Here is a 262,880-nt window from a genome sequence, read left to right as displayed (position 1 = left end):
GCAGGGACAGCCTAAGAGGGAAGCATTGCCCTCTCATGAACTCTGGACTGGATTGATCCCCTTCCTTTTTGTGTGACTACCCCAGCAGGGGAAAGCTTTGGACTGAACTGGCCCCCGAGGAGCTGCCGCCAGAAGGTGCCTGTGGGAAGCAGACACCCCTCACCCTGCCTTACCCAGACGGTGACCTAGAATTGCAGGTATGTAGTAGGAAGTGGCCAGGGAAGGCTGTTTAAAGCTTCCCTGGCAGTCAGAGCACTGATAGCTCTCAAGGGGCCCTGGATCAGAGCCCGGTGGAGTGGAAGGGTCTGAGCTCTGCTACCAACAAGCCCCCTGCACATCACCAGCCTAAGCCCTAACAACCAGGCTGCACTCCCCTACCAACAGCCATCACAGGGCACCATTTGTTTTGCAGAACCTTTGTTATTGATAATGCACAAGAAGGAAAGAACCCAGTTTGACTCTCAGGGCCCAGGCTGGGCTTTCAGGGCTGGTGGTTAGAAAAATTCCATCCTCCTTGTAACCAGAGACTGCGTTACTTACATTGCCTGTTGGCTGTCAGCCCTGCAGTGGAACTGATAGGAAAACCACTGCAACAATAAACAGGGAGTCCGCACTGCTGCTTTTACAGGGCTTCCACACACCCGCAGCAATGCAGAGCAGGTGCAAGAGAGGAAACATCCTAGGGTCTTGGTCCTCTCACATCAGATTGGGGGTAGGAGAGAGATTCTGTCTCCTCTTAGCACATAACAAGGACAGGAAGTGAGGAAAGAGACCTGCCAATGACAGCACTGATGTCCGCTGGAGCCCCAGAGTCTCGACATGTGTGCCATCCCTGGAGTCTTCCAGCAAAAGTTGCCTGTGGGGATGGCTGCATTTTTCAAACAGCAAATGTATTTGCAAATATCTGAGTCACCCACAGCCAGCTTGTGGGGGAGATTGCGCTCAGGCTGGGAAGAGTCTATTAAATTTGCAGGAGAAGACTATTTCAGCCCTCACAAACTCCAGTTCCACAGAGAGCTGTTTTGTGATCAGAATGAGTCAGAGTAAAGGGCTCATCCCTCTTTAGTTTCTTGGCATATCTCTGGAAAGTTGGTGGCATTTCTATTAATAACTAAAGCCTGACCTCAACACTTGCCATACAGGTGACAAGCAAGAGATAGGACACAAAATCCAACTCTCTATGATCCCAGATCTTTAACCATACTTCCCTCTGCTTACAAAATCTGGCAAAACAGGACCTGCCAACATGAGGGGTCTCCTCTCTCCTGTGCCATCCTGAAACAGTTCTGTTCATCAAGATGCCTGAGTTGGATCCCCCTTGTTCTAAATGTAAGGGGCTTACTAACATTCAGTGGGGGTGTTTTGGTTAGCTAGCTCCCAGTGCCAAAAGGAAGGGGAAGGGTTGATGGGAAATCAGAACCCTGGGACTGACAGTCCCCAGGGGCAATGGAGAGAGGCCAATGCTCCAGGTCAGCCTGATTGACAGGGCAGGCAGGCTAATCAAGGAGTCCTCCCATGAGCTGGAATTGCCTGGGACAGACAGAGTGGGGCCGGGCTAAGGAGAAAGCAGGGGCCCACGCTGAGGTGGGGAGCAGAGCTGTGCCAGAACCAGAGGGGCCAAAGACACAGCCCAGGGAGAGCAGATCCTGAGCTGGGAGCAGGGCTGCAGCCACAGAGCCAGAGACACAGCCCAGGGAGAGCAGATCCTGAGCTGGGAGCAGGGCTGCAGCCACAGAGCCAGAGACACAGCCCAGGGAGAGCAGATCCTGAGCTGGGAGCAGGGCTCCAGCCACAGAGCCAGAGACACAGCCCAGGGAGAGCAGATCCTGAGCTGGGAGCAGAGCTGCAGCCGCAAAGTCAGGTGTGGTGAGCAACTGGGGCCAGCCAAGGGGGGACCCTGGGCAAAGGGCCCAGTGCAGAAAGACACCCCCAGCCAAGGGTCCTTGCAGGCCAGACTGGGAGGGGGATCTTAACCCGATGGGGGGCTGACACTGGGAAGAAGGGTCCCACCACCCAAAGCCCCAGAGGTGTGTGACCAACCCGCAGCATCCCTGCAGCACAGCCAGGGCCTGAGAAGGCGGCCTGGGACCTACAAGGAACAGACGTAAACTGCCCTGATGTTCCAGAGACTCCGTTTGTAATGTTCCCTGCCACAGAGCAGGGTGATGTGTTTTCCTTTACCCTTTCCCATTTTTCCTTATTCTTTTTTTTTAATTAATTGTCGATTAAACAACTTGTATTTGCTTTAAATTGTATGGAATGATCAGTGGGTCAGGGAAGTGCCCAGTGCAGAGAGAGTACCCCAGAGTGGGGACACCCTAGCTTCTGTCCTAGGTGATCACAGCAGGGTTGGGGGTCGAGCTCCCAGGAATCCTGGGCCCAGCCTTGTCAGGGTTATGAGGACTCTGCCAGACAGGAAAGTGGAAGGGGAGTCCTCAAGGGCAGGGAGGCCTCTGGGTAAAGGAAGTGGAAGCAAGATCTTTTTGCTAGCCTACTTCACTGGGGTAGTGCAGAAGCCAGGAAAGTTCCCCACAATAGCAGGACCATTCCCCCGCTTATATAATGGACAGGGGGCAGCTGAGAAGGCATTCTCTGTACAGGCTCCAGGACACTGAGACTTGCTGCCACCCTGGCTCTGAAACAGTCCAAATCTTGTGACCTTCCAGGCAGGCTGCTGATGTTTGACAGGTGTTTTGGAGAGGGATGATATAACAATGAAAGGGTGCAAAGAAGTAGATGTCTGGCTGGCTGAGTTCCTGCTGAAATGAAGTGATGCTCCTGGATTGGAATTTAATTTATTTTATCATTAATAATTTGTTAGGGGGCCCCGAGAAGTGTTTCTCAACAACTGGTCTGAGGACCGGTGCCAGTCCCTGAGATCTTCCTGACACAGTTTAGAAAGGCTCCCTGATATCAAAAAGTTTGACACACACTGGCCTAGAGCCTCGTTGGAGAGGTCTCTTTTTTATTATTTGAAGTCTAAACCAATAAGTAAGACTTTGATTGGGAACTCCTTGGGACATCGGGAGAGGGACAGAAAATGCAGGCATAATGGTATTACAAAAACCCACTTTTAAAGTGAGTACCTAGTCGTGGTGCATATAGCTATGGAAGCATCATGATTCTGTTCCACTGTACTGCACCTTCAAGCCTCTAAAGAATCATCTGTCTGGTGAGAGTGACTGCCATTTTGTGTTCAGCTCAGTGCAGATGGTTACAGAACAGGCACACACACACTATGCTCTCTTGTGCAGAGGCCTGTGCTCAGTGATGAGCTGCCAAAATCTTAACAACCAGTTCCCTATAAAAAGTTCTGATTTAAGGGGGGGGAGGGGCCGGGGCGGGGGGAGACATACTCGTGGGGCCGGGGGCCCCTGCAGGGCCTGGTCCAATTGCCCCACTTGTCCCCTCCCCTCTGGCTAGCCCTGGAGCTTGCAGCAGCCCCACCACCACTACCTTGCTGGGCCACTCAAAAAGCAGCAGCAGGACAACTCCCAAGCTCAGCTGAGCTGCCCAGTTGGTGCCTGCGGCTGGCCATGCTGCAGCTGGGGGGAAGCAGGGGAGGGCCCGGGGAGCCTCAGCCTCCCCAGCTGGGAATCCTGGGAGCAACAGGATGATCTGGCCTGCGGACTGGAGTTCTTTGCCCACCTCCTGGCCCTTTAACAACCGGTTCTCCACAGAGGTCTAATTTTAGCAACCGGTTCTTGAGAACCTGTGGGAACCGGCTCCAGCTCACCACTGCCTGTGCTCTACATTGCCCATGGTAACCAAAGTGCAGCCTGGCCCATTGCACACAATTGTTTATGAAAGACAGCAGAAGTTGCAGACAGACTGGTCCAAACCAGGTTGTTTAAGTTAAAGACACTGAGCGAAGGGGTCTACAAAGCTCCTGATAAGGTCAGAGGTTGCATGAGAAGAAGCAGAAAGAGTCTAGAAATGGGAGATGTTTGGAGCTGAAATCACTTAAATGTGTTTTGATTGGTGAATGAGGTGGGAGGAGGCTGCCCTCCTTCCTGGGCATTGTTTATCTGCAGATCAATAAATAGGAGCAGGGGGCCTGTGGACTGGAAGGGACAATCTTCACCATCATGGCTGCCACTTCCACTCACTCCTGGGACTCCAGGATCCCCATGACACCACTGGGGTATTGTCCTGAACGATGTCCTGGCCAGACTGGGGCAGAGAGAGGGAAACAGATGTTGTCACCATCTCCCCCAGCTTCAGCTAAGTCCTGGCCAACACCTGGCATGTAAGATTTGGGTTCCTGCTGTCACCCTGTTGGAAAGCTTAAGGAACTTAGTAGAACAACGGATGTGTATTCACCTATGTCAGCTATTTTGCTTATCTTGTTTGGCCCCAGGGGCCAAGTATATGTTGGCTCCCCAAGTATATACAGCTGTGTTCCCATGTATGTCTCCAAGATATTTAGTACAAAGGGTCAACAGATGTACCTTGTTTCCCCTTCAGAATGACAAATGTATCCTCAACAGCTGTATGTATCTTGTAGCCTCCACAAAATGATATATGTATCCTGCGTACCCAATTATCCCCTAATAGATACATGTACAGGGTCTATAGGTCAGCCAAATGACGTAAAAAGACGTAAGCAAAGTTGTTTGTTACCGGCTATAAAGGTAGGCCGCTTGGCCATGAAAGGTGTGTCTCTTTCTCTGGCACTAGCCGAGAGGAGCACCCGCTCAGCTGACCGATCAATAAAGGGAGTAGTACTCGTCTTTCTGTTCTCCGTGCCTCCTTGGTGTAATTAGGTAAGCTCTGGGGGCAAACGAGCCCTATTTGGCTAACAACCCCCTCCCTCATGTGTCATGTCCCCTTCCCCAACTTCTCTTTCTCTCCTACTGTCCTTCTCATAAAAAAGTCTGGCTTGGCCAGCCAGGTCAGCTCTACCTTGTACAAGATGCCTGTGCCCAGAAAGGCAGCTAGAAGCAATGGCCTGTATAGGCCAATAACAGTTACCTGGCAGGTTATAGTTTACCAGCTCTTGGTAGGGCCACTCAGACCACGTGCCTGCCTGCTATGCTACAGTAAGAGTCAGCATCTGAGACAGAGGCTGCATTCGCTATGGTTGCAGCTTTTTAGCTGTCCCCTTTTGCGTGTATTTGGCTTAAAGAAAACAGCATCAGACCATCTCAATTTACAACTTCTCTTTCCCCTCTCAAAATAGGGGTTTTTCCTGCATCAGAGACTAGAGCTAAAGGAAAAAAGGGATATTTTAAAAATGAAATCCTTACTAGATAAAGCATTTTAAATATGAAGTAACTTTTTCCTTCCTCTTCCCTATTTTTAATAAGAGGTTAAAGAGATTTGTAATGGTGGTTGGTACAATGGGAGTCACCAGCACTAAACTGACCTTGAACCCCAGGCTACACTTAACTGCTTCTTGTTGTAACAGTGAACAAGAGTTTTATCATCATCGTATCCATTCTAAGGCCCGAGACACCCCCCTTTTCAACAGCACTCATGAAGATTCTTGTATCTTTTACTGCTTTGTTGATTTCTTAGACGTCTTAGATCTTGGCAGTAATTACTCGATCTGTGTGTGTGCATGGAGAAACAAAGCTGATGATCATCAAGCTTAATCTGTGCCAGGAGGCCAAAGGATGAATGACCCCCAGATATGGCAGTCCCCTTAAAGGTATTCTGGGGCTGGGTTCAGGGACAGCTGCAACTGAGCTCTGAATCATTAGACTCTTTCTGTCTTCAGGGATGTCAGGCTGGCTCCTTTCAACAGTTCATATGAACATTTGTAAAAGAAAAAAAATGTGTTGAGGGATGAAGATGGAAGAAAGAAAACCCTGAAGAAATAAGTCTGGTTTTATCACAGTCAGCTGTCACCATGGTTAATGGATATTATGGTCACTCAGGTTCCATTTGGGCCTTTGTTTTTCAGTGTATTTAAACGCCCCGGTGACACAAGGGTTTCTTGAATGTAGACAGCAGAGGGATATATGAGGGAAGGGTTGTGTTAAATTGCCCCCCCTCCGATCCAGTCAGCATGTGCATTTTAAAACATACCTGCTGTCTTTCCTGAAAGAGACAAAAGCCATATGATCTGAACTGAACCCTGTATAACCCATACACAGTCTGAGTGGAGATGCCTCCGATTTTTATATCAATTAATTGACCTTTCTCTCGTGAGAGGCAGTGTTATGCAATAGCAGCTCTGGCTAAAGAATAAAAATCAGAAGGCTATTTTCAACCAGGCCTTTACCCTCCTATTTGTAGCTTTACAAATATATTAAGACTTTGGGCACATGCAAAAATCCATTACAAAAAGAATAGCAGCAAATGCTAAACTGTCCAGACTCTTTGCATTTTAGCCCTGAGGAATAGCTCTTCATCTGAGAAAGCTTTTAAGCACCAGCACAAGTCTCCCAGGAGTAACAGACAAAAGAGCGCATCTGAAATGGTAGAGCATTTCACATTAACACCATAATACAGGCTAATGTAAAAATCTTACCAGTGGGTGTCTAGTAATTCTCAGCTGGGCAGCCTAACAGCACAGAATGATGTACTGGAGTATGCAAGCAGGTAACTGGTACAATGGTAAGATACAATGCACTTCTCCATTGTAATGACAAGAGGTGAATTGAGAACAAGGGAGAGGACATAGCAACAAAAGACAACAACATACACTATTCCTCATCCGATTCTTAATCCGCAGGGGTTCAGACTGCAAGCTCTACTAGTATCCAAGATGGGGACCCTACAGTAGCTCCACGTGAGTCACTCAGGGCCAGATCCTAGGCTGGTAGAAATAATCAGGAGAGCCTCTCTGAAGTCATCATTCATCCAGGCCTCATCCACATTGGCAGGGAATTATTTAAAAATGGTATGGACAGCTGAGGAATTCTGGGACACAGCAGGAATTGCCCAAAAATGCATTGAGCCAGGATGCTCAGTACCCTAGGACACCTACCCACAATGCAATGCACCATGGTGATTTCAGTTTACAGCCAGAAGAGACCACCAGATCATCTAGTCTGACCTCCAGTATATCATGGTTCCACCACTACCACCCGACACCCACACACTAAGCCCAACAACCAAGACTAGAGCAAAGTATTACCACCCTCAAGAGACTAGATTGTTATGTGCCACAGGCAGAGAATAGAAGGGACCAAGGTACACCAGTGCCCAAGACCCTCACCATGGCAGGGAATGATTGAGATCTATGCAGATAATCTTGGGAAGTTACCTGCACCCACATGTTGCAGGGGAGGGCAAACCCTCAGCCCCCAAGGTCACTGTCAATCTGATCTGGAAAAAAAATTCCTTCCTGACCCCACAAATGGCCAGTCAGTCAGTTGCGTGGACATCTTGAAAAGCGACGTGGCTTAAACCAAAGCAAATGCTACCATGTGAACAGACACAATCACTTTAGTTGCATGGGTTTAGCTACACCAGTGTAGGCTATACAGGTGCACTTTTTGCTTTACTAGGTCCTCTTCATCTAGGTCAACTCTTGCAGTAGCAGCCTGGCCCTGATCTGAGCTCACCACAAGGTGGCACTAAACAACTGATCAACACATAGCTGCTCTGACTCCCAGGCTACGTCTTCACTACCCGTGTCTAGTCCAGTGTCTTGTCCAGTGTCTTGTCTCCTAGCTAGCCTCTACCTCTTACTTGCTGTGTGATCTCAGCCAAGTCTCAACCTTTCTGGTGCTTCAGTTTCCCCACATACCAAGTGCTTTGAGATCTGCAGGAGGAAAGCTCTGAGTCTTAAGTACACCTCTACCCCGATATAACACTGTCCTCAGGAGCCAAAAAATCTTACCGCATTATAGGTGAAACCACGTTATATCGAACTTGCTTTGATCTGCTGGAGCATGCAGCCCCGCCCCCCTGGAGCGCTGCTTTACCGTGTTATAGCCAAATTCGTGTTATATTGGGTTGGGTTATATCGGGGTAGAGGTGTATTATTACTTTCAGATTGCTTTTTCTTCCACCTTGTGGCAATTTTGCCTCTTACTATGAGTGGCATCCGAGTTAATTTACTCCTGTGCTTTGGATAAGCATTCTCATTGCCCAAATAGCCAAAATTCCCACAATACCATAATTCAGTGAGCATTGTCCCATCATCTGAGATGTTACCAGCTTCCAAAAGTTGCAAGTCATTGGGCCCTCCAGCGGATATGGGGGTAAGAGGAGGCAGTTGTATTTAGTGGACAGAGCACAGGAATAGAAGCCAGGACTCCTGGATTCTATTACTCCTGGCTTGGATGCTGCACTTGCTCTGTGACATAAGGCATATCACAAAAGCTGTGCCTCAGTGCCCTGACTTCTAGAACAGGTTGTAAATTATATCTGCTTCACAAGTGGGGTGTGAGCTTTCATACTATTTGTAAAGGCTGTTCAGCTCCACAGGTGAAAGATGCTGGAGCAATGCAAAGCCTGACTGTAAAGGCCTCCAGGTTTGAATTCCTCCCAAATGTATCACTGAGCAGCAAAAAGATTCATGCAGATTAAAAACCTGGGAGAAAAATCCCTATTTCTCCATCTCATTACATCATATGATGGCAAAGAGCAATCAATGCACAGGTCCCAACTTGGGACATCGAAAATGTTGGTGAGAGGACTCACAATGCACTTAAGACAAAGCAGCCTTACCAGAGGCTATTTATTTCTCAATTTCGTGAGAGTGGAATGTAACTACCTCTCAGAGATTCCATGGCATGCAAGTGCATGGAAGAACACAACGATCCCATCCCAGCCATGGCACACAGTATGGACACTATTTAGCCTGCCAAGTATTCAGATGGGAGAAGATGGTCCTTTGCCTTGACTAGAGGAGGGATGCAGACACTCCACCTACAGGACAGACAAGGAGTATAAATATTTTCCAGTGAAATACAATAGTAGAATTCTTGATTGTATTGTTCAGCCTATCCATTTGAGTGAGAATCAAATTGATGTGTGGGGGGACCCAGTACACTGGCTGGCTAAGGATCCCAGTCCAGTGGGCTGGTCAATTCAAAGACTTTCACACAAGAAAAGCACTCAAAGAGAGTTTCTCCGACTAAATATTTTAATTCAGTAATTGCCTAATAAGTTTAGAACAATCATTTATCAAAGGGCACATGGTGTAGCTGCTTGAAAACTAATGCAATGAATGTGACCTTTGATGTAGAATGTTAAGGATAATAGAATGTCAAGGAAATGGAAATGTGACACACAGCAAGCATTACATGTCCTTCAGAAGTAGCAATGATGCCTGATTTATTAATCATTGTACAAACGCTGGGCTTCTGGCTTATCCAGACACCCTCACTTGTGGGGGACTGTGAAGGGGCTCATTCCTTCACCCTTATCCAAAGGGTTATTATTAGAGCCCCATGCTTTCGAAATGCAAGATAACATGAAATAAAATAAAAACCCAAAGGGTAAAACAAAATGCCCCTCAGGTTGGGTCAAACATTAGTGAGTGGCATTGTGACCCAGCGCAGGGTGTCACTGCACTGCTCAGGTCTGGCCTGCTCACCCACCCACCCCCTGTTGTAATTGGGGAGGAGGCAGACCTGTCAAACCTAAGCAGCACTGCAACCTCATGCACCAACTCACAATACCCTGAGCAGGGAACCAAGGCCAGCTGCAGCCACCACTGCAGGATTAATTCATTTTCCAGCCCACACCTCCAGGATTCCCCGCTTCACTGGGAACTTCATTTCAATCCCCCAAGCAGGGGCAGGCCCCAACCCCCACATCCCTGGAGAGAGAAAAATGAAATTCTCAAAAAATAAAGTGAAAAATCATCCAAAATAAGATTTTCACAAGGATCTAGGCATTATGATACCCTGTCTTTAAGAGCCCAGTCTCCTGGCAATCTGGATCTTGGCTGGCTACTCCTTGACCCTATAAAATGTCAGGCCTTGACCAGACTAACATGGGCTTCCAGGAGTCTGGCCTTCTCTTTCCCAGTTTGCAGGGCAAGAGGGAAAGAAATGTCCCTTCTGCTGTTGCCCAGCAGTCTTACCCGCTCTCCTTGAGGCAGGCCTCCGAGTCTGTTCATTGGGTGGCTCTTTGCCAGGTTACTGCTGAGGAAACACCCTGAGACATCCCCAGTTTCTCTGGCAGCCACCCCATTCTGCCTGGGCTACAGCCTTTTATCCCAGCTGTTACTAGTCAGTCACTAAGTCATAGCTCATTCAGGAAGTAACAGTTCTGTCGATCAACCTCTTCCTGACGGCTATACTGTGGGGTGTACACACTCCATCACAGACACATACTGTCTCCCTCTTTGTCTGTCCCCTCTAGGACATGTGTCCTTTTAACCAGGTGCAAAGTCCTTTGTTTGCCGGTATCTCTTGAACCTGTTCAAACCAATTTGTGACCCCCCCCCCACAATTTCCCCACTCTTTGTGCATCTCTAATAGTGAGATCCAGACTGTAACTATGGACTTTATTGATCATGTCAGCCCTGGGTGAATAATTCACAGCACTGACTAAGTCCTGAAATGCAATTCCTGCAGGAAATTGGTTCAGTCTAAAGCTGGGATGGAATCTCTGGGGACTGGTCTTTTTGGTTGCTCCAAAATCCTGGGCCAGAATCTAGAGGGGATGTTCCCAAGCTGTTGTACTTATTACAAAGGAACCAGGTCCAGTGTTTGCCTGCTCTGAGCCTAACAAAGAGCTGAGTCCCAAATCCAGTGCATGCATCACTGCCGCCACGGAAGCCAACCACTCTGACACATCAAAGTCACTCACCCCAATAAAGGGACTTTGCAAAAGGAACGTAATCATATGCAATTGCCTTGGCTGTGAGTGCTTTCTCCAGGATGCATATCTGTGTGTGAACTTTCTACAGTCGAGTTGGACCATAAATTACTTGAGTCAATTCTAAAAGAAGCTACCCTCTGCAGCACCATCCAGATTAGAAAACAATTTTCCTGTCGCAGAGATGCAACATCCACTTTGGATCCGTCTTTCCTTGGATGCTGCATAGAATTGACCTTCTGTTCAGAAAACCCACTCCTAACACCAGCAAAGGGATGAGGCAGGTACACATGGTATTCCAGGGTCTTCCAGGAATGACAGAAACATGACAAATGAGAGAGACAGCCAGGCAGGTGTGTGAGGGAAAGTTTTGTAACAAGTTTTGTAACAAGCAATGCCGGCTGGATGTCCAGATATCAAAAGAGGAACACCCTCGCATCACCTCCAAACTCAGAGTCTGGGACCATAATAAGGAGCTGTCATTCAGGGCTAGCATTATGGAGTGTCAATATGTCAAGGGGTTGGAGATAGCAGCCCTGGGTCACATGCATCTGCTTTAACATACAGAAAGCAGATATAGCACAAGGAGAAGAGCCATCAGGACCCATCCACACTGCTAGTGTGTTCACCAGACAGCAACCACACTCAGAGCTTCTCCAGCCACCAGTCTCAAAGGGCTTGACCAACACCCCTCCCAGATTGGAAGCAGTTGTTGCAAGAGCTCTAGCCCCACTGCATTGTGGGTCAGTGTTGCAGGGAAGGGCCTCCAACATGTAGGCCCCTACCTTGTGTTTAGTGGGTGCCCTGCACTAATAAGCCCTCTTGTGCCTGGGTGGGTGTTGCAGGGGGTTACCACAGCAACCCTCTTCCTATGTTGTAACTAGAGCCCACTGGGAGTTAGGTGCCTAAATAGCTTTGAGGATCTGGGCCTCGTTGCCTGAAGGAACAAGTTTAATGCAACATGCAGGTGCCAATCTCTCCCCCTGGGCACACAAGGAATGGGTGCTTTGGCCTGCCTCGATTCGGGGGTGGGGATGGGAGCCCTTGACAGCGGCTATAAGTCAGTGCAGCCCTGGTTGGTTTTGACGTGTTCAGACCCCATGTGCCGCTTTGCAGAGTTCCATTGATTAGGATCTGATTGAGTCACCAGCGGCTGCGGTCGCTATGGAGACCTGTGCCTGAGACTCTATTCGAACAGTTTGTACCTCACCTGTGTGCTCCTCCTCACGTCCCGATCCAAAGGGACCGGCTAGAGGCTTCTCCTTGCTGACCAGATGGACCTGCTACCCCCAGCCCCATGTGGGCAGCCCTCACCACCTGGACACACAGTCAGCAGAAGCTAACAGTCTGCAGGCAAGGGCTCTGTCGCCAGCCTTTCCCCTCCGGCTGAGCTGCATTACAGGGGAGCCACGGCTGAAGCAGCAAAGTGTAAACAAAACTGGCCCCTCCCAGCTGAAATCAGTGCTCCTGGGAGAGCCCTGCAGGACTCTGTGTGTTCACAGGCCAGGCCCAGCATGGTTAAGACCCACCCCTGGCCAGGAGGGCCCCCCTCCATTCTCCAGAGCCCATTCAGTCCTTGGCCCTCCTAATCAAGGCTCCTCATCCCAGTTTGCATGGGAGATGTTACCAGGCTGCCAACCTCCACAGTTCCCCTCTTGGGGCACAGGTGGCTCTACAGCAGCCCTACCTCAGTTTCTCCTTCTCAGGGCTCTTCAGTAAACTCCACTGTGTGGCTTGGCTGCTGCAGTGACAGGCCCTCCAGCTAAGTCCTTAACAAAAGTCCACCCCTTCCAGGGACATAGCGCTCCTCAGGCCAAGTCCAAAACAAACAGTCTCTGCACCAGTCTCAAACTGGGCCCCGCCCCTCCTTCCCAAGGGGTCTATCTTCTCACCTTGAATTCTTCTGTCCCCCTGGGCTCAGCTTTCATCCTTCCCAAGCTCTTTTCCATCTCTCCCCTCAGCTCTTCTGGGCTCCTCTGGGCTGCTCCCTGCTCCTACCTGAGCAGACCCACCGAGGTCCTGCCTGCCTTGTGCTCCCCTTGGTTCCCCATGGCCATCTGCCACCAGGGCTGCCCGGGGGGGGGCAGGGGGGCAAGTGGGGCAATTTGCCCCAGGCCCTGCAGGGGCCCCCACGAGTTTTTCGGGGCCCCTGGAGCGGGATCCTTCACTCGCTTTGGGGGCCCCAGAAAACTCTCGCGGGGCCCAGGCCCCTGGAGTTTCTTCTGCTCCGGGTCATCGTCGGCAATTTGGCGGCGGAAGGACTCCCCACCTCCGAATTACCGCTGAAGACCCGGCACTTCAGTGGCGGGTCCTGCTTCGGCAGTAATTCGATGGCGAGGGTCCCCGCCGTGAGTCTTCAGGGCACTTTGGCGGCGGGTCCCGGAGCGGAAGGACCCCCTACTGCCGAATTACCACCGAAGCAGGGGCCCCCCGCCACCGAAGACCCCAGGCCCCCTGAATCCTCTGGGCGGCCCTGTCTGCCACATCCCCTTTCTCCCTTGACCTCTGGGCTAGATAGGCCTGGCCCACCCATCACATGACCGTCATCATTTCCTCACCTGGGGAGGAGAGTTGGCTGTGTCAGAGGTGGAGTGGAACCCATCTCTGTTTAAGGGTCCAGCCACCCTGTGACAGGAGGATTCTGTTCTGAATAGGGTGACCAGATAGCAAGTGTGCAAAATCGGGACAGAGGGTCTGGGGGACTGGGGGGTAACAGGCGCCTACATAAGACAAAGCTCCGAATATCAGGACTGTCCCTATAAAATGGGGACATCTGGTCACCTAGTTCTGACAGGGCTAGATCACATTCTGCAAGCCCTAAATCATCCCCAAATATATTTGAGGCCAACACAATGAATCCGTCCCACAGGACAGACTTTAACCCTGTCCCAGTTACCAGGCTGCCAGAATGCCTTTGTAAAACATGGCTTGAGTTCTGGACCCATCGATCATTCCCAGTGCTGCTGCCTGAATTGCCTTGTTATTCTGCTCTGCACTCCACACCCAGGACTAGATGCCTGGCCTATGCTATGGCTTCCTCTGTTGCTACCACTGGTGGTGAATTACACTCACACTTAAAAAGCCACTTGTTTCTTTCTTTCTTTCTTTCTTTCTTTCTTATGACCTCACAAACTCTCCTGTGCATGCACAACTAGGTGTTTATTAGATTCCCCTTTGCAGTTGGGTCAGAAGCAAACTAATTCCCAATGAAGCCCATAGTTTGTTAATGACCCACTTAATTTCCTCCCATGTCATTAATGTTAAGAGACTGAATTTAAATCAGAATCCTGGAGAGATGATTAAGCCTCATGATGGTGAGAAGCCTCATCCAGGAACAACTGTGGGAGGGTGCATTAGAGCCAAGAGTGAGCGAGGATTGTAGGTCAACCACAGTGTGCGTGCAGGGAAAGGACTGGGGAGGAAACCCCATCACTCAGTTCCTGTTTGCGGAATGACTTTTGTGGGTGTGTGAGGCCTACTGCTGGTGGATGAAGTTGGATTGACAGTCCCCGTATCCCCAGAACAGCTACAGCACTGGTAGCAGCAGTGTATGCTTCTCCCACCTGCTGCTCCCCACTTGATCAGAAGGGACCTCTGGCATCCTCCAGCCGATCTTTGGCCTCTCTGCTGAGGCTTCTAGCAAGGATACATGTTGTGAAGGCAGGTTGTGTGATGTGAACCAGGCCAATATCCCCAGCTTATTTCTCAAAACCCATTGACTGGGAGAGATTTTAACCAGTGGCAAAAGGCTCTGATCTCATTCTCTACCTGCTGAGCCACATAGACCCGCCAGATCAGACAGCGCTGGTGAAATCTAGAAACATTTGCTGAACACAATTGTGATAGACAGAAAGAAAGAAAGAAGGGAAAGAAAGAAGGGGAGAGGAGGAGACATGGCATCGCCATCAGGCCAGAGAGATAGACAGAGACTTTCTCCAATTTCCAGCCATTTATCTACTTATAAACAAGATCTGTTTTGCTAAATGGTGCCAAAGGCACCTACTATATAAACAAATCTAAACAACCCCCACTTCCCAGGCCACCCCAAATAGTGTGTAGCCTCCAGCCACTGGTGTAAGCAGCTTCCCCAACTCAGCTGGAGGAGAGGTTTGTTCTCTATGGACATCCCAGTGCAGGGTGGGGCGCACAACTGAAGCTGGTGAATTTACAGCCATTGCCACACAGGTGAGTTCCAGACTCCTAGAATGGAAGAGCTCAATAGAGCACATTGTGGGATGGATCATGGGACATAGAGCCTTATGCCTCTAGGTCACTGGCTCAAATTCAGCCCAAGCTAATAGCGAATGAGAGTCATTGTCGTCTGCTGGCTAGTTGATGGCTTACATGAAATGCAGTTGATGGGTCACTGCCCAGTTTCCAGTGGGCGAAGGTCCACAATCCAAAAACTGCCACCATCGCCGCTTCTGGCCTTTTGGTTGGTAGGTCTCAGCAAAGAGGCCCAGAGTTGATAGGAGACTGAGCTGTCCTCTCACAGGTTCCCTCCAGCATCGGCTGAGGCACATGTCAGGTGGGAGGGAAGCATGCCCCATCCCTGCCTATGCTTTACCTGATCCGTAGAGCCTCCACCTCTCATCAGCATACATTCACCTCACATACAAACCTCAGTCCTTTGGGTGAAGGGAAAAGCCAGTGTATCACAAGCCAATGTGCTGTCAAGGAGAAAAGCCTGACTTGTCATGGTGCCCCAGGTGTGGCAAGTAGGAGCAAGAAGGGGAGGGAGGAGACTGGTGGATCAGTTATGTACCTTGAGCAAATACCTGATCAGTAGGAGAATAGCAAGCTTGCAGATTTCAGTGTGAAAGTGAATCCACACAGCAGGGAGAGAGGGGAGCAAGCATTTGGAGATCAGCGTGGACAATGAGGCAAGTGGCTCCAATGAGTCACATTCTACTTTTAAAAAAAAATAAGCTGAGGAAAGGAAACATCAAAGAATCCAGTGCAATATTTCTGAGGGGCCTGGTAGGGAAGTGAGGACATGGCAGGCGTAACTGTAACAAGTCTGCAAGGAAAGACTTGAGTGGCAGTCAGCTCTCCAGCAGGAGCCATTCAGCTCTGCTAGCCTGGATGAGGCCAGGAAATGCCGCCAACAAGAAATTAGATCACAAAGTGACAAGGGAGACAAACAAAGCTGGTTGAAACATTTTCAGCTGAACATTTTGGCCTTTCATTCAGAAAACGAATTTCAAAATGTGGGAATTTCCCATGGAACAGAAATTCCATTTTCTCACCAGTTCTAGAGATGAGCCTAGACTGAAAACTCATCCCCTGGGACTGCGGATACCTCCCTCACTGGACTTTCTGGACATAGGGATAGGAAGGTTTAAGAAAAGAGGTTATAATATCATAATAATAGTATTCAGACACAAAATATATGGGCTGACTTGTTCAACTCTGAGGTACTTGCATCCGTATTTGGGCACCAAAAGAAAAGCGGACCAAATGTTCAGACAGAGTGGGGCTGATTGAAAATGTCCAAATTTGGTTTTCAAGAAAACAAATGTTTTCATTCAAAGTGTCTACTTTCCAAGGAAAATTTTGATTTTTCATAAAAATGCCTGAAAGCTTTTGACTGAAAACCAGAAGATTTTTATTCAGAAATACTGCTGCAGTGTCTCATGGGAGTTGTAGTTTGGGTACCCCATATGTTCATTCTTTTCTGTACACCAGACTACATCACCCATGAGGCACCATGGCCACAGAATCCCATGATGGACTGCCTCCTTCATGCATCATGGGAGACATCCCTGCTCAGGTACTTTGAGTTGTTGGCTACAGTGAATGGAGCTGAGTATTCACCCCAGTAGCAATGCCCTCCTTACAGGGACTGTAACAATGGACTTTGGGTAGTTACTTTTCATCGTAAGGTTCCCTTTATAAATAGCTTATGAAAAATTAATAATGATTAATAAAACTGTTACTACATGCGTAATTAAATGTTAGTGTGCAACAGGTCAATAGATTGCTTTAAAACCATGGCTATAGCCATCTACAGCACGGTCTACTGTTGCTCTTATAGCCACCTGTAACCTGTCATCTTCATGTCTGTAACATGCCTGGGACATCTGCTAATCATTTATAAACCATTTATAACCGGAACCTCAGTAGAAGGCGTGACCTACTTTACACTTCTCTAGTGCTTGCCTGCGGATGCTTCACCGAAGCCGCGGGACCAGGGGCCCCTCCACAGGCACGTCTGCGGGAGGTCCACCGGAGCCGCGGGACCAGCGGACCTTCCGCAGGCATGCCTGCGGGAGGTCCACCGGAGCCGCCTGCTGCCCTCCCACGGGACGCCGCCCCAAGCGCGCGCTTGGCGCGCTGGGGTCTGGAGCCGGCCCTGGATGGAGCTTATTCATACATGCACACATTCACTGCATTCATACCCTCATGCACCCACACACTTACACAGGTGGAGAGTTACGGGAGACAGCATGGAGGCCGAGAAGCCGAAGTGTGGTAGATCTGGTGTGTCCGCCTGCGGTCATGAATCCAGGCTGCTGAGCAGGTCAAGAAGCAGCAGCTGCTTGTGTGCATGGCTGCTTCCTTTTGCTGGAACTGGGTGGCTCCTGTCACGTACACTGAGTTTTCCTTCTGTGTCCATCACTGAGAAGCATTCCCAGAGACCAGTTCCTTTCATTATATTAGACACACCTGGCTCCTGGCCAGTCCCACATACCCTCCCTTGTTCACACTCCCTTATCTTCCCCACACACTCCCTTGTTCACACTCTCAGATTGTGTGATGGGATATTACCGTACACAGCTTGGAAGTTCATACAAGTGGTAACTTGAAAAGGTTACAGAGCTTGCAAAGGTTACAAAACTTAAAAGGCTATGCTAACAATAACTGAAGTTACAAAGTCTGCAAAAAGGTTGCAGACTTAATGATACAAGTTACAGATCTTACAATTGCATTTGAGCGGAAGCTTTACATAACGATGTAAGGAGTTTGTGTTATGCGTGGACGCTAACCTGTCGGTGTCTTTTGGACAGAAACTCACAGATGAGCTACAGGGAGTGTTAAACTTTCAATTGGAACAAACTGCCTAGGGAAGAGGGGAATCCTCCATTTCTTGATGTCTTCCAGGCTAGACTGGATGTTTTTTTGGATGATTGCAAACTCTGGGGCAAGGACCATCTTTTTGTTCTGTCTTTATACAGTGCCAAACAAAATGGGGCCTTCCTCCATGGCTTGCACTTCTAAGGTCTAGGACTTGAAATTAGACGAAGGTTTCTAACCATTAGAGGAGTGAAGTTCTGGAACAGCCTTCCAAGGGGAGTAGTGGGGGCAAAAGACATAGTTGGCTTTAAGACTAAGCTTGATAAGTTTCTGGAGGGGATGGTATGATGGGATAGCCTAATTTTGGCAATTAATCAAAGATCAATTGCCAAATTATCAGCAGGTAAGTATGCCCAGTGGTCTGGGATGGGATGTTAGATAGGATGGGATCTGAGTTACTACAGAGAATTCTTTCCTGGGTGCTGGCTGGTGAGTCTTGCCCACATGCTCAGGGTTTAACTGATCGCCATATTTGGGATCAGGAAGGAATTTTCCTCCAGGGCAGATTGGCAGAGGCCCTGGAGGTTTTTCACCTTCCTCTGCAGCATGGGGCACAGGTCACTTGCTGGAGGATTCTCTGCAGCTTGAGGTCTTCAAACCACAATTTGAGGACTTCAATAACTGAGACATAGGTTAGGGGTTTGATACAGGAGGTGGGTGGGTGAGATTCTGTGGCCTGCATTGTGCAGGAGGTCAGACTAGATGATCATAATGGTCCCTTCTGACCTTAAAGTCTATGAGTCTATGAGTCTATAATAATATGCTTTACATAAGTTGCAAAGCAAAGTTATTGGGCTCAAGACAGGGATAACTGGATGCAGTTCTCTGGCCTGTGTGATGCAGGAGATCAGACTAGATCAGTGGTTCTCAACCTATCTACCATTGTGGGCCACAATGTGTTATGTGGGCCGCATACAATGCTACCTCTATGGCCCTGAGGATGTCACATGGGCCACAGCTCTGTGCTGATTGGGCCACAAGCGGCCCACAGGCTGCAGGCTGAGAACCACTGTACTAGATGATCATAATGGTCTCTTCTGGTCTTCTGGTCTTGAAAATCTATGACTCTCCATCATGTGTAAATTCCTCTCTTCGAAGAGGATTCCTCCTCCAGCCATCCAGTTTACCCACAGAATAGGCACAGCACAGGTACTGGCAGGGCAAGCTGCCCCCTCATTGCTCCTCCAGTGTGCTTTCACTCTGTCCTTCAGGGACTCCTTTTAGGGCTAAAGGGGAGTCCGGTCTCTGTGGCCCCTTTCAGGACTGCCCAGGCATTGCTAACAGGGGCGGCTCCAGGCACCAGCACTCCAAGCGCGTGCCTGGGGGAGCAAGCCACTGGGGGCGCTCTGCCAGTCGCCGCTAGGGCGGCAGGCAGGGTGCCTTCGGCGGCTTGCCTGCGGAGGGTCCGCTGGTCCCACGGCTTCAGTGGACCTCCCGGATTGCTAAGGCACTTGACACCTTGGGATCTGTGCGGTAAAGCAGCACCATTACTGTTGGGAAAAGGACCAGCCACTCCACCACACCCTTGATTCCAGCTGCTTCCTCACCTGGCAATATTTGTGGAGTTTTCCTCCTGTCGCTGGGCTCTCTGCTGATGCTGCCAAGCATGGCCCCAGTGGTGATGGTGTCTTGTGGTTGCAGCAAAGACCAGGCTGAATCCCGCCACCACATTGCAGCTGGCACCCGTCAGATGGGAACATTCTTGCGTTAGCTTGGTATCGATTCCAAAGCAAAGGTCAAACACATGAAACCAGCAGCTCAATACATTTGGTTTCTAATTAATAATGAGTAATTAGGAAGGCCATGTTTTAAGTGAGAGATCTCAGCAGTCAGGAGATCCCAGGTCAGGGGCATGCTGGCTTCCCGACCTGCCATGATGGCCCACAGGAGCCATGGGCAGCCAGGCACAGGTCAGGGCTCCTAAGGCTGGGAGCTAAAGAAGGCTCCAACAGTTCCCAGCAGGAGGCACAAAGGTGAGCTGAGGCAAAGGGATAAACTGGGCCCTCTGGGTAAATGGCAACTCCAGCAGCTAATACCGGCTGATTATAGGATGAAATGATGCCTCCGACGAGGGAGAAGGTGGAATCAGTTTGTATGCATGAGAATCCAGCTGCCGAGAACACGGTTCCTGGGACTATTCCATTATACATGCTGATTCTTACCTTCAGCCAACCGGGGTAGAAGAAAAACCCATGCACTATTACAGTGGTTAGCTGTTGCTGCTTCATTGTGCACCTCCTGCTTGCAAGCTAGTAATTTAGCGGTAGCCAACATGTTCCTGCTCTCGCAGCTCTTCCCTGCCAAATGTTCAGGGAATGTTGCATGTTAAGCTGCCCAAGGAGCTCCAGAAACCAATTGTTCCAACCCAAGAATGGGCTGCCTGCTTCACGCTGAATGTCCATCTTCTCGGCTGCAGGACTGCAGCAGTGCTGCCTCCATGCTGGGTGCTCACCACCGCAGGCATGACCGAGCAAGGGTCCCAGCTGCACAATAAGCTTTTCTGGGAATGTGTTTCTGTGAACATACTCACGAAGGCTCGGAGCAGCTTGGTGGAGGTTTGAGTACCAGTTGTGTAACAAGAGGCAGGGCAGCCAGCAGTCACTCCATCACGACTCCGGCCTGCAGCGGTGGGAGGCCGTTGCTGTGCTGTGCTTAGAGTCTGTTGCTGTGCTTGAAGCAAGAGGTGTAAACAGCCTCCTCTCTCATACAAGCTCCACTGAAGCTAGTGGGGTTTTCAAAGCACCCAGCATTGATCTGACTGGCCTGAACGGGAGCCCAAGCTGAGAGCTTCGGGAGCCTCCATCCCTGATCTCAGTGTGCTCCGCCAATGGAACACCAACATAGACTCATGGCAACATCAGGACACATCCTCATTGCCAGAAGGCCTTTCCTGGAGGGTGGGACACTGTTTTCCAAATTGTGCCCTTCCACGGGTATTCCGTCACTCATGGTGCCACAGAGCTGGGGCAGGCACGGTGAAGGGCAGACTTTTGCAGTGCTTAGTCCATTACCCTCATTACCGAGCACCTCAGAGCCCTGAATGTGTTGATTCTCACACACCCCTGGGAGGCAGGCGGGACCACTGTCCCCCTTGTACTGATGGGGAACTGAGGAAGCATATAGAGGAGCACGGAACTAAACCTGGGTCTTCCAAGTTCCCCCAACCTAACAACTGGACTGTCCAGCACCCACAGCCTGCAGTGGCTACCACCACAATGGTGCTGCTGCCTTTGCATCTGTCCTGCACCAGTGGCCATTGGAGGTGGTTCGCAAACTTAGCTCCTGAGCTCTTGTCGTCATTAAAGATTCTAGGGCACTTTCCCCAAGAGCAGATGGTTTAACCCCAGTGCCCTGGCCAGATTCCAGCCTCTATCCTGCCGTCCTGCTTCCACGGCATCCAGGAACCTTGGTTACTCCCTGCCCCAAACGCACGCACAGTCTTTGCCCTAATACAGAGACACTGAGCCCTCCAGCCTGATGCCCTCTCTATGCTGTCTGGCTTTGAGACATCAGTGTCATTTAAGTGTCCAAGGGTACGTCTACACTGCAAAAAAAACCCTGCAGCAGTCAGTCTCAGAGCCTGGGTCGACTGGCTCCGGCTTATGGGGCCTGCGCTCCAGGGTGAAAAATAGCAGCATAGACATTCAGGCTTGTGCTGGAGCCGAGGCTCTGAGACTCTGCCCTGTCGCTGGGTTTCAGCCCGAGCCAGCACATCTCCACTGCTAGTTTTAGCCCCGCAGCGCAAGCCTCACAAGCGCAAGGCGCTTGACCTGGGCTCTGAGATGGGTTACTGGGGGGTTCGTTTTTGCAGCTTAGATGTATCCTTGGCGGGCACGGGAAAAACTTGGCCACTGATTTACGTGCTGGCAGGTGCTGAGCCTTTTGGAAAACCTGGCCTCAAGTCTTGGTGGCTGCATCGACGCTGGAGAACCTCTGGAGACCTGCCATTGTTTATACTGCCTTTGGCCAGCTGGAGAGCTTTGATGGATGGAGTAATTTGGGTTTTCTTTCACTCGGCTGATATAAAATATGGATTGTTACAATTCTGTTGGATTCCTCCCCTGCCTTGGGGCAGTTGGCAGAGACTCTCGTGTGATTTTTCATACACTACTGAACATTATTCTTTGTTTTCCAGTGTCCAAACCTTTGGTTACAGGACATTAGATCTTATCTAGTTAAAGGAAGATAAAGAAGACAGGCCACACAGTGGTGGGAATTCACCATGCGTAGGCCTCAAGCACAGAGAGTGTCACTGATGTGGCCACCTAGCTTCAAATATTGCTGCTGAACCCAAACAAGTGCCTGGCTGGGACTGGGATGGGCCCCTGGGTCTACCGTGGAGGTGACTCTACTCCCCCCACACGGGGCCCCTAAAATTGAATCTCAGCTATTGGAGACCAAGTCCGGCTTCTGTTTCCATGGGAACAGCTGTTAGGCTGCAGAGTATACATACGGTAAAGATTTTCAAATCCATGAGCTTTAATAAGTGTAGCTAAGTTCATCCAGCCTCCATCCCTGGGCCCATTCCTTTCAGCAGAGAGCCCAAACTGCCCTCCTTGCTTTCCCAGCTGCCCTCAAGAACCAGGTTTCCCTCAGCTCTCCTCCTCTTCCCTCCAATGCCTTCCTCTCTGTGCTGCCTAATGCACTCCAGGCTGGTGCAAGGGCCTCCTCCTCTGCAGCGCCTGGCATTAGAGCAGCTTTGTGCACCACTCTACCGCACAGTGCAGTCAGCAACCCTATCCACGCCAGCTTCACCCAGGCCAGGATTTGGGCAGAGCATGGCAGGGTGCTGACACTGTCCGGCACGGACTAGGTCAGGAAGGGGGCCAGTCAGTGTAGCTTCATGGATGTTAGTGGCCTACCCTGATTTACAGCAGCTGAGGATTGGAGCCCCAGTGTCTAGGTGTGTCTGGCGGGGTGTGTTTTTCTGGATGGAAACACCTTGCTGCCTGGGTTAGTTGCTGCAGTCACTGTGTGTGGGACTCTGGCCCTCATCTCCAGCGCAACACCCCTGGGGATGGGGAAGAGCTGAGGCTTCCATGCAGGGAGCACAAAGAGGAACTTGTCATTACTGAAGATGCCAGCACGCACAGGCTTTCCCTCTCCAGCCTCTCAGGCCCAGGGACACAGCCCATGTGGCTCTCTCAGTGCACCAGGGTGCCTTTGCCCTGGCCTGGTTAAGGAATCATGGAATGAATTGGGGATCTGGAGCTCTCAGATTTCCCCAGGCCCTTCAGTGTGCTTCAGAGCCTGGCCTCGCCGGAGGATGTTCTGCTAGTGCTGGACAGACACCACCGGCTCACGCGGCTCTCTTAGCCCGATCAGCTGCCTTTGCTAACACTGGCCCAGATGCCCTGGCATGGTGCTTGTGTGACTGCACTGTGATCTACGACAGGGTCCAGCTGGACTAGTGTTCTTCTGGCCTTGGGGCTCTCTCTGTGGGCAGTCATTAGGTTCTGTCCCGTTGTCCCTTCCTGTGTGTGTTATGGAAGGGCAGACGGTGCAGGCTGCAGTGCCAACAGTTTGCTGGTGACACTGGGCTCTGCATCTCATCAGAGCCAGATGGGAGAGTCTCTCAGCTCTCCTAGCGTCTAACCAGGAATGAGACCGGTAGGAGGACAGGCTGACTGTCCATCAGTCCAGAGGTGACACTGGCTGGCTGGCAACAAAGCCAGAAGGGATGGCAGGTGATAGCTTTTGCATTCCATCTGCCAGCAAGATGCACAGTTTGGAGGCCTTAGTGGAGTCGCAGTTGTTTCCGCAGGGTGGAGTAGCAGCTATAGCTGTGAATGCATTTTCTACATGCAGCTGGCAAAGAGACTACGGATCTGAGCCTCAATGGCCACGAGACACATCACCTCCAGGCTGGCTTACTGCCATATGCTCTACGTGGGACTGGAGCTGCTTGGTCACCCAGTGCAACACATGACCCCTGGGATCCCATAGTCGGTACTGGCTTCCTGCTGGGCCCTGGCTGCCATGCAAGCCCTGTGCGGTTTGGGACTCAGGATGTGTCTACTTTGCAGGCAGATGAGATTGCAGTTCCTGCAGCCAGGGCCGAGCTAGCTTTGATCTAGATCAAAGTTAGCTTGAGTAACAATGGCTGGGTAGCCACGGCAGCAGGGGTGGTGCACGGGCTGACCTCCTGAGTACAGCGCCGCCCAGGACCCATGAACTAGCTAGATCTAAACTAACTCAGGTCTGCCTATCCCAGATGCAGTCACACCTCCTAGCTCCAGTGTAGACATATCATCGGAGGCCTGCTTTACGCACTAAGGCTCAGCTGAGGGCCCAGGGCTGACATAGCCAGATGGCTGGTAGCACAGTGCTCAGCTCCAGAATTCATTCCCTTTGCTGGGCTGAGAGCGCCTGTGGCTGGTGAATTTCATTCATGCCTCAGGAGTCATCTGCTTGCCTCCACATTAGCCTCAGGGCCTGGTGTGAAGCGGCAGATCGTGCCCTTTAGGTGGGAGAATTTCGCTGAGCCCAAAGCCCCTAGTCTGACACTTTAGTGTGTTTAGAACAGCCCTTTTTATGGATCATAATCGGCATTTGAACCCAGGACCTTCAGCACTAAAAGCTTGAGTCTCCACCTCTTGATTGAAAGGAGCAGCTTCATTAGCTTGCAGCAGCAGTAGGGTCTTATCCTCTGTTTAGACAAGCCACTAGAAGGGGACACAGCATGCTTAGCTAGCATGCTACATGCTTGTGTAAAGTAATGGCCATGTTTTATTTCTATCAGTGAGCTTAGAACTGTTTAATAAGCACATTTCATAGTTTAACAAATAAGCAACATACATGCATACTTAATAGGCAGGTTCCCAATGTCAGAGTCTCTCTGCTAGCCACTATAATGCACTCAATAAACACCAGTCACTAACCCCTTATCATGAAAGGGGCCCTGCTACTGGCTGGAGGAACTCCACCTCCACAGTACAAAGGGAAGGGTAATTTTATGGCTCTGCTGCTCTTAATAACATGGTATAGCTAGGCCAAAAGAAGCAGGTGCAGGAGAGGAAAATAAGAGCAAGAACAGTTAATATCAAATACCCAAAGCTATTTGATTTCCAGTTGCAATGACACACATGGTCATGACATCCTTCACTGCACAGCATCTCACTGCCAGGTTCCATCAAAGAACAGGAGGCTGATGCTGCCAGTCCCCCAGACTCCAGCACTCGGACAGGGAAAGTAAAGAGTGACACGGGGCGGGAGGGAGGGGCAGCGCCAGGAGGGGTCCTGTTCCCCAGGCCAGAACCATGCAGTGGAAAGGCCAAACAATCCAGATTAGATAGGAGCAATGTGCGTGGAATCATTGAGCCCAGTTTGTCTGGCTTGGCAGATGCACGGATGAGTTCTGCATTGCAACATGGAGATTATCATTCATAATTGTTACTGAGTGACCTAGCACATTTTGCAAATCTCAGAGTGCTTTTCAGAAGTACAAGCAGTGCCCTTCACCAAAGTGCAGCAGTTTCTGGGGTGGAAGGCAGCTGCTATTATTAAGTATCAGAGGGGTAGCCATGTTAGTCTGGATCTGTAAAAGCAGCAAAGAGTCCGGTGGCACCTTATAGACTGATAGACGTATTGGAGCATGAGCTTTCGTAGGTGAATACCCACTTCATCGGATGCATGTAGTGGAAATTTCCAGAGGCAGGTATATATATGCAAGCAAGAATCAGGCTGGAGATAACGAGGTTAGTTCAATCAGGGAGGATGAGGCCCTCTTCTAGCAGTTGAGGTGTGAACACCAAGGGAGGAGAAACTGCTTTTGTAGTTGGCTAGCCATTCACAGTCTTTGTTTAATCCTGAGCTGATGGTGTCAAATTTGCAGATGAACTGGAGCTCAGCAGTTTCTCTTTGAAGTCTGGTCCTGAAGTTTTTTGCTGCAGGATGGCTACCTTTAAATCTGCTGTTGTGTGTCCAGGGAGGTTGAAGTGTTCTCCTACAGGTTTTTGTATATTGCCATTCCTAATATCTGATTTGTGTCCATTTATCCTTTTACGTAGGGACACCTGCTCTCGGCAGTGGCTGGGCAGCGGGACAAATTTGGAGGCAGCTCTGGGCTCCTGGAAAGAAACACCCTGCAGGTGGTGGAGCAGAACCTAGGGATCCTGCCACTTGCTCAGCCCCAGAGAGACAGGGTTGCATTTAGTGCTGTAGAGCAACCCCTAGTGGGCAGCCTAGGAGCAGCAGCCATGAGCCAAGTGTTGAGGGAGACCAGAAGCAATAAAATCAGAAGATGCTCAGTGCAAAATAGCGAGAGACAAAACCCATCCAGAACAGGAAAATTGGCCTCCAAGCAGCATCTGGGATGAGCATCAGATCGGTGCTTCTGGAGCTGCCATGGCTTTTAAATAAACGATGAGGCAAAGCAGACATGTGCCAGGGGGGTGGGCAGGGCACATGTATAACAGTGCTGTTGGCACCGGGAGTCTGAGCTACATCAGTTATTTTCCTCCCACCTCCCACTTTGTGATACTAGACAAACAACCCCAGCTCACCCATGCAGGCATCTGGGGACGAATGCCACCTAAGCCCACCCCTCTCTTGCAAGTACATGACAGAGTGGGTGAGGCCATGTTTCCAGAGCAGTGCTGAGCATAGCTCTGCGCCCCTGGGATGACTGCAATTAATACCCACACTAAGGAAGAATTGTATGTGCAAAGTGCCCCCTGTAAAGTGGGTGCCTGTACCAGGTGAAAAGGGGATCTGGATAGAAGATAACTGAAATGACAGCAAATATCTGCAGCCTTATTGAGTCATTCCCTGGCCCCTCACCCCTTAGTCACAGCTTAGCCAAGCTATGCAGATTTCGGAGCCCAAGCCTGCCCCTGGTAGCTGTGGAAAGTTGCATTAATAGGCACCCCTGAAGGCAGGGCAGGGAGCACAGGGGAACCTGGCCTTGCATGGATGAGAGCATGGCTGTGACAGAGCTTGCAAGGGACTCCTGCCACTAGCAGGACGCAGCCCACAGCCGCTCCTTGTTGGGATCATGTGGCTCACACACAGAGCCTGATCCCTCAGAGGAGGACACAAAAATCCGCAAAGCGTTCTCACACCCCAGTTCTGTACCCACTTCCCAGCCCTCCTTGCCCCTATGGGTTTAAATGGGCACTTGGGGAGTGCAGGGTCAGGCCCATCTGTGTCACCACTGCCCTCTGCTGGAGAGAGTGCCCCATGTTTGTCTCCGAGACGGAGCTGCAGTGCCCTCTTAACGGCCATAGCCAGGGGTGCTGGAACAAAGTGTGTAGTGGGGTGCTGAGAGCCATGGAACCAAACTGTAAAGCCTGCGTGTGATGGAAACCACTTCAAGCCAGGGGGTGTGGCAGCCCCCAAGCACCTCTAGTTCCAGCATCCATGGCCGCAGCCTGCAGCTGAGCCTTAAGCCGGCTGCTGCTAAGCCAGCATTCAGCCACAGCCCCGTGTCCCGCGGGTTCTGGGCTCCCTGGTGCAGTTTGGGTGTGAGTTAGTTGATGACCGTGCTATATTTCTTGCAGACAAAGGTTCCTTTCTGCTCTCAAGGCATTGCATTGCCTTGATCAGATCAGATCAGCTAATTAGAAAGGAATCAGTCCCAGATCGTCTGTCGCATGGTCCCTACTTGATGGGCTTTTGTACTGTTAGAAATCCCAGGTGGAGAGATTGTTTCAGTATGTCTTTGGGCACGGGGCTGTTTGAATGGAGAACATTTCGATTGATGGGAGGTTCTGATGGGCTAGTAGAACCAGGGCTGATATGGGAGCAGGTACCCTCTGAAATCTCTCAGGATACTGTCTGAAGCTCAGCTCTTTAAATCCTGCGTAAGCGCTTTATTTTTAGCATCTTTTCCGAATGCACCAAGCAAGCCCTGGGAAAGCTGTATAATCTGCTTGCATGCGAGGCACCAGCTAGGCTAGGGGGCAGAGCCCAACCCAGGAATAAATCCCAGGTCAGATGCAAGAGCACCATCCTTCATCCTGCGGAAAAGGGCAAGCCAGAGGGCAATGTTTTCCGAGACTGAAAACCAAGGCCCCCAAATGACGCACACCTGGAATATCCTGTGCTCCAGAGGAAAGACGAATCTACCTCTTAGCACATTATTTTGGGCTGGTTTGGTCTGCTTAATTCTTTTAAAATCTCCGTTGGGGGTTTTATTTGAGATAAACAGCCCAGCAGTATTCTGTTTACTAGACAGATGCATCTCTTAATTGATCTGAATTGCTTTACCTGTTTAAAGCCTGTACAAATGTATGAGTTGCCATGTTTTGTCTGTTGAGTGAAATAAATGGCTTCTTAAAAGTCTCTTGCAGACATCGTAGTGTGTGCACAAGATAGATGCAGGGATCCCTTTACAGAAATGCGGCTGTTTCTGAGGTGGGAGGCAGCAGCTACTTATTAGTTCACAGCAACACTATGCAATGGCATAAGAAGTAGAGAAAAGTAGCATAGCTCTCAAGAGCAGCAGAGGAATTTAGGGGACAAAATGTAGCTGGCTCACTGAAGCTAACACCCTGGCTTTGTTTGTAGTATAAATAATAACCACAGTTTTACCCACCCTGGGTACTGGAATCAGTGACTTCTCTCAGCCTGCAGGTGTTTTTTCTTTCCTGCAATTTTGATCATGCTGGTCTGTGGAGTTTCCTTGTAACCAGGCTAGGCACCTCCCAAGTGCTCCCTCATGGCCTGGGGTGGCTCTGCTGGACCTTGCCTCATTTTCCCCTTCTGGTCACAGCCGCTTAAGAACTCTGCATCACAGTCCAATGGTCATTAAAACACTCTCCCTTCTGGGGTCCAATTTATTTAGTTCTTCCATACCTTGGCTCTCCAGGTCCCATCCCAGTACAATGTCTCTCTTCCTGTGAAACAGAAGGCCTCACAGCTCCTTCCCAGAGCTGGGTGCAATTCAGACCAGCCCTTTATTCCCTGCAGTATTCACCTGCTTCCTTCCATCAACTGCAGCTTCCCCTGGCATGCATCTTATCTATCTATCTATCTATCTATCTGCCTGCCTGGCAGTCCCACTCCTCCCAGCTAGAGCATTACGCTCCCACTCGGGTTCCTTTTAAATCCCACACCTGATGCAGGTGTAACAGGGCAGGGCTGGCTGACCTCAGGCCTCCTGACCCTTAAAGGGGCAGGCTGCCCTGTTACATTCCTCTTGGGCTCCTTTGAAAGATCTCAGGCGTTGTCTACATTTTCTCATTCTGCTCAACTAAACAGAGCAGAACCACTTCCCTACACTGCACAGCCAATCTCTCTCTGTTACTCCAGAATGGCTGATGAGCAGAGATCGCCTCGTAGCACTAAGACCTGGCCGCTTTCAAAGAACAGATCGTGGCACATTGAGGAAGATGCTCTAATGCACTGTGATAAACCAGGCAAACTGAATGTAACAACAAATGGGCAAAGGACTTGTTGCACGTTACTCCTGCTTTTAAAACCTTTATTTTGGCCCTGCTTCTGCAAACATGCATTTGAGCCCAAGCAGGCACTGAGCTGACACTTCTGCATGTCAGTAATTAGAATCATAGAATCTCAGGGTTGGAAGGGACCTCAGGAGGTCATCTAGTCCAACCCCCTGCTCAAAGCAGGACCAAACCCTCATTTGTCATGAGTGAGGCCTCCCAGTTATTAGTGAAGCTCTGGTGTTGTAGGGCCCCATTGATGCCCTGCCAAGAGGAATTCTCCCTCCACCTCACACATTTCTTTGCTTCCTTAAAATGCATGAAGGTCTGCAACGTTTTCTGGGTTTGCTTATTGTTTTAAATCACAATTTCTTTTCTCATTGTCTTTTTAACCTTCAGGAATATCAGCCAGGTCTTGCCTTCCCTCTCCCGTTGCAAGACTCCTCGGAGGACCAGAGAACTGGAGCGGGAGCCCTCAGTAGATTTGAAACATTCTTTCAGACATCTGAGTTAAACTGAGGCTAACAAAAAGAACCAACTACCCCAGGGTTTTAAACAGCCTAACAGCCCCTTTGCCACTCCTTGGTAGTTCACACTTCACGCTCTGCTGTTTGTGACAGCAGCAGCCTAGAGACTTCCAGAGAAAACAGGACAGACAATATCATTCATAATAATCGTCCGTCTCTCCGTCCCCCAACATTAAAAACACACACACACTTCAGGAGGCAAAAATCCCCAACCCATTCCAGGCTCTCTTTACCCCACGGGAAGACTCATATGTGAGTGCAAACTGGTTTGTGTCTTTCCTTTGCAGGCGGCCTTTCGCTCAGGAGAGACCAAACTGCGAGGAAGTGCTGGAAGGAATGGGGAGGGCGAGCACCCAAGCAAGAGGGCAGATCTCTGTGCCCCACCGCACGTCAGTTCAAGTTGGGAACAATTGCCATGGGACAGGATGGACTGGGCGGGAATGAATGTACGTCTGAGCGGGAGCTCCCTGTGCAGTGAGAGGCTGGGAGGGGAGTGGGAGGCAGGCTTGTAAGAGTCTGTGGCGTGGTGACAGCTCTCAGACACACACACATGCTCGCTCTCTCATACACACAGATGCTCACATAGCCCTAGCAACACGGTTTGCCAAGGAGGCAGGTACACTTTAGACTCCGGCTACAGCTAACTTGTCTTCACTCCCCTCCCAGCAATATCTCCATCCTGTGGTTCCTAGGTGCTAGGTTCCCAGGCTGGAAACAGGAGTGGAGAAGTGGACTCTCCTACCCAGTTCTCGGGCAGGCTGCGGTTCTCTCCTTAGCTGTGGGGATTTACGTCCAAAGCAGAGTGCTCCTTGGGCAGCCAGCCAAGTCATCTGTGGAGACACAGGGCTGCCTTCCACCAGCAGCCTGGGCTGAGACAGGAGAGTGCTGGGGTTTGGAAAGGTAAGTGAAATTCAAATCATTTCAGAAGAATGGATGGGGAAGGGAGCTGGGAATATCAGGGGAGGTGCACAGGTTATTGAGGGTTGAGAGAGTGACTGTGAGTTAAACTCTGTGCAAGGTCAGGAAACTGGGAAAGCCTGAGTTATTTTGCAGTGGGGCTGAGCATCACTGTGTAACCAGAGGTACAGCAGGGAGATCCTTCTGCACTCTACTACATCTGGTATATAGTGCATCTTTCAGTGCCCTCATGCTCCAGCCACTAGGTACGGCACGTGTTTAAAGTCCATAGTTACAGTCTAAGCCCCGAAACTGGTGTTAAGTATAATCTTGTTTCCCACAAAGCATTCTCTGCAATTGCATTCCATCCTGATAGTCGGATTTGATTTACCGCCTGCAAATTCACTCTTTAATCTGTTTGACTGCTTGCTGAGAGGTTTATTTGAGGAGGGTTTAAAGGGACAGACACTATGACCAGAAAATGTATTCTAGCCTATTGGTATTTTCCTTAGACTGGGCTACTCTGTGTAACCCAGGGCAAAGGAGTCTGTAAATTATATCCTCTAGTTTCTAAGTGCAGTGTGTGCAATGTATGGATACAGCCAAAGACTTATCTGAAGGGACGTCCCATTGACTAGACTGTCATATTTCATTGCAATGGAACGGGTGCCACCAGAGCCTTAAGAAGTAATTATTTAAAGGAATGAAATGAACAAGTATGTGACTGTTAAATCTCTTAACTTGCAAAATAAAACCTCTCCTCTTGCTCTCTTCTGGAACCTTGGTGTGGTTCTCTCTCCCTTCCGGGAAATCTTTGTGCGATGTTATTGACACCCATAAATTGTTCTGGATTCCTTGTTCTCCACATGAGCTCAGACAGGATTTAACAGCTGCTCTCCAAGACGCCATCACATTTCCACCATCAAAGTGTTCAGAGCAGAGCGTTTGAAAGGGAAAAGATGTTAAAGAAACCAGCGCCCCGGGAGAAAGCAGTGACGTGCCAGTCTGTGTCGGTGCTGCTGGCTAGCAGGGTTGGAAGGTCAGCTGGAGGTGCAGGGGCCATGCTGAATGGGAGTGAGGGGAAAAGGCAGACAAAAGGACTTTGCGCTGACTGGGCGGGCCACCTGGGGAAGGGCTGAGGGCTAGTTCTGTGACTTCCAATGGAGCTCCAGGCATCTGCAGGGTGGTGGTTGTAATGGCATGCTAAACTGTATCGTACTGTTCAGCCATGAGGTGCCGCTGGGTGTGACACTTTATTTAAGCTAACCCCAGTCAGACCTGGCAGAGCATTAAAGGATCTCAAAGTGAACACATCTGGAGCATATAGGCAGCTCTGTGGCCAGTCCATAGCTGGTACGGGAACATGACAGTGGTGAGGGACCCAGTCACAGTGCCCTGGGGGTGGTTCTAGCCCAGGGAAGGCTTGGCACAGGACAAGTGAAGGGATAGCGTTGCCGGTTTGAATGTCTAGCCTCACTGGAAAGCCCTGTTGCTATTCTAGCACTGTCAGCTGATCCCCTCCACCTGTGCAGTGCAGGGGATCAGCTCAGGGCTGGGGTCCGGTTGGTTCTGTGTAGACACCAAAGATCCACTTGCCACGAGGCTAGCGGCTTGCCCCAGTGTCCTTGGCCTAAATTTCCCCTCCCCCATACTGTTGGGCAGGGTGATTCATAGATTTTTAAGGACCACTGTGATCATCTAGTTTGAAATCCTTCACAATACAGGCCATAGGAGGGCCCTGAATTCATTCCTGTAGTTGAACTAGAGCATATATCTGTGCAGGGTACCTGTTGGCTGCTGCCCAGAGGTGGCTGCATTTCAGTGCAGCAGAGTTTGCAATGTGCTTTGGGATCCTTTAGGTTGGGAGGTAGTATAGGTATTATAAGAAAGAAACTTGACCTCAGGAGCCAGGAGATGAATCTCCTACACCTGGAATGGAGGCTTTAAACAAAGAGATGCTGATTAATCATCATCCATCTGTTAAGGGCTGAAAAGGTGTTTGGGGCTGCTGGAAACAAAGACCAGACATGAGAGTCAGTCCCTGTCTGGAGGAGCCTGCAGTGTGAACACCAAACCAGGGCTGCCCAAGTTGGGAACACAGCAGTAGCCTGGCCACACCCCCTTTGGAAGGACACGTAGGAAGGACACACCCCCATGGGGCATTTCTGCTAGATTTAAGGCTGCTCTGCAGACTGGAGCAGCACAAAGCAGCCTTAATGGGGCTGAAGATCTGGCCCTGGGAGACCTAGGGGAAAGACTTAGCTTAGAAATCTAAAAATAATTCTCATTAAAGCGAGTGAGGGGTGTGGGCGCCCCAGCAGGCATGGGCTGCAGGCGTGAACGGCAGGACGTATCCTGGAACACCTGGGCTGAGAGAGGGCACTGTACACATGGCCCAAGGCAGGGACTGAGTCAGAGGGAACGTCCTTTGCTCTGCTGAGCCCGTCCCTTGCATGCCTCACAGGTAGATGTAAGCGTGTCCGATTACACAGTCGTGTGCAACGGGGGACAGGTCTCCCTACCCCCACCTGGGGAACAGCGCATCCCAGACACAGGGGCAGGGAGCCCTGTGGATAGGTGTGGTGGGCTCACTACAGCACTCATACATCTGCAACCTGCATTCCCCGCCACAGGGTGGCAGAGCCAACAGACCTACCATTTTTAAGGGGCCATCACTTAACTCCCATCATTGCCACATGTTGCTTTGGCCACCACAAGCATGGGACTTGATGGGTGCAGGAGAGAGGCGGCTATCTAATACAGAGAGGGAACCTGCCTCCTCCTCCTCAACCTCTTCCTCCCCCACCTCACATTTCCTGCTCAGCAGGTTCAGTGGTCAGCCTGGTTGGAAACACCCAGGCCAGCTCATCAGCATAGGGACAGGTTGTCCACCAAATGCCTGAGACCTTGCTCTTGTCCTTCACTTGATTGATCTATTCCCTGCACTGTGCAGCCATCTGCCGACTTTCTGAGATACGCCCCAGCCACCTTCTGACTGCGTTTGCCAAATTCAGATCGGCTGGGAAAAAGTCTTCTCTATGCCTTGGACAAGGACTATTGGCTCCACTTTTCCATCGCTGAGAGGTGGCTAACGCTGTTACTGTGGCGCTCCCAATGTTCAGCTCTCTGGGTGATGACGTGACAATGCTGGGAATGTCCAAGTGACTGCAGTGTCCAGGCGACATAGGCCTGGAAGCAGAGTGGCCCACTGGACAGCATGCTGGACAGAGACGCAGGAGATCTGGGGGTTAACATCAGCCCTGTCATGTCCACTTGCTGTGCTCAGTTTCCCCATCTGTGAAACAGGCACAGTAACACTGATCCTGCTTTGTACAGTGCTTTGAGATTTACAGCTGGTAAGAGCTGGGTGTTACGATACATGGGGTCCCAGAGCAAGTGAGCTGATGTAACTCGCACCGCGGAGCGCAACAGGAAGAAGTGACTCGCAGCAGGGCATGAGTGTGTGTATGGTAAAGCAGCCCCTACCTGACTGGAGCCCATGTCTTCTTCCAGCTCAGTGGTGTGTCAGTCCTGCCAGCGGCGAATCGCAGAGCTGTGCCTCCCTTCCACAGCTGGATGGAACCTGGGAGAAAAGCAAAGACACCTGGGTTAATTCCTCTATTTCCTTTCTACTCCCAGCTAGTCTGCTGGGCAGCAGGACATTTCCAAGTGTCGATATGACTCCTATGGCCAGATCTGGGCCCCTTCATAGGGAGTAGCTGCATGGTGCCTGTTCTGGGTCCCCCCCACGTGCCCCAGTGCCTTGCATCTGGTTGCTGCTGCAGTGCTGATCTCTGAACCCCTGGGCAGCAGTGCTCAGCCCTTGCAGGCAGCTATCCATCCTGCTCCACGAATCTTTGCCCTTTAAACAGCAGCCCTTGGAGCAGTGACTGCAGGAGCTGGATGGGCGCTGGGGCTTGGCAGAGAATGCTGGCCCTGGATTACTGGCTGGTTGCACTCAGCAGCAGCCCACGCCTCTCCTGGTAAGAGAGCCGCCTTTCATTCCTTCTGACCCCGTCAATGATGGACATCAGGGCCCAGGTTTGTCCTGCCTGTGCAGTCCAGTGCTGCTCAGTTCTGACAGCCCATTGTGGCCCAGCACCAGGCCCACTGCTGAGGCTATGCTGGGGTTAACCCTCCCTATGCTGGGCTGAGCACAAGTGCCCAATTACCCGTGAAATGGTGCAAAATGAATGACAGTGTTCTGCAGAATATGAATCTGTGCAGCGAGGCTGAGAGATGACTGTGGGGGCAGGGGGACAGGATCACAGGCTGCTGATATCTGGAGGAGGTGCAGGAATTACAAATGCGACAACGAACACAGGCTGGGTAGCAGAGAAAGTCTCTGGGCGTGCAATCGACTGGGCCCTGGAAGTCTGGCAGCACTCACTGTGCTAACCTTGCCATAGCCAGGTATAGCCAGGGAAAGCCGTCAGCAAGCAGGCAATGGAGTGGCTAGGACCTACCAGGCCTCACTGCTATGATCCTAGTCACTGATCCTGTTTTCCACCCATCCTGGCTTCTACAGGTGGGCGTGCAAGATTTGCTCAGATCCAAGCCTGGTGTGGAGCATGAGGGAAGAGAGTCTGAAGTCATCCCCCTCTGCCAGCCCTCAGGGCAAGGTGGCTCTCTCACAAGTGCCCCACATGGGCAGTACTCTGCCTGACCCTTACCTGGGGCAGGGCACAGAGAGCAGGGAGGGCACAGGGAGCTCGTGCACCAGGCCAGGAAGAATTCCAGTGCCTACCTGTGTTCAGGGGAGCCCAGTGGTGGCTCTTGCCCTGCTCCCCTGGATACGTGCCTCTGCCCCTCTACACACTGGCTGGCACAGCTGGTGGACCACATGGCAGGGGAGTGAGCTGCATCCCTTCAAGGGGGTAGGAGCAGGCAGGCGGCCTCGGCTCGCCCCACAGCTTGGGGAGGTCCCCAGCATGGCTGTTAGGGTTGCCAACTTTCTACTCGCACAAAACCGAACACCCTTGTCCTGCCCCGAGGTCCCACCCCCGGCTCACTCCATCCTGCTCCCCTGTCGCTCGCTCTTCCCACCCTCACTCACTCGCTCATTTTCACAGGGCTGGCTCAGGGGGTTGGGGTGCGGGAGGGGTTGACGGCTCCAGCTGGGGGTGCGGGCTCTGCAGTGAGGCAACGGATAAGGGGTTTGGGGTACAGTTCCCTCTCTGCACCTGAGGGCCCCATACAGCACCAATAGCAACTGGCAGCCTGTGTGAATCCCAGGTCAGCTGATACAAGCCCCCATACAGGCTTAGCCTGCTGACTGTGGGGCTCAACACATGCTGGGCTCCAGTCAGCATCTGCTCCTGTCCAGCTAAGGAAGAACAGAGGGAGAAGCCCTTCCCGGAGTGAGCTGATGAGTCTTCCTTCCTTAGCTCTGGAGAGGCTGCTAATCGCAGCTGGTCCTCAGTGAAACGCACTAGCCGAGAGGGCCTTGCATGCTGAGTGCAGCAGACATGCTTCTCCCTGGGGAGTCCTGCACCCAGGACTGATTCACTCCTCAGCTGCGCTCGTTAAGGGCAGAGAGGGCTCCAATTAAAGCTGGGCCCTGGGAGCCCTGCTGCTTTCCCAGTGCCCAGGAGGATGGCAGCTGTTAGAGGTGGGTTCAAGGTGGGGAGATTTGGCTCCGGATTCCAAGCACCCCAATGGTCAGGGTCTCTGGAGCAGGTTTGGCCAAAGGCTCTTTGCCGACTGGTCCTGCTGGGGGTGGAAAGCATTGATTGACAGGGAAACAAAGGAGTGGCTGCCCAGCTCCTCCCTATGCTCCCCTGGGCTGAGCAGGACACACCGTTACATTGCTTTGTGCCCTGCTGATTGCAAAGGGGTTTCTCTGGCAGGGAGGCTGAGTGCAGACTCACTGGTTAGCTCACCAGCCCCCTGGCTGTTTGGCTGCAGCTCAGTGCTCTTGGGACACCTGCACGGCTGCACCCTATGCTACGTGTCCCCTTCACTGGGCCAGCATCCCAGGGGACATTGCCCCTAACCACTCGGGGGCTGCAGCGGGAGCTAGCACTGCAAGGGTTAAGAGCAGCTGGTGTTCAGATCAAAGTGGGGAGCTGCTTGTGCCTTAACAATGGCCTGAGAGCCGTTTAACACCTTCTAGTCTGACACCAGACAGACACCCAGGCGTTGCAGCTGCTGTAATGTCACTGCTGAGCCTGGGCCCGCTCCAGGAGAGCGCTGGAGCTGTGGAGCTGCCCAAGAAGCTCTGGTGCCTCTGAGATGCCTCCTCCCACACCCACTCCGGCTGGGCCGGCAAAAGAGAGGGGAGAATTTGGTCTGTGGTGCAGATGTTTCCCTGAGCCTGCTGGTAGTGGTGCCTTAGCTCGCTCTAGTTATCAGAGACAGGGTGCCCCATTTCGCACCATGGCTGGCAGGAGCAAGAGCAGGGGCAGAAGGGATGGGTGGGCCCAGTGAATCCTCCCAGGCTGTGCCAAAGGGTGAGGAACAGTCCTGTGTCCATGCAACACTGCAGGAGGAGAGCAGCAGTCCTGGCTGGGCTGTGGGGAGGGGCGTCCCAGGCTGTGGTGCAGGATATCAGGATAGTCAGCATGGATTTGTCAAAAACCAATTGTGTCAGACAAACCTAATAGCTTTCTCTGACAGGATAGCAAGCCTTGTGAATGAGGGGGAAGCGGTAAATGTGGTGTATCTTACCTTTAGTAAGGTTTCTGATACTGTCTCACATAACCACCTCATAAACAAACTAGGGAAATACAACCTAGATGGAGCTGTTATAAGGTGGGCACATAACTCGCTGGAAAACCGTTCCCAGAGAAAAAACAACAAGGAGTCCTTGTGGCACCTTAGAGACTAACACATTTATTTGAGCATAAGCTTTCATGGGCTAAAACCCACTTCATTGGATGCATGAAGTGGAAAATACAGTAGGCAGGTATAAATACACACAAGGCCATCCCTAGCTATTTTGGTGCCCTACGCAGTCCCCCTGCAGGGGTGTGTGTGGCCCCAGGCCTCTGTGGCGGTGGGGGGTTGGCCCCAGGCCTCCATGGTGGGGCAGGAGCAGGCTTGTGGGGCAGGGGGGAAACTGCCCCCCAGCACGAGCTGGCGGAGCGTAGCGGATTGGGGACAGGTTGCTCCACTTACTGCTGCCCGGTGAGTGCAGGGCAGGCCCGACCCCACATTCATGGAGTGGCAGGAAGTGGAGTGACCTGGTCTCAGCCCACTTGGCTTTGCTCCCCTGGGTCCCAGCTTTGGGGCTTGGGTGCAGAGGGGAACCGCCCCCCCAGTACTCACTGGTGGCGCGGCTGGGAGCCGGCAGCGTTGAGCAGGCTGGGGCCAGATCACTCTACTTACCGCCACCCAGTGAGTGCAGGCCAAACCCCTGCTGCAGTCCTCAGGGAAAGGGGTGGAGTGGGGGCGGGGCTGGGGCAGAAAAGGAGTGGGAAGAGGCAGGGTGGGGGCAGAACAGGGGTCATATGGTCACACTGCACCTAATCTCGTAGAATCCACTGGACATTTCATGAGTTTTACTTTTTATTAGTGTCATTTGTGGTTTATAGATCCAAAATCCTTCAGGGATTGTCACAAATGAGTGTAACGTTCTTGACTGTGGGGTGTGCATTGGCTGAGCCTGGGGCAGGGGGCTGCATGCAGGAGTGAGGGGTGCAAGCTCTGGGAGGGAGTTTGGTGCAGGAGGGGGCTCCGGACTGGGGCAGAGTGTTGGGGTGCAGGAGGGGGTGTGAGGTGAAGGCTCCGGCTGGGAGGCGCTTACCACAGAAGGCTCCCAGTCAGTGGCGCAGCAGGGCTCAGGTAGGCTGCCTGCCTACCCTGGCACCACGTTGCTTCCGGAAGAAGCTGGCTGCTGGCACATCTCTGCGGCCCTAGGGGGAAGAGGGGCAGCAGGCCTCTGTGTACTGCCCACACCTGCAGTTCCTGGCCAATAGGAGCTGTGGGGACGGTGCTGGGGGCAGGGGCAGCACATGGAGCCACCTCACTCTCCCTTCCCCTACCCCCAGGGGCTGCACAGATGTGCCAGCAGCCAGCCGCTTCCGGGAGCAGCATGGGGACAGAGCAGGCAGGCAGCCTACCTGACTTTTAGTGGCCCAGAGATCACAATTGACTGGCAGAGGCTCCAGGATCAACAGGTTGGTGACCACTGATTTAGATAATGGCATAGAGAGCACACTTTAAAAGTTTGCGGATGATACCAAGCTGGGCAGGGTTGCAAGTGCTCTTGAGGATAAGATTAAAATTCAGAATGACCTGGACAAACTGGAGAAATGGTCTGAAGTAAATAGGATGAAATTCAATAAGGACAAATGCAAAGTACTGCACTTAGGAAGGAACAATCAGTTGCACACATACAAAATGGGAAATGACTGCCTAGGAAGGAGTACTGCAGAAAGGGATCTGGGGGTCATATGGACACAAGCTAAATGAGCATCAACACTGTAACGCTGTTGCAAAAAACTCGATCATTCTGGGATATATTAGCAGCAGTGTTGTAAGCAAGGCATGAGAAGTAATTCTTCCACTCTACTCTGCTGATTAGGCCTCAACTGCAGTGTTGTATCCAGTTCTGGGTGTCAGATTTCAGGAAAGATGTGGACAAATTGGAGAAAATCCAGAGAAGAGCAACAAAAATGATTAAATGTCTAGAAAACATGAGCTATGAGGGAAGATTGAAAAACCTGAGTTTGTTTAGTCTGGAGAAGAGAAGACTGAGAGGGGACATGATAACAGTTTTCAAATACGTAAAAGATTGTTACAAGGAGGAGGGAGAATTTTTTTTTTTAACCTCTGAGGATAGGACAAGAAGCAATGAGTTTAATCTGCAGCAAGGGCGGTTTAGGTTGGACATTAGGAAAAAACTTCCTGTCAGGGTGGTTAAGCACTGGAATAAATTGCCTAGGGAGGTTTTGGAATCTCCATCATTGGGGATTTTTAAGAGCAGGTTAGACAAACACCTGTCAGGGATGGTCTAGATAATACTTAGTCCTGCCATGAGTGCAGGGGACTGACTAGATGACCTCTTGAGGTCCCTGCCAGTCCTATGATTCTATGATTGCTGGGGGATGGGTGATATCCACATCCTACCTGTGCAACCTTGTGAAATGCTCTGTCCCTGCTGCCAGCTGGACTCAGGCGATCTGCCATGGCGTTGTGGGGAGACTCTGGCTCTGAGTGATGCCCCACATGGGCTGGGGCACCGGTTTGTCTTGACCCACCGCCGCTGCCCATGTTCTGGCTGGTCTCAGTTCTCTGTGGCAGTGATTAACCTTCCTATACGCACACTAGGATGGCTCTGCTCTCCTCCAGCTGTGACACAGGGAGAGAGGTCCAAGGGGCAAAGCACAGCTGCGGCCACGTTGCAACAGGCAAGCTTAGTGCTCCCCTGAGTCCTCTGCAAAATGATCGCTTCTACGCCCCTTCCCTCTCTCTTCCAGACACCCAGGGACCCCGGCTCGGCTCAGCGACCCTCGCACCTGGGCCAACAACTGGTCTCTCTCCCCCAGATCCAGCAGATAGCCATGAGAGGTGTGTTCTGCTCCTTGTACAGTTGGATGCTTGTTCACCTTGCCTGGATGTGCCTCCTTTCCTCCATGCAGGTAAGGGTGCATGCACCTGCCAGCAAGGCCGGCTCTAACTTTTTTGCCGCCCCAAGAAAAAAAAAGAGCGCCGCCCCGTCATAACACCCTCCCCGAGCACCGTGCCACCGAATCCCCCCCCGAGCGCCGTGCCGCCCAAGCCCCCGCCCCCCTCTACAGCTGTGCTGATGGCCTTCAATCCAGCCCCGCACCCACTGCCATTCCAGCCCTGGGCCCACCCACAGATCTAGCCTCTGCCTCGTGCTGCACACTGATGTGGCTGAGCGAGTGGGAAGGGGCTGCATTTTCCCTGGCGGTCCCTGTGCTCCAGGTAGGGCTGCCGGAGCCCTGGGCTGGTGCGAGATTCTAACCTGAGAGCTGTCCTCCCAGCACTGCAGAGCGAAAGTTCTGGAGAAGACCTTCGAGGAGTGGATGAGATACCGGGACGAGTGCTTGAAGAAGCTGGCAAATGAGCCATACCCCACAGGTAGGGCAGCCCGCAGGCGCAGTGCTGGCGGGGGTTGGAGACCATGTTTAAGCACAGTGGATTTACTGCCTATGGCCACATTCCCGCAGGGGCAGCTCCCTCCCAACGGGGGTTGTAAGGCTCTGCTTTCAGCTTAGACCAGCGATGGCCACAGTGAAATCTTGGGCTGGGGGACTGCGCACAGGCAGGCTGGAGCTGAGACCCTCGGCGCGTGCCTGCGCTTTTGCAAGTGCGGGAGAGAAACTCCCATAGGCCAGCCCTTTCCTGGGGATGAGGGCTAGGAGCTGGGATGTTTCAGGACACAACAGTCCCTGCAACTCTGCCCCCCCGCCCAACTGCCAGAGACTCCCCCACCATGGCTCATTAGTACCACCACCTGCAGTGCTGATTGCCTCATGGCCATTCCACTCCCTAGCCAGCCCCCGGCCTGCTGCCTGAGCTAAGAGCCACCTGCTGTGGCTGACTCACCAGCCTGCTCAAAAGCCCACCCTGACTAGCTATGTACGGCCCCCAATCTGTGTGACCATGGGCAGCATCTGCCTGGCTTGCACCGTGTTAGCCACCATCGATTCATTGTGACGCCACCGTGCAGAGGTGAAAGTAACTTAAAGGACTTACTGGTACGCCGGAATCCTGAGCGGGGGTGTGGCCTCAACCGGAAGAGGCGGGGCCTTTCATGATTTAAAGGCCCTGGGGCTCCGGCTGTGGCTGGGAGCCCCAAGGCCTTTAAATCACCCTGGAGCTACCAGCTGCAGAGGCGGCTGGGAGCCCCAGGGCTCAGGGGTGAATTAAAGTGCCTGGGGTTCTGGCTGCCATGGAGCGGCCTTTAAATCACTGCGGGAGCCCTGCCGCTGCTACTCCGGACCGGACCGGCTTACTTTCACCTCTGCCACCATGGCAACTGGCTGCATGTCCAAGGTGAGGCGACACAGAGCCTGTCTCATCGAAGGCTGAGAGGAGACGAGTCAGACACACAGGCAGAGGTTTGCAGAGAGTTCCTGGGGCACTTGGGTGGTGGATAGCGTGGCCCTGCAGTGTGGCACTTGGAACTCTGGGTGCTGAGAAGAAGCAAAGCCTGGCGCAGGGCTCCAGGAGACAACGCAGCTGGGCTGCCTGCTCCCTGGGAAATCCTATCCAGGGTCCAGGCCGACAGCCGGCACTCAGACTGGCACATGAGACAGCTGCCAAAGTCCCAGGCCCAGGTCAGTGTGAGGGTGGGCAGGATTCTGGGAGTTTGGCCATCACTAGGCAGTGCTGGGCTCTAGCCTTTGCATTGCAGTAGTACCTTGGGGCCCCAGTCAGAGGTGCTAGGTGCTGTGAGCAATGTACAGACCATGTAGGGCAGGTTCCCAGGGAGTGTGCACACAATTACTGAAGCTCACACTTTTAAAGCTAAGTCTCAACATTTTGATTCAAGGAGCTGCCAGTAGTAGCCTGGGTCACTGTGCCCATGAGAATGGCCAACAGGCTGGCAGCGCCCCACGAGGGCAGGTGAGCCGGCCCAGAGCTCAGGGAAGTCAGGGCCTAAGTGAGTTCCAGGACACTGGATCAGGCTCTCGCTGAGAGCAGCAGCTGCTGGCTGGGATGGCTGGAGAGCTGTTTGCAGCGTGGTTCTGGGTGGTGGCAGGTGGAGAGTTCCAGCCCACTGTGCAGAGCGAGGCGGCAGGGGAGGGGAATGAGGATGCTCTCCGCTAACAGGTGTGACCACCTGCAGTTCCTTGGGACAGGCTGTTAGCAGATGATGGGAATGGTGCAGACCAGGCACTGCGCAGACTGCCGGCCTCTTCCCTCCTGAGCTTTGCCTTTGTCCTTCAAAGGGCTCTACTGCAACCGGACGTTCGACATGTACGCCTGCTGGCCAGATGGGAGCCCAGGCAGCACCATCAACGTCTCCTGTCCTTTCTACCTGCCATGGTTCGAGAAAGGTAATGCCCTGGTGCCCTGCTCTGGAGTCTGCCATCTGACCCCACAGGGGGTCACAATCCTCTCCACTGTAGAGATGGGGAAACTGAGGCACACCGCAGGGAACTGACTTGCTCAGGGTCACAAGTCAGCAGCAGGGCTGTGAGTAGCACCCGGGGATCCACTTTCCCTAAACCCTCAGGGCCTTGCACACCTCAGGACATCACTCACCCCTGCAGAGTGGGTGTGAAACACGACCAGATCTCCCCTAGTGAAGTGTCTCACGCTTGCTGTGCACTGGTGAGTGACTGCACAAAGGGTTAGAATCAGGTGCCTGGCACCTCCGAAGAGGCACTCAACCCCGGGGCTGCAGGCTCACATGCAGAGGTGCCTTTTTGCTATCCTGCATATGGGGAGGGAGGCCTATCCCCTACACCCCCCACGCATGGGGCAGGAGAAGCCCCTCTCTATAGCGCTCCCCTCACCTGGATCAGCTTGCCCCATGGCTCTGTTGCCTTCATGGGCCACTCACCCAACCCAAACAGCTGCAAGCGATGGCCTGACAAACTGCACCAGGCCCTGTAGCCTCATCACCCAGGGTGAGTCTGCGAGGGATGGGAGAACAGCTTGGAAACAGGAGAATCCACCTGCCTCTGCAGCCAGAATCCCCTGCAAACAGGCCCTGTGCTGAGCCCCCAGTGCAAGGTAACCATCTCCCCCACACACACCCCTGACACTCTTGAGCATCTCTTCCTCTGCCAGCGGGACAACCAAGACACTGTACACAGTGAGAGAGGCTGGCATGAGGATGCTCCTGGCCTGACTCCAAGGGTCTCGAGGGCCATCCTGGCCTGGTGGCCTGATCTTACAGAGCCATGTGCTGGGCTGTGCTCATCCATTCCATGCTGGGAGAAGCATCTGAATATTGCAGTGGTGCTGTCAGCCCTTTGGGGCTCCTCCATCACTGTAGAGCAGGGGTTGGCAACCTTTCAGAAGTGGTGTGCCGAATCTTCATTTATTCACTCTAATTTAAGGCTTCATGTGCCAGTAATACATTTTAACATTTTTAGAAGGTCTCTTTCTACAAGTCTATAATATATAACTAAACCATTGTTGTATATAAAGTAAATAAGGTTTTTAAATGTTTAAGAAGCTTCATTTAAAATTGTCATCCCCTCACAGTTCCTTTTTGGGTCAGGACCCCTACAATTACAACACCGTGAAATTTCAGATTTAAATAGCTGAAATCATGAAATTTCATATTTTAAAAATCCTATGGCCATGAAATTTACCAAAATGGACAGTGAATTTGGTAGGGCCTTATCCATGTGGCTCCAGCTGCAGCTGTTGCTCTTCCCACCCCGCAGTGGCGCAGGCTGGTCTCTACATCCAACTGAACTTCTAGCATCTGACTGGATGCTGCCAGGTTCTCTTTTTGACCAGACATTCTGGTCAAAAACCAGATACCTGGCAACCCTGTGCCAGTGGCTGGCTTATTATACACATTATAAGCCCCCCCCCCACACACACTTTTTAAATTATTTACTACACAACTTACAAAACCAATAAGAATAGCTGGTAATGCATTTCCGATCGCAAATAACAGTAAAATGATGTAAAGAAGCACTCGGTCACTGTTACACTGTATAATCTTTTAAACATGTAGGTGGACATTGCTCCCATATAGAACCTCACAGTTCAAGCTCTGCAAAAGGGGATTCCGCCATCTGTGTTGCATTTTCAGGACCCACTTTTGGGTCAGACGGGTCATTCTGTGATTCTTCAACTATCTGTTCATGAGGTCTGTCTGCAATACTTGATATTGTGTCTGGAGGCTTCCCCTCCAGACTTCATTTTTCTCAGCTGACCCACGTGTTGGCACATAACTGTGCTGTCTCCCAGAATTACTGGGTAGGACCCTGGACCTTTAATGTCTTGAATGACCACTGGCATCCAGCTGGGACCAAAGGTTTTAGCATAAAGGACGTCACAGTAAAACTACATTTTTTAGCATATCTGCTGATTTTGTTTTTGCTGTATTTTCCCCACTAAGTATGGATGCATAAGGTCTAACCTTGACTTTAGTTTCCTTCCCATTAACATCTCCGCAGGGGACAGGCATGTAGTAGACTGCTGTATTATTTGAGAATTAATGAGACACTCTCATATCTATTGTACCCCCAGGTATTCTTTTAATACCCTCTTTAAATGTCTGAATTACCCATTTAGATAACCTATTTGAGAATGGACGTTGAGGTGCTGATGTAACTTGTGAATGCTGTTTTGCTTCATAAATCTTTCGAATTTCATCCTAGTAACATCTTCCATGATCTGATACAAGCATTTCAGGTAAATCATAGATCCTAAAACTGGTCCTTACTTTTTCTGTGGTGACTTCGCTAGGGGATGTATTCATGAGTTCCTACCCATCTGAAATGTGCACACACTAGTACTGAAAACAGTCTTCCCCAGGAATGGTCCAGAATAATCAATGTGTACTGTTTCCAAGGCTTCTCTGGCCAATACCAAGAATGGAGTGGAGTCACAGTAGAAGCTTTGCAACTCTCTTGACCAATTGAACAGGTTTGTACCCAACTCTCAATGTCTGTATCCATCTTTGGCCACCACAAATAAATCTGGGCTAATCCTTTCATTTGGTGATACCTGGGTGTGTCTGGTGGAGTTCACCCATTCATACATCACATCCTTGCTTTGGAATGAGGACCCGTAATACACACCCATCTTGCACACTACATTCACTATGTCACTTATAATGAGGTGTGAGCTCCTGATCAGCTTTGGTCTGGGACCATGTTCTAGCACAAACTCTCCAACTCTTGCGAGTACTGGATCTTCACCAGAGCTGATTTTACCTGTATACTGTCACTGGAGGCATATGGAGACAATGCCTTAGCAACACCCTCTCTTCACTTCTTTCTTTTTTGTCTCTCCAGTAAAGGCAAACAGGTTAAAGCATCTGCATTTCCAGCTTCTTACCAGCTTTGTACAAAACAGAATATTCATAGGCTCTTAATGTCACCGCCCTCCTCTGGATTCTGGGAGATGCCATTTGTGGCACAGCCTTTGTCTCATTAAACACCGAGAGAAGGGGGTTGTGATTGGTGCAGATTGTAAACCTACACCCTCATATATATTTGTGAAACTTCTGCACCCCAAAGATAAGAGCTAATCCTTCTCAATCTAGCTGTGAATAATTCTGTTCAGCAGAAGACAGAGTCCGGGATACAAATCCAATTGATTGCTCTGATCCATCTACCATCTGGTGAACTAAAACGGCTTCAATTCCATAAAGAGATGCCTCATAAGTCAAGAACGTTTTTTTTGGCAGCTTGATAATGGACCAGGACTTCTGAGTACCGCAGCTCTGATATATGCCTAAGTACAGAGGCATACTGAATTCCTTTGACTTTCTCACTGGGTGTAGTCCCGGGGCATCCACGTTATATCCCAAGCATATCACTTCATGTACCAGGAAGGAAGACTGATCCCTTTTTAGGCACACACCTGCTTTCATTAGCCCGTTTAGCACTTCTGCTAAATGTTGTAACTATGTTATGTCAGTGGTATCTGGCATTAGTATGCCATCCAAATAAACTGCCTGCTGTGGGGTACACTCACTGCTGTGGTGCCTCCTTGTGGCTACATATGGGGGGTTAGTTCTCATCCAGTCTGGTGCCCCCCTTCCATTGCTCATTTGCTAGCTCTGCAATCTCTCTCTCTGGACTTGGGGTGCTCCCTCTTCATGACTCGACCCTCTGGCCAGGTCACTATAGTCCTCCCTTTCCAGGGTATCAAAGTCCCACTGGACCAACTGTCTCAGGCAGTCTTCTGATCCACTGCCAAGTCTGTGCCACTTTCCTAGTGGCTGGCAGGGGAACCCAGGCCTGCCCACTACTCCAGGTTCCAGCCCAGGGGCCCTATGCCCAGCAACTGCAGTCTTTTCACCCTCCAACCTGTTGCCATGCCTTGGCCTCTTTCCTAACTCTTTTCTCTATTTTCTGGCCCATCTCCACTCCCCATGGTTACTTCACCCCTCTCGGCTTCTTGCCTGAGTTTGCAGTCCAAGGCAGGATCCCGGGGCCTACTCCCCCTAGAACTCCTTTGTACCTAGCCAGCTCCCCTCCTCTCTAGGGAGTGACTGCAGAGCTCCTTCCTGCTGGCCACCTCCAACCACCAACTTCCTCCCTTTATAAGCCTAGCTCAACTCTTCTCCCAGCTAGGTTTCATCAGTCATTAGGCCTTATCAGTCCCTGGCTCTCCTCCACGTGCCACCTCTAAGGATAGTTGGCCACTTCACCTGTTCAGGCTTGTGGGGGTGGACACCCCATCCCAAACCACATGTGGAACTCCCTGAATCAATCCCTCCACGCTTCTCTGGAAAACAGCAGGTGCTGAGGATACCCCAAAAGGAAACTGATTATTTTTAAACAGGCCTTTGTGAATATTTACAGTGTCTTAGTGCTTTGGCCTGGAAGAAGAGTCCATCTGTTGATAGGCATGGCTCATGTCTAATATGGCTCCTGATAAAACTGCAAACAGATCCTCAGGCTTTGGAATTGAGTACTGTTCTAATTGTGAGACCCTATTTACAGGCAATTTACAGTTCCCATCTGGCTTTAACACTGGTGCTATTGGTGCAGCCCATTCAGAAAACTTTCTCGATCCACGATGCTAAAAGCCAATGGAAACGACACCAGCACTCACTGGTTCAAATTCTGGGATGCTTGTGATGTCCCAAACAAAGACCTGATGGAATGCCTTCCCCATTGGCAGCAGACTGTGCTCAACCTCATGCGGACAACACGCGGAAGATGTGTCTATCTCCTTCACTGATGGAAAAATCAAAGAATCACTGAATTGTAACTGTGGTGAGGAACAAACCATGCAACACATTATGGACAACTGTCCCATTCCCGGTTTTGGTGGTGGCACAAGGGGGGATCCACCTGGCTCAAAGCATTAGAATGGCTTTCGATTCGCCCGATTCGGTTATAATCCCAGACTGTTGCTTTTCGAATGCCATACAAAAGAAGAACAGGCTCAATAATACCAGTTGCCACTAGTTTTTTTTAATTAAATTTCAACTTTTTGTTTCATAACAGAGGGTACAGACCTGGGTTTGAAATAACAAGGTGTGACATTTATGTAGATTTTTAGCAGTCATGCCTTTTAAGGTGCCCCGTTCATCTTTAAATACTCCTTATATGTATTTAAAACAGTTTCCTGAACTAGATCATCTTCTGATTTCAAGTGATGCACTTTTTCCTTCCAGTCCAGTGAAAGGTCATCCAACCATCCTCGACTGAGCAACTTTGAGTCAGGGCCTTCAGTCACGAGCAATGGTGGATGCCTTATTTGGCTCTGGTGGGAAACCTTTGCATTGATGGCTCCCAGTAGCTTTATTGCTTCTCCAGTGTTTCATTGTATCCCATGTTTCTGCACTGGAGATAGTTTGCTATCTTTCCACGAGGTCTCACATGCTTCTTGGCTCATAATAGTCATGCTACATCCCGTATTTGAGTTCATTGAGTGCATTTCCCCTCCACTTACAGTCAGCCCAATATGAATGGGATCTACACCTCTACCCCAATATAAAGCGACCTGATATAACACGAATTTGGATATAACGCAGTAAAGCAGTGCTCCGGGGTGGGGTGGGGTGGGGGCTGCGCACTCCGATGGATCAAAGCAAGTTCGATATAATGCGGTTTCACCTAAAACGCGGTAAGATTTTTTGGCTCCCGAGGACAGGGTTATATCGAGGTAGAGGTGTACTTTAGGAATATTTGTTTCAGTTATACTATAGATAGGATAAGTCACTTCCTCCTCTTCTTTCACTGCTTTCCCTCTTCAGTACATGAAAGGTACTCTGGCTATGAGGCTGCTTTTCATCATGGTTTTATGCCTCTGCTTGCTTGGTTTTATTTTGACACGGTCTTCTAACATGCCCAGTCAATCTGTAAATGCAACATTTTTTATGTTTAAATCTGCAGACATTTGGGGTGTGTTTGCCTCCACAATAACACTTCCTGCTACTGATAGGATCGCTTTCCCTGGCAATTTTGTGCACAGTACCTTGTGTTTCCTGAGTGCTCTTCTGAAGGCTTCTGTGACTTGTGTTTGTAAATCCTATACGTTTTTCTTTGCAGATTCCATAGCCTGGGCTGATTTCAGAGCTGTTTCAAATTGTAACTGTGTCCAGACAGTAATCTCCTTTGCATTCTGTCATCATTAATGCCACAAACTAATCTGTCTCTTGGCATTTGGGTCAGAGTTACACCATAATTGCAATCTTGAGGGAGCCTCCTCAGTCCCGCCACAAATTCTCCTACTGTCTCCCCCGATTTCCTTGACCGAGAGTTAAACTTAAATTGTTCTCCTGTTTCACTGGCTGTTGGGTTGAAATAGTTTTTTAACAGATTTACGAGCTCATCAAAAGTTTCATCTCCAGGCTTTTTGGGGGTTAACAGGCCCCTACACTGCTGAATGTGATCACTTTCTGCTTACCGTCATCTGTCATAGCATTAGCAGTGACAAAATAAGATAATGTTTTGCAGTATTCTGCCCAAGTTTGAGAATTAAATGGTGAAATGGTCCCAAAGGTTGCAGCCATTTCCCTGGTGTTTGTGAGGATACTAAGGCACATACTAACGCACACTTTCCTCACTGAGGGGTCGGCTCCACCTCATCACCATAGATTGTAGCTTAAACCAGTGGTTCTCAAAGCCAGTCCGCCGCTTGTGCAGGGAAAGCCCCTGATGGGCTGGGCCGGTTTGTTTACCTGCCAGGGTCTGCAGGTTTGGCCAATTGCAGCTCCCATGGGCTGAGGTTCACCGCTCCAGGCCAGTGGGGGCTGCGGGAAGGGCGGCCTGCACATCCCTCGGCCCATGCCACTTCCTGTAGCCCCCATTGGCCTGCAGCGGCGAACTGCGGCCAGTGGGAGCTGTGATTGGCCGAACCTGCAGACGTGGCAGGTAAACAAACCGGTCCGGCCCACCACCACCCTGAACAAGCAGTGGACCGGCTTTGAGAACCACTGGCTTAAACCAAATGTACTCCAACTTCTTGGAGTATTAATGGTCTCTTTAGTCAGCCAACACTCATCTATCCTGGCAATAGCTCCACAGTTGCCAACAATGTACAACACAACCCTAGAACAGCCACACATGTCCTTCTTTAACTGTCTGCCTATTCCCCTGACTTCTTCGCCAAGCCTGAAGCAGAGCTCTGTGGAGCTGGAAAGCTTGTCTCTCTCACTAACAGAAGTTGGTCCAGTAAAATATACCCTCTCACCTACCTTGTCTCGCTAATATCTGAGATCAACATGGCTACAACACTGCAGACATACTCCCCTTAGAGGCCGGTTTATTATACACATTATAACTGTCCCCAGGATTGCCAGTTGTGGGGAGCCTGGGGGATCAGGCTTTTGTCTGAGGGGGGACCCCAGGGGAAGGCAGTCAGCCTGAAAGGTGACCCTGGTGTGCTCTGTGTCTGCAGTGAAATACGGGCTAGTGAGCCGCAAGTGCGGGCTGGATGGGCAGTGGGTGATGGTGAACGGCACGCAGCCATGGAGGGACTACTCCCAGTGCGAGGAGGAGATGGAGTCCACCATGGAGGAGGTGAGGCTGCTGCGCCTGAAGGGTGGGGGGTGCTCCCAGCTCTGTCCATGCCAGCCCCCTGACATCCCAGTGGCGTGTGCTGGGGCCAAGCCAGGCCTGGCCTGGGAGTGTTGGTGTTGGGGAATGGGACACAGGAGCCTGAAACAAGAGGGATAGGTGGTGGCAGGGTGTAATAACGCACAGGAGGAGGGGAGGGGGGAGGGGCGTGTTATAACACCTGGTGGGGGAGGGGAGAGCATTCAGAAATAGAGTTCAATGTAAACACAGGTGCACAGCTCCCTCCCTATCTCTGCTCAGTCACATGCTGCCTCCCCCTTCTTGGGGTGCTGAACCCCACTCCCTGCTCTCCCCTCCCCGACAAATCCCATTGTCTGGCTGGGGCTGGAGTGGTCACAGCTTCCCACTGAGCCCCTCAGCCCCACTCCCAAATCATTGTGGAGGCCATTCAGAGGCCCTCGCCAGCTGGGGAGCTCAGGACTCAGCTCCCTGGGGTGGGGAGGGTGTGAGGTCAGGCCTCAGCAGCCCAGGTACATGGCTGAGCTGGGGCCAGGGACCCAAGCCCACTGTCCCACAGGACTCTGTTTCAGCAGGGCTAGTGCGTCCCCTGGTGGGTGCTCAGAGTGCGGGGCAGCCAGTGGGGGCGGGGGTGGCAGAACTGACTGTCTGCCTCACCGGGTCCCCTTTGCCCATGCCAGGAAGGGGCCCGTCAGCTGATGGTGAGTTTCAAGGTGCTCTACACGGTGGGATACTCGCTGTCGCTCCTGGCGCTGGTCTCCGCCCTGCTCATCCTCACCATCTTCAGGTAGGGCCTGAGCCTGGGGCACGGGTGCTGTGTGTGCTGCACTGGCAGGGCGTGCGGCGGGGCTCTCCAGCGGGACAGGGTGGAGGGGAGGGATGATCCTGTGCTGGGCACTGTGCCCAGTGCTGCGGCAACTGACTCTAGCATTGCAGGCATTACAGTGCCTCCTGCTGGGGCAAGCAGGCAGTGCATGAGCTGTGAGCTTGGCACAGCCAGCCCTTCTGCCTCTTTCCCTAATCCTGCTTGGAGAGGGGCGGATGGCAGTAGCTGAGCGCTCCCCCGGCCTGCAGTGCCTGCTGCAGGAGAGGCTCAGCTGCTCTTGCCCTTTCCCGGGGAGAAGGTCCATTCTTTTCCCTCAGCTCTCCAGTGCTGAAAGCCGTCTCTCTCTCTGGGCCTAGGAAACTCCGCTGCACCCGCAACTACATACACGCAAACCTCTTTGCCTCCTTTGGGCTGCGGGCCATCTCGGTGATTGTCAAAGACGCGCTGCTGGAGAAGCGGTGGGGCATGGAAATCCTGCATGTGTCTGACTGGGAAGCGCTGCTGAGCAACGAGGCAAGCCCACCAAGAAACCAAATTCTCCTTGGGTGGGGGTAGAATCTAACTTCCAATGCCTGCGCCCCCCTCCCTGGCTAGCCATGGTGGCTACCTGCTGTGCCCAGGTCCATAGCCTGACAGCTGGGCAGGGAGGCTTGACTTGGGGCTGGGGATGCGATCCCTGGGTGCTGGTGTATCTGAGTGCAGGTCAGCGCTCAGATCCACGAGCATCCAGGAATCGCACCCCCAGCCCCAACCACTAGGTGGACCTGGGAGCACTCAGAAGGACCCTCTGGGCGGGTGCATCTATTGGCTCAGCCGGAGGGGGGTTCTGCCAATCTCTCACCGGTGAATTTTTTGAAGCTATTGAGGATCCTAAATCACACACATATTGTGGTGCTGAGCTTAAAAACCTCCACCCAACAAAGCAGGGGAAATCAGCCTCTCCTTCACTGGCCTACCACAACCTGAGTTGATGGAGCTCTTCCCCCTTCTACGGGGTGGGGCAGCCCAGTGGCTGGAGCACCGGCCTGGCACTCAGGAGACTTGGGTTCTCTCCCTGGCTTTGCTAATGGGTGATCTCGGGCACATCATGTTCCCTCTGTGCCTCAGTTTCCACATCTGTAAAATGGGGGTCATGATAGAAAAGTGCCATAGAACCACCTGCTGCCCCTGCAAATGCTTCCTACACCCTATCACTGAGCCAAGTGATAACGTTTCCCCTGCTGGTCAAGATCCGCTGTGCTTTCCCTCCTGTCTCTCCCCAATAGCCTGCCTGGCCGTGTCTCTGACAGGATGAGAGTGGGGCACTTTGCTCTGGGAGATGAAGCCCTGGATGTGAACAGGATCACCAGAGCAAAGCAGCAGGGGAGAGCGCCCTCCAGTGGGGTGAAGTAGCCTGGATCTCCCTGCGACTCCTGGTCACATCCATGTTAGCCTACCCAGCGGCGGGCTGTGCCTGGTGTCATGGAGGGCACAGAGTGTGCTGGTTAATGGACACTCCCTGGTGGAATAGACAGTGCTCTAGGCATATACCAACGGGCTGCACTTCTAGTCCCAGGTCCCCAGCTTAGAGCATCCTAGTCTCCTCTTCCCGCACAGTCACTTTCTCTCTCTCTCTCTCTCTCTGGGGCTCCTCTCCACAGGCTGCAGTTGGCTGCCGGGTGGCTCAAGTCATGATGCAATACTGCATTCTAGCCAATCACTACTGGTTTCTGGTGGAAGCTGTCTACCTGTACAAACTTCTGATTGGAGCGGTGTTTTCTGAGAAGAACTACTACATGCTCTACCTGTACCTAGGCTGGGGTGAGAAGAAGAATGGGAGTGTGAATGGCGGCCTGGGCGTGCATGGGTGTGTGGGGGTGTGTGTGTACATGAGGAGGCAGCGTGGTGAGGGTGTGGGCCTGAGGTGTGGGTAGGTAGTGTGGGGATGCATATGTCATGGGTGAGTTGGGTGTGTGCCTGTGGTGTGGTCATGTAGCATGTGGGGGCCTGGGTGGGCAGGGGTCTGGGGGTACATGTGTATAGTGTTTGCTGAAGTGAGTACTAGAATTACAGAGGACATATCGGGGAGCACAGGGGGATGTGGGGCACTCCAAGAGGGCAGAGACTCTGCCAAGTGGGCAAGTAGCCACCAGGTTCCCCACCTGGGCAACTTGGCAATGGACTGACACCCAAGTGATTTCCATTTGGTTCTACGTGCCCATCAGACAGCAGCTCATGCCCCTAAAGCAGGATCACTGCTCACAGCTGATAGTGCCTCACCAGGAGGGTTAATAACTTAGTGACATGGATGAGTGGTGACCCCTAGTGGTGCATACATGACACAGGAAACCCTCACTAGGTGGGGAAAGTGGAGGATTGGGGTCGTGGCCTGTCCTCAGTCCCCCAGGGATGAGAATCCCCCGGAGGGCAGGGGCAGGTCCCTTCTTGGATCAGGGAGAGGAGAGGGGGTAGGACACCCCCTCAGTTTGTGAGAGCTGCTGTCTCAGCTCAGGCAGGTGCTTGGTCTTCACAGGGTTTGCTGTGTGACTTGCAGGAACCCCCGTGGTGTTCGTGGTGCCATGGCTGGCGGCCAAATACCTGAAGGAGAATGCAGAGTAAGTGCAGATGCTCCTCACTCTGCTCCCCCAGCAAGCCAGGCTCCGTGCTTCGCGCTACCTGGGTTCTAGTACGGCACAGCCATGGGAAAGGCAGGGAGAGCTCTTCCACTGAAACCAATGTGCATTGACTGCTGGGGAGAGAGGCATCCGATTCCTCCACTGCCATGGCCCACCCTGGCCCTGGTGTGACTCCCCTAGGGGTGAGGGAAGAGCTCAGCCTCCAGGGCTTGGTCAGTGCTTGGCCTCCCTGGTGGGGCAGGGCTGGTCATGAGTAGGGTGACCAGACAGCAAGTGTGAAAAATTGGGACGGGGGTGGGGGTAATAGGAGCCTATATAAGAAAAATACCCCAAAATAGGGACTGTCCCTATAAAATCGGGACATCTGGTCACCCTAGTCATGAGTGCTGTGCTTGGAGGTGCTTTCTGGGATGGTCTCTGCATAGTGGGAGCAGAGCAAAGTCCCACTCAGCTGATTTCCCACAGGCCAACAAACGGGGCTGGTCAATGCTGACCTGGGTCCCTGGAACTGGGCCCGGGAGTGAACAGTTCCATCTTCCAAGCCACGGAGCTATGGGGGATAAGCTCTCAGCCTCAATAGCCCAGCCAAGACCATTAGGAGGAGCCATGAAAAGGAGCCCATCCCTGGCCTGGCGGTGGGACTTGTGGGCTGACTCCTGGGGGTAACAAGCTCCAGCCGTCAGGGAAACACAGGCCTGACCTTCCAAGCTCCCGCTGCGGCATGTCTGAGGCACCCTCCAGGGTGTGGGGCAGGGAAAGAGACTGTCTTTCACTAGCCCACAGCTCACCAGGCTCCTGCAGTCCCTGCCCTGGCCCCTGCTGGAAGCAGACAGGTTAGCTCCGGGGGTGGATTCCAACCCCTGGAAAATGGGCAGGCTGGCACAGCTGGTGATAGTCATTCCTGCGCCTTTGGTGCTGAGGGGCAGCATCTCTGTCCAATGGGCTGGGACATCCCAATCATCCAGTGGCAGCGCTTTCACCTGGCCCCACTCTGGCTGTGGATGAAGCACAGCTCTCCTGCCTGCTGGCTCCCCGGTGTTTAACAGCATCCCTCTCTTGTGCCACAGGTGCTGGGCTCTGAATGAGAACATGGCCTACTGGTGGATCATCAGGATTCCCATCCTGCTGGCATCCCTGGTAGGTGATCTCAGAGGTCTGTGATCAGGGATCACATACGAGGCATGATATCTCTCAGGTGACAGCAGTTAGTCGCTTGCAGTCACTGATAGTCTGGCTCAGCTCAGAGGTTGAACATGGCCCAAGGATAGCAGCAGCTCTTGCTGTAGAAATCACCATCCCTAATCCACAGCACGGCACCCTTCCCTAGTGACTTCCCCACGAGCCTGCCCCAGGAGGGAGCTCAGCATCATTATCCCACTGAACAGCTGGGGAAACTGAGGCTCTGGGGAGCACTCAGCCAGTCAGGAGCAAGCACCTACACCTCTTGGCTTGCAGTCTCCTTGTCTAACCACTAGGGGGTGACAAAGAAAGGAGACTCGTCCCCAACAAGTAACTAACGCAATTGAACCCCTCTGATTAAAAGAGAAACACCCGTATGCGGGGTCCTGGCCCCAGCCCCTCCAGATTCCTGACCTGGATGTCGGGGCAAGCAGAGTCAGGCCCCCAGAGACGCCATCTCACATGTTCTGTTGAGCCCAGTGCATGCTTGAAGAGGGCTGTGTGCAGGGCCCATGCAAGGATGTTTCGCGCCCAAGGCGAAACTTCAACCTTGCGCCCTCCCGCTCTGCCCTAAGCCCTCCCCCCCCCTCCGCGGCAGCTTCCCCACTCTGCCCTGAGGCGCCCCCCCTTTGCAGCAACTCTCCACCCCCACCGTCTGCCCTGAGGCACCCCCCCACCCCCGCCCCAGCTCACCCCTGCTCCAATCAGCTTAGGCGCCGCAAGCCTGGGAGGCGGGAGAAGTGAAGCAGCCACGTCGTGCTCGGGGAGGAGGCGGGCAAGGGGCGAGCTGGGGTGGGGAGTTCCCCTGCGTGCCGCCTCCCCCCCACTTACTTGCTGCAGGCGGCCCTCCCCGCGCTCCCCTGCCCCAGCTCCCTCCGCCTAAATGCTGGTGGCGACCAGGGCGGCCGAAGATCCGGCCGCCACGGTCACTGCCAAAGAAAATGGCATCCCTCAAATCCTAGTGCTCTAGGCGACCACCTAGGTCACCTAAATGGTTGCACTGGCCCTAGCTGTGTGAGTCTAGTGGGGGCCGGGTGGCTCCCCAGGCCGTGCCGATGGGCTCGCTGTTGAGTCTCTGGGGATGTTTGTGCTGCTCCCTGCCCCACAGATATTCCTGCCTTCACTGTTACTCCCTGCACATCCCTTCCCCTCATTCCTCCAGAGGTGCTGAGCGTGACCCGCTTCCTTTCATGCTCTGCTGCCCCTGCCCTCAGAGGCCGTCACTGTCAGAGTGACCTGGGGAGCCCAGAAAGGATAAGGGGGGTGCTCAGCCTACACCCCCCCCAAGGCTGGCCCAGACAATATGCAGAGCCCCCTGGATGAATGCAGAAGTGACCCTCTGCGTCCTCCCCCCACAGATCAACCTGCTGATCTTCATGAGGATTCTCAAGGTGATCCTGGCCAAGCTGCGCGCCAACCAGAAAGGCTACGCAGACTACAAGCTCCGGTGAGCTGTCTGTGTGTGTGCCTGCTGGGAATGACTTCCCAATGGGTGCCTATTGCGCCGACCATTCTGGATCTAGCTCCCCTGCATTGTAAACCCAGGTCGGTGGGACCCACGCATGTGGACTCGGTGTGGCCAAGCCTGCGCTTGTATCCACACTGCATTGGAAGCCTGGACCTGGGTCTCACTAGCACCTCCATCCCGCACTACACAGACCGCCTGAGCCAGGTCTATGGCTTGAACTCCGTCCACATTGCACAATGATAGGTCTTGGACCCCAGTCCCAGTGGGATGCAGGCTCAGACCCACCCCCTTGTGGGACTCAGGCTTGAGTGCTTGCTGGCTCAGTTGGACAGATGTGTGTGGACTGTAGTGGGGATTGGGCTCAGAGTCTGAGCCCGGGTTCACAATGCAGTGTAGATTTGCCCTCGGCGGTCTAGCCATGCAACCCACTGTCATGCAAATAGGACTAAGGTTTTGTCAGCCATTACAGCAGGTTGTGTTAGCAAGTGGCTGTTAGCACAGGGGTGTGTGTGTGTGTGTGTGTGTGTCCATGCACACAACAGATCAAGTCTGACCTGTATATCGCAGGCCTGAACACTCCGTCCCCCCATGCACGCCTACAGGCTAGAATGCCAAAGCTGTACCACTCACTTGTCTGACTTGAGGGTCTCATTATCAATGTGCCCGTGACTCCTCCATCATTGGTACCAAATGGAGTTCGTTGTGGCCACCATTGCCCATGCCAAACACCGATCCCAGCATGCCATGCTCCATCTCAGCTGAGCAGCCTGACCGCATGGCATGCTGGGACCTGTTGCCCTCTCAGGCAGGAGTGGCTGCAGGCAGGGGCAATGGTGGGGTTTGGGTGGGTGGGTTCACTGACCCCTCTAGGGACTGGAAGGACATCTCCCATTTCACACAGGGCAGCTCCTGCAGCAAAGCCTCCCAGCTCCTCCCCGGTCTGCTCCCAGAGCAGCATCCTGCTTGCCAACAGCCAGCTCTCCACTGCCTCGTGCGGGCTCAGGCTGAGCCTGGGCAGTAACGATTCCCAGCTCCAAAGCACCATATGGCTGGTAGCTTGTGAATCCTCCTCACTCCCAGGCAGGGCAGGCAGCGAATACCCCTACGTGAGACCCCAGGCCCTTAGGCCAGGCTGGGACTAGCACTCCATCTATCTCCTCTGGCCCTCAGCACAGATGTTACCATATTTCTCCTCACACACCACCCCCGCTTTCCTGCCCCTCTGAACTCATATGAACTCTGGGAGGGGGAACTCGTCTTCTTTCAGGCTGGCCAAGGCCACGCTGACCCTCATCCCCCTCTTTGGGATCCACGAGGTGGTCTTCATCTTTGCCACGGACGAGCAGACCACAGGCATCCTGCGTTACATCAAAGTCTTCTTCACGCTGTTCCTCAACTCTTTCCAGGTGAGCCAGGAGCACTGGGGCAGCCCCGCCTCAGGCAGGAGCAGAAAGCCTGTCCCCTCTTCCCCTCCCTTGTGCCACCATCACCCAGGGGAAAGCATGGTCCTTTCCCCTCCAGTCTGTCCACATTAGCCCATCAGCCCCGCTAGCCAAGCTTCAGCCCCTCCCCTGGCCCCACTGCTGGTTTTGCGGGGCAGTGGGCCATCGAGCTGGGCTGGTGCTCAGGGGCCCCAGGACCCACACAATCACCTGCCTTCCTTGGGCTGGAAGCAGGCTGGGCCATGCCCTGGACTGATGGCCCCTGCAAAACTGTTCCCGGCAGCTATGAGGTGCAAAGCGGCATCTGGCAGCTGAAGTGTCGCACTGTGCCACACTCCAATCACCTCTGACTGTATCTGCTCGGCCCACCCCTTTCAGCATGTATCAACCCTGTGTGGCTGGCCTGGCGCTCCTGGGCTCTACCCACCTCATCTCATCGCCTGGAGCAGCCTGGAAATAGCAGGCCCAACCCTGCCTACTGTTAGAGAGGTGTACATGCCTGCATGCACTGGAGGGAGAGCCCCATTTAGGCAGTGCGGGGCCATGGCAGGCACAGGCCAGGGGCCTGTCCCTGAGGAATGGACCTGTGGGCCGAGGGCTGCCCCTCGGGAACTATACCCTCCCTCTCCTGTTGTAACGCTGCAGCGTGACCGGCTGGGGGGATTGTGACTTAGGTGAGCATGTTGGGACGGGTTGCCACTGTGTCATGGTGTGGGAGGGTTTTCCCCTCTAGCTGAAGCCAGCTGCATCCCGGAAACTGGCCCTGTGGGATGCACTGAACAGCAGCTGCCAGAGCAGCAGGGAGGAGGGTCGCTGTGCTGCCTGGCTCACCCGTGCTCTCTCCCTAGGGTTTCCTGGTTGCCGTGTTGTACTGTTTTGCCAATAAAGAGGTAGGTGCCCCTTTGTCCTGCTCCCTGCTGGGGGGTTGCTCTCTGGCCCTGGAAACACCTGCAGTCAGGGCTCTAACCCGGAGCTGTGCTCTGTAGCCCAACCCTGGGTCTCTCTCTCAGGCTTTCTCTCCATTACTCTCCTGCCAAGCTACTGCTGATTTGCTGTGTCCTGAATACAGAGACCATGCACTACTGGATATCCTGGGTGGTTAGGAGCCTTTGATTCCACTAAGAGCCTGTCGAGCTAAAAACAAACAGGTTTTATTGGCTGCATCCACCCTAGCTCAGGTAGGGGCTGCCTCGTATCATGGCTCCTAATTAGGGTTGCCAGTTTTGGTTGGATGTGTTCCTGGAGGTTTCGTCTCATAACATAATAAAGATTATTTTTTAATTCCTGGAGACTCCAGGAGAATCCTGGAGGGTTAGCAACCCTACTTCCAACCTATTTGCAGTCCAGGGCCACCGTGCCAGGAGTCCGAGATCTGTATCCCTTTGCTGCCACACCCATGTTTAATACCAAGGGGAGGCCTCACCCACAGCTCCCAGAATGCAATGCTCTGTCTCAGTCAGAGCACCCAGCAGCTCAGCTCTGCAAGTTGCATTTCTGTGCTAAGCAAGAAGGCAGCCCAAGGCCACGCTGCAGAACTGGCGATACCATGCCCTGTGGCCACATCGGCCGTGGGCCAGCATGCCCCGGGGCTCACATAGAAACACAGCGGTGCTGTTTTTCAGTCCTTTGGGGGCAGGAACTGCCTCTTCCTATTGCATGGGCCAAATCCCTCCCTGGAGCAACTCCACTGAAGCCAGGGCCTTGTACCTGTGCTGAGTTCGGCCCACGCCTCTGGGGCCCTGATCCTGACCAGCATCTCTGGGGCTAATGGAACGTAAGCCCTACGCAGGCCTGGGGCAGCAGCTGTGAACCTCCCAAGAGGCTGTGAAGAAGAGTAGCTCACAAGCTCCTTTCCTCCCTCCTAGGTGAAGTCAGAAATGAAGAAGAAATGGCAGCTCTGGAAGCTTGACCATCCGGTGCTCTGCTGCACACAGTGATGGCTGCACTGCTCCGCCGAGGGCAACCTGCCTGGGAAAGCCACAGGAGAAGAGTTGGCCCCAGATTGATGGCTGGGGGAGTAGGCCAAGAGGCCTGCCATGCTCCTGAGCCCTGGAGGGGCTGTACCTAGTACTGCATCTCTGCAGACGAGGGCCTTGGGGATTGTCTGTGCACCAGATGCCGTGGAGGGCAGGGCCAGGGATGGAGAACAATGGGCCCAGCTGGAGTTGCAGCAGGGCAAAGCACCTGTTTCCAAAACATAGCTGCATCTGAGAGCCACAGGTGCTGGTGCAAGCACTGCCTGAACTGAGGAGCAGAAGCTGGGATCCTGCAGGCCTACACTGCAGCAGAACAGCCACTCCTGAGGCTCCGATGGGGCGAGGGACACACAGCTGTGGAGATACTCTCAGAAGATATGGGAGGCCCCGAGATGAGACCCTGCTGTTTATGCTGCACTGCATAACAGGACACCGAGGGTGTGGGGAAACAGCCCCCCGACTCCTGCTAGTGTCCTCTGCTACCTGACCCTCTGGTGCAGCACCTGAAATCTACCTCTGCAGGATGCACCCTTCAGCAGGCAGCACTGCATCCAGCAAACCTCCATCCCCAGCAGCACTGCTGTCGCTGGACCCCCTGCTGGAGCGAGACACGGAAACCTCAGCATATGGGGATGGAGTCTGACTGGGTCACAACTGTCCGAGGACAGGCCAGACTGCAGCAATGAGACACTGCTGTGATCACTGTGCGGTAGGGGACAACAGTTAGGGCATGGCTGCAAGTGGAGCTAGGCCTGTTGCTAAGCCCTTAGCCACAACTGATCCAGGCCTACATGCGGGGAGCTGGAAGGCTCACACATCTGATCCATGGGGGTGCAGCTCTCACCCTGTAAATCGGGGGCACCCTCACCCTCTCCTCAGCTGTTAGCTGGGGAGACATTTCAGAAGCTGGAGGGCTGGGACAGGCCTGTTTGCTTAGCCCCAGGGAACCCCATTGTGGGTTTGAGCTGCCTGTCACTGGCCCATACGTGACCAGCAGGCTGGCTGTGACTGCCTGGCACGGATGTCTCATAGCTGAGTGGCAGGGAAGCCAGAGTGGTTGTCGAAACACGGCTCAGCTGACTTGTCTAGCCTTGTGAGGTCAGCCTCAGGGGTGGGTGGGAGCTCAGAAACCTAGTTTCTTTGCATCACTCAACTTCTCCAACACATTGGGCCTGGGCTTTCAGCCCCCTTCCCCCAGCCCCATAGTAGATCCAAGTCAAAGATCCATCATCGTCTGCCTTCCTCTCCTTCCCATCGGCCTGCCCAGCTAGCCCCAAAGCCTGCTGTTCTCCTCCTCTTCAGAGCCTCCTTCTGCCCAGCTGAACTGGCCCGAACTGTCTTAGCCGATCCCCCTCACAACAGCCTCTGAGCACCTCAACCTCTTTAATGTATTTATCCTCGGAGCTCAGCCTTGCCTCCCAGGACTGGTGCTGTCCCCACTTTACACAGATGAAGAATTGAGGCTGGAGAGATGCACGTGAGTGACCCAAGGTCAGGCAGGGGCAGTGCTGGGCACTGAACCTGGCTCTCACCTGTAGACGCTGGTCCTCTGAGCTGCATCCACCTCTAAGTGCTGGGTTCCGGGCAGGTAACCTGTATAGCATACGTGCAGGCTTGGGGCAGGCAGCCTCTTAACAGTGAGTGGTCCGACTACGTTAGACCCTGGTAACCCGATGGGAGTGCTGAGGTCGGGTTGCATCAGTCATGACACCACCTCGTCCCTCTCAGGTCAGGTTCAGGTCGGCTGTGATTGAGCTGGGTTGGGTCAAGCTTTAACATTAGGCCTGAGCAGACCTGCTCACGAGTCCTAGGCTAGCGCCCTACCCCTGGGCCCTCCTTCCTCTCTCTGCCTGGGCCAGTGCTCACCCCCTCTTCCATGGCTGCAGCAACTGAAAAGTGCTAGGCTGGTACAGCTAAACAGGCAGCCTGCTCCCGTCGGGCAGGCTTGCCCATCCTCTGTGCTCGGGAACTCTGCTGCTGGCACCAGGGAAGGGTGGGAGCTTCTGGAGCTTGCCAAGCAAGGGGTTGGATTTGCAAGCTGTTCTGCTTCCAGCCCAGGTGGCAGTGGACTGGCTGGGGCAGTACAGTCAGCTACATGCCCAGAGGAAGTGCAGAAAATGCTCTTCTCCAGGCCCCCTGAATCCAGATTGACAGGGCTGGAGTCTAGTCTGCTGCTCATCCACAGTTTGGGGCCTCCCGACCCTGGACTATGGGCGTGTAGTCTCCATAGCCCAGCCAGTCCTCTGTGTCCTGGCTGCAGGCGCTGGGGAGAAGCCAATGGTCACTTCCTGTGATGTGGATTCTGGGGTGCTAGGAAGTGGGCTGGGACCAGCAAGGCATTTCTCCTAGATCAAGCCAGAGCCCTCTGCCGGGCACAGCTTCTGATCTGGGGCAGATTGCAACTGATGCTCTAGAGGTGGCGGGAGCCTCATTTCATCTTCACAGCCGTGAGCCCCCCCAGACACAATGGGCTCTGCTGTAAATCACACCTGTGGTGTCGCCCGCTGCTGCCCAAGTGCCTCAGGCCCATGCAGTTTATGCACAGACCTTTCTTTACAGGGCTTCACTTCCCCATCTCCTGGTGGATAAAGAGCAGCATCGTGCCCACCAGCTGCCAACTGCTGGAGCTACACCTGCCTGACTCGGGTTCTGAGCCCTCTCCCCAAGGGCAGGGACGTGAACTCCTGGCATGGGAGCAGATGTCAGCAGCAGCCAGAATGCTGCCTGAAGCTGCCCTCACCTTCAGTAGAAGAATGTGTGCTGTAGGGACCATGGCTTCTCCCAGGCAATGCTCCAGCAGCAGCAGCAGCAGAACAGACCACAGCTCCCAGGCAGGCTGCCCCAGTCTCTCACTTTATGCAATTTAGATTCAGGTGGTCCCTCAGGCTCCTGGCAAGTTGCCAATGTGACCTCTTGGCTGCAAGCAGTGTCTAAGGGCCCCAACCAATGCAGTGCTCTGTGGAGGGGCTGGATAATGCAGCCCCTCCAGAGAGTTGCAGGAGGGATTGGTCCTGGGCTTTTACAGGCTGGCAAGGAGCCATCCTAGCTGTTTCTGGGCTCAGCTGCACCTGGGTTTGAGGCTGGAGGAAGTTCTGCAGGAGCCCTCGTTAGCTAGCCAGCTGCTAAGGAGCACCAGAGCATTTTGCACATTGTCTTTTCACGTGTAAATAAATGTTTATTTTTTCAGCAAGGAAATGTGCTCTGCTGTTTTGGGGGGCTAAGTGGGGGGGAAGCCACCTGGGCACGGAGGGAAAAGGGCAGCAGCTCTAGGGCATGAGCTGGGAATTTACCAGAATCAAGTGGGCAAGTGTTTGACTGGCTTCTTACTGGGGACCCATTTCACTCTTGTGGCTCCGGTAGGCACCCCCCGCCCCCCTCCATCTGCACAGAGCACCATGTTCACTCCTTAACCAGAGAAGCAGGTGAAAACCAAACCCCGTTGACCAATAACCCCTTGCAGAGAATCCAAAACACCACAAGCTCTTCCTTGGCTTTGTATTTCACTCAGCTGGGCCCACATCCTCAGAGCAGGCAGCTTCTCACCCCACTGAGCCATGGGGCTGGCTAGATTCTTCTCCATGCTAGCATCATACTGCAGCATCTGTCTCTCTTTCGGGCCTGAGCCAAAGCCCACTGCAGTTCATGGAACGATTCTCCAACTCCAAGAGGCCAGCAAGATGAACGTCTTCCATTGTGTGCCCCCTTCCCTCCCAGTTTCACAGAAACATTTGTATGGGGTTCAGCTGCCGTAAGGCCTCCACAGCAGTCTGCCCAGGTCCTACTGGATAGAGTCTGAAATCAGCTGATGGCTGGGCAGCCAGCCCCTCCCAGCCAGAGGCGGATTTATCATGAAACAAACAGTGCAGTGGCACGGGGCCCCCAATGACAGAGGGCCCCCAAAATGCAGGACAAATCTCATCTGACAACCTGCCCCCCAGTCCCAGCCAGCAGCGCAGCAAGGCTCATGCAGGCAGGCTGCCTGCATTCCATGGATGGTGGCCCCCCGCTGATCCCAGAAGTGGCTGGCTACTGGCACGTCTCTGCATGCCCCTGGTGGGCTCCACGTGCTGTCCCTGCCCCAGGCAGCGCACAGAGAACCACTGCCCCCCTCCCTGCAAGGGGCATGCAGAGATGTGCCAGCAGCAGCACATCAGGGTGAAGGCAGCTCCTTGCCCGTGCCACTCCTGGAAGCGGCTGCCATGTCCCTGTTGCCCCGGGGTAGGGTGGGGTGGGGTGTTTCCACGTGTTGCCATGTCTCCAAGAGCCGACTCCACAGCTCCCATTGGCCAAGAACAGCGACCAATGGGAGCTATGGGGGTGGTGCCTGTGGATAGCTGCATGCAGAGACCCCGCCCTGCCTAGGAGCCACTGGTCGCTTTGGGAAGAGATTGTTCTTTTTTTTGGCTGGGTCCTGGGGGAGGGAGAAGACCCGAAAATGAAGCTGTGCACAGGGCCCCACTAACTCTAAATCCGCCACTGCTCCCAGCTAGGCAAAAAGTAGTCAGGAAGCTCTGTGGCACATGGACAGTGCTAGCCAACTCTAGAGGAACAGGCAGGATCGACTATCAAGCACACAGTGTGGGACATCCGCATATAGGCCTGAACATGCTGATCAAGGAGCTTTGGTTTGGCTGGAGAGAGAGACTAAGCTCAAGCCACTTCAAAAACCAGACAATGATTTAAACAATCTCTTATCTCCCTGGCGTCGTCTCTGCACAGATGGGCTATAGGCTGGGGCAAGTGATTTGTGAAAGCCGCTACAGTCTGATACGGGATTTGGACCATTCGGAGATGAGAATCAGGCCATGGGTCACTAGCTAGATTCACGGCCTAAATTCCGGCCTGCAATCAGTGCTGAGGCCAAGCCCATGCTCCCTCAAACCATTTCTAAACCCATTTGTAATGCACTTTGCCACATGCTCAGCTCTCCTCCCACAGTTGGGGCTGTTGAGGCTTACAAAGTGGAAGTGGCCAAAGGCACAAACAGACTGAGGGGAATAGCCCAAGTGATCAGGCTGAGAGGGGGAGGCAGCACAATTTAACCCAGAAGCTCCCTTGTTGGGTCAGCCCCCTGCTCCCCAACCCATCTCTCAGCACACCACATGCTGCTGTCACTTCTGCTGCAGAACCAGCCTAGAGCTAGTATGCAGCATGTCAGGCAGTGCCAAAGATGTGCCCTTTGGAAGTCTGTGTATATGGGAAGAATTGCAAAGATTTGCTATTTCGATTTGATTCCAAGTGACAGACAATAAGATCAGTGGTTGCAGCGATGCTGTAGGTGTGTTAGCCCCAGGATAGTAGAGAGACAAGCTGGGTAAGGAAGAGCTTTGAGTGGCTCAAAAGTTTGTCTCACCAACAGAAGCTGGTCCAGTAAAAAAGATATTACCTCCTCCACCTTGTCTCTCTAAAATTATTGCACAGTTCAGCCTCTTATAAAACACAGCTCCATGCCCCTACAGCCAGCACGGAGGGTGGGTACTAGCCACTGGGCTGCATATCAAGCTGAGTGATTGGCATTTTGTTTAACAAATCACAGTGGAACATCCCATTCTTTGCAAGACAGTAAGAGCTAGTGGGCAGCTGGAGACGCGTGTACCGCCTCCTGCACAGCCTCTTCTCACCCCGAACGCTGATGGAAGACACCTGTAAAAGAGCTTGTCTACAGAGGGCCGCTGACCAGCCTAACGCTAGCAGAATTACTTCACTATAGCTAAGTCAGTCAATATCCCTGTGTACACAAACCTTAAGACCTGACCAATGGAGAGGTCTGGTGAAGTCAATAGACTATTGACATGTGAAAGACCAGGCCAATGGGGGAAAGGGGGTCTGGGTTCAATGACAAATGTTTAGGGAGCCCCATAGTCTTTCCATTCTATGCTGCTCTGTGTAGAATGTGGCTGAACACAGTGATGCTCTACTGGCCTTAGGAGGCCATGGCAGTCAAGTGCAGGGCAGAGCAGTCCTGAGATGGCTAACTTATTCTGAGGGCCACGCAGGTCCCTGACCAGCCTGGCTTAGGGGAGGCTCAACTGGTGGCCTAAAAGCTACTTTTGCACCCCCCCCCCCATTCCTAGGAGCAAGCTGAGCGTGAGCAGAAGAAAATCACACCTCATGTGTTAGCATTTCCCACCACCTCTTCCTGCTATTCCACCTCTCTCCAGCAATTCCCTTCTCCGTGCAGGTGATAGAGATACTGCTCCAGCACAGGAGTTAGGGACGCTAGAGGGACAACCGCAGTGCGCCGAGCCCTTCCCCACAGCCACAGCAGTGGGAGCCCTGCTCACACCTGGCTCTAGTCCACTGCTCAACATGCAACCGGCGACCCGACCAAACTAGTGCCAACAGATCCAATCACTGATTTATTCACCAAACACGGTGCACATTAATTTTGGTCTCACGCGTAAGAGAAAACAGAAGTACAAACAAAGCCATGCACCGAGCATATTGGTGTGGCAAACTCACCCCCCTCCTGGCTGCTTTGAGAAGCAAACCAGGAAGGTTTGGAGACACCAAAGCACAATGAATTCAGTGCTCCACCGGCACAGAGATTAACTCTGCAGGCCATTTGCATGGTCCAGTCTCTTTGGCATTGGGCAGCGGAGCAGAGGGAAGATCCTGGCTCCGAGGATGGAGTCACAGCAGGTATTGCACTTTGGGGTTTGTGGTCAAGATCTAAAAATAAAATACAGCTTTTTCCCCTTTACCAGCAAAGAGAAAAGTACTTTCCCCAGCTCACCACAGCCCCCATCACAGGGGCACGGTCTTTGTCCAGAGGGCTGCAAGAACTAAGGCTGCTCCAATCACTATACAGCATTGGAAATCGTGTCACTTGGACAGGGCACTCTGAGCCACGCGAACACTACCCATGAGAGCTCCCAGGGGCAGCAGCAGCAGCACCAGGTCAGAGCAGCCAGTGGCCAAGACATCTCCATGAGCTAGAGCAGTGTATGTGAGGGGCCAATGCACGCCGCAGTCGGTCTTCCTGCAGCAGCCCCTGTTACCGGAGCTCTCATTTCCAGCTCCCGGGGGCTGGAGCAGGAACACAGGCTGAAGACGACCCATTTCCACATACAGATAATGGCACTGAACGTACCCGGCAGGTAAGAGGGAAGTGTCCGAGGCCTGCAGCATTTAAGAGAGAGACAGAGACAGAGACAGAGACAGAGACAGAGAGTGTGTGTGTGTGTGTCTTTCTTTCACTCCGCTCCCTGGAGAGCCCCATTCACCATCTCATTCTTGTGCTATCAACCCACACACGCCCTCCTCCTGGTTGCTCTGCAAGAGCCCACGGCACTAGTGTCTAAGAGTCCAACCCCCATGCCCAGCGTTCTCATGCTGTGGGGCCAATGCGGGGGCTAAGGACTGCATGGAAACATTTTTGAACTTTATGGGTTCTTGGAGGGAAGGAAGGAGAGGAAGCTTCAGTCCACTAAATGAAAGGGATGAGCAGCCCGGCAGGGGACCTCCCAGTGGGAGGAGATGGCAAAGGAGGTTGGAGAAGCACAAGGAGAACACAATGCCTAGTGCCTGGCTGCCCGTGGCCCAGAGGAGAGCAGGACTCAGCTGCCTGAGGCCCACGGACGCCATGAGAAAGGGTGCCTCACAAAACCCTCAAGAGATGGAAGCCAAGATTTCCAAACATGCCCAGCCTGAGCACCTTGGGTCGAGCTTTCTTCCAACCCTTCCCATCCAGCAGCTTCAAAGGCCCATCCCATGGAGAAAACAGGAGGCCCCTTCCTGCTCCCCCAGAGTGCAGGGAGAAGATGGCAGCCCTGCCTGCGGGACAAGCAGCCTCCATGCAGGCAGGGCAGGAATCTAGAAATGGCAGGCATGAAGTCCATTCATGGGGGCAGAGGTGCCAAGCTCAAGTCTGAAGGAGAGAGGCTTGGACACAAGAACAGGAGCCAGGGCCTGAGGGAGGGTGGGGAGCCAGCTAATGGGTTCCCAGGGGAGAGGATCCCCCACGGAACAGGCTCCTGGTCTTAGACGCCTGCGCTAAGGTCTCCTGCGACTGCCTTCACACAGGGGCAGACCTGAGGGGAGGGCTGTGGTGCTCACAGTCAGGTGTTACCCTGGGGGAGGGTTTTATAGCACCAATTGCAGGGCCAAGCCCTGCATGCAGCACAGAGCACGTAGCTCACACACAAGTGCTTGGGGATAGTATAAACTCACATCAGGCAAGAGCTGCACACGCCCTCCTCTCATGTGGCTCCTGGCTCCCTCGTCCTAATGGGCCAGTGCTGCACCAGCAGGAGCTGCTGCCTGCGGAAGAAGCTTCTGGGAGCACACTGGCTCGGCAGAAGCAAGGCCTTTGAAATGTGCTAACCTGGGGGTTTAATGTGGACATTCATGGACTCGGGGAAGGATCAGGGCCAGCTGCCAAGTCAGCGCCAACGGGGGGTCTGCACCCATAATGAAACAGAGAAGCACGGTTAGGACACTCAAGTGATCCCATAGCTCCTGCCTCCTCGGAAGCCGGTAACAGCTGAACCGCTGCAGGCTGCCAGGAGGGGGAGCTCTCCACAGGCTAGAGCTGCAGAGCTCACTATGTTCAATCTCCCAGATCCTACAAGGGCTGCAGCTTGGGGCTGTTTGATCCTGTCTCAAAGGGGAGGCTCAGCCCACTGAACTGCAGGACACTCCCATTTCCAAAGCACTGGATCTCACCCTATCAGCCACCACTGTGCTGTCCTTTGCTCTGTGTGTCACACGTTTGCTGGGTCAGCCTGCGGGCAGAGACCAAACGGAGGGAACGAGTTACGAGGGGTTGTGGCGGGGAGGGGCATAAGGGAATCCGACTGCTACAGACAAGGGTTGGCTCTGTAAAAATATCAGGCAGCATTAAGTGAAACTGAGGCAGTCTCTCCATGGGCAGCTAGAGGCCAATTAGCCCTGATGCTTCAGCTCTTAACACTCTAACCCTTGGACAGGGAAAGCAAACCGTCTGTGACAGGAACCTGGAGATCAGCCCAGTTGAGGCAGCCTGCCCACTTGACTCCTCGTCCTCCACCATCCCCAGCTGGCTGACCCCCTTCTCCAGGCACCCGCCTGCCTCCTTGGCGCTCTCAGCAGAGGAGCCGTGCTGGCGGACCAGCCTTGCGCTCGTTCTCCCAGGCACTCAGCTTCCGGGTGGAACCATCACCCGACGTCAGAATTCCTGCAAGAGAGAAGGAGCCACTCAGAGGTCAAGAGCCCCCACAGCTTATTGGAAAATTAACCCTTTGCTGGGGGCAGCAGGAACATCACTGTGAACAGTAGCTCGCTGCAGTTCCCATCAGCAACTCTCTAATCAAGGGGCCTACATGGAAAGGCCGCCACTGATAGCAACCCCTGGGAGTTTGGCAGGGCAGGACAGAGGTGTGTAGGCAGAGTTATGGGGGGAGGGAGCTGGAAGGAGCTGCATGGCTACAGTGCCTCTAGCCAGACCCTGCTTTAATGGGCATTGACATGGGTCAGTATTTCCAAACCCCTCCCCACTCACCATCCTGCTCCATTAGGACTCTGGCCAGCTCTGCTTGCCTCGCTCCGAGGCCTGTAGCCGCGCGAGGTTCTGAGTCACAGAATGCAGGGCATTCCCTAAGGGCATAACCAAAATCCATTAGCCAGCAGCCCAGGGCACCACCAGACAAGGGGCAGGGGAAAGGCTCAGCCAGTAGGGTCGCTGCATTCCTGTCTCTCTCTCCCCCACACCTTGCCGCCCTCCAAACCACTGCTTCACTAGCTTCCTGCCACTGGGTCCAGCTTCCACTAGTCAGGAGAATGGGGCACGAACGCTGGAGGCACACAAAGGCAGCTCCTTGGCCACAGAGCTGGAGCAAGGCCAGTGCAAGAAGCCAGCACACCTCACCATGGGTAGATTAGCAGGGGATGGAGTACGGAGAGAAGAAGGGCTCCCCAGGCTCTGCTCCAGCCGGTTTCTATTGCGTCACAGAGAAAGGCTGCTTCTGTCCTTCATTCTAACTAAGAAGGAGCCACCCTGAGGTGTACAGGAGGGAGGATTTGTGCTGCACAGCAGCTGGAGAAGAGAGTAATTACTCCTGCTGCCTACAGGTGTCAGCATGACTCACTAGTACAGCTGGGCCAGATGGCCGTGGGTTCAAGCCCCCACACAAGGATCCAGGGCTGATCTGGCACTAGTGGGAGAGCCATAGTAAGACGTGTTATGTTTTGCAGGGGGCAGGTATCTTTTGCCCACTCTCCAGTTACCACCTGTCTTAGAAACCAAGTGTCCTTTGGTGTATTTCAAAGGGAGTTGGGGATAATCCTAGTGACTTAACCCCCCCGAGACCCTCTCTGCCTTACCTATATCTCCGACACGCTCCTCCAGGAAAGCTGACAGCTCAGGCAGGCTCAGGGACTTCAAGGAAACTGACCATCCTTCTAGACCTGGGAGATTAAAAGCAGAGAGATTCTCACCAACCACTGCAGCTTCTCCATGGCAAGAGCAGAGAAGCGAGGGCTTGGGGCTCAGTTCCCCTCACAGTCTTCATGCCCATAGCAGCTTGAATTGGTTGGTTTTGATTTACTGAGATCTTGTATCAAATGAGTTCCTACAATGCAAATGTGTGACAAGCAGCAAGTTCCCTCTGTCCGCTAATTGTGCCAAAGAGGGATTGTGCTTGCGTCGCACAGTTGGCTATTTATAAAGCAACCTGGCTTAACGTTTGTACCTTGTCACCCTAGAGATGCTCAATAGGTCAAATACGAGGAGAATCTCAAGGAAACTGAAGACAAGAAATGAAGATGGACCTCTCATTTCTGCAACGTCCTCAGCTCCCCAGGGTGCTTCATAAACAGCTGTCAGTGGAGCAGTCGGATCAGTAGCAAACTGCCTGTGACACGCTCAGACAGGCCGACTGGTTTGCACAGATGGATGTTTTCCCAAGTATTCCCTCCCACGCCTAGTTCTTGTCAATGGTGACACCTGCAAGGTCCCCACCACCTCCTACTCGTCCAGGGGTAAAAATCTTCAAAAGCACTAGGAACTTGCATTCCATTTTCAAAGGTACTGAGGAGCCCAAGTCCCACTGAAAGTCAATGGGATTAGATGCTTTTGAAAAATTTACTCTAAATCTCTCTCATTAACGACAGTTTTTAAAGGATCTGTTCGTAGCTCAGCCATTTTGGATGCCTCATTAGTTTCACCCTCATCTATTAAAGCATCTGCTTTCTCTCTGGTGCCTCTCATACCCCTTTGGCTGCATTCATTCAGTCTGATTGTTTGCTGCCTTATCTTTTCCCTGCAGCCTGGACCATTCATAGTCACAGCAGCACCTGGCTCTTACCTTCTCCCTTGGGCCATCTGCCCTCACCAGCTCCCAGCCGTGCCTTGGTCTCCAGCATCCTGCCAGCCAGGTGCCCTTCCTTCAGCCGTGAACATAGCTCTGCCTGACAGGCTCTACCAAATGAGACCAAACCCCCATTAGCAAGGCATGTGCAGTACTGGGAAATAACCTGCCAGTGCCCTCCTGTGTCCAGAAATACCTGCCTTGGCAGCCAAGGGATCACATGCTTCTTGGGGCAAGCAGCTCACTGGATTATAAACTGCCCTTCACAGGCATAGGCAGATGTGCCTGAGACAAGAGCCCCGCATGCCTTCTACAGCAATCCCTGCCCCTGTGAACAGAACAGCTGCAGGGGTCAGTGAAAAAGGAGGAGGCAGGGAAAGGTCCAGGCCTGCGTTTCACACAAATGCCCCTCAGGCTGGATCTGGTCTACATGACATTCAAGCCTGGTCCGCACCCAAAGTTACACACTTGTAATTTAGAAATGCAAGTGAAATCAATACACTTAAAGGTTTAAACTGAAGCAAGAGGGTCCACACACAAAGCTGCACAGTTTAACATCACACTTTTAGTTAAGCCAGTGCAGCTTCAGTGTACAGACAAGCCCGGACTCTGTGCACAACCTCAACTTTCATTTAAAAAGAGAGAATTTAAGTGTCTTGCCTTGAGATTGTGAAGGAAACCTTCCACATGTGAACTGCTGCTTTCCTGAGTCTGCAGTCAGCTTCTGTGTGGCTCAAAAACTTCTCTCCCCCACAACAGAACTTGGTCCAATAAAAGATATGACCGCCCCTGCCTTGTCTCCAATATCCTGAGACCAACATGGCTACAACTACACTGTGGACAATGAAGTCCCTAATAAGTTAGCAATAACTAAACTGAGTCACCATACACAGGCCAGATTTTACTCTGGATCTCTGGGCAATCCTGCCATTGCCACCAACACCAGTTCTGCTGTGGATGGAGGGGCACACAGAGTCCTAACATTATATTCTGACCCATATGCCACAATGAAAAGTGCAATTGGATCCCTGCACCAAATTAGTTTGACATCCTTCCTCTAGGCAGACAGCAGCTCAATGCTTCATTAATGGGACAAATCCTAGATTCCTCCACCCACCTTCAAAGAAGCAGAGCAAGTAACAGCAATGGGGCAGCATGCAAACAGATGAAGCATGTTACACGTACCCATGGTTTTAATAAAGAGACATGGACTGTCAGGGCAAATATAGACCCAAACACAGGCTGTCAGAGCCACAAGTCTACAAAACCTTAGGCCAATGGAACTACCTCCAGGACAGCAACACACATTTTTAGGAAGATTGACCAGAACGGGCAGCGTTGTGGGAGTGTGAGAGAATCAGGAGTGAAGTTCACTGGATGCTGATTTGTTTACAGAGGTGAAATTGACTAGTCTCTTTTCACTGTCCACCCTAAATACAAAGTGTAAAACAAAGTGGCACGAAGTGGGGGGGGGCAAAGAATTCTCCCCATATTAATAACCTAACCTGTTATTCAGTAATACAGATAACCCCATATGTTTTGAAAATGATTTTTAAGTCGACCATGTCCTTTTTAATCCATAAAAATGGTGCCTGCTTTAAGAAAGGGCTGACTTCTCAGCCAGTAAGTGGTATACAAGGATCTTAGAAAATGATTTACCGTTACAGGTAAAAGTGAAATAGCCACTTAATAGGTAAATCCTCTGTGACGTTGCACTCCATATGTTTTATGGAAATATGCTAATGAGTGTGAATATGATGTAACTGGAATATGCTTCATGCAAAAGGTCTCTTGTAAGGTATCATTACAAAGCTTATAATCTACTGTGTTCATCCTATTTGCATGTATATATCATTCTTGTATCTAAAGCTAGAAATATGAAGTATTATTCTAAAGTCCTATTGTAACTATGCAAAGTGTGGGCTATTAATAATGGCTTGGAATCTTGATGGCTCCCATTAACCAGGACAACTGCTTGTAAATGGCTCTGTTTACTTGAAAGCCTTCCTGTGTTCGTGTAAGTCAGGCCAGGAAGAATGGAGGCTTGGGGTCCCACATGACATGTGACCATGTCACCTGGTACTGGAATACATCTTAAACCTGGTGCTTTTCCATTTAGGAGGAGGGGTGGGGACCCAGAGAGACAAAAGATTCCTGCCTTGTGCCAAAGCCATAAAAGGGAGTGAAACAGGACAAAGGTGGCCGCAGTCATGAGAAATCCCCTAGCTACCACCTGAGCTGGAACTAACAAGAACTGGGACAAGTATTGGGCCCAGACTAAGAAGGAATCTAGTCTGTGAAAGAAGCTTATTGGAACATCTGAGGTTGAGATTTACCTGTATTCAGTTTCTTAAATGTATTAGGCTTAGACATGTGTGTTTTGTTTGATTTTACTTGGTAACTTACTTTGTTCTGTCTGTTATTACTTGGAACCACTTAAATCCTACTTTTTATACTTAATACAATCACTTTAATTAACAAACCCAGATTAAGTGATTAATACCTGGGGGAGCAAACAGCTGTGCATATCTCTCTATCAGTAAAAGCAGCAAAGAATCCTGTGGCACCTTATAGACTAACAGACGTTTTGCAGCATGAGTTTTCGTGGGTGAATACCCACTTCATCGGATGCAAGATGCTATGACGGAGCTCAGGCCCCGCCGGAGACACGCTGCAGCTGTTCGGCGACACGCTGAGGCTCTGGAGACTGTCCAGTTTGGCCGACGTACATAGCATCTTGCATCCGATGAAGTGGGTATTCACCCATGAAAGCTCATGCTGCAAAACGTCTGTTAGTCTATAAGGTGCCACAGGATTCTTTGCTGCTTTTACAGATCCAGACTAACACGGCTACCCCTCTGATACTCTCTATCAGTGTTACAGAGGGTGGACAATTTATGAGTTTACCCTGTATAAACTTTATACAGAGTAAAAATGATTTATTTGGGGTTTGGATTCCATTAGGAACTGGGTGACTGGGTGCTGGAGATAGATAACCTGCCGAGTGATTGTCAGTTAAAGCCTGCAGCTTTGGGGGCATGGTTCAGACTGGGTCCATGCTGCAGCAGTTTAGTGTGTCTGGCTCAAGAAGGCAGGGTTCTGGAGTCCCAAGCCATCAGGGAAAACAGGCTCAGAGGTAATTTCAGCACATCAGGTGACAGTCCCAAGGGGGTCGCTATGACCGAACCTGTCACACCCTCCATCCACGTTCATTAGGCAATACATGTTGCTCTGGTGTTTGTGGATTGCCCTCTATGACCACTGCCTCTGCACAGCTGAGCTCTGGAGTCACGTCTCACACACACACACACACACACACACACACACACACACACCCCTTATTTAATGTATGTGCTACATACATGTAAGCACTGTGGCCAACTGCTGGAGAAGTCACTGAACTCCAGCTGCCACATGCAAAGGCAACACAAGTGCCGTCTGGGAACACTATGCTGTTATCTCAAACCAGCCTCCTTTCTCATTTTTCCAGGGGAACCCCTCTGGGACTCCCTCTCTTCACCACATCCTCATAGGCCTACAGCAGGGATTCTCTCCCCTCTGGCTATGGCAGGCTGGACACAGGTCCCTTTGGAACTCAGTGATGCTGCATCTCTTTTCTCCAGGGGCAAGAACATTGCTTCCACCCCTGGAGCGAAGGACAGAGACTTTCCAGTTTTAAATTTATTGACCAACACAGCAGGACTGATGAGCTGAAAGTATCAGCTTAACCCCCAGAGCAGAAACACCACTGAAAGTGGGATTTTTACAGCATGCAGGATATTTTCAGAAGAACAGAAAAAACAGAGTTGTCCTGCTGGCTAGAGTATCTAGGACAGGTCAATGCAGAGTGAAGTGTAAACCCCCCTGGTGCATCTCACTGGGCAATGCTGTATGATTTAGAGGCTGTGCATTTCATCCTGACCACAGCTGGTGATCAGTGTGAAGCCTGAGTGCCACTGCAGTGGAGAAGCACTACAGGTTTTAGTGGTGGGAAGTCTCCTGAGCTTTCTTCCCAACTCTGCCACTGACTCCCTAAGTCACTGGGCAAGTCACTTAGCACCTGGTTCCTACTGGGGTTGAATATGCAGAACTCTAGCTCTGGAAAGCAAGGCCCCTACCCACTGTGCTCCAGGAAGGGGCTTCAGTATCTGCTTATCCTGTTGGAATGTCCTCACTGGGGGGAGGATTAGAATGGGGTTCAGATGCTGTGGTGTGACTGTGTGTGGGCAGCTCACTAGAAGGGCGCCGCCTGCATTCACATCAGACAGTGGACATGCTGGGTTCTGCTAGGGTGGCCCCGTTCTCCACTTCCCCTGGAGCAACTTACTTCATTTGCTCTAGCAGGACCCCAGCGTCCCTGGTGATGGCCTGGGCCTCCCGCAGCTGGATTTGGACATCATTCCAAGCCACGTCCCGCTCCATCAAGCAGCTCTCAACCACCGCCCGCAGCTCCTGCTCCTGGGACACTTGGCCCTTCATCACTTCCACTTCCTCGCACCTCTGCAGTGGGGGAGAGCAAGAGAGGAGGGACTGAAAGGGGGAGTACTGCATGCGGCAATCTCAGACACTTGACTGCTCATGAAACATCCCTGGAGCCTCCTGTTATCATGATCTGGGCGGTTGCAGAGTGCTCTGTATGCACCCACCAAACCCGTCCGAAGCCCAGATGCAGGTGGGAAGGAAATTAGGTAAGGTTCCCACACACGGTCAGCTCTGATCTCAGGGATTCCCCTTCTTTCCATGCAGGAGGGTGGGTTTGCCAAGCCGACAGACATTTCTGCAAGGATCTCCCCATTTCAGTATGAGCAGATTCTAATCAGGATGGCAGATATCCCCAGCCCAGCATCCCGGACAGCTGGGATTGGACTAAAGACACAGAAGCCTTGTCAGCATGAGAGAGAGCGAGGGATAGAGTGTGGCAGAACCTGCAACATGGGGTTAACTTACTTACCCTACCCCTTTGCATCCCTTCCAAACTACCTCAGCTCCCTCCCTTAAGAATCTTTTCCTACCCCTAGGAGGTGCCATAGTAAATATGTGATTGGGTTAGAGCCAGGCTCCTTACCTTGTGCAGCTGAATGGCCATCTCCTGCATTTCCGCCTCCAGCCGATCTGCATAGGCCAGCTCTAGGGCATCGCTGGGAGGCCTGGCATTGCTGTGCCATCGAGCAATGGCAGAGGTCATCTTCCGCTTGGGCCCGAACAGGCTGGTGATACAGCAGCAAGCAGTTAGCACCAAAACTGCACCAGGACCTCGCTTCAGAGACTTCTACCCCTTCTTCCACTGAGGCCCATGAAAACCCCAGGAATGAGCAGGAAGGATAATTAGGGACAGCAGAAAAATCACGCTCCATCTCCTCTAAGGCTCTGCTAACTGCTGCAGGAGAGTTGCAGGCAGGGATTGAGTTGGGGGTGGGGGGCATGGCTGGAAGAACAGCGCTTGCTGTAGACCAGGATTAAGGCACACTGAGAGATCAGTGAGGGATCCCCAGGCTGGAGGGCAAGACTAAAGGTAGTGGCAGAATCGTGCAAACCTGGTGGGGGGCTGGAAGAGAGGACTGAACTCTCCTGATCCCTTCGTATGCCCCAGAGAGAAAGGGGCTACACCGCAGAGACTCACGTGATGCCTATTTCCTTGAGATCACTTTCTGTGAGGGTCAGGAAGATCCGGAGGTCGATGTCCTGCTCCTCAAACACCTGGAGGTACTTCAGACACCCGATCTGCTCCAGGAATGTTGCCAGGTCCTGCGGTCCATCCAAAGCAAAGATGTTTGTACCCACACAAGGAACTGGACTCTCTTGTCTCTTTGAATGAATGGCTAACAGCTACTTTGGAGCTATCCTAACTTTCTTTGCATTGTTCACTCTCTAAAGCCACATGCTGTAACGGGGCCTGGCTTGCAGTTTGTAGCAGCCAGACACTGTAAAGCTCTTCCTTCAGATTCCCTGCACTACATTGGGCTGAGGGGAGGATTCCCCAAACTACCCCTGCAAGCAGGTTAGGTAGGACAGAACTGTGTCAGGGATGAAGATTATTCGCCAGGTGAAAGTGTAACTGTTGTGGCTTTATCTGAATATTTTGTAAGAGTGCTCTTGGCCAAAATCCATCTTAAATAGAAGGGATTTGATGGCACCATGATTGTGGGAGCGAAGAATACAATTCCTTCAGATCTTTTAATAGGGAATGATTTTAAAGCTTTGTGCAGACAGGTTAATATCATGAAACTGTCTATTGGGGCAATGATTTGCCTATGGAGGGTTTCTTCAAATGTTTGTCTGAGGAAGATAGCTGTTTGTCTGTACAGAAAAGCAGGTTATATGTGAATGAAGTTTCTGAATGTCTGTCTAATATCTCAGAAGTGAACCTGGAATTAGATAACGCACAGAGAGAAATCATTGATCAGGAAAATGTTTCTCTAGAGCAAATTAAAGTTGATGGTCAGGTTGAAGCCCTAATTGAGGAAGGAGGTACATTCTTGGTGAGTGAAGTTTGTAAAAGCGAGCCTAGACAAGGTAACAGTAATTTGCTTAAAGTAGCTCAGTATGAGCCACTGTCTGTAAAAAGCAGAAGTGTCTGTTGGGAGCAGCATCTTTCCTGTTAAGGAAGCTGTCCCACTCTCCAAGCAATTGTCCATGAACAGCCACGCGTGCTGGGACAAAGGAAAAAATTTCTCCAATTGTTTGTCTGTTTTGAGCAACGGCAGCATGCCTGCTAAAGAACAGTGTGTATCTAGCTCTTCTCTGTCCGTAAAGGAGACAGAAGAAGCCTGTCAGCCTAGGATGGTTGAAAATGTATCAGTCGTCCCAGAGCTGATTCTGGATTTAACTGAAGCTCAGGACGGAAATGTTCCTAAGTTTCTGTCTGCTAGGGATAATGACGTTGTAATCAGGTTGCATCCAGTTAATGTCATAACTGAGTCCCAGGAACCAGGTGATTCTGGTGCTTCTGTTTTGCCTGTTGCTAGTGTATTGCTGGGTAAAGATATGACAACCTCGTCTACTCAGGTTGATATCATAGCCAGGGCACAAGGAAAGCACAGATGTGATTTGACTCTGTTACCCACTGACAGTGTGGAAACTTGTAACAAGGAGGAAATGATTCCTAATCTTGTGCCTGTTGTCAGCCAGGAGAGCTGCAAAGAGGAAGGGAACGCTTCTAACCTTTTAATTATGGAGTCTAGCAGCTTGCCTGAAAGGGGTTTGTGTAAAAACCCTCCTGATGGGCCAGAGGTGATTCTGGATGTAAGTGAAAATCAGAAGGAGTTTGGTGATTTGTCTGTTGTGCCAAAGTCGGTTCTGGACATAAATAGAGCTCGGGAAGAATCTGTTGCAGTTCATAATACCGCAGGAGAGATGGAATTTCTTAGTGATGTCTTTGAAATCTGTAAAAAGTCAATAGCTGTACCTAGTGGGGGTGAAAAATAATTACTTCCATTGACTCTTAATGGGCCATTGTTGGTAATAAAGAGTTTGTCTTCTGAGAAAAGTGTGTTGGTGACTAATGGCTTAAGTCTTTCAAGAGTAAATGAATCCACTGAATTTGCTTTAGAAAGACCCATTGTGGATAGCTTTGAGAAGATTTCAGATGGTCTAAAAATTGTTAGGGAGTCTGAACAGCTCTACAAGCTTGACCAGCTTGTTGAGGAGACAATGTTGTTGGGACAGGAATGTCTCCACAGTGATTCTTTGAGTAAACACAGTCTGTATCTCAGGTTCAGAGGGAAAACTGGATAGCTGAATCTGCAGAGCAGGAGAACAGTTGTGCAGTTGATCTCTCGAGAATACAGGGGATGGCAGCTAAACTCTCATCTCTAGATATTTTGGAAATGTCTTGTAGTCTCTTAGTGGACTTGACATCTGATTCAATGTGGAAGCAAAGGTTGGTAATGGAAAGACAAAAGAACCTTGAGTCTAACAGGCTAGTGAAAATGGATGGTCTCTCTTTAAGACAGAGTCCAGCCTTGGAATTGGTAAAGGTTAAGAATCTGAAAACTGGTAAACAGGCTAGTGTCTGTGTTAATGCAAATTACCTGACTGACTGGAGGGGGAAAAAAAACCATGCCTCACTCATCTCTAAGATACCAAAACCCCAAGGAAGTGGTTAAACTAAAAGCCTATGTTAAGGAAAACCCTAAAGTAAAGAAAAAGCTAAAAAGACTCAAAAGGGATATTGAAGAAGCTGACCTAAAGAATAATGTATCTAAACAAAATGCTTGGCATAGCAAGGATAACTGTAAATTCACACTTGTGATAGAACTGATGTCATTGCTAATGATTGTAACTAACTTGTTGCTGATACCAAAAACTGTAAAAATGTACAATGTGCATGATCTTGAACATGTTAAGAGTGGTACGTACTAGAAATCCTTATGATTATGCTGTTTGGTTCAATAAGAAGAACACACTTTGTATTAAAAAGCCTAATAAATGTTAAGGTTTCACAGCTCATGTCTGTACACAATCCTAAAACTTTCCACAGCAAAAAGACCATTACAAGTTCGAACTGCTGTGCACAAAGGGAAACTGAGGTACAACTCCTCACAGCTTTCATGGCTGAATGCCAGAGTAAGCGCTCTCTGAAGAACATTAATGGCCATGTTAAGTCAACACATAGACCAAACCCTGGAATCACTGAAGTTTTTCACAAAGTACGGACTAAGTTTTTAACTTGGTCCAAAGCATGCATCAATAAATTGGCCTTACAAAGAATTCAATGTAAACACCGCTCATATCAATGTTGGAAGGTTCTTAGGGTATATCCAGGAGCTCTAGTTTCTCCCTTCCACACCACTCTCATACACCTGTTGGGGGTATGACACATGACCAGAAAGAGTTAAGCATCCCGCAAGATAACTAACCCTTAAAAACGTACAGGGAGATAATGCTTGTGGGGGTTTTTTAATATTATTTTATATATATATAAAAAGGTAGAAATCAACAATGTAATCAAACAGTCCCTGTCTATGCTGTATTCTGTTAATTCAGAGATCAAGAGAACATCTTAACATTTAAATGAACTGTAAACCTAGGATATTGCTGTATTCATCTCTCTTTGAAATGTATAGCACATCATCTGTGAATGGTGGAAAAACAGGCAATTACCTTACGTTAATCTGTATGAATAATTATCTGCGATGCTTAGAAAATGAGTGTCTATTGTTCCCCGAGGGACTCTGAACTGTCAAAAGAGGACCTGAAACTGTATAAAAAATGGCTTGGCTCCTGATCCTGTCATCTCAGATCTGCTTGAGGCTTCATGCAGCAGAAGCCTAAGCCATAAGGACTGAGATCCCAGTGCTGACTGGACCACCCGGAATACAAACATTGGACTATAACCTATGGGCTATTTCTGAAAGAACTCTCTGCATCTACAAAGCTCACCATCTATGCTATGAATCTGAATCTCAAAGTTGACTCATGTCTGTATGTATACTGATCTTTTAACCAATTCTCTCTCCTTTTGTTAATAAATTTTAGTTTAATTAGTAAGAATTGGCTGTGAGCATGTATTTGGGAAAGGTCTGGAATATCATTAACCTGGGAGGTAATGTGTCTGATCCTTTGGGATTGGTTGAACCTTTTATTTATGATGAATAAGATTTTCAGAAATCCTCATCACACCTGATTTGGGTGTCTAGGTGGAGGCCTGAGGCTGGGTTACTTTAAAGGAACTGAGTTGTTGGCTTCTGGGCAACCAGTGAGGTAATATAGAAGCTATTGTGTGCTTGCTTGGTAACTCTAAGAATTGGAATATCCACCAGCTCTGGGGACTGTCTGCCCCATTCTTTGCAGTTCATCCTAATTGAGTGACCTCAGCTAGCTCCCCTGGGATTCCGGTCACAGTGGCGTAGTTGGCAGGATACACATTACCACAGGTTAACTGGGTTTTTGGATCAGAATTATATGCTTGTCAAAAATTAATTGTGATATTGGAGAGTGTAAGGGTTAAAAATCAGTTACAATGAGTGAGCCAGGATCATATGAAGAGCCTGACAGAAAACCCTTGAAGAATTGTGCTTACAGAGGGGGTTGTCTTTTAAGAAAAAGGCCCTAGAACAAGAACTGAAAAATCTGTTAATGGCCAGTGATAGGGAAGTAGACCCAGTGAAAATGCTTTCAGTGAGAAACCAGCAGCAACTAGAACATCAACAAAAGTGGATACATCTTCGATTGCAGGAAAAGCAAAAGATAACCGATATGGAAAAAGAAGCCCATGTAAGGCTTATGGAATGGCTGGCTGCTGAGGAGAAGGCTCACCAGATGCAACAGGAATCTGCCAGACTTCAACTCCAAGTCTTGAAACAGCAGAAAAAGATGCCACAGTCGGGAGATCCATCCCCTCATGACAACAAACACTGGGAAAGGATTTGTCCCATTTACAAAGATACCGAGGACATATTGGAATTTCTATCTACCTTTGAGCGTCTGTGTGAAATTCACCATATCCCAGCGGTACACTGTATGCCTGTCCTGCTAACCAGATTCATAGGAAAAGCCAGGGAACTGCTAATGAAATGGATATGGATGAAGTTTTGAATTATGTAAAATATAAAGATACTGTGTTAATGACAGGTTTCAGAGTAGCAGCTGTGTTAGTCTGTATCCGCAAAAAAACCAGGAGTACTTGTGGCACCTTAAAGACTAACAAATTTATTTTAGCATATATAAATTTGTTAGTCTTTAAGGTGCCACAAGTACTCCTGTTTTTTTTTGTGTTAATGATTTATACCATAAATACCCCTGATTGAATCTTAGGGGCAAGGGGAAGCTGCATTGGCTGCTGCTTGGGCGGTCCCAAGGGCCAGCTGGCAGGGGTCTATACAGCTGCAGCCGGTGTGGCTGGCCCCAGGACCGAGGCCGCTCCAGCAGCGGCTGGTGAAACTGGCTGCGGGGCCCTCCGAGCGGATGGCTGCAGAGCCACTCCAGCAGTGGCTAGTGTGGCTGTCCCCAGGGCTAGCTGCTTGAGTGGCCCTGGGGTTAGCCACACTGGCCACTGCAGAAGTCACAGAGGTCGCACCTGCTCTGGTAATTACACTGGGCTGGGAAGACAGCTTAAGGAGCCATGGTTAGAAGCACCGAGGTGCAGTGATCAGGAATGCTCTATCAGAGCAATAGCGATGCTTGAGCAGGAGTTTCACTGCAAAAGCAGCCTCTCCATTTTAGGAGTATTAGAATGAGCTGCAGAGGTTCAGCGTCAAAGTCCACTTGGGGATGGGGATTGGGGTGGGGGTGGGAGAGGCAGCATTGCTTCCTTATCTGAGAAAGCCAAATGACCAGGCTGGAGTCTTGGGGCAGCGTTCTCTTTGAGGGATCTCCAATAGCTTTGCACTGACATGTCTGTGATGGAGTGAGAACATGTGAGTTTTCTGTTCTTCTTTGCAGCTCTTACCTGGGGTCCTGTGTAGGTGGTGGCCTCTGGGTTAGGGAGCGTACAGTGCTGACTAGACACCCCAGCTTTGCCTGGGCTCTGAAACCACTGGCTGTCACTATTGCTGTACCGGGTCTTGATCTTTACGTAGCTTTTAGCCTGTTTCCGACTACAGAGCTTTTCCGCATGGTCAGAGTCCTGGAGAGACAGAAGGGGCCTGTTTAATGGCACAGGGTCAACTTGCTGAGTCACCAGAATCACTATAGGGGAACTGCATGGGTGTGGAACGTGGGGAAGCTCTCAGCTACTTCAGTCCCAGGCTCTGAGTCTGGGCAAGCTCATTGTAGGGACTGCGGTGGGAACAGAATACTCTGTCTTAGCCACATTCCCCAACTGGAGACTGTTTCCTAAATGGAGCAGAGGCCCGGAAGTGTGAGTGGTAAAGACTAAGCAATCACTTGTTAAAGAGGACTTCCAGGGTGAAGTCCTCAGCAAAGAGCAACTTGCAGGGACTCCAGTCTCAGGGAGACAAGCGAAGGAGAGGATTCCCCAATGCACCACGCCGAGGGTTTTAGGTAGGACGGGACTGTGTCAGGCAGGATTAAAACCCTTATGTGGACTGTAAGCTCGTTGGGGCAGAGTCTGTGTTTGTACAGCACCTAGCACAATGGGTCATAAGCAGGCTCCTAGGTGCTACCACCACACAAACAGTAATAAAACCTGCTCTAATAATTACACCGGGCTGGGAGGAAAGTTTAAGGCGCCAAGGTTAGAAGCACTGGATCAGGATTGTTCCATCAGAGCAATAGTGATGCCCGAGCAGGAGTTTCACTGTAAAAGCAGCCTCTCCATTTTAAGAGCATTAGAACAAGCTGCAAGAGGTTTGGCATCAAAGCCGACTGGGGGAGAATGGGGGAGGAGGAGGGATCAGCATTGCTTCCTTATCTGAGAAAGCCAAATGACCAGGCTGGAGTCCAGGGCAGTGTTCTCTTCGATGGATCTCCAGAATGCTGCACTATGATAGAGAGGCCTTGCTTTGGAGCTAATCCTTGGAGCGCCAGCACCACAAAGCAGCCATCATGTACTGCATTCTTTCAAGCCCAGAGAAACATTGACCCTGCTGACTAGCAGAAGGATAGCGTGTAGTTATTCCTGTGAGCAGCAGCTCAGGGAACTGGGGAGCCTTCCTAGTGCCCAACAATGTCATACCCATCCAGCACACCTACACCAAATCCAGAACCTGGTCTAAGAATGCAAGTGGTTACTCGAACCACTGAGTAACTTACACAGATTCTAAGTCCAGACTTCCTCCCCATACTCCAACCTGTAGAAGCCAGGACCACCTTAGAAGCAGTGGTGTCATCCTACTTCCACAAATCCAAGTGACCTGATCCAGTCACCTGGCCAAATTCCTTCAACAGTTATCAAGTGCTAGGGCAGGGGTAGGCAACCTATGGTACGCGTGCCGAAGGCGGCACACGAGTTGATTTTCAGTGGCACTCACACTGCCCAGGTCCTGGCCACTAGTCCGGGAGGGTCTGCATTTTAATTTAATTTTAAATGAAGCTTCTTAAACATTTTAAAAACCTTATTTACTTTATAATAAATAACTAAACTATTGTTGTATATAGACTTATAGAAAGAGACCTTCTAAAAATGTTAAAATGTATTACCGGCACGTGAAACCTTAAATTAGAGTGAATAAATGAAGACTCGGCACACCACTTCTGAAAGGTTGCTGACCCTTGTGCTAGGGTATGAGAGAGACTTCCCTTCTAGACTGTGGGTTAGGGACAGGCCACACGCAAGCAGAGCAAGGGTTCAGGGATTGGGGAAAGAATGAACTTTAAAACCATGGTGAATGTTAGTGCTCACCATGGAAGGGCACAGACATCATCAGCTAGAGCCCAGCTAGTGCAAGGAGGGGAGTCTGCTTCAGAAAACAAGCCAGCCTGCTGGCACCTGTCAGGATGCTGTTGGCCACAAAGTGGCTATTTATACTGCCATGGGGCTAAAGGATCATGGAAAGGATTTCATCTCAGGACAAGAATTTGGTGTTTGTATTCACTGCCTCGCTGTTTGTAAGAGGCTTCAAGAAAGCTCCTGAATCAAACAGTCACATGGTCTGAGCCTTCTCTGGTGAGGAGGGTAGTGAATGCCTGGGACAAGGGAAAGTGCTGTGATTGGAGAGTTACTGATCTACCCATCAGGAAACCACTCTGCAGGGAGGGTGCTCAGATATTCAGAACAACAACAAATGAGACAACTTCCCATCCCCTAACACAGTGGCTCTCAACCTTTCCAGACTACTGTACCCCTTTCAGGAGTCTGATTTGTCTTGCGTTTGCCAAGTTTTACCTCACTTAAAAACTACTTGCTTATAAAATCAGATAAAAATACCCCAGGGTCACAGCACACTATTACTGAAAAACCTCTTACTTTCTCATTTTTACCATATAATTATAAAATAAATTGATTGGAATATAATTATACTTATATTTCAGTGTATAGTATATAGAGCAGTACAAACAAGTCATTGTTTGTATGAAATTTTAGTTTGTACTGACTTTGCTCATGCTTTTTATGTAGCCTGTTGTAAAACTAGGCAAATATCTAGAGGAGCTGATGTACCCCCGGAAGGCCTCTGCGTACCCAAGGGGTACACCTACCCTTGGCTGAGAACCACTGCCTTAACACATTTAAACAGAGTTTACAGGTTTCCTTCTACCCTGGAGGTTCTCCCCTCCTGTCCCTGGATCCAACAGTCTCATAGCAGATGTAAAGTCATGGCAAGTGGCTGGCATATTTGTGAGTTCCCATGTTCCACCAACAGCAGCGACCAAGAAGAGACAAAAGTCCCACCTCATTGCTCTCCAGGGAGCCCTCACTGCTGACCCCCAGGGCTTTGGGCAGACACTCGCTGCTGCTGCTGCTGCTCCTGATGGTGTCCAAGTTGTTGGTGAAGAAAGCATTCTCTTCTGGAGGGGAGCAGAAAGGAAAACAATGAGTTCCTGCTTCTTCCCCTTGATCTTCTCACCTCATGTAGACATCCAGCCTGAGTCCGCGTGCAGCAGCTGCTCAGATTAGGAGGTTACTCTGAGGAGTGAGTGGAGAGTATCATGTCTGGAACAGGGGCACCCGTCCTTCCCCATACCACTGCCAGTGGGTGTCAGGTAGTTTCAGTGCAATACACTGATGGACAGATTTATAGCCATTTAGTATCACTGACTGCAGTAATGGGTAACAAGTGTATGTTTTAGGGTGTGGGGTTACCAGCTAAGTCTGTGTTCTTGTCCCTAAGCACCCAGGAGAGGTCTCCCAGTGTCCCTGACATAAGGCCAGTGCAGATGGATGGCACTCATTTTCCTTCTACCCCTCTCCTCCTTCCATCATGGCACTTCACTCTCCTCTGGGATGGCAGGACAGAATCTATGCCATTCCAACAGAGGACACCTGTGCACTGATGGGGTGCCCCCTTTCTTGCTTGAATCTCGGGCAAAATGCCTTCCTAGCAGCTCTTCAGACCTAAGGGGTGGGGAGATGAGAAAGGAAACGTGCAAGCTCTGAGGCAGTTCTCAACGCCAGGTCACTCACACTGGAAGCTAGACCCTCCTCTGAGACCATGCCCTACCCTTGCTGCTGCTACTTTCCACGTCTTGCTCGTTGATTGGAGAGGTGACATCCCGGAACCGGAGATCCTCCCCTTCAAAGCTGCCATTGTCACTGAACGTAACGTAGCCCTGCGGAGGGACCTGCTCTGTGTGCAAAGAGATGAGAATACAAGTTACCAAACAGGCTTCAGTATGGGGAGCAGCAGCTGCTGGCAAGCGTCCAGGGATACAATCAGGGGAAGAAATCACATTTTAAAATAACCAGCTTCCATTCCCCTTTGAACGACAAACAAAATTACCAGGAATGTGGAAGCCTAATAGCTCCTTTTGCAGACAAGATCAACGCTGGTCACTGACCATGCTCTAGCCAGATGCCTGTATCTAAGAGGTTCGCACATAACTAGCCTTGCAGCAGACGCACCTCCAGCTTACAAAGATTGGAGTATTTCCTCCCTTCCCTGAGTTTCTGGGGCAGCACACAGGCAGCACCCTGTGCAGTTCTGCAGCTGGTGGTTTGAGCATTTCAACACAGCCACCTCCCAGTAGCAGCCTCAGGCTACACCAATAGGAAGTACCAGACAGTAGCGTGTTTCCTCACTAGCCTGAACAACATTAAAATAAGGTCAGTTCAAGCTCAAGGAAATCTGAGGGTTGGTATTTTTTCTTCAATACAAATCAATATTCTTGGCCATCCAAGATAACCAGGTAGCTGGCTAGACTCACTGGTCATCACCACTCCACGCCATGCACCCAACACAGGGCAAAGCTCATGCCCACCCTATATTTAGGTGGGCCTGTCACCTTCATTGAGGGGTTAATGTTTAAACCCAGCTGATGTTTCTCCCTGCCCATCACATGGCCGACCTCACCAATTTCCACTGCAACAGGAAGTGTTTCCCAGTGCTCAGGCAGATACAGGTCACCTGGCCCTGAAGCTAGGAGATTAGTTTAATCATTTCTGCTATTTGTCCTGTCTTGAATCCTCTCTGACACTCCTGCTGGTTTGTGAACGGCTCTGTGACTCCTGAGTCTATCTTGGGAAGGGAAGAGGGGCCAATCTCAAGAGCCAGACAGCAAACAGAGATTGAGATGATGCTGAAGAACATTCTCAGCTGATAGGCATGAATTTTTTTTACCTATCATGGATCAGCTGGGAGATAGTTTTTAGAGCTGGCTTTCTGCCCCTGGAATGACAGGTGTTTGCTCAGTGCTGGCAGCTGTAGGAGCCATGCAGGAAGGCCCAATCTAAAGGAGCAGGGAAGTGCTGGTGCTGGAGTAACAGCAAAGCAGTACTGTGGCACCCCTGAGATCATGAAGGAGCCTCATAGTTAGATTCCCCGACCTACACTCACCACAGCGAGACTGCTTCTTCCCTGCAATTCCGACAGCTGTTATCTTAGCCAAAGCTTGGGGCCCCTCATGGATACTCGGGCCCTTGGTCTTACGGACTGGTCTCTGTCTCTGGGGAGTGGAGCACGATTCATCTGAGGAGCTCAGATCTTCACAGTATTTTCCTGTGGTCCAAGCACAGACAGTTAGCTGCACAGTAGCTCCAGCTAGTTACATTCTTGATTTGCTACTGGCCCTTTAAAAACAGTGGGAAAAACAGTGAAGCAAAGCAAAGGGTGAGCAAACAATGGTTGAATGGAGTAGAAGCTTATTGCCAGGCACCCCTTGCACCAGCAAGGGCTACCCATCCAGGCCTCCACTGCTGTTTAGAGGAGAGGGATTTCCAGCAGACACCTGAAGTATCACTGCACTATAAAACAGCAACAGCCTCTTCCCCAAGCACCTTCCCTTAACGTGCACATACAAAGAGGTGTCTCAGTTACCTGGGCCCCTGCAGAAGACTTTGGGCATGGGGGCTGCGTGTAGGTCCATCAGCCCCACGATCTTCATGTGTCCATACTTCATGGCCAGAGCCCGTGCTGTGGCTCCCGTGTTCTCTCTCACATCCACCTTCACGCCCTGTGGGAAGGCAATACATACTTCTGGCGTGCGTGTTCTGAATGGATACCACACACACAATTCAAGGGAACCAAAGAACTTTCATATTCCATCAAGATCCCCCTTTTCTTGTCTGCCTTTTTAATGGAAGTGCAAGGCTCCTTGAGAGCCATGGATAAATTCCCTGAGTCTCTTCTCAGTGCTACTGCGCCTAATGATTTGCTGTCTGCTCTCTCATCAGAATAGCCCAATATCTCACTTTTCTGCATCACCACCATAATCTTGCTTGATCTGCTGCCGATTATTCCTTCATTACTTCATTTTGCTGAACAAAGTCACTATGCAAATTACATTTAAATTTTTATAAAGGGGCTCACTGTGGTTAGAAGCCAAGAGGACTGAATATTCAAACTTTAGCATGGAGGTGGAAGATGCCTGCTAGGCAGAATACACAGGCCTACAAAGCACTAGATAGGATCTCCTAGGGGTGGATCAGATATTAACTGACATCACGCTTTATGAGAGTCAAAAAGGCTAAAAACAAGGGCTGTTTCAATAGTCTGACTTGCCCTGAGTGTCTAGATCCTTTCAGGGACAAGTCTACACTACGGCGCCGCAGCAGCACCACTGTAGCATGTCTGGTGAAGGTGTGCTATACTGACAGGAGAGCACTCTTCTATCAGCATAATTACTCCACCTCTGCGAAAGGCAGAAGCTATGCCAGCGGGAGAGCGTCTCCCACTGACAGTAGCAGTGTGGACAGAGCTTAGGTCGCTGTCACTTGCATCGCTCAGGGGAGTGTCTTTTTCACACCTCTGAGCGACAGAAGTTACATCAACTGAAGCAGTAGCATAGACCAGACCTCAAACTATTGGGGTGTTAATATCATTACCAACACTTATATCAATATTCCAGAAGCCCATCAGGATGGTAGCCCCACAGGCTTAGTCCTGCCTGGCTCAGAGTTTCAAATCCAAAACAATAGGGACAATCCTACTCAGGTTAGAGAGTCATTGAACAAATTGCACCTCCTCTCCTAGGATGGACAGAAAGAGGAGAGTAGGCATAATTCATTCCATGATTGTTTCATCTGATCGAGGATTCAGACAGACGTTTGCATGGGAACACGGCAGCACAGGCTGTGTTCCTTAGTCTGTGAGCTGGAGAGCAGCACAGCATGTCCAGCAATTAAAACATACAGTGCCCTTGGTGCATGGTGCAGCAGAGCATGGCTTCACTTCTAAGGCAAGCGACACTGTAGAGGGAAGGGGGAAGTTCCTCACCATGGTGTCTAACAGTTATTTTACACACACTCTGGTTCTGTGACTGCTCCTAATAGAACCACCATCACGGTGTATTTTGAGAGCTCTTCTTCGCTGCTGATTTTTGGTCTCAAGGCAGTGAGATTGGGGGTCTCTTGTCTCCTCTGTTAATAAGCATTGAAGTCTAATTAGCCATATTGTTGAGAAAGCTTCTGCCCCACCCCCATCCTTGGAATGACAGCTTTCTAGTTCCTGAGAAAAACAGCTGAGATGGGCGATCATCATTACATGCTCTCAAAGTGTCTTGGGCTAATTCTGTGGAGGGGCATGAGGAAGGGCAGAGATTTTGAACTTGACCTGATAATCTGTGGGGAACCAGTGTATGAGCAGACCGCTAGGATGCTGCTGCATTTTGGAAAAACTGAAGCTTCTATCAAATTTGAAGTGCTTATCCCTAGGCATAGCAAGGTGCAGCAACCCAGCCTGGAGCTCATGTAGTGTAAGTCATCACGGCCCAGTCACAATCCCCTGGGCTGGGGCTCCAACTCCTAGCCAATCTCAGATAAAAAAAAAGATTTTTTGCTAAAAGCTACAGCTAGCTAACACTCCCACAGCAGCAGTGTGCCCAGAATGAACCAACGCTGCTGACCACAGGATCCCTGGCTACATTTATTGGATGTGTCCAATGCAACACCTATTGCAAGGAGAAAAAACAACAGAGACCACTTCTGGAAAGCAGAGGTGGAAATTTTGCCCTGGAAATGGGCTAGAGTTTTAATAGATTATACCATGAGGGAAAGGGTGAGGCACATGGCGAGCCAGAAATAGGCTGTGGGAATTTGGAAGTTATTTTGGGTTTCTTTAGCAACAAAATATGTATTAGAAAGGAGAGAAAAAGGAGCATTTCATCCCCTTTGGAAAAATTGAATTACACTTAAGGAAAGACCAGAGATTCGATGCTGTAAACATGCAGGGGCTGTTAGGGGAGATACACGCTGTGGAGAAAGGTTAGTTTGGATTTGGGATCTCTCTGCTTTATTAAATAACAGCTGTATAGGCATTCAACCCCACAAAACTACTCAATGAGGCTGTGACCTACCACCAGAGGGGACTTGTAATGGAGAGCAACAGCCTGGAACTATAACCCTTTGGAAGGCCTGAGCTCTCAAATCCTGTGTTCTCCTGAGGGTAAGTCTGGACCCTAAAGATTCTAGGATTTATTTAGAATTGCGCAGACACTTACATGATTGAGAAGATACTGGACAATTATCTCATGGCCAGAGGCAGCTGCTTCCATCAGAGGTGTATATCCATACACAGGCTCCCTGGATAAGAGAAAGAAAAAAAGCTCATGTAGGTTGGACTCAGGACAGGTGAAATGGAAGATATAATATGGTTTGCTGGTCACACACAGAAAAAATAACCAAAGAGCAAATCTCGCCCACTGAAGGCTGAAGCGGAACCCACACCCTAGCTTGCCAAGTCTTCGCAAAAGATCTCAATTTCCCGGGCTTGTCTAACTGGCTCCTTTAACCAGCACAAAGTTAAATTGAATTCATTACCAAAAAAAGAGTACTTAGCTCATGAAGCCATATATTACTCAAGAAGGCACATCTGCTAAAATGTCATTTTAATCCAGGGGTTCTCAAACTGGGGGTCGGGACACCTCAAGGGGTCACAAGGTTATTACGGGGGGGGGGGTGTCACGAGCTGTCAGCCTCCAACCCAAACCCCGCTTTGCCTCCAGCATTTATAATGGTGTTAAATATACACAAAAAAGTGTTTATAGTTTGTAAGGGTGGGAGGGGGGTCTCACTCAGAGGATTGCTATGTGAAAAGGGTCACCAATACAAAAGTTTGAGAACCACTATTTTAATCCCTCTAACCCAGGCAGGATGGGGCCAACAAAATAGCATGTCCCACCAGGGCACCTCCAGCTGAAACCTGGTCAAGCCCCACCACTCTTTCACCAATGTTGTTATCAGGAAAGGCAATTCCAGGAGGGGGTCAAATCCTGTCAGACACATCCCCGTTTCTGTCTTGCATATCACATTCTCTGCTTTGGTTGTATTTAATATGCATTTTCTATATACATGAATTCTGAACTGTGTTTGTTTGCTGGGGATAAACTTCAAGCTACGCTTGATCCTTGGTATGCAAAAGAAGTTATTCAGAACTCTGAGGAAGATGAGCTGATGTTCAACTGAACACTAATGTCCTACCCTATATGCTGTCCAAAGCCAATAGACAGCTAGTACTATGTTATATAAGGGCCTGGAAGGATCTTTTTCTTGTGACATGGCTCTTTGTGTATCATGCAATTTAGGCCAGAAATTCAAGAACATACATATTTGTTGCGATAAATATTTTATGCATTTACATAACAAGCATTTCTTCCCCCGGAAAAATTAAGGAAACAGGGTTATGATCAGAAAGATTTTACTGCTCTGGGTCCTGCAAAGCCACTGTAACTAGGGAAGGAGAGTCAGCTATTCTGCTTCAAGTATTAAGATTGTCAATGGAGTTTCGGGGCTAGATCCTTGGCAGGTATAAACTGGTTTAGCTCCACTGACTTCAGAGCTACATGGACTTCCACCAATAAGTATCTGGGGTTTTCTGTTTTGGAAATCAATATCATTAAACATTAACGAAACAGAAACAGCACGACCAACACATACCATTGCAGGTTGTTTGATGTGCATGCTACCAATGGCAGGTTCTTAGAAGCATAAGCATGGGAAGCCAGCCAATATGTTAAGCGACCGTGCATGAGCATCAACTGAGTTATACAGGGTCAGCAGCAGAGTGTAACTGAGGTCAGGAGCAAGCTGTAATGCCCTTTCACAGAGATCAGCCAAAACAGAACTTGATTTCATGTGATATTGGTTTAAATGTGGCAGTGTGGGCAGACTCCACTTCTCAGTTTACATGGCACTATGATCACTACATTAACTCCATGGCCCACAGGGATAGTGGATTACATTTTATATGCTTAAGCTGCAAGGGAAAAGGAGGAATGTATTTTCTTCCTTTATGCTCTGAGCACTTCTTATGCTAATGTGTTCCTTTTGCTTTTGAAATCACGTGGAAATCCTTGACACAGAAAAGAAATACCAGTTATTTTTCCTCTTACTTGCAGTTGGCGTTCGCCCCATTGTCCAGTAAGAATTTGACCATCTGCTGGTGTCCAGCACTGGTGCAGTGGAAGAGGGCAGTCCAGCCATGAATGTCCTTCATCTCCAGCTCTGCGCCTTGCTTCAAGAGAACACAGAACGTTCTTTACTGCAGCATCTCTCCTGGGTCTGTTAGCCATTGCTCTCTGAGCTGTGATTCTGAGAAAGTTTGAATCCCTGTCAGGAAGCTGAATTTACAGCAGCGCACTGAGCTTACAGTTCTCTGTCAGAACTGGTGGAGGATTCCACTCCTCAGGCATTTCAATTTTACAATACCAGCTTTCTTAGACATTCCTGAACACCCACCTGGAGGAGGAAGTAGGCAACACTCTCATTGCCACAACTGGAGGCCAGCATGAGTGGGGTCTGCCCTTCCGGCGTCGGGACGTTCACATTCACTCCCGCCTCCAGCAGCAGATGCACGATGGTATCATGCCCGATGTAGGAAGCGTACATCAGCGGGGTCCAGCCACCACAGTTTCTCTTATTTAAATCCAGTTCCTCACTTAAAAAAAAAAAAGAAAGAAAAGTAAGTAAAAAGAAATCAGCTGAACCAATACTAAAGCTGATCACAGCTGCAGCACAGTCTCTTGTAATCAAAATCATCTTTATTACTTTTGTAGTTAAAATAAAAACAGTGTTAAAAACAAGTCAGGCACTTGTCTACACTGTAGCTCCCCATGAGATCTAACTCCATTTCAGCTGAATCAGTGGGAATTTTGGGGGGTGAATTTCCCCATCCCAAACATGGCCCACAAATCACTTTACACTGAGCAAATGATCTGATACCACTGAAGTTCACTGGCAAAGGGTCATTGTCCCAGTGCAGCCTGACCCTGTACTGCTGTCATTTAAAAATATTATCAGCATAAGTAACAACAAAGCTGTGTTAGTCATGCTCTGCTCATTCCTTACCGCTGAATACACTCCTGCACCACCTCATACTGGCCAATGGAGGATGCTGTGTGTAGGTCCAGTGGAACATCCAGCTCTTCTCGACACATCATCTGGCCTACCCCATGCCACATGGACAGGCTGCGGTTCAGGAGCTCCGATTCGCTGGCTTCATCACTCAGCTCTGACATCATGACCTGTAGAGCCAAAGTGTAACAGAACTTTCAGTTCCAACTTCAGGATCTTATAGTACTGTGGTGTGACCACTTGGCCCTGGAGCTGAGACATCCTCAGCTTTGAAGGTGTGATCTTCTCAGAGATATGTTATGCTGAATTCCTAACCATAAACTGAACCCCTCCTTTGCCCTTCCTTGGTCAACAAAGCTCTCCTGTGAAACAGCAAGTGGTTGCTGCAGATCCTCCATGACAGCCCTTTACTGTTGTTCTAGACCATTTGGTCCTGTCTACTCTACAAACAACAACGCAAACAATGCTAGAAAACAAACATACATAATTCTGGAATGGATTAGCAGGAGTGTTGTAAGCAAGACACAAGAAGTAATTCTTGCACTCTGCTCCGCCTCAACTGGAGTATTGTGTCCAGTTCTGGGCACCACATTTCAAGAAAGATGTGGACAAATTGGAGAAAATCCAGAGAAGTGCAACAAAAATCATTAACGGTCTAGAAAACATGAGGAAAGATTGAAAAAATAGGTTTATTTAGTGTGGAGAAGAGAAGACTGAGAGGGGACAAATTTTTTTCCTCCTCCTTGTAACCTTTTATGTACTTGAAAACTTTTCTCCTTACCTCTGAGGATAGGACAACACTGTGGCATTTAATTTCAGAAAGGGGAACTATGCTAAAATGAGGAGGTTAGTTAAACAGAAATTAGAAGGTATAGTGACTAGAGCAGGCCTGCACAACATGCGGCCTGTGGAACCTCACTGTGCGGCCTGCGGGGGGATTCTAAATCCCCCGCACACGGCGCTCTGTGGGCAGCCCAGAGCCCTTTGAATCCCGGCCGTGGCTCCAGCAGATGGGCTGGGGCTGTGATTTAAAGGGCTTGGTCTCCCCGCAGCGGCAGGAGATCTGGGCCCTTTAAATCCCTGCCCCAGCCACCGGAGCCCCGGGCCCTTTAATTTGCCCCTGAGGGCTCCCAGCCACCTCTTCAGCTAAGAGCTCCTGGTTGATTTAAAATCAAGTATCACCTCCCCACCCCCAACCTTCCTTTTTGGCCCACAGCTGTTTTGGTGGGGTGGCGCTGGGGAAGGAGGATTTGTTTCTGCAGGGCTAGGCGGTGCTGGAGTGGGGTGTTTCCGCAGGGCCGGGAGGTGCTCGGAGGTGGGGGGGTGTTTCCGCGGGGCCGGGGGGTTTCGGCCCTCAGCTGTTTTCTTTGGAATAATGTGGCCCTCGCCGCTTTACGAGTTGTGCAGGCCTGGACTAGAGTGAAATCCCTGCAAGCTGCATGGACACTTTTCAAAAGACACCATAATAGAGGCACAACTTAAATGTATACCCCAAATTAAAAAACTCAGTAAAAGAACTAAAACAGAACCACCATGGCTTAACAATCATGTAAAAGAAGCAGTGAGAGATAAAAAGTGGAAGTCAAATCCTAGTGAGGTAAATAGAAAGGAGCATAAACACTGCCAATTTAAGTGTAAAAATGTAATAAGAAAAGCCAAAAAGGAGTTTGAAGAACAGGGCAATAACAAAATGTTTAAGTACATCAGAAGCAAGAAGCCTGCTAAACAACCAGTGGGGCCCCTGGACTATCGAGATACAAAAGGAGCACTTAAAGACAATAAAGTCATTGCAGAGAAACTAAATGAATTCTTTGCTTCAGTCTTTACAGCTGAAGATGTTAGGGAGATTCCCAAACCTGAGCCATCCTTTGTAGGTGACAAGTCTGAGGAATTGTCACAGACAGAAGTGTCACTAGAGGAGGTTTTAGAATTAATTGATAAACTTAACAGTAACAAGTCCAGATGGCATTCATCCAAGAGTTCTGAAAGAACTCAAATGTGAAATTGCGTAACTATTAACTATGGTTTGTAACCTGTCCTTTAAATCAGCTTCTGCACCCAGTGACTGGAAGACAGCTAATGTAATGCCAGTATTTAAAAAGGGCTCTAGAGGTGATCCCAGCAATACAGACCGGTAAGTCTAATGTCAGTACCGGGCAAATTAGTTGAAACAATAGTAAAGAATAAAATTGTCAGACACATAGAAGAACAATTTGTTGGGCAAAAGTCAACACGGTTTCTGTAAAGGGAAATCATGTCTTACTAATCTAGTAGAGTTCTTTGAAGGTGTCAACAAACATGCGGACAAGGGGGATCCAGTGGACAGTGTAGATTTCCAGAAAGCCTTTGACAAGGTCCCTCACCAAAGGCTCTTACATAAATTAAGTTGCCATGGGATAAGAGGGAAGGTCCTTTCATAGATTGAGAACAGGTTAAAAGACAGGGAACAAAGGAATAAATGGTAAATTTTCAGAATGGAGAGGGGCAGTCCTAGGACCAATCCTATTCAACTTATTCATAAAAGACCTGGAGAAGGGGGTAAACAGTGAGGTGGCAAAGTTTGCAGACGATACTAAACTGCTCAAGATAGTTAAGATGAAAGCAGACTGTGAAGAATTTCAAAAATATCTCACAAACTAAGTGATTGGGCAACAAAATGGCAAATGAAATTTAATGTAGATAAATGTAAAGTAATGCACATTGGAAAAAATAACCCCAACTATATATACACAATATGATGGGGCTAATTTAGCTACAGATAATCAGGAAAGAGATCTTGGAATTATTGTGGATAGTTCCCTGAAGACATCCACACAGTGTGCAGCGGCAGTCAAAAAAGCAAGCAGAATGTTAGGAATCATTAAAAAAAAAAAAAGGGATAGAGAGCAAGATGGAGACTACCTTATAGCCCTTATATAAATCCATGGTATGCCCACATCTTGAATACTGCGTACAGATGTGGTCTCCTCATCTCAAAAAAGATATACTGGCATTAGAAAAGGTTCAGAGAAGGGTAACTAAAATGATTAGGGGTTTGGAACGGGTCCCATACAAGGAGAGATTAAAGAGGCTAGGACTTTTCAGCTTGGAAAAGAGGAGACTAAGGGGGGATATGATAGAGGTATATAAAATCATGAGTGGTGTGGAGAAAGTGAATAAGGAAAAGTTATTTCCTTGTTCCCATAATATAAGAACTAAGGGCTACCAAATGAAATTAATGGGCAGCAGACTTAAAACAAATAAAAGGAAGTTTTTCTTCTCACAGCGCATAGTCAACCTGTGGAACTCCTCGCCTGAGGAGGTTGTGAAGGCTAGGACTATAACAGGGTTTAAAAGAGAACTAGAAAAATTCATGGAGGTCAAGTCCATTAATAGCTATTAGCCAGGATGGGTAAGGAATGGTGTCCCTACCATCTGTTTGTCGGAGGGTGGAGATGGATGGCAGGAGAGAGATCACTTGATCATTACCTGTTAGGTTCACTCCCTCTGGGACACCTGGCATTGGTCACTGTCGGTAGACAGGATACTGAGCTGGATGGACCTTTGGTCTGACCCAGTATGGCCATTCTTATGACATTAGGAAAAATTTCCTGTCACGGCAGTTAAGCACTGGAATAAATTGCTTAGGGAGGTTGTGGAATCTCCATCATTCGAGACTTTTAAGAGCAGGTTAGATAAACATCTGTCATGGATGGTCCAGATAATACTTCATCCTGCCGTGAGTGCAGGGGACTAGACTAGATTACCTCTTGAGGTCCCTTCCAGTCCTAAGATTCTATGATTCTCTCTCCAGTCAAAATATGGTTAAAATGGAATTTGAAAACCCTTGTCAAGATTAGGCATTAAATTCTGTTTAAGTGCTGACAGCACACTCTGCACTGTACAAGAGAGAAGTGATTCCTCATGTGAACTGTTTATAGTCAAAAGAGACAAAATACACACAGGGGAAACTAGGAAAACCCTACAGAGAGAAAAACCCTGCTTAAACTGAATGGTGGATGTTAGTAATGACAACTGTGTCAAATGCTGAGTTGCCTTTCAAAATAAAGTAGTAACATCACCTGAATGCAGCTGATTCCTTTAATGCATCTTCAGAGCCTACAGAAGCAACCTTGCTAAATTAGTGCTTATATCCTCAGCAGTTCAGGAGCAGCCTAATCCTGCCTCTGTGCATCTTGGAAATTGCTCAAACACATTTTAAATAAATAATGGACCTGCCAGTTGATTTGCAGTTTGCCCACTGGACTGGATGCAGTAACTTAATTAGAAAAGGTAGCATAATTTCATGACTGCCTAAAAGGTTAAGGTCCATTTTCCTTCCCTAGACTGTGGGATATGGGAATGTGTTAATCACCTATAGATGGGATCACACATTTGCTCAGTTCTTTAATAAAGCCACCTGACATAGCTGCCTCTAGTGTTTTCTGTCTTATTTGTATTTTCTTAATCATTTGTCGTTTGGGGACAATAATTATTTCTCTTTCTTGTGACCTATTAAGGACTCATTTATCTCAAAACCCAGCCCTTCTCCTCCATACACCTATACACTTTTATAATTAAAAAAAAATGAAATTCAATCTATTCTACATAATCAGGATGTACTGGTACATGACGGTTGCTTTATTAGGATAACTCCCAAGATACTTATTTTGCGTGTTGGTATGATTATTTCTATTACAGTAGTGCCAAAAAGTCCCAACAAGAAGGGGCCCTCACTGTGCTATGCAATGTACAAACACCTAAAAAGATGTGCCCTGAAGAGCTTACAATCTAAATGCAAAACAAAAGGTAACAAGTGGGTTTAAATGGAAGATGGGAAAGAGAGAAGTGAAAAAAATGCTGCTTAATTGGACAGAAGAAAGCTCCGTCTTCACTGGGAGAAAAGAGGTGTGGCGTCCTCAACTCAAGGTAAAATCCTGGTGAAGACAAGAGACATTGTCATTTTCATGCAAATGAGCAGTCCAGGTTAAAAACTAGGTTCCCCCTTAGTGTCTCTACCTCCACTTGCTAACTGGTGTGAAAACAACAAACTGCCTTGTCTTCGCTAGCATTTTCCCTTGAGGTATGAACACACTTTTTTCCAGTGAAGACGCAGCCACAGTTTGACATTCCAAATATACCTTTAAAATTTAAATAAAGTTTAGAACATTCAAGGCCTTCTGCAACTGTGCCTCTGCCTCCATCTCATTTACATTAGAATGGCCTTACTGGGTCAGACCAAAGGTCCATCTAGCCCAGTATCCTGTCTTCTGACAGTGGCCAATGCCAGGTGCCCCAGAGGGAATGAACAGAACAGGTAATCATCAAGTGATCCATCCCCTGTCACTCATTCCAAGCTTCTGGCAAACAGAGACTAGGGATACCATCCCTGCCAATAGCCATTGATGGACTTATCCTCCATGAATAATCTCTTTTTTTTTTTTAAACTCTGCTATGGTCTTGGCCTTCACAACACCCTCTGGCAAGGAGTTCCACAGATTGTCTGTGCGTTTTGTTCCCACTGCCTTCCCTCTGCTCAAGCTTCCCACCCAACTGTTCCTTTCTTTCATCCTCAGTTCTGTGCTGTCATTATCATTAATAATCATGTTTATTACAGTAGTGTCTAGTGATCAAACAAGATCAGGGCCCCATTGTGCTAGGAGCTATACAAACAGAGAAGTAGATGGTCTCTGCCCTGGAGAGCTTACACTCTAAATATAGACAAGACACCCAAAGTTCAGGGGAAAGGGATATAACACACAAGCAGAGTGAGCGATGTGATGGCAATAAATGGCACATTCATACCAAAACTCTTTTTGGAGGAGGATTAGCTAAATAGAAAGGTGAGCAGGACAAAAGGGCAGAGCAGGGGGGAAGTTATGACTATTGTATTACAAACAACAAATAATAATACCACAGTAGTCTAACTGAAGATAATGGGACTAAGTCAAGGTCGTAATCATTGACTGGCAGCATGTTTTTGCAGCATAGAGCTCTTCACTGCTGATGCAGTGAACACACAGCGGTATACAAGGAAGAACAACGGTCCAGTGATTAGAGCACCAGCCTGGGACTCAGGAGACTGAGGTTCAACTTCCTGCTCCATCACAGACTTCCTGTGTGATCTCGGTAAAGTCACTTAAGTCTTTCTGTGATTCAGTTCTCCATCAGTCAAATGGAGATAATAGCACTGCCCTATATCATGGTGGGAGGGAGTTGTAAGAATAACTATATTAAAGATGGACATGTGCTCAGGTACTATGATGGTGGTAAATAAATACCTTAGGTAGCTATAGTCCCATGGAAGTAAATGAATATTCATGTGTTTAAAGTTACTCATGGGTTCAAGCAGCTGCCTTTACCAAACTACACCAGGTGGTTGGCAATAAAAACCAAATGCAACCAATACTTTTATTCAGTTTGTCATTTTTAATCTCCTTCTAAAAAAATATAAAAAGCCTCTGTTCCTAAATGGGACACCAGGTTATTCAATAGGATTCACCCCTAAAGAAGAGCCTGGTGTAATCATCTCTTGCTTTAGGCACCTAAGTCAGATTCTTTTGCTACATTGATTATAAACATTTTACATAAACAACAGAACAAAGAGCCTAAATATTAAATCTGGAAATGAACTTTTACATTGGGTCCTACATGATGATTAAAACAAAACAAACCCTCCCTCTCAAAAATAATACCGCACAGAGCTCCCCCTCCACACTGAGTTTGTGGACCACCACTGCGCCATCATAAACCAGTCTGGGAGCTTCTGTGCAGCCTTGCTGCTGCACTCCACAGGAAATATAGCCATCCCCGAGAGATTACACACGTGGGGAACCTTCGGAGCCAAAGCATCCTAGGCACAGCCTGTCCCTTAACCTTAAACACACGTGGCCAGTTTCTGCGGGCGCACAACAACATCCGAGCAAGGTGCTCCTGGGGTGAGGATGGGAGGCGCCCCTGTCACTCCGGTTTTTAGGCAGCGGCTTGCCCTGCAGTCACCAGCTGCCTCTTAGACTGGACACAGCAAGCCAGGAGCTGCCTCATCCCGAGGCACCAAGCGGCTGGAGCCGGCCGGCCCCAGCGCGGCTCCCTGGCACCAGGCGGCTGGAGCCGGCCGGCCCCAGCGGGGTCCCCGCCCGAGCACGGCTCCCTGGCACCAGGCGGCTGGAGCCGGCCGGCCCCAGCGGGGTCCCCGCCCCAGCACCCCCAGGCGAAGGTCGCAGCCCCTGAACCCACCGCGGGGAGCGACCCGCACAGCCTGGACACCCCCGCTCGTCCCGTGCCGCCCCGCAGCCTCCCGCCCGTCACCTCGCCGCGCTCTGCCCGGGCCAGGCACCTCGCTCAGCTCCGCTCCCGGAAGTCCCTCGCGCGCCGAGAACGCTGGGAGCGCAGCTGCTACTGCTCTTTCCCTGTGAACAATCGCGGCAAAACTACAAACCCCACACTGCCTCGCGGCACCTTATGGGCCTCACCGCCAATCCTGCTAAACAACCAATAGAGGAGGAGATTCCCATGAGGCGGGGCTCAAATTAACCAACGAGATACGAGAAAGAGGAAATTGAGTGAGGTCCTGGCAGGGAAGAGGCAGGAATTAGCAGTCTGCGATAATACGGGGGGGGGGGGGGGTGTAGGAAGAAGGGAATGGATTAGAATTAGCTATTTTCTCTGGGAAAGGGCTTTGTATTTAGTATCAGAGGGGTAGCCGGGTTAGTCTGTAGCCACAAAAACAATGAGGAGTCCGGTGGCACTTAAAGATTAACAGATTTATTTGGGCATAAGCTTTAGTGGGTAAAAAACCCACTTCTTCACCCACGAAAGCTTATGCCCGAATAAATCTGTTAGGCTTTAACGTGCCACCGGACTCGTTGGTTTTTTTGCTTTGTATTTGTGAGCTAGAATGGATTCTGCCAGGACCTCGGCAGTGGGGCGGGGCAAGCGGCCGGGAAGCGGCGAGGGGGCTCTGAGGTGTGATGTGAGTGGGGTGGGTGGAGGAGGGTTAGCGCTGCGGAGGGTGGCGGGGCAGCGCTCCGCTAGGTGGTGAGGCCGCGGGGGCGGACACCGGGGCAGAGCCGGGGCGACGGGATGCGGGCAGGGGCGCTGGCGGCCTGGTTACCATGGGAACGGGAGCAAGCGCGGGGGCGGAGCCAGGGAGCGGCTGGGGGCCGAGCCCGGCGGCTGCTCGAAGCCGTTGGGGCCGAGGCGGTGGTTGGCCGGTGCAGAGGCCCGGGGCCAGGGCAGAGGGGCCGCGTGTTGTCACAGATCAGAACGGGCCGGGGGCGGGCTCCCGGACCCGCTGTTCAGCCCAGTCAGGACTGAGCCGGGGAAGGTGCGGGCAGCAAAAACTGCGGCTCACGCCACGTTGTTTAGCTTCACGCGGACCCAGGCGGAGCTCCAGAGGGTCCCGCCCAGGCTAGGGCACCACCAGGGCAGATGGCATTCGGGGTCGGTAACTGCACGTCAGAAGGGAACATTTAAACTATTCCTGCACCGGGGCACGGTACCACCGTGTCAGTTCTGGAAAGGGGCCTGGGCATTATTGTGAACAGCTCAATTCAGATCTCTGCCCAGTGGGCAGCTGCCTTCAGAAAAGCAAGCAAGGTGTTAGGTGGCCTAAAGAATGGGCTGGAGAATAATAGAAACTATTATAATGCCATCATTATCAATCAGTGTTGTGGCAGTATACTGTGTGCAGTGCTGATAACTGCATCTCAAACAGGATATTGCAACGTTACAAGGGGTTCACAGAAGGGTGAATGGAAAATCTCATATAAAAAGATTGAAAAGACTGGGATAGTTACTTTAGAAAGGAGACTAATAAGAGGGGACATGATAAAAGCCTGTAAAATAAATGAATGGTATCAAGAAGGTAGATCAGGACCTTCTGTTCTCCCTGTCTCTTAACATAAAAACAAGTGGACACAATAGAATTGCAAGGTGGCAAATTCAAAACTGATAAGAGGAAATACTTTTTCACACAACACATAATTAATCCATGGAACTCCGCCACAGAATGTCACGGAGGTCAAAAATTTAGTAAGATTAACAAAAGATTGTCCATATGGATTGGAGAGAGGTGGTGTGGTGTAATGGAGAGAGGGAAACCTGGTGCGCTGCCTGCTGGGTGAGCGTGGTTACTTCACTGCTCTGTGCCTCAGTTTCCTCAACCATAGAAGGGGGATAATGATACTGACCTCCATCCCACTTTGTGAAGTGCTTTGAGATTGACTGTTGAAAAGCACTAAATAAAAGCTATTTACAAGGATAGCCAGACTATCCCAGAATTGTAATAATTAATGCTAACAAATTTTGGAAGAGATGTTAAATATCCTAATTCAGGTTTTAAGGCAATTTCTAGCTATTAGGGATTAGGAGGGGAATAAACCTAAAATTAAGGGTAGATTATCTCACTTCTACCTAATGCAAGGGTAGTTGCACCTTCCACTGAAGCATCTGATGCTGGCCAGTGGACTACATGGACATTGGGTCTGATCCAGCCAGGCTATTCCTATGTTTCCTGTTACTATCTCCACCTATGACAGAGATCTTGGGTTTCATACGGGGAACTCCTTGCTTCTCTAGATCAGAAAAGGCACCGATGGGGGAGTAACCCAGTAACCAACTCATCCCAGCTTCATGGGAGTAACCTTGCATTCAGCAGCTCCCATTCATTCTCTAGAAGTGGTGTCATTCTTGTGCTAATCTCACCACATAAATCCAGCCCCATGTCAGGCATCAGATGCCATGCAAACTCAACATTGTCTGATATGGATAAAGGAGACATTGGAAGACGTGCAAAACATTCACGGGCATGTTATTCACCTTGTGTATCTTAAATTGTAAGCTCCTCAGGCAGAGAATGAGCCTTGCTCTGTATGTAAAGCACTCTGTCAACCTGCTGCAATACAAGTGATTTAAGAAGTATAATATAATCATAAGCAATTAAATCAGTGACTGAACTCCATACAATAGCAGCCTCCCAACCTTTATTACCAGTTAGAACAGATTTACTCCCATTTTCAATTCCTGTGGAAATCACATGATTGTATCACAAATTGAAAACGAAAAGGTCCCCAAATAGTATTAATTATGCAGTGAGCAAGGAGGCAGCCTCCACTGCCCCTTGTGAAATACCCCTTCTCAATCTACTGTGGGAAGAAGCCAGGAAAGAATCCACTCTCCATAAAAATGTTGAGAAGTCAAAATCCAAAGGGCAGATCTTTGGATCCCCTTTGTGCTATTCTCGCAATCCAAAACATACTTAAAGCATTCCCTTGGTATGGGGAAACCTTTGACTGGCATAGAGCTGGCAGTACCAACTTTACATCACCCCTTCCTGCCCCTCTCCCAATGTACTGGGTGAGCTGAGGTATGTGTGAGGGTACTATTAGAAGCCAGCACAATTTAGAACAGCTCTGAGGCTGTTCTAAATTATGCCAGGGGCACAAAGATGTCAGCCTCGTGGGACTCAGGTGGAAAGACAGGCTCCATATAATCCATTATACTGCAGATCATGTCCAGTGCTGGGGTATTGCTGACTGTATAACAATCAGAATTACAGGATTCCCAATAATTGAGCTGAGGTTTAATGCACATGGTACCTCTGTTTTCTTTAGTGGCATGTGCTGAAGCCCTTTTGCCTGTGAGTTGGTTATATGGGAGCTATTTGAAATGGCATCAGAAGGACAAAGCCAGGAAAGAGAGGATCCATCTGAGGATCTTACAACCCATTTCCGGGGCAACAGAACCTCACACTGGGGAGCCATCCTCTCTGCAGTGAAAGACCAAATCCCATCTCTGGACTCTGACACCTCCGCGGTAAGCATTGCTGTCCAGCATCCTTCCTTACTATGTTCCACAAAGGCCTCTCTAAATGGCAGCTGAGGATCACCTCATTAGTGAGGAGCTCCTGAGTAGCCAGCACTACTCTCAATGGGCTGCTCATCTGCTGGGAGCAATGCTGTAGTGGGCATTAGTCCAGGAGCTCTGTAATTGTCCGAATGCTGCACCCATCCTCCCCCTTGTGTTCTCATAATCTCAAACACTACTGAACGCAGGCCTGAGTCTACAGTGTGCTGAGCATCCTCAACTCTCATTGAAGTCAGTGGGCATGGAGGGCACTGGCATCTTGCAGCATGAGGCCTCCTGTGTTGTTCATCTGTCTAACAAAAAGCAGCCATGAAATACGCAAATAACCACATTTAAATGGAATTTCTTTTGTTTTTCTACTTCATTCTGCTGGGGTATTAACTGTAGCACTGTCAGAGCCTGGGAGAAAGCCTCTGAACATGCCTCTCTGTGGCTGAAGATCATGGAAATATGATCCTTGGCAGAGAGAAGATCTGGGTTCTCTTTGCTGCTCTGCCACTGACTCGCTGTGTGACTGTCGGAGAGTCATCCCACCCTACCCAGTGTGCCTTAGTTTCCCCATCTGTAAAGTGGGGATGATGATACTTACCATCCTTTGTGTAAAGCACATTGAGACTGACAGATGGAAAGTGCTGCATAAGAGCTATGTGGCAGTATTATTTTCCAAGCATGTCTTTAGTACTTCTAACAGGGTGACTGTCTACTTTAAGGGTAATAGGGACTAAGGCCCAGATCCTCAAAGGTATTTTGGCTCTTACCATTCATTGAAATCAATGAATGTTAGGAACCTAAAGCCTTTTGTGGATCTAGCCCTGTTCCATGGTGTGTCCCCTAATGTTCCTGGGACTTTCTGAGTGGATGAAAGCTTAGGGAAGGGCAGAGTTGGAAGAGAAGAAGTTGGTCCTGGAGGAATGATTAATGCTTGGCAAGAACCGTACTGTTTCTTTAAGGGCCTGGGGTCAGAAGACTTGTAGTGCAGGAAGGAGCAAGGATCCCCTCTTTCCCAGCTAACTGGGAGGAAGGTATCAAATAGTCTGCCTCCTCTCTCATAAGTGAAGACTCCAACAGGGGAAGGAACATTGCTTGTTCACCTCTTCCAAACTGGCAAGTAAATGATTAAGTACAAAGGTGCCAATTAGGAGAAGCTGCTCTAAGGCTGCATGCAGCCTGAATCAGCACAGTACCAGCAAGGAGGAACTATAATGACTTTTGTGATGTGATCCCTTGACCGTGGGGACTTGGCTTAAGTATTGGTGATTCTGTCTCGGTGAGAGCTCTATTTTTAGAGAGCACACAAGTAATAATAGTTTTCAAACATACTTAACCGTAAAGGAAGTGTGATTTTACCATCAAAGGAAACTATTTCTTCAGATTTAGGGTGTGGCTTAGTGATACAGAGATCATCTTGTGAGTAGCGCAGGTGCAGAAACTTTCAACTTGGGCATTAATCACACTCAGAAGAGGTAATGTGGTCTAGGAGATAGGTTACTGGACTAGGACTTGGGTAACCTGGTTTCTGTTCCTAGTTCTGCCTCCGAAAAGCTGTGTGATCTTGGGTAAATTACTTTCTTTCTCCATGTCTGTTTTCCTTCCCACCCTTTGTCTATTATGTCTGTTTAGACCGTAAGCTCGTTAGAGCAGGGACTGTCTCAGTCAGGGCTTCTAGGTGCTATTGAAACAAATGACTAATAACAGTATGACTGAAAAGATCTTTTTGTACCATGGTGCCATGTATTAATTTCATAGTAAGTCAGTCTAAGGTCTCTTTCACACACAAACATTCTCTAAATTCTTTGTTTCTATGCATCTGGAGAAAGCATCCTACCAAAGTGTTATCTGGAGTTTGACCACGGCCCTTAATTTACATAAAGTAGAGCTGATTGCAGTACCCCTCATATTTAATAAAAAATTGCAGATGACCGAGACTGCATGACTCCATCTTGATCTGAACCGTGTCTGCTCACAACAAGAGTCACTGCTGCACCTGAGACCTGTAATCTTGATGTGGTATGTTCTTGTACTGAAGAGGGCAGTGGCAGATTGTGTTATACAATCAGTGGGGATGCTTTGGCCACCCCTAATGTGCATTTCAGTAAGATTAGAGCAAACTGGTGCAGTGCAGATGGAGGAAATATAATCTCACCAGGCAGTCAGGATTTGCCAGTACAAAGAGTTACTGGAGATGATATGCACTGTGGTATAAAAGGCAAAGTGAAAGTTGGAGCCTGCCTGCCTGCCTGCCTGATTTGGTGGGGTTGATTCTTCCATTTGGTGTAAAGAATGGTTTCTACTTGTACATTCTAGATATTGCACTGGGCAATGCAGTCACTAGGATTTGCAAATACCCAGTACCTCTCAAGCTTTGCAATACTTGCCTAGTTTTGTCCCCATGGATATCAATGGGACTTTTGCCATTAACCTCACTGGGCAATATTTTATCTAGCTCTTATTATTGAAGCCCATTAATGCCCTAAATCACCAAAGGGAGAGTTTATCTCAGACCCTTTGGATGTACTTGACACTCCACTGATGACATGACTCGGCAGGATATCCCTCAACACCATAGCCAACTATGAGATAAAGAAGTAAAATGGCTTATGCCCTCATGAAACATCTGTATTATTGTGCTGGCCTTTCCTTTCATTTCTTTGTTTTGTATGACAGTCCGATTGTGATGAAGATGGGGAGCTGTTCATCTTCCAGCGAGATCTACCCAATCTGATTCCTGACTTGTCGGAAGAACTGACAGATCTTTCTCCAGGAGACCCAGACATGCAGGTTACTGACTGTACTACTGCAGCCCATATTTTCTGTGGTTGTTGGCAGTGCAGCTGCTTAATATTACAGTGCAGATTTAGGTTGCACTGCATGATATAAGTGCCTGGGCCCTTTTTCTCATCTTGGGTCTGCGTCTCTCTCTTTCTCTCTCTATTCCTCATCTATTTTTGTAGGCTCACTGTCTCTCTATTCTTGGGATCTGGGCCTTTTCTTTGTCTCACCTTCTTGCGGTTCCTCTGGTTATCTCTTTACTCTCTGCCCACTGTCTGTTGGGAGGGTGGGTCCTTTCTTTATCTGCTTGTAGTGAGGATCCTCACTCTCCCTCCCAAAGGACCTGGCCTTCTTTCTTCCCCTCACTGGCCTGGTCCCACTGTCTCCCAAGGAGCCCTTCAGTGTCCCCAAAATCAGATGAGCCTGGTTTTGAATGAGCTACTGCTCAATGATGATGATGGCTGCCTTGCAGTAGTAGCTGACAGGTGTAGATGCAGGCAGCAGGGTACTTGTCAGGAATTGTGATGTATGCATTGCAGGAGACACTGATTTGTTAAGTAGAACACTGAGTCTATGAACCTTTCTACAAAAGATAATTGTCCCACAGCCATTGACCAGCTCCTACCCATAGGACGGTCTGTGAAGCCATACATCATCCAAGCATTAACAGTAAGGCTATGCAGCAGGTTAACTTGCAAACCTTTCACTGTGTGAAATGTCTCCCATCACCATACTCCAAACATAGAAACTAGAGAGGAAGTAGTTAGGGTGGGTATATCAAGAAGTAATTGTATGGTGTTAAAATCTGGGCATAAAAATGTTCATAGATAAAGGGATTACTTTACACCTGGAGTGATGAAACTCACTGATTATAGAAAGCTATCTGGGGAGCAGGCCAGCTCCAGTATTTTGGCCTTGGGACACTAGCTTCTTGTATCATCTTTCTTATTGCGCTGGGATCTGTATGTAAGCAATAACACAGGGATAACAAGGCACAGGGCTAAATGGGTTTCAGGTGCATCCAGCACTTCCTAAAGTTATTGTTTTTACAAAATGAATCTCATTCTGTTTTGTAACAAATCTCAGGGATGAGACCTGACCCAGGCAGTTACCAGATGCCCACTCAATTTGAACCTCCATCAGCCAATCAGTTCTACTTGTTTATTGTATGTCTCTTTATTGCTTTGGTGAGGGGAATGATTGTCTCTTCTGAGGTGCATTTTCTGTATCTATAGCAAATATTAGAATCTGTGGGACACTCCAGAGAGACCTGGAATGGAGACCTAGAAAGTTCAGATCTTCAGAAAGAAATGGATGTTACCCAAGCTGTGGGAAGAGAAAATGTACCATTGGTAAGAGATCAGACACCTGCTTTTGCTAACCTGACTGAAGAAATTTCAAGCCAACAGAGAGCAGTCCTTGCAGATCCTACAGATCAAACTCTCAGAGGGAAAGAACTGGGCAATGAAAAAGACAGGGAAACAGAAGGCTTTTGGACTAATAAAGTACTGTCTATGAAAGAGCCATATTTTTTAGATGCAAACAACAGTCAAGAGCGACGAAAGATGATAGAAACAAAAATACTCTCTAAGGTGACCTTAGAGGCACCATCTGGAGATGGAGGCAAGTCAGAGCTAAAAACAAAATCACCATTGGAGACTATCAGTGACAATCTAGAAAGAATCACTAAAGCAGAAAATGAGCAAGGAGCCACTTCAGCTGAACACCCTCGAGGGCTGATGCTCTTTTCATTGCAGGTAGGTGGGGCAAACGGATAGTTTTCTGCGGTGATTGCTTAGGTGTCTAGCATGGTGGACAACGCATTAGATACGAAATGTTCATTGACAATAAGAGGACATGAATGTCCAATTCTGCGCACACCATTTCATTATGAATTTATATTGCAGTAGCACCTAGGAGCTCCAGTCACGGCCAGGGCCCCATTGTACTAGGTGTTGTACAAACTCAGAACAAAAAAGCAGGTCCTGCCCTAAAGAGTTTACAGTCCATGTAAGCCATGTTGGAAGTTAATCTTATTGATCAGAACAGGCATGTTCAAGGATACCGAGCACAGAATCTCTGATGTGGATGCAATGTGTGGTGGACTTTCTAGCTGTCTGGTTGCAAAGAGTTCTGACATTGTAAAGAGAGGTATGTTTGTCATGGCCAGACAGTAGCATCAAGAGTGTTGAGAACTTCCCCATTTCTTTTACTGCGGTACCAGTTTTTGAAGCTTAATTAGTGGGGTCAGTGACCTGCTGCTGTCATGGAATTGCAGATGAAATATGATTGTCCGAGAGGAATTTTAATGTCAGTGGAACAGAAACTTCTTGTTTGGTGACTGCAAGAGAAATCAGACTGGGAGACATGATCTTGGCTGCTGCTCTTCTGGTCTACCAGCTCCCCAGGAGCAGTGTTGCACTCATGAGACAGCCACCTGTCTGCTACAATAGAAAATTAACAGTTGTTTATTTCATAAATTAAAATACATTGCCTGGTGGCTAACTACCATGAGAACCTTTGGATTTCTGTTCAGGCCTTCAGTGAGGTCAAAGTACAGATTCCTCAACATGCCACAAACTTTACAGGACAAATTTACAAAAATCAGTATCAAAACCACACTCTCAAAACATAACCGTAACTGCATGTGCATAGTATACACCAACTTGCTTTTTTGTGCACTGAGCTGCCTAGCTGGAGCCAGCAATTCCCTGCTTAGACCTTGTCCAAACATTTTGGGGCCTAATTCTGATTTTAGCCATACCAGTGGCTCTCAGGAGTAGCTCCATTCAAGTCAATGGACCTGATTCTCCGTTCAGTATCCATTTTACACCAGTACAAGCCATTGATGTCAGTAGAGTTACTTTTGATTTGCACCAGCGTAAGTGAAAGGAGAGTCAGGTTCAGTGGATTTTACCTTGGTGTAAGGGAGCAGAATCAGGCCCTTGTATACACAACTTATGCACAGGGCCGGCTCCAGGCACCAGCGCAGCAAGCAGGTGCCTGGGGTGGCCAATGGAAAGTTGCGGCACGTCCGGCTATTTGACGGCGGGTCCCTTAGTCCCTCTTGGAGGGAAGGACCTGCCGCCAAATGGCCGCCGAAGAATGAAGCGGCAGTGGTAGAAGTGCCGATCGTGGCTTTTTTTTTTCCCCACCACTTGGGGCAGCAAAAACGCTGGAGCTGGCTCTGCTTATGCACATGTGTAATAGGGTGGTTTGCATGTTAAGGGATAGAAGCCTGGGATCAGCTGACCCTAGTTACTAAGGAGGCACGCTTGAGCAGAGATCAACTGATTCCTCAGTAAACAGCAGCAGGAAGCTTGGGGATGGGGAAGTTGAGTGGAGTACAGAGGCTGCTGTGACTGTGAGCTAGTAGGCTCCACCAGAGAAATGTGAGACTACAGGTATGAGAGACCTGGGAGTGACCTGATAAGAGGGTAAATGGATGGACTTGAGAACTTCTCTTCTGAGTATTTGTTAATGTAATAAATGAGAACCTGAGAAGGGCAAAGGGATTTGTGAGTTATTGAAGAAGGCCCTTGAGGGGAAAAGTGAGGAAGGGCCATCCTGTTGCAGGGCCATCCCTGGCCACAAGGGGGTATGCAGGAGGTGACCTGTCTGTTTACAACCTGGTTTTGAAAACTAGTCCCTATTTAATCCCCAGATCCAAAAGGTAGTTAAGCTTGTGCCTCACTTTAATCATGAGAAGCCCCATTGAAGTCAATGGAACTACTCATGCTTAAAATTAAATCTGTGCTTTGGTTTGGGGCCATAGTAACTCACTTAAAGAGGCATCTCTAATAGACTGACTTTTTCACAAGTCATCTCTTTTATTATCAGTCAAATCCTGCAAACCCTTAGCTCCTTTGCCTCTGGGCCTTATAGGACACCCTATAATAGTCTTTGCTCATGTGAGTAAGGATGTACGGAAGTGGACCTGACAATATAATTATGTACATGATAGATCAGTGCTTATATTTATTTAGCAATATCATTTTAAAAGAAGCTGGTTGCCAGTTACACCATAATTACAGCAAATAGGTAAATTCAGAGCTTTCACTGAGATCCTTTGGTAAAACTGTATCAGTGCTGAGATCTAACACAGTTCTCATAATAACCTCCATTGTCTGTCTGTCACTCCCTCTTGAGAGATGATCCTCACTCTTTCCAGAGCAAGAATTCTCAGTAGGAGCTGCTGAGCCATGACTAGCTTCATATCATTGACACAAGTTTCAGTTTGTAGCCATCATCAGACTTTTGTCTTTAACCAGCCTTTTAGCGCAACCTGCAATATTAGAATGAAGGGGTGTGTGTGTGTGTGTGTGTGGTGTAATTGCAATGCAGTTACAATGTAACTGACAGCCAACTTCCTTTTCAAAATGACATCAATATTTTTAAATAGTCGTTGTCCTGATGCTATTATTTTTATGGGCTGGACAGGTATGTTTTTTTAACTAAAAAAATGAAATTTGAAAATATGTTTCAGTGGGGGAGAAAAATCAATATGCAAGTTCTTTCTTGTTAAGTGCCTGATCCTGTTACTCATACAAAATAAGATTTAAATTAGTTGTTACCACTCAAGAAAGAGATCTTGGCGTCATTGTGGATAGTTCTCTGAAAACATCTACTCAGTGTGCAGGCTGTCAAAAAAGCGAACAGAATGTTAGGAACCATTAGAAAAGGGTAGATAAAATGACAGAAAATATCCTAATGTCACTATATAAATCCACACCTTGAATACTGCATGCAGTTCTGGTCAGCCCATCTGAAAAAAGATGTATTAGTATTAGAAAAGGTACAGAGAAGGGCAATAAAAATGATAGGGGTAAGGAACAGCTTCCATATGAGGAGAGATTAAAAAGACTGGGCCTTTTTAGCTTGGAAAAGAGATGCCTAAAAGGGTCTGATAGTGGTCTATAAAATCATGAATGGTATGGAGAAAGTGAATAAGGAAGTGTAATTTATCCCTTCACATTACACAAGAATCAGGAGTCACCCAATAAAATTAATAGGCAGCAGGTTTAAAACAAACAAACGAAGTACAGTACTTCATACAACACACAGTCAACCTGTGGAATTCATTGTCAGGGGATGTTGTGAAGGCCAAAACTATAACAGAATTCAAAACAGAATTAGATAAATTCATGAAAGATAGGTCTATCAATGGCTATTAGCCAAAATGGTAAGGTGTATATAACCCCATGCTCTGGGTGTCCCTAGCCTCTGATTGTCACAAGCTGGAACTGGATAACAGGGGATGGATCATTCAATGATTGCCTGGTCTGTTCATTCCCTCTGAAGCACCTGGCATTGGCCACTGTCGGAAGACAGGATACTGGGCTAGATGGACCATTGGTCTGACCCAGAATGGCCATTATTATGTTCTTATGCCATAAATGAGTAACTGTATAAGGACTAAATTTTCAAAAATAGTTACCTAAGTTGGATCTTCAAAGTACTGACCTGGTTTTATAATTAGGGAGTAGTCAGCTGTTGGCTTCTTTTACATATTAGTTTTTAATACAATTTAGGCTAGGATCCTGGAATTCATTATGTTCAACTGGCACACATTGATATCAATAGGATGGATGCAGTGGTGTACCCATGTAGATCATAATGAAGGATCCGGGCCTAGTGTCTTTACTTTAGGCAGGTATATTTTTAATTAATGTTGTGCCTTAAGTCACAGTCAGCACAGACGCATTCTGTATGAAAAGCTCTCTGTAAATGACTAGTAATATAATAAAGTGAGCATTGTGGGCAGGGTGGGTATTTTGGTATTTGCATTTTTAAGCCCAGGGAAGGCTTTGAGAGGAGTCGGTAAATTCTGACATTTCCTGATATTTAGCCACCAGATGATGTTTCTCCTCAGTATATAAAGTAAAGAGCTGTGAATGTTGAACTTCAGTGAGCCACTGATATCCCATGAATTCCAGTGCAGACTCAGGATGGCTGTTTGCATGCTGGGAAACAACTTACTGTCTAGCATCCCAGGAAAACACAAACCTGGTCTGAAGAAGGGGTATGCAAATATTTAGGCCCAGATCCTCAAAGGTGTTTAGGTACCTTTGGGCTTTAGTGTTTGCTTGCCAAGCTGCTGGTCTCTACTTACAAATTCTGGGTGCATTGGTTGACCAACACATTTGATCTAAGGTTGTAGTTGAAAACTCTCTCTTCTCACTGAAAAGGAGAGGAAGAGGATGGTGGCCTGCCTGGCCTGCTGCTTTGCTAACTTTCTCCTCTGGCTCCAAGTAGCTAGCTCCTCTCCAGCCTGAACTGTGGGAAGAGTGCACATAGTTAATTATATATGGTGATGAATAGTTTGAGGTCATCCCACTTTCTTTTTGGACAACCAATTCTGAGATCCAGCTTGCTGCTGGCTGTGATGTAGAAATAGTGTTTCTAGGTCAGGAACCCATCTGCCTTTAGGAAAGGTAGAACAGGGAGAAAACCGAGGGAGAGGGTCTAGGGGTCACCAAATGAAATTAATAGGCAGCAGGTTTAAAACAAATAAAAGGAAGTTCTTCTTCACGCAGCGCACAGTCAACTTGTGGAACTCCTTACCTGAGGAGGTTGTGAAGGCTAGGACTATAACAATGTTTAAAAGGGGACTGGATACATTCATGGTGGCTAAGTCCATAAATGGCTATTAGCCAGGATGGGTAAGAATGGTGTCCCTAGCCTCTGTTCGTCAGAGGATGGAGATGGATGGCAGGAGAGAGATCACTTGATCATTGCCTGTTAGGTTCACTCCCTCTGGGGCACCTGGTATTGGCCACTGTCGGTAGACAGATACTGGGCTAGATGGACCTTTGGTCTGACCCGGTACGGCCTTTCTTATGTTCTTATGTTTAGGGGGCTACATGCCTCATCCTGAAAGTTGCTGAGGATCCACAGCTCCCTTTGAAATCAGTGGAAGTTACAAGTGCTCAGCACCTCTTAGGATCAGGCTCTGTATCCTTTCTCTTGGAAGAGAAGATGGCCTGATCCACCTATCTCTCCGCTATCATGATTTTTTCCTAGTCTATTTTTATAGAGAGCAGTGATCCTGAAAGGAGGAGCCCCCTGCAGAAGTGGATGTGGAAAGTGGGATAGATGCATTATCTGATAGGAAACATGGTGTTAACATTTCACTGAGACTTGGGCTGGATCTGGTGTTCCTGATGGACATGAGAGGGAAAGAGGGACCAGGTGTTAGGGACTCCAGCATGTGATTAGCTGTTGAAACTGAGTTATAGGTTGGGGGACAGTAAGCAGAGGGGGATGTCAGGTGGATATTAGAGGGAGGGGTCTTGTATTTCTGACCCTGAGGAGGTGCTGAATCAGTCCATATTACCGCATCCATCCCAGACTCAGCAGCTTCTTCAGATAGGGCAGGAAGCTCCTCCACTCTTATGTTTAGCATCAGTCCCTCCAGCTAGGCTCTCTTAGCACTTAGGCTGCACTTGGTCACATCAGATCTGCTCAGTCATCACAGTGGAATGCAGACAATGGGAGGCACCAGGCAGTAGCTTCCCTCTTCTAGATAGCCATGTCCAGTTTTATAGGTCCATCCTGAAGGACCCATGTGTCCAGTGGAGTACAGGGTCTTCTTCTGAGGAATGACAGCAACATGACATTGGTGGAGTTCAAGAAGGCAGGTGTCCATATGCTGTTCATGCATTCAGGTACAGGGATGGCTCAGTGGTTTGAGCACTAGCCTGCTAAACCCAGGGTTGTGAGTTCAATCCTTGAGGGGGCCGTTTGGGGATTGGTCCTACTTCAAGCAGGGGGTTGGACTAGATGATCTCTTGAGGTCCCTTCCAACCCTAATAATCTATGATTCTATGATACTTCTGCATGGTGAAGGTACTCAGGAGAACTTATCCCATGGAGTATAGGCCTTTGTGATTTTTACCTTTTGTAATAACCACTTGGGGATGAATTTTCCCTCACCATTGGTTTCATTCTTTCAGGATATCGAGAAGTGGGATCTAGACAAGATTCTTGAGGACCTGGAGGAGCAGAAAGACAGTAGAACTCACTCAGAGGAGCCTGCTCTTCCTTCAAAGGATCATAGTAACTTTGGTTTTGTAATGTTAAACTAGCTGAAACTGTGTAAAAACAATCCTCTCAGAGTAGGGCACACCAGAACTGACCTCTGTTCTCGCCTATGTCATTCTCTCTAACTTCTCCTTGGCTGTCTACATTGATGGTGCCTTGAACATCTATCCCTCTGCTTAACTTCTCTTACACTTAAGAATTTTTATTTCTAACCTAAACTTTCCTTTACTGTGAGACCATTGTTTCTTAGCTGGCCATGTTCTGAGAATGAACAATTCCCTTCCTTAATCTGTGTCAAAGGTACTGGGCCAGATGCAGCCCTGGTCTAAGCCTGTTGATTGAAACAGAAACACACCAACGCTGAATTTGTCCCACTGAGCCTATAGACTGGGGTCATGTCTCTGCTAACTTCTGCCCATCCCACGTGGGGCCATATTGCCTAGGAGTTGTGGTTCTATCCTTTCAGGCAGCTGGACAGTGTGCAACACATTTTCCGGGGCACCTGCTGCTTTTTAAAGAAGTAGTGTATCAACTATGACTTGTTCCTTCTTGCCCACTCCAGAACTACAGGATGGAGGTCTCTAGGAGCCACTGTGCAGTGTCATCCTTCAGCGTCCCACTTCTCCTGCAGTGCAACTTCAGCGGATGTGGGTAGATTTTAGCCTTTGGAAAGGAGTAGCATGAGCACCCAGCTAGCACCTTCTGTTCCCCATACATTAGCTGCCTAGGGAGATGGGCATTCCCTCTTGGGGCTATGGCATGCTGGAAGACATGGAAAGAGGCCTTCTTACTTAATACCCAGGCCCAAACTGGATCAGGTTTCTAAACTCTGAGAAGGTACCAGGCCCTATGCGTGGGGAGTAAAGGTGGGTAGTAGGCCCATGGGATACAGATAAATACAATCAATTGGTAAGTGCAATTTAAACACTTAGTGTCACTGGAAATTGGTGTAGTTCTTCGAGTGATGTCCCTATGGGTGTTCCACTTTAGGTGTTTGTGCACCCCTGTGCTTATAATTGGAGATTTATGGTAGCAGTGTCCGGTTGGGTCACACATGTATAGTTCCCATCTTGCACCACTTCAGCTGATTAACTGGTGCTGTGCGACCAGCCCTCCCTCAGTTCCTTCTCTACCGTGGTTGGCTCGAGTTGGAGCAACTAGCAGCACCTCTCAGCTTTCTGAGTAGCATACTTTCTCCTAGCTTTTAGGTTTTCTTCTAGTTAGATTAGTTATCTTTATAACTTTATCCCCTTCCTTTTGTATTCTCAAAAGAAAAAAAAATTTCCTCTGTAGGTTTCTGTTTTTACCACTGCAGCACAGTATTCATACCTCCCTTATGGGGAGAGTACGTTCCCCAAGGGGCATGCCTGGCTCCTCAGCGTTCAAATGCCACCTTACCTGCAGGCTTTCTATACCTCTCAGTGTGTCCTGCGATATGTGTCTTGCTGAGACAGTGAAGTGCTCTCATTGTCACAACCTCAAAGCCCACACCAGGAAGGCGAGAGATCTCCAACTTAAACTTCTCCTCATGGAGAAGTCTCTCCGTCCGACATCTGAGCCTGAGATACACACCCCTCCTGGCCAGAGATCACAAACTATAGCCTCTGACAAGGGCCCTTCTTCCACAGCCCAGGCTTCCGATCAACCCACCAAGAAGGAGGCAAAAAAGTGGGGTATCACGATCCCGACTCTGGAGTTGGCCAAGAAAATGCATTCCTCTAGCAGGCAAACACTCTCAGGACCAACTGCATCAGCCATTCCAATGGCTGAAACAACGGGACCCTCTGGCACCTTCGGTACCAAGAAAACAAAAGTTGCCAAGCGGCTGAGCTTGGACACAGGCACCAAGGGGAAAATGAAAACGCAAGCTGCGGTACCGCCAGAGATGACTAAACACTCAGCACCCCCACAGCTGATGGCACCGCCAAGTACAGGCATTGTGCACTCCAGTCACACATCAGCACTGACTGGCAGGTTTCAGCATCTGCTACCGATTCCTACCACACCGATAGTACAGATGGCATCCACTTTGCAACAATTCCTACACCAAAAAGACCTCACCGTTTCCTCTATACCAGAATCTCCCATCCTCGGCACTGATGGTTCTCACAATACCTAGTCAACCCAGCTCTCCACCTCTTTCCACTCCACAGTTCTCGAGCAAGGATGAAGATGGAGACAATGTTGTCATGCACTCTCCACAACATTCCTCCCCTGTGGCTGCTCCCACTATACCTGCCCCTCCGTGCAAGACCTGCCTGGCGGACCTTCAGGACCAACCCTGGTATGGGCATCCCCAGCTGCCACCTGTGCCTTTCCCACCCCAATGGCCATTTTGGAGCCAATGGACAGCATATCCGCCACCACAACATAGATCTGCCATCCTTCCCAGAGCTAGCACACAGCTAGTCACCCTTAGCAGCAGCACAGGGACCACCTGAAACTTCAGAACAGGGGGCTGAAGAGGAAGAAGAACTCCAGGCTGCTCTTGACTCTGCAGATTCAGCAGCAAGATCGATAGCGATCACAGTGGTTATGAGGAGGGCTTCCTGGCTCCATCTATTGGGATTCCCAAAACCAGTATAGTCGACGGTTGAAGACCTACTGTTCAAGGGATCCAAACTCTTCGTGGATGTAACAAGTGCAGCTGGGTCCCTCTAGCTGCTGCCCCTGATGCACCCACAAACCATCCAGAGACCTCTGCGTTGGTGCAATCACCCATGCTCTTTATTTCAGTTTACTTTCCCATCACCTTCTAGTTACAAACAAGTTCAGTATCGCAGTCAGCAGGGATGAGCTCCAACTCCCTGGCTTCTCCCTTTCCTTCTTTCTCCCTGGCTTCTTTCCTGCCAGCCTTTATGTAGCCCCTGGCTAACATGGCTGGCAGCTGTTCCCCATTTGCCACTCAGGCCTGGCTTAGTCAGCCAGCTCCAATTCCCCTTCCTTGATTGGAGCTGGTGTGATAGAGGCCTGGCTCAAAGTTTCTTAGCCAGCACCCTGCACACACCTCCCCCACTTATGAACTGCCAGGTTCGTCCTTCCTCATCCTCTCTGCCCCCTACCAGTGGGATTTGGCTCAGGGAGTCTCTCCCCTTCTTCTGGGTGATCCCCAGCATCCTTTTCGTGGGGTTCCTTCATCCCTCCCCCTCCCCCATGCCTCTATAGCTCTGCCACCACCCACAGGTCCTCACACCAATTGCACCCCTGTGGGCGTCCCTTCACCTTTATCTCCTTTTCTTCCGGTTGGGGGTCAGGATCCATCCTGACCTTCTCCAGGACACCCTGGGCCTCGGGTTCTCTCAAGCCACCAAGCGGAGTCCACGTCTCCTCTCCTGAGAGTTGCATTGTGGGGAGCTCCAGTTGCCCCTTTTCTCCCGCTAAGGGGCTTAGGCTGGCCATCTACCCCACACCTCCTCCCTCTCTTTCTACCCTATCTGGGCTTTGTTGTCTAGGGTTTCAGTGTTTGCTTCTCCAAGGACCCTGCTCCTCTTCCTGACTGAGGCTTCTCTGTCTAGGGATCTCCACCCCCTTCTTTGGGGAACGTTTCCTTTTCCCTCCAGGGGGGAGGGCCCCAGTCCATACCCAACACAGTGGGGTATGGTAACCCGTCTACTACCCCAACCCACTCCCATTTAAAGCTGCTCCACACTTCTAGAGGCACCTGGGCAGTATCTTCAGTCCCCGTGGATACACTCCAGGGCCATCTGTGCACCTGGAATTATCCAGTGTGGTTTTATCAGCCCCCTCTGGATGAGCGAGCAGGCTGAAGCAGTATCCATCAGGCCCCTCTGGGGTTTCCTCCCCACCCTCACCGGGATGGTGGACAGCCTCTTCCCCCTTTCCCGCCCTCCAGCATTAGTCCAGCCGCAAAATTCGGCCCACCCACATTCCATGTCTGGGCAGTCTCCCTTTTTATGTCCTGGCTGCCCACACTGCCAGCAAATGATCACACCGTCTCTACTGCGAGCTCCTCGGGGTTCCTCCTTCTTCCTCTCTGTGCCTTTCCCGGGGAGGGGTTCCCTTGGTTTCTTCCCCTACTCTGCCCTTATAGGGTCGGCCCTCCTTTCGGGGGATGTGTGCCTCTCTGTATTCCTCAGTCCGCTTGACCGTTGCATCGACTGTACGTGGCTGATGTTGTCTGACCCAGACTCGGATATTCTTGGGGAGGCCCTGTAGCAATTGTTCTAGGACTAGGGTGTCCATTATTTCCTAGGGGGAGCACAATCACACTCCCTCTGTTTCCCCTACTCTGTATGCTCATTTATACTCACTTCTAACAGCTATGGCCTTTTGAAGCAACATGAAAAATAGTAGCAGGTGAAAGGTTATTTTTCTTGATGCCAGCCTAGAACCAGCCTGTTAATTATCTTAAAAGAGAAACCTATTGGCCCAGTTGGTCCTTAACTGGTGTAAATCAACATAGCTCCATCAGCTTCCATGGAACTATGACAACTCACACCACCAATTGCTCTGACACAGTTTCTCTAAAGGCGCCTATTATTATAACAACGGCACATAACTGACAGGTTACCATAACTTTAGAGTCCCCTCCACACTAACCAGCAGGTGGTAGGTGCCATTCCTGCTGATAATAATTCTGTTACCTGAGGTTTTTGGGAATTTTAATTGGAATATTTTGTTATCCGTGTTTCCCAAATGGTGGGTTGCAGGCCTACAAGTGGGGGGAGGCAGGGATTGGAAAACAAGCTCACTCCACACTCCCCGCTTAGTGGCGGCTCCTGTCCTGCAGGGATGGGCATGGTTCCCTGCTCTGCGTGTTGTGACCTGGCACACAGTGCTGCTTAGGAGCAGCTGGGCCAAATTTCAGCGAACAGCGATGTGACCTGGTGCACTGGATTTCAGTGCGCTCATTCATATTTGGCCCATCCTAATAGAGGGGTGGCCAGGCCAAATTTCAGTGAATGGCGTTGCCATTGCTACACCACGTGCCAGATTCCCCACCCCTTAAGAGCCCTGAACTCTAGCCTGAGCTGCAATGTCAAAGCAATGTTTACACAGCTTTTTTTAGCCTGCTAGCACAAATCTGTCGCCCGTGGCTGGGAGGCTTGTTGCCAGATGCGGGGTAGACATGTCTTAAATCTGCGGCTGTCAGCTGAGGACTTCTTGCTCTGAGAGTCCTTGAAGACTGGGCCCCATCTTCTCTGCAGAGCTGGAGACATGTTCATATTGTTTCATTCTTTCCATCAACATACACAACCCTGAATTAGTGTCTCTGAATTAGACCCTCAGTTATTCCCATGGAAACCCACTGAGGGCTAATGGGGTTGCACAGATGTCACTGGGGGCCCACTTTGGCTTGTAGAAACTTTATTAAAGGTGACCATGTGAGAGAAGGAAAGTCTGACTCTGAGATCCCAGGCTGAGTTTGCAGAAGTAGCAGGTAGGAAAACAAGCTTATTACTTGCAAGCTTATCAGAGTTGATCTGGAACTCAGTGATGCACAATGAAAATGGGGCCTGACGCTGTCATCTTTACATAGTCACTGTTTAGGGTTGAACTGAATTTTAAAGAGCAAATTTTAAAAAGTGTCAGAAACAATTAAAAAAACAAAATCCTCCCCATTCCAAATTTTAAGGCGTCTGATTTTTAATTTTTATTTTTTTGAAAGATTGATTGAATCATTCTTGTGGGCCCTTAAGTTTCTGTACCGTCCAGCACCATTTGCAAGGGGGCAGATTTGCAAAGGTATTTAGATGTATAAAGATGCAGATAATCTCACTAGGTGTCTAATACGTGCCTAAGTGTGAGTTAGGCACCTAAGTGAGTTAGGTGCCTAACTTCTATTGAAAGCAAATAAGAATTAGGCATCCGTCTCATGTAAGTGCTTAGTGGGATTGAGAAAAGCACCTATCTGCTTCTTTATATGGCTAAGTACCTTTGTAGATCTGGCCCAAGGTCTGCAAATGAACCATAAATTATTGTTCCTCCAAAAGGTACTTAGAAAAGGTACTTCTTATGCCATTGTAAAGCTAAAGCTTAGTAGGAAAGAAAATGGAGGCCCTGGTTACGTTAAATTGATATCCTTCTCAGGGTGAGGAGGAGGAAAAAGCATTTTGCCTGAATAACAACTAAAAATCTGGGAAGAGGATAACTGTATAGCTCTAAGGTTTAAGATGTGACCCTTATCTGCATTGTCCATGACCTCAAACATGATTGTTCTATAAGTGCTAGCATCCACCTGCTTTAAGAGTTCTTGTGGATACAGACAGTGCTCTCTTGATGTAAATAGAATCAGCAGAAATCTCAAGGTTAAGCATTTGAGGGACCCACTTGTCTATTTCCACCCTCTCCAGACCTCTTAACCTAATGATTTGTGCATTGATTAGACTTTGAGTTGTAGTTTTCATTGTGTCATTGCCCTTCACAGATGAAGAGAGCAGTTCAGACAAATTCAGTTTCTTCATTTGCAGTTCTACTTGCATCTCAGGATCATTCCCTTTTTGTTCTTCATCATTAAACCTAAATCCAAAGAGGGGAGTCGCAGGGCTAGGCACTTTGAAACCCAGGGCTGAAATCTCTGTTTGAAGATTCTGCAGTGAAATTTGTTTTTTACATCACTTGGAAATAGCTGTGGAGGTGCCCTCCTGGGGTTGCTAATGAAGTATCATTGAGTATGTCTAAACTGCATTGTAAACCCAGGTTTGTGGGACTAGGTGTTTCCAAGCCCATGCTTGAGTGTCCACACTGCATTGTAAAGCTGAGTTTACAATTGCTGGACCCGGTTCTCAGGCTTAGTGTGTAGTGTAGATCTACCCTAAGTGTTTGTTTTAGTAGGTTACATTAGTACCCAATCATGGCAACAAAAAACAGCACACTTCCATCAGCCACTGGGCCAGAAGATTGCTCCATGTACTGTCAGACTCAGACCCATCCTTGGTGATCTATGTATTTGTGACATCCAGGGTTGATTATTGCAATTTACTAATACAGACGGAGCTGGTAGTGCCACTGTAGTTAATGTTGCCTGATGATTTCTATTAAAAGACCCTGTTTTCAGTTATTTATAATTTTGTCAGACTTTAAGCATTTGGGCTGAAATTTCCCATGCTGGGTGTTTGCCTCAGGCTACATTTCATTTTTCTTTTCTTTTTTTTTTTAAAGTTTCATCAAAAAATGTTAAGCTGCTGCCAAGAACGAGATTAGGGAAAATATGTTTTGTTTGTGTTTTAAAAAAAAATTCTTGCAGTTGTTTTGTTGAGAAGCACTAGAACTTCCATGCTTTGGAGCAAGGACTTGAAATTTGGAGGGATGGTCGCTCTGGTGTTAGGGATATCTTTTGCTGTCCCAGAGAACATTAGCCAAATTTGGCTAAGCCTTTGAAAAATTTCAATTTGCATATGCTCAGTAGAGACTTGTTAGAGTTTGGCCACTAAATTCTCTGAAGATTCCAACTTTGCTAGGTATGCTCCATTTCCTCACCACTCCTGCATACTGCGCATGCACCATCCTCACAGTGTGACTGAGCATGCCGTAACCCCTGACTTCATGTGCTTAATAGAACTTTCCCTGCAATTTCTGAATGAGGCAGGGGTCCTTTGAAAAAAGTAGTAGGTGATCATGTCACTAAAGGCTGTCTCATAAGGCATATGCACAATGGGGCTGAATTAAAATTGCATAGTCAGTCATAATATTGGAATTTTTCAACGTTTGAGTGCTTGACTTTGCAACCTTAGTGTTCTTTTAATATAGTTTTTTGTGTAAAGTCGTATATATTTGAAGAATGGCATGTTAGGTTTCTGTGCTCCTCTCTCTGAAACAAGCAGGGTGGGTCCCTGACTGGGTATGTTATTCCTTACAGGGAATATTTTCAGGGAGTCAAGTAAATACCATCAGTTCTCCTCTCCCCAATTTCTGCTGTTTACGTGTCTAAGTCTTCTTCAATTAACACTGTAACAGTCCATCCTGCCTTTCCTACTGGATGCCATAGCCCAAATTCCAAGTGGAAGGGTAAATGGGTGTAAGTTGTGTTTCTTTACACTGACCCAAGGGACTGTAGGTCAGTGTAAGTGGCTTGACAAGGAGGCAGAAGAAGGTGTAAATTACACTGGTTTATGTTCCTTTCTATTCCCTGCTGAATCTGGCCCTATTTATCTGTCCTGTCATGCTATATCAGCACTCCAGAGGCCAGCTTTCAGGGAATGCAGTGGCACAAGCTGAGTGGTGGCAGTCAGGAGCAAAGGAAGGATAGACCATTAGAACCTTACACATAGGTTTTTTTAAGTTTCTTTAAAAATTAAACTATTGGCCTGGTTTTGAAGGGAAACCAGATTTTGACTGCTGCTACCTAGCAATACACTCCTTACCACTCCTGTGTCTGTGACACTCTGTAGATAAAGTGATAAGGCACAAAAGGGGAAGTTGGAGGCTCTTCTTATAACATCAAGACTGTAGTAAATAGTTCTCTGTCACCTCTGTTCATCCATAGAGGCCTTGATTGCAAGATCTCAAAGTAGGCTCATGGAAAAGCTAGAAGAGTTGTGTGCCAAGCAGTCCAAGGCATTGTCTCCACACCACAGGAAGCCATTGGCCACACTTGCTCACTTTCAAGAACACCAAGGAGATCAGAAGTAGGTCCTGCTCTCTTGGAGTTAACTTTTGCACATACTGGGTGATTATGGTTGGGACTGTAGTAAGAATGTCTGGGAATTAATGATTTCACTTGGGTGCCTTTCCATAGCCCTGTACCTTGCAGGAATTTAATAGCACAGTAGGAATGTGGCACAGTATTTTTATTTTCTTAAGGTGAGGAATTGCATGTGTTTATGGTAGTGTTGAAAAGAAAAGCTAACAAGAGCTACCCAGGCCAATCCATTGAAAAAGGTTGTGATGCATGCAGCCAATCTTTCAGCAGTGAAGGGCTCATAGAGCCTGTTGCTCTCAAAGAGTGGGATTGGCAAAGGACTCTAGGAGAGTTAGATGCCTAACTCACATTGAATTTCAGTGGGATTTAGGCATCTAACTCCATTAGGGTCCTTTAAAAATCCAAAGCGGAATGATCTGAATCTGCTCACCAGTACCCCAACTACCCCAGTGCAGCCATATGGTAACAAGGTCCAATCAGGTGCCCATTGAAGTCAAGATTCCCATTGAGTTCCATGGGTGCTGGCTCAGGCCTTAAGTGAGCAACCCCCTTGCTGACTCAATCCACAATGACCAGCTCTAGACGGAGACATATCCAAGGCAGTGCAGGGCTTGCCAAGATGAGGGAGCAAACTAAGGGTCAATGCTCCATATCGTAGTGTTTGACTGTCATCAGTAAGGTGCCTTTCCATGCAGCATTCTCGGAGAGGGGGAAGGGCACAAACACAACCTCCTTTCTCTGGCTGTCCCAGAGTATTTGTCTTTGCTTATGTCTTCCAGTAGAGCACAGAAGAGCTTGCAATCTAAAAAGAGAAATGGATGAAGTGTGGGAGAATGGGGTTGAGCAGACAGGACAAGTGATCAGGGTGATGAGTGGCCATGTTTTGATCGTTCCATGGGGGGCTTGGGGTTTGTATTTTCTCTCAATGGCCTCTTGACCTCGCCATTATTAGCTGGGTGTAATTTCTTTCAGGCATCACTATAGAACTGGATCTTGAGGAGGAATCTGAATGCACAGAGGCAGTGGCCTTCCAGACCCGCTCAGGGACGATGTTCTGTGCACAGAGGGTGGTGTGGAAGAAATGGTAGTGAAAGAAGCAGACAAACTGGGTATCGAGGATGGCATCGTTGGCAGAGCAGGAAGGACAGGGGCAAATCAATAACAGACGAAGGCAGATTATTAGGGAAGGGCAGAGTTATGGGGATATTGAAGGGGAGGACAAGAAATGTGAACATGATGCGGTGAAGATGGAGGAGCCAGTGGAGGTGTTCAAAGACGGGAGTGATATGATATGGTCTTAGTGACTGTACTTTGTGCACATGGTAGTGAGAGAGAGGACTGTCCGGGAAGCCCAAGGAGGAGGTCACAGTAATCAAACCTGCGGCTGTCTTTGAGATTGTAAGCTCTTTAGGGCAGGGACTGTCTTTTTCTATGATCTACAGTGCCAACCTCACCATCAGTGCTTGAGAAATAAATAATAGTTAACCCTGGGACAAGGGGCCCTAAGAGTTTAGAAGATTTCCCCCTCCAGCTGGGGATAAAAATCAGAGCATCACCATCAGGTCTCTAAGCAGACAATTGTAGGCATCTCCTCTGAGGGGATCAGAAAATACTATTTTCTGCCCGGTCTGGTCAGGTTGATTTATATAGCTGTCTGTGCCTCTAACTGAGCAAGATCATTGTTTGAGTTGAAAATCAGAGATTCCTCAAAGATATTTAGTACAGTCGACTTTCTGGAAACAGACAGACATCTTTAGCATTTCACCTCCTGACTAGCCCAGACCTGTGTCACTAAGGTGCTGTGGATGCAGATCTGAACTTTATGTCATGGGGTAATGTCATGTCTGTTGAATTCAGCAGCTCTGAAGTTTGAATCTTGGCATTTATGGTAGTGTTCTTCTACCATGTGCAGAGACCGTGAGTTGGAACCTGTGTAATAGTCAGGAGTGCAGTCCCTTTCTTGATCTATTTTTCATTCCAAATGTATGTCCTGTTGGAACTCTTCTCCCAGAAAGATGAATAATACATTGAAATGATGATTTATGTTCTCAGAGAAGTCGTCTTCCCGCCACCTCCCCAGAGCTGTCGAAGTATGGACATGCCAGAACTGCAGTGTACAGCAGAGCCCCCAACAGTGTACATTGATTTACGAGACGCTAAACCACACAGATCAGCGTTACCATCCGTTGAAAATCAAAGGTAACTTCTGGGGTCTGATGTTAGTGAAAAACAAGGGACCAAGGGCACGAACCTGAAGGTTGTTGCAAATCCCATGCCCATGGTGAGCAGCACCATGAAAGGCTTTCTTTGCTGTATCACTTCTTCTTGCCCTTGGTCTGGAAAGGTAGCCCTCTGGTGGAGTGAGTGAGCATTTGGAAGGGAAACTATAAATCCAGGATAGATGGGCAACCAAGGGATTGCTGGCTCTGCTTTTTCAGTCTCCTGTGAGACTATAAGGTGCCTAGATGGTGAGTTCTGGGAGATTGGCCTCTTTCCAAAGACTCCAAAAGCTCTGGCAGAGGATCTCCTCTAAAGCCAATGAGTCTGAGAGAGCTATTTGCTTCCTCCCAAGATGCATGGACACATAGCATGTCCACAGGGTGAGTGGACAATATTTATCAACAACTAAGCAGAGACTTCTGTACTCTTTTCCCAGAGATGCTTAGCGATGGTTCTGGCTAGAAAATGGCTTTGAAGAAAACAGCAATCTGAAGAAACCTTGTAGATAATGAAGACCAAGTAGATGTTTTAGATGCACTCACCTAACACCCCTGGTCTAAATGTATTTCATTAAGGAGTTCTAATTTAACCCACAGGGAGGTTAAATTTTACTACAAGCTTAAATTTAGCTAAAAGCAAGTTGTTCCAGTAAAAACAAGCATAAGATTGCCCTTCATGACCCCAGGATGAGTTATGTTGTCTAAGTGGATTATGTTGTTAAGGCATCAAATGGTGTGTACCAGTTATTGGGTATTTGCTTTTGGGAAGGTGCCTCTAAGGAGCTGTCTCCATGCAGTTTTAAAGACATAAAAGATTGATTTTTATTTTATTTTTTTATTATTATTGCATCATGGGCCAAATCCTCAGCTTGTGTTAACCTAGCTCTAGTGAAGTCCGTGGAGCTGTGCCAGTTGATATCAGCTGCAGATCTGACTCCATATATTTTCTTTAACATCCCATTGTTTTAAACTTGCATCTCAGGCATGACTAAGACAGCACATTGTGGATAAATACCCCAGGCTGGTTGTTAATATTGTGACCGTGAACAGAAGTGGCCGGTAATTAGATCTCTTTGCTTCATAGCTTGAATGACAGCTCCACTGAAGATGAGGAGGATACAACAGTTAAGGACGAACAGAAAACAAAGGAGAGAATGGAAGATTCTTCCCAAGGACCATGGTAAAAACTACATGAATCTTCACCTTTTCATGAAATTGAAATGATCCCCAGAAAGACTGAGAGTGAGATCTCACCTATTAAAATACTATCCAGCAGTGATTCTCATAGCAAATCTGCTCAGTTTAATAGTTGAAACAAAATGTTTCAGTCTGGATCTAGCAAATCAGTCTTGTGTTCTTTCTGCTGGAGTTAGAACATAATTGTTGATGCCTGAGGCAGAATAGAATTCACCTTGCTCTTTTGCGGCTATATGGAATCTATAGGGATATCAGGAGTAAAAAAACATTATTATTTTTTGTCAGGCGATGAAACAGACAAGGCTCAAAAGACAAATGCAGAGTAGACACAGACAGTAGGAAAAATGCCTTATTTTTTTTCTGAGCCACTTTGAGTAACAAGAAAATTGTTTTTAAATAACTCCAAATCAGACATTTTAAAAGTCTATGGGTATATACTCATATCCAGCATCTTTAGGAAAATGATCAAACAGAAGCTAGAAATTGACATTGATCTAGCATGATTATTTATTGCAATGTGTGGGAAGAAAAACTCTCAGATCTCCTTATTTGTCTGGGTATAATGTGAACAGTCAAGGAACTCCTGAACTGTAGATGCCTCTGTATGCAGGGATGCCAACACCTCCCTATTGCCAGACTTGGGACCTGATTCAGCTACGTAGTTAAGCATGTGCGTAACTTTAAGCATGTGAGTAGTTACTGCTCACATGCTTAAAGTTATGTATATGATTAAGTACCTTGCTGAGTCAGGGCCTAAACGTTTCACTCATGTATGCTCAGTGTTATCTTTAGAAGCCGTTTCCTGGATCTTAATGATGCACTTATACCTGAATTAGAGCAGTAGAAGGAACAAGCAGAACATGTTGTTTTGTTCTGTTTTTGGTAGAGCTAATTACTCTTATTTTTAAAAATAGTTTTGAAAGAATACATGATTCGCCAAGGAACAGAGCCCAACCACTCAGAATGATTTAGCAGCTGAGAATAGTCAGAAGCCAGAACCAAGCAGGAGCGATCAGGCACACTCATTTGTGCTGGTATCAATCCAGAGAAACTCCACTGAAATCACTGGGCAGTACACCAGTGTAAATCTGGAGTCATATAAAGCAAAACCTGGTCAAATGAATTTTGATTGGTTTTTAAATTGCTAAAAAAAATAAAAATAAAATGCCTGACAAATATTACTGTTTCCACTTTAGGAAATCTGGTCATCTGAGCAGGCAGAAAACCCTTGGGCTGAATTCTGATCTCATTTACTTGGGCCTTCTGCTGTTGTCACTCTACTGATCTGGGTGGAGTTACAAGTTACACTGGGCTAGAATCTAGATGGTCCCAGGGTAAAGCCTGCAGGAGGGAGAAAGCTCTGAAGATCTCCTCAGAGAGACACAGAAGCAGGGCCGGCTCTGGCTTTTTTGCCGCCCCAAGCAAAAAAAAACAACAAACCTGTGGGGTGGCTGGAGCCAGGGTGAAAACTTTCAGGAGGTGGGGAGAGAGTGGGGTGGGGAGAGAAAAGGGGGGCAGTCAGGGCTTCCTTCAGCCAGGGCACTCACCACTTGGCCCCTCCCACCGCGCCACCAGCCGGGAGGGCTCCGCGCCGCTCCGGTCGGCGGGGAGGGAAGGACACGGGCTGCCGGGCTTGCTGCAGACCTGGCACCGGCTGGGGCAGACGGAGCATGCAGCCGGCTCCCAGCAGGGCGCTCCCCTCCTCCACACCGCCTCCCCCTACAGGGCGGCCAGAGCGGCGAACAAAACAGAAAAAAAAGGGCGGCCATGCCGCCCCAGGATTGGACGGATGCTGCCCCTTAGAATCTGCCGCCCCAAGCACGAGCTTGCTTGGCTGGTGCCTGGAGCTGGCCCTGCACAGAAGTGCCCTCAAACCTGGCACATCCCCGGGGCCATGTGTAAGAAATCTCTGTACTCATGCACTACCTCTGGCCCCTGACATTTCCCACCTCATCTCCCTAGCAGGGTCAGCAAACTCCACTTGGTTCATTCACTAAATTTCCATATGGAGCAGGGTCAGATTAGGTCACCCATGTCTTCACCCTACTCCACTAGTTGCCTCCCAGGAGGAAAAGCAAGCACAGAAGTACTTTAATTGTCACATCTATTCCTACTGGAGACAGATAAGTATCCGATCAGAATCACTGCAGGGACATGGTGATGTGTTAGTAGAATTCTTACTGCTAACTTACCCTCTTTGCTCTTGCAAATGACTCATGATTGTCCAAGGTCTATTATACCAAGGCATTCTGCTGGCGCCACTGCTATCAATGCATAGTCAAGGCAAGGTCAGGAATGAACAATCATCACTCTGCATTTACATTAGCTGTTTACCTGGCAACAGATTTAGAATCTGAGGCCCTGGCCTTATGGATGCTTAGAATGTCATTCAGTTCACATTCATTATTTTCGGCATCTGGCAGGGGAGGTGTTAGCAAACCCACACTGCTTAGTCATTCTCCTTAATGGTCCAATTCTTACAGTAACCAGGGGTTTCAGGTGTCCAGGAGAGTCTTGTCATCTCTAGAAGAGGTCACAGGTTAAAGTGGTGATTCCTAATAAGAGAGAGAAAAGAGGAGACCCTAAAGAAAATAGAAGTGGGAAGCCTAGCTGTAGAATACTCTGTGTTCTGAAAAGTACAAGGTTAGTTTGAATAATTCACAATAGCATGCAGGCGTATACTCTGCAGAGCCAGAACACTGTAATATCAAACTCGGACAGCACAAAGCCACTTCTCTGGGTCCAGATAATTCTCAGCTGCCTCTTTCAGAACCAAACAGTGACATCTGTGATGCTCCTTTCCTGACACTGCAATCAGCCCAAAAACTGGTGGCCCTCACCCTTTACCAAACAGCTTGGGAGCCCCTTCATCGTCAAAATGACATGCAGCCACAAAACAATTGTGTCCTGATGTTGTGTTGCAATGTGATGCCATAACTTTGCATCATCATCACCCAGGGAAATCACAGAATTGTGATGTTGAGGAAATGAGACTGTTAAATTATCAAGTGCTGGAAGGGAGAAGGCCTCTCTCATCTCCCTTCTATCTCCGGTAGGAATTATTGGGGGGAATCTTATCCTCTCTCTCTATACCTACCTGACTGGCTGCTGGATGGGAAAAGGGCTCCATGGGGGGGGGGGAAACCTGTGGACTCTATGACTTCCAGGCCAGCAGTCCATTTCCTGAGTGCTCCTGAGACAGGCATTGTGCTCCTCTGCCTGACAACCAGGAAGAGTGAGTGAAATGCTGGTCAAATATCTATCCCAGGACAGCTGCACGGAGGGCCAGGGTAAACTTTTCAAAGGCCCCCGTGTCCCATTTTCTAAAGCGACTTGGCTCCTAAATCCCATTGTCTTTCAATGAGACTTGGGCTCCAAAGTGCATATGGCACTTTTGGAAGTGAGACATAGGCTCCTGAGTCATGTAAGGGCCTTTGAAAATGTTATCCCTCCATCTCTAGAGCCAGGAGCTGTCCGTACCATAAACCACTCTAGATCACAGCCCACTGCAGTAAAAAGTCAGAGTGTAACTGGCCATTCCCTCTATCTCTTCTTATGCAGAGGCAAATAACTGGTCCCATCACAAAGGACAATGTCACCAGAGCCTCATGAGTGCTGTCGAGGTTCATAGTGTTACTACCCTAGATCGATCCAGCAATGTCTAACTGAACCACCTGGATGCCCAAAGAATTCCAGGTGGGCTCATGGTGGCATATTCTATCATTTTTGAGTTAATGTTAGGACATCAAAAACCATTATCTGGGTGGTCTTCTGTGCCCTGCTTTGTGCTGTCAGTCAAATTAGGTTTCTCAGTAAGGATCTGCTAATTATAATGCTCTACCTTGGTTTAATCCATTTGATTTTTAATTTTCAGGGATTGCACTGGGAAAAGCCTGCTGTTGCAGCAACTCCGTAACTTCCGTAAAGAAGCATCTCAGCCTCTTGCTAATGAGGCCTCTAAGCAGGTGCTAAGAGATGAAGGAGCGAGTCAGGATCTTGAGAGCCCAGAAGAGATGGGCACCCTGAAAATCAGGAGAAAACGCTATCTAAGAGTGAGAGGGGAAGCAAATAAGGTGACTTCCAGGTGGCTGGTGCGCTCAGACTCTCAGAGGGGAAGTCCTGCCTTGCCAAACCATGTGAAACATGGAGCTGATCCTTCAAGGGAAAACCAGAAGGAGACTGAAGACACTCTACGTTCAGGAAGTGCTCCAGAGACCCCTCTAAATAAAGCAGCAGAATCCTCAAGGTACTAGAGAATTTGGAGTAAAGCCATTAGTGGTGATTCTGAATGCCATTCCATGAAGCATCCATCTAGAGCAGTGGTTTTCAACCTGTGGTCCGTGGACTCCTGAGGGGCCGCAGATTGTGTCTGAGATTTCCAAAGGGGTCAGCACCTCCATTCAAAAATTTTGGGGGGTCTGCAAATGAAAACAGGTTGAAAACCGCTGACCTGGAGAGCATATTACTGGCTGCAACCTAGGGGTGCAAGGTTGTCTGGCTCCGTTAGCTAGAGAGAATCTGTAGGTTTATGTTATATTTTGCAGGGCAGAAGAAAGCTTGAGAGAGCTGTCCCTAAAGGAAAAGCAGATGAAAGAGAAGCACAGGAGGCAGAGACTCCAGGAGCAGCTGGAGCGATTGCAGCCTCAACACTCGGTCACTGGAAAGCAGCCCATGGCAGAGAAAACTCCTGTTTTGTTTCACCTGGTTAGTAGCTCAGCATAGGAATGCTCCTTTTAGAGTGTCTTGCTTCCTGCTGACCCCCTTTTGAAAATTCTGGGACAAATCTAGCCATGACCTCAAAGTCCAAAAGACCTTTTCATTCTAATAATTTAAGGTTGTGTTATGTCTCTGTTTTCATGGGCTAGCTTCATGGTTCTGCCATGCCTGGCCATAAGAGTAATCTTGAGAGCTATTCTCTTTTACTTACACACCTGCTTCCACCGCCAGACCAGTGCCTGTGGAGAACACCATCTGCATTTCCCGAAGTGGCTCCCACTGCTGGGGATGTGGGGTGAAATCCTGGCTACATTGAAGTCAGCGGGAGTTTTGCCACTAATTTTAGCAGGGCCAGGATTTCACCCAGAGTTCTTGTAGCTTTTTTAAAAAAATGAATTTTATTTTTATGGTTTTAAATAAGTTCCTAGCTTCGATTTGGCCTCCTGTCCCCAGCATCTTGGCTCTCAGTACTGCAGCCACATCTGGATAGGCAGCAGGTGTGAAAGGAGGATTGTGATTTTCATTAGTTTCTTTCCTTGCAGTGTTAGATCTTTGCAGACAGTGTTCTTAAGGGATCACAAAGCCATTTGAACACTCTGAAGCCTAAAACAAGACTCAGAGAAGGGGATCATTTCTCATTTCCATGAGATCTACATATTTGGTCCTGATTTCTCACTGCACTGATTTTGCTACTGGCAGTGCCCTCCATCCCCACAGAAGGTGGTGGTGGAGCAGGATTTCCCCCTACATTTGCTCCAGGTCCATTGGTAGCAATCACTTTGGCTTAGCAACAATAGAAAACATTTCACTTAGTGCTAAAGTCTTGTGGTCTAAATGCACTTGACAGGGGATGGTCCATTCAAGTTTGCGCATTTGTAAACAAATGTGACTTTATTGGATTTCTTCATCTTTAATATTCATTTTTAAAACATTGGATTTACCACTGATGAAAGGTGTTGGATTGACAAACCTATCAGCTGAATTCCTTTGTGTCTATAGAGGAGGAGCAGCAAGAGCAATGCAGGGCGCAGTTCTCACATGGCATTCCGCTAAGGGGCTTAATTCTTGTTCTAGAGGGACCTTCTGTAAGGGTTTCTTATCTGTAGTTTGCAAAGGTGTTGAGTTTGTGGCCTGTCAGAAGCTGTTAATGAGCTCCTGTTAGTGTTGGTTAAAATGTGGGCACTTGTTCATTAGGAAATAGATTGAGTCCCACCAACTAATTTCTTATATTGCACCAAACAATTATCAGGATATAATATATTTTGATCACTACCAACCTTTGTTAGATTTGAACCCATGTAATAAAGGTGTAAGACTTTCTAATCCAATGCTAATTTCATAAACTACCCAGTCTCCCAACTATAACTAAATTCACGATGCACTGTGGTGGAGCCAACCAGAGAACAGCCCACACTGAATGCAGTCTGTGGGCAGCTTCTATCCAATTCTTGTTCATGAAAATCCAGTATTAAAATTAAAAAGAGAAACTAAAAATATGTCAGTATAATCCATCAGAGACAACCGTCCTCTTTAGAGTTATTTGAAATTCACGTTGACAGTTAGCAGCATTTCTGGGCTTCAAATTAGAACAGTTTTTTCTTTCTTCTTTCTTTTCTTTTTTTATTTGCACAGACAGAAGCAGAAAAACTGAGAATGTTTTGACATCTGAAACTGAAGAAGCTATAATTTGGCAGCTGTGTTGCTCAGAGATTTGGAAATGAAAATATCTAACACCAAATTCATATATAATAAAGAACAAACTGGAGTCTCTGAGGCCTGGTCTACACTAAGGGGGTGGGTCGAACTAGGGTACGCAAGTTCAGCTACGCGAATAGCGTAGCTGAACTTGAAGTATCCTAGTTCGACTGACTTACCCATCCAGACGCAGCGGGGTCGAACTCCGCGGCTCCAAGGTCGACGCCGCCACCGCCGTTTGCGGTGGTGGAGTTCCGGAGCGCACGGGGAGTTCGAACTATCGCGTCTTGATTAGACGCGATAGTTCGAACTCCGAGAAGTCGAACTCACCGCGTCGACCCGGACGGTGAGTATAGACCTACCCTGAGAGAGTAGCACACTATCAAATTTGTTTTCTACATACTTTTTTTGGCAGCGATAGACATGCAGATTTGGAACATGGGACTCCTAACCATCCTAATGTACATCAGTAATTGAATTGAATAATAATTACAGAAGCTCAGAATCCCTGCACAGAGTTGTTAGAAAGTAATACAGAGTTTTTATAAACTGTGTGACGATTACATAAAAGGTCTCATTTCAACTCTTCAGAGCAACAAAATTCAGACTTAATTTTTTCATCACTGTCGCCTTAGCTTAACCTATTTCAGTTAAACTCTGTTCACAGTTTCTGCTTTCAGCAGAGTGGCAATAGTATGAACGAGAATCATTAGATCTGGGGTAACATTTTCAAAAATGCCTAAGTGACTTATGAGAGTAAGGACCAGATTTTCAAAGGTAATTAGGCGCCTAAAGATGCAGATAGGTGCCTAGTGAGATTTTCAAAACACTCATTGAAATCAACGAGAGTTTGGCACCTAAATGTTTTGAAAATATCACTAAGCACTTATCTGCATCATTAGGTGCCTAAATACCTTTAAAAATCTGCCCCTAAGTCCAATTTTCAAAAATGACTTTGACATTTAGGAGTCTGAGTCTTATTGACTTTCACTGAGACTTAGACTGCTAAATACCTAGATCACTTTTTAAAACGGGACTTAGGCTCCTAAGTCACGTAGGCACTTTTGAAAATGTTACCCTTGTTCCGTTGGGCCAGATTCGGACCTGTCATAAGTAGATGAAATGTTCATGAAAGTCTAACTGAGTGGGGATGTAAACAGTTCTGTAAGGTACATGTGGGGTTTAAGCAATAACATAGTATAAGTTTCACAGATTTGGTTTCAGTAGATGGACAAAAATAAGTGTAGGTTATGTGCAGTGGTGGAGAAGGTATGTTGGTTGCAGGTAAAACAATTTTAAAAGATGTAAGATAAAGTAGTGGCACCTGCCTTTAAGTTACTTATCTTGCATACTCTCCTAGGTATGTCGACCTAGTAGGTATGTCGACCCTGCATCTGGGAGCCAGCCTCCCAGTCTGGGTCCACAGACTTGTGTCAGTGGGACTAGCGCTAGACATTGCAATACAACCATTTTTAGCACGCTAGTGAAAGCCCCACTAGCACAAGTATGTGGACCCAAACTGGGAGGGATGCTCCCAGATGCAGTGTAGACATACCCCTAGTGTCAAATCAGTACCATTCATGCTACTGCACCTCTTTCTGACTCACTTGCACTCCTGATTCCATTGGATTCTGTGGCAAAGCTGTCATGGATGTCAGTGAGAGCATGATCAGACACGTGACCTGGAACTTACCTGCCAATAATGTCATAGCTGAATGTAGCCCTTGTGACTAAACATATAGCATTACCTATAATTGGCCAAATTCAGTGAAAGTTATTCTTGCTTTACATAGTGTGACTGAAAGTAGAGTTTGGCCCAAAATATAAGCAAAAAGCCTTGAACTACTGAACTGCTTGAGTTAAAGACAACCTGAAAACAGATAATTTCAAAAATGAAGTTTCTGATCATTCACCAATCTAGCTAAGGTACTTATATGGTCCCATTGCCATAGTATCTGACTGCATCGTGCTCTTTAATGCAGTTGTCCTTGCAACACTTCTGGGACGGGGACACACAGAGATGAAGTGATTTGTTCAAAGTCACAGTGCAGGTCATTGAACCTGGGTTTCCAGAGTCCCAAGCTAGCAACATAACCTCTGGATCATCCTCCCTTTCTATGCCAGCTACCCCTGAGTAGCCTGCCAACTTCAGTGCTCTTGAATGATATTTTCCTATTTTTTTTTTTTTAAGGAAAATGAACTAAGAGCCTGATCCCTCAAAGATTTTCACAGGTGAGTAACTGTACTTATGTGAGTAAGCTACTCATCTGGGTTGTCTTTTTGCCAGATCAGGCCCTACCTGACTAAACAGGGCAACAAGATAAAATTCACCCCCTCTTAACTAGTGCATAAGGCCTTTCACCTAGGTGAAACTGACTATATTCAAAACTCTCAAATGCACAAAGTAAACAAACAAAAATAGAACAAAATAATTCTTTTGTATTCCAGTTATATTTATCTGATGTGACTGCTTGTAGGAATAGTAGCTGAAACATTTTCTGACCGAAGTGCGATTTTTGAGTTGCTGTGTCTCTAAATCAGAATTTGTAGGTTTAAATTAGATCCTCGTGGCCCTATTCTGTTTTCATTTACACTGTTGATGTATAACTCACACCAATGTGTTTCCGGAGTAACTGAATGCAGAATTTAGCCCTTAATGTTATTTTAACATAGTTTTTTAAATTTAAATCGTGATTATGTTCAGAAACACATCTATGTAAAAATGGCCCGAGATGCTTCCTGTGCTGAACTTGGCCTGTGGATACTCTTCAGATTCCCATCAGATTTCTTTTCTCTGGTTATGCTGGGATTATATGTAGCAGTGATACATCAAACAGCCACCAGATGGCCCCTGAATACTTCTCTTTTGTCTAATAAAATATTTGCCAATTGTCTGAAACAAGACTAAAATCTCTTATTTAATGAAAAAAAAATTAATTACCACTGCCCTAACTCCAGAATGGCTTCAAAATAAGATAAGTTAATTAAAGATGATGTATTTAATTCTATTGTATCAGAACTTTAAGGCTATATTCTCTCTTGTGCTGCTAGTTCAAAGGGTCTAGAAACAAGCTGGATCTGGCCAGCTGCGAATTCCCTCAATGTAGGGGAAATGTTAGCTGGTGCAGTACCAGTGTATCTGGCCCTTTTGCCAGCTTATTATTATTTATTATGCTGTGCTCCAGCTGTGTTCATCTGATTTTATAATCCCTTACGGATGATGGGCAGTAAGCTAGAAAAGTCCCCAGGCTACTCTAACCTATGCCAGGACTCAGGATTGCAGCAAGCCATAACTGGCAAAGCAGAGAATCTTGGCCTTAAAGTTTTGGCTGTAAAGCTGCAAAGAGTGCTGTGGAATTAGCTCTGTTCCTCTTTGGGTTCATACAGTAATGCGAGTTACGAGAGTGTGAAGACTGGTAAACTATCGGTGCACGCATTAAAACAAGTCAAGAAGACCTTCAACATCTCATTATCCAACTGACTCCTGTCAAAGGTTCTTATACCGCACCCATCACCATGGTATCTGAGCCGAAAATAGTCATCAATAGTCCTGCTTTAATGTGGCATTTGACTGGGTTTTGCAGAAATACTGCTGAGGTGACACTCGCCTCAAACAGAGGGCACTTAATTATCATTTCAAAACACTAAGGTCCAGACTTACAGGTATTTACGCGTTGCTGTGCTCAGCGTTGCAATGCCTAACTAACTGAGGAGCCTACATCTCATTGTCAAGAGGGAACTAGGCACTTAAGAGCCTTAATTCCATTGATTGTCAGTAGGGTGCTTTGCAGGTAGTAATATAATATGTGAATTACACTAGGTCACAGTCCGGGACCCATGGGACGGAGAGTTCCTTTCAGACTGCCGGCAGTCCATTCCATTTCTATAGAATATAAACTTGGATTTATTAAAAAAATTAGGATTCTAACCCTTCTGTCTTCTATGGAGTCTTTCAAGTAGGAGCTGATGCACTGTTGTCTGCTTGAGTCTGCCAACAAACAGCCTGAAACTAGAGCTTTAAGGCCCGACCTAATGTGCATCGAAGCCAAGGGAAAGAGTCCCATGGATTTCATTGGGGGTTGGATCAGTCCCTAAGAAAACTTTGAACTTCTCCATTTATCTCAATGGGAATTTAACTCGGAACCTGTCTGGAGATCACTGAAATTGCAGGTGGAAAAGATCAGTTTAGCCAGCTAATCCATCCCCTGAAGGGTTCTCTTATGGTAGATTCCACTTATTAGAACCCTTTTGTTGCCAGCAAAAAGTTGCTATTATCCAGCAGTTGCTAATAAGAAGGCAGGGTTGTGAGGCTACAGCCGGGGAAGGAAACACTGGGGCATGCCTTCCTTGGCTGCAGCCTGCAAACCTACCTCTGGGGCCAGGACTGCAGCTTGGATGCTGAGGCTTTCTATGGCGAGCAGGGATGCTGGAGGCCCCAGGGGCTACACCGTACCTCTCCCTGTGCACTCCAGGGGTCTGGGCTCAGGCACATTCCAATGTTTCTTTCCCTGCATGCAGTCGCCTGACAGGATACAGCCCGGAAAGGGGAGGGAGAGGTACCATGCAGATCCAACAGCTGGGCTGCAGCCACCTTCCCTGCTACTGCCCAGCCCACAGCCTTGCCTCCTAGCCTATGGTCCCTTACCTCCTGTGTGCTCCCTGTGCGCAGGCAGGTTTGCAGGGCTTCAGCCAGAGAAGGTTCATCCTAGCACTTTCTTCCCTTGCTGTAGCCTTGCAAACCTGCCTACAGCTGGGGCCTTTGTTCCAAAAAAAAGAAGTTGCTAATAAGTGGCATGCCTTTTGCCAATATCCAAATCCCATTAATCCTGCTGTGAATGGGATGGGATTGGTTCCCAGCAGTATGTTACCATAAAGCAGAAGTTATTAATATCAACATTGCTATTAAGCGGAATCTACTATACATTTGTGGTGCCTATTGCCATGGTATTTGAGCACCACACAGTCTTTAACAAATTCCCCCTCATGACACCCAGGCGAGGTGAGGACATTCTGTATTCCCATTTCATAGATGGGAAACTGAGGCACAGAGACAAAATGACTTTTCTGCGGTTGTATAGGAAATCTGAAGTGGAGCAGGAACTGAATCTAGTTCTCTCCAGACCCAGGCAAGCAACCTGACTCACTGCACTATTCTTCCTCTGTCTCCAGTCTTCCACATTCAAAGCAATAGCCAGTTACATGTGCACAGCTGACAATTCTGGGTGCTCCCTACAGCACTTTCTCCAGTGCTTTGTTAGGTGACTTAAGGAAGAGTGAGAGTCCCCTTGCTTGGGAGACTATGCAAGGTCAGCTTGTTCTCACCATTAGGAAGCTGTGCCTGATTGTCAGCCCTTCATTTCCTTATCTTAATATAACCCTTTTGCCAGGTGGAGCCGGCAGCAACCAGGGCTGGGTTCAATATCTAGGGGTTCCTTTTCAACAATACAACACAGAACTGGCTCAAGCTCCCACCCAGTAACCTGGGAAAATTATACACCACCCCTGGGCACCTCTGAGAGGCAATACTTCCCACTCGCAAGCACAGAGCCTGCGTGTAGAAAATAAACTTTTAATGAAAGGAGGGAAGTCACCCAACATTAATTAGGGGAAATGCCACAAGCAGGATTCATAATCATAAAACTATGAGCAGGACACCCACCCCAGTGTGCATGGGGCAGAGTATTCTGCCTCATGTTCTTGAGTTCTACAACCAGAAGTTCCTTTACTGTGTCCCCCTCTGCTCCCTCACCATACCCCACTCACAGTGGTTGTCCTTGGTCAGTGAGGACCCAGGGTTCAGAGGTGCATCTGTGTGAGTTCACCTCCCACCCAGGGAACCTTACTTGCTCTGCCATCTGAGCATGTGCTCTGGCTGGCTACCCACCAGCCATGGTTCCTCTCCACTAGCCACCTGGCCAGCCATGGTTCCTTGCTGCTTGGCCACCCTGCCAGCCAACTGCTTGCCACTTTCGCTGGCTGCTGCCACCTGCCTCTCTGCTGTGACCTCTGTAGGTCAGTCTCTTAGGGTTTGTCTACACTGGCACTTTACAGTGCTGAAACTTTCTTGCTCAGGGTTGTGAAAAAACACCCCCCTTCCCCCCCGAGCGCAGCAAGTTTCAGCACTGTAAAGCAGCAGTATAGACAGTGCACCAGCACTGGGAGTGCGGCTATGCCCCTCGTGGAGGTGGGTTTTTTAGAGCGCTGGGAGCTCTGCAGTGACTTCACAAGCCACAACAAAGCTCCTCCACGGCAGTGCTTTAATATTGCCAGTGTAGACTAGCCCTTAGTGATTTTTAGCTCTCAACAGGCTGGGCAGAAACACTGCCCCACCACAAGTGATTTCAGCTCTCATTGCGGGGAGGAGAAACAGGGCAGCAGCTATCAGGAGAGAGGGGGAACGGGAGCCACGCATGACCGAACAGAGGTGTGGCAAGTGACTCACAAGTAGAATTTTTTCATTGCCATCCCTGCTTCTGTAGCTTTGAGTTGAAGATTTTCTTTGTTCAGGGCTGAACCCATTCAAAGACATACTCTGCAAAACAGAATCACTGTATCCATTCAAGGCTGCAGGGTAGCTGGCTGCTGCTTTGAGTGGGGAAAAGTGCTGGTAAGAGAACGCTTACTGGAACATTCTCTGTCCCTGCCAGCCAGTGAGCCGCCGGGAGAGAAGTGAGGTCTGTTCCCTGCTGGGTAGTGAGGCCTGTGAAAAGAGAAAATTTGCCAGCTGGAGGCCTGGGAGAACAGAGCAGAGCCGTGTTTCTGTCCATTGCACTAGCCTCATTCTTAGGCTCTGATTAGCCTGGCCCTTGTGGAGAGATGCCATGTTTCATCCCATAGCCCTGGGGTGGGTATTGAGGAGAATGGTGAAAGGGGGCAATTGGAGAGAGAAGGGAAGGGGTTTAAATGGAAGGGCAGAGGTGGGAAAGCAGGGCAGAAGGCAGAACAATGAAGAGGGCCTAGAAGAAGAGAGGAAGCCTAGTAAGAAGGGGATAGAAGGCAGAGAGGAGGGCAAAGAGAATGTGGCAGATGGAAGGCGAGAAAGGGAAAAGAGAGGAAAGTCAAATGAAACACCAAGTGATAAGGTTAGGAAGAGGATGTAGTCTTCACTGGCACAGGTTTCAATGCATCGTTGGGCGAATACATGCTGACACCAACTCCTGAACTGGGTTGTAGATGTCTATGCAAATTAGTTTTGGCTTTTGGACTCCTGGCAAGTGGCTTCCATAACTCTTCTTTTGCAAGGTGTGTACCCCTGCTTACATAATCAGACCAGTACACAGCTCCACCCTGTGCTGGTGCAAGAGCTCCTGGATGCTAATACTATTGGGGTGCACTAGCATAGAGAAGGGCAGATGGTAAAGAATGCAGAGGTCCCCAGTTCACAAGAAAACTTTACCCTAGATTCTCCTTGTAACTGACCTTTTTGTCTGTGCCAGTTCACACAATGCTGCAGCAGCACGGCCTCCAGGGCATGTTCTGGGGTCCCCATCCCATCGAGAACAGGTTGAAACGAGAGTGACGAATATTGTATCCGTACGTATCCATGCCGCTTGGTTTGGGGGTACAAGCTGCTTTGAGCTGATCCAGATCTATTTGGCGATAACGCTTCTCACCCATTCCGGACACATCCTCCATTGGCCCCCACACTGTGGGGCTCAGCCCACCCCCTTGTGCCATGGTAGAACAGCGGGCGGTAGGTTTGGAGAGGAAGATTGCCTTCTGAATCTTGAGCCTTGCCCATTTGAATGCCTTTGCAGGAGCCCCTGGCTTTGTCTATACCACTTTCCAGCCATGACATCAAGTGAGTGAAATCTGATGTCTTTCCAGGACTGTGGTTGTTTTCAGTCCCATTTTCTCTAATTGGAATTTGAAATGGCCCTAGAAAGATATGAAATATTTAGTCCTTTATATTCCTTGGCCCATCTTGGGAGTGATTAAAATGAGTTTTGGTCCATTATTGAATATACTTATGGCAGATCCTGACAGATGGAAACATTTATTGCTTTTGCTTAAGGGAAAGGTTAGTATAAGTGAAATGAATATAGTTTCCAGAATTGTATACACACACAGCTTGCTGCCAGTAGAGGTCCCTAAATACTTTTCCATTCACATTAGCAGAATTGTCAAGATAGATTTGAAGAGCAGGCAATAAAGCAAAACGTTAATTAGATAACCTCCATCTCCCATCTACAAGGGGGCAGATGAGGAGGAAATTATGTCTGCATAAGGCAGTTGCTCTTTGACAAGCTAGCAGAAGTCTGTGTTACATATGGGCCAGAATCTATCACCCTCTACTGAGAAGGACCTCTTGCTTCACTGAGATCAGAATAGAACTCAGATCTCCTGATTCTCTGCTCTGAACTGGGAGCTGTGGAACTACTTTCTGACAAAGGGAGGCTGAACCTGCCCCTGTGTTTTTGTGCCTGAGCGTAGTCACCCCACTATTATGGAATCAGTAGGGACTAGTGGTTAGAGCACAGAACTGGGACTCCAAAGAGTCAAGTTCTTTTGCCAGTGACTTCTTTTTTGATACTGGGAAGCAGTATGGGCTATGGTTTTTGTACAGTGGTGATCTTAATTGGGACTGCTAGGTGCTACCATAATACAAATCATCATATCAACTAGAGAAGCCCTATACACAACAGCAGCACTGTTTGTAGGAATTTCAAACCGTCTAGTTGAGGTTTCAAAGTGGAAAAATCCTGCAATTATGATTATTTAAAAAATATAGCTGTGTAAGGCTGCACGGTGAGCACCAGCAACTCCCTCGGAAGTCACTGGTGATTACAGGTGCTCAGCACCTCTGGGGATCAGGTGCAGAGATAAGTCATGTCCCCTGCCCTGAAGAGCTTACAGCCTAAGTAAGACAAGACACGTTGGAAAAATCAATACAACAACAGATTGGCCCTTGCAGATGAAAACAAGAGAAGGCTTGATCTGGCAAAGTGCTGAGTGCCCTCAGCTCCCATTGAAACCAGTGGGAGTTGAGGGCACTTGCCACCACACCACAGTGTTCCACACCGTTCCAGATTGAGCCCGTATTGTCTTGGAGGAGCATAATTTTAAAGGTGGTCCATTTAGCCAGCTAGCCCTCTGTGATTGGTACAGGGAGGGCTGTGTGTACAATGGCCACACAGTCTCATTCCATTTGTAATGCCCCGCCCTTCACAGCAGGCGTGGCCTTTCTTGCAAGGACACCGGCAGCTTAAAAATCAGACCGCTCTGTGCAGATGTTTTACTTGCCATCACTACAAGTGTCATGTAACTAGGTAATGGGCCAGCTCCCCTTTGCTCTCCCCAACCCTGGAACTGGCTGTGTGCAGGGCGGGACTTCAGCATAAGTTATAGCATTGCTGCTAACAGCCCAAGTGGTCAAAACGGTGCAGCGCAGGGGATCTTGACCATGCCCCCTTTCTGCAGCGGGATGGGAGGTGCTGTGGAAGCCTCAGACTCTTGCACAAGGATGATCCTCCCAAAGGCAAGTGCCCCTGCTTCATGCCCTTACTGCATGAGAGGAGCTGGTCCTATAACTACAGAGATCAAGGGGGAAATGTCCTTTCTTTTTTTTCACCTGTGTTTACTTTGTGCATTTGACAGCCCTTTAGTTTCCCTGTTTCCCTCTCTAGAGAGCCAGGTTCATCCTGCTCCGCCACAGAATCCCTGAGTGACTTTGGGCAAACCTCAATTCCCCATCTATCCAATGGGGAGGATAGCCCTTCCCTTCCTCACAGGTGTGTTGCGAGGATAAAGACATTAAAGATTGTGAGATGCTCAGGTATCCAGTTATGGGAGTCACTCTCCCCCTTCGTTTGTATGAGTCTCTCACAGAGCAACAAGGGAAGGAGATATGTATATATATATATATATATATATACTCAAAAGGAAAATGTGATTGTGAAAGCTTCAAATATTAGAATATACCCAGGGTTGAGGGTGTATTTCAAGTTGCATATAGTGTTGACCTGATACCATGTTAGAAATGGAAGAAGAGAAGTATTTAAAGACAGTATATGCTTCAGGAGGCAGTGGAGCTTAGTAAATAGGGCACTCGACTGGGTCTCAGGAGACAGGGGTTTTATTCCCAGCTCTGCCACTGGCCTGCTGGGTGACCTTAGGCACGTCATTTCCCCAGCCTGTGCCTCAGTTTCCCCATCTGTAAAATAGGAGTGATGATGCTACTGACCTTGCTTGAATAGTGCATTGAGAACTCCAGATGCAAAGCACTATAAGGAGCCAGGTGTTAATTGGGCTGCTCAGCCAACAGTGGATTTGAAATAGTTCTGTTTCTGGAATGTATAAAGGAAGGAAAGAGATGAAATGTCAGTGTTTTTCCTTAATATTGTGCTGTCCATCTTCAGAGTGCTTTATAGACATTAGCTATTTAATCCTCCTGTCAGGTAGCTAAGTCAGGAGTGTTATCCCCATTTTAAAGGTGGAGAGATGGCAGGAGAGAGGTTAAGTGGTATACAGAAGGATCAGTCTTAGAGCCAGGATTAGGACCCGAGTACCTGGTTCCCAGTCCTCTGATGCACCCACTAGAATGTGTGTTGGGCAGAGAAATCTCTTCCATATATGTTTGTTTATTTTCAAAGAGATAAAGATCATTAAGTTGTGTCAGTCTTAGGGAAGGAAGAGGTGAGGCTGGTTTTTATGGTTGGCAAAGTCATTTGACCTGTTTGTTTCAGCCATTTATTGTGTCTTCAGAAAAAGAACAGGAGTACTTGTGGCACCTTAGAGACTAACAAATTTATTTGAGCATAAGCTTTCGTGGGCTACAGCCCACTTCATCGGATGCATAGATTGGAACATACAGCAAGAAGATATTTATACATATAGAGAACATGAAAAGGTGGAAGTAGCCATACCAACGGTAAGAGGCCAATCAATTGAGATGAGCTATCATAAGCAGGAGAAAAAAAACTTTTGAAGTGATAATCGAGATGACCCATAGAAGGTGTGAGGATACTTAACATGGGGAAATAGATTCAATTAGTGTAATGGCCCAACCATTCGCAGTCTCTGTTCAGACCTAAGTTAATTGTATCTAATTTGCATAATAATTCAAGTTCAGCAGTCTCTCTTTGGAGTCTGTTTTTGAAGTTTTTTTGTTGTAAAATTGCCAGCTTCAAGTCTGTCACTGAGTGGTTAGAGAGGTTGAAGTGTTCTCCCACTGGTTTTTGAATGTTATGATTCCTGATGTCAGATTTGTGTCCATTTATTCTTTTGCGTAGAGACTGTCCGGTTTGGCCAACGTATATGGCAGAGGGGCATTGCTGGCACATGATGGCATATATCCCATTGGTAGATGTGCAGGTGAACGAGCCCCTGATGGCGTGGCTGATGTGATTAGATCCTATGATGGTGTCACTTGAATAGATATGTGGACAGAGTTGGCATCGGGCTTTGTTGCAAGGATAGGTTCCTGGGTTAGTGTTTATGTTGTATGGTGTGCTGTTGCTGGTGAGTATTTGCTTCAGGTTAGGGGGCTGTCTGTAAGAGAGGACTGGTCTGTCTCCCAAGATCTGTGAGAGTGAGGGATCATCTTTCAGGATAGGTTGTAGATCTTTGATAATGCGCTGGAGAGGTTTTAGATGGGGGCTGAAGGTGACAGCTAGTGGCGTTCTGTTATTTTCTTTGTTGGGCCTGTCCTGTGGTAGGGGACTTCTGGGTACTCTTCTGGCTCTATCAATCTGTTTCTTCACTTCAGCAGGTGGGTGTTGTAGTTTTAAGAATGCTTGATAGAGATCTTGTAGGTGTTTGTCTCTGTCTGAGGGTTTGGAGTGTCTTGTCACTAACCAAGATTGTAAGCTCCTTGGGCAAGGACTCTCTTTTTGCTTCACATTTGTGTAACACACAGCACAATGGGCTGTGATCCCCGCTCGGCCTCTCCAGTGCTAATGTAATATGAAAGTATATTGCGCCTGGGGTTGACCCAGCCCCTCGTGGCCCCACAACTGGGGGAACATGAAGCTTGTATAAAACCATTCCCCCTGGCTCTGGGTCCTGTGCTGAGCATGGCTGTATGCAACTGCCCACCTGCACCTTCACAGTGCAATAATTGCTGACAATGAGCTGACTCCCCTTCTTCTGCACCTGCATAGACACAGGCAGGCATTAGCCCTCTCAGGCTCCCACAGCCCATAGATTCCAAATCTTATCATACTTCCCAGCCAGGAGAGATGATCTCCTTCAAGCTAGAGCCTGAGAATAATAGTAGAGAAATGAAGCTATTCCTAGCAAGGAAATGTCGGCTTTCAATTTAAACAACCTAACACAGTATGCAATGCCTGGACCAAATTGGAGAGCTGTGTAAAAGGAGTGATAGCAGAAAATAAAGCTTCTGTTTCTCAGATCCTTGCATTCCTGCAGTCTTATTTTGGAAATGCTTTAGAATTATCTACTTTGGAGGTTTATACCTCATCCGTTTCAACAATCTAAAGCATGGTTCAGGTCAGAAAATCTCCCTACCATCCTGACACAGTCATATTTCTCAGCTCAGTAACCTCAGCATGTTAATATTCAGAAAACCACTCCTGTTATCAAGTATGAGTCTAGTGCTAAAGTGCATTAACAGAAAAACCATTCAGACCATTAATGTCAATCTTACTATGCTTTTCGTTATTAAATGTTGCCATCCTAATTACAGTATGTTCTGCCAGTTTAATATAGGAAATTCAGACAATTTCTCATTCTTATCCATTGCTTCCATTCTGCAGTGATAAAGCAGCTCTCTGGCTGATTGCAGGATTTATTCCACAATTTAATGTGGAGTTTGAAATTGACTAACAGATGGTATTGCCATCATTTTTTCCTTTCCCCAAAGAATGGGAAAGAACAAACACTTGACATTTCCGATATGTCTTCATCCACCACTAGAATTTAGGAAGCCATGAAAGAATGTTAGCTGCATTTCATTGGCGAGATGAACATGATTGCTAAGGGGAACAACTTCATTTCCTATCTGGTTAAAGCACAGCTCTATCCAGTTTCCAGGCTTATGAAAACAGACACATGGCAATGCCTTCTGCACACTTGCCTTTTTCTGCGCATGAATACTGCATACTGTAAGGGGTCATGCAAGGCTGGAGCCATTTCAACATGGAGAGAATAGAGACTTCATTAGAGGAATTAGCCAAGGCTGCTAAAGTACCTAGAAATCAGTTCACATTTACAAATGTACAGCTGATGCATCATTTGGCAGACGATTTCTGCAGTCGGTAATTTGCCACTCATCAGGGATTGCCTGTTAAATCCCCATGATCCAGGCTGCAGGGAGGATGACATATAAAGATAAATTTAGACTTGGCTGCAAACAACTGTTTTATGAATCCTCCAGCCAGTATGGAATAAGACCTCTTCCTTCCACAATCCCTACAGATAAAGGATACATCTTCATTTATTTAATCAGGAAGCCACCTTCTTCCTCTTCCTCCTCTTCAATGTGGAGTACACCCTAATTTAGTCCTCACTGCTATGAACTCTGTTTAACACTGCAAAGACTGTATCACAACGGGATCTGGCATTTAGCCTCATCTTTACATAACGTTAGTGTGAACTTAATGCTGGATTGAGAGCCCTGGAGTCTAAAAGCTTCTGTTTAGCCACATAAAAGATACAGCTATACAAGGTCCTCCTCTAATGGGCCTCACTCCTGACTAGGAGAGACCCCCCAGAAGGACCGAGAGGTGAGTTTGCTTTGTGCTGAGAGTACCAGTTGTGATCATGGTGTTATACCCCTGGATACTCTGGATTTACCTAACAGCCATTAGTAGGTATCAACTTTCATTTGTTACTAATCCAGAGTGGAGTCCAGCCATCTACTTAGGGGTGAAAGGTCTCAGATCTGTATACCAGTGAACCATTCTGCCCCCCTCTCCCCTCCCCCCAATAACATCCAACCATCTAAAAATCTCAACAGGACCTGCCAATATTAGAGCAACAAGAGCTGGTTGGCCAATCCAATATATGGACTTGTTGAAAGGAAATTTACAAAAAGGCCGACTCTCCTTTCCTAGAACTATCTACAAACAGAATCGTTTACCAGTTAGAGCCATTTTCTTGGAAACGCATTGTTCATCTTGGCCAACAAACTTGTATCCACTAAGCTTCAGCCCGATGGGATTGATAACCAGCTCTGACACAAAGCCCAGAGAGCTGGGTATGAAAATGCACAGTGCCATTGCGATTGTGTGCTCAGCTTGCACTGTAAAGTTCATCACATGCTGCAGTGCAGACAGATGAAAAGTTACCTGTGTGTTGGCTATGGCTACATTTGCACTTCAAAGCGCTGCCGCGGCAGCGCTTTGAAGCGCTAAGTGTAGTCAAAGCGCCAGCGCTGGGAGAGAGCTCTCCCAGCGCTGTCCGTACTCCACCTCCCTGTGGGGAATAACGTACAGTGCTGGGAGCCGCGCTCCCAGCGCTGGGGCTTTGACCACACTGGCGCTTTGCAGCACCGCAATTTGCAGCGCTGGAGAGGGTGTGTTTTCACACCCTGCTGCAGCGCTGCAAATTTGCAAGTGTAGCCATTTGCAAGGAATTAAGTGATGCAGTATTTCAGAGCATACTGAATGCATGTTACCGGAAAACTGGTAATGGGCAATGCAAAAGTGTGAGAATTGCATTTGAAAAAAAAAAAAAGGTGGGGGAGGGATTCTTCCCCTAATTGACAAAATACCAGTGCTCAGTTACAATCAAGGCGATGAGATGAGTGTTCACTTAAATGTACATGATAGATCAGCAAGATTTGTTAGGCAGAGCGGACAGTAATACAAGCTCTATCACTCTTATCAGGCTTGATTCAAGGACATCTCCCTGATAAGTAATTAACACTTAAGGATGATGATGAATACTGAATGACTCCAGTCATACTACCTCTGGCTGATCTCATTAGCTTCCACAGGCTAAGCAGTGTTAGGCCTGCTCCAGACATGGATGAGAGAGCTCTAAGGAAAGCCCAGCATGCTACAGGAAGTGGCGCTGGGGACTCTGAGTCTGTATAGAATCAATGCCCCAGCATGGAGCTAGGAGGCGTTAGATTGCTTGAGATGCTGTCGCTTGGATAAAATGTAAAAGTGGAACTGTAAACATGCATGTCCCTATAGACTTATTACCGCCACCTGTGATGGTAGCATTCAGCCAGTTGTATTGATCAAAATCAATATAGTTTTCTGTTTCAGGCCTCATAATACAAATTAGTTTAATGTTCCCACTCTCCTTCAACAGGAAGCGTCTTATTTGCCAGCTATTAACACATTGCCTAGTGCAGACAGTGCTAACGGTGAGAAGCTTCTCATGACGATTTGGCTCGCCAGTTGTGGACAAGTAGCCACGTGTGGTCAGCACAGTGGACGCTTCCCAGACACTGTCTTGACAGCAGCCAGCATCTACCAGGCTCTTGTTACCTGGCTTCTCTCCCTGGTGAGTTACACAGTGTGAAATGCTACAGAATTGGGCTCCCCACATTTTGTCCAGCAGAAAAATATCAAGGTGGGGGCAAAAAAGTATCATCCTCTTAACACTTTTCTTTCCTCTAACACCACAGACAATGACTGACCCAAACAAGGTAAAATCATGCCCCGATCCAGCTCAGCTTGAAGTGATTGGAGAGAATCCCATTGAGGTCAGTGGGAGCTGGAGCAGTCCCTGAGTTTGCAAAGAGCATGTAACAGGAACAAAAATGAAAATCGGAGGAACACTGAAATGTTGGCCCTCCACATTTAAAAAATCCACAGTAGCCAACTGCTACAGAAATTCCCTTGGTGGAGGCGGGGCAGGGCTATTCCCACTGATGCAACTGCTCCACGCAGGGGGCTGGGAATATGCCCAAGCTCTGTATTTTTTAGGCATTTTTAAAGGCATTTCTCTCACTTAGAATAGCTTTATGTTACACATGGAATAAGCAGCAGGGTCTATAAATCCATCTAGAGATCCCAGCAATGGAATAAACCCTAGGAACATAAAGTAAGTGGCTTGTGTAGTCACCAGGGCCCAGAGATGGAATTAGAGCCTCATCATTCAAAAGTTTGCCTGTTTTTTTCATCCCACATGGTACATGATCCAAGTCAGTGACTCCGGCCTTGCCCAGGCTGCCACTCTCTTCTGTGGCTGCTCTCCCTGTCTTTTTCCCATTGTGTCTCCCTTCTCCCCCACGCCCAAGCTCTCAGGTCTCCTGCTGCCGCTTCCTCCACTTGCTGCCGTCTCTCTTTCCTGGTGTTTTCCATTTTCCAGAATGTTAGTAACCATTGGGAAGGAGATAGACAATAAGACAGTAAATATAATGCCACTATATAAATCCATGGTACTCCTGCACTTTGAGTACTGCATCCAGTTCTGGTTGCCCCATCTCGGAAAAGGTACAGAGAAGGGCAACAAAGATGATTAAGGGTAAGGAACAGCTTCCATACAAGGAGAGATTAAAAAGACTGGGACTGTTCAGCTTGGAAGAGAGACGAATAAGGGGGGATGTGATAGAGGTCTATAAAATCATGACTGCTGTGGAGAAAGTGAATAAGGAAGTGTTATTTACCCCTTCACATAACACAAGAACTAGGGGTCACCCAATGAAATCAATAGGCAGAAGGTTTAAAACAAAAGGAAGTATTTCTTCACACAATGCCCAGTCAGCCTGTGGAACTCGTTGCCAGGTGATGTTGTGAAGACCAAAAGCATAACTGGGTTCAAAATATAATTAGATAAGTTCAAGGAGGACAGGTCCATCAATGTCTATTAACCAAGATGGTCAGGGATGGAACCCCATGTTCTGGGTGTTCCTAAACCTCTGCCTGCCAGAAGCTGGGGCTGGATGAAAGGGGATAGATCTCTTGATAATTGCCCCTGTTCTGTTCATTCACTGAAGCACCTGGCTTTGGCTATTGTCAGAGGACAGGACACTGGGACCATTCGTCTCACCCAATATGGCTGTTCTTATGTCCCTGTCAGGGCTCCTTTTTGTCTCCTTCCTACCATGAATAGCAAGGTCTCTCACTGCAATCCGTGTGCTGAAATTCATCATACTTCATCAGGATTTTATGAGCCTTACAGCTCTTGCCTTGGCCAATAAGGGGTTTATGAATTCAGAGCTCTGTCTCTGGAAATAAACTGATATTCTTGATACCTGGTGTTCATTATCAGGCTGGTTTTATGTCCTTCTCATTTTAGATTAAATCTGTATGTTAAAAAAATAGAATATTTCCCTCTGCAACAAAAAATATAATCTATTTTTAAAAAAACAACAACAAAAAACCCAGCCTTAGTCTAAGTAAAACAGGAAAGTGACTGATGCATTTGTGGCTATTACTGATCATTACTGGGGAATATGAAGGCTTATTAAAGAACCTTGTGCTAGCTCCTTATAATGGCATAATCACTTAGCATTGATTTTGAGCAGAGATTGTATTGATCTCATTATCATTAATAAAGGCAGTGTACAGTGCTGCTGTGGGCTAAGAGCCTGCAGCACAGTGTTGAAAGGGACTCTCCGTTCTCATTTCTTGCTAGGCTAGGGAGCTAATACAAGCAGCACATCTCTCTTGCTCTTGCATAGCTGACTGAGTGCAGAGCTTGCAGGTTATGAGGGTCCTTCCTGGGAAGATAAATCCCATGATCTACCACTACCTACTATTCCTATTTAATTTGGCCTTCATAAAGTTACTGCTGGCTAAACCTTAGCCATTCCATTAGTCAAGCTAGGTACAAGCTGTCTCCACTCAAAAGCAGCCGAGTGAGATGAAGGGGTATTGTCACTCCCTTTCCGAAAAGGCCATCATGCAGCTGTGTGTAACATGAAAGCATCTGTTCAAATGAATTTACAGGTACCTCCCTCGAAAGTGAAAGGTGGGCGCAAAGCCCCGTTTCAGGTGTTGGGTCTGCAGCAGGTCTGGCGAGAGGATGGGCTGGCACTCTACGCTTGCCTAATTCCAGCAGAGGAATCTCCGGCACAGAACAGCACCAAGATCCGGAAGCATAAAGTGAGTGGCAACACTTTGACATGTCCATTTCCCAGAAATGCCCTGGTATTTATTAAGAGCCAGATTTGAATATCTGGACTCAGCTGAGACCCCTGGGAGCCAGCGTAGTTTAGAACAGTCCATAGGCTGCTCTAAATCACACCAGGGGTTGCCAGCTCAGGATTGTGGGAGCAGACAAGTAGAGCAGACTCTACTTCTCACTCTGCTCTTTTCATTTGCGCCGAGTTTGAAATCTGCAGCTCAGAATCCATCCCCATACATCAATGACCTTTTTGTCTGTTTGCTGCACATTAGCTGGCCAATATATCTTCAGTGGCTGTCAATACCCAGTGTAGAAATCTTTATCCAGCAGTCAAAGAGGGAAAGCTTGTTTGACCTGCAGGGTGGTTTTGTCGTTGTATTTTTACTATGTGACAATGTTCCTTAAGGGGGCATATTGTCTTGATGTTAAATTCTGGCTTCTGTTCCTGGTTTGTTCAATATTAGGTGGTAATCTAGTCCTCTTAACCATTTTCCTACTGAATGATGTACCAGGAACATTTGGGAAACACACTTTTCCATGGTGTCCCAGTGCACCTATCTCCTGAAGGCCACATGTTTGAATGAACATTCTGTATACTATCACTGCTGAGGCACTGACCCTAGCCCTTTGCTCGGTTGGGGAGGACTGGTGGCTCTCTGGTGGCACAAAGCAGCAATAAAGATGGTGTAGCTAGCCAGTGGCAGATTCCTCAGTCACAGGGGGTGCTTGAGTGGCACAGAGCCACAGTCACAGCTTCTGTGCAACCCCACTTAGTGGTTGCTGATGCAGCCAGGGAAAAGGGGTCATGGCTGTTCTAACTTGCACTGGAGATCCAGCCTGGCACATCACAACCTCTGGATCAAAGGCAGGGCCATCCTTAGCCATAGGCAGAACAGGCAGCCGCCTAGGGCACCACTAGGTCTGGGGGCACCGCTCTGCTGTGAGCCCGGACAGATGGGAAGCAGTGGAGCATGTAAGAGCAGGGCTGCTGGGTCCTAGAAAGAGCCGAATGCAGCACGGTCTGAGGAAGGGGATGGGCTGCTGGGGTCTCTGGGAAGGGGTGGGGAAAGGAACTCACGTGTAGGGTGACCAGATGTCCCGATTTTATAGGCACAGTCCCCATTTTTGGGTCTTTTTCTTATATAGGCTCCTATTCCCCCCCACCCTCATCTCGATTTTTCACATTTGCTATCTGGTCACCCTAGGTGGGGGTAATTGGTACCTATATAAGACAAAGCCCCAAATATTGGGACTGGCCCTATAAAATGAGGACATCTGGATCTGGTCACCCTAGCTGGGGAGCGTGTCTCTCCCCCGGGCTGGCAGTGATCCATCTCATCCGGGGGGAGCTGCACAGGGCAGGATGAGCTGCTGTGGTTCCATGGGTGCCCCATCCCTGAGACCAGCTGCTGTGCTAACTTCACCATGGTCCATTGGGCTGGCGGTGGTGCCCACTGGTGTGTGATCAGAGATGAGGGTTTGCTGCTGCTGTTGCCACTCTGCACCCCAAGAGGTGGATTTTGGGGTCCTGCAGTTTTCCACCTATCTCCTCCTCTACTGCAGCTGTTGGACCAGCAGGCTGGGGGGTGAGCCAAGCATGAAAGCAGTACTGAGTTGCCATTTAGATTGTCATTTAACAACTTTGTTTGCCAAAAGAGCTTGCTAACAATCCTGAATTAAATTTTAATATTTTTTTTAAAAAATCAATATCTTAGCCAAAAACAGAAAATTAAGTTGTTGACAATTATTTGTGACAAGTTTGGTATGGGGAAGGGAGTGGGCCAGTTTTCATCAGAGAAAAAAAAATGTTGACTGACTTTCCTATAGCCCTGTTACTGCTAAATAGAGCCCTCCAACAACTGTAATATGCTCATCTCCTTACTAATGTACAGAGCATGGGTCGGCAACCTACGGCACATGTGCCAAAGGTGGCACGCAAGCTGATTTTCGATGGCACGCAGTAGCGGGCTGAGCGGCTCAGCCCGCCTCTGCTCTGGGGTTCCGGCTGCTGCCCCATTGCCACCCGGGGTCCCGGCCGCCGGCCCACTCAGCACCCACTGCTGGCCTGGGGACCCCCAAGGAACCCCAGGCTGGCAGCGGGCTGAGCAGGCCGGTGGCTGAGACCCCGACTGAGCCACTCAACCCGCTGTCGGCCTGGGGTTCCATTCACTAGCTGGTAGCGGGCTGAGCAGGACTAAATTCAATGAAATAGGAAAACAAGAGCAACTAATGACAAAGTGCAAGAACCTAGAGCAGTGGTCCCCAACCTTTTTCATCTGGCGGGTGCCAGACGAAGGACCGTGGCAGTGGACGAGCATCCGCCGAAATTCGGCGACATTTCAGCGGCGACGCCTCTGGATGACGCTGCTTATCGGCGGCAAGCAGCGTCATCCAGAGGCGTTGCCGCCGAAATGCCGCCGAATTTTGGCGGCATTTCGGCGGATGCTCGTCCGCCAGCCAGTACGCAGGTGCACTGAGAGGCCCCTGCGGGCACCAGGGCACCCGCAGGCACCGCGTTGTGGACCCCTGACCTAGAGAGCCTCCTGAAGCACGGTGATCGTTTTGATTTAAATGGACTTGAACTGTATGAAGAATTGCGTGCACTGTCATCAATGTTGCCACATGCAAAATCGATAATGGACATTGTACAGTTTACTCATACCAGCAAACTTGTTGACATATATCCTAATGTGTATGTTGCCACTCGTATTCTACTGACAATTCCTGTAACAGTAGCACAGAGTTTCTCAAAACTAAAGCTCATTAAAAACTATCTCCGCTCTACAAGGAGTCAGGAACACTTGACTGGTCTTGCTATTCTTGCAATCAAACAAGACATCAGTTTGTCTTTGTCATACAATGACATTATTACTGATTTTGCAGCCAAAAAAGCCAGAAAGATTGCTTTTAATTAAAAACTAATCCTTGTTTCAATACCTCTTCATACTAATAAAATGTTGACAAATTTAAAAAATTATATTATTTGCATCATTCTGTCAAATCAGAATTTTTTCTATAGTGTTACTTCTTTAGTGCTAGTCCATCAGCATTACAGTGTGCTTAATTAAGTTAAACTGGTTTTAATAACATGCATGTGGTAAGTTTTGCAATAGTGTAAGCTTATGTTTGTGTTGCTAAGAGCAAGACAGGCACAGGGGCACCAGTTTAATAATCCTGCCTAGGGCACCATAAATCCTAAGGACGGCCCTGATCAAAGGAGAGGGGATGCAAATGTGGCCATTCCGCTGCTCAGATGGAGTGAGTGCTCCTCATCCACAGCTGAGGAACTGGCTGCCTGTGAGCAGGGAAGACTAAATTCCCCATGAAGTATCATAAAGTTAGCCTGGAATGTGACAGTTGTGGCTGCAAAGCTTCACAAATATGTGATTGACACTGACAACTAATGTCATGATTAAAACACTGCACAAGAGACAATAAGCAACCCTCCTGGTGATGCCTGGGCATTGTGCGGAAAAGCAGCTGGGTGGGTGAGGAGATGCAGCCTGCTAACTGCCTAAGGGTATCACAATGATTTCCACCTTAGGTCCACTGGAGCCAAGATAAATGCTTTGCAACACAAACAAATGCGTGGTAAAGAGACTTACTCCCTCCCTCCCACATCCCCTTGCCTTGATACTATCTGTTCACCCCAGCCACGGAGCTGATCAGAGTGTCGAAAGTAGTTAACACTGAGCAAACTCAAAAGTCCCATCTGGTGTCATATAATTGAATGTATTTTGCAGGCTACAGGCCTAGGATGCTCCGAACATTTGGTGAGGTCAGGGGAGGGGGTTGATTTTATCTCCCATTGCCTGAATGTGCTGCACAGAGCTTCCAGTCACAGAAATAAATCACGGAGCAATCCTACCACCCTGCGTGCATGCACTGCCATTGGAACCCAGTTCAGCTAATACACACAGCGGTGAACACATGAACCAGCTGGACGGTGTTCCTTAAACTGGGCCTGCGCGCAACTGATGTTTCCTCTCATTAGAGGTTTCCTCTTGTTACAGAGGCTCCAGCATATGCCTTCCCTACAACACTGCCTTTGTTATTCCTGCTTTCTTCAGACACTTGTACAGCGGCTCTTGGTTCCCTTGTCAGCAATGTAAGCTGATGGGACCCACTAAAATCTTTTTAAAATGTCAGCCTCAGCGGAGACAATGAAAACAAAAGCAACTCACTGCTGCCTCTCTTATTGTTCTCCTTATCAGCCTCAGCTATTGCTGGAGAGAAAGCTGGCTGATTTCACTGTTCAGACTGTCAGCTCTAGTCTCTTGCTGCAGTGCTAATGTGTAGTTATCTTACCTGGCAACATGAGATAACAATATTCCTCTCTTGCAGCAGTTAACATTCCTCATTCTAGTTGTTTCTTATGGAAACAATAGCAATCAGTCACAGGGGCTTAGCTTAATTTGGTGTGCAAAATCTTATGGTCACTCTGTTGTCCAGGAAAATAACTTTGTTGGTTGTTTCAGAGTAGCAGCCGTGTTAGTCTGTAGCCGCAAAAAGAACAGGAGTCCTTGTGGCACCTTAGAGACTGACGAATTTATTTGAGCATAAGCTTTCATGGGCTACAGCCCCACTTCATCAGATGCATGTAGTGGAAAATACAGTAGGAAGATATATATATATACACAGAGAACATGAAACAATGGGTGTTACCATACACACTACATCAATGACCTTTTATCTGTTTGACATACCATACACTATAAGGGTGTATGGTAACACCCATTGTTTCATGTTCTCTGTGTATATATATATCTTCCTACTGTATTTTCCACTACATGCATCCGATGAAGTGGGGCTGTAGCCCACGAAAGCTTATGCTCAAATAAATTTGTTAGTCTCTAAGGTGCCACAAGTACTCCTGTTCTTTTTGTTGGTTGTGAGATTCAAGGACAATATGAGCTGTTTAATTTTTTAGATCATCTACAAAAGAATGCACAAGGTCATGGTCAAAATTAAAGTCTAGTACCTGGACAGCTTGACATTTTAATGTTCTTAGCTTGAGTAATCCATAGTTCTTTTATTAGTATGGCGAACAGACACATGACTGGCTGTGCAAACTATTGGATACACTTAGTGCCCCCAAGTTACCAAAGAGAAAATGTCTGTCTGTCTAGGTATCGCTCTGTTGAGCCCATAGCAGTAGTATCTGATTCACATCAAGTTAGCCATAATGGACTGTGATGTTTTTTCTTTCAATATTATTTCATAAATGTAGTGTTGAAAGGCAGTGGATTGCTGGTCCCAGAAGCTGAGGACCTATTTCAGTCCACAGAGCAAGTGTTAACTTCCCTCAGCCTGCCCACTAATATCCCCACCCGTGACATGGTGGGACCACTCATAGATTGAGCAGGACATTCAGTCCCATTGGGCCTTGCATTTCTTTTCGCCTTGGCTTGACTGCCAACAAGGAGGCCAGCTATGGTGGTGACGGTAGTTGGCTGCTCCTTTAAGAGGAGTCAGGGCCCAGTCTAACTATGGAGGCCTTCTTTAAGGAGAACAAGCCCATCTTGGCCAACCTGCAGTAACTAACTGCCTAGATGTCTGGTTGGCAGCTAATTGACTAATGAGCACCTGGCTTGATAATAGGCTGCCATAGCTCAGTTGAGAGGGTTGTTCCTAGAGAGAAGAGGCTCAGAAGCAGAGGTGCTCCCAGAGACGCAGGCCCATGAGGAAGATCACTGCTGCTGAACTTTCTCAGTGCAGGGCTGGAAGAACTGAATTATTAACATAGGCACTGGGAGGAGGCCTGTGGGACTCCTGAACTTAGGTGGGGAGGCTTATTGGTCTTAGCAGCCAGTTCCCAGAGGAAGGGTAGACTTGAGGGGCTAAAGAGTGTGTACCGTGAAAAATAATAAATCAGCCCCCCCTAAGGGGAATCTTGATTTAAGTTGTCCGGACTGAGAGTAAATCATTGCAATTGCAAGACTGCGAGAGAGTCCAAGCAGGCAGAGGACCTGCAAGACCACAACATGCCACAAGGGGGTGTGCTTGAGGGTGATACGCTGCCACACTTGTAATAATAATGGTAGTTAGCTTAGACTGCAGAGGTGGACATTTGGCCACTGTGAACTGGACTGACCTGTCCTATTCATTTCACATAGGCCATTGGATGCTAATGTTTTTTTTCAGGCACTACCAACCTAGAAAGGACACACTCTCCATTCCAATCCCCCGAGTCTTCTGCTTTCTGTTTACTGCGCATTTCATTGGCAGCTGCATGTCTTTTGTTGTTGTCAGATTTTATTTCTCTAGCCCAAGGTCTAATGGTTTCTGAATAAAAATATAACAACAGGCTCCTCAAGGAAGGAACTGCTGTCTTGGGCAGGTCAACCTTTCGATTGTTCAACCATGACAGCATCTTTTGTTTTTAAATCTATTTCTATAAATCAAGCAAATCTTCAAAATTTGTCCCCCTCTGTCATCAGTTTTGGTAGCTTTTGGAATGCCAGTTCCTGTCCCCCTTCCAAACAAGTGATTGAAACGAGACAAGTTTACCCATTCCCTATACGGATCAGGGTCCTGGAGTTGTCAGAACAAATGATTATACATTTATCTCTTGTAACCTTTGCATCCTGATAAATAAGATGCATTTAGAGGCATGTCTGATGGGAATCAGATTTTTATGACACATGCTCCTTAAGAATTTAAATGGTGTTTCCAGTTAGGAAGGCTACCAGTAAACAAAGCAACCTGGTTGTTTTCTATACACTTGCAAACACTAAACAATTTTGTGGTGCATGAAAATAACTTCCATGGAGTTTCTGTCATTGAATGAGCTGAGGATTGAGTCTGAGATCTTTACAGTTTGTGCTTTTGTTTGAAGGTACCTGAACAGATGCTAGAGAGAAGATATTTTGCATAACATTAATCCTGATCATTTACAAACTGGACCCTGTTGGCTGGACCCCGTTTGGGAAAAGTCTTCTCCCTGGCAGCCCTAATTGTTGAGAACCAATTTGAAGGGACAAGTTTAGAGAGGAAACTAAAGAGATCTGTAACTTCCCAACAGTGTAGAATGAAGATTGGGTTTCAGTGTTTTTAATAACAATCTTATTAAAAAATCAAATGAATACCACTGTTCAGACCTGCAAAATAGCCCCGTGAAAGGTTTCTTAAGTGAATATTATTCAGCATTAGACTGATTTATGATCCCCTTAATGAAATAGTTCCCCTCCCCCGCTCCACCCCAAGCTTCAGAAAGGCAGAATCTGGTTATAATTAAAAGCAGTGCACCTTCACAAAGATTTATATAATACAGTCATCCCCTGGGCTGCAGAACAAGTGGAATGCCCCCTGGCCAAAAGAAAGTTACTGGTCACCCTTGGTTGTAGAACACTGATGAGATTCATAGCATTGCCCCTTGGCCAGAACTACTGAAATTATTAGCTGGCTTAGCTATAAAGTTTTATTATGGAGAGCAGCATTGGTGTTAACAACTTCAATTGGCTGTAAAGTCCAGGTATAAAATAACTGAGGCCTGCTATCCATCACACAGGGCTCTCAGCCTTTTGGGTATCTATACCACTTCAGCAGATGAAGAACTTGTCTGTGCCTGCTGGTGCCCTTTTCATCCCCCTTCAACTGGAGCTAGCAACCCCCTCTCTACCTTAATGATGAATTTAGGGTCTCACCTCCATGCTAGTCCCCAGCCTGCCTGCCTCCTATTTAGTCGTACTGTACTTATATCCAAGGCTGGATAGGACGTAGAAAGCTGAATTGAAGAGAACGCTGGGCAAGTGTTTAATCATTAAAATAGGGAAGGGGTTGTGCTGCTGGTGGGTTTGAAAGGTGAGGGAAAGATAGCCAGCCAAGTATCAGGGGCAAAGCTGGACGTATAACTGCTGGTCCGCATTGGGAACTGTGGTAAACTCTCTCCTCCATCTCCCATTTACCTCCAGTCATGCAACATGTGTATAAAAAGCTTCTTGTAGAGAATATGTGCCGCTTTCTTGCAGTGCGCTGTTAACTTGAAGGCTGGGCCTTTAATCAAATGTCATTGTTTGTAGGCTAAGGAAGCTCTTCGAGGAACATCCATTTTTTACCAGCAGATGTCTACGTACCTCTCCCATACATGGCTTCCAAATGTTATCTGGTGGAGCAGAGAACTGACCAGTCGCCTCCAGAACCAGCTATACCCACTCCTTCCAGAGATTCCCGCTGTACGGCTCAACTGCATCACCGCTATTAACCCTGACCCTAAGGTACTGTCTGTGAACTGTGTGTTTCTGTGTTCTACCATGACTAGGGCCAGTAACAGGTGTTGGCCTTCATCCATTAGGAATCTTTTCCTATGGTCTAGGTAAGGGTTAAAGGCCTGATTCTAAGCCCTACTTAGTACTCATAACTCCCATTGCAGTAAGAACATAAGAACAGCCATACTGGGTCAGACCAATGGTCCATCTAGCCCAGTATCCTGTCTTCTGACAGTGGCCAATGCCAGGTGCTTCAGAGGGAATGAACAGAACAGGTAATCATCAAGTGATCCATCCCCTGTCACCTTGTGACGTTCCACTTCATATGCTTTATGAAAATATGCTTATGAATGTGAATATGATGTAACTGGAATATGCTTTATGCAAAAGGTCTCTTGTAAGGTATCATTACAAAGCTTATAATCTACTGACTGTGATCATCCTATTTGTTTGCATGTATTATTTCTATGTCTGGAGTTAGGAGAATAAGATATAAACTTGTATTACTGATGTAAACATATTAAGTGGAAGCCATTAAGAGTGCTTCAGAATCAATGAACTGTAAATGGCTCTGTTACTTGCAAACCTTCCTGTGTACATGTGGGCCAGCCCAGAAAGAATGGAGACTAGGGGTCTTACAGTGACATGTAACCATGTCACCTGATGATGAAATCCATTTTAAATCTGGTACTTTTCCATTTAGAAGGAGGGGTGGGGACCCAGAGAGACAAAAGATTCCCACCTTGTGCCAAAGCTATAACGGGGGTGGAGCAGGACAAAAGGAGGCCAGTCATGAGAAAGCCCCTGCTTTCCACCTGAGATGTTTGCTGGAACTAACAAGGACTGTACCAGGGGAAAGGATTGGGCCCAGACTAGGAAGGAGTCTAGTCTGCGAAAGAAGCTTATTGGGACATCTTTGAGGGTGAGATATTTACCTGTAATCAGTTTCTTAATGTATTAGGCTTAGACTTGCGTGTTTTGTTTTATTTTGCTTGGTGACTTACTTTGTTCTGTCTGTTATTACTTGAAACCACTTAAATCTTACTTTTTATACTTAATACAATCACTTTTATTAATAAACCCAGAGTAAGTGATTAATACCTGGGGGAGCAAACAGCTGTGCGTATCTCTATATCAGTGTTATAGAGGGCGGACAATTTGCAAATTTACCCTCTATAAGTTTTATACGGAGTAAAACAGTTTTATTTGGGGTTTGGATCCCATTGGGAACTGGGTGTCTGGGTGCTGGAGAGGTAACCTGCTGAGCTGTTTTTGGTTAAAGTCTGCAGCTTTGAGGGCATGGCTTGGACCTCGAGTCCATGTTGCAGCAGGCTAGCATGTCTGGCTCAACAAGGCAGGGTTCTGGAGCCCCAAGCTGGCAGAGAAAACAACTCAGAGGTAATTTCAGCATGTCAGGTGACAGTCCTAAGGGAGTCTCTGTGACTGAACCCATCACACACCTATTCCCAGCATCTGGCAAACAGAGGCCAGGGACATTTCAGAGTATGGGTTTGCATCCCTGCCCATCCTGGCTAATAGCCATTGATGAACCTATCCTTCAGTCAATGAGGATTACGAGTGGATCAAGCCCTTAGAAATGTATCAGACTAAACTAAGCCTGGGAAGGCATTAAACTCGTTCCAAACATGGGCATGTCTAATGATCCATAGGGAACATAAAGATTAACCCCTTCACTGCTGCCAGGATGTACAAGTCTTCCATAATATCTACTCAAATGAATGAAATGCCAGAAGAGTGCATGGGTTTCTGGTTTAATGAACATGTCTGTTTCCTCAAGGGACCTTGGACATTACATAGGACTGACCTGTTCTATCTAATTGTGAATGGTCACAGCTGCGTTCAAGGACACAGTTCTCTGGGACAAATTATGGTTGCTACAGGACAGATATGCTGAGTCTCTTGTTCTCCTAGCATTTCCCCGGAGCAGGCAGTCAGAATGTGGCTGCCTGCATTTCCTGAGTGCCAGGGGGCTCCCAGCACTGCTCAGGCCCACAGAGGATGCTAAGCTGTGGAGAGGTGAAGCCAGGATGCTTATAGATTGGTAAACAGCCAGATGGTTGCATTGGCGGCAATGGTCTTTTCCCTGAAGGTCTAGCAAGGACCTTCTTCTTCCCTTCCCGGATATAATGCATTTAGCCGCTGCTGCTCAGGCTGTTTACCTTATCTACTGATTTCAGAGTGGTAGTTGTGTTAGTCTGTATCAGCAAAAACAACGTGGAGTCCTTGTGGCACCTTAGAGACTAACAAATTTATTTGGGCATAAGCTTTCGTGGGCTAAAACCCACTTCATCAGATGCATCACTCCATGCATCTGATGAAGTGGGTTTTAGCCCACGAAAGCTTATGCCCAAATAAATGTGTTAGTCTCTAAAGTGCCACAAGGACTCCCTATCTACTGAGTGTGTCCCACTCATTGCCTTCTCGTAGCATCAGCAGCGTCTGTCAGTCGTGTTGTTTTCCCATAATTCCCAGGTCAATATAAGCACAGATACACAATCCCAGGAATCAGTGGACACTGCAGTGTTGTTTCATGACTGAGCCGATTCCTTTGAAACAGATGCAGTACAATACTTCTTATATAATTCTAATCAGATTCAGGGGTTAATAGTTACCCAACACCAGTCAATACAATGAAGAGGTGGGCACTAACAGTTTTGCCTATATGATGTTCCACCTCCTTAACTGAAAAGGCAGCTTCTCTCTCATTGATGTGCAGCCAACATAGCTTCAAGCACTGAAAAGTTATCCAATATATTTGTACAAGATAAATCTGGTGCTTATTTGTAAGGCATAGAATAAGGCCTCATTTAAATCAGGCAGAGCTTTTATGTCTGTCCCTTATTAGAGGAATTTTAAATCATTAGAAATTGAACAGCCAGGCAGCAAACCCATTTTGTGTGAGGGATCTCTCTCAGCCTGGCCTGCTTAGAAGAAACTAAATCAGATAAAAGGCCAGATTTCCCCCTAAATTTCAGGTGCTCAGCACCTCCTGGGGATCACTCCCTTAATTACACGAAGGCCACATCACATCATGGCCCTTTAACCAGACCAACCTACTTTTAAAACGTGAAGCTTTCAGTTAAAATTCTGATCTCTCTAAGCAAGCTAGAATCGGCCAGATTTTCAGCTGACGGGGACTGGTACTATTGACTATACTGGAGTCATGCTGATTGACACCAGGGCACAATCTGTCCCAGAGTTACTAAAAGCCTGCTCCATATCGGTTTTACATGTGAAATTCAGTGTTAGCTTTAATCAGCTTGAAAACTCTGGTGTAGCACCAGCGATCATTATTATTTATCACTGATATCACAGTGGGGCCCAGAGTCCTAACTAGATTGGCATCCCATAGTGCAGAGCATTGGACCCATGGTTAATAAATACAGAGCTCTGCCCCATAGACCTTACAGTCTAAAAGACAAGTCACAGAAAGATTGATGAAACAATCAAGTGGACAGGAGTGGGGAGAGAGGAAAATGGGGTAAAAAATGCAATAGGATGTCTTAGTCCAGCCTTGCTCTGTGCACAGCGGGTAACCAGTCAGTAGCATTAATCTTTATACAGACTTTTTGTCAGAGAGAGAGAAAGAGAACATTTAGTTTCAATCAGTTGATCCAGTAGTTTCTCAGCAGATTTTGAGTCCCAAAATAGATCACTTTGCCCTTGGTGCCTTACTTTGAAAGTCTCCGTTATTAATGTTATACATACTTTATATCGATCTGTGGTATTTTGGATATCCAGAGCAATTTCACAAGGGGATCATTAAAACCTCAAGTTAGGTTCGGAGTGACATAATCCTTGTGGAGGTTAGCAATTAGTGTTCCATGTCAGCAAAAACAGGATTGCTTCATTTTAATATAAAATACAACTAACTGCATCTTTATATTAACCCTTGGGCTGCTGTGTATTTGTCCTGATAACCTCCTTCCCCTCGCCTGTTCCTTAGTTCCAAGTGAACAAGACTTACCTCCTTAGTATCTCCAGCAGTGTTCTGAGCACTAGTGGGCAAGCAGTCTCATGCTCCCTGCCTGCTTTTTCTTGGCCACTCTGCAAAGAGCCACCCTGGGCTCCCAGTCTGTGCTAGTTCCCAGCCTGCTGTGGGAATTAGGGAGGTGGATTATATCTAGAGCAAATGCCAAGAGAGGATGGGAGCTCCTGCTGAGGGGAGGTGGATCAGGACTTGCTCAGCTGTGAAGCACTGGCTCTGCCTCACTCGCCCATGGTGGAATCTCTCCAGTGGCTCCACCATAGCCCTGGAAATTAGCTAGTTCCCAGCTGACTTCCACCAACAAGTGAAGGGTTGTTTTCCTTTTTCATATGATAGTTCTGCTTAATAATGGGCCCATCCTGAGTTCCTTACTTTTTACTCAGGTAAGACTCCCATTGACCATGATTGGAGTTTTGGGCCCAGTCCAAATTCTCCTAGGTGTAACTTCCATTGAAGCTGAGGATGAGTGCTGTCCAAAAAATAACAACACAGCACAATATGGGGTAACAAGAACACTTGGTGGCTATATGAAGACTGAAGGCATATCACCGAAGGCATACAAAATTCACTGCTGTAGTATTTCCACACACTGTTAATATATGGATACAGCTCCCTAGAAAACAACCTGCCTCCAGAATTTGTGGTGAACAACATGCCTCATAAGAGATCTACTCCCATATATACAAAAGACCAAAGTAGAGTCTGAGTTTTCAAAGATGTGATCATTTTAGTTTAATGATAGGTATAAACTTCTAGCTGCAACAAAATACATCTGTCCAATACAGATGATACCAGAGTGTGCTTCATGTTATGGGAACATAGTCTCTAAAGATCATGAAGAATGAGGAGCCATTTGGGAATTTCTCGGTCTGAACATTCTGAATTCGATCAATTAGGCTTTAGTTTCCCAAGGGAAGAGGTTAAAAGCCCCCATCCCTTGGGACATTTAAAACTAGACTAGAGAAAGCACAAGAAAATGTATGATGGGGAACTGTCTTGCATCAGCAGAATGACCTCCTGGGGCTGTTCTCTGATTAAAATTTAAGAAGCTCTTTCCCAGAGAATATATTAATGGGATATTTGAATAACAGCATTTGTATGACACAGTTGACAAGAACCATTAGAGTTTTGCAATGCCTTATAGATGTGGTGTTCATTCTCTTCTCCAAAATATATGTTATAATATCTCCTCACTCCTGAATCTCTGCTCTTAGCATGTGACTGACAAATCCCATAGCTGCAGAATTTTAATGCCTTACATTGTCTTACCAACAAGCACCATGCACTTACCCCTGGTAAGGGGGAACAGCACCTGCCTCTTACTAGCCGCTTTTTTACCATCACCGCTGATGGAAGAGCTCCCTTGCACAACTGCTGCTACTGTCACATCAGCATTTCATCATCTTCACTGACATCTTCACCTGATTCTCTTTAGGTTCTTGGCTGCAGAGCTGCTACCTCTAACTGTTGTCTGTCAAACAAATAAATAAAAATTGCATTAAGTAATGTGGTCTGGGCTCAGCGCCTCACAGATCTTCAGATGTTTTATTATTCTTTTACTGCTGCCTGTGCTATCTCTTTCTCTCTTCTTTTCACACAGTCTGAGAAACAGTCTACTGGCTTCAAGCTGCACCCCAGGTGTGGACATATCGTGTCCTTCATGTGTGGGTATGACAGTTACCTGAGATACCTTGGGTGCACCATGACTTGGCTGGCTGTGGGATCTGGGAGCTCTCAAGTCCCAGTGTGTGCCTCAGGGCTGTGCTTGCCTCCTCTGAATCTTCTGTTAAGCCTGATGCCAAATCTTCAAGGGCTTCATTATCAAGCATCTCAGCTGGGCATTAGGACTCTGCCTTAATGCATGTCTGACAGGATCGACCCTCCACAACAGTGCTTTGGCATCTTCAGAGTGACCGGCCTGTCCCAGTTGGAGTCACTGGAGGATGCTGAGAGATTGGCATGCATGATGACTGCCCTTGATGGTGCTGGACGGCAAGGCCAAGGCACCACCTTTCTCAAAGCAGAGATCAAAATCCTAATCAAGGAGTGCTACTCACCTGCATCAGTAACACCTCACCAGTCCTTGATTAGTCAAGGCCTCCTGCTATTCCATCCCTTCTTGAGCTGATACTGAGAGGCCAGCTACCAGGCATTCCTGCATCTATTGTACAGCCTGATGAACTCATTACATTGCCTTGGCTGCAGTGCTTATATATGCCTCACATCTCACCTGATTGGTCAGACCATTCACCCAGTGCTGAGTCCACTTGGGGCTGACTCACCCACCCTGTCAGTGACTCAGATGCCCTGGACCCCATCTGTACAGTGATAATGTGGCTGTACAAATGGATGCCTAATTGCAGACTTAATGAGTTGCTGCATTACCACACTCCAGAATCCCAGTTTACAGTGAAAAAAAAAGATGAAATCCTGACCCCACTGAAGTCAATGGGAGTTTTGCCATTGGCAAACTCATGGTTGAAAAGCTAACCTTCAGAATATGACCCAAATGTAAACTAACACGATGTTTGCCTGAAACAAGCCTGGAGAGGTGTGAATTGCTCCAGTTCATCACAGTGGTTTGTTCACTCTGGAGCCCAATGACTGCAAATTAACTGTGAACATGGTTAACTGTTCCACAGATGATTTGTTAGCAGAACCATCCAGCTAACATTCTTATCCATCATAGCTGGATGTGATGGTACATACTAGGGGAGGAGGATGCAGTGGGGTATCTAGTTGCTGTCAATGTTTTCTGAAGGACGGGAATGTGGAATTCAATCCTGCTTTCTCCTACACTTAAAATCACCTCTGTCCCTGCCCTTAAGTGGGAAGAAGAGAAAACAAGTTACATCCCCATCCCACAAAATCCTCAACTACCTCATGTATGTCAGTATCCAGAACTGCTCCTCTCCCCGCCATCCTGGGTGACAGAAACCCTAATTGCCCTCTCCCTAGCCATCCAAACCTCCATCTGCCCCAGGCTGATTGCACAATGCATTCATGCATTTTCAATACTACAATCTCCCCCACACTGAAATTCTGGGAGTTCTGTAAAACACATGGAATTTAGTATCACAATAAATAACACAAGGGATTGGACCACATGGTGGCAGAGAAGGGAGAACATTTAGCAGTAGTGCCCCAAATCAAAGGTCCTTGCAGCCTAATTATGGGGTCCTTGCCATGTAAATCTGAAGTCCCTGCAGTACACAGTCCCTGCTGTGCTACATCGGACTTGGGTCTTGAATATGTCTCACCACTGGTGCCTGTGCACCAGCTTTCAGTGCCTGTGGCCCTGGCATTTTCTTTAATGCTGTTAATTAACGTTCTCACTGCCAATGGCATTGGCACAACTGAGGTTGGCGGCTCCTTTGTCAATGCCCCTGCCACTCATCTTGGCTTAAACCTGAAGATGCCAAATGAGGTGGTGGAGACAGTTCACCCTGTTAATGCAGATCATGCGAAGGAGCTAGGAGAGTTCTCTCAGGCACCCAATCCTTCTATGGCGATAGAGAAGAAAGCCAATGACTTTCTCATGGGGGATTTGAACAGCTTTTCTTTCCATCTGTTATGCTGGGAAGCACCAAGGGCTTTGGGGATGAGATAAGGAAGTAGCTAGAGTGTTCCCTCCCGTAAATCCTGCTATGGCTTCCTGCTTTGGCTGGGAAACATTTCTCAGGCTAGTAGATTCTATTTGCTACATAAAGATTATTTTCAGATTCTCTTGAGGTAGTTTGATGGTCAAACCTTCATCCAAGAAGGGAAATGTCAGAGCTCACTGTATTCTTGTGTGACAGCTGGAGTAGCCAGGCTCCTGTAGAATGTGCTTCCCCTTTCTACTAATGAAAGTAATAGAAACAATGAAGTTTCTGCTCTGTATTTTGCAACCCATTTTTGTTGTGCTGTGAAATCCCTTCTCCTAACTATGTCTGGCTTCATCTCTGCGATCTTGTCTGAAACAAAACAATGGCTCCAGGTTGCTTTTTAATGATTCTTTAAGAAAAAGTAATGTTTGTTTTCAGCCTCAGCTATGCTATAGAGCAATCTTCTCCAGTGCCTTCAGGTGACAGAAATCAGAGTATGTCTCCTGAACAACCACCAAGAGAACTGACAGTTATAAAGAAAAACACAGGATGCCACCACCTAGGAATGGGGCACCTCAGTCTTCTTGGAAATAACACTTTCGGCCCAGTTTTTTCCTGTGCCAAGCTCTGCTTTGTAGGGGGCTGTCAGGGAGATGATCAGGCTGTTCCAGCCCCAGCATAAATCAGAGCAGCTTTGGGGCTGCTGTAACTTCTGTCCGTTGCTCATAGTCCCCAAGGGACCATACAGTGAGTGAGAATTGTTCTACTATGTCCCGTTTCACTTCTGACACACCCTAGGTGCCAGGGTGTTGGGGGCCATTGGCATAGGAGCTGACTATGCTGCCTTGAGCCAGCAGAGAGTTCTTCTACTAGGGGAATTCTCGGCGGCCATTGAAGGCCAGCTTCCTCCACTTTACACCCCATAGTGGTGCAAAGTGGGTAGAACGTAGGCAGAGATTCTCTCCCACTTTCCCTAAAGATAACAGGAGGGCTTTCAGTCATGATGTGTAAGCTGGTTTAATGGGGCCTCAGGCCTGATTCTGCTCTCACACCACTGTTCCACTGGTGCAACACTGATCATTTTAGTGGAGGAAATGAGAAGAAAATCAGGTCCTGAGGCTAAGCTGATGTAACTTACACCTCCTTCCTGCCTCTCTCTCAGTGTATGTTATGCTCCCTTACTGGCATGTCACTTATACCCCTTTATCCATCACTTCTCATAGAATCATAGAATCTCAGGGTTGGAAGGGACCTCAGGAGGCCATCCAGTCCAACCCCCTGCTCAAAGCAGGACCAAACCCAACTAAGTCATCCCAGCCAGGGCTTTGTCAAGCCTGACCTTAAAAACCTCTAAGGAAGGAGATTCCACTACCTCCCTAGGTAACCCATTCCAGTTCTTCACCACCCTACTAGTGAAAAAGTTTTTCCTAATATCCAACCTAAACCTCCCCCTCTGCAACTTGAGACCATTACTCCTTGTTCTGTCATCTTCTACCACTGAGAACAGTCTAGATCCATCCTCTTTGGAACCCCCTTTCAGGTAGTTGAAAGCAGCTATCAAATCCCCCCTCATTCTTCTCTTCTGCAGACTAAACAATCCCAGTTCCCTCAGCCTCTCCTCATAAGTCATGTGCTCCAGCCCCCTAATCATTTTTGTTGCCCTCCGCTGGACTCTCTCCAATTTATCCACATCCTTCTTGTAGTGTGGGGCCCAAAACTGGACACAGTACTCCAAATGAGGCCTCACCAGTGCTGAGTAGAGGGGAATGATCACATCCCTTGATCTGCTGGAAATGCCCCTACTTATACAACCCAAAATGCCATTAGCCTTCTTGGCAACAAGGGCACACTGTTGACTCATGTTCAGCTTTTCGTCCACCGTAACCCCTAGGTCCTTTTCTGCAGAACTGCTGCCCAGCCATTCGGTCCCTAGTCTGTAGCAGTGCATGGGATTCTTCCGTCCTAAGTGCAGGACTCTGCACTTGTCCTTGTTGAACCTCATCATATTTCTTTTGGCCCAATCCTCTAATTTGTCTAGGTCCCTCTGTATCCTAGCCCTACCCTCCAGCGTATCAACCACTCCTCCCAGTTTAGTGTCATCTGCAAACTTGCTAAGGGTGCAATCCACACCATCCTCCAGATCGTTAATGAAGATATTGAATAAAACCGGCCCCAGCACTGACCCTTGGGGCACTCCACTTGATACCGGCTGCCAACTAGACATGGAACCATTGATCACTACCCGTTGAGCCCGACCATCTAGCCAGTTTTCTATCCACCTTACCGTCCATTCATCCAGCCCATACTTCTTTAACTTGCTGGCAAGAATACTGTGGGAGACTGTATCAAAAGCTTTGCTAAAGTCCAGAAATAGTACATCCACTGCTTTCCCCTCATCCACAGAGCCGGTTATCTCGTCATAGAAGGCAATTAGGTTAGTCAGGCATGACTTGCCCTTGGTGAATCCATGCTGACTGTTCCTGATCACTTTCCCCTCCTTTAAGTGGTTCAGGATTGATTCCTTGAGGACCTGTTCCATGATTTTTCCAGGGACTGAGGTGAGACTGACTGGCCTGTAGTTCCCTGGATCTTCCTTCTTCCCTTTTTTAAAGATGGGCACTACATTAGCTTTTTTCCAGTCATCCGGGACCTCCCCCGATCGCCATGATTTCTCAAAGATAATGGCCAATGGCTCTGCAACTCGGCCAACTCCTTTAGCACCCTCGGATGCAGCGCATCCGGCCCCATGGACTTGTGCTCGTCCATAGCCCCGAACTACTTCTTTCTCCACAGAGAGCTGGTCATCTCCTCCCCATACCGTGCAGCTGTCTGGGAGCTGACCTTGTCTGTGAAGACAGAGGCAAAAAAAGCATTGAGTACACTAGCTTTCTCCACATCCTCTGTCACTAGGTTCCCTCCCTCATTCAGCAAGGAGCCCACACTTTCCTTGACTTTCTTCCTGTTGCTAACATACCTAAAGAAACCCTTCTTGTTACTCCTAACATCTCCGGCTAGCTGCAACTCCAAGTGTGATTTGGCCTTCCTGATTTCACACCTGCATGCCTGAACAATACTTTTATACTCCTCCCTGGTTATTTGTCCAATCTTCCACTTCTTGTAAGCTGTTCTTTTGTGTTTAAGACGAGCAAGGATTTCACTGTTAAGCCAAGCTGGTCGCCTGCCATATTTACTTTTCTTCCTACACATCGGGATGGTTTGTTCCTGCAACCTCAATAAGGTTTCTTTGAAATACAGCCAGCTTTCCTCGACTCCTTTCCCCGTCATGTTATTCTCCCAGGGGACCTTGCCCATCAGTTCCCTGAGGGAGTCGAAATCTGCTTTTCTGAAGTCCAGGGTCTCTGTTCTACTGCTTTCCCTTTTTCCTTGTGTCAGGATCCTGAACTCGACCATCTCATGGTCACTGCCCCCCAGGTTCCCATCCACTTTTTCTTCCCCTACTAATTCTTCCCTGTTTGTGAGCAGCAGGTCAAGAAGAGCTTTTCCCCTAGTTGGTTCCTCCAGCACTTGCACCAGAAAATTGTCCCCTACACTTTCCAGAAACTTCCTAGATTGTCTGTGCACTGCTGTATTGCTCTCCCAGCAGATATCGGGGTAATTAAAGTCACCCATGAGAACCAGGGCCTGTGATCTAGCAACTTCTGTTAGTTGCTGGAAGAAAGCCTCGTCCACCTCATCCCCCTGGTCCGGTGGTCTGTAGCAGACTCCCACCACGACATTACCCTTGTTGTTCATACTTCTAAATTTAATCCAGAGACACTCAGGTTTTTCTGCAGTTTCATACTGGAGCTCTGAGCAGTCATACTGCTCTCTTACATACAACGCAACTCCCCCACCTTTTCTGCTCTGCCTGTCCTTCCTGAACAGTTTATATCCATCCATGACAGTACTCCAATCATGTGAGTTATCCCACCAAGTCTCTGTTATTCCAATTACATCATAATTCCCTGACTGTGCCAGGACTTCTAGTTCTCCCTGCTTGTTTCCCAGGCTTCTTGCATTTGTGTATAGGCACTTAAGATAACCCGCTGATTGTCTCGCTTTCTCGGTCTGAGACAGGAGTCCTCCCCTCTTGCAGTCTCCTGCTTGTGCTTCCTCCTGGTATCCGACTTCCCCACTTACCTCGGGGCTTTGGTCTCCTTCCCCTGGTGAACCTAGTTTAAAGCCCTCCTCACTAGGTTAGCCAGCCTGCTTGCAAAGATGCTCTTCCCTCTCTTTGTGAGGTGGAGCCCATCTCTGCCTAGCAATCCTTCTTCTTGGAAGACCATCCCATTGTAAAAGAATCCAAACCCTTCTCTCCGACACCATCTGCGTAGCCATTCGTTGATTTCCACGATTCGACGGTCTCTACCCTGGCCTTTTCCTGCCACAGGGAGGATAGACGAGAACACCACTTGCGCCTCAAACTCCTTTATCCTTCTTCCCAGAGCCACGTAGTCTGCAGTGATACGCTCAAGGTCATTCTTGGCAGTATCATTGGTGCCCACGTGGAGAAGCAGGAAGGGGTAGCGATCTGAGGGCTTGATGAGTCTGTTTGACCCTTGATCCTAACACATACTGTATGTCCTTTGAACCTTTAGCTTGGCTGTTTGGAGCTCCCATGATGCACCGTGATCTCCCCTCTGGATGGGAATGGGTACAGCAGGGGAGATGTAGTCCTGTCAGGGAGCCCAGCCCTTAGAGAAGAATGGGGATATGAGGCAACTGAACTACAACTCCCATGTGGGACTGCAGCATTATGTCCAAATAGAAATATTTTGTTTTTTGAGTGTTTAGTTTTCAAAGAAAAATAAAAAATTTCCATGGAAAGCAGCCACTTTTTGTGAAAAAATCATTTTTCCAGAAACCCAATTTTCCATCAAAAATAGTTTTGATGGAATATTTTCAACCAGCCCTGGTAAGGAGGCATCATTGGCAGAGCAGGGGGTTGGGTGGGTGTGTGAAAAGAGACATGGATAGAAAATAGAGGATAAGGCAGAGTTGATATTTAGAGCCCGGAAGGTGACCACAGGAGATTTAACTCCCCTATTGAAACAAGTTCTTTCAGAGAGGCCTGGGAACAGGGCCTGGGTCAAGAGAAATGAAAACGTCACTCCTCTTGTGTGCCAACATGCATCCAGCCGGCCATCACTGACTCGTGCTGAAAGGGAGCGGCAGAAAAGATTAGAAATAAATGGGCTTCCCTGGGCCCTGAATGATTTTGACATTATTCATGGTTTCTGATAACAGTGGGCAGGGGCAGCTCCAGGCACCAGTGCAGCAAGCACGTGCCTGGGGCAGCAAGCCGTGGGGAGCGGCCTGCCAGTCACTGTGAGGGCGGCAGTCAGGCAGCCTTCGGCGGCATGCCTGCGGGAGGTCCACCGGTACCACGGCTTCGGCGGCAATTCAGCGGCAAGTACGCCAAAGGCGCGGGACTGGGAGATCACCCACAGAAACGCCGTCGAATCCACATGATCAGTGGACCGCCTGCCACCGAAGGCCGCCTGACTGCCGTGCTTGGGGCGGCAAAAAACACAGAGTCGCCTCTGACAGTGGGATCACTCAGCTGCCCAGCAGGGGATGGTACATTATGTACCAAAGCCAGCCTCATCCACGAATTTTATCCATCTGCGTTTACATGATTCTTCCCAAATATGTGGCTAGATTTCTATACAATGCATGCTGAAAGAGGAAAGTGCTGGAGATCCCCTCTTCTCAGACGTTTAAAACTAGACATTAGCTAATATATTGTAGGCACCAGTGGTGCACTCACCCCTGAGGAGAGGGGTCTACCAGATCAACCAATAGGACTTCCTACCTCCACTTTCTATGACTCTGTGAATAGCATATTTGGGATAACTGCCAGACAATACAATCTGACATATCCTGGGTACAATTTATAGAGGCCTCTGATTCCATGATGTCCATTAGACATCACTTCTTTGTTTGCTAGCTAGCAATGGGGATTTTACTGTGTCCGATAAATATATAAATGGCCTGATTTTCAAAACCTAAGATGTCTAGGGTCTAGGGCCTATGTGCAGGTGTGTACCTTTGTAGTCACAGTCACTGCAATATAAGATGGCCCATAATTTGTAATTCATTCCCTTCCTGCACGTCAATGAGAGGGTCTTTGGGCCAGATTATGATTCCAGTGGCAGGAGTTACTTCACTGAAATCAATAGGTTTAAGCCTGATGTTACTGAGATTAGTGTCATTTATAGTGAGTGAGAAATAGGTAATTTCAACTGAATTCTGCCCTTATTTACCACCATACAATTTCTTACTTACTTGAGGCTGCAGAGGTGTCAGAGACAGGGCTTGGCCCAGTTGATTTAAGTAACAAAAAGGTAATGAAATAATGCAAGAAATGGGAAATGGAGATTGACACTCAAACTCCTACAATGGGGCAAACTGAGAGTCAGCCTCTCTCTCGAGTTTCCTAAACTATGTTAGGTTGTGTCCTAACTAGAGCTGTGTGAATAGGAGATTTGGCCACATTCTGGATCAAGTTTGGTTTGATCACTTTTACCTTCTTTCTCTTCCACCTTCTTGAATATTCCTGGGGGTGAGATTTTGTGCCAGGGTCAGCCTGCATGCATGCAACACCACAGCTCGTGTACAAGTAACACCCTGTTTGTGTTCAGATATGTGATAGTACCAAGAGTGCTTGTGGGGCCATCATAGATCTTGTGGGCTTAGGCATGAGGACGGTAGGAAGTAGAGCGAGAATAGGGAGGGAAATAAGAAGGGATTTCCTACAATAAACAGGATTGTTTGAACATTGTGAACAGCAGCGGGGGAGAGCTGGGGTCTCCAGTTGCACAAAGGTGCTGGTAAGGTCTCTCTCTGAGAGACACTTGGCTCATGTGCTATGGAATGCTCACAAGTAATTGAGGGAGTGGTATGATCACCCAGACACAACTACCACAGGTGCTGCCGCACATAGACATTCCTGTAACTGTGCCACCGGATAGGTGTCCTGCCCAAGGGCTGCTGACTGGGACCTTCCCATCTGCTGGTCAGAGCTAAAAAGCAGGAGTGAGGTGGCAGGAGACGGGCAAGGGAAAAAGGCCGCAGCAACAGGAGCAGCAATGTGCTGGAGAGGTCCTTGCTGCTGCTGCTGCATGAGATTGGTGAGTAGTGAAGTGACCTCTGAGCAGCTGCTAGGGATTTTCAGGATTGGGGTCTCTGGGGTTTCCCAGCCTGCATGACCTAATCTGCATTGCACTGCTACTTGTGTAGCACAGAGGAACTGACAAGGGACCTTTGGAACCAGAGTCATTTTCTTTTTAGCTTAGGTTGGTGATTTCTCACTTCTGTTTCTATAATTGTCATATTTTCCACAGCAAAGGAGTGTGATGTCACAGGCAGAAGCTGGTACTCAGTGAGCTGCAGAAACAACAGGACAGGTCCTCCATTGGTGTAAATTGAGGTAGAATCATTGACTTCAACAGAGCCATGCCAATTTACAGCAGCTGGGATTTGCCCCTATGGAGTTCTGCCTGTTGACACCAGCTGACCTCAAAATTCTGTTTCCATGCAAATGACTCTTATAGTGTTAATAATTAATAATCATTAATAATAAAACTAAAACAAACTGCTGCAGCAACACAGAGCCAGGAGGTGTCAGTGGAGTTTTAACATTACTTAAATGAATCGCCTTTGGTTGTTGTTGTTGTTTCTAAACATTTATAGAAAGACATAAAGTCCATATTATTTGTCCGACAGAGCAGAATATCTCTCATGCTTACACAAATAAACTGTGTTATATGTGCTGTGTAGGCCAGAATGGCCAGTTTTTTGTGTAATTAGCCCAGGCTCTATCTATAATAAAAATGTTAATGAGGCCTTTGTGAAATTCCATTTCTTTTCCATGGAATACTGTGCCAAACCCAGGACAAATGGCTACAAAGGGAGGGGTAGTAATTAGTCCCAGAGGGGTTAAAAGGCCTCTCCCTATCCATTGAGGAGAGATAGCCATGGAGAAATAAGGTTCAGCTGGAACAGGGGTTACCAGGGAACTAATTAGGTTCAGCTGGCCCCAATTGCTGGAGACCTTTTTAAACCCTCCCTGGCATGGAAGCAGGGGGGAGAGTGAGAGAAGCAGAGAAGCTGCCAGCAAGTAGGTGCAGCAGGACTCTGAACTCTTCCAGCAAGAAAGATTGCACTCTGTCCCCAGAAGGGGAGAAAACCAGCACAAGGGACTGACTGAGGGAAAGATCAGCCCGACCCTGCATGACCTGGAAGGACTTTGCTTTGCCCAAGCCTGTGTCTCCAAGGCAAAAAGTGACTGAGCCAGCTGAGGAGAAGCAGGTACTTTGCCACACGTGGTGTCAGGGGTGGGATTTGATAGTGAGTGAGGCTCTGTGGCAAGCCATCTCAGGGCAAGGTAAATCACAAAAAAAAAAAAAATGGAGGACGTAGTGAAGGCGTTGATACAGGCTACTGCGGCTCAACAAGAGGCTACCAGAGTACAGGTGGCAGCCCAGCAAGAGTCAGTATGTGTCCAACAGGAGACAAACCAGCTGCTGATGAACCAGGCGGCCCAAGATCGAGCCACCCTGAATGAGGTAGTGAACCAGTTGAAAGCCCTGACCACGCTGACGCACGGGGCCCAGGGGACCCGGCTACTACGGGCGAGCAACTATTTACAGAAGATGACAACAGACGACAATATAGAGGCATATCTCCTTGCATTTGAGAGGACGGCACTGCGGGAGGCCTGGCCCCAAGACCAATGGGCAGGCCTCCTGGCTCCATTCCTGTGTGGGGAGGCCCAGAAGGCCTACTTTGACATGACCACAGAAGCAGCTATGGATTACCCCAGCTGAAGGCGGAAATCCTGGCGAGGACAGGCGTGACGCCGGCCATAAGGGCCCAGCGCTTCCATGAGTGGAAGTACCGGGATGACAAAGCACCAAGGTCCCAGCTATTTGACTTGATACACCTCGCCCAGAAGTGGCTCCACCCCGAGACCCAAGGGCTGGAGAAGGTAGTGGAAATCCTGGTATTGGACAGGTACATGAGAGGGTTGCCGCCGGACATACGAGGGTGGGTTCGCCAAAATGATCCCTCCTCTTGTGATGAACTAGTTGCTCTCGTAGAGAGACACTTAGCAGCCCAAGAACTTTCTCGGACCACCGGGGAAGGGAGGCGCCAGAATCGGAGACCAATCTCTGCACCGAGGCCCCGGTTTGCCCTAGTACCAGGCTGGACAATGGATGGGAGGAAGGAGGCGGAAGAGCAGCCGGCAGTCCCGGAGAGACTGGAGGACTGGGGGAGAAAGACAAGGGGGATAAATCCCAGCAGCCCGAAAAATAGGGGGCTGCCCTGAGCGGGGTACCGATGTTATGCCTGTGGCGAACTGGGGCATATTGCTGCCTAATGCCCAAATCTCGGAGAGCCTATGCAATGTGAACTGGGAGATATAGGGGGACCATGTGATCTAATAAGTCTAGTCGGGGTTGCGATGGTCCCTCATAAATACAGTAGGCCTGTTAAGATGAATGGTATAGAGACCACAGCATTAATTGACTCGGGAAGTGCAATCACATTAGTCTCAGGGAAGCTGGTCAGGCAGGACCAACTATCCCGGGCCAAATGCTCGGGAATATCCTGTGTGCATGGGGATGTCAACTATTATCCAACCATCCCCGTAAGCATAGAAGTTCTCGGAAACCCCACTAAGCTGACGGTGGGAGTAGTTCCGAAATTCCCCTACCCTGTCCTTATTGGACGAGACTTCCCGGGGTTTGATGGCCTACTCCCCGGGGACGAGGTGGAAGAAAATAATGACCCTGGGACCCAAGGTGTGGCCCAGATAGGTGATCCTCCCCCAGCCTTCCATGAGTTTAGCCAGAATTTGTTCTCTCCGTCGGGAAAGTCCAGGAAGACTCGGAGGGAACGGAGGGCGGATAAAAGGAGGGGGACGAGGATCCTGACCCAGTACCAGAAGTCTACGCTGGCAGGGGAAAGAAGGGGCTCAGCTGACAGCGGGACTGGGTCGGCCATCAACAACCCTCTCATTGGACCTGGTTCCCCAGGGGCTTTCCCCGAGGGGGAGACGGAGGTAGACCCCCCAGAATTTTGACAAATGGGGACTGCATGCGGGAATTCTGGTCAGGATCAGGCCAATGATCCCATATACCACAATATTCATAAGGAAGTAGTCGAGGTAAATGGGGTCCCAGTGGAGGGGAGAGTTAAGGGCCCAGGGCCATATTATATGATTAAGAAGGACCTGCTATATAGAGTAGTCCGTGTCCAAGAGCAAGTCATAGAACAACTCTTGGTCCCCCGGAAGCATCAGAGGGCGGTAATGGATCTGGCCCACAGTCATCTGTTTGGGGCCCATCTAGGGGTAGATAAGACCCTTGATCGGATTCTACAGAGGTTTTTTTGGCCTGGCATTTATGCGGCAGTCCGGCGATATTGTACCTCCTGTCTGGAATGTCAAATACATGGGCCCCAACCACACTTAAGGGCCCCTCTGGTACCTCTGCCAATTATCGAGGTTCCATTTGAGCGAATAGCTATGGACATAGTAGGGCCATTGGAGAAGTCAGCCCGGGGCCATCAGTACATTCTGGTAGTACTAGACTATGCCACCCGATACTCTGAGGCCATACCCCTACGGAATACCATGTCCAAGACCATAGCCAAAGAATTAGTCCAGATTTTTTCCAGAGTAGGAATACCAAAGGAGATCCTGACGGACCAAGGGACCCCCTTTGTGTCTAAACTGATGAAGGACCTATGTACCATGCTCCACATACGGACCCTTAGATCATCGGTCTACCATCCCCAGACCGATGGCCTTGTCGAACGTTTTAATAGGACATTGAAAAACATGTCATGGAAAGTGATTAGTCGTGAGGGGAAAGACTGGGACGCCCTGCTGCCTTATGTGCTGTTTGCCGTACGGGAGGTTCCTCAGGCTTCCACTGGATTCTCCCCCTTCGAGCTGTTATATGGTCGCCACCCCAGGGGCATACTGGACCTGGCTAAAGAAGACTGGGAAGAACAGCCGAACCCGGGGAGAAACGTTGTGGAACATGTGCTGCAGATGAAAAACAGAATAGCTCGAGTTGCTCCCATGCGCGAACACTTGGAGAAGGCCAAAGGGGCACAACGGACGTACTACAATCGTCAAGCAATGACCCGTAAGTTCCAGGTAGGGGACCGGGTGATGGTGCTCATACCCACAGCGGAGAGCAAGCTCCTGGCCAGGTGGCAGGGGCCATATGAGGTAATAGAAGCTATAGGAGAAGTCGACTATAAGGTCCGACAGCCAGGTCGCCGGAAGCTGGAGCAGATCTACCATATAAATCTGCTGAAACCATGGCAGGATAGAGAAGCTCCGGTGGTTGCGCTGGGGGCACCATCCCCTAAAAGCAACCAGCCCGACCTGGTGGGAATATCCCCGGAGTTGACTCCGGAACAACGATCAGAAGTGATCAGCCTGATGAAATGCAACCAGGATGTGTTCTTGGAAAAGCCAGGCAGGACTACTGAGGTTCACCATCACATCTTCACAGAGCCTGGAGTGAAGGTGAACGTCAAGCCATATCGGATCCCGGAGGCCAAGAGAGAAGAGATTAGGAAAGAGGTCAGGAAGATGCTGGCCTTAGGAGTCATCGAAGAATCTCATAGTCAATGGTCCAGTCCCGTGGTTTTAGTGCCTAAGCCGCATGGCAGTATGAGGTTCTGCAATGACTTCCGCAAGCTGAATGAGGTGTCCCGATTTGATGCATACCCTATACCCAGGATAGATGAGCTGATTGACCAATTGGGAAAGGCACGGTTTATGTCTACCCTTGCCTTACCAAGGGCTATTGGCAGATCCCCCTGGCCAAGGCCGACAAGGAGAAGACAGCCTTTGCAACTCCAGAAGGACTATATCAGTACACTGTTCTCCCCTTTGGGTTGCATGGGGTCCCCGCTACTTTCCAACGGCTAATGGACAAACTGTTACGACCCCATGGAAAGTATGCGGCAGCCTATCTCGATGACATCATCATATATAGCCCCAACTGGGAGACGCACATGGAGAAGGTAGAAGCGGTCCTGGACACCCTGAAGAAGGAAGGACTGACTGCAAATCCCTCCAAATGTTCAATCGGGTTAGCTGAGGCCAAGTACCTTGGGTATATAGTGGGGAGGGGCGTGGTGAAGCCCCAGCTCAACAAGTTAGAAGCTATACAGAAGTGGCCCTGACCACTCCAGAAAAAACAGGTCAGAGCATTCCTGGGACTAGTGGGGTACTATAGACGGTTCATTCCCCACTTCACCACCAGGGCATGCCCATTAACGGACCTAACCAAAGCTCGGGGCCCAGACATAGTAAAATGGTCTGCTGCAGCCGAAGCCGCTTTTGCGGATCTGAGGACTGCCCTCTGCACAGACCCCGTACTAGTAGCCCCGGACTGGGGGAAGGAGTTTATCCTACAAACGGACGCCTCTGAAGTAGGGCTGGGGGCGATGCTTTCACAAATGGTCGGAGCTGACGAACACCCCGTCCTCTTCCTCAGTAGGAAGCTCCTACCTAGGGAACGGAAATACGCCATAGTGGAGAAGGAGTGCCTGGCAGTAAAATGGACCATAGAAAGCCTCCGCTACTATCTACTTGGACGGAGGTTTACCCTGGTCACGGACCATGCCCCTTTGCAGTGGATGCACCAAAACAAGGACAAAAATGCGAGGGTAACAAGACGGTTTCTGTCGCTTCAACCCTTCCACTTCACAGTATGACATAGGTCTGGAACCCAACATGGCAATGCGGATGGCCTGTCAAGGGTGCACTGCTTTCCGACCCAAGTAGCCCAACCCCGTAGTGTTGAGCGTGGGGGGGAGGATATGTGGCAAACCCAGGACAAATGGCTACAAAGGGAGGGGTAGTAATTAGTCCCAGAGGGGTTAAAAGGCCTCTCCCTATCCATTGAGGAGAGAGAGCCATGGAGAAATAAGGTTCAGTTGGAACAGGGGTTACCAGGGAACTAATTAGGCCTTGTCTACACTACAGGACTATTTCGAATCTACTTAATTCGAATTTGTGGATTCGACCTTATGAAGTCGAATTTGTGTATCCATACTAAATACACTAATTCGAACTTCTGAGTCCACATTAACGGGGCCGGCGTCGACTTTCGAAGCGGTGCACTGTGGGAAGCTATCCCACAGTTCCCGCAGTCCCCGCTGCCCATTGGAATGCTGGGTAGAGCCCCCAATGCCTGCTGGGGGAAAAAATGTGTCGAGGGTGGTTTTGGGTAACTGTCGTCATTGAACCGTCAATCACGCCCTCCCTCCCTCCCTCCCTGAAAGCGCCTGCGGGCAATCTGTTCGTGCACTTTTCTGGTCAGTGACAGTGTGGACGCCACAGCACTGCAAGCATGTAGCCCGCTGCGATCCTCGCCGTTTTCTCCTCCTCGCACTTTATCGTCCACCTCTTCCACATTCAGCTGCTGAGAAATTGGGCTACTTTTCAATGGTTCTGCAAGCACTGGGGGACCATAGGGGACGTTTTACCAACATGAACGTCGGATGGCCGGGCAAGGTTCCTGATGCGTGTGTTCTCAGGAACTGTGGGCTGCTCAGACGCCTGCTGGAAGGTAGTTTCTTCCCGTACCACGAAATAACTGTTGTGGATGTGCATTTACCTATAGTGATCCTCGGTGACCCAGCCTGCCCGCTAATGCACTTGCTCATGAAGCCCTATACAGGCACCTGGGACAGCGACAAGGAACTCTTTAAATACCAGCGAGCAGCGAGCAGCGTGACCTGTGACTGTTCAGTTTCTTTACAGAGAAGCTGAACCTGCCCCTGTTTCTTTACCCAGTTACTGTTGACTCTCCTCTTCGATTAAATACCCCGTTCTCCCCGTTTCCTCCACTTCCAAGACACGTGTAAAAATAAAATACATGTCACACTGTTACTGAGGAGAGGTTTCTTTATTCATGACTTTTCGTTAAAGGGTCGAAACTGGAACGCAGAAAAACGGTGGGTAGGGTGTGCGCTGATGTAAAGACCGCCTCTAAACTCAAGGAATGACAGGCTCCTGCTCCTACAGCGGTCCGCATTGCCGGACTGCTTGTTTCAACGGAGCTTGCCATCCCTCCTTTTTGGGATTCTGTGTGCGGGGGGCTATGTGGCCTTGTGGCGGAGGAGGACGGATACAGATTCCTCTGCTGCGTGACTCAGCGGTCTAGGACAAGGACCGCTGTATAAGATCTGTAACCGCCCTCCCCCGCTAAAAAGTCACATCCCCACCGCCCACACAGAACCTGGAAACCACCTCCCATACCGACCACGGTGCCTGCTGACTGCACTGTGTGTGTTACCCGCTGCTGATCCGGCCCCCGTGTCTGTACCCTGGGAAAGGTGCCTGTCCTATGCAATTAGCAACACACTTCCCCACGCACCCCATTCAAACACAGTCTTCAGTGAAAAAACATGACGGAAACAGTACTTAACAGCAAAGTATTTTTATTACTTAAGTACACAGTTATGGGATGGGACTGGGATTGGGACTTGTTTGAGTCCGGAAGGGAAGGAATTATGCAAACGTAGGGTATGAGAGCTTTTGGTTACTTGAGCACTCTGCTGGGGTGCAGTGACAGTATTCACGGCCCAGGGCGGGCATCCTCCTGGTTATTTAGGGTGAGGGGGGTATGTGACTTTGTGGCGGGGGAGGGCGGTTGCAGAGATACTGCCGGGGGCTCTGTCCTGCAGCGGTCCTGCAGAACATACACAAGTCGCCGGAGCGTGTCCGTTTGCTCCCTCACTAGTACAAGCATTGCTTGAGTCGCCTTCTTGTGTTCCTCACGCCACCTCTCCTCCCATTCGCTGTGTGAGCGCTGGTACAGAGAGACTTTCTCCCTCCACTGCCTCTGCTGGTCCGCCTCGGCTAGGTAGCAGCCCACACATTCATCGAAAATCGTGTCCCTTGTCTTTTTCTTTCGCCGCCTAATCTTCGCCAGCCTCTGCGAGGTGGATGCTGTGGAAGGTCTGGAGACAGTGGAAGCTATGAGATGGGAAACAGTTAGTGCATTCCTTGCAATGATAATTTTTTGCGAACAATTAACTGAGTCTAGGCTGTCTCTGTGAATTTTTTGTTGAGACCCCTGTGCCAGCTGTTGCACAAATCATTTGCGCGGTGGATTCTGGGTAAATGTCGCCAGTCATTCCTTCCTCCGGGAAAGCAACGGCAGACAATCATTTCGAGCACGTTTTCCATGAAATGCCCTGGCACACGCCATAGCGTGGCAACAATGGACCCTATTTTGCCTTTTGTGTATGTCACCGTATGTGTACTGGATGCCGCTGACAGAGGCGGACCAGCAGCGCTACACAGCAGCATGCTTTTGCTTTTGCATGACAGCAGCGATGGTTACCAGGCATACTGCACCGTCTACCATACCATGAACTGGTAAGAAGACGGTAATAAGATGGTCATGGTTACCTGTCCTTTTGCACTGCGCCATTTGGTGCTGTCATAAGTGCCCCTGGTCGATCAGCCAGGGGCGCAAAAGCAAAATTTGGGAATGACTCCCCGAGTCAATCCCTCCTTTTTGGGTATCTAAAAATAGAATCAGTCCTGCCTAGAATATGGGCAACTGTACTAGAGAACCACTGTATCATAGAACCAGAGACCACAGCTGCTCTCTGTCCAATCCTGCATAAATTTTTAGCTGAACGCTATTCACAGGGTGTGCTCCTGAAACAACCCCAGCTGTTCATTCCATTCTTCCCCCAGCCTTCCTGGGTTCCAATACCATTGTCCCCCCACTTGTGTGATGAAGTAATATAGAATGCATGAATAAGACACAGGTAGTCGTTTGTGAGAAATGAGTGGAAGGAAGCCTCCAGCTGCAATGATAGTCCACAGATGACATTAAGGGGTGTGGAGGAGGGAGCCACTCATCCCTCTGCTAGTCCAGGGGCAATTGAATCTTTTCTTTACAATGAAGGGTGGGGGCTGATGGAGCTCAGCCCCCTGTCGCAATGATGAGGACGGTTACCAGCCATACTGCACCATCTACCACGAAAAATTAGCACCAGGTGGCCTTGACTGACCGGTCCCAAGCAAGTTGGTATGGTTGTCATGGTTACCAGCCCTTTTGCACTGCCCCATGTGCCAATAGGCTGATGGTACAAAAAGATGGAAATGCATCCTCATCATCAGCCATCCATAGCGTGGGGGGAGCAAGGATGTTGGTGTTGAGTGCTGCACCATCGCGTCTATCTGCAGCATTCAGTACAGATACGGTGACATGTAAAAGAGTCAACAGAGGATTGTTTTCCCTTTAACTTCTGGGGGTCGGGGGGGTGCGTAAATTGCCGAGCTATGCCCCGACCCACCGCGGACACTGTGTTTGACCCTAGAAGCATTTGGAGATCAGCCAAGAATGCAAATGCTTTTCGGAGACAGCAGGAACTGTGGGATACCTTGCGTCCTCGTTCCCCCCTCCCTCCATGAGCGTCCATTTGATTCTTTGGCTTTCCGTTACGCTCGTCACGCAGCTGCGTGCTGAGTCTGTGCTATGCCGTCTGTCCGTTTATTTATTAAAAATACTTTGGACCAGGCGTAACGTAACATTTCTTCCCCTACTTAGATGCAGGAGTCTCCGAGCGAGATCACCGTGAGGACGGGCACTGAAGGAGATAGAGAGCGCATGCTGCGTGAAATCTAGCACGAACCACGGACCTATGCAGCCGTGCTCTGGGAGGCAGTGCTCCCTGAATACCGCATGAAAGCCTCGCGCGGAAAAGTGTGCTATCACGGAGCACCCAATAAGGCAGCTCTCCCCAGGAACCTCCTGCTGGTGCTTATCGATTAACGGCAGGAGAGCTTCGTGGAGTTCTCCCAGGAGGATTTCTGTTCTATCACCATATATACAGAGACCTCCTTTTCACACACTTCAGATTCCTGTTATACCGTATTGTTCCGAGTATAGGCCGCTCCTGATTATAAGCCGCACCCTTAAAGTTTGGTGCTATTTTAAAAAAATTAAATTTTTAACTTTTTTTAACTTAAAGAAAATCTCAGCCGCGGCCGGGACTCAGAGGGCTCTAGGCTGCCCGCTGCGGCGGGGAGCCCAGAGCCCTTTAAATCCCAGCCGCGGCGGGGACTCAGAGGGCTCTAGGCTGCCCGCCGCGGCGGGGAGCCCAGAGCCCTTTAAATCCCAGCCGCGGCCGGGACTCAGAGGGCTCTAGGCTGCCCGCCGCGGCGGGGAGCCCAGAGCCCTTTAAATCCCAGCCGCGGCGGGGAATCAGAGCGCTCTGGGCTGCCCGCCGCGGCGGGGAGCCCAGAGCGCTTTCAATCCCCGCCGCGGCCGGGACTCAGAGCGCTCTGGGCTGCCCGCCGCGGCGGGGAGCCCAGAGCCCTTTAAATCCCAGCCGCGGCGGGGAATCAGAGCGCTCTGGGCTGCCCGCCGCGGCGGGGAGCCCAGAGCGCTTTCAATCCCAGCCGCGGCCGGGACTCAGAGCGCTCGGGGCTGCCCGCCGTGGCGGGGAGCCCAGAGCCCTTTAAATCCCAGCCGCGGCGGGGAGCCCAGAGCCCTCTGAGTCCCCGCCGCGGCTGGGATTGAAAGGGCTCTGGGCTCCCCGCCGCGGCGGGCAGCCCAGAGCGCTCTGAGTCCCGGCCGCGGCTGGGATTTAAAAGGCTCTGGGCTCCCCGCCACGGCGGGCAGCCCAGAGCGCTCTGATTCCCCGCCGCGGCTGGGATTTAAAAGGCTCTGGGCTCCCCGCCGCCACGGGCAGCCCAGAGCGCTCTGATTCCCGGCCGCGGCTGGGATTTTAAGTATTTTTATTGTTTTTTTTTTAAGTTCCTGATTATAGGCCGCACCCCTAATTTAAAGACTTAAATTAGGGGAAAAAAGTGCGGCCTATACTCGGGACAATACGGTATTAAGAATAAAAGTTAACATGGTTAAAGCACTTACCGACTGATCCTACCCCTGATTCAGGATCCGGGTTCCTGGCCGGGGAGGGTTGGTAGGGGATCTCCGTGACGGTGATGAAGAGATCCTGGCTGTCGGGGAAACCAGCGTTGTAAGCGCTATCGCCTGCCTCGTCCTCCACAAACCCTTCCTCATCTTCCCCGTCCGTTAACATCGTCGAGGAACTGTCCGTCGACACTGTCCCATCATCAGAGTCCATGGTCACTGGTGGGGCAGTGGTGGCAGGCTCCGTAGCGTCCGTTGGCCGCTTTGATTTTTTGGTAGGCTTGTCTGGGGTCCTTGATTTTCACGCGGCACTGCGTTGCATGACGGCTGTATCCTCTGTCTGTATCATGGCTTTGGAGACCTTCTCGTAGGTCTTTGCATTCCGTTTGTTGGAGCGCAGCTCCGAAAGCACAGACTACTCGCCCTCCACACCGATCAGATCGAAGAGTTCCCGGTCAGTCTATGCCGGGTCCCTCTTTCTATTCAGAGATTACATGAACTCCTCTGCTGGAGAGCTCTGCATTGCTGCCGGTGCTGCGGAGCTCGCCCCGATGTGCAACCAGAACGTCAGATTCAAACCGCCCAGACAGGAAAATGAATTCAAATTTTCGCGGGTCATTTCCTGTGTGGCTGGGCAGAGAATCCAAGCTCGGGCTGCTGTCCAGAGCGTCAACAGAGTGGTGCAGTGTGGGATAGCTCCCGGAGCTACTAAGTTCGATTAGCATCCACACCAAGCCTAATTCGAGCTAGCCGTGTCGAATTTAGCGTTACTCCACCTGCCGGGGTGGAGTACCAAATTCGAACTAAAGAGCCCTCTAGTTCGAATTAAATGGCTTCCTGGTGTGGACGGTTGAGCGGTTAGTTCGAATTAACGCTGATAAATTCGAATTAAAGTCCTAGTGTAGACCAGGCCTTAGGTTCAGCTGGTCCCAATTGCTGGAGACCTTTTTAAACCCTCCCTGGCATGGAAGCAGGGGGGAGAGTGAGAGAAGCAGAGAAGCTGCCAGCAAGTAGGTGCAGCAGGACTCTGAACCCTTCCAGCAAGGAAGACTGCACTCTGTCCCCAGAAGGGGAGAAAACCAGCACAAGGGACTGACTGAGGGAAGGATCAGCCAGACCCTGCACGACCTGGAAGGACTTTGCTTTCCCCAAGCCTGTGTCTCCAAGGCAAAAAGTGACTGAGCCAGCTGAGGAGAAGCTGGTACTTTGCCACAATACATTCTGATGGCATCTGAGCTAAAAAGACCTCTTAATCTCTAGGGTCAAATTCACGGCTGGTGTAAACTTGAGTTGTTCAACAAAAGTCGATGGAGCCACACTGATTTACACCAGCTGAAGATCTGGCTTAGAATTGATTTTTTTTTCCAGTCAGAGGGCTAAATTCTGCTCTGTGTAAATCCCAAGTAATTCCACTGATATTCCTGGAGTGACTCTAGATTTACACTGGTATAACTGAGAGCAGAATTTGTCCCATTAACCAAAACTTGGCCAATAAGAGTTCCCTCCGTGTTCTGTAGATACATTAATTCTTGGGCTGTATCCTTGCATGCTAATCTTCAAGCCAGAACAAATTGTTATGACTGGGAAGTAGCTGGCACGTCCTTAAACATAAGGCTCAAACTGCACTCTTGCAATTTGCTTGGTTTGCTGCACAGAAAATGCATACATAATCATACAAAGTCAGATGTGTAGTTTATGCTGGGTAATGAAATGCCTCCAGGGTGCTGCGATGTGGGGCTAAAGGCCAGCCTCATCTGCTTGAGTAGTGACTGTATCTGAAATAACAGGACCTCCAGAAATGTGGTGTGTTTGATTTGCTTTGATGAACTGACTCTGGTTTCATTCTTGTAACAACTGGCTGATTCCTAACCTGGTTGCAATGTACAACGGCTAATCAAATTCCGCTCATCATATAGCCCTTTCCAGTGAGATATTCAGAACCCTCACTGACAGGCAAGGCACAGAAGTGCTCAGCATCTTGCAGGCTTATATATAGGCCTGATCCTGCCATCCCCCATTGCTCGTAACACCCACTGAAGTCAGTGGGTGGTGTGCAAATGGAATGGTAGCTGGGTTGGTCCCTAATTATGTTCATTCTCCCAAGATACCAATTGTAACAGATCTGTGCGCTTGGATGGCATTTCAAGTAGTCTTTATTGCACCTAATGGGACAGATAGAACAAAAAATGCCATGATATTGGACTAATGAGTATAATCCTTTGTCACTTTTTCTGATCTCTAGCCTTAGCATTAACCATGCTGTCTTTTTCAGTTCCTGACTTTGAAGGATCAAGATAATTCACAAATAAGAGCTGTCTTTTGTGCATTTCAGGCAGTGGAGAAAGCATTTGCAATGCCAGCTGGATTCTACTGGCAGACAGTAGAGACTGATGAAAAATACTTCCCTAACAGTAGTGACATTGGGGCCAGTGCAGATATAGACACTGAGGTAAGAGCTCCTTTGTGACTTGCAGAATGAAGTGGGTATCTGAGGGATGATCAAAACTGGCATGAAATGTTTGAATTCATGTGATTGGTACGAATAATCAAATTTTAAACATTTCTCACTCAGATCTAAATGTGTCAGCCTAGCCTTTGGTGTCATCATTTTTCTTGTGCCTGTTGCCCCGAGCCTGAAAAGATTAAACTCTGAAATGTCTGGGCTGGAGAAATCGCTGCCAGCCAGGTGCATATCTGCAGTGGCAGACGCATTTTGAAAACCCAAACCAGCTTGACTGCAAACTGATTTGCCATTGACCTTGCCTGGCTTTTAGAACTTGTACAATAAAAAGTTGAATAAGTCTGATTCATTTGGAGAGGCTTTAAAGCTTCATCCTGAACTTGATCTAAAGATGCTGCTGTTTTGACTTTCTTCCAGCTGGATGGACAAGCTGCTTAGAATGATTTTGATTCCACATGTCTGGCTTGATCCTGCAAGGTGCTTGATGTCCACAAATGGGCACTTAGGATCAGGGATTGACTTACCTCTCTCTAGAACAACTCTTGTGGCTGGTTCAGGAGTAACCCTGTTGAGCTTCTAGAGGGAGCTGCTTTTGTCCTGGAAAGAGGTCTTCATGGTATGAGACTGTGAATAGGATACACCTTGAGAGGGGAAAAGGACAAAACGGGATGACTTTTGAAGCTTCCCCTGCTTTAAACAAAGTTGTTCAGTTACTCACATTTTCACCCAATCTAAGGAGTAACTTACTTCCTTGCTTAGAAGGTCTTTGCTAGAGGTTTTATAGGGCAGGAGGTGATAGGAAAACTCATTAGCCAGTCTGAGCAATGGGTTAATATCAGGGGAATTATAACGAAATCGGTAGGGAAAACAGAACTTTTTTGTCTAGTTGTCTACTTTTTTTATTACTGAGGTAGATTTATAACTTCATTTATCATAATGTTGTAAGATTTGTCATGGGTTTATGAGGGAACAGCATTTGGTAACACTTCATTTAAAGGGTCTGGTAACAATCAATTAAATTGGCATTCACTGGAGCAATAAAGCTCCTCCGTACAGAAGGGGGAACCATGAACAAACTCTAGGCTGGTATAGCCATGCTATGCAGCTGCAAGCCAGACCTTTCAGTGTCCCTGAATTTCAGGAAAAACCCAGATTCTTACCTTTAAGGTATGTGCTCCTTGAAACAAGAAATTTCCCCTTATGGGAGAGTGAAATACAGAACTGGAACAAAAAAAAAGGACAAGGATTCAGAATGATTTTCTTTCCTGTTCAGAAACACAGATGTGTATATTCAGTACAAGGCTGGATGTTTTTCAGTACTGTTTATCTAAAGATGGACTGAATGGGATTAATCTAGAAAACAGGATTTTAAAATATAGATATATTACAGGATACCTGGTGTATCTGTTTTTGAATGCTCTTCTAGTGTTGATTTTATAATTTCTAAAAATATAGGAAGTCTGCCATCTAGTCTGATATTATTTGAAAATATTTCTTTAATACTGAAAAGGTAAACAATGCATTAGATAAATTTCATTCGTTGCCCCCAAAGAATCTACAACCTAATTGTAATGGGGTGATGACTCACTGGTGGCACCTCCTGCTGGTCGTCCTGGGAATTAGCCTGCAGCCTGGGGGTTTTCCAGGCCAGAGCTCCCCAGCTCCTCTGGCCTTTCCCCAGCCCTGCTCCACTTTAGGTACCCTGCTCAGCTCCCAGCAGCAAGGCCAATCCCTCTCAACATCTACAGAGAGAGAATCTCTTGGCTTCTAGCCCACAGCCCTCTCATAAGGGCCAGCTGGGCCCTCATTAAGCCAGCCACAGCTCTCGTCAGCTACCTACTCAGCTTCCCCAGCCGTTCTTAATCCCTCTTACCCTGCTGCAGCCCTCTCCAGGGGCTGCTTTTACCCTTCCAGGGCCGAAGCAGGGTGATCACCCCGCTACATAATACAAGACAAAGTACAGTAGTTCAGATCACAGAAAGCATTATGTTATTAATTAGTTATTAATATTTCTGATTATGTCAGTGCTGAAGGGACCTATTGTGCTAGGTGCTGGACAAATACAGAACAAAGAGACAGTCTCTGCCCCAAAGATTTTACCATGTAAGTAAAGGTCCATCTACACTTACAGCAGCATGTAGAGTATAGACACTGCTAACATGGGTGTAAATAACACGGCTTAGGCGAGTAGAGGCAAGATTACCCACCTGAACCCCCAGGGTCTGTACTCTACATGGCTCTCTACATGCCTCCAACATCTACACTGGTATTTTGAGCTGTCTAGTGTCCCACCTTTTCCTGGCTGCTGGAGCCTTTCCCCACTACAGTGAAAGGCTCTGGCAGGGGAGAGGCAGTGGGGGCAGCGCTGCCTCCCCCCTGCCAAAGCCTTTCTCCACTGCCTCCCCCCTGCCAGAGACTTTTCTTGCTGCAGTGAAAAGCTCTGGCAGCAAGAAGAGGGACTGGTAGGGGAAGGCAGCAGGGAAAGACTCCAGCAGCTCCTTGCTACCAGAGCCTTTCCCCATTGCCAGAGCCTTTCACTGCTGTGTGTATCTACACACGTAGGTTCCTGTACTCTGTGCTCCACCGTAAGTATGTGGACATAACCTAAGGCATGGGGATTATTGAAGAGGAGAAGAAGAGAAGAGATATCACTGTACAATTGATGTGAATGGCTGGTTCTCCCTAGAGCAGTGATACTCAGACTGAAGCTCACGAGCTGCAAGTGGCTCTTTGATGTGTCTCCTGCAGCTCTTTGCAGCACATGATATTAAAACACTGTGTGATTTCATTCTTGGTTAATAACTTAGATTGGTTAATCAGGATGCTTTTACGATGTCATTAACCAACTGTAGTTTATAAGAATTATATATACACCTCTACCCCGATATAACGCTGTCCTTGGGAGCCAAAAAATCTTACCGTGTTATAGGTGAAACCGCATCATATCGAACTTGCTTTGATCCGCAGAGTGCGCAGGCCCCCCGCCCCCCGGAGCACTGCTTTACCGCGTTATATCCGAATTTGTGTTATATGGGTCACATTTTATCGGGGTAGAGGTGTATATAAAAACCCTAAATATTTCCCCATCATACTGTTTAAATATGAATGTATAGTACTATAGTAAATTAAACAGTAAATTAAAAGAGCCATAGTACTGTGGCTCTTTTGGGTAATGTTGATCGCTATTTTGCCTCCTGAACCACTGAGGTCTGAGTATCACTGCTCTAGAGAGAAATCTCACCATTGTTACTAAAAGCGTTTGAAGCTATTTGACCCTTTCCTCCATTGCACTCTTTACCTGACTGTTCAGGTTGCTGTGGCGTTGCTGTTTGAAACCCTACTCCGAACTCCTTTGGCTGTCCATCACATGTTACAGCTGATCCTCAGCTCTGGTTTGGATATCTGTGGGCTCCGCCTGCTCTATCCCCAGCACAGCGTGCTGCTCGCTAGCACAGGTAAGGCCTCATCTACATACAAAAGTTGCACCCGTTGAACTGTAGCGGCTCACAGACTTGCACATCCCTGATGAAAAGGAAGAGAACTTCAAGGGGGATATGAGCATGACCACAATCAAGCCTTTCTTTTCTCCTTTGGAGTCAGATTATACCCTGTCTCCTTCTATCTGTCCCCGGTGTTAAGTTTTGGCAATTTTTTGCCATTTCCTCTATTTTTTACTCCCTGATACTCTTCATGTCACCACACTGCAGTTCTCTTTGGCCTTTATTTCTCTGTAGATGGCAGCCCCAACTTTTCTCTCTGAGGCAGGAAACTGCAAAATCTGGGGCTGCTGACCTTTCTCCAACTGCTCTGTATGGTGACCCACCATCCAGAATGTCATGGTTTGCCAAGTGGCTTCTGCCACATCTTTTAACTTCGAAGGGCACTGAAGAGAAAATGAGGCACCAACGGTAAAGCCAAACATGGATGCCTGCAGTTAGACACTTGGGCTCAGATCCTGAAAGGTATTTAGGTGCCTAATTCTGACTGAATTCAATGGGATGTTGGGGAATAAATACTTTTGAGGATCTGGCCCTAAATCCATAGCATTAGGCACCCATGTTTGTAAATATCAGCCTTAGCTGCTCAGTGCCTCAGTTTCCCCATTAGTAAATCAGGCATAATAAAACTCACCTCCCAGGGAGCAAGTGATCTTAATTATATATTAAGCTCTTCAAGATCCTAGAATGGAAGCCATCACATAACTGCAAATTTCTGGGATTGCCTCTGTACAGGCTAGCTCTCCTAGAAGTCCTGTGAGTTACATCAGATCACAAACTTGTACTCTGTTTCTCTTGGGCTGGGATATTGGCAGACTGAGAGGGAGAGAAACATGTGTTCTTTTCAGCTCGGTGGAAATTCAGTCTAGACCTGCTCAATCACTGAGAAAAATTCTGCAGTCTCCCTGCTGCCTTGTCACATTTGAAAACAGTGGATCTGGACTGGATCATAATTGTGATTTCAGGTTGGGAAGGAATTTTTCCCCAGGTCATATTGGCAATGACCTTGGAGTTTTTTGCCTTCCTCTGCAGTCTGGGGCACAAGTTGCTTGCTAGGTTCATCTGGGTATATCTCACCAACTCAATTCCCTGCCATTACAGGGCCCTTGGACACTGGTGCACCTCAATCCCTCCTATTCTCTGCATGTGGCACACAACAAATTCTGCATTTTGGTAGGGAGTTAGACTCAGCATTAACTACTATGATGGTTTCCATTGGGAAAATTATCAGGGCAGATCCCCAACTGGCGAAAATTATCAGTGACTTAAATGGAGCTGTTCCAATTTGCACTAGCTGAGGATCTGGCCCTTGGGATTTGACAGGAGCCTGCTGCCGCAGTAATGCCCCCTGGCTCTGCAAACCGCATGGAGCCAGCCCTAATTAGGCATGTTTGTGTGGAGGGCTCAGCAGGAGTGGGGACCAGGCCACAGAGGGACCCCAGCTCCTTCTGCTGCTTCAAGGTCATTCCTCGCCTCTCTCCTCCCTCCCTGAGCTGCAGACCAGTGGGAGAACCTGGGTTTTCGTGTGTTATTTGCAAGGCATCCAGACCCTGCCTGTGAAGGGGAAGAGATCGCAGCTCTGATCTCCCAGTGTAATCGGCAGTGCCAAAGCAAGAGCCTCCAGAGGTGAGCAGAGACCCAATGAGAAACAGCTGTTAGCCTGGCAAATGTGGAAGGGGAGCTAGAGGCAGCACTGATAAACTGTCAGTCATCTAGGCTGAGTAATGAACTGAGAAGAGACCTTGAGTGGAATGAATGAGCCTGGAAAGGGTGATTCCATGCATTAGTCACACGTGTTTATCTTTCACAGACAAACTGCCTTCTGCTTATGCTCCAGAGGCTGGCAAGGCTCCACCTGTGCTGGCTTTAGGCTTGAGAGGGCCAAAAGCACGTAGCACCTTACAAGATATCATAGGGCCCTCAGATCCACAGCTGGCCAGCATGACAGACTGCGGCTCCATCAATGCCATCTACTGCAGGAGCCAAGCCGAGCCCCTCGCCTATCTGCCCCACACAGACAGCCGTGTGCACAGGGAGCTGTGCCTCTTGTTCGGAGGGAGAGCATGCTGTGACGAGGTGCTTCATGTTGGTGTCCAGAATCCTGCCTGCAAATATAACAAATCAAGGTGACAATCCCATACTGCCCATTTCTGAGATCCTGTGATTCTAGTGGGGGTGGGAGTCGGGGTGGGGTGGGGGGTACAGGACTTGCACCACTGAAGGGTCCCCAGGGGATTAGCAGTTTGTCAGTCTTTTCAGTGCAGTCCTCAGCGGAGGGGCCCAGCTAGAGGCAGTGCTCGTTGGGAGCACTAGTCTATTTCTGCATTTTAAAATGTGTTACTATTAGTGTTTGCAAAACTGGTGTGTTCCTTCTCTCACCATGCTGCGTTCTCTGCAACTGACAAGAGTGTATGAGAACGGAGGGGCTGAGAAGGCCTTTAGCCTTGGTGATTAGTGTTAGGAGATGCATGATAGTGGGACCGGGACTTATTTGAGATGGTGGAAACATTGTGAGAGGAGGCCCACTGGAAACTCTACCCTGGAGAATAGGGCCACTCCAAAAGGGATTCAACCTTAGATTCAATGCACTTATCCGGATGGTGTAGCAACAGTGTGCCACGTGGCACTGGGACCACACAAGCTTAGTAGAGATCTCAGGACTCCAAGTTCCTTGGCCAGTTCAGATCAGGTGTTTGCATGAGCATGAGGGTGTTCTTTAAACACCCTCTCCTGCTCAGTTTGTGTATAACACTGATGTTAGCTTGCAATCTGTTACCTAGCAGAATAGAGTTGCTGAAAGGGAAGGCAATTTGGCAGGGTGGTTTGGAACAGAAAAAGGATAATGGGTCCTGCTCTGCTCCCTGAGATACCTGCTCTCCGGTCCTCCACAAAATAATATCTGCTGCTGCAGGGGGGAGGAGAAAATGTTGAGGTTGCAGCCGTTGCACCCTCCTTGAGCACGCAGTGATCTCTGCAGCTTTGCTCTTGATGAGGATGGATACAGTTTCCCAGCCTGAAATGTCTACTTCCCTCCCTGTCCTGCACATTCCCTGACAAAGTCTCAGACACAAACAGCCCGAGGTGAGGAAGCAGTTTCAGTCCTGTGTTTTCAAATGGCAGGACATGCTAGGTACATCATGACCATGAGTCAGTCCTGGGGTGGGAAGCAGAGCACGTCCCCTATCTCCACAATGGCCTCTTGAAGCTACATCCCTCTGATTGTCCCTTGGGAAGTGGGGCGCAGAGCAGCCACCAACAGAGCAAGCAGCTAGGATGTGAAACTCACCCATCCTTCAGCCGCTTTCCTGGGTTTCTCCATACAAGGGATGAGCTGGCTCCTTTTAATGTTACCCTGCTGAGCTACACTGTGCTGAGATTCACCTGATTCCAGAAGTCTCATGTAAGCCCTGAAAGATCCATTCTGAAACTGTGAAAGTAGAGCTATCGCTGTGGCACCAGGATGGGGATTAGACAGAACATGGGCCTAGTGCTGCCTCTTTGCATTGAGGCAAATCGCAGCCACTCTGAGTTAATTCCCTTGCTCCTTGAGGGTTGATTTCTCCCATAATGTTATTTGGCAGAGTTTATCTCTGCATGATCTTTAACACTGAATTGAATTAATGTTGCCTGGCTTTAAGACTTAACAAAATTCCCTTTGACAAAGTTTGTTTTTTTTATTGGGGTCCTTCGTCCCTTTAACAATAGGGAACCCTGTTACTTTAGTGTAACACAGCGAAACAATGCTAAGAGTTTGGTCCAATAGGAGGGCTTAGCTGGCAAGAGTATAAACTCCATCTCCAAGCTCAGTTCCTTAGGAAAACCAACAGCTCTTACTGTCCTCCTCCTGTGGATTCAAGACATCTCAAGGGAAGGGGGTAGGTAGGCAGGCTTGTATTAGCAGTCTGTGCTTAGCAAGCCTGGCCATGTGATTCCCAGATTACAGTTTGCATTTTTGTCAGTCCCTTGGCTTTTGAAACCACAGTTTGGGTTCACCCTGCTATAATTTGTTCCCTTCTGGAATGAAGGAATATTGGATATTTCACTGCCCTTGGGCATCACTGCCAGGCCCACTTTATAACCGCTTTCAATGCGCTTCTCCCCAATTACAGTCTGATTAAATATTCACAAGTGAGTAGCAGGTTTGAAATATCACGGGATGGGAAGAACATTTGAGATATGGCCCGACATGTTTCAGTTCCTAAATTTTCGTGCCAAACTGACCGCATTGCATTAGCCACTTTTAATTGAACAGTGAGAGCTGGAGAGAGAAGCTGCAATGTAGAAAAACATCCAGTCTGTGTACAAACCCAAGACCCCTTAAGGTGGCCTATGCTCTGATGTCACAGACAGGGGATTGAAGTGGCAGTAAAGCAGTTTTACGAAAGCAGCCTCCATCTCCTTGGGGTTAGTGGGTAAAGCTGATAAGTGCCAACGTCTGGGTCTAATTTTAACAGCTTTCACTCTTTCTGTTGTTTTTCCTTAGACCTCAGAGTCCTTCATCTAATAGAGCAAATGCTGACCAAGAGAGGGCCGATCTCCAGGACATGGCACTGTCCAGACCTCCGGCAACACTGGTCTCGACCACCAAAGGTCATTTCTAAGGAGCAAACCTTTAGGTTTCACATGTGTTTCAAGCTCCTTCGCCATAGCAGAGGGTGTTATTGGTTATCTTACTCCTGCCCCACATGTTCCTATTGTCCTGCTCCCATTACACTCCTCAATGCTGGGTCCTGGCCAGGGGGACAAGAGTCAGGAATTAGTTTGTGAAACATGTAGTGCTTCTTGCCCAATGTGAAGCAACAGTAGAATGTCATGGCCTTCCCTGTCTGCTCCATGTGAGTAGCTATTAGACGCTGTTGTACGGATATTGTCTCAAGGCCTAAAGAGTTAACGTGTTTATAAACTCTTTCACTCTCCAACATTAAACAATGATAGGAAGGTTCAGGTTATTTTAAACAGAGGCCTTGGTTTTACTTGGTTACTTGGCAAACACCCAAAAGCATTCATTCAAATTAAAAATGTATTGATTGATTAGAAAGAACAAGATATCAAAACAGGCATTTAGATTGGAACTTTGGTTGAATGATTATGCAAAACAATCTTAGTCAAAACCTTTAAATTCTTTCTTCTTTTGGAGGCAAAATATCAGTGTCTCTTATTTTGGAACAGCCTTTCTTTGGTGAAAATGAGGGTTTTTTTACTCTCAGTCCTGATGTGTCCAGGTCATTTACTTTTCCTGTTCTTAACTAGCAGACAGACCCATGGTGGAGGAGAGACAGAACAGAAAAGATGAGTGAGATATAGCTCCTGTTGGTGTTTTTGGAACACTGGACTGCTGGTTAGTTATGAGGGTATGGTTTTGGCTGGCAAGTCGACCACAACACCTGATGCTTGGATCCTGGTTTACGATGTGGTCAGTGACGTCATCTAATCAGAACTTTTCTTCTTAGACAAGGCAGGCTTGGATGAATACAGCATAGTTGGCTTCAGGATTTGATTAAAAGCCAAGAGAGTGAGAGATAGGATAGAAGGAAAGAAAGGGGGAGGGGAGCAGAAAAACACAAGGGAAGGGGAAACAATGAAGGATCTTACGTGCTTGAAAACAAAGTTCCTTGAACAGGATTACGGCCAGCCGGCCTTCCTCTCAGGAAGAAAATCCTTTAGATGAGCCGAGATGAACTGAAGTGCTGGCATTTTTGGGGATGAGCTGGGATGCAAAGTGGGATGGGATATGAGAGGGAGAGCTGAACTGATCTGATCTGAACATGTCTTCTTTCAAAATCTCTTTTTAAAAAACCCAGAAAGGGGGAAAGTAGGCATCATAATTCATCCCCCTCATTATTTTATCCACCCATTAAGCCTAATATCTGTTACACCAATTTTGGGCTATTAACTTCTGGTTCCACATCTTCTATTTTTACAAAGCATAACTTAAACAGTCCTTGGATTATATCAACATGGACTTTTTGGTTTAGTCTAATCCAGCTTCTTTGTCTGCACTTGTTACAACATTCAGGATTGTAAACAACTTGATCTATTTTTCATGGTTATAGTAACATCTTATGAACTTTCACATACTTTTTACATTTGAGCTCATAGGGATACACTTTGTAGGTCCAGTTGTCACAACAGGCCTCCTAGACCATGCCTGAGGGACTTTAAAACAGGAAACCCTTTATTCTTGGGGTCTACTAGTGAAGGAACAGTTCTATGGGGGTTAATAGTGTCCTTGAATTGCATGTCTACCTAGCTACAGACCATCTGCCTGTCCTCTTCACAGCCTGGGGTATAATCACATAGGTAGTGCAGTTAAATGGTTCAAACAACCCCACATGCACGTTCCTGGCCTTTCTAGGGCCAGGGACTAGGTGGTCAACCAGTCATCTGGAAAGATGCACAGGGAGCAGCTACTATTAACTGGCTCTGGCATTGCTCCTCTCCCTTCCCAGGTTCCCCTCTCCTCCTTGCAGGTGTAGGCTCCCAGTTTCTGTATTCCCCCTAAAGAGCTGAGAACTTGCTCCAGCAGCCCTATACAGGAGTGACAGCCAGCTAGGAAGTGTGAACAGAGAGAGCCCATCTTCCTGGGAAATCTGTGCTCAGGAGGAGAGTGTGTGAGGTAGATGAGCCATTGGCCCTGTGGCCTCCTCTAGTGGGGGTCAGGGACAGCAAATCTTTCTGCCCTCTCCAAAGGAGGAGTGGTTTTGAGATTGTGCTACCAGAGCACTGCTGACCTACCTCTGCTCCCTGGGACTAAGGGTAGCCCTGCAGGGAGGAACCGAGGGGTATAGGAACCCTCCAACCAGCAGTGAGAAGACAGTAAGGACAGGGGAGGAGGAGGATGCTCTGGCATAGAAAAGAGGAAGAGGAAATTAATTTGCCAAAGAAAAGTGGATTGGAGGGGAGAATGGAAACAGGAGCCAGAAAGATGAGAGAGGAAGGGAAAGTGAGGGAGAGAATGAGAGAAAGGAAGATAAAAGTCAAGAAAAGATGAGGCCTACCTTTTAAATGCATTCAATGTAAGTATGTATGTTAACGCTAGCATCTGAGCAAGTTCCTCTGGCAGACACCCCTCTGCTCTGTACGTTTGGGGGTGGGGATGATGGCAGGTGGTGGTTGTTGCTGATGGACTGAGCCAGATTTCCTGTTTCTCTATCTTTTTATGGCCACTGATGATTCACGTGCAATGTGGGCTGCTGAGCTGCCCCCCTGCTGTGGTTCCATCTGTGGTTGTTGGGCTCAGGAAGTTCCACCCAACCTTTGCTCTTCAAACGGATGGGTGGTGCATCATGCCTTTTGGAAGAGAAGCTAAAGATCTTCCATGGGAGAGGACAGCATGCAGGAGTATTGGAGAGAGGAGCCACTGTGCTCCCTCACTGAGCTTTCTGGAAGCCTGCCTTGGAATAAGCTAGTCACACCCTGTCAAGGGGTTATCCTCTCCAGCACATCTCTTGTGGCTCGGCCACTGGACTCCACACCTTCCCTCTGGTTCTTTCAATCCACTGCTAGCCTTAGGCTGGCTCAGGAACAGTGCTTTCCCCAGGAGCTGAACTTGGAGGGGGTGTTCGAATTTACAGGGGGTTGAGGGGTGAGACTGTGAGGGCAAAGGTGGGCAGCTGTAAGTTTTTATACATTTTCATTGGCAAGGTGATTCGGCGCTACCTCTCGGCCCCACATTTTAACATCAGAAAATACCAATAAACCACCAGCATTTGAATTTCTGATGATTTATTGTTGTTTATAAATCATCATTTGAAATGACTAGGTTGGCTAACATCGCTGAAATGAACGCGCCAATATTGTCAGAACAAACACAGCTGTGTGAGGAAGCTCATCTTTGCTCAGACTTTTCAAACCTATTATGGTTTTTTAGGTACACGTATTTGATCATATATCTGCTTTTAAAGTGTGTAGTAATGTTTCCATTTCAATTCAGATTTCCAACCAACAACTAAATGGAATTGTTTTCCAATTAGAAATTTTTTAAAACATCTAGATCGAGTTGGAACATGACTAAATTGGCAACATTTCTGTAATTAGTTACCACTGGGGGGAGGAGCGAGTTTGGGGTGGAGGGAAGGTAGAAAAATCCCTGCTCAGGAACATGCTCCCCCTTCGTAAGGTCTAATTTATTGCAGTTCTGCAGCGGATGACATACTTTGTTAGTTGCCCCAGGTTACCTTCTCTCAGGCCTAGCAGAGTCCTGGTCAGTTCTTTGTTCTCATTCAAAAGACACCCCAGCCCCCTTGCTGGAGCTGGGGTTGTGCTTCAAACAATCACTCCCCCTGTCCTCATAGCAGAAGCCCAGCCCTCCTTCTTGTAATTTAGCCAGCTGCAGAGCCTTCGCACCATTCATTCTTTTTCTTCTCTCTCCATATCCCCTTTAGATCCTTATATCAGACCTTTCAAACCCTTAAAGGGCCATTCCACATGGTGGGGTGGGCTGACCACTAGTACTACCACCTTTGAGGGGAAGACGACCCTGTCACATCCCCATACAGAATGGACAGTGCAGCTGCATTATAGCACCCATCAATTGCAGCTGCCAGTCACACTAACAGAGGAGACAAGGTGGATGAGGTAATATATTTTATTGGTGAGAGAGACAAGCTTTCGAGCTACACAGATCACTTCTTCAGGTCCAACCTATATTGAACCATAGCAGATATGCTTGTTAATTTCAGTCCTATATTCGTTCCAAAATAGGGGTTATTTATGAAAAAGGGTACTGTTTTAACTAGACGTCGGCCAGAAGCTTATCTGGACTGCCCACGTTCCTGAAATTTGGCAGTTCAGATACAACAGGCCCAACAGTAGCTCCAAACTGGCTTTGATCCCACAAACTAACCCTCACTGAGACTTTGCAAAGTGCAAACCACCCCATTTCTTCCAGCTGTCATTTCAAGCTTATTGTTTCTTTCTCTCTTGGTGTTGATTTGTTTTGGAACACTTAGATTCGCAGTGTTGGTAAGGTTATTGGAAAACCAAAGGGACTCGCAATGGGATACAGAGCCTTCTGCTTCCAAGGTACCGGTGCAAATCTGGTGGACTCCAGTGGTGAACTAAAATACCAGCAGATGACTGTTCAAAGGCTAACAAATGCTGGGTCTCAGTCCAGCTCCTGGGGGAAAAATGTTCATGTCACAAAATCTAGAACCACAATTGCCATTTCTTGTTGCCAATCTCAGCAGAAAAGCCAGGCAGTAATTGGGATATGAAGACAAAACTACACTCTCACCCATGATTCCTCCATAGTCAGGGCACATTAGCAGGTCGGTATAGAGAAAACCTGTCTAGAGCTGACATGTTGTATGGGGCCTCCTCCTGGACTGTTACAGAGGCCAGGTTGTTTCATGATTACAGCAAAGGGCTAGGAGGACAGAGATCTGGGATTCTAATCCGAGGTGAACCACCGACTCACTCAAACTATGCCTCTGTAAACCCAGCTGTACAGCAAATGGAGAAGGAATTCACAGATCACCAGATAGATCTGAGCCAAACTTTCTAGAATAATTGTTTTTTAAAGAAGATCTTTGATGGTGTGAATCCTGCCCTCCTGGCTTGGCCTGTAGTGACAGCTATATGTAGGTGTGATGGGCCAAATAAGGATTAATGTTGACTGCAGAATGTAGTGTCACCATCTGGGCGGGGCTGGAAATTGGGGCTGGCCACTTTCATGAGGCTTCCTGCAGAGATGGAACAGCTTCCACGAAAATAATCTGATGCCCTTCTCATCTTTACTTTGATCCAGGGGATGTCATTTTGGTCGTGTCACCTGCTGTGCCTCCTCATGCATATGGGGATGTGATTTCAACCTGTACTCAGAGAGGCTTTACTCTGCAGGGAATCAAGCAGCTGCGACTTTCTCCCAAGCGAGCCATCATGCTCAGCATGACAACAAGTCAGGTATGGGACAGAGGGTCACTAGAATAATGCTTTCCCAGATCCTGAATGGCATATCCATTAGTGCTCCTGCTAAAACCTACAATGTAGCTGCAATGGGCTAGGCTGATTCCAACCTCAATGGTTTTGATTTTGACATGACTGTCCAACGTCTTGCAGGCTGGGCTCTCAAGATATTGAAAGCACCTCAAAATATCTGTGTGGCTGGTGCAATATGATTATGTCATGATGTTTACATGTTGTGTCATGATGCTGCCACATGGTGAGATAAGGTCAGAATATCATGATGGAAATGTTACCGTCAGCTCATTTTCATCTAGGGTGACCATATGTTCCGATTTTATAGGGAGAGTCCTGATATTAGGGACTGTCTTATATAGGCCCCTTTTACCCCACCCCCCACCCACATCTCGATTTTTCACACTTGCTGTCTGGTCACCCTATTTTCATCCCAGATGACAACGTTTTTAAAGCCACACTCCTGCAGGCCTCAGGTTAACAATGAAAGACTCATAATGAAGAAGCAGTGTTACTTTATGTGCCTGTTGCAACAGCTGGTCCCAATGTGAAATGATTGCATTGGTAATCCCAGTTTAGAACTGGGTCTACTCTTACATTAATAATAGCATCTCCTCCAAAAAGGGGACAAATATTCTAACATGTTGTCCTGGCACTATTTGAATCCCAGAGATGGTCAGCAATGCTGACTTTCTCAGCAGAGTGGTCAAATCAGCCACAGGTGAATCCACCTCTGTGAGGTGGACCAGGCTGGTGGAACAGAGACATGTGCTGTGCCATTTTATTTGTTCACACAAAGCCAAATGGGCCTCGGATTAGCTTGCACTCGCTAAGGGAAGTTATGTTTTTTATAGCGACGAGCATGCTTCACCCTTGCTTCACTCTTGGGTGAATTTTGCTTTGTGGTTTTCTCATGCTTGTTACCCTTTTGCCAGCCAGCCTGCACCCAGGCTTCCCCATCTTCTGACATCATCTTCTTTTGCTATGAGCGGCACCTCCAGTTGCTTTCAGAGCTGAGTTTCCTTTGTGCTGGAAAATCTCATTAAAGCCCCATCCTTCCTGGCAGCGAAGAATACTAATGGCCAGATTGTACCATTGTGAAAGTCAAATATGAATTTTGCCGTTGATTTCAATGGGAGCTGGATCAGGCCCTAACTGTAAAAATCACTGTAAGATGATTTTTAATCAATTAATGTGTCATCGGGAGATACTCCTCATTTGCCATATGTGACTGCATAACTTCATAGTTCTTCTTCTGGTGCTTGTTCATGTCCATTCCAATCATGCAGCCAGAAAACTTTTCCCTTAGCAACATCCGTCGGGTCGGCCTGGGCACCCCCTGGAGGCGCTCAATATAGAGCCTTACTGACCCACCACCCCCTCAGTTCCTTCTTGCCATCAGTGACAGCTAGCTGGAACAACCTGTTGCTCTTGCTTTGAAAGCGCGTTTGGGCAGTGTCCATTCTTAGTGTTTATAGTTAGTTCTCAGTAGTTACTAGTGTTAGTTTAGTATTAGTAGTTAGGTCATAAGTTTCCTTTTGGGGTTCCCCCCCAACCAACACTCCCCCGGCACCGGGGTATGCCCCGGTCTCCAGGGTTCAAACTCTGCGAGGACCGTAGAAAATTTATGCCTAAGAGCGACCTGCACTCTTCCTGTCTGTGATGTCTCAGGGAGAGCCACCAGAAGGAGAGGAGCAGAATTTGCAAAGGGTTTTCCTCTAGGACCTTAAAAGACCAGGAGCAAAGACTCAAGATCCTTCTCATGGAGACAGCACTCCAGCCACAATGCGACCTGGGGTTAGCAGAACCCATGCCCAGCATCTCCTCATCAGTGTGCAGTGCTCCGGCACCAATGATGCGAGAGCCGGTACCAAGAAAGGACCACAAGGAGTCATGGCACTGCCACAGCTCCGCCCATAGACAATCTTCTGTGAGGCACTGGTCTCAGTCCCTGGTGCCCCAGAAAAAGAAAAGGCCAGAGAGAGGTTGCTTTTCCCCTTCCAAGCCCAAGGAGCCTGTGGCAGGGAGGCCCAAACCAGGCCATGTCACCTCGGCCCCTCTGCCTCCCAGGGTCTCATTGACCCCTGCCCCCTCTGGGGTCCAGTTGAGTCCAAACCCTCACCGCTCTCAGGACCAACATGGCGGAGAGCTCCAGCTCCCCTCTACAGGGACCCCTCTCATGAGCAACTCCTTATACAGGAGGTGCACTCACTCCTTTCGCTACAGGCAGTGGAAGAGATTCCTCAGGAGCAAAAGGGCAAGGGTTTTTATTCCTGGTATTTCCTAATACCAAAAGCCAAAGACAGGCTCAGACCCATCCTAGACCTGTGAGAACTCAATAAGTTTGTGAAGAAGCTCAAGTTCCGCATGGTCTCTTCGGCCTCCATCATCCCTTCATTAGATCCAGGAGACTGATATGCCACCCTCGACTTGAAGGACGCATAATTTCACATAGCAATAACTCTGCCCCACAGAAAATACCTCAGGTTTGTGGTGAAAAACAACCACTGTCAGTTCACAGTCCTCCCGTTCGGCCTGTCAGTCGCACCTTGAGTGTTCACCAAGTGCATGGCAGTCGTGGCCATGTTCCTGCGCAAGCGACAGGTACAGGTGTTCCAGTACCTCGACAACTGGCTGATCAAGGGCTGCTCCAGTTCTCAAATGGAGGCACAAGTTGACTTCATAAGAATGATGTTTGATGAACTGGGCCTTCTTCTGAACAAGGGGAAATCAACTCTGTCCCCTGTTCAGAGGATAAAGTTTATAGGGGCAGTACTGGACTCAACACAAGCCAGGGCATACCTGCCGGAAGCAAGGTTTCGGTCCCTCAGTGACATCATATGAAGTCTCAGGCAGTTCCCCACCACTACAGCAAGGAATTTCCTGAAACTCCTGGGACACATGTATCTATGTAGTACAGTATGCCAGACTCAGACTTCAACCTCTTTAGTCGTGGCTGAGGGTGCAGTCCACACCATCCTCCAGATCATTAATGAAGATATTGAACAAAAACGGCACCAGGACCAACCTTGGGGCACTCCACTTGATACCGGTTGCCAACTAGACATGGAACCATTGATCACTACCCGTTGAGGCCGACAATCTAGCCAGCTTTCTATCCACCTAATAGTCCATTCATCCAGCCCATACTTCTTTAACTTGCCGGCAAGAATACTTTGGGAGATCATATCAAAGGCTTTGCTAAAGTCAAGGAATAACACATCCACTGCTTTCCCCTCATCTACAGAGCCAGTTATCTCGTCATAGAAGGCAATTAGGTTAGTCAGGCATGACTTGCCTTTGGTGAATCCATGCTGACTGTTCCTGATCACCTTCCTCTGCTCTAAGTGCTTCAGAATTGATTCCTTGAGGACCTGATCCATGATTTTTCCAGGACTGAGGTGAGGCTGACTGGCCTATAGTTCCCCTGATCCTCCTTCTTCCCTTTTTTAAAGATGGGCACTACATTAGCCTTTTTCCAGTCATCTCTCCCTCCACCCTGATCGCCATGAGTTTTCAAAGATAATAGCCAATGGCTCTGCAATCACATCCACCAACTCCTTTAGCACCCTCAGATGCAGAGCATCCAGCCCCATGGACTTGTGCTCATCCAGCTTTTCTAAATAGGCCTGAACCACTTCTTTCTCCACAGAGGGCTGGTCTCCTCCTCCCCATGCTGTGTTGCCCAGTACAGTAGTCTGGGAGCTGACCTTGTTCATGAAGACAGAGGAAAAAAAAGCATTGAATACATGAACTTTTTCCAAATCCTCTGTCACTAGGTTGCCTCCCTCATTCAGTAAGGGGACCACACTTTCCTTGACTTTCTTCTTGTTGCTAACGTACCTGAAGAAATCCTTCTTGTTACTCTTACCATCTCTTGCTAGCTGCAACTCCAAGTGTGATTTGGCCTTCCTGATTTCACTCCTGCATGCCTGAGCAATATTTTTATACTCCTCACTGGTCATTTGTCTACTCTTCCACTTCTTTTAAGCTTCTTTTTTGTGTTTAAGATCAGCAAGGATTTCACTGTTAAGCCAAGCTGGTTGCCTGCCATATTTACTATTCTTTCTATACATCGGGATGGTTTGTTCCTGCAACCTCAATAAGGATTCTTTAAAATACAGCCAGCTCTCCTGGACTCCTTTCCCCCTCATGTTATTCTCCCAGGGGATCCTGCCCATCAGCTCCCTGAGGGAGTCAGTCTGCTTTTCTGAAGTCCAGGGTCCATATTCTGCTGCTCTGCTTTCTTCCTTGTGTCAGGATCCTGAACTTGACCATCTCATGGTCACTGCCTCCCAGGTTCCCATCCACTTTTGCTTCCCCTACTAATTCTTCCCTGTTTGTGAGCATCAGGTCAAGAAGAGCTCTGCCTCTAGTTGGTTCCTTGCACCAGGAAATTGTCCCCTACACTTTCCAAAAACTGAGATGTGTTGTTAATGTCCATTCCAGTACCCATCCTACTACCCATCTGTCGGAGTAGTCGGCAAGAAGGAACTGAGAGGGTGGTGGGTGGGCATGGCTCTATATTGAGCATCATGAAGGTGTGGTTCCAGGGGATGCCCAGGCCAACCCAATGGATGCTGCTAGGGGGAAAGTTTTCCAACTGCCATGCACACACACACACACACACACCTGATTGGAATGGACATGAACAACACAGTTGAATGAGTATGCATTTGGCATTGTCAAATCTCTGTGGGGAAGCAGAAAAGTAAGAGAAAAAGGAGGATCTGGGAGTAGATGTCTTTAGACCATTTAAGGATTGAGCGAAAGGAAACCCTAACCCTAACAACGCGAGAGTTGTAGGAGATGTTGTTCTCACCTTGCTTTTAGTTGATAAGGATGGAATGCTGACTTAAGCAGAAACCTTGAGATAAGGTAGCATCTGGAGGGAATTTGTATAAACAAACCCCCATTAGCCACTGATGTATGTAACGGGAAAGTATAAATACTTGTCTTATATTGCTTGTAGGGGGAAGATCTGCCTAAGGTCAGCGGACCCCCTGTCTGACTACAGTCTTCCCTTGCAATTGCTCTTAATAAACTGTCTCTGACTTGTTGCTAACAAACGCAGAGTGAGGACTTGTTTTCTTCCACATCTCAATCCAAGGAAACCGAGATAATAATTAAAACAGGGCTTCCAATCAAACCAAGATAGACAAGAATGAGCCCAGGTCTGCACTCCTCACATCAGCACAACAGCCAGTGAAGTGAATGAGACTTTTCCTTGCATAGGGAGACAGCCCCTTGTAAATCATGTGTTGCACAGGGTGGGGGGGCTGAGACTGCAGAGTGGGGCATTTCCTGGTTCACCTAGAAAACTCTGCACAAGGTGCTTGTTTACCACCTGATTTTCTTCAGATCTGAAGAAGAACCATCTTCCTTCTTCATAACACTTTACCAAATAAAAAAATAACACTATGTCCAAAATGCTTGTGAAGTAACGCTCCTAAATCCACATGGCAGCACTGAAATACAAATGGCCTGACTTCATGGGATTTGTGGATGCTCATCTTCCCTGCAAATCAAATCACTTTTAAATAGGTACCTAAATATGGACTTAGGAGTCTAGCTTTAGGTTCCTAGGTTTGAAAGTGTTGGCCTATGTAATTGCAGATGGCTGTATTTTGCCCTAACAAGACTTCAAGTTCCCCTGATAGGAGATCCTCAAGAGAAGAACTTCCTGCTGAGCCACGCTTGCACTGTCTGATTTTACTGCTGAGAAAGGAGAATGCTGGCCATCATGTTCCTGCATTCGTGAAAGGTAATGCCAGTCTTTCCCAGGTCCTTCAGTGAAGAGTGTTGGTATTTGGGTATGCACCACTCAGACCGGAAAGCTTCATTTAACAGCACCATGTTGCAGTCAAACCCTTTCAAAATATCCGGGCCTGACCTTAGCTTTCACTAAGTACCATGCATCATCAGGCTCGTATATGAATCAGCCACCACCATTAGATCCACATTCTGTGCAGCAGGTAATCAAGCTATGCAGTAATTTGGTCTTTAGCCTTCAGTCTTTAGACACTTCATTGCCCAGGTAATCATGGTGGCCAAAAGTATCCAGCTGCGACTGTGCCAGAAGACAGTTACTCCTCCTTGTGATCCACCTATTTGTGACACCCAGGCTTGTTTATTTCAACTTACTCTATACCTAGGAATTCATATTTTAAGGACAGGAGAGACTATAAAATCATCTTGTCTGTATAACTCAGGGGAGAATATTTCACCCAGTTTTTATGCCTCATAACTGGTGTTTGATTAAAGCATCTCTTCCAGGAAGGCATCCAGTCTTTAGCTGAAGACTGCAAGAGTTGGAGAATCCACCACTTCCCTTGTCTGTTTATTCTAGTGGTTAATCACCTCACTGTTAAAAATGTGTGCCTTGTTTCTAATTTGAATTTGTCTGGCTTTAACTTCCAGCCATTGGCTCTTGTTACGGCCTTCTGCACTAAGTTTCAGAGCCCGTTAGTACATGGTATTTTCTTCCCTTGAAGGTACTGATACAGCGTAACCAAGTCACCTCTCAGTTTTCTTTTTGATAAGCTAAACAGATTGAGCCTCTTAAGTCTTTCACTGCAAGGTTTCTTTTGCAACCCTTGACTCAGTTCTGTGGCTCTTCTCTGCACCCACTCCAATTTTCCAACATCCTTTCTAAAATACTGTATGCAGTATTCCTCTATTGACCTCACCAATGCCACATACAGAGGGAAAATAACTTCCATACTCCTACTCAACTGTCTATATGTCCAAGGATGACATTGGCCATTTTTGCCGCTGTGTCGCACTGCAAGCTCATGTTCAGCTGTTTGTCCACTTTGCCCCCTAAATCCGTTTGACTCATGCTTTCGTGCTCGGTACTCTAGGTTCTCTGTCTTCATATGAAGCAGCTGTGAATTCATGAAGCCAAATGCCCTAAAAAGCTCCAACTGCTGCAAACGCAGGAGCCCTTCTGTTTAGCAACACAGATTGAGCACAGGTGAACATACTGCTCTGGCTCTCTGCAGTGGCACACAGAGTCCAGTTCAGAGTCTCTATCCTGATATTTAAAGGCCTCCAAGGGATTGGCCTTACCTCCATGAGAGAGACCCCTCCCCCTGTGACCAGGTTGTTCCACATCTATCTAGCTGTGGAACAATTAAACTTTTGACAAATTGGGAGAATAGGAGCTAGAACTTGCACTCGATCTAGGCCTGGACAACAGCTCTTGTTCCTGCAAGGGGTGAGGCTGAGGAACTAAATGCAAAACTTGTCTCTTTGACTTGGCTTTCCTTCAGCAAGGTCTTCGCACAGGTGCACGTCCCCACTCATCACACACATGGCCACCTGCAAAAACCAATGCCTAGTGCTCCTTCTATAGGCTGAGAAGAAAGAAGGAGATTGTTATTGTTTTTCTAGTTTTAAATCCTTGGGAGGGGATCAGTTACTCTGCTGACAGTGGAATGAACTCCTCCCCAAACTAAGGACCATCGCAGATCTTCTGCTCCAAGTGCATTTCTTTGACTTTGCCTTCTCCAATATAACCACAGAGCAACATGTATCTGCTGTAAAAAAAAATCCAAACCCAGTTCTCCTGATTCAGCCCAGGCTGCTTCCCCTGGGGAGAGGCTGAGGAGACATGATAGATATTAGTCATATTGCTTAATGCATGGCTGAAGGTGCTCAGGTAGTATGGTGATGAGCGTGGCATAAGAACTTACATAGAATAGAATAGTGATGGGGCCATATAGAAAGACAGAAGGGATGTATGCCCCATGACCAAAGAGCAGGAGAAAATCCTTGGCCAATTCTTCTAGCTACTGCCTGTCGGGGAAGATTGACTACAGAGAACCTCTCCCATCACTGTAGTGAGTGGCTATGCTGAAGCGTACAGCAGTGCAGCGGTGCCACTATGGTGGTTTAAGTGCAGACATAGCCTAACTCTAGGCACCTATTTTAAAAAAATCATGTCTCTTAGCACATAGGTATTCCTTTGTGTACGTATGCAGTGGTAGGCATATGCTTTGGGCCAGATCCTCAGCTGATGTCAATCAGTATAGCTCCATTGCCTTCATTGCGGACATGCTGATTTATACTAGCTGAGGAGCTGGCACTTTGTTTTTGAGTGGTCAGGCTATCAGGACTGGCTCTTTGTCCAGTCCACAGCAAGTTCTTTACTTGTCTCTGTCCTTATTAGCTTTTCAATTTCTTTTCAGACAGGAACCCTGGAAGCCAGTTAATTGAGCTTTCACGTGGCAAATAATAACTTCTCTCTGTGCCCTTCTCTAGCTTTATCCACCCAAGGATTTCAAAGTATTTTACAAACACAAATTAAACCTCAGGGAAAGCATTACTATCCCTATTTAACAAATGGGGAAACTGAGGCAGAGAGCAGCTAACTGTCTTGGGCACAATCATACAATAAATCTGGAAATAGAACCCAGTTCTCCTGACTCAGTCCTGTGTTTCAATCACATCATCCATTCTTCACTGCTCCTTTAGTCCACTATAGTGATCCTCTAGTCATCCAGCCCACACTTGGGCAGAACTCCCTTTTAGCTGCAGGATTGGACCCTGTACGTATATTCTTTGGGGTTTGGGTGCTTTACAGTGTCCTCTCACTAACTATCCCAGTTTGAGAATTATTCTTCTTCCTATCCTTAGTGCCTTGCTTTTCTATAGTGCACAATACAATGCTTGAAAATGGAAAATCATAAATCACAAATGTTACAACGGGAAAGACATTTAGAGGTTCAGAATGATTTGATAATGCAGAAGGTTCTTTCCCTTTTCTCCAGTGAGTATCACACACACTCCCTGAAAACATGCCCAGACATGACTGATTAATCATGGCAGACTAATTACAGCATTGAATTGTTTTCTGTCTAAATTCCTTAGAAAAGTTACTCATTGAAGAAAGGTGGTTCCTGGTCTTTCTAAGGGAATTTGAGCAAATAGTTCTCTTTGAGAAGGTCACTGAGAATATGTACAGTGTTTACAGTGCTTTAATATATCAAAGCAGAAACTGGCAAAAGGAAAACTTTGGCAAGGTAAAAGATTGCCACTCAAAAATTCATAGATTCTGAGTTCAGAAGGGACCATTTTGATCATAGAATCATAGAAGATTAGGGTTGGAAGAGACCTCAGGAGGTCATCTAGTCCAACCCCCTGCTCAAAGCAGGACCAACCCCAACTAAATCATCCTGCCAGGGTTTTGTCAAGCTGGGCCTTAAAAACCTCTAAGGATGGAGATTCCACCACCTCCTTAGGTAACTCATTCCAGTGCTTCACCACTCTCCTAGTGAAATAGTTTTTCCTAATATCCAACCTAGGCCTTCCCCACTGCAACTTGAGACCATTACTCCTTGTTCTGTCATCTGCCACCACTGAGAACAGCTGAGCTCCATCCTCTTTGGAATCCTCCTTTAGGTAGTTGAAGGCTGCTATCAAGGCTGATTTTCTCGTCTGACTTCCTGCATAACCCAGGCCAGAGAACTTCTCTGAAACAATTCCTGTTTGAACTAGAGCAGATCTTTTAGAAAAACATCCAGACTTGATCACAATGGATCCTTTTCATCCTTAGACCAACTTTGCAAACATCTCTTCCCTGGTGTCACAACTGAGGCTTGGAGGATCAGGCCTATGGCAGGGCTGGTGTCTGACTCCGAGAGCCTGGGTCGAGGGTCAGATGCCAAAGCCAGGGGTCAAAAACCCATTTCAGAATCTAAATACCAAAGCCAGGAGTCCAAGTAGGAGGCAGAGTTCAAGTACCGAAGCCAGGGGTTGGGATTGGACTTGGTGTTCAAGGGCAGAAGCCCGGGGTCCGAGTCAGGGTCAGAGTCTGGGAGTGAGACAAGAGGTAGGTCCAAAACTACAGCTGGCTGGGCTGAGTCCACCTAGTTGCACATTACTTCCTGGAACTTGTTGGGCTTAAATAGGATTCCTGGACCAATCAGGGGCCACGAGGGAAGCTGTCAGTCTGGCCTTCTGAGGCGGTGCTTCCTGTGGTGTTTGTCTCTACAGGGTCTATCACAGCTGCCAGGTAGCTGTGTAGAGGTGTCAACCTCCTTGTGGGCCTATCTTCCATCTTCCACAGAACCTAACGCCTGCTACTCTTCTCAGCTTCTAAGTTGACCTGGACCGGTGGCTTATTCCTGAGCCATCTGTGGAAAAGCTGACAGTTTTATCAAATAAGCTTTCATTTGGCCACCAGGAAATGCCAAGCTGGCTACAAGGACCCCACGAAGAAGTCCGGTGTTGCTAAGGAATAATCCTTTCCTTCTCCAATACTATTCCCCTTTCCAAGGCATGCCAACTAGAGTCCTACTCCTAGAACCCATCCATGCCTGATGATATATCCTAGTTAGTTTAAGACAGCAAATGACAGTCAGGGCTGAAACAGAACCCAGAGACTCATCCGTTCTCTTTGGAGTGTTTTTTTTTCATAATGTGGGCTTGGTGTCGATTGAAAATGCTAGGATGTTGGCCACAATGCTAAGAGTCTTTCTAAGAAAAGTAATGGCCAAGCCAGCCTTTTCCAGCAGCTACTTAATCCTGCTGTAAATGAATGTGGCTTACCATGCTGGCAAGGCTGCAAGACTATGTGTTTTATACTCCTTGGGTGAACTCGCCATGACCCATATTAATATCTCCATAATAGGAGCTTGGAAATACAACCCAAGGATAGATGGCAGGATGGTGCGCATTCCCACTGAGTCTTGCTCTGACAGAATGCACAGTAAATAGCTGTGTGCAATGTTTCGTATACAATCTATTGTTCTCTTCCTAGGGCTGATGAATGAACTGGCAGAACGAGGCCTCCTTGGGGAGGTACGAAGCAACTTGCCTCCCAGTGCTGAACTGGAACCTGCATTGTGTATTCACGTGGCTCCCTATACTGACAGCTTGTTGCAGACACTGGGTATGTCAGAGTGATGGAAAATCTAAGATTCTGCTGATTACAGAGCAAGATCCTGAGGTCTGCCTATTATAGGGTCAGACCCCAGGATTTGCTTATTATAGGGCCAGATCCTGGAGTCTTTACGGGGAATTTTCCTGAACAAGAACCTCAGGATTTTTTTGTTGTCAATAATAACATATTTAGCACTGTACTCTGAAACCTTTTCCTAAGGCTGATTAGTGACTCCAATGGGACAACTAGTGGAGTAAGGTATTACCCTTACTTTTACCTGGGTATCAGAAATTAGGCCATATACATTGGCTTTAGGGAGTCAAAAAGCTCTCCTTGTAAAAAATAGGTGTGTGTTATCAATCAGAATTTATGCTGTAAAATCTTAAGTAGCATAAAGGAGAGAAAGAAACGGACATTTTTCCTGGGGATTTCATTTCTAAACAGCATTAGGCTAGTGAGGATAATAGATTTGGTATGAAAGTGAAGGGTATGGTGATCAAAATCAAATCTTAAGCCAGATCCTGGAATCTTTGCTTGGTCCTTCCAATTGAACTTAGTGAGTGTTTTGCCGGAGTACAAGGGTTTCAGGACTGACCCACTGTGCACTCAGGAGAATTCTGAAGGGAGATTCTGAGTCCAATTTGCAGACATGAAGGGCCAGATCCTCAAAGGTAGTTAGACTCCTGTCTCCCATTGAACTCAAAGGCTTTGAGATCTGGGCTGAAATCCCTATTTGTGCAATTGGCCTCTTGGTGCCAGCAGGAGCTGATAAACCAACACTGGTCCTAATTGTTTAACAATTGGGTTTAAGAACTGAATAGTGATAGGAGTGGAATGCGGCAAAGTTCCTTTCAAGGGATTTCCGACTGTCATCCACGTCCTGGTCATGCCTAGCTGAAGCATGGGAAACGTGTTCCGTGCTGCAGAGCTACCGAGTAATCAGAAGTCGGTTTACTGCAGCCTGTATCATTGCTCTGAATTGAGTTTTGTCTCCCTTGTGATCTGATGAACCAGCTAATTTCTGTTCATAGTTAAAATAAATATATGGACACTGATATTTTTAGAAGAGAAAAGACACTGACCCAACCAAATATAAATATCTAGACATCAGTTAAAAACACAATCCAGACTTTCTAGCTCTGATGATTTTAGGGCTGGAGAATGATTCACTGTTGGAAACAAAACCTGCTCATGTTTTGCAGATAAGCCCTCACTTTAGACCAGGTTGAGACTCAGTCACCAGACACTTGTCTACGTCCTACTTTTGTATCTGGGAGGAAGCTACTCTTAGAACCCATGCTCTGTTATTCTCCAGAGGATGAGTCAGTCCCTCCACATTAAGAGAAGGGAGAAGTTTGTTACCCTGGATAACTAGGTTTGTTGTTTTGATCTTCTCCCTGAGCAGGAGGCAATCTCAGTGCAGTGCCAGACTCATGTAATGTTCCTCTGGATCTTTTATGCCACCGAACCTACGCCTTGGATCCTGAAATGGAACAAGTTGTCATCCTGACACTGATTGGAAAGGAAGCCATGAAGAGTGCTGGCCATCTTCTTTGCCAAATCCTTCACCCTGGCTTCCAGAAGCAAGCTCAAAACCCAGGTGACTCCTGCTTTTGGGGAAGGTTTGTAGGCCTTAGCCAGCTAAATTATATCCAGCTATTCTTAACTCAGCAGGTTCATTTAGGAAAAGTGGTGAAAGGGGCCCTCTAATGGGCCCGCTCCTCCCCATCTTTAGATGCCCCAAGGACCTCTCAGACTCTCTCTGCTGACTGATTTATTTTCATTCCCATCACTGACACTAATACAGTGATATTATATACAGCCCTTCTCTCCCTTTAGCCCTTTCCCACAGGGCCAGGGAGGAACAGGAGTCTCCCTTCCTTGAAAGCTCTGCACACACTGGGCTCAGCTAGCCCTGGTTACTCCCTCTCTCCCCCAGTACATCCTTCCTGTGTCCTTCTTATAGCCTCCGCTGCTGGACTAATTAGCTCTTCTAGCCTGAGCAGCTAAATTAGCTTGCACCTTCCTAGTCAGCCTTTTCCAGGGGAGCTGATTGATGCATAAGTGATCAGAGTGCTGCCTCACCTGCTAGCTCCTAACACTCTGTCCCAGGCCCTGTCAGGTAGATAGATGTGTTTATTTATCTCCCTAAAGAGTCTATGAATGTTAGTGAGTGATCTTGCCCACATGGGCATCATTTGACTGCAGTGGGTTTTGAATCAGTTCAAGGATGTGCTAAGGTTCAGGCTAGCTCATATATGTAATCCGAATCAGTTTGCCCAGCCCTCATATTTAGGAGGCAGGATGGTTCTATGGATAGGGAACAGAACAGGGGAATCAGGAGACCTGAATTCTACTCTAGCTCTGCCACTGGCCTCCTATGTGACCATGGGCATATTATTGCACTGCTTTGTGCCTCAGTTTCCCCATTGGTACAATGGAGATAATGACACTGACCTCCTTTGTAAAGTGCTTTCAAATGTATGCCTAAAAAGTGCTATATAAGAGCAAAATAGTATGATTAGCACCCTGCTCCGAGAGTAGACTTGAAACCACGGGAGTACTCGCAGAATATGATACTACTTACTGCATGCAAGGGTTCCTGAATCTAGCCCATAGTAACCTCAGTGACATACAATTATGTATTGAACCTCCAAACATCTTGCTACACAGGAAACAAGCCTAGTTTGCAAACATAACAATGGTTAAGTTATTCTAGTGACAAGTCAATGTTACAATGGAGTTTATTACTATAATTAATATCCCTTAAAATGAAGCATTATCAGAGCGGTTACAGTATCTATAATTATATACTATGCTGTGTCAAAGCACTTAAATATCATTGTATTCCCAACATATCCCTTTCATCTGCTCTACATTAACGCCTTTCTTTAACCAGTCTGTGGCACTTGATCTCCATGCGTCTCTGTTGATGTGGCACAGGGTTCTTTATTTCCTAGGTAGCCCATTCCTGCCTCTAATTGTTAGCCATTTAACTTCTGAGAAGTTGTATCGTTTGAATATACTAAATTTTAGCCTAGTGTGATTCCAAACCTTGCATCACACTTGCTGGTGGATGGGAGGGAGAGTGGAGACCAAACAAGTTTGGAAGTTCCTGTCTGCTAAGAAGATTACAAGACCAATGTGAATGTAAGACACTAGCAGAGAACAGCCTCTAGGAAACACAAGTTACCAATTAGTAATGAACAGGTTTCTCTTTTCTTGCAGAAGGACTTGACCCAGGGTTTGAGCTTCTGAGCCTCAAGTGGTTGCCCCATCTCACTCGGAGTCAGGCCAAAGAAGTAACCCCTTTCGAGGTGGGAGATACCTCCTGGCAAAGAAGCATCAATATGCTGATGTCCAGCCCAGCTCTCATCTGTGCACTTCGGAGGGTCAATGCCTTTGGGGTTCTTGCTGAGACCCTGAAGAAGCTGACGCTGCTGGGAGACAAGCCAAGCACTAACACCAGTGACCTTCAGAGAGTGATGGCCTTGACCCCAGAGATGGCCTTCAGGCAGGCAGTCCTCTTCTTCACCGAGAAAGAGTTCATACCTGGTAGGAGTTGTTCTTACTGTTAAGAGGCTTTGCAGTTAGGCAGGCCATGGGCAGCTTACTGAGCACAGACAAAGGAGCCTTTTTGCTGTGGGTTCCAGTCAAGCAGGATAAGAAACACATTACATGAAATTAATTCAGGGTCAAATTCTGCACTTGGGTGCATGTGTGGGGCTCCAGTAAAGTCACTGGGAGCCATATGGGTGAACGTGGAGGTAGGTTTTGGCCCTAATAGTCTAACACAACTTTGTACCCCCATTACACCTTTCATCTGAGGGTCTCAAAGCACTAAATAGCCTTTACAACACCCCGTGAGCTAGGTAAATAGTATTATAGCCATTTTGCATGTTTATATATGGAGATGCAGAGAACCTAAATGGCATGCTGAAGGGCTTACAGTAACAAAGCCAGGAATAGAATCTAGGAATCATGACAACCAGTCATTTGTTCTGACCACTCCCACGCCCCTTACACAAGCTTCCACACCCTACAGTTGTAAGGATCCATGTGATCTCATAAATGCTGCATAATGATTGATCACGTTGAGACACATGACAGAACACGTGGTAGCCATCAATTCCATAACTCCCTCTATAGGGTTTGACAACATGTCAAGTAACAGACATACAGTCCAGTGCCTGTGTCCCTAAACAGACAGACTCCTTAGGGACTAACTCAGTGATGCACTGAGTCCTTTGTTTAGGATTTCTTTCTGAACAAAAGGAAAAGCAGCTAATGGAAAATGGATGATGCTGTTGCCAAAGGCTCCCCAAACATGAATGATACATGCTGCCACTAACATATCTGTTCAGTAAGCCTGCTGGTTTCCTTCCGTGGAAAGGAATGTGCAGCCAGACCTGCTTAAGCCAAATCAGTCTGCAAACTGTGGTGTTATTCAGATTTGATGCCTTGAAATAGCAAAACCTGGAGCTCGCTCTGTTACCTCTAATACGAAATCCATCAGCACGTCACTTAAGAAATCCTGACTCCCAGCACCAAAGGGTAAATAATCCATAATGCACATATGCTGTAACATCACATGCCACTGTCTGGGTACCCAGAGATGGGCACATGATAACTGTGTGTATTGAATGAGGAGAAGGTGTCAGAGTTCCATAAACTCATTATAAATTCCTTATGAATTATAATAACCCTCTATTTCTTCCTATTTCTGCACATCTGCATTGCTGCCAACTCAAGTTTATATGCTCCTGTCAGATGCAGAGTGCTTATGTAGTGCAGAACAACAGTGCAGCCTAATAGAATAGCAGATGTGAGCTGTGTTGGTGTCAGAAAGTATAGGCACATGCTGCTGTGGTGATCTGAAAATGAACTATTCAGGTGTTCTGTGTTCAGAGTGGAGGAGCATGAAAAGGGGGTCTTCGGTAAAGGAATGGAAGCCAGCATCTCAAAATTAGATCTCCCCAAAACAGTGTATAATAGCCACTGTGAGTTGATGTGGCACTGACCTGCCTTAAAGTCCTGGTGCAAGAAAGGTTCAGGCAGGGCTGTGAGATCAGCTTGCACAGGAAGGTGGTGGTTACAATGCCAGTTTGCACAGATAGGCCATTATCAGTGGTAAAAAGGCAGCACACATACTGCTATTAACCATGACTCCAGCAGTCAGCAGGAACTCTTTTACAGGGTCACTCTGAATTCTTTCCTCCTGTTGTTTTCTCCATCGGGGGTCTTTATTCTGAAGAACAATTCTTCCCTTGGGTGGTTTGCAGCTGTTTAAAGCCCACTCCTATTGCCATGGTACTTATAGTTACAATCCTGATCTCAACAAGCAGTCGTGACCGTCACATTAGGATTAGTCATAAAAAGCACATCTCTTTCCCTTTGCAGATTGCAAACGTCGCCCTGCTATGAAGTACCTGCCACCATATGGCAGAAGTTCCAGGGCTGAAGGTAAGACCAGAAACATGGGCTCAGTTTGCTTTCAAATTATTCCCTATTCTTAAAATAAATATTGAAAAAATTATAATTCTGGAGCATTTGGTCATATCCATCACCACTGCATTAATAGAGCCAGGCTGCAGTTTGCAATCCCCTGTGCTTAGGAAGGAGTAGGGGCAGGTGGTAGCATGGCAGTCATTCACTGCAAGGTGTTGTACCATGATGGGAGCAGCTTTAATTAATAGGTCAGAGTCCATAGGAGTCCTACTGTGGAGTCAGCCAGGGAGTATGCTGAATCAGTGCCCTGGTGACATCCTCTCCTTCCCCTTTTGTGGGCTAGTGGGCTTCAGGCTGCTGGCCCAGAGTGGGTTGTGGGTGATTTGATTACTGCAGCCGCTTCACTGGGTGGTGCCAGCATGAGGGGCCCGCAGCTTGGGTCACATTAACTTTCACTGGGGGGCCAGGCAGTGACTTGCATCCTTGCTCTTGATTTCTGTTACAATATCATTTTGATAGACCAGCATCAGGAGTGGGAATAAGCCGACGGTTCTGCAGATGGAGTAGAACATGGAAGGCAACCTGTGCACAAGTTCAGGCTGACCCATGAAATGGTGCTGAAAGTGGTCAGCCTGGGTGATCACAAGGTCCAGACTCTGTCCTTTGCTCACTGACCACAGAGTGGGGACACCTTGCACTCCAGGAGCCCCTCCAGCCAGTTCAGAAGGGTCCCTGGCAGTCTCTAGTGGGAGCTCATCCAGCCCTCCTGTCTCTCCAGCTCTGATAATTGTGCGGTCCCCAAGACCATAGTATCTAAGCACCTGACAGTCTTTAATATGTTTATCCTCACATTCCCCATCCCCCCAAGTGAGGCAGGGCAGTGCTATTATCCCCATTGCACAGATGGGGAACTAAGTGACTTGCCCAGGGTCACATAGGAAATCTGTGTCAGAGCAGGGATTTAAACCCAGATCTCCCGAGTCCTAGGCTAGTGCCCTAATTGCTGGATAATCCTTTCTCTTTACATCCTTCCTCCTGTTCTGGGCAGAGGGGCAGTCCCATCGAGGGCTGTCGAGGAATGTAGAGCTAAAACTCACAGTTCCAAGAAGAACAATCAGGCTCCCTAAATACTTAAGAAGAAAATAGGTTCTATGGGGATGTGATCACTAAGGGTGTGTCTGCATTGCAGCTGGGAGATGTGATTGTCAGCATGGGTAGAGAGCTTGAGCTAGCACATGAAAAATAGCAGAGTGGACATTGCAGCATAGCCAGCAGCGTGGGCTAGCCACCTAGCTCAGACCTAGCTAGAACCGCCCCACATACCCTGATGTCCACACCGTTGTTTATAGCACACTAGCTCGAGCTGAGCTAGTGCCAGACTGTCTGTCCATGCTGGGAATCACACTTCCCAGCTGCAGTGTAGATATACCCTGAGAGATTACAAGAGAGCTTCAGGGTCAGATCTTGTGCTTAGTCCTGCGTCTTATTCTACCAGAACAAAAAATAGCCATGGAAAGTGATCCAGCGGGTAGGCAGCTCCCAGATAAAGGGCTGTGGGAAATGGAAACCACGCTGTAATTCAAAAGGAGTGTAATGACTTAGTCTGTTGCTAACAAACAGGATTTCCTGCTTTTGCTTTTTAAATTGAATGTAATGCTTGTTAAAGCGGCCAGATTGAAAGCTTGGGAGACTGAAGGCCTTTATTTATACAAAACTATAACGTTATACTTTACTAAACAGGCAGCAGCAGCACAAGCTTCCCCAGCAACGTATCCCAACAATGACGATGAGGGATGCTCTATAGGGGCCTGAAGGGAGTTCAGTCTCCTTGGCCCATTCACTCCACTGGCCCCTCTGTTGAGAATGCTAGTAAAGGGGGACAATTAGCTGGTTTTGTGACCTGTCTGCTATAGCTGGACTGAGATCCACAAACTCATTCTGTCAAAGAACCTTCAAGTGGTAACAACACTGCTCAGCCCTTGTGCATTTAGGCTGGAGATCAACCAGTAGCCTAGAGGTGAAAGGCTCCATATTCCATTGCCTGTCCCTTGAGTCATCCAGTCCCTTCATAGGGAATGGTTGTATAAACGTGAGTGTTAATATTCCTAGACATTTTGATAACCTCTCCAATGTTGTGCCCTTAAACATTCCCAGAGCAGCAGTTCAGATGGAGGGCCCATTATTTCCTAGTTTGTTGATAGGGTCATAGATGTCCCAGCACTTGAACTAAGGCAACTGAAGGCGCAATGTACATTAGGGGTTGTGAACAATGTAGCTGCTTGTTTCTGCATGAGGTTTTCCATGGGCTTTCAACCCTTGGGATTCCTTAGTGGCATTTTTCATTCTGTTACCAGTTGTCAAGCTGCATGGTGACTCAGCGTGCTGGCCTTGTGACTGAATGGGCTGGTTTATACAATTGTCACTAAAGCCCTGAGCAGGACATCAAAGTAATTCATCTGTCACTTTTCTTCTGGAGCTGGGGCTGGAAAGCAGGGCTCCAGGGAACTACTCAGTTCACATCAGGTGCTCCGGAATGGAGGGGTGGGGGAGTCAGAGGGCCATGGCCCCATCATTTTTTACCGACTGTAAGGGTGAGCCACAGGGAGGAGGGGCAGGGAGGAGCAAACAGGGGGCAGGGTCTTGGGGGGAAGAGGTAGCGCAGGAGCGGGGCCTTGGGGGAAGTGGAAGTGCAAGGTTGGGGGCTTAGGAAGAAGGGGCTGCATGGGGGCAGGGCCTCAGGGAAAGGGGCAGTATGAGGGTAAGGGCTTGGGAAGAAGGGGCAGTGCAGGGGCGGGGCTTTGGGGGAATGGGCAGTGCAAGGGCGGGGCCTCAGGGGGAAGGAGCTGTGCAGGGAGGCGGGGCCACAGTTTGGGTGCTGATGACCCCCTACACTTCTAGGGAGCTTACACTGCTCCTGGTTCACATATACCTTGAGCTGGCCTTAAGCTTCCCATAGCTGCCCATTGTAGGCCATCACAGGTACCCTGTCAAACAGGAAAGCCGTTTGTACATAAGATCTCATCAGGGGGCCTGACTCTCAGTTATACTAAGGCCCTTGACACTGCTCTGGTATTGTAAAGGGGCCCTAAAGTGGGTGGGAATTGTCCCTGAGAATACTCCCTATTCAGTAAGCAGAGTACGTGGACTTTGACGGGATTCGTTGGTGTTCAGCACTTCTGAAATCAAACCATGTACATCCTGATTGATATTTCAAAACAAAGCGTACATCATGAAGAGCCTCTGTGTAACTGCCATATGTCACAGTACAGCAGAGATGACAATACTCCCACGGCTGTCCCAAAGCAATGCTCACTTATTAAAGTCAATTCACTGTTCTTCTATAGGGGGAGAGACTCGGAGAGGCTACGCAGAGTCATTGTTCACCTACATGCAAGCAGGTGAGGAGGGCAGGGTTCTCTCTCTCTCTGTCTCACTCTCTTACACATAGTTGTTATTCAGCAAATATCCCCGGGGGGAAAGTGGGTTTGACAAGGCCTTTGTGGAGCCAGCTTGGATAGATACCAACAGGGACCAAGAAAAAGGATCACGGTTGAATTGCACGAGATGTTTCCCTGGGCTTGAACACAGACAGTGACATACACGCCCTTGTCTAAACATCTCAGGAACCTGACATTTGCTTCTCTTGAGCCTGTATTGATTTAATACCACCCACACACCCAAAGGAAAGAAACACACCTCTCCAGTTTCGGAGTGTACATGAACCCAGTGCAGCAGTTTGGCTTCACCCCCCTTTAAAGCAAGACCAACTTAGACACTTGGCCAAATCTTGGCCACCAGGATGGGAGCTGAGGGTATCACAGAACAGCAGAAAAGGTAACAAAGGCTAGAAAAGCATTGGCAAAACCTGGGAAGGCCAGAGAACAGTCAGAAGTGATGGGGGAAATCAGCCAGGACCTTTGGGGAGACCAGAGGCCTACAAATTAAGAGCTATAGTAACACATGATCAGTATGGTGAGTTCCCATTGATATGAGGGCAGTTAACTGATTGAATCTGGGACAGTGTACGGCTCTTAGGGGAATCTGAAGATGTCAGTTTCGCAGGCTCATCTGAAGGTAAGAACATGTGCATACCTTCAGGTGTGGATAATTTATATACATATGTATAAATATGCAGCACATATAGTTAACCACATACCAGAAAGAATAGGAATGTTTGCCCGGAAACACAGCAGATGGTGAGTAAAACATCTTGAGGACAATGACTACTTATGTAACAATATGTAATTTAGATTGCCATTCTAGACACCAGTAGTTGTGGGTAGCAGGGAGGTTTGCCTCTGCATAGCAAGCTGTTGCTATGGCATTTACCTTTCTGTTCAAGGATTTTGTATAGAAAATATGAGATCCTATAATGTAAGAGCTCCCAGAAGAAAATGGGTTAATTTGTCTCACTGAGACGTATATAGAATGGAGGGCATGTTGTTATTTTTTATCTGGCTCCAAATTGCTCTGTGTCATGAATCAATAACATGTCTCTTGCCATTTGAAAATAACTCCATGCATCAAATTATATGTAGTATCACTGATGCTTCATTGCATTGACATCTGTATAATCAGTAACATGGTGCATAGAAAACATAAAGTGACATCTGATGTACATAAACAGATAATAATGGTAATAGTATTAGCAGCTTGCAATACTTATTATTACATGCTTTATGCTAGCTGACATGGTTAGGCACCAGGAGCTGATGGGTCCCAGTTCACTGTTTCTGACATTACATTTTGCCAACAAGTCTTAAAAAGATGTTATCAGGATAGAAATCATAATTGTGCTGCTAATAATATGGTGCTTTCAATTACCGAGACTGATAGAATTTTAAATGGCTGTTATTTAAATGTCAACATTTACACAGTTTGTTTGCTTTATGCATTTCACCCAGTGAGGGCAGTGAAGCTAGCCTGATCAGTTTCACTTTCCATTTCTAGTCAGTTTCATTTTGTGGCTCTCAGGCATATTCACAGTGATGCTGAGCTCAGTTCTCAGCTCTGCAGAGGGAATTTGGGTCACACACAAAGTGATTTTGGCTCAGATCCTCAGTGATATTTAGATATCTAACTCCCACCAAAATCAGTGGCAGTTGTGTGCCTAAGTACCCTTAAGAATCTGAGCCTTTAGACCTAAGCTATTTGACAGTGCCCTTCTAAATAGCATAGTCCTAGTAGGGAAACAGAAACATATGGGATCTAAATAAAGAATGATAAGGATTCAATGGTTGCCATAAGGATTGCATTACCCTGTGGTAACTTGGTTCTGATCTTATATTACATGGAAAAGGGGATTCGATTTATCATGTTTAACATAAGCAAAAATAGCATCCCACAGGAAGATCTTATATGAATTGATTCTGGATCTAGAGACGTGTGGTATGAAATGTTTGGAACTGTAGGTAGTGCTCACTGATATTCAGGTATCGGATAAAATCACCCTTCTGCCCTTGGCTGGTCTGGTTATATTTTAAAACGAAAATATTAAACCAAACCCACATCCTTATTCTGTACTTGTTTGGTTCTGTCAGTAGAGTTCTGTGGACTACATGCCAGCTGCTGTTAAAAGTCCTTGTTCTTTAGATGCCTGTCCTAGCTGACTAACGGTTACATTGTTTGCCTTTAAAATTACTGAGAGTGAGTACCAATGCTCAGTGCTTTAAATATCTTTGGTTTCACTGTAATGCTTTTTTGTTACAGGAGCCCAGCTTCTTTGTACTGTGTTGCTGATCAAACCTGGTGTCTGGGCTCGTAGCCTTGCTAGAATCCTCCGAAAACTAGACCTAGAAAAATTCAGCCTTGTTGGGATGAAACACATAAGCCTGAAACCAGACATTGTCTTAGGACTCCTCTCATCTGAAGCTAAACAGGTTTGTTAAAAAACAGACAGATCTACCACTGCACTAGCACTTAAAACGGTCCAGCTGTAGGCTGTGCTGATAGAATCCATTCCTGCTAAAGCAAAAACTCCCATCCAGGATTCCTCTGTGGTTGTCACAGGTGGACTCCACAAAATAATTAAATCTGCGCTGGGTGTCAGTCAGATAGAAAGAGAGCTATATCATGTGGCACAAAGAAACAGAACAGGTTTCTCTGAAAGAAAAATTCTGAGCATTTGGGCGACATGCATATGCCATTTAAGAGGAAACCTCCCGTGAACTGAATCAGTTATTAAGTAAACTTCCTAATTCATAATGAGTCCTATTACATTTCCAATCAAAGCTCAACTGTTGAGGTTCTAGAGTCTTTAAAAATGACCTGCAAGTAAAACAAAATTGGGCTTGTGTCCTTTTTTGCTTGATAATAAAGAGGCCTGAACTGTTTTTTCAGTTGAGAGAATTTATTTTTTTGCTTTTTTTTTTAACATTAGAATTTCAGATTCTCTCTAGCCTGGAAGACTCTGTGCTGACTGGAGAGCTAGTGAAATGATGACATGACAAGAGCCAAGAGAGTAAAAGTTGAGCAACTGAGACCTGAAGGGATTTTTATTTTAAAAATCTTTGGATTTTATTGGTTTCATTAACATCTATTTAACATCACCATCTAATAATATTTTGGATAGATGAAGTCTTTCTTAAAGAGCCAACACCCTTGCCCCTTCCATAAAGGTGAGAGAGCTCACAATACTTGTCCTCTGAGACTTCCAAGAGAGACTTCCTCCAAAAAAACAGAAAAATCTGGGAGATGAGATTTGTTACTGTTCAGGGCAACTGCACCTGTATTTCCCCTCGGTGGCACCCACATTCAGGCTTCCAGCTCCCCAGCTGTCCCTTCTCTTGGTTGGAGACACGTGTTTCACCCCCTCCTGATTGGGGTGTTTCCATGCTGCACAGTTCCCTCCCTTCCCTGTGAATTCCCCAGCAAGTCAGACTGCCTAAGCAGGCCTGCTTTGCTTTCTCCTCAGAGGCTATAAACAATGTACTTGGCCACAGTTATAAGGTATCACACAGCTCTTTCTAAGCAAGCACATTTATTCTCAAGGTGAAAGCATTATAGAGAAAACATATTAAAAACCATAAAACAACCTACACACATGCTAATAAGCTTACCAGAGATCACTCCAACTCCAACAGCTCTGGCAGGAGTCAGTCCTTCAAACCCCACCATAGTTTTTTCTGTGGCTATGTGTTCATAACCACTATGGCTCAGAACAAGCACACCCTTGCATCTATGAGTCCCTCCTTTATACAGTTTGGGCCTCTGATCTTGTCCCTGGGTAACAGATGATTAGCAGATAAAGGTCCCACCCTCAGGGCAAAGCTTCAAAAGGTTGAGTTCTTGCATAACCAAAGAGGATACACCTCCCCCTAGAGATTTTGAGAAATCCACATAACTTTAAAAGTTCATTCTTGTCTGGAAAATCATTTGCTTTGGGGCTCATTACCCCCTCCAGGGTTTACATCCACCATGTCTCCCCACACAGGAGTTGCGTCCAATCCCACAATAACACAGTACCATTTTCATTTTCATTTTTAATACAATGATCTCCTAAAATACCTAAACTTAATTCAGGAAGATTGAACTTAATTCAGTAAGGTTGTCCGAGACATTGCAGCAAATAGCCCTGTCTCTGTATTCTAAAGCAGGGGAAATCAATTATTTTTTTGTCAAGGTATAATCAAGGTCCAGACTCCAGAGAAAATAGTACAAAAATAATAACAATCATGATAATAATAAGTAAATTAAAAGATTTTGCTGACTGTCAAAAGTGTCTGACCCATGGTCTGCATATTGACTACCCCTGTTCTAAAGTAACAAACAAGTTGGGGGTGGGAGGACTTTTCTTTAAAGAAAATAAAGAACACTTTTAGCCTCTATTTCTGCATCGCAACAATGGCAAAAAAGACACAAACCCATCTTTTACAAAAAACTCCTTGCAGGTCACCATTAAGGGAGATGTGGGGTTATTGGGAGTGGGTGGTAAGAGCTGTACACAATTTGAGTGTATCATAAGATTAAAAAAATAAAGAGGGGGTGATTTTTCTTTGACCACCAGAAACATACACGTATTTGGACAGCTATTTAAAAAGATCCAACGTCTCTCAGAGATGGAGGGGGTGGGAAGCTTTAGAGAGCTGCTGTTTCATCTGAACTTCTTGACTTATTCTTGTATTTTTCCAGCTCTCCAGAGCAGCTGCTGAGCATTGATTTAGTTCCTTTAAAGAGCCGATGACTAATGAGTTTAAAAATTACAGAGTATTGTTTGTTTGTTCATGGGAAAAAGCGGGTTTTATTATTTCGGCAGGTTAGAAAGTGGAGATAATAGACTGACTGTAGCAGTGGGGAGCTGGAAGTACTTATACTGTTCAGGGTTCTGATTCCCATTCATAGAGAATGTCGGAGAGTCTTTCAGCCATGAGGTCAGCTTTTCACAAGATCCCAGGGTCAGATCTCCAAGGGCTTAGCACCCACGGTTGGGGCCAGACTTTCACAAGAGCTCAGCTCCCAGTTAGGCACCCAATTAAAGGGGTAGATTTTCAAAAGCACATTTTGGGTGCTGGACTCTTCTGAAAATCTGGCTAAGTGTCACAATGGGAGCTGCTGGCTGCTGAGCTATTTTGCAGCTCTGGCCCTCTTTAAATGCCTGCATGGGAGCTGGTCACCTTTGTAAGTCTGACCCCAAAAAAGGACCAAATGTTCCAATTGCTGAGTACCCCACAGCTCCTAGGGAAGCATGTGCAGCCAATGTGCTGAGCTCTTTTGAAAATCTGGCCATGAATTTTGGTGACTAAATGGGAGCTGAGTACTTGAAAACCTGGTCCTAACTGCAAGTGCTGAACCCTTCTAAAAGTTCTGTCTGTGGTCTCCCATCTCCTTCTCATTTGGGACCTGATCCAAAGTGCACAGAAGTCACTGAAGAACTCCTATGGGCTTTGGATTAAGCCCTTAGGTGACATTAGGTTTATTCTGACATATACATACTATTTGAAGGCAGATCAGATTTTGGCGTTTTTTCCCAGTAACATGATAGCCACTAGTGTGTCCTTCCTTTTTCGAAGATATTGGTTACACTCATGCCAACTAATATCTACAGCAACATGATCATTATTCTGACTTTGTAATCTTAAATACTAACATAGAACAGCTTCTTTGAGTTACAGCCCCATGAATTCTCCACCAGAGGTGGTGTGCACACCCGTGCAGTCTTGATCAGAGAGTTTTGTCAGCAGTTCCCGCAGCTCCGTGCCTGCGTCCCATGCCTCCTCGGGCACTGGTATGAGGACATATAGGGAGGGGTTGATCCACTGCCCCACTAGTTCCTTCCAACCACTCTGGTTTGAGATGGAGTTTGCAGTGTCCACTAGCTAGCTGACACAACTGGTTTATTTTTTATTTTATGTTATCTTATCTTTATAGTATTCTTTATTGCACAGTCTCGTGCTTTTGGAAGGGGGGAATTTGCCCTTTCCCTTTTTCTTTGCGACCAGGGCCTTTCGGCTCTTGCCTCCTGCCAGTCTGTGGTCTTTATGGGTAGGTTATGGCCAATAACCTGGGATTCCAGTTCTGCCAGACTTGCCACAGGTCTCTTCCCCTCAGTAATGGGTACTCCAGCTGCCTCCGCTGCATTGGAGGGTCTCGCATCCCAGCCAAGTGTAAGATGTGCTGAGACCAGCAGTATCTTGACTCTCCATCCTCCATACATCAGCCTCAGTCACTCACAGTACTCCAGTGGCTTCCTCAGCTCTGGCAAGCAGAGACCACAGGGCAGCTTTGGTCACCTAGAAGTCTTCTAAGTGTAAGAGACCCCACTCCCCTAAGAGAGAACAAGAGGAGGGAAAAGTCACCACTAAGACCAGGGAGCAAAGAGACTTCATGTCCCAGTGCAAGTACTGCCAAGGCTGTCATGGTACCAAGATGCTGGCACCACCAAGAAAGTCTTCTACTACTAAGCTGCTTTCCATGAAGCCTTCCAGCAAGCAACCCTATGTGGCAGCTTCATCGGATCAGATTCCTCCAAATTGAAGGACCCTTGAAAGGGCAAGGACTCTTCAAAAAAAGTTGTCTTCACCGCACCTGGTACCATTTCCCTCTATTCATAGCTATCAAAAGCATACAGACCAACCATCTGTACCATATCTGGTACCATACAGGTTCCTCTCTCATGAGGATCTCTGGGTTATGGACGAGCCCTAATCCCCTCTGTTGAAGAGTATGCGGGGGATTTCCCACCAGTACCCACTAGAACCAGCATACCCTCCAGCTGTCCCATACTCATACGAAGATTAATCTGTCGGTTCCAGCATGGCTGCCAGTCTCTCCTCAGTCCCCTGTACCCATCCGAGCATGAGTAGTGGTGCCTTTAGCTTCTCCACTGGAGACAGAAGAGGGCACTTCCTTGGACTCAGCCTCCATTTAGGATTCCATCCCTTTCCAATTCCAGACTCCTCCTTTGAGACCCCTGTAACCAGTCAACATATGACCCATCACCTTTGATAGGAGAATCCCTGGGTCCCACTCCTTTCCTTTATGCCTCCCCTCAGTGGGCCTTTTGTAACCCTTGGACCCCTTATGATAACCAGCTCTACAGGGTGCCCTCATGCAAAATTATCTGCAAAGATGAATAGCCATCGGCACTTCAGAACTCTCTTCCTCAAGAAGAGTCTGGAGAAACAGGATTTAAGGGTAGAGGACAAGACACCATCCTCCTCCTCCTGTCCAGACAAGACAGCTCTGCCCCCCTACACAGATTATTTCAAGGCTTTTCAAGACCTAATGAAAGGCTTTAGTGAAGCTGTTTTCCAGCCTGTATTGAATCACCTGCTCAGCACCCTCCTCTGTGCTGAGGTACTACTCATAAATTCCCTGATGTGGAGCACCCATAGGGACAGTAACTCAAAGAAGAGAGGTTACTTACCTTCTACAGTGACTGGAGTTCTTCAAGATGTATTGTCCACTCCACCACCTGCTCTCCTTTCCCCTCAGCTTCGGAGTCCTGTTGGGCTTTGAGGTTGAGAAGGAGATGGAGCAGTGGCAGGCCCTTGTACTGAAGCACGAAGAGCTGTAAGGGTGCAGGCACAGACCTGTGGGCACTGCTGACTAAGTGGGTGTGCACATTCTCTCATGCAGCCTCCATCTCGAGGAACTCGAAATGAAAGGTTACTGGACAGGTGAGTAACCTTTCATTGTTAGTAGCTGTTGGCCCATGGCACATGATACAAATGTTTGCTGTGGTTTTCTAATCACATTAGTTACAATAGTACTTTTTAGCTGTAGATTCAGGATCAATAGTAATGTTAATCTAAAAATGAACATGAAGGCCAAATCAACAGAGCTGAAGTTCTCCCTTCGATTTTAGCCCCAACCCAATGGGTGTGGCTCTGAACTCAAATGACTACAGTATGCACAAATTGTACCTCTTCACTCATTAGATCTATTCCTTGTGTAGATTCAGAATCCTCTGTTCAGACTTTGGGGGATGGGAGGAAAGGTTTTGCTGCTTTTTAGTCCTGCCGGGCCTGCAGAGCCAACACACAGCTGGATTCTGATCTTTCTCATGCCTCAACACAATTGTTTACTACGTTTCAATCAGCTACACAAGGCTGTCACTGAAGACAGTGAGGTTTCATGGGAGTAAATGAGGGCACTGTTTGGCCTATAGAACCTTTACTACCGGTGGCGGTGCACCAGAAGGAAAGAAGCCAGCTTGATTATCTGGTCCCAGCGTGAGGTTTTCAAGGTCAGCAGTTAGAAACATCACCTGAAAATGAAACACATTTGCTAGGGAGCCATTGCAAGATGATAAATCTAGATCCCCTGCACTCGCATTTGTACTGGGTTTTTTCTTCATAATGGAACCGTACTTTAAAATAATAGCACTAGCACTAGCTTTTTGATAAAAAGTTTTCAAATCAGATGTTTTTTCACTGAGAAATTACCTTTATTATATGAAAAAGTTTGTAAAATTCTGTTGTCCTAAAAAAAAGTCTTTTGCCAAAAGTCTTTTGTGACATTTTAATTGAAAAGTCTATCGACATTTTTATCAAACGTGTTTGAAACAGGTATTGAAATGGTTATCAGCATTTTTAATTTGCCAGTGACAAATGTTGATAATTTAGGCAATGATCTGGATAATATTCTTGATAAAAAAAATTCTATCAAACATTTCCAAAAAGTGAAAAATGAGTCTGTTCCACTCGATGAAACAGAAACACATTTTTGAAAAAATTGAAATGCACTGTGAAATTCTTGATTTGAAAAATTGAAATATATACTGTGTTGTTAAAATTCTTCCGCTAGTGCTTGACAGCACTTTTTTAGCACAGCACAGCCCTGTGAAGTTTTTGTATACATTTTCCATAGGCAATAATACCATGTGAATGATCTTGGACTCCAGTGACATGTTTGTCAACTTTACCTAATTTCATGAGAAAAATATGTCGTTAGATGCATAGGCGCAGACTTCCCCTCTGCCCGGTGGGGGCTTGAATTCCCCCTGGCCCCGCCCCTGCACCACCTCTTCCTGCCCCTGCACTGCCCTCCACCCTTTCCCCAAAGTCCCCACTCCACCTTTTCCCCCCCTTCCCCCAAGTCCCTGCCCCTGCCCTGCCTCTTCTCCGCCTCCTCCCCTGAGCACGCCATGTCCCCGCTCCTCCCCGTCCCTCCCGGAAAGTCCTAAGTGCCGCCAAACAGCTGTTAGGTGGAAGGGGGGTGGGAAGTGCTGGGAGGGTGGAGGAGGAGTGGGGACGCAGCACGCTGTGGGAGCTTGGCTGCCGGTGGCTGCAGAGCACCCACTAATTTTTCCCCATGGGTGCTCCAGCCCCAGAGCACCCACGGAGTCGGCGCCTATGGTTAGATGCATCAAGACTCTTAGGTAACTTGCTTAGCAACACCAACATCCCACTATGACACAGTCAAAGGCCATGGCATAATCTGTCATGTTGGATCATCAGTGCCTGTTTTGTTATTTCCCCTGGGGAATGCTCACTATTAGTTGGACAGGGAGTTTTTGCCAGATATTTACAAGGGTTGAGAATGTCTAAGCTGCATTGTAGCAAATTGTGTTCCTTACCAACCGTGAATGAACTCCTTCTCTCCCTATCCATATTCCCTGAAACTGGGGATGTATGTGGCCATGCACCACATATGCCACAGTCGAATATTATTAACGTCCTCAGGGAAACCGGGTTTTGTTTTGGCTCTTCCAAAGGATTTATCTTAAAACACCACTACAACTATCTATGTATGTATATGTTTGTGAAAGCTGCCATGTTGAGATTGAACCAGCGGCTTCCAGAGCTAAAAGCAAAAGCTGCTACAGCTTGAGCTAAACAGACAAGGGTCCCTAGCTGGTGCTGTAACAGACTCATATTCTTTGAGGATTGGGTGCAGAGTGGGCCCTGTAACATACACTCTCCAGTGGGCTGCATGTGCACATGTGCTGGTTTGGTGATCTTGGGGGGATATTGTGGCAGCTCTGTCTACAGAGATCATGGCCATTTATAGTGTACAGAGAGCAGGAAGCAGGGAAGATTGACCAATGAGTTTGCTTACGGTATGGATGTTGTTAGCCATTGGAAGTTTGCCAGGTGTATCTAATACTCAACATGAATCAGTGTAATTTGTTTCTCTCCCTGCTTTTCTTTTCAGGAGCCTGCAATTTTAGAAGCTCACTGCAGCTACCTCAGCTCTGGTTCCTCCCTTGTGTTGTGCCTGCAGAGAGAGAATGCTGTAAAGAAGCTGGTAGATTTATTGGGGCCAGAGGACCCTACACTGGCTCAAACACTAGACCCATGCCTTTGGAGGGCTCAGTATGGTGCCAGCTCAATACAAAATGGATTTTACGGTGGGTCTCCAAGTTAAGAAAAATTTGTTTGAGGGACTCACATATGCCAAGGGAAACAAATATGCACTGCTATTACTTCTTCAAGCGTTGCCAGTCTAGAGAGACCCTTGGGAGGCTCCTCCACACTGCACCAAAGCCCAGAAGCCTGTGGAAAGCTTTGGCTCTTGTGTAGTGGCTGTGCAGAATTCTTGGTAGAGATGTATAAACAGGCATGGCCCCATTGCAGCCTTGGTTCTGGCCAAAGCCACCAAAGTGGTAAGTCAGAATTCCCTTTGATCCCTTGACTTTCAACTGGTGGTCTTCTCATCTTTCTCCCTTGTATGGAGTTGGTTGTCATGCAAATAGCTGAACCAGCTATTAGACAAATTAGTAGTTTTTAAAATAAATCAGTAAGCTTTAGAAGGCACATGGATTTTGGTTCCATAGGTACCATTCTCTAGCCTCATTAGGTTAGTTAGGTTTTTCTATTTAGTTCCACTCCGTGTCACTAAATCACCCTCCTTCCCCATCCCTCTCCGTGCTGGACTTGAGGGCACTCAACAGATTGCTCTGCATGTTCAAGGTCAGGATGACAGTCTCCCTCAGAGCTTTTCTAAATTCATAAGGGTGGCTTGCTGCTCTCTGCCTCAAAGACTCATATTTCCATCCATCCGGCTTACAGAGGAGAAGTATCTTTTCTGCATCCAACAGGATCTGTGCCAGTACAGAGTTCTATTGTTTGGCCTTTCTGTTACATACACAGTATTTACCAACTGCCTCATTCTGACAGCAGCTCCCTTGCAAAGAGAGAGAATCCACATCTTCCCCTACATCAACAAATAGTCAGTGAAGGTGTGAATGCCTCAAGGAATGCAGTTCTCCCTTCAAGAGTTGTTCTCTATTCCAATCCTTAGGTTTATGGATAAACCAAGAGAAATCCATCTCCACGTCCACTCAGATGATCCCATCCATGGGAGTAATTGAAGATTAGGGTTTACCTGCCTGAAAGATTTGAAGAAATACTCAGAACTCTTTAGTTGGCACAAACCCATCCTGAAAACCCCACTTCTCATGTTCCTAACAGGTTGATAGATTTGCATATCCTGAAAACTCTGTGAATGAGATCTCCCCCAGGCATGCTTGAAAGAGGTCAAAGTATTTCAGAAAACAAGAGTTGACATGATGGGACCACTGTGAATCAGTGTATCACCTGTGAAGTCTGGAGTTCATGCTGACTTACATCAGATGATGGTTTGGCCCCAGAGTGCCTGTTCCTCAGAAGGTTACGCAGCCCACGCAATATCTGCAGAAGGGTTCCCTTAGAGTCACTAGTCCCATCCATTGCCTCCATCACATAGCTGGGCTAGTTGACACCCACAATTGGTGTACCCCTGCATGCAGAAACCAGATTACACATCAGTGTACTGGAGCTGAGAGTAATTTGGCTGGCACTCAACAGCTTCCTTCCACACGTTCCATGGAAGGCAATACCCACTACCTTCGGACCAGCAGTGTACTCCGTAATTTGTCAAGGCAGGGCAGGGTCCAGTCTGCTGTGCCAAGAAGCAGTCCATCTTTGGAAATGGGGCATTCATCAGTTCATCACCCTACTCCAAGCAAGGAAAAAGCACTTGAAGACACACTGAGCAGGAAGAGCAGCATTCAGCATGGACCGATCAGTGATCGAGAGGGGATTACCCAAGAAGATTTCTTTGCCATGTGAAAAAACACGAAGTGCCCTTATGTTTGCTCCAGACAAAGGCAAATTTCTGTCTCCCTGCCAGATGTCTTCTTACTGAACCGGAGCAGACACTAATTGTGTGGGTTTCCTCCCATAGCAGTAGTCCCTAGAGTAGTCAAGAAAAATCAGGCAAAACACAGCTAGAATTCTGCTGATAGCACCAAACTGAGCCATGCAGTTTTTAATACTAGCAGTTGACCAGCCTGTACCGCTTCCTTCTTTTCTGGACCTTCTTTTTCCACACCAAGGTCCAGGGTGTCTGATACCCTGTGCCCTGCATCTTGTGTGATCATTTACACTTGTGCAAAGGGGCTGGAAAAGTCTCCTGTTCTGGTTTGGGAGCATTTTACACCCACTCTGCAGAGGTTTAAATTACTTTCACAAGGTGTAGGGCAATGGCGAATCTGGCCTAAGGGCTCTGCAGCTGGCAGCATGATTTATGCACCAGTGATCATTATATTATAAACTGCTGGGGCCAGGGCTGTCTCTCACGTTATGTCTGTACTGACTGAAGTCCCCGGGAGCTATTGTACCACAAATTAATATTCATATTTTGCGTCTGTGCAGCCTGTAATGGTGGTAATGGACTTGCATCCGAAGAAGTGGGTATTCATCCACGAAAGCTCATGCTGCAAAACGTCTGTTAGTCTATAAGGTGCCACAGGATTCTTTGCTGCTTCTACAGAACCAGACTAACACGGCTACCCCTCTGATACCTGTAATGGTGAGCACTCTCCAGAGGGTAGCAGGCTTTGGTGCAGTGAACTGTTGCATCCCAGGAGCATAGGTCTGCCCTGACACATCGACAGTCTGCTTGAATTCCAGTCCAGGGGAATAACGTTTCTTTCTCTACTATCTTCCAAGCAGTGTAAATACAGCCTCACAACACTCCTGTGCTGTACGAAAATCTCATTATCCCTATTTTGCAGAAGGGGAAACTGACGCATGTGGTGGTTAAATGACTTTCCCAGCACATCACAAGTCAGTTAGTGTCACGTCTAGGATTGGGACCCAGACCTTCTGCCTCCCAGTCTTGTGCTTTAACCAAAAGTCCGTCCTCCTCCTCTTGTGTCCCCCGCACCCATATTGTTCCACTCTCCAAAATCCTGATATCATCAGAGGTGTATAGTGGGGCATGATTAAACAACACATTTTGCCTCGTGTCTGAGCTCTGCCTATTGATGAAAATTCTGAGCCACTAAAGTAATAACAGAGTGATTATCACGAAGTGGGTATTCACCCACAAAAACTCATGCTCCAATATGTTTCTTAGTCTATAAGGTGCCACAGAACTTTTTGCTGCTTCTACAGATCCAGACTAACATGGCTACCCCTCTGATATCTCAGCTATGTTCCCAGTAACTAACTGTTGTAGTGGTGCTTGTGATGGCGACACTTATGACACTCATTCCTTCTGGGAGCGGCTGATATTTAAAGGAAAAGAAAGGGCCAAATTCTGTTCTCAGTTACGCTACTGTAAACTATAACCACCAGTGTTACTGAGATCATTAGTAGCTCCCTCCCATCCAATAACACCTGACTGATGTGATCTAGACAGCATGGGAACCGTGGTAGTGGATTGTCACTGCAGTGTGAACTGTTTCACTGACTACCTCCAATGATTCCCGTTATTACCCTGCTAGGAAATGAAAGGAATCTTGTTTTGTATGAAGAACAAGCTGAGAAATAATAGAGCAAAATCAAAATACCAAGAAGACAATGAAGCAAATGTGAATATAATGGTTTTAAATGTTTGCTGTGACTGTATATAACAGCTGCCCTTTAAAGCAATTCCTTCAGTAAGTTGCACGCCATCAATCTTGCAGGTAGATGACTGTGAGGCTAAAGAACGTTTAATTCCTGGCCTGATAGAATCCTCTCCTTGTGTCTGTCTGTCAGGCTCCAGATCCTATCACGCTGCTGTCCGAGATATGAAGTTGTTTTTTCCAGAAGGGCTGTGCTGTGCCGATTGGCGGGTGCTAAAGGAAGAAGAGGTAGGATTCTGCCCCGGCCTGAAGAATCCTCCTATATCAGAGCAATAATTGTGGCCCTATTACCCCAGGACTCTGATCCTCTTCCTCTTTATGTTCCATATGGGCAGGAGCAGTGGAAGTGCACGAAGAGTGGGGTGGCTATAGGCACCTGAACCATGTTCCTGCCCCCCTGCGCTGCCCCTTCCCCCTGTGCCCTCCCTCCCTCACCCTTGCACCGCTCCTTTCCCCTAAGCTCCCGCCCTTGCACTGCCCATTTCCCCCAAGCTCCCGCCCTCATGCTGCCCCTTCCCCCGAGCCCTCACTCCTGCCCTTGCGCTGCCCCTTCTCGTTGAGCTCCCACCCTCGCACCGCTCCTTCCTCCCCGAGCCCTCGCTCCTGCCCTTGGGCCGCCCCTTCCCTTTGAGCTCCCACCCTTGTGCCACCCATTCCCCCCGAGGCTCCACCCTTGCACTGCCCCTTCCCTCCAAGACCCCACCCCCCGCTTGCTCCTTTCCGCCCCTTCCCCCGACGCTCATCCTTATGGCCAATAAAAAGTGGGGGGACCATGGTCTCCTGGCTCCCCCTGTTTTGGCTGCCCTACCTATGGGTTTATTTTCTATCTACCCTAAGCATTGACTTTAGTAAGGCTTTTGATACTGTCTCGCATGACCTTCTCAAAAACAAACTAGGGAAATACAGCCTAGATGGAGTTGCTATAAGGTGGATGCATAACTGGTTGGAAAAGCATTCCCAGAGAGGAGTTATCAGTGGTTCACAGTGAAGCTGGAAGGGCATAAATAAAATAATAATTGGAGATATACCTATCTCCTAGAACTAGAAGGGACCTTGAAAGGTCATTGAGTCCAGCCCCCTGCCTTCACTAGCAGGACCAAGTACTGATTTTTGCCATAGATCCCTAAGTGACCCCCTCAAGGATTGAACTCACAATCCTGGGTTTAGCAGGCCAATGCTCAAACCACTGAGCTATCCCTCCCCCCAAACAAGTGGGGTCCTGCAGGGTTTGGTCCTGGGTCCGGTTCGGTTCAATATCTTCATCAATGATTTAGATAACGGCATAGAGAGTATACGTAGAAAGTTTGTGGACGATACCAAACTGGGAGGGGTTGCAAGTGCTTTGGAGGATAGGATTAAAATTCAAAATGTTTTGGACAAACTGGAGAAATGGTCTGAGGTAAATAGAATGAAATTCAATAAGGATAAATGCAAAGTACTCCATTTAGGAAGGAACAATCAGTTGCACACATACAAAATGGGAAATGACTGCCTGGGAAATGAGTACTGCAGAAAGGGATCTGGGGGTCATACTGGATCACAAGCTAAATATGAGTTAATAATGTAACACTGTTGCAAAAAAAGCAAACATCATTCTGGGATGTATTAACAGTAAGCAAGACACAAGAAGTATTTCTTCCACTCTACTCTGCACTAGTTAGACCTCAATGAGTATTTTGTCCAGTTCTGGGTGCCACATTTCAGGAAAGATGTGGCCAAATTGGAGAAAGCCCAGAGGAGAGCATCAAAAAGTATTAAAGGTCTAGAAAACATGACTTATGAGGAAAGATTTAAAGAACTGGGTGTGTTTAGTTTGGAGAAGAGAAGACTGAGGGGGGACATGATACCAGTTTTCAAATACATAAAACCTCTAAGGAAGGAGATTCCACCACCTCCCTAGGTAACCCATTCTAGTGCTTCACCACCCTCCTAGTGAAAAAGATTTTCCTAATATGCAACCTAAACCTCCCCCATTGCAACTTGAGACCATTACTCCTTCTTCTGTCATCTGCTACCACTGAGAACAGTCTAGATCCATCCTCTTTGGAACCCCCTTTCAGGTAGTTGAAAGCAGCTATCAAATCCCCCCTCATTCTTCTCTTCTGCAGACTAAACAATCCCAGTTCCCTCAGCCTCTCCTCATAAGTCATGTGCTCCAACCCCCTAATCATTTGTGTTGCCCTCCACTGGACTCTTTCCAATTTTTCCACGTCCTTCTTGTAGTGTGGAGCCCAAAACTGGACACAATACTCCAGATGAGGCCTCACCAAGGTCGAATAGAGGGGAACGATCACGTCCCTCGATCTGCTGGCAATGCCCCTACTTATACAGCCCAAAATGCCATTAGTCTTCTTGACAACAAGGGCAAACTGTTGACTCATATCCAGCTTCTCGTCCACTGTAACTCCTAGGTCCTTTTCTGCAGAACCACTTCCTAGCCATTTGGTCCCTAGTCTGTAGAAGTTCATGGGATTCTTCCATCCTAAGTGCAGGACTCTGCACTTGACCTTGTTGAACCTCATCAGATTTCTTTTGGCCCAATCCTCTCATTTGTCTAGGTCCCTCTGTATCCTCTCTCTACCCTCCAGCATATCTACCTCTCCTCCCAGTTTAGTGTCATCTGCAAACTTGCTGAGGGTGCAGTCCACACCATCCTCCAGATCATTAATAAAGATATTGAACAAAACCGGCCCCAGGACCGACCCTTGGGGCACTCTGCTTGATACCGGCTGCCAACTAGACATGGAGCCATTGATCACTACCTGTTGAGCCCGACGATCTAGTCAGCTTTCTATCCACCTTATAGTCCATTCATCCAGCCCATACTTCTTTAACTTGCCGGGAAGAATACTGTGGGAGACCGTATCAAAAGCTTTGCTAAAGTCAAGGAATAACATGTCCACTGCATTCCCCTCATCCACAGAGCCAGTTATTTGATCATAGAAGGGAATTAGGTTAGTCAGACATGACTTGCCCTTGGTGAATCCATGCTGACTGTTCCTGATCACTTTCCTCTCCTCTTAGTACTTCAGAATTGATTCCTTGAGGCCATGCTCCATGATTTTTCCAGAGACTGAGGTGAGGTTGACTGGCCTGTAGTTCCCCGGATCCTCCTCCTTCCCTTTTTCCAGTCAGCCAGGACCTTTTTTCCAGTCATCCAGGACCTCCCCCGATCACCATGAGTTTTCAAAGATAAAGGCCAATGGTTCTGCAGTCACATCCGCCAACTCCTTTAGCACCCTCGGATGCAGCGCATCCAGCCCCAAGGACTTGTGCTTGTCCAGCTTTTCTTAATAGCCCTGAACCACTTCTTTCTCCACAGAGGGTTGGTCACCTCTTCCCCATACTGTGCTGCCCAGTGCAGCAGTCTGGGAGCTGACCTTGTTCGTGAAGACAGAGGCAAAAAAAGCATTGAGTACATTAGCTTTTTCCATCCTCTGTCACTAGGTTGCCTCCCTCATTCAGTAAGGGGCCCACACTTTCCTTGACTTTCTTCCTGTTGCTAACATACCTGAAGAAACCCTTCTTGTTACTCTTAACATCTCTTGCTAGCTGCAACTCCAAGTGTGATTTGGCCTGAAGCTTTAGAACCAGGATTCCCCAATTGAGTCGACAGGGGTGTTTCTGAAGTGGCTCACTGGCAATGAGAGTCACAGACAGAAGCAATCTAGCCTCTCTGACATTCAGGTGGTAGAAAACAAGAGTCTGATTTGCCAAGCCACTGAGCATCTGCAACTCCCATCGACATGAGTTAGACATGGAGGTGTGCAGCACTTCTGAAAATCATGCCCCAGGACTTTTCTTGAGGCACAATACTGAGGAACCTAATCGAACTGGTCTGGCATTCTCTCAGTCCTCCTGCCCCATCAGCATACAATTGCACAGAGCCACAGAAAGCTACAGGGAATGATGTGGAAGAAGGATTTTTCCCAGGGCTTTCCCTGAGCCACATGAATTTCAAGAGAATCCCATTTGCAAAACAGATGGGAAGAAAAATACTTGGTAAAAATTTACTTGATAAGAAAGACTTCTCTGGGGGTTGTCTTGCAAGAAATACTGTGCTGGAGGACCCCTGTTAGAATATATAACACCTGAGGGATAAGGAGCCTCATCCTAGAACAGCAACCCAGTCATCCCCATCCCATTCCATTTCATAGTAGATTCAGTGTTGAATACATGGGTGGAGAACCAGGCTTGTACTGGGGAAGGAGCAACTGAAAGTCAGGTGAAACCCTGCTTCTTCAAATTGCATGCAGTACATGACATGGGAGAGCCTTCTTCCCTTTCCATCTATGGAGTATTTAGAATAAAATACCTGTGTGAACTATCTTTCTGCTCCCAGCCTCTTGCTGGCGAGATTGGGAGGAGCTGAGAGTGTTGCAGAGGCAATGCACTTAGTTTGCTCTTATATACAAAGATTGTAGGTGCCTCAGAAATCCTTGCCAGCTCCTGCCCAGAGGCTATATTCAGGCCCAAGGGAAAGGAGTGAACCATGCCACTCGAGCAACCTTGCCTGCCAACTAAGGAGTGTAACTGATGGGCTGTAAAAGGAGTCCTGTCCAGTCCTCCCTGGCTGGGAAGATGTTAGCTGTGATGTAAGGCCTCAAGGGTAAAGGACAAAAAGCAGTGGGAAATGAGGGACACTAAACCTTCAAGAAAGACATAGAAGTACCTTGGGGAATATAGAAGAGCAAAAGCTCCATGCCCAGACAGAGACTCCCCTACCCTGAGATTAGCTTGAACACTTCCTATTTGGGGAGTGCTTGGAGATGGGAACGCAAGGCAGCAGAGGGTTAGGTTTTACAATGAATTGTTGCACTAACCATCCACCTCAAGAGCCAAGGGATTTAGGAAATAAATTAAAATCAATATGCAGGTTCTGTCTGGCGTGGGCATTTATCCAGATCCACCATGCAGTCTGCAGTCATCTGCAGTCTCTGCTCAGAAGAGTTTCAGCCTCTGAAATAGCTCTGTGGGAAGCCCTGCACTGGAATAGCACTGGGGGCTGGGGCCCAAACTGAGGTGCACGGGCACAGCTGTGTGAAATCTTAGGGCTGCAATAGCCAGGGGGCTGCAGGTCAGGAGTGAGGTGTGCTGCCAGAGCTGTGAGGGGGCTCGGGCTGAGAAGTAGAGGATCACAAAGGGCTGCTGGCCAGGAGGAGGTGTAAGGGTAGATTTGTGCCGTGGAAGCCTGTACAGCGATTGGCTGGATTATGTCTGGGACTAGCTGCTAGGCCTTCACTTTCATAAAAACCACTTCCTCCCAAACTCATCTGTCCTGAAAACATTACAGACAACTCATTGCTAGTGTCCGCTACTGAGGGATAGGCTAGACAAGGAGGCCAGACTAGATGATCACAATGGTTCCTTCTGGCCTTGGAATCTATGATGGGGAACAAAAAGAGTTATCAGTAACCCCTCCCCTCCCCTCCTGCTGCTTCCCCACTGTCCCCAAATCCCCATTATGCCTCCATGCTGATCTTCCCACTTCCTGCCTGTGCCCTGCCCTTTCCCAGCCTGACAGAAAGAGCCACACAGAGACAGCCTCGGGGGGTCACATCAAGAGAGTGGGTTGGTTAGGAAAGTCCAGATTAGCTCCTCATGAAAGTCCTAACATGACCTGTCTCTCAATGACCACAACCCCCCCATCACCCCCATCCTGGGGGCCCCACACAAACCCCAGATCAGTCCTGTAGGTGATGCACACCTGGGAATTAGCCAGTGTCATAAGGTTGAGAGGCAGGAAAAGGCAAGTGGGAGGAAGGGAGAATCCAGTGCTTAATTACTGTGTTAGATGGACTCTTTCTTTGCTTGTAGCTGCAAAAGGATGGCACCAATCCCTAGGACATACAACATATCTCCAGGCAAGCTATTCCTATAATGGCACCAGCTTAAACAGTGGGGCCCTGTACCTGTCATATGTACCAGCACTGCAAGGGTTAAATGGTTTAGGCTGCCAGGAACTTAATCCGCCAGTGAAAAACTACTTAAGCTGCCTGTAGCTAAAATGAAATGAGAAGCCTTTATTTTCCTGGTAGCTATTCTGATTTTATTTTCCAGTATGATCCTCTCATCCAAAGAGTTGGGGAGCTAGAAATGCTACACTTATGCCAGAGGAAGAGGAGCCTTTGACATGAATATGTGGGTTGATTCTTAGAGATTTGAGAGTCTGGCCTAGGCAGGGACTTTAGCTGTAGGATCTTTTAAAAAATAACAGGGCGCTATCCTGAATTAACCACAAAGAAGGGTGTGGCAAAGTACCTTCTTCTCCTCAGCAGGCTCGGTCATTTTTAGCCTTGGCGACACAGGCTTGGGCAAAGCAAACCCTTCCAGGTAGCACAGGGTCTGGCTAATTCTTCCCTCGGTCAGTCCCTTGTGCTGGTTTTCTCCCCTTCTGGGGACAGAGCACAACCTTCCTTGCTGGAAGGGTTCCAAGCCTTACTGCACCTAACTTGCTGACAGCTTCCCTACTTCTCTCACTCTCCCCCCTGCTTCCACGCCAGTGAGGGTTTAAAAAAGGTCTCCAGCAGTTGGAGCCAGCTGAACCTAATTAGTTCCCTGGTAACCCCTTTTCCAGCTGAACCTTATTTCCCCCTGGTTATCTCTTCTCAGTGGATTGGGAGAGGCCTTTTAACCCCCTGGGACTAAATTACTACCCCTCCCTTTGTAGCCATTTGTCCTGGGTTTGCCACAAGGGGTAATGTATGCAGAGCGTTCCTTGAGCTCCTGACTACACAACAGGGCCTTTCCTAGGCTGGCAATTACAGGTGTATGCAACATCCTGACAAAACACTTCACAGCTTCCCTGAATAACTATTTACAAAGCTTCACCCCTCCTGATTACAGAATCACAGAAGACTAGGGTTGGAAGAGACCTCAGGAGGTCATCTAGTCCAGCCCCCTGCTCAAAGCAGGACCAACCCCAATTAATCATCCCAGCCAGGGCTTTGTCAAGCCAGGCCTTAAAAACCTCTAAGGATGGAGATTCCACCATCTCCCTAGGTAACCCATTCCAGTGCTTCACCACCCTCCTAGTGAAATAGTTTTTCCTAATATCCAACCTAGACCTCCCCCACTGCAACTTGAGACCATTGCTCCTTGTTCTGTCATCTGCCACCACCTAGAACAGCCAAGCTCCATTCTCTTTGGAACCACCCTTCACGTAGTTGAAGGCTGCTATCAAATCCCCCCTCACTCTTCTCTTCTGCAGACTAAATAAGCCCAGTTCCCTCAGCCTCACCTCATAAGTCATGTGCCCCAGCCCCCTGATCATTTTTGTTGCCCTCCGCTGGACTCTTTCCAATTTTTCCACATCCTTTCTGTAGTGGGGGGCCCATAACTGGACACAATACTCCAGATGTGGACTCACAAGTGCCAAATAGAGGGGAATAATCACTTCCCTCAATCTGCTGGCAATGCTCCTACTAATGCAGCCCAATATGCCGTTAGCCTTCTTGGCAGCAAGGACACACTGTTGACTCATATCCAGCTTCTCGTCCACTGTAATCCCCAGGGCCTTTTCTGCAGAACTGCTGCTTAGCCAGTTGATCCCCAGCCTGTAGCAGTGCATGGGATTCTTCCTTCCTAAGTGCAGGACTTTGCACTTGTCCTTGTTGAAACTCATCAGATTTCTTTTGGCCCAATCCTCCAATTTGTTTAGGTCACTCTGGACCCTATCCCTACCTCTCCCCCCATCTTAGTGTCATCCACAAACTTGCTGAGGGTGCAATCCATTCCATCATCCAGATCATTAGTGAAGATGTTGAACAAAACCGGCCCCAGGACAGACCCCTGGGGCACTCCTCTTGATATCGGCTGCCAACTAGACATTGAGCCGTTCATCACTACCCGTTGAGCCCAACGATCTAACAGGCTTTCTATCCACCTTATAGGCCATTCATCTGATCCGTACTTTTTTAACTTGCTGGCAAGAATACTGTGGGAAACCAATCACATGACATGCCTTTCCCCCTTCCCTCCTGCAGATTTGTAACATGAAATGTGACCCGATAGTCAGACCGGAAATCAGCAAGCGGCGCAGGATTGTAAAACATGAAACAAGAAGGCAACTCAATTTCCTGGGCTCCAAGCAGCAGCATAGTCTAAGTAAGGAAATGCAGAACTCGCTCATTATAGGCCTCAAACTGCTATTGATTAGTTGACCAGCAAAACAAACCATCTGGTGGCAGCCAACATCGGTATTCATGTCCTTTCAGAAAGCAGAGACAGTTTGGAGCTGGAAAGAACCAGGGGCGGCTCTACAAATTCGGCCGCCCCAAGCAGTCATGCCCGGGAGGCGCCCCCAAGCTGCGGGAGCAGCGGACCTCCCGCGGGCATGACTGCGGAGGGTCCGCTGATCGCGCGGCTCGGCTGGACCTCCAGCAGCTGCGGGCGGTTCGCTGGTCCGGCGGCTCCGGTTGAGCCGCCGCAGTCATGCCTGCGGCAGGTCCGCCGGCCCAGCCTGCCGCCCCCCCGGGAAAGGGCTGCCCCAGGCGGGTGCTTGCCCCGCTGGGCTCTGGAGCCGGCCCTGGAAAGAACTACTCAAAAGTAGTTCAGGCCTGTTAACCCCTTGAATGCCAGGCCTTTTCCATGGACTTCAATGGGCTTTGGATCAGGGCCCATGTGCCTCATTAGCATGATGAGCACACTTAAGGCCACATCTTCTCATCCATGCCCATATTATTGCCTTGCACATTAATAAGTAAGGGACAGGCTGCACAGAGGCATGGGTTTTAACTGTCCCTCACTGTGGAGGATTAGACCTAGCCCGTAACCTTACTCACTCCCACAGGTCACTTCTGCTTGTGCCAGATTGTTCTCAAGGAACTGCAGGAATAAGGTATTGGTAAATCTGTGCATAAGGGGGAGCATGCTAGGTGAACTGATGGCCCCATGCACCGCTGTCTGCTTGCTGACCTTCCCACCTGGGGATAGTTCAATCAGTGACTATTTTCCATCTAACATTTCAACTCAGGCAAATGTGAAATGAGAAGGCGTATCAGACAAGGCTGCGTGAGAGGCCATCAGTATCTCTCCAGTCCAGGTCTTTCCTGACAGTAGTTCCCAGCCCGTTCCCATCCTGCAGAACCTTTTCTCAAGTAGTTGCACAGTAGGAAAGGGCCAGGTTTATAGCACAGGTCCCAAACTGTTTATCTGTTTCTTGATTTAAAAGAGTTATTGCAAGTAAAACACTTCCCTGAGGAGGCGGGGGAATACTTTGCAAGCTGCATGCAGCACTTTGTTTTCTAATCTTGGCAGCAAATCCTGGAATCTCCCTCCTGCTAGCTCCTGGGTGCTGTTTTGTAAATGTCTCACCTTTACTTTGAGGGTGTCTCAGTAGAGTGAAGAGTAATGAAATATACTGGACTGACACAGTACACCCATACATCAGCTTCTGAGACAGTCTCCAGAGTGGGACTGTCCTGAGAAGGCAAGGACATGTGGCCACTAAACCATCAGGCACTTACAGTAAGTGCTTCTAGTAAGTCAGATGCCGCATCCTTTCAGAGTAGCAGCCGTGTTAGTCTGTATCCCCAAAAAGAACAGGAGTACTTTATAGATCATCTTGGACACTAGAGGGCTCTATTGCACACACAGAAACCTGTCCCTTTGGCTCCTATTCATCAAATCCACAAAGCTTTTGCCTATACAAACAAACAGATTTATCATAGGGAAAATATGAAACACACCAAACTTTACAGCTGCTGATCAGAATTACATGTTTGGATTATAAAACCAGATGGATTAACAGATTTCTTTGCCTGGAAGAAATTAAATGGAATAGTATCTCATGTAGTAAATCAAGCGCTGTCCTGGTCTGATGTCTCTGAAAATGGGGTCATTACTACTGTCTATCTACACACCACACACAGACACACCAGTTCAGCAGCTTGGAATGAGCAATCACATCTGCAAGCAACTAAACAACATAACAGCTCATGAATCTCTGATCCTTGTGTTATTTATTTTGTTTGGGGGAGGGGAGGGTGTTTAGAGGGTTTTTTTTTTTAACAAAAAATATTAAACAACCATCTGTTGTGTTTTGATCTTTTCCCATCAGACCTGCCATTGCTTGATACACTCTGCCAAACCACTTGCCTGATACTTCCCAGGATAATCCTTCGGGGTTCAGAGCGCCCGCCTTACCTTGGACTGCTAGACCAGCTGATTGGCAGAGATTTCACAGTGACAGGGGTACGGCTCACCGTGCTGGACAAATCACAGGCCTACCTCATCTCTGAGACTCTGAGCACTGAGGGGTGCAACGTTTCGACAATGGTATGGACCAATGGAGCTACTCTTCCCTCTGCCCCCCAAACAAGAAGAGCCATTTGCTAGTCTATACAGTTCTTAGTTTCACTTAGTTGTGACTCCCTGTTAGGCCTTCGAGTAGATCCCCCTGTCAGTGCATAATAGTTCTTTATTACACTTGCTAGTCTTGATTCCAGGCTAGTTATAAATACAGGGGTATCCCCAATTTCTCTTGGGAATCTATGCCACGGGTTCAGGGAGGACGTTTTCCCTGATATATACAGCCTCTATTTCCCTGTTGTTAATTTCACCCCATTAATCCCTATCCCCCTTTTGCTATGCTAACTAATCCCTCTCTCTTCTTAGTGATTACACTCTTGACTTATTGGGAGGGGATTTTATCCCCCACCGCCTAGTTCTCGCTTAGCCAATCTAAGCATATTTAACTGTTTCATAGGTTTTACTATGAGCTTTCTGGTGCTGAGGCACCCAATAGTAATCTCCAGGATAGTCCAGTGTGTTCACACACAGCTATTCGGAGCTCGATACTGCAAAGGGCTGAGAACTTGAGCCCTCCTCTAACAAAGCACTTAAGCATGTGCTTAACTTAAGCATGTGAGGCTTGTTGTTGAAGTCCGTGGAGCTATGCCCATTTATGCCAGCTGAGGATCTGACCCCCTCCCTGGCTGCTGCGTGAAAGACACACCCAGAGAGGGAGCCGGCTAAGGTGAAGCAGAGAAGCGACTATACAAGAATGTGCTGTCAGATGTACAAAGCAAACAGTGGGGGGGAATGATTTTCCTGGAAGTGGCTATAAACAAAGGACTGTCAAATGCACACAGTCACCCAACTGAGAAAACACAGACAAATATTTTTGCCTCTGACCTTTAAGCTTGAGGGATCTTAGTTATTACTGTAGCAAGAGCAGGTAAGATTTTTCAAAGCATGATTTTTAAACTGACACTACCCCTTTAAAGTACGTCTGTATAGAAGAGCAATTCCCCTTTGGTTATCCCAAGGATACCAGTCCCTCCTGTGCCAGGCAAGATCTCCAGCTATTATAGGAAGGACAAAAGGGTGGGTAGTATGATGGAAGCCAAGCAGCATCAGTAAGTGTAGCCCAGAAATCGTTTTCCCCAATCAGAGAGGAATGTTTTCAAACAGAGTTAGACAGGGCTGATGTATTTCCATACAGGTCTGATCGTGCTGAGCCAAAGGGAGTCATTACAGCAGTCATTCTCCCCGCCCCCCCACCAGTGCAGTCTGAGTAACACACCTGAGGCCACACTTTCTTTTCAATACCTCAGTTTTCCCCTCACCCAGAGGGAAATGACCAGGAAAAATGTAAAGCCCGGGGAGAATGAATAACTGAACTCTGGTGGAGCAGGCATTTCAAAGCGCATGCTGCCCCATCTCTTTCATCCCCCACGCAGCGCGCAAGCTGTTCCTTGTGCTGTCAGCAGCCGATCGCAGAGTTACTTAAGTGGGGCTCAGTACCAGCTTGGTGGTCTTCCCTCCCTTGCAGTGTTCCCTGTTGGACGGGGCATGTCTGGTGGTAGCAGCACAGCGAGACAATGCCGTTATTTGCTTTGACTCCCTGCTGGACAGGTAAGCACGGACAATACCACATCAGCCACATGCCAGAGAGCTCTTGAGCTGATCATGGGGCTGGGTTGTCTTCTCTGTAATTCATTTCCAGTTTAGCCTCTCCTAAGGGTAGGTACCTTGCAAAGGCCATGCATTTGTCATTATTTATGTGGGGTGTGTGTGGGGGGGTGTATGCGTCAGCATGTTAGAGAGCTTTTAATTTCTGAAGTCACACAACCTAAACACCCCCACCCAGGTGATGGAGTCTCTCAACGACGCAGTAAGGATGGCTTTGAGATTTTATTTTGCAAACACACAGGGAGTTCTCCAAAATAAAGTCTCGCTTAGAGAATAAACCTGCTGAATCAATAAACTTCCTAGGAGAAAATCTGTGTAGATTCTGCATTTACCATGGAAACCCGATTTCAAACAAACACCAGAGAGCGAAATAAAAAATCAACCTGTTCAATAAATCACCACAAATGCCTGGTAGAGGAATTCATGTGCTAAAACAAACAGAACCCCCCATGGGGACTGATTAGTGGAACAGAATTATCATCAGACCAATTAACCCATTGGACCCAGGAGGCTGATATTTTGCAACATGATGTGCAGTTACATGCACCTGGCTTCTTCTGATGGCTCTACTGTGCCAAGAACTTGGCAGAGCCCATGCATGAGGGTCATCACACAGCACAACAGGCCAACTCACTGCTGTGCATCCAGGGGTGGCTCCAGGCACTAGCGCACAGAGCGCATGCCTGGGGTGGCAAGCTGCGGGGGCAGCCTGCCAGTCGCCATGAGAACGGCAGTCAGGCTGCCTTCGGCGGCATGCCTGCGGGAGATCCGCCAGTCCCACGGTTTCGGCGGCAATTCGGCGGCGGGTATGCCGAAGGTGCAGGACCGGTGGACCTCCCGCAGGCATGCCACCGAAAGCTGCCTGACTGCCGTGCTTGGGGCGGCAAAATACATAGAGCCGCTCCTGTGTGCAGCATCCGCTTGGATAACACCATCAGAATACTGCTCACAAGAATGCTGGAAAATGATCAGATCTTTCAAAATACATTGGTAGGCCATTTGGAGACATTGGCCAACTATGAAGGGGGTCTGAGGTTGTCACCCAAGCTCAGTACCTAGTTGTGGGAGCTGGGAATCAGCCAAGTGACTTAGGGAGCCTCACTGGTTTTCATTGGGACATAGTCTCCTAAATCAAGGTGTTTTGGAAACTCTTACCCAGCACCTCTAGTCCTTGTCCTCTGGCTGATTCGGGCTTTGATGGGCTTGAGGGTGGGAAGAGCGAGGACTAGTGGAGGCCTCTTGGTTCTGAGAGTGGCTCCAGAAGGCCTGGGTATTTGGGAAAAAGCTAAAACTAAGTCCTTTAGAATTTCCCTGTGTGAGATCTTTGCTTTCCACCAGAGATAAATACCCCACTGCCCCAGAGACTCTATTACATCACTGGTCATTACTGTTTGTCTGAGGGATTATATTTTAAGAGCCCCAATCCATTTATACAAAGCTTTGTAAAACCCTGGATTTATCCGTGTAAAAAAGTTCAGCAACAGATGCACATGGCCTGAGCTGCTGGCAAAGAACATACCCCTCTCCTCAGCTAAGTCATTTGCAGCCTCTGAGAGCTTAGACAGCAGAGTAACACTTGCTTCTCTCTTGCTATTTTTTCTCTCTCCCCAGTGGCCGCTGGCAGAAGCAGGCTGTGCTGGACTGCATGCAGCATCTTCTGTATCCCCAAACGGAGAAACAGGCAAGTGGAGGAGGCCCTGGTCCACATAAATAGCCATTTTTCTTTCCATTTTGTTCTGCTGGCTGTAGATTAAGTAGAGCTGGTCAGAAAACAGTTTTTATTTTTGGTGGAAAATTTGAACAAAAATTAAACTCTCTTGATGAGGGAAGGAGAGGTGCATCATGGGAGTCCCTGGCAGTGGTGCATCAAGGGAGATGTATTTTGGCCAGAGATCTCAGCCCATGGAAAAGAATGGGAGCATAAGGCTCCCAAACTACAATTCCCATGAGGCACCGCACTGCCACTTGGAATAAAAATATTTTGTCCTTTTGGCAAAACAGCACATTTTTGTACATAAATTGAATACTTTTCATGAAAAGTTTCATTTGGTTGAAAGCCTAATTTTCCATCAAAAAATAGTTTTGATAGAAAATTGTCCACTCGGCATTAAAATTCTAGAAGCCCTCGCTCTGAAGTGAGCTCATTAACCCTTTAAACGATGGGCTGGTTGGCTGTTTTCTCAACAGCGCATTGCAAACAGGGAGAGATTGTGTCAAGCAGCTCCAAACTAGACAAGAGCTTTGGAGGCAGGGTGCTGGCTGAACAAGAAGGTTTAGGGGTATAAAGAGCTGGGATCTCATGAGAAATGGTAGCCAGCAAATCAGCCCATCTGGAAAAGCAAGGGAGAGTGTCAGATGTGTTGGCACATGGCATAGCTCTCATTGGAGCTGACAACAGATGGCAGATTTTCCCCAAAATCAACATTCAGCCCCAGCATCCTAAGGGTTAAGCCTCAGAAGATACAGCTGGGATGGCACCCCTGGGTCTGTGTTCTTGCCAAGGCAGGCGCTCCCACAATCAGCGCTGTAAAGCTGTAGTGTCCAGCACCAGGTGTTCCGTGTTGCCCCAACAGGCAGTGCAGGTCCCTTGATGCTGCACTGAGAATGTGCTACAAAGCCTGGGAAGGTCTGCAAACCCCAGCTCTTTGGTAGCCCATCGTTAGAAACCAGCTACGAGTGTTTGACACCATAATACCTGCTGCTGCCAATAGTGCTCGACTGTTGCCATGTTGCCAGGACAACAGTTCTGGGCGGCCCACTGGTTTTTGGGATGCCCTCTGATTTGCTTGGGAAACTATATTGGTTGTCGCTGTCTGACATAAAATCTCTTCTGTCTTGTGCCAATAAATGGGCGCTCAGCCCATGATTAAGAGGCTTGGGATGCTTTCTGTACCGGGACAAGTTCCATTGCTGTACATGTGCCCAACCCAGCCTCTCCACCATTCAGCATATTGGGCCCAATCTCATTTCCACTGAAGGCAAGGACAAAACTCCCATTGATTCCAGTGGGAGCAGGAATTTACCGATGAGGCCTTCAGCTTTGCCCTGAGAAGAGCAAATGTGGCATTTTGCAATCAATGCAGAAAACAGTGCCCCCTTCATGACAGATAGGGTTGCACAGTGGGAAATACCGTCTCCCATTGTCAAGAGGTCTTTTACTCAGGTAGCTTTAGAAATGACCAAGCAGGCCCGCTGGAATTTACCGACGAGGCCTTCAGCTTTGCCCTGAGAAATGACCGAGCAAAACCCGAGGAGCAAACTCCTAGAAAAAATTAGTGTAAACTGCCTCAAAGGATGTCCCTGGGAACCATATTTGACCCTCTGGTCCCTTGCTAATGAATTTACGAAGTGCCAACCAGGCCTCCCAGGCCAGAGCTAATGAGAAACAATATGATGTCAGGCAGAGGGCTAAATAAGAGGAGCTAAGATTTGCAGCAGATCACGTGAGCAGAGCTGCAGCCTTCAATAGTGGTGCTAAGCCATGCACAGTACTGAAAAGGGATTGCCTGTTTAGCTCATGTCTCATAGACTTAAAGGCCAGGAGGCAGGACCGGATTAACCTTTTGTGGGCCCAGTGTCAAACATATTTGTGGGCCCCCATGGAGGCAATGGAGCATGGTGCAGGGAGGTCAGTGCATAGAGCGAGGGACCAGCCAGGGGCAATGGAGCGTGGCATGGCAGGGGCAGCCCCACTCTGCCCAGCCCAGTGCGAGGGCTCTATTTACATGCTGCCAGCAAGCCCCTTCCCCTCGGGGGTGGGCCCATACCACGCAGCCCCCATGCCCAACACTCCATAGGCACTGACAACCCACAGAGAACCCCCAGAAAAAAAATAGTGTGTGCTGAGCACCCACCGTCAGCCCCACCAATCAGCTCCTCCCTCTCCCCCCAGCGCATCCTGCCTGCCGCTGATGAGCTGTTCAGCAGCGGGCAGGAGGCGCTAGTGGGGGAGGGAGAGGAGCAGGGGCAGGAAGAAGCGGAGCAAAGGTGTGGGGGGTGCTCAGGGGAAGGTTGGAATAGAGCAGGAAGAGGTGGCATTGGGCGGGGTGGGACCTTCGGGGAAATGGTGGAGTGGGGGCAGGGCTTGGGGCAGAGCAGGGTCAAGCACCGCTGGGGAAATCAGAAAGTCAGCACCTCTGCAACACCCCCCTTCTATGGCCAGAGCCTCCCCCAGATCCACTATGCCCAGCGCACACACACCCCAGTTCCCCTCCACAAATGCACGGCGCCCTGCACGACACCACCCCTGCCCAGCGCCCCCCTGCCCACAGCCCCACCACAACTGCCCAGCACCCCACACAGAACCCCCACTCCCTAGTGCCCCAACACACAGAGATCTTCCCCAACCCCTCACAGCCCAGCACCCCCCCAGACCTCCCAGAGACCCACTCCCCCACATCTTGCCTTCCGGCTGCACTCACCAGCCCTGCTGGGAGGTGACTGTGTCTGCCGGGCTGAGCTGGCAGCGCAGCCAGGGCTGGTCCTGGGGCAGGGAATCACTCCGGCCCCTCAGGAGTGGCACTGTCTGGGCTCCCTCGGGACCCACTTGCCTGGAAGGGCCTAGCCAAAGCCCCCCCACTGCCCCCCCCCACAATTGGCCGAGATTGGCTAGGCGTCTGCACCAGTCCCATGTGGCTCAGCTCCAGGGAGACAGGCAGGACCTCACAGGTGGTGGGAAGCAGAGACTGTCCGGAGCCGGAGGTGCACTGGGGTCCAGCCAGGGGGCAGAGAGGAGCAAGTGATGGGTTTGGGTGAGGGGGGGCAGCAGGCTGCCAGGGTTGCAGGGTGCAGTACAAGCGGAGCACGCCAGGCCCCTTCTGAGCATGGACCCTGGTCCCTGGCGCCACTGGCGCCATTGTAAACCCGGCACTGCCAGAAGGGACCATCATGATCATCCAGTCTGTCCTCTCACATATTGCAGGCCACAGAACCTTGCCCACCCACTCCTGTAATACACCCATAAGCTCTGGCTGAGTTACTGAAGTCCTCAAGACTTCAAGTTACAGAGAATCCACCATTTACTCTAGTTCAAACCAGCAAGTGACCAATGTCCCACACTGCAGAGGAAGGCGAAAAAACCCCAGGGTCTCTGCCACTCTGATCTGGTGATGTCCTTCCAACCCCCACCTAGGGCGATCAGTTAGACCCTGAGCATGCAGGCAAGAACCATCAGCCAGACACCTGGGAAAGAATTCTCTCTAGTGTCATGGATGGGCCTTCTGTGTAAGGCACTATGACTATGATTAATGGAGATATCCTAACTATGAATCATTAGGTTACCCTTTAAGATCATATACCAAGACCAGGCAGCTGTACTGCACTGCTGCAAAAAGAGAGTGGTGGCTGCGTTGTTTTATGAGACTCACTCAAATATGTGGGGAGAGCACACACAGCTTCCTGCTATTTCCCTATAGGATTCTGCTGCCTTTTCTGTTTAACAAAGCACATGGTTACGTGTGTGTATATATCACACTGAAATTGAATTGTCAGGCTGGGATGACCTAAACCTTGGTTATGCACTTCTGTGCACTCTGATTGATTTTGGCCATCTGATTTGCACAACCACGGACAGTTATTTCCTACTAGCTGTATGCCAGGTAAGAGCCCCATTGCCCCCTGATCTAGCCGCTGTTAGCCAGTCAGAGTGGGAAGCTTTGCTTGGGCACTGTACAGATGTCAGTAACTGTACAGCAAATGTGCAAACCTGCCTCCTCTGAGTGGCAGCTCTAATCCCCCAGCTCTGTCTGGCTCCCGACCCCCCTGGGAGTTTTCCTACTGCTAACCAGCAGCCAAGATGGCTGTCTAGCTTCTCCCTCCCTTCAGCTGCATCAGAAAAACTCTATAACAGACATGGAGTAGAAGGGAAAAAATACTAGCAAGCAAAGAGACTGGGGTTGTGAGAGCAGCGAGGGAGAGGGAGGACTGTTTCCAAAGCACTCTGGGGAGATCCTCACACCCAGTCCAGCCTCTTTGTGCCAGGTGAAAGGGTCAGACTGCTGTAAAGGGGCTCTAAAAACCCCATATCTTCCAGGAGAAGGATTCCCCTAGTGCAGGCCCTAGGGAAGAGAGCCACGGTGCTATCTTCCAAGGACCTCCTCACAATACCTGGCATATGGACATGTCAAGGGCAGGGTTGGGGGCATGTTGTGGGGAGCCTCAGCACGTAGCATTGCAGGGATGCTGGGCAGCGCTGTGGCCCATAGGGCAGCCCCAAGAGGCTGCCATAATGTAGACCGGGGTAGGCAACCTATGGCATGCGTGACAAAGGCAGCACGCAAGCTGATTTTCAGTGGCGCTCACACTGCCCAGGTCCTGGCTCTGCATTTTAATTGAATTTTAAATTAAGCTTCTTAAACATTTTTAAAACCTTATTTAATTTACATACAACAATAGTTTAGTTCTATATTATAGACTTATAGAAAGAGACCTTCTAAAATGTTAAAATGTATGACTGGCACGAGAAACCTTAAATTAGAGTGAATAAATGAAGACTCGGCACAGCACTTCTGAAAGGTTGCAAACCCCTAATGTAGACAAACCCTGAGGTCTCTCTGTAACTCTGGGGGCTGTAGGGGAGCCCAGGATGGAAAAAGCACTAAGGTGTCTTGAAGCCAGTTTAGCTGCCCCCACCAGCCCCTGGGGCATAAACTCTGTGACACCCCTCTGAAAGGCACAGCCCAGAATGTGACCTTCTGACTTCTAGCTCTTCTTCAGGCCCCATCATGCCCTCACTGACTTGGATGGGAGTCCATGAGACAGGCGCTCCCTCTGTCACACTCCCCATACAGGTGACCTCACTGCATTGTTTGCCCCCAACTTGTCCCTCTCCATTCCTTTGGGAAGCATCAGGAACAAACCCACACAGCAGCCAGCCAGACCAGGAGAGCCAGGTTGGGGTTGGAAGGAAGGGGTGGGAGGAGGAGGAGCCTAGGGGATGTATTTAGATGATTTCCCATTCAGCACCTTGTACGTGTCATTTCTGTTTCTCTTTCATTGAAAACATGAGCCCTGAAAGTGTCTGTGTCATAATAATAACTGGAGGGTGTTTCCCTTCTGCTGGGCTAATCTGCACCTCTGCATCAGGATGGATTCAGCCTCAGATACACTTATTACCCGGTACACGGACAGTAAAAGCTGGCCTGCCCTCACCCCGCTTTCTTTTCTCCCAGGCTGAAGAGCTCCTCTGTTGCCTTTTTGACTCCTTAACATCCGACAGCTTCTACCGCATCGAAACCCAGGATTCCTAGCCAGGATTTTCTGTTCTCCTGACCAGCCCAAATGCAAATCCCATCACGGATATCAGCACAGGTGCACGCCCTCAGGACTCCACTGGTAGAACAGCCTTGTAACCATTTGTTATTAAAATGTCAAGCCCAGAGTGTGGTATTTGCATCACTAAGTTGAAGTAGGGGGTGATCAGAGAAATAATCAATCAACATTGGAGCCGTGGTTTCGAGGGGTATGATTTGAAAGGGGACTTGTCTGTGCAGCACAAAGAAAATTACAGAGCATTCCTCCATCTGGAGAACACTTTGGAGGCAGAGCACATGCAAAGAGTAGAACTTTCTCTGTGCTTGTTATTCTGTCTATTCCCCAGGAGCCATTTGATTGGGTACGTGGGACCCATCTTATTCTCCCCAAAGGAAACTGGAAGAAGACTCTGTTTTTGCTAATCACCAGCTTGTCCCTTGTGGAAGGGCCTGCTGCTTTCCTGTCTGGGTCGAAGGTCAGCTGCAGGCAGGGGAGATGGGCTATGGCAAGAATAGGGAGGAATCAGCCTTATACTGCAGCAAAATTAATCATTTGAGGCCCTCTCATAATTAGTCTGAATGTCTGAAGATTCCCATAGGGCCATTTTAGTCACTTGGGGTAAGGGTTACGATGCAGTCCTGCTCCCATTGAAGCAATGAGAATTAGACCAAGAGGAGTATGATCAATTGCTATCCTCAGCTGTCTTTAACCAAGACAAGTACTTCCAGCCCCACTCACCTGGGCTCTGTTTCCCTTCTCTCAGGAATGCCCTGCCATTGATTGTCCTCAATAACGTTCACCGATTGCAATGAGGATAAATCACAGTCTGTTTATTTGACACAGGAGCTAGAGAATGGAGAGAGAACCACAGTAAATAAAAGGGAAGCTGAATAAAACAAGAGCAGGCTGAGTGCTCTACAAAACCCCGCTAGCCAGGATAAAGCTATTGATTAAGCAGGATTAAAAGTCCTATAGCTTAATATCTGCTTGCCTCTGTTCCAGCCCTCACACTAACATCTCTCTCTGTTCCAGTTCCCAATACACAGTTCCCTGCCATTCATTCTACTTTACCAATAGCCTGTGATCTAAAGCATGTTTCCTCTTCCTTCGCCATTTACTATCTTAGTTCTTTCAGTGAGTCCTTTGCATTATCACCTGCATCCTCTGCAAAGGCCCTCAGTCTCCTGGGGGCCAGCTGGCCAAGCCCAAGCCCAAGCCCAAGCCCCTCTTGGGAAGAATCTTGCCAGATGTTCCCTTCTCAGCCCAAGAGACCTCATGTTCCTTTGTCAGCCTGAGATTTATACACATGCACACAAACACACCTGGTTAAATCTCCTGTTGCAGACACAGCAAGGACAATTCCAGTGTGCTAACTCACAGCATCATGGCACATAAAAGGAGGACAGTTATTTGCTGGGATTTAGTGCAAGTTTTATTTCTGAGGGCATGGTTTTACTGCACTCCCTGCAGCTATCTAGCAGAGACACCAGATTCTGGCTATATGTGGACAATTGGTCTGCAAGCAAAGCAAGGTACATAGGCCCTGCTCCTGCTCCCACTGAAGTCCATGGTAAAACTCCCATTGAATTCACTGGTGCATGATCTGGCTCATAATGACTGGCAATGCCCTTTGATCATGCCTGTTGGCTTGCGCTGTTGATCTACTGGCAGGGGGTCCACCCTGAACAGAAGCATACAAAAATCCCAGGGTGTATTAATAACTTCATAGGCCCATAAGCCAGAAATCCCTCTGTAGCAGAGTGCTGGTGCAAAGGCACCTAATTAGCCCCTGCTCAGCCAGCCTCAATCAGGGGAAATAGATTGGGGCTGGGGAGAAGTCTGGTGCCTGCCCTTTAGAACTGGCAGCACCTGCGGGCCTGAGGGTTCAAGGGCTATAAAGGCTGGCTGGCAGCCAGAAGACAGGGGAATGGCCAGGGAAAAGTCAGTCTCCAGGCTGAGGGCAGACTCTGTGTGGAAGAGGAGATTGTAAGGCCTGCAAGCTCTGTAAATAGCCTATCACTGGTGGTGGGAGAACTTGGTGTAAATAAAGCCACAGGTGCTGAAGAACTAGAGGCCTCTCTTGCGTTTTATTGGGGCAGCCAGTGGGCCCCAGGAAGAGGGGCGGGCAGAGGACTTGTTACACCCTCCCATCCATATATTAATAAAATGACGCATGGCGACAGAAACTTTCCAGCTCCAGCATTTGTCCTGATGCTGGTTCTGCAGTGGGATGCTCCCCAGAGCCATCCCCCAGAAGGTCCTCTGAGTGTGGACCCAGGATGTCCTGTGGCTGCTCTGGTGGCATAGCCTCTTCAGTTACCAGCCTCAGCTCTAGGGGTCACTTCTTGCCCTTCATCTGGCAGCTGGCTCTCTCCTCCAGTGATGCCTGTGATGGGGGGTTATAAGGTCCCCATGCTTGCTCAGCAAAGGATCACACACCACAGGGGACTCAGTGCTTGGTGAAGTTCCCATTATCCAGTCAAATTCCTCACAAAAGAGGTGGGAAGATGGGAGTTCCCAGAGGGGCCATTAGCATCCTTGACTTTGCAGTAGTCTGTCTTCAGCTGCTTGATCCGCTCTCTGCATTGATCTGCTGTCCGGTCAATCCTCAACACTGCCAGCCATTCAGATATTATTCCATACACATGATCATTCCTTGTGCTCTTGCTGAAGTCAAATGTCTTGCTCACCCTTCCCCAGAGATTAACCAGAATCCAGCTGTGTTCCTGTGGCCAGCTAGCAGTGTGCTTGATGCTTACGTACTTATGCATCTTACTGCTGGTCATAGCTAATACACATTAGCATTGACTGTGTTTGCTATTCCAGTTGAGTACTCCATGTGGAAATGAAGAGTTAAATGCCGAGCAGCTGTTTTTGTATGAGGAGGATGCTTCCGGTTCCTGGGTACTGAGTGGCAAGTTTTGGAATTGAAGGGCTGGGAAGCCCAGCCCCAGGGGATTGTGGGATAGTGTCAGATTCTCCAGCCCTGAGACCCAGACTTGCGCTGAGTCCACACTACAAAGTGCTTGGGCTCTGACCCACCCACTAGCAGCATCAATGGGCCTGAGTCAAGAGAAGTTGGCCTGCATCAGACTAATTTCTATGTGAGTGGAATGGGGGCTTGGGCTTGAACCTGAGTTTGAGTCTGGGCTCAGTGTGCTGTGTAGACTATTCTAACAATCATGTGCAACGGCAGATTGTTCTGCCCTTAAGACCTTGTGCATCTTTGTTGGAAGATGTGTCCTTAGGTTCTCCTCTCCCTCCATACAATTGGCTTCAGTTAGCCAGTAGAATGTGGAATACATCTGGCTATTTATCTTTGCTTCTTTATTACCTCAAAGTATTTATCTAATGTCATAAAAATGACGCATAAATACCACGTAGCAGTCACAGGAAGCAAGCCATCAGAGTGCCATATTCAGTCATGTTTCCACGAGTTACGGGGGTAAATGCAATACCCACTCAGCAGCATTACCTCTGCCCAAAGTCACTGGCTAGATGCAGGAACCACTAGGAGAAATTCTCCAACCCCTGTTTTGCAGGTCAGGTTAAAGTGACCATGATGGACTTCTCTGGCCTTGAAATCTATGACTGTTTAACAAGTGGCATGGCAGACTCTCTTCTACTTCTGCATGGCTAGAGGGTTGGCACCTACATCATGGAGCTTTGACAGTGGTACTGTATAAAAGGAAGAATGAGTGAATCCTAGTCTCCAGCTGTGGAGAATGGTGTGGGTCAGGGTGTATTATCTGCCCCCTGGCTGGCTCACTCGTCTAGTTCACAGATCAACACACACTGTTCATCTCGCTGTTTCTCCCAAAGTAGCCTGCTGGCATCTGAAATTAATGTATACTTTGCCCTCCTTCTGGTCCTCTCCTGAGGAACCAAGTGTCTACAGTAAGTATCTGAGTAACTCATTGCACGTCGATAACAACTCTCTTCTGGGAATCTCAGAGCAGTGCCCCCATAACCCTCTGAGAGGCGAGGTAGTCTTTTCATTACTTGGAGTGTTATTTGTTGTAGTGACCTGCAAAAGGCAAAACAACCAGGCTTGTGGCCTTCATTGGTTCTTTACTGTGTTTACAGAAAGGCTGACCAATTATTCTCTTGGTTTGTATTTTACATTAGAAATTCAGATCTTCTGTCCCCCGGACACTCTGGGTAACTAGGAAATGGGTAGGTTTGTGACATCATAAAACCAAGGAAATGAAAGCTGATTTGCTGAGAAGGTGAAGCAGTTTGTACTTTTCCACTGAAAGCTCTTTGGGTCTTGTTCACTCCCACTGACCTCAAACCCTAGTGCTCTTTGTTAAGGATTCAACACAGTTTCGTCAACCTCCCAGACCCCATCTCTGAATCATCCAGGAAGTCTCCCAACAAAACCAAAGGGAAGATGCCTGGATATTCTTGATATTTCTAAGGAGAAACGCTGGCAAAATCCCCCTCTTTCTTACATATGTTTTAAACTTCAAACTCTCTCAAGCCTTCTTTATAAACCATAAAGAAACCAAAAAATGACACAGCCCCAATTTTCCCCCCTCTGCATGTCACCTTCAAGCACTGACCATAATTATTATTCTCATTTTCCAGCTAGGAAAACTGAGGCATGGAAAAGGGAAGTCACCCAGCAATTCAGTGTCAGAACTAGGACGAGACCCCCCCATACCAGCTTTCCAGCCACTATTCTAACCACTAGACAAAGCTGCTGTCCTGAGCAGGATGGTATTTGGATTTTTATAATGATGTGGAATGGAGCTTAGAGGTAAGGTCCAAGAGGCCTGTAGCAGAGCATGTATTGACTGGAGGGTACAGTGTACTTGAGCTATATGCCATGGAAAGGAGGTAGAATCTGGACTGCCAGTTCCCTTGGAAAACCTTGTCTGTCCTGCAACTGATAAATAGGCTTCCTGTGCTACAGGCCCATCTCTGACATGCTCCTAAGCCACGTACAGCTTTGAAACAAATGACAATTAAGGGGATGCACCCAGGGCAGTAGGGGAATGTGATTGAAAAAAGGAGAGATCTGGGCTAAAAAGCAGCTCACAATAAAGCAAGGGCCTGAAGGGTCGGTTATGGGGGTGTTTGTGTGTGAGAGAGAGAGAGAAACACTCAACAATATCCCCCTCAGTACCAGGATCCCCCCAAGGGTAAGAGATGTGAAGCAGCCACCGGGCCGTCTGATGAGGCTGAGCCCTAATGATTGCAATATGGATTCGCCAGGGACAATGGGCACCATTATAGAGGAAGCTGCTGGTGAAAATACATGAGGGAGCTATCTGGAAATTGAAGTCTTCCAACCAGTTAAGTAATTATTCCAAAGAGAGGGGCAAAGATCACTCCAGGAGGTCTGCATCTGGCCAGGGGGCCAGGGAGGCCTGCAGACAGCACGTAGGGAGAAAGGGCAGAGAACTGTCTGGGAATGTCTGCGATTTGGCAGAGAACACTCAGGAACATCTGTGGAGAGACAGAGAACGTCCTGAAACAACTGAACCTGCACAGAAGAACAAGGAAGGCTCTGGAAGGTCAGGACCTAGACAGGAGGTGGGGAATGCTCTAGAACATCTGTGCCTGGGTGGAGGGGCAGAGAACATGCCGGAATGTCTGTGCCTGGGTGGAGGGGCAGAGAACACTCTGGAACAGTTGGGCCTGGGTGGAGGGGCAGAGAACATGCCGGAATGTCTGTGCGTGAGTGGAAGGGCAGAGAACACTCTGGAACGTCTGTGCCTGGGTAGAGGGGCAGATAACGCTCTGAAACGTCTGGGCCTGGGTGGAGGGGCAGAGAACATGCCAGAATGTCTGTGCCTGGTTGGAAGGAAACACTTGATGAATCATGTGCCATGGCAGCTCCTGTTTGTGTTTCCAGCTCTCCCACCCTCACTGGACTATCTTTCCTGCTCTTGCTTTGCAGTGTGGCCCCCTCTCTCTGGACTCTCCAGCTTATCCCGCTGCAAGCTGCTGTGCAGGTTCCCTGCAGGGGCTGCCATTTAACTTGGTATTATAAAAAGAAACCAGAGGTGCGTCTCCTGCGACAGACTGAATCTTATGAATAAGACATAGCAGCTAAAGCAGCTGCTGCAGCAGGCAGACTCCTAGGCAGCCCTCCCACTGCAGAGCTCATCCCAAGTGGTCATCACAGAGTCCCTCAGTGTCTCTCTGCCTGGCTACCAGTCGTGTAATCCCCCAGCCCAAGCATTATTTAGAGATCCCACTAGGGATTCCCTCCAGAGCGTTGGCCCTGGGTCCCAGCCGGGGCCCATTGTGTTTGCATTGCCAGCCCATTGTTTTAATATTGCTGTTCACAGTGAGCATGCTTCATGGCTGCCTGCTGGTGTGTCTGTGCTGCTCATGGGTCTCGCAGAGATTGGGGCCATGGTGGGAATGGGCATAGCAGATGCATGCCCCACACTGCAGGCCTCCCGCCTCCATGCTAAACAGTGGCAAAGAGAGCAAGAGCCAGGGGTGGGGTGGGGTGAGACTTTCCAGCTGACTTCGACTCCAATCACAGTGGGTGGGAAGAGGAGGGTAGGCACAGGGGCAGACAGGGGCACAGCTCCACTGTGACAAATCAAAGGGGCTCTGGTCAGCTGTGTAAGGTGACGCAGCCTCATTTGGGCTCAGATCCTCAAAGGTATTTATGCCCCTAACTCCCATTGATTTCAGGTAGCCCAGTATTTCAATGGAAGTTAGAAGCCTAAATACCTTTCTGGGGCTGGGTCTTTGTGCCTCAGTTTCCTCTTTGCACAGTAGTGATAACAGCACTTCCCTACCTCACTAAAGATTGTGAGGCGCTCATATACTAGGGGAATGGGACCATATCCATATAAATATCTTAGATCAAAAAAGAATCCTGCTAATTAATTTCTAACTGCAGAGAAAAGTAGCACACCCTGCATGGAGCAGGGGAAGGAAGTCACCCTCTGATATTTACAAAATGCCAGGATTCCATAAATAACAACCCCCAGCCGTTTATCGCCTGCACAACGGACGTCCCATTGGAAAGCCAGCAAAAAGGAACACCATTTTATTCTGTTCAGTTATAAAAGCCTACAAATACCTTCCCATTGCCTCTCTGTCATATCTCTGTTGTAACTGAGCTACAGTTTACACTGTCCTTTCCTCGCAAACTGCCATGAGGCAGTCGGGATTAGCTAGCCAGAGCCAAGGAGCCAATTAATGATTGTGAGAACTAGGGAGGAGGCAGATTTGATCAGGGATTGTCAGTTTTGCAGCTGGCTTCTACTTGCAAACAATTCATTTAGATTATGAAAGCAAGAAATTGAGCACAAAACCCCCCTAGATTGTTTGCTTCCTACAGAAAGAAAAGAAATGGAATTTAGATTAAAAATTATGCCGAATGATATTAAATTCTCATCCTCTTTTGCCTCCTCCCTTTCTAGGAAATAAAGAATTTAGGATTATTTTACTCTTTGTATTTAGAGCCTGTTTCAATGGAAAGGAAGGGGTAAAAATACTTTGGTCTTTTGTGTTAACTCCTTAGGGCCCTGTTTATCGAACACGTAGCACATTGAATGCTGAGTGTGGTCTGGTCTGATCATCATCTATAAATTCCTTGGGGTAGGAAATATCTCCGGGTCTTGTACCACACCACTGATGCTTCATGTACGATAACTGACAGAAGGGGCTGCCCCGTGGGCCCATGCATGCAGGTCCTGGGTCCTTTAATACAGACCAATCCTGTTCATTCAGTTTTTAGTGAAGCAATTGGTTAGGAAAGGTGGCAGACTGACAACTAATCCTCTCCCCAAATGCACAACAAGGCACCAGGCCTGACCAGTGCTCAGCTCACCTGCCAATTTTCCCAGCTGTGATGGCGGTGCCCTGTGGTGGTTCTGCCCTGCTCGGGCAGATGAATAAATCCAATTCAGCCCTGAGGCTGCTCTGAATTACTCCTTGGATCCAACAGCCCAAGGACCAGGGAGCTGCAAACGGGACTTCAGCCTCCTTTGTAGCCCTTCCTCCCTCCCTTGAGGTGGTGCTGGCTGCCAGAGTCTGGTCCTGAGGATCGGGTCCTGGGTCTTTAGCTCAAGATACGTAGAGTTATTTCTGGAGAAGCCAGGGATCGAGAGACATGGTGTAGAAGACAGGCAGGGCTAGGATGTAATTTCAAAGGTCATCGTTGTTTTAACCAGTTGGTCTTTCCCTGGCCCAAAGCTCCTAGGATCTCAGACTGCATTTGTCTTCCCCACCAGGGCTTGGTAACACATTCACCTTCCTGTTCACAAACTGGTATTGCTGCTGGATCTCCGGGGATAGTTGTATCCACTATGGAGTGGTCCCCAACCTTTTTGTGGCCAGTAGCACATTCACGTTTTCAGAAGAGTGTGGCGGGCACCAACAATTTTTCAAGGCTTATTTTGTATTTGTACATTAAATAATACGAAAAACATCATATTTAATATTACATAATATATGAATCCATAAGATAAAAAGGTATTATAAAAATTTTACATGTAAAAGGTATTAATTAAATTATTCGGCAATTACTCTTTCACCTTACCATGTGAATTTGCTCTTTTTTATCTACCTGTAAGAAAAATTAAGGAGTTTTTACAAAATAAATATCATAAGCAGTTTTCATCTTATTTATTTTTAAAAAGTAAAACATTGTTGAACTGCTGGTCCAAATATATTTATTATTCTTACTTTAACATAGAATGAAGCCTGCAGCCCCGGAGTTTTTCTGTCCCCGGCAGGCGCGGGGCTGCGGTTTCTCTCCGGCTTAAGCCATGGCCCCGCGCCTGCCAGGGACTGAGAACACCAGCGCCTGCAGCCCCAGAGTTCTCTGTCCCTGGCAGACTCGGGGCCGTGGCTTCTTTCTGGCTTAAGCCACAACCCCGTGCCTGCCAGGGACCGGCACCCGCAGCCCCGGAGTTCTCTGTCCCCAGCAGGGGCAGAGCCGCGGCCCGGTGCCTGCAGGGTACAGAGAACACCGGTGCCTGCAGCCTGCAGCCCCAGAGAAGCCGGAGAGAAGCTGCAGCCCCATGCCTGCCAGGGACTGAGAACACTGGTGCCCGCAGCCTGCAGCCCTGGAGTTCTCTGTCCCCTGCAGGCACGGGGCCGCGGCTTCTCTCCCCTGCT

General features: G+C 48.2%; 3 protein-coding genes across 20 annotated transcripts; 2 read left to right on the top strand and 1 right to left on the bottom strand.

The window, feature by feature from the left end:
- The first annotated feature begins 30,561 nt into the window (after window positions 1-30,561).
- On the top strand, window positions 30,562-62,570 carry LOC123343878 (glucagon receptor-like). 4 transcript variants are annotated; one of them, XM_044979374.1, is made up of 14 exons: window positions 30,562-30,622; window positions 40,042-40,203; window positions 40,573-40,669; window positions 42,487-42,594; window positions 50,093-50,214; window positions 50,910-51,016; window positions 51,412-51,568; window positions 52,696-52,855; window positions 53,589-53,649; window positions 54,738-54,807; window positions 56,208-56,296; window positions 57,585-57,723; window positions 58,608-58,649; window positions 62,295-62,570. In XM_044979374.1, exons 2-14 carry the CDS (start codon window positions 40,126-40,128, stop codon window positions 62,322-62,324), a joined length of 1,260 nt encoding a protein of 419 aa, XP_044835309.1. In that variant the 5' UTR covers window positions 30,562-30,622; window positions 40,042-40,125; the 3' UTR covers window positions 62,325-62,570. The 4 variants fall into 4 exon arrangements, with proteins under 4 accessions (XP_044835309.1, XP_044835308.1, XP_044835310.1 ...); XM_044979373.1 differs by having other exon boundaries at window positions 59,625-62,570; XM_044979375.1 differs by lacking the exons at window positions 30,562-30,622; window positions 40,042-40,203 and adding an exon at window positions 40,400-40,458 and having other exon boundaries at window positions 59,625-62,570.
- A 3,511-nt stretch (window positions 62,571-66,081) lies between these two features.
- Window positions 66,082-100,731, bottom strand: ANKS3 (ankyrin repeat and sterile alpha motif domain containing 3). 5 transcript variants are annotated; one of them, XM_044979369.1, is made up of 17 exons: window positions 100,621-100,731; window positions 93,300-93,475; window positions 92,691-92,889; window positions 92,345-92,466; window positions 90,455-90,536; window positions 87,835-87,970; window positions 87,355-87,516; window positions 86,023-86,148; window positions 85,254-85,369; window positions 82,413-82,589; window positions 76,644-76,768; window positions 76,089-76,230; window positions 75,351-75,523; window positions 71,021-71,133; window positions 70,038-70,121; window positions 69,217-69,311; window positions 66,082-68,892 (listed from the first exon to the last, which is right to left on the bottom strand). In XM_044979369.1, the coding sequence occupies exons 2-16, from the start codon at window positions 93,470-93,472 to the stop codon at window positions 69,229-69,231; spliced, it is 2,013 nt and encodes a 670-aa protein (XP_044835304.1). In that variant the 5' UTR covers window positions 93,473-93,475; window positions 100,621-100,731; the 3' UTR covers window positions 66,082-68,892; window positions 69,217-69,228. The 5 variants fall into 5 exon arrangements, with proteins under 5 accessions (XP_044835304.1, XP_044835302.1, XP_044835305.1 ...); XM_044979367.1 differs by having other exon boundaries at window positions 100,593-100,723; XM_044979370.1 differs by having other exon boundaries at window positions 100,521-100,641.
- A 482-nt stretch (window positions 100,732-101,213) lies between these two features.
- Window positions 101,214-253,988, top strand: DNAAF8 (dynein axonemal assembly factor 8). 11 transcript variants are annotated; one of them, XM_044979358.1, is made up of 34 exons: window positions 101,214-101,249; window positions 103,898-104,099; window positions 106,815-106,928; window positions 108,155-108,676; window positions 114,875-114,977; window positions 123,409-123,550; window positions 125,617-125,763; window positions 126,868-126,963; window positions 130,855-131,226; window positions 131,525-131,684; window positions 148,614-148,808; window positions 148,933-149,010; window positions 151,202-151,357; window positions 159,401-159,595; window positions 187,457-187,573; window positions 190,896-191,040; window positions 192,184-192,255; window positions 192,893-193,208; window positions 195,566-195,672; window positions 200,831-200,985; window positions 206,617-206,764; window positions 211,766-211,897; window positions 213,294-213,488; window positions 215,117-215,443; window positions 217,289-217,351; window positions 220,681-220,734; window positions 223,046-223,215; window positions 230,933-231,128; window positions 234,748-234,842; window positions 242,600-242,720; window positions 244,675-244,892; window positions 246,391-246,473; window positions 248,142-248,211; window positions 253,700-253,985. In XM_044979358.1, the coding sequence occupies exons 2-34, from the start codon at window positions 103,953-103,955 to the stop codon at window positions 253,775-253,777; spliced, it is 5,289 nt and encodes a 1,762-aa protein (XP_044835293.1). In that variant the 5' UTR covers window positions 101,214-101,249; window positions 103,898-103,952; the 3' UTR covers window positions 253,778-253,985. The 11 variants fall into 11 exon arrangements, with proteins under 11 accessions (XP_044835293.1, XP_044835291.1, XP_044835295.1 ...); XM_044979356.1 differs by having other exon boundaries at window positions 101,214-101,256; XM_044979360.1 differs by lacking the exon at window positions 101,214-101,249 and adding an exon at window positions 101,304-101,321.
- The last annotated feature ends 8,892 nt before the right edge of the window (window positions 253,989-262,880 follow it).

Source organism: Mauremys mutica, chromosome 11, assembly GCF_020497125.1.
Source record: "Mauremys mutica isolate MM-2020 ecotype Southern chromosome 11, ASM2049712v1, whole genome shotgun sequence".
Classification (NCBI taxonomy): domain Eukaryota; kingdom Metazoa; phylum Chordata; order Testudines; family Geoemydidae; genus Mauremys; species Mauremys mutica.
This window is presented reverse-complemented; position numbering and strand designations above follow the sequence as displayed.

What these genes read in the sequence shown, in the direction of transcription:
- LOC123343878 (XM_044979373.1), top strand. Translation starts at nt 40,126, where the DNA reads ATGAGAGGTGTGTTCTGCTCCTTGTACAGTTGGATGCTTGTTCACCTT. An exon ending in TACGCAGACTACAAGCTCCG is followed by an intron (nt 56,297 to 57,584) that starts GTGAGCTGTCTG and finishes GTCTTCTTTCAG; the next exon opens with GCTGGCCAAGGCCACGCTGA. An exon ending in ACTGTTTTGCCAATAAAGAG is followed by an intron (nt 58,650 to 59,624) that starts GTAGGTGCCCCT and finishes CCTCCCTCCTAG; the next exon opens with GTGAAGTCAGAAATGAAGAA.
- ANKS3 (XM_044979369.1), bottom strand. Translation starts at nt 93,472, where the DNA reads ATGATGTCAGAGCTGAGTGATGAAGCCAGCGAATCGGAGCTCCTGAAC. An exon ending in GTGCAGGAGTGTATTCAGCG is followed by an intron (nt 92,890 to 93,299) that starts GTAAGGAATGAG and finishes TTTTTTTTTAAG; the next exon opens with TGAGGAACTGGATTTAAATA. An exon ending in CAGATGGCCCAAGGGAGAAG is followed by an intron (nt 70,122 to 71,020) that starts GTAAGAGCCAGG and finishes TTAATCTCCCAG; the next exon opens with GTCTAGAAGGATGGTCAGTT.
- DNAAF8 (XM_044979358.1), top strand. Translation starts at nt 103,953, where the DNA reads ATGGCATCAGAAGGACAAAGCCAGGAAAGAGAGGATCCATCTGAGGAT. An exon ending in TCTTCCTTCAAAGGATCATA is followed by an intron (nt 114,978 to 123,408) that starts GTAACTTTGGTT and finishes GTTCATCCATAG; the next exon opens with AGGCCTTGATTGCAAGATCT. An exon ending in CGAGAAAGAGTTCATACCTG is followed by an intron (nt 215,444 to 217,288) that starts GTAGGAGTTGTT and finishes TTCCCTTTGCAG; the next exon opens with ATTGCAAACGTCGCCCTGCT.